The sequence below is a fragment of the Mustela putorius genome, unplaced genomic scaffold (assembly GCF_011764305.1).
Source record: "Mustela putorius furo isolate JIRA1106 unplaced genomic scaffold, ASM1176430v1.1 tig00003853_pilon_pilon_pilon, whole genome shotgun sequence".
NCBI lineage: Eukaryota > Metazoa > Chordata > Mammalia > Carnivora > Mustelidae > Mustela > Mustela putorius.
Genome location: NW_025422005.1, coordinates 42,681,715 through 42,936,993, shown reverse-complemented (window position 1 = coordinate 42,936,993; position 255,279 = coordinate 42,681,715). Strand labels below are relative to the sequence as shown.

The 255,279-nt window shown below is 50.4% G+C and overlaps 1 protein-coding gene across 2 annotated transcripts; it reads left to right on the top strand.

The window, feature by feature from the left end:
• The first annotated feature begins 22,790 nt into the window (after positions 1-22,790).
• Positions 22,791-239,565, top strand: GLIS1 (GLIS family zinc finger 1). 2 transcript variants are annotated; one of them, XM_045064557.1, is made up of 11 exons: positions 22,791-22,883; positions 23,934-24,237; positions 154,182-154,359; positions 160,236-161,115; positions 218,646-218,807; positions 223,337-223,435; positions 226,247-226,379; positions 230,801-230,957; positions 235,687-235,865; positions 236,468-236,635; positions 239,073-239,565. In XM_045064557.1, exons 2-11 carry the CDS (start codon positions 23,976-23,978, stop codon positions 239,201-239,203), a joined length of 2,349 nt encoding a protein of 782 aa, XP_044920492.1. In that variant the 5' UTR covers positions 22,791-22,883; positions 23,934-23,975; the 3' UTR covers positions 239,204-239,565. The 2 variants fall into 2 exon arrangements, with proteins under 2 accessions (XP_044920492.1, XP_044920491.1); XM_045064556.1 differs by having other exon boundaries at positions 223,337-223,447.
• Positions 239,566-255,279: the final 15,714 nt, after the last annotated feature.

Sequence of the window (255,279 nt, the reverse complement as noted above, 5' to 3'; positions counted from 1 at the left end):
AGAGAGTCTGATGTAGGGCTCAATCCCAGGACCCTGAGATCATGACCTGAGCCGAAGGCAGAGGCTTAACCCACTGAGCCACCCAGGCACCCCAGCAATCCAGCTATTCTTAACAAGCTGCTGACCACCATTTTAAAATCAGCTGAACTTTTTTGTGTGTTACGGGAAATAAGACAAGGTCAGATAAGCACATACCCCCGTAGTTCCCAGTCATGGTACCTTGACATTGCTGTAATAATGTGCCTGTTGATCCAGAGCTAGCTAATCATTTAAAAACAGTCACTGGGTGTCTGTTATCACCCCACTATTAGAAAGAAACTGAACTGTGAACAAGACAGTTCTTGCCCTTGAGAAGTTGATAATCTAATGCAGTAACATTGGAAACTTGGAATCAGACACACGAAATTCACAGGGAGTCCCTGTTGGAGCTGTGGAGGCTGGGCTCCCCTGCAGCACAGTGGCTTCAGAAGGTCTGGACTGCTTCCCAAGAGATGTTTGTAACAAATTCTAAGCAGTGGTCTGAATCGTACTGGGAGAAAGGTATACTTTAGATCAGGAGTTAATCAAAACTTAGCATGCTTCAGAACCTTGGGAAAGTTTATTAACATGGATTGCTGGGCCCCACCTCCAGAGTTTCGGATTCAGTAGGTTTGGGGTGGACCCAAGAGTTTGTATTTCCAGCAAGTGCCAAGTGGCTAATGCTGCAAGTTAGGAGACTGCACTGCAGCTCAGGTGGATTTTCTCTTTCACATGGGGCTCTCAGATGAGTGTCTGAAGCACATGAACTATCCTTTGCTCTAGGTTAGACTTCTGCCATCCGATGCACTTATTGGAAAGCTTGAATATGGTTAGACCTCATAGGTAAGGTTGGAATGCTGAGAAATAGTCAGGTTTCATAGACCTACCTTGAAATCGGAGCAGGTGATAGATCATGAGTCGCCCTGCCATGCCTTTATGTGCTTGTGCTCATGTTCCCTTGCCTGAATGTCTGTCTTGGCACGCTTCCCATCCTTCACAATGAGCTTAGCCTTTCCTGATCCTCTCACATAGATTTCCATGTGTTTTTTTCAGTGCTTTGTCATCCCTCTTTGGACCTTAACCGATTACAAATTCGTGTCCTCTTGTAGACTATGAACTCCCTCTCCTTCCAGTCTTGTCTGCGTCTTGTCTATTTTAATATTTTTGACTTTCTAAGCTTTATTCTGGATAGTTCCTTCTGACCCTTTTTTTTTTTTAAGATTTTATTTATTTATTTGACAGAGATCATAAGTAAACAGAGAGGCAGGCAGAGAGAGAGGAGGAAGCAGGCTCCCTGCTGAGCAGAGAGCCTGATGCGGGGCTCGATCCCAGGACCCTGGGATCATGACCTGAGCTGAAGGCAGAGGCTTAACCCACTGAGCCACCCAGGTGCCCTACCCCCACCTTTTTTTTTTTTTTTTTTAAGATTTATTTATTTTGAGAGAGAAAAACAAACAGGTGGAAAGGCAGAGAGAGAGAGGGAGAAACAGACTCCCCACGGATCCCAGGATCCTGAAATCATGACCTGAGCCAAAGGCAGCTGCTTAACTGACTGAACCACCCAGGCGCCCCTGACCTTTCATTTTCTTTAACCAGGTCTAATCAGCAGCTAAACTTACCTGTGAACTCATGTAGGCTATGAGTGCCGCTAACCATAGTTTCCCAATACAAAAGTGAAAATTAGCGGTCCTTTCTAGGTTTCCTTGAGTTTTCATTTTTAGCAGATCTTTATAATTCTGGAATCTAGAGCATTTTTTTTTATTGATTAAGTTTGGTGACAAAATGTATTTGGCAGCAAAACCTGACCTGAATGGATGTGGGGCTATTTGTATATTTAATTTATTCCATGTACTATGACTCTGCTTATAGTCGTAGCATATTTGACTATGAAGTGCTGCCCCAGACCCCATGAGGGTGTTATGTAATATGTATCATTGTTACCTTTCTAACATCTGAAAAGTTCTTTATTCTGAAACGTATGGCCTCAGGTGTTTAAGACAAGGTGTTGTAGACCGGTTCTTGTAAAATGCTGTTAATTCTTCCATTCACTCATTCAGCATTCACTCACTGCCTACTGTATATCAAACCCTGTGATGGGCATTGATTGTACAGTCATAAACTTGTCCTCAGAGGGTTCACCACCCTGTGTGGGAGAAGTAAATGGAGGCAACCCTTGTTTGCAAAAAACTGTGTTTACACAACTGATGTGTCTTGCTATTGCTGTGGTTGATTGAGCACCTGTTCTGCTCCTAGCCTATTCCAAGCAATAGTTATTGCTAGCATTCATGCCCACCTCCTTTATGGACCCTTTCGGCACTAAATGCAGCATCTTCTCAGTGTCCTGGTGTTAGCCCACTTCACTGCTTGCATTATTTTGCAGGAGCTGTGTGGCTGTGCCTTGCCTCCAACTGCTCATAGTCTACCTACACGCACATATCTTATCAGATACGGTTGACTGTGCCTTGCAAGTGATCCTGGTGGTAAAGCAGTTCTGGAAGACCTATGGGATGTCCCTGGCAGAAAAACATTAGAAAGTGGCCTTGAAATCACAGGCCTTTACCTTGAAAGTCTTTCAAAGATATGTCGACTCTTGATTTGTCTCTCAACTTATTAGTAACAGTAGCCTATAGTCTTTTTTTAAAAAAGATTTTATTTATTTATTTGACAGACAGACCACAAGTAGGCAGAGAGAGAGGGGTAGAAGCAGGCTCCCCGCCAAGCAGAGTCCAACGTGGGGCTCGATTCCAGAACCCTGGGACCATGACCCAAGCCGAAGGCAGAGGCCTCAACCCACTGAGCCACCCAGGCGCTCCTAGTATTCTATAGTCTTGACAAAATATAAAACACTAGGGTTGCTGGGTGGCCCACTTGGTTAAGCATCTGACTCTTAGTTTTGGCTTGCACTGTGATCTCAGGGTCGTGGGATTGCCTTGAGCCCGGGGCTTGAAATTCTTTCTCCTCCCTGCCCCTCCTCCTCACGTTCTCTCTCTCTCTCTCAAATACGTAAATCTTAAATATGTATGTATGAAACACCAGTCCTTCCCTAACATTGTGGCCCTTAGCTGCAAGGACACAACCCCCACTTCAGTTTAGCATAAGTGTAAAAAGGGGAGTTGATCCTAAGGGTGTGGGGAAAGTCTTGGTGAGCGCAAGTAGAGATATGCTTCTGTCCCATGAAGAACCGGGAGAGTTTTAAGGATCTCTAAATGGTTCTTCTATGCTTCTTTCTGCTTCAGTGCTTTATTCTGTCTGCCTGTCTACTGGCTGCCTACCACTCGCTCCAGCTGCCCTCTATCTCCTGAGTTCATATAATGGAGACTGGCCATTTCTGAAGGCCAACCACATTCCACATTGAAAGAAATTAACCCAAATGGGTCAAGTATTCAAGGGTCTAATTAAGCTTGAGGGAAAAGGTCACACAGTGCCAACACAGCTTCTGCAAGCTTACCTTTGTTTATTAGGAGAGAAAAGAGGGTAGGGGCAGTTACCAGAGCCTCCCAAGATCGGGGCACAATTTGGGCCTGCAAAGGCCTAAAAAGAGGGAGTTAAGTCCCCTTGCTTTGGGTTGGGACCCCAAAAGTCTACACTCTGGAGGGAAGGGTGAAGAGAAGATAGAGTGAATGAACTGTAGTTGAGTTAGAATTCTCATTAAATTGATTTGTGGTAATCCCTGTTTGCCAGTGTTTCTAGGTTCTGGGAGAAACTATCATAAATCCTCTGTGGAGAAAAACAACATCCTAGGCTTCAATTATTTTTACAAACAAGTTTTCAAATACAGTGTCTGCACACAATTAAAAATAACCAGGCACAGGAAGAGACAAGACAATATGAATGAGAACAACAAAAGCAAGAGACAATAGAATAGACCCACAGGGGCTTCAGATTAGAGTTAAGAGACTAATTAAATTGAATTATTTATGTATATTGTTTTTATTTTAATTCCAGTATAGTTTGCTTACAGTGTAATATTAGTTTCAGGTGTACAACTTTAGTGATTCAGCACTTCCATATGACACCTGGTGCCCATCAAAAGTGCCCCCCTTGATCCCTACCACCTATTTAACCCATCCTTCTACCCACCTCTCCTCTGATAACCAGTTTGTTCTCTGGAGTTAAGAGTGTGATTCTTGGTTTCGCTTGCTCTTCTCTCTTCTCCTTTGCTCGTTTGTTTTGTTTCTTGAATTCCACATGAGTGAAATCAGATGGTAAGTTAACTTTCTCTGACTGACTTATTTCACTTAGCATTATATTCTCTAGCTCTGTCGTAGTGAATGGCAAGATTTCATTCTTTTTTAGGGCTAAGTAGTATTCCATTGTGTATATATGCCCCATCTTCTTTATCTGTTCATCTATGGATGGACACATGGGCTGCTTCCATAATTTGGCTATTGTAAACAACGCTACACTAAAGGTAGGGGTGCATGTTTCCCTTTGAATTAGTGTTCTTGTATTCTTTGGGTAAATACCCAGTAGTGGGATTACAGGATTGTAGGGTAGTTCTGTTTTTAACTTTTTTTAGTAGATTTTGTTTATTTACTTAGTGCAGGAGCACTCTCTAAGCAGGGGGGTAAGGGCAGAGGGAGAGGGAGAAGCAGACTCCCCACTGAACAGGGGGCCTGATGAGGGACTTGATCCAGGACCCTGGGACCATGACCTGAGCCAAGGGCAGACACTTAACTGAGCCACCCAGGTGCCCACAGGCACCCCATTTTTAACTTTTTGAGGAACCTCCATACTGTTTTCCACAGTGGCCGCACCAGTTTGCATTCCCACCAATAGTGTACAAGGGTTCATTTTTCTCCACATCCTCACCAAGACTTGTTTTGGATTTCTCTTGTTTTGGACTTTAGCCTTTCTGACAGGTGTGAGGGGATGTCTCATTGTGATTTTGGCATGTATTTCCCTGATGAGTGATATTGAGCATCTTTTCATGGGTCTGTTGGCCATCCAGATATCTTCTTTGGAGAAATGTCTGTTCATACCAGAAATTTTTAAATAATTATGATTAGTATGTTCAGTAAGACCTAAAAATGAAATTTTAATTCATTGGAGAATTAGAAACTACTTACATATGTAGTAGAAAGCACACATGCATATAAAACTTTATCTATATGAAACTTAAAAAAGCACCACAGAAATTCTAGAGCAGAAAAATAGAATAACTAAGGTTAAAAAGTCAGTGGGTAGGTTTACCTGAGATTAAATATAGCTGGAAAAAATGCCTTGAAAGGCAGAAGAAATTATTCAGAATAAAGCAGAAAAGTAAAAAATATTAAAATACAGAAGACAGGTTAAGACAGATGATACAATGAGAAACTTTGCAGGTGTAATTGGAGTCCTAGAAGGAGAGACAGAGCAGTTTTGATCATTTAATGGCAGAGGAACTTTCTGAAATTTTCCAATATCAAGCCACAGATTTAAAAAGCTCTCTGAAGTGCTCGCTTCGGCAGCACATATACTAAAAAAAAAAAAAAAAAAAAAAAAAAAAAAAAAAAAAGCTCTCTGAACCCTAAGCATATAAAAAAAGAGAATACACATTGAGGTACATTGTAGTAAAAGTGCTAAAAACCAAAGACAAAGTCTTAAAAGTAGCATGGGGATGGCAGGGGGTGGGAATGGCTTTCAAATGAGCAACAGCAGCTAACTTCTCAACAAAAACAACTGAAGACGACGGAGTGCAAATTTTAAAGTGCTGAAAGAAATCCACTAACCTAGAATTCCATACCTGGCAGTAATCTATAAATATGATGCAATAAAAATGAAGGAACAAAAGCTGAGAGATTTCAACAGGTCATACTAAAATGAACTTAGTAGGGGCATCTGGGTGGCTCAGTTAAGTGTCTGACTCCATCTCAGCTCAGGTTTTGATCTTGGGGTAGTGGGTTCAAGCCCTGAGTTGGGCTCCATACTGGGCATGGAGCCACCTTAAAATGAATAATATAAATAAATAAAAGGAACTTAATTTATAAAGGTGTTTTTTTTTCAGGGAGAAGAAGGAAGACGAGGCAGAAGAAATTAAGCACACATAAAAAGGGTAAATAAAACATACAAATCAGAATATTTATTTGGGAGTTAGAATATCCTAGGGTGCCTGGGTGACTCAGTCAGTTAAGCATCCAGTTCTTGGCTTTGGCTCAGGTCATGATCTCAGGGTTGTGAGATCAAGTCCTGCGTCAGACTCCATAGTTATGCACAATCTGCTTGAGATTCTCTCTCTCCCTCTCCCTCTTTCTCTGCCCCTTCCCCAGCTCATGTGCTCTCACTCTTGCTCTATCTTAGATAGTTATACAGATAGATAGATAGATAGATAGATAGATAAATGAAATCTTTAAAAAATATATTCTAATGTCTTTACATTGGAAAGAGAGCAAAAGTGCCAGCAGTAAACTTTGGTATATTAAAGGATGTGAATTGTAATTTCAGGATAGCCACTGAAACAATAGTAAAAATTTCAAGTTCAGGCAAGAAAAGCATGGAATACCATTAATATATAAATACACATTTATATGTATATATACATATATAAAAATACATATAAATATGTACTTATTTTATATAAATATAAAAAATAAGTAGGAGGGGAAAAATCTAGAATAGTCAGGAAAAAGAGAATGTACATAGTAAGATGTAGATTTAAACCCAATATGTCATTAATTGAATTAAATAAAAAATGGACTAAATCAAAACACAAAGATTATCAAACTAAATAAACAAAATTCAACTGTTTGCTGCTAGCAAGAGCCACTTTAAAACATAAAGATAGATATGTTGAACAACAAAGGATAGGAAAAGATAAACATGCAAACACAAAAAAGGAGCTCACCTAGTTGTATCAATTAAGAAAAAAAAAGACTTCATTTATCTGACAGCGCATGGACAAGCAGGGGGAGCAGCAGGCAAAGGGAGAAGCAGACTCTCCACTAAGCAGGGAGCTCTATGCAGGACTCCATCCCAGAACCCTGGGATCATGACTTGAGCTGAAGGCAGACACTTAATGACTGAGCCACCCAGGCGCCCTAGTTGTATTAATTTTTGACAAAGTCCACTTTAAGGCTAAAAAACTTACCAGAGATAAAGAGGGGCACTTCAAAGTAAAGGATTCAGTTCATGAGAAAGATACAGGTCTAAATGTTAATATACCTCATAACAGCCTCAACGTAAATTCAATCAAAATTACGGGCAAAAGATGAAGAGGCACTTTTTTACCTATCCATGAAGTTGTTATTTATACTTCAGTTAGTTAACAGACAGTGTTAGTATTAGTTTCAGGTGCACAGTATAGTGATTTAATGCTTCTGTACAGCAGGTAATTATAAAAGAAGGTATTCAAATGGCTTATAAGAAAGAGGAGGTAGATACTCAGAGCCATTAGTTATGAGGGATATAAAAATTTACACAACACTGACATCCCGTTACACACCTATCAGAAGCAGTTCCAAAGTCTGACAATGACAGGTGTTGTGGATATGGAACGACTAATATTCCCAGAGAATTGCTGGAAAGTGAAGAAATGGGCAAGAACCACTAAAATGAAACCAAGGCCTACTCTAGAATCTATCCGTTCCACGAATTGGTATATGCCCGAGAGAAATGAGAGCAGGTCCCCACCAAAAGTCATTTACTAAGGATGCTTGTAGCAGGATTTTTCACAGTAGCCCAGACTGGAGACAACTCAAATGCCCATCACTGTAGTGGAATGGATAAACATGCCATAACTTTCACAATACGATTTCACACAGTAATCCAAAGAATGAACTATTGCCGTGTTACACAATGTGAATGTAGACATAGTTCTTAGACATAATATTTAGCAAAAGAAGCCAGGCACAAAGGGATATATACTGTGATTGCATTTGTATGTGTTTCAAGAACAGGGGAAAGGTTTTCACCCTAAGTCAGAATAGTGGTAACGGAGAGGGGTAGCATATTGACTTGGAAATCTGAGGTGCTGGAAATGTTCTGTAGCTTGATTTGGACTGTGGGTGTATACATATAAGCATTCATTGAACTGTATATGTAAGGTTTCTGTATTTTATACCTCCATTTTCAAAAATCCACAAAAAAGGACAGAGCCACTTACACGGAGGAATAAATGAGTCCACCATATCGTAAGTTCTTCTACGTACCTCTCTTAGCCACTGGTAGAATAAGTGGATTTTAGAAGTCAGGAAGGCTGTAGAATATTTGAGTGACACGATCAGCAAACTTGACCCAGTAGGCACCTATGGAACATCTGGCCAGATGTGGGTCCATAAAGCAAGTCTCAACAGATCTCAAAGGATTAAAATCGTTTAGAGTATGTCTGACCACAAGATAGTCAAGGTAGAGATCAGTTAAGAGTGTTAGAATATTCTGCATGTTGGGAAATTAAGAAATACACCTTTAAATAGCCCCCAGGTCAAAGAAGAAACCACATGGGTGGGAAAATGATTTTATTTATTTATTTATAAACAGGAGCAATTTTTATTTATTTATTTATTTGACAGACAGAGATCACAAGTAGGCAGAGAAGCAGGCAGAGACAGAGGGGGAAGCAGGCTCCCTGCTGAGCAGAGAGCCCGATGCGGGGCTTGATCCCAGGACCCTGAGATCATGACCTGAGCTGAAGGCAGAGGCTTAACCCATTGAGCCACCCAGGCACCCTGAGAAAAATGATTTTAATTGGGTGATCATGAAAATACATGTTGACACTTAGAAGATCTAGCTAATGCCGTGCTTAGAGGGAAATTTATACCCTTAAGTGCATAGAGAAGAGAAGAAAGACTGAAATAAGTGAGCAAAGTACCATCTCAGAAAGCTAGAAAGGGAATTTAATCATTAGTCTTTACCACTTCTATGCCTTTTCAGTGCATATGTGGTAATGTATTATAACTTCAAGTTTACTAGCTCTCCTTGGAAACTGTGACCTTGGAGTTCCTGGGGTTCGGGGATCATGTCTTACTCCTTATAACCCCTGTGCCTATATTAAGTGCCTTGAATGTGGTTGATACTTGCTTGAATGGAATTGAGTTCATCCCCAGTGCCTTGGGGCTTTTGAAACCCAGGGTCTCAGACCCAAGGGCTTGCAGACAGGTAACGTGACAAGCGAGGAGGACTGGATGGGGAAACAGCAAACCAGAGGGTGTGCTGGAGGAGGACCCGCCACTGCTTGCCTCTGGTTGTCGCTATGGGAGTGTGTTGGCCAGAGAGGACTAGATCTCCCCATCTGTTTATAAGGAGGCACAAATTCAGATTTTGATGTGAAATCTCCATTTCTTAAGTGTTGGAAACTAATTAATTAAAAAAAAAATAGAGCCCGTGCCAAAGCAAACTACACAGCCCTATGGCTGCCAGTTTGTAAGCTCTGTTTTATTTCACACCTGACATGGTGGGAATGTGTTTCATGTCTCAGTGGCCCCGCCAGCACACTCTTAAGTAGCCTCTTCCATCAAGTACACTTCTGCTTGAAGAGAAGGATCGTGACGGCTTCCTAGTTGGATTTCTGGGTCCTATGTATAAGAAGTCTGCAGGGCTCTTTAAAGCCTCCTTTGTAGTTGGCTGTTTACTCCCGCTGAATCAGACATGAATTCCCCAAGATTTTTTTCCCTCCTTTTGTTGTAATATTCTTAATGATGCATTCTGACTTTTTCACTCTGTTTTCTACACATTTGTCACCACTTCTGCTTTTGGATCTTCATGCTGGAAAATCTGAGGCTTACATGGAAGATTGATTTTTAATGCCCCTTGCGTTGTTTTTCAGCTGTAACATTTGCATGCAATTATGACATTTTAAAAATAGGAGACCACGGGGTTTGAAAAAAAAAAAAAAAAAAAAAAGAATCTTCTGGGCGGATGAGCAAATGGAAAGGCCGGCCTTTAATTTTGTTAACATCCCAATTACATCGTGGTAACCCTTGTGACGATTTCTGTCCTTGTAATGCAACACCTGGTTTTTGTTCCAGGGACAGGGACCAAGCCTGGCTGACTCAACCCTTGCTCAATTGTGAAAGAGTTGGCTGGAAAGCTCACGTTTCCCGCTGGCCAGCAGAGGTCACTATTTCGAAATTGTTAGAGGAGAAGTCTGTGGTCCACACCACTTCTCATTTGGGGGGGAGGTTTTCTTCATAGTATTGATGGAGGATTTATTTTTTCATATTTTTCTGTACTTTCTAAATGTTCTTAGAAATTGATTGCTTTTATATACATTGCGTTTAAAAGTGCTGATGGCTTGAGTGGGCTTCCATAGAGAGATGCTTATAGAGCGATCACTTCCACCATTTTTTTTTTTTTTTAAAGCACCTGCTAGGTGCTGGATTCTGGACTCTATGCGAAGTCTCTTTAATAGCCATTGATCTGCCAGGGTTATCATGACGTTTACCTCAGTTTTCCGGAAGAGGAGCCTGAGGTTAGAAGTGAGATGATTTGCTCGAGGACACTCAGCTAATAGAGAAGGGATTCAGATGCAGGGAGATCTGTCTTCAAAGTCAGGCTCTTAGTTTTCTTGGGAGTTTTCTTTTTCTCTTCCCCTCACCTCCCCCCCACCCCCCTCACCACCCGCCCCAAAGAAGGAATATTTTATCAGTTTGAAGCCAACAATCCCAGAATGTGTGAGAGGAGTGTGTATTTTTTAAGCAAAACCTTAGAAATAGCTTGCTGGTTTTCCTTGGCTAATTTCAGCCTGTGACTCTCCTGAAGAAGCTAGACTTCTTTGTCTTCTTTGAAACTGGGAACCCCTGATGATTCTGTCAGGCTTTGCTCCTTTGCCTCTGGGAAAACAGAACATTATAATACATTGTCTCCAAAAATGTTTCAAGCTTAAGACTTATTTAGTGAGTCAAGTTTACTAAAAAGATTTCGTATTTCAATTTATAAGTCCAATGGAAAACTTCCGAACTTTGGAAATACTGCTTGTGAATGAAAAGATAAATATGTTTCAGTGGACTTTTATTTATTCATGTTTTAAGACATGAATAAGTCACCAGGATTTTCCACAAAGCTAGAGTTAGGAGAGGACAGCTGTGTTCATCACCAGATAATGAGTGGTCAGTGTGACCCCCCTGTTCTCACTGAAGAGGTCATGTGAGAACAGCAAGAAAAGGCTTTGTATCTTTTGGGCTGCTATAAAAGGACATTGGATTTTGGAGTCAGTCTTCCAAATTGGCCTGGCATATTGCAGTCCATCATTCTTATTTCAAAAATGTTAATGTTTTTGTGGTTGCTATTAACTATAATAATAAATAATCACAATTACTATTCTTATTAGATCAGAAGACCATATTACCCTTTTAGATCTTCTTAATTAAATAATAAGATGGAGCTGGCTTATTTTCTTTGTCAGCAAATATTTAACCAGTTTTCACAGGGATAGCAAGTAGCTCAGAGTAGCCAAACTAAGGCTCTAGTTGGGGGAGAAAGGCGAGGAATACAAACAAATGCCATGTGGTGGTGAGTACTCTGAAAAACAAGTAGATAGTAGATAGCACAGTGGGATGCTGTGGTCAGGGAAGGCCTTCCTGGTAACACAGTGTTGGGCCAGAGACCTGAATGAGGTAAGAGACAGAATATGTGGATACCTGGGGGGAAAGTCCCAAACAGCAGGACCCCAGTACTAGAGCATGCTTGGTAAGTTCAAGAGATAGCAAAGTGGGGAGGGGAGGTCAGAGACACAAGAGGGGACCTCCATGTCAGGCCTGGTGGGCTACAATCAGGACTTTGCTCTTACTCTGAGTCAAAGGCAGTCATTGGAAAGTTCTGAGCAAAGGAGTAACATGAGGCCACTTAATTCTTAAAAAAATTCAATCTGGCTTTTCCGTGGAAAGTAGACTGGGGAGAGTGGGTACCCAGTAAGAGTGAAAGGAAAACTACTAGTTAGGAGGCTACTATATCGTCCTGTTCCATTTCCCTGCAAATACCATGATGTGCTGAAAATCAAAGCCCCCAAATTACTAGAACTCATACAGTAAATTCAGCAATGTGGTAGGATATAAAATCAATGCGCAGAAATCAGTTGCTTTTCTATACATTAACAATGTAACTGGAGAAAAAGAAATTAAGGGATCAATTCCATTTACAATAGCAACAAAACCCATAAGATGCCTAGGAATAACCCTAACTAAAAAAATGAAGGATCCATACTCAAGAAACTACAGAACATTCATGGAAGAAATGGGGGAAGACACAAAAAGATGGAAAAACATTCCATGCTCATGGATCGGAAGAATAAAAATTGTTAAAATGTCTATCCTCCCCAGAGATATTTACATTTTCAACGTCATCCCTATTAAAATACCATTGGCATTTTTCAAGGAGCTGGAAAAAATATTCCCCAAATTTGTATGGAACCAGAAAAGAACCTGAATTGCCCAGGGAAGGATGAAAAAGAAAAACAAAGCTGGGGGCATCGTGTTGCCTGACTTTAAGCTATATTACAAAGCTGTGATCACCAAGAAAGCATGGCACTGGCACAAAAACAGACACATAGACCAGTGGAACAGAGTAGAGAGCCCAGATATGGGTCCTCAACTCTGTGGTCAAATAATCTTTGACAAATCAGGAAAAAATATCCAAAGTGGGGGGAACAGTCTCTTTAATAAGTGGGGCTGGGAAAATTGGACAGCTACATATAGAAGAATGAAACTGGACCATTCCCTTACACCATACACAAAGATAAACTCAAACTGGATGAAAGACCTCAATGTGAGACAGGAATCCATCAAAATCCTAGAGGAGAACATAGGCAGTCACCTCTTTGACCTCAGCCACAATAACTTCTTTCAAAACAGGTCTCCAAAGGCAAGTGAAATAAAAGCAAAAACGAACTTTTGGGACTTCATCAAGATAAAAAGCTTCTGCACAGCAGAGGAAACAGTCAATGAAACTAAGAAGCAAGCCATGGAATGGAAGAAGATATTTGCAAAAGACATTACAGATAAAGAGCTGGTATCCAAGAACTATAAAGAACTTCTTAAACTCAACACTCAAAAAAACCAAATAACCCAGTTAAAAAATGGGCAGAAGACATGAACAAACACTTCTCTAAAAAAGATACACAAATAGCTAACAGACACATGAAAAAATGCTCAATATCATTAGCCATCAGGGAAATACAAATCAAAACCACAATGAGATACCACCTCACACCAGTTAGAATGGCAAAAATGAACAAAACAGGAAACAACAAATGTTGGTGAGAATGTGGAGAAAGGGGAACCCTCTTACATTGTTGGTGGAAATGCAAGCTGGTACAGCCATTCTGGAAAACAGTATGGGGGTTCCTCAAGATGTTAAGAACAGAGCTACTCTATGACCAGTAAATGCACTACTGGGTATTTACTCCAAAGATACAGATGTAGTGAAAAGAAGGGGCATATGCAGTCCAATGTTCATAGCAGCAATGTCCACACTAGCTAAATTATGGAAGGAGCCGAGATGCCCTTCAACAGATGAATGGATAAAGAAGATGTGATCCATATATACAGTGGAATATTACTCAACCATCAGAAAGGATGAATCCCCGCCATTTGCATCAACATGGATGGAACTGGAGGAGATTATTTTAAGTGAAGTAAGTCAAACAGAGAAAAACAATTATCATATGGTTTCACTCATGTGTGGAACATAAGCAATAGCACGGAGGGCCATAGGGGAAGGGAGGGGAATCCGAAGGGGGAGAAATCAGAGAGGGAGACGAACCATGAGAAACAATGAGCCACAAGAAACAATCTGGGGATTTCAGAGGGGAGGAGGGTGGGAGGAGGGTGGGAGGAGGGGGTAACAGGATGACGGCTATTGAGGAGGACACACTGTGATGAGCCCTGGTTGTTACACTTAACTAATGAATCACTGAGCACTGCATCGAGGACTAATTATATACTATACAGTGGCTGATTGAACATAATTTAAAAATTAAAAAAAAAGAAAAAAGTTTGTGTTTTTTTTTTTTAAAGATTTTATTTATTTGACAGATAGAGGGATCACAAGTAGGCAGACAGGCAGGCAGAGAGAGGGGAAAGCATGCTCCCCGTTGAGCAGGGAGCCCGAAGTGGGGCTCCATTCCAGGACCCTGAGACCACAACGCGAGTCGAAGGCAGAGGCTCAACCCACTGAGCCACCCAGGTGCCCCAGAAGTTTGATTTTTTTAAAAAATAAAATTATTTTCAAAAAACCCCAAGACAAAAAACCCAAAGCAAGTTGTTCTGCAAGAGCAGTTGCCTAGAAATGAGAGTGAAGCAGGGGTGTAACAGTGGACTGACCGTTGCTGTACCTTGCTTCCAGAAACCACCATTAAGGATGAGGAATGCCTTGGGCCACCCAGGGGAAGTTTGAAACTTGAAAACTGCTACTTCCAGACACTGGGCCTCTCCCTTCCCTTCCGTCCTTGTCACTCACATGTCCCAGGCTTATCAGGTTTCCTTCCTAAGTAAAGCTGCATTAGCCCCTTCTGTCCCTCCCCACCGACCTGGCCACCTGAGTCCAGCCTCCCCAGCCTTTCTCTCTGGGGCTCCTCGTGACAATTCTAACAGCATCCACACTCGCCTCTTTCTCCATCCACTTTCCACGCAACAGGTAGAATGGTATTTTCAGAACGGATCAAATCATGTTAGTCTTCAACCCAAAATTCCTCATTAATTTTGGACCCATCCTTTTCCCTTCCCCAGTCTCATCTGGCACCTTCCCCCTCACTCTGTGGCTTCCAATCCCACCCCCCTTCCTTCACTGCCTGGAAGGGATCTCTGTTCCTCTCATCTCAGGATTTCGGCGCACACTTGACCATCTGCTGGAAAGCTCTTCCTTGGCTCCTCAGCCAGGGACTTCGTGTCCTCCGAGATTCTAGTTGAATCATCACCTCTTCAGGGAAGCCTTCCGTGACTTCATCAAGCCTCCAATTCCTCCTCCCACTTCACAGCCTCTCATCATGAGGAGCATTTCTCCTTTGGGACCTTATCTTTGGTGGTTCCTGTGATTCCCAGATGTGCACTCCTTTGTAAGACTGGCTGAAGACTGTGAGTCCACTACAAGTCGGGGAGCTCCATGAATCTCTGGCTGCTCAGGATAGTTCCTGGGCATGGTAGGTTCTCAATCAATATTGTTGGACCAAGACGGTGGGTCCTCTGGATACACTACTTCAGACCTCTCTGAATGACTTCCCGGAAGGCCTGCACATCCTTTAGTAACTTGTTCTCTCACTCTATTAACTTATGCCTGGATTCAGCCTTAATTCACTGAGTGTGCACAGACAATAGGCACTGTCTGTGCTCAGTACTAGGGCTAGGCTGGCACCTAAAACAATTCTTGCCCCCAAAGAGCTACAGGCACTCAGAAGGCTTTCAGCGAGGAGAGCAACATGGTTGGATCAGTGATTTAGAAAGACCGCTGTGGCTGTAGGGAGGAGACCCAGGTGGGAGGCTGGCCCAGTGATTCTAAATAGATAGAGATGATGAGGCCTGATGAGGGCCGCAGTGTGGAGATGGAAAGAAGCACCTGGGAGGTAGGAACCACAGGCCTCGGAGCCTGGGTGTGGGTGGAGGAGACAGGGAGCCTAGGAGAACCCCTAGGATCTTAGCTCGGTAGTGTCATCATTCACAGTGAGAGAAAACACAGGATGAGGAGAGGGAGAGGGAGAGGAAATGAGTGTAGTAGAACTTGGCTTCCCCAACAATTTATCGGTTTCTATTTCTAGAGAGAGTCTGATTAACCTGAGGCTTCATTTAGAAGAGACTCTACTTTCAGGAATAACCAACTTGACTCTTTGTTTTTAATTTGCATACAGCAAAATTCACAGTGCACAGATCTATGAGTTTTGATAAATGCATAGAGTCATGCAAACACTTCCACAGTCAAGATACAGAACAGCTCTATCATGGCCCCTTCCTCCCCAAAATGGCCTCACTCCAGGCAAATCTTTTCCAATGCATAACTCCTGGAGATCACGGATCTGTTCTCTATAATTTTGTCTTTTCCAGAATGTTACATCCATGGGGTCATACAGTAGGTGGTCTTTTGAGTCTGGCTTCAATTACTTAGATGATACAATGTGACTTACCCATGTTGTTAAGTATATCAAGGATCAATTTTGTGTTATTGCCCAGTAGTATTCCGTTCCGTGGATTTACCACAGTTTATCGTTCTGCAGCTCAGAAATATTTGGTTTTATATTTTCTAGGATCACAAATAAGTTTCCTAAAAATTTTCATGTATAGGTTTTTGTGGGAACATAGATTTTCATCTCATGCTGGGAATGGATTACTGGCTTGTATGGGTTGTACTATAAGTGTTATCTTTAACTTTGTAAGAAAATAGCAAATTGTTTTCCAAAGTGGTTGTAACTTTCTGCATTTCTTTTTTATTATATTTTTTATTTTGGAATAGTTTTATTTTTTAATTAACATATAATGTATTATTAGTTTCAGAGGTACAGGTCTGTGGTTCATCAGTCATACATAATACCCAGTGCTCATTACGTCATTATATCACGTGCCCTCCTTAATGTCCATCTCCCAGTTACCTCAGCCCCCCAGCCCCCTCCCCTCCAACAACCCTCAGTTTGTTTCCTATGATTAAGAGTCTCTTATGGTTTGTCTCCCTCTCTGGTTTCATTTAGTTTTATTTATTTGAGAGAGAGAGCAAGAGCAAGCGAGAGTAGGGGAGGGGAGGAGCAGAGGAAGAGGGACAAGCAAACTCCATGGCACCCGGAGCCTAATGCAGGACTCCACAGGGGGCTTGGTCTCATGACCCTGAGATCGTGACCTGAGCCAAAATCAAGAGTCGGTCCCTTAATTGACTGAGCCACCCAGGTGCCCCCCTTTTTGCATTTCTACCAACTATTTATGGGAGTTCCAGTTGCTTCACATCATTGCCAACATTTGATATTTTGCTATTTTTAAATTTTAACCATTCTAATGGGTGGTACTGCTATCTCAGTGTGCTTATAATTTGCATCTTGATGACAAATGATAATGAACATCTTTTTACATGCTTGTTTTCCATCTGCATATTTTCTTTGGTGAAGTATCTCTTCACATCGCTTGTCCGTTTAAAATCTTTGGTTGTTTTCTATTTGTTAAGTTGTAAGGGTTCTTCATATATTCTGAATACAGTTCATTAATTGGATATATGATTTGCGAATATTTTCTCCCTGTTTGTGGTGTGTCTTTTCTTTCTTTTTTTAAAAAAGATTTTATTTATTTATTTGACAGAGATCACTAGTAGGCAGAGAGGCAGGCAGAGAAGAGGAAGCAGGCTCCCTGCTGAGCAGAGAGCCCGATGTGGGGCCCGATCCCAGGACCCTGGGATCATGACCTGAGCTGAAGGCCGAGGCTTTAACCCACTGAGCCACCCAGGCACCCCCAGTATATGAGATTTTTATCTAGAACAGCTTTATTGCCCCTTTATGACTGTATTCCATATTGGGATTCTTCAGGAGTTTTTCCTTATTTTCTTTTAAAAAGGGCACCTTCAACTTAATAAAATGAAGTCTGGAAGTGGTGGGAGAAGTATGTTGGGTGTTTCATTCATCATCATCATCACTTCTTCTTTTTTGGTTCATTCTATCTTCTTCCCTCTTCTCACTGAGTCTCCACAGAAGCCTCCACAGAAGCTGTCATCTTTATTTGGCAGGCACAGTATTGAGGATCCTGGGATGGTGACTTGCTGGTGTTCCTTAGCTTGATAACACCAGAGCTACAACCTTTAAAGGCTCCATAAATGACTAAAGCCATTTTGTGGATTGTTCTCAATGAAAGTTACAAAGTGCAGTGAAGTAAACCCAGGCTTTGGACTCAGAGGATAATCTTTAATTTTAATTAAATTAAAAAAATTTTATTGCAATAAAATTTGTGTAACATAAAATAAACCACTTAAAATGAGTAATTCAGTGGCATTTAGTACATCCATGATATTGTACAACCATCACTTTTATCTAATTCCAAAAACTTTTCACTAAAAGAAAACCTATAGCCATTAAGCAGATAATCCCCATTGGTCTCTCCCCTTAGGCCCTGGTTACCACTAATCTGCTTTCTGTCTCTATGGATTTACCTATCAAGGATAGATCATATAAGTGGAATCATACAATGCGTGACCTTTTATGTACTTCTGTCACTTATCGTAGTGTTCTTGAGTTCATCCAGCTTGTAATGTGTTTCAGAACTTCATTCCTTTTTATGGCTGAATGGGTATTCCATTGTGTGAATGCGGATGTGTTTACAAGCATAGTTTGCTTATCCATTCATCCACTGATGAACATTTGGATTGTTTCCACAACAATGTTCTTTTGGGTATATGCCTAGGAGTGGAATTGCTGGTCATATGGTAATCCTATGTTAAATGTAAAGAGGAATCCTCAAAATGTTTTCTACAGTGGCTGAACCATTTTATATTCTTACCAGCAATGTATGAGTGTTCCAATTTCTCTACATCTTCACCAACATTTATTCTTTTCTGTTTTGTTTTTCATTTTTTAAAAAAAAAATTATAGATACCCTAGTGGGTATGAAATGATACCTCATGGTAATTTTGATTTATGTTTCCTTAATGACTAATAAGTTTGAGCATCTTTTCAGATACTTGCTGGCCATTGTATATCTTCTTTGGAGAAGTGTCCTTTGCCCATTTTTTGACTCTGTTGTCATTTTGCTGTTGGGTTATGTGAGTTATTTATATATTCTGTATACTAAACTCTTATCAAATGTATGATTTGCAAATATCTTCTCCTATTCTGTAGGTTTTCTTTTCACTGCCTTCATAATGTCCTTTGGTGCAGAAAAGTCTTTAATTTTGAAGAAGTCCAATTTTTAAAATTTTGTTGCTTGTGTTTTTGGTTTCACATCTAAGAAGCCATTGCCAAATCCAAGGTCACAAAGATCACCCCTATGTTTTCTCCTAAGTATTCTATGTTTTTTGGCTCTTGCATTTAGAAAGTTGATCCATTTGGAGTTACTTTTTGTAGAGGGAATGAGATGGGGATTCAACTTCATTCTTTCACATGCGGATAGTCAGTTGTCCTAGCACTGTTTGTTGAAGAGACTATTCTTTCCTCAATGAGTGGTCTTGGCATTCTTATTTTTATTTGTTTATTTATTTTTAAAGATTTTTAAAAGTTTACTTAAGAGAGAGAAAGCACGAGCGGGGGGTGGGGTGGGGACAGAGAGAGAGGGAGAAGCAGACTCTCCGATGAGTAGGGAGCCCAATGCAGGGCTCCATCCTAGGACCCTGGGATCATGACTGAGCTGAAGGCAGACGCTTAACTGACTGAGCCACCCAGGTACCCGGGTCTTGGCCTTCTTACTGAAAATCAGTTGACCACGGATGTATGGGGGGAAGACACTCTTAACTGAGAACTTTGGCAAACCACTTAATTTGGAACTTTTTTTTCTCCCACCTAAAAGATGGAGAAGATAATCTCTTTCTCTCAGAGTTTTCAGGATAAAATGAGATCACATATGGAGAGTGTCAGCCATACTACCTGGGATATAGTAGGTTCCCCAGTGAATGTTAATTCTTCTCTTGCTGCAAGAAAGAGGTAGGGTAAGCAGTGTAACATCCATCACCTCTATTCATTCTCTTTTTCATATTTCCAGGACATGGGAGATGCTTGATACACTGACATGTCTATTTTTGCCTCAACCATTTGTTGAGTATATGTTTACGATTCTGGACAAAGATGGTAACTAGAGAGGTCTGGATAGGTTGAAGAAGTGCTTAGCTGGAAATGCAGTCAAGCAAATGAAGCAGTGGTTAGTATCAAGTAATTCAATCAGCATTCCATAAACATTTACCTAGTCCTGACTCTGTGCCAGAATCTGTTCTAGGTTCTGGAGTTACAAAGACAAAAGGCTGCCCCTGCTCCCAGAAAGCTCTCAGTCTAGAGGAAGAGACAGACTGTTGAACTGGTAGTTATAAAATGGTATAATATAAGTTCTGAGATAGAATGAAGTAGAGGTTGCTGTAAGAGTGTGCAAGAAGAAAATAACTGTAGCCAGAGGATTTCAGGAAGGCTTCTGGGGAAAAGTGACCCTTGAGCTGGGTATCAAACAATTCATGGGAAGGAATACGAAGAACAAGAGGAAAAAAGGTTAGTATAGGAAATATGATATACAAAACTATGAAGACATGAATATATCTTCTGGGCTCTAGGTAATGAAAATATTTTAGGGAACACAGGATAGGGTTCAGTAGTGGAGTGAGAAAATTGTTTGACTTCATTGAGATGACTGTTGAGATCTATTAATGATCATTGTCTTCATCAGGGAAGTGACATGGTCTAATCTATGTTTTAGAGACTGAGAGAGAGACCTGTATGGAAAATGGGTGGTAGAAGAGGATGAGGCTAGAGGCAAGTAGAAAAATTGCGAAGAAATGTGTGTGGGGGCATGTGTTAGGTGGATTGATGGTGAATCAAATATGGGAATGTGGGAGAGGGGGGGCCTTGGATGAATCAGACTTCTGACATGGGGGAACTTAGCCATGGGCCATTCACTAGGTAGACACAAGAAAGGAAACATCATGTTTGCTTTTGGAGATGATGCCAAATGGACATATCCAGTAGACAGGCTGTGTGGGACTAGAAGGGCAAAAACCAGTTTGAGTACGAACACTGGTTAGTATAAAAAATATACATTATTGTCTGGCCTGCTGAAGGGAGAAGTGGGTTTTATTTGTTTTGCTGTGTTTTTTTCATGATAATTAAAATATTAATGATTTTATTTTTATAACAAAACTATAAAGAAAAAATACAGCTCATAGCCCTACTACTCAAATAATCCCTATTTAAAGAGAGGGAGGACAATATATATTGATAGAAAAAGTAAAAAAAAAAAAATGAAAAAGTACCCCTCCAGCACTCCATTCCCTTAACCAATGTTAACAATTCCTTGTAATTCCTTCTAGGAAAAAAAAATGCATGCACCCATTAGGTTCTGTATATTCCCAAAGGGGTCCTGCAGTATACAAGTGTTTAAGAGGTCTATTTTACTGAGAATATTAACCTTCTCATTGCTTTTTTAGGCTTTACAAAGCCATCTGTCCTGGTGGAGTGGAGCTGTGAGCTCTCTGGGGGAAGGGCAGGATGTCCATTACCCTAGCTGAGGCTATAGGGGCTGGCTCAGGGTAGGTGCCCAGTAAAGACTAAGTGAATGAGCTGTTGCTACATCTTGGAAATTGGGATAGATTTGCCTGCAGTTATAGCTGATTAAATGACTTATTCGGCAAGTGTTTTCAGAGTCCTAAGTGTGCAGTGCTGTGTGTGTGTGTGTGTGTGTGTGTGTGTGGTGAGGGAGGGAGCGCAGAGGGCTCAGCTCCTGGACCCACTGAAAGGTAGAACCGGAAATGCCAGTCACCTTCTTCCAACTGTCTTGCTTTTTGAAATGGAAACTGAGGTCCAGAGTGAGATTATGATCTGCTAAAGCCACATGGCCTGTTGACCGCACAGCCAGCACAGAACTTCTGAGGGGGGTACCTAGTTGGAGGGGTTGGTGAGCTACCCTTCAACCTTTCTACCTCTTCTCCTTGCACCATAAAAGTAGCAACAATTCTCAACTCCTAGTCTCCAGACACACACAAGACTTTGAGGTGCTCTATGGAGCCCTTGGCCCTTGACCTGTTTGTAATGGCCAGGTTGGTTGACATCCTATACCTATTAGAGGAAAACTGGCTGGTATAGAAGGGAGAGCACTAGACTTGGAGTCAGGAAGCCTGGATGCTGCTGCCAGCTCTGCCACACCTGAACAGCCCTGTTTTGTACAGGAGGGAACTGAAGCTCAGAGAAGGGAACTGAGCCACTGCTTCCAACGTGAGAAGTCCTGTTCTTTAGGTGATGTTCTTCCCATACATTGGACAGGGCTCCCTGAGACACTGCTGTCTGTGAGGGAAGCCCCAAATCCAGGCCTGGAAGAAACTTAGAGGAGTGGGTCTCAATCCTCAGGACTCTAAGATCTGGGAGCTTGCTAACAATCTAGGCGCTGGGGCCCTGCCCCCAGACAGATGCACAGATACAATTAGAATATTTTCTACTTGGGACCGGGCATCTGGTTTTGTTTGTCTTTTTTTTTTTTTTAAATAAACTTTTTAATTTTTCTAAAAAGTAAGCTCTACGCCCAAGGTGGGACTCAGACTCATGACCCTGAGATCATTGGTGCATGGCCTTCTGACTGGGCCAGCTAGGTGCCCCAGTTTTTGTTTGTCTTTCAGCGCCAGAGTTTGAGACCCTCTAGGCTGGACTCTACAGTGAAAAACACCACAAAAACAAAAACGTAAGAAAAGTGGTCGGAGATCCCCGGTTCTCTTCCCAACGCTGCCGCGGACTGGCTGTGAAATGCGGTGCAAGTTCTTGAGTGAGTCGCCTGGATTCTGCAACCAAACTTTCAAAGCACTTTCACATCTGTTACCTCAGCGCGCAGGTTTCGCGGATCCCATCTGATGAGAAAATTACCTCGGAGAAGGGAAGGGTCCGGTCTCAGCCGCTGGGCCAGACGGGGACACAGCCTGGCTCTCCTGACGCCCAGTGCGCTCCGCCGCCCAGCCAGCCCAGCTCGGACGACAGGGCCCTGCCTCTCTCGCCGGCGGCGCCGCCCTGCCCGGCCAGGCGGCCGAAGGGCAGCGGGCAGCGCAGGGCTCCGGCAGCCGCCGCTTGTCAAACCCTCCGCCCAGCCCCGCGCCGGGCCCTGCCCAGGCCCCCAGGCAAGGAGGCCCCGCCCTCGCGCCGCGATTGGCCTCTACGCGGCAGCCTCATCAAGCCAGTGGCTGGAGGGGCTGTCCGGCAGGTCTGGGCCCCGCCCCCGCCCCGGGATGCCGCCCCGCAGGACGCGGCGGCAGCGGCGGCTGCGGGGGCTGCGGCGCCAGTGGAGGCGCGCCGAGCGGTGCGCCCCGCGAGCTGCAGCCGCGGCGGCTAGGTGAGAGGGGGCGCGGCTCATGACCCGGGGAGGGGGCGGGCGCCAGGGCCGAGGTCCGAGGGTAGGGTCCCAGCGACGCCGGAATCCCGGGACCTTTGGAATGGCGCGGGAGCGCAGCGGGGAGAGGAGAGTTTGGGGGCCCCGGGCCCTTGTTCCAGGAGGGATGTTGGAAGGGCCGAGACCCTGTGGAGAGGAACCGAGCGCGCGTGTTTGTGTTGTGTGAGCCGGTGAGGCTGCTGGTGTTGCTGAGTGTCTGAGCGGGTGAATGAGAGAGCAATTCGTGTGGCACGCCGTGTCTCCAGTGTGCATTTGCGGGGGTGTGTGGTATGCGTGGGAGCCAGCGTCCATGGGCGTTACCGACTTTGTGCGGGTTTGCCCGTGCGATGGGTTCATTTTCTCTGCTGCGCGTGGGAGTGTGCGTGTCTCCGTGTGCTCGTGATGGGTTCGTGCCGCAGGAGTGAGCGCCCATCATCGGACGCCCACTCTCGGGCTGAGGTGGTCGTGGGTAAGTCTCGGAGGGTCCGCGCCCCAGACCGGTGGGTGCGCAGTTCATCCCTGCGCGCAGCCCGGGTCCCCGAAGCGCCCAGGAGGCGCGCAGCCCCTGTCCCACCTGGAGTAGTCTCCGCAGCGTCGCCAGAGTCCTGCCTTGGAAATCCTAGTTGCCGCCCGCTCCTGTCTCACTGGGTGACACCGTACAGGCGCTCTCCCCGCTCCAGGCCTCAGTTTCCCCATTCTTCCTTTGAAGAAGGCCGGTGTTGGTGGAGGCAGATTTGAGCGGGAGGGTGCACGGGCTTCTCGGAATGCGCTGTGGCGGCGGGTGGCCAGGGCCCTCGACACACCAGAGAAGAAGTGCGAGCCACTCTGTGCCGGGAAGGGGCTTTTGCGGGATCAGGTGTGTTTGTCAGGTTAAGGTAAGTGTGGTGGGGCTAACCCATTTTAGAAACGGGGAATAAACCGAGGAGTGGTGGTGACCTGCCCAAACCTACCCTGGGACAAGAAAGGGGGCTGTTCCGTTCATTCTAACGCGCGGGTGCTGTCTCCCCTCTCCAGGAGCCCGGCGCGACCCCCGGTGGCCCACCCTGCCCTGGCGCCATGCACTGCGAGGTGGCGGAGGCGCGCTCAGACAAGAGGCCGAAGGAGGCCCTCGGCGCTCCGGGTCCAGGCCGCGGGCCCACTGGCCTTGGCGGTACGCACATGGCCTTCAGGGTCACCGTGAGCGGCGGTGGCTGCGTGGATGGGGGCCCGCGTGACCTGCTGCCCCGGCCGCCTGTGCCGCCGCCGTGCGCCCACGACCTCCTCCGGCCACGGAGCCCCAGAGAGTTTGGGCAGTCCAAAGCCGCTGCCGCCGGGAAGGGTAAGTCTCGCCCCACCAGCGTGCCTGGCAGAAGGTGTGGAGAAGTTCGGGCCGCCTGGCCCGGACACTGCACACCTTTGTGGGAACTTGGTGGTTCTTTCTCTAGTGTTCATGAGTTTCTTTTTAGTGGTTTGGGACTTGGTCGTCATTATAAAATGATGGCCGTTTAAGAGGCATCTAATTTAAACTCAATAAACCTATTCTGGAGAAGGGTGTGTATAGAAAGTCCAGATTACATGATTTTGCATCTCTGTATTTCTGATAAAAGTTGTGTGAAACTTACAAAAAATCTTATAAATTAGGGTGACTAGCAACTCGACTATCTCTGAACTGCCTACAGGCATATTTGGACATATTCTGATGCTAAATAACAAAAACCAGAGGCTTTCAGCAAGACCTCTCCCCTCTTGGAACCTCAGTTTCCCCTTCTGCCAATTAAGGAATTAATTATATCGGATGATTTCTGGATTCCTGATGGAAAATTTTATGAATCTGTGATTCAGCCTGAGTTAATTTCTGGCTTAAAAGAAGGCCTTTCTGAATTTGAAGCTTCAGAAGCATAATCTTTGGTCAGAAGTTCCTTTGCAATATCCTTCCTCTACCCAGTGAGGCTGGTGGGTGTAAGGTGCAGGCCCCAGTAGGGTTCATGGGCTCAAAGTCGGCGATGATGCAGGCATTCTCATGAACCCGTTCTCATCACAGTTAATTATTATTGAGTCATTATTTATAAGTTTCATGCTGACAGATAATTAACCAGAAATTGGGGAGATTGTTAAGGTACAGATTGGTACCCCCTCCTCCCAGCTTATTTTCTCCCTGAGAGAAACCAAGGCGTGGGATTTCATTATTTTAGCTTTTCAGGCTTCTTGGTTCTATTTTCAGGTGATTCTCAAGGAAGACAAAGATTTCTTTTGGCCCTGTAGACATAAATCCTTTAGCATCAGCCCCAGCAACTTAGAAAAGTTAGAGTGTCTTGGTTTTAGAGATGAGAGCTTCTTCTGGGGAGAAAATAACCAACCTCCAAATTCAGGCAGTGGTAAAATGAAATGAATGTAAACAGTGTTTTTCTTCTTGATGAAAACACCTGACTTTGTTGAAGAGTGCAATTTCTTGCCTCATTGTCAATGTTAGTCTCTTCTCCAACAGAGTGGGATCCTGTTTGAAAGGGTGGACACAGCAAACAATGGCTTCAGAGTATTATTACTGGGGTATGCATAGGAAGTGTTCTTTTACTGGGGAGAGCGGAGTGGTGGGTAGCAAGCAAGACACAAGTAATATTTGCTGTGCTGAGCTCTTTAGCTTGCACCGTTCCACACATAATCCTCCCTTAAACAGGTACCTCCTGCAGTGTTTTAGGTTTTAAAAAAATCGTAGCTGTCCCTGAAGACGGAGTTCTCTTAGGACCTGGCGAATGTCTCTCCTAAATGTGGTCTCTGCTCAGAGCCGTGGTTAGAGACCTCATCAGGCTTTGCACATGAACTTTCTACTTCGATTCTTCCAAACCCCAGTTATTTTTATTTACACTCCCCTTCCCCCACCAATGTCTAATATATGAGATATTTAAGTCAGGATTGTATTGGGAAGGGGCAGAGGAGAATAAAGGGATGGGAGGAACAGCCTCTTTCTTTGTATCCTTAGATGGTCGTTCTGGTTAAGCTTTTTAAGAGGCTTCTAAACTTTTTTCTTCCCTGTCTCCAGTGAGGCTGGTGGCGTAGAATTTATCATACCCATTTGAAAGATGAGGAAATTGAGGCCTGAGAGTGGGGAAAATGTCTCCTGTGTAAAAGGCCACCCCGGGGTCTGGGTGGGAGTTCTCTGACCAGCCTTTGCTCACTGACCTGGGCTTGAAGAAATTTCCACCGGGACCTCTGTCCTTCTAAGAGTTCTTTCTCACAGTCCAGTCCCTCAGTGATCAGAGACAAAATGAACTTCCCCGCAGGGCTTCAGCAGTTCTCTTAAAAATGTCACAAGGAACCTTACTGCCCCTGCTCCTGCTCAAATATTCCCCAGACCACGTAACCCTTTGAATGCTTGGTGTCTAGCTCCAAATCATAGGTTTATTTGAAACAGATGCAAATACCAAACAAAAAATATCCACGGACTATGCCCCGCCACCTATGATCTGTGGGAGCTTGGGGGGAAGCTGTTCTTTCTCTGAGCCTTAGTTTCCCCACTTATCAATTTAGTGCGAGACCGATTTGGAAAGACTGAGGAGAGCTTTAGTGAAAGGGTCTCTTCAGTGTCTGGTAATTGTGGGGATTCCTCTGGGGGTGTGTTTAATGTGCTCAGCCTCTGGTTTTCCATTTGCATGAGAGGTAATAATGTCTCCTCCCAGGGTAAATCTAACGATGGTTGTAAGAATGCTTTATAAACGAAGAAGCTAGAAGGGGTCACTTTTATTAATTCATGCCAGGCTACCATGCTAGGGTAAGTGATACTTGTGGTGAAGGAGGCAGGGAAAGGAGGGAGACCGGTTTGATTTTTAAAATATTGAATGTGAAGCTCACTCTCGGGTGCGCTGGCTGGGGGAAGCCGAGAGGAGCCAAGCTTCGGGTCTTTTGTGTCCACGTCTGCCCAGAGAGAAGACGGTACTGCTCCGCCTGGGGTCAGGTTTCAGATGAGCTGTCTTCTGCTTCAGATAGACCCTAAGCCGAGGAAGGGAGCGAGCCCTTGAATCCAGCAACTCATCCATATATGCTGGGCTTCTCGGTGTTTCCAGATCTGGAGTCAGGAGGTGCTGGGGATGGTGCGACGTCATGGACTAACATTGTCATCATTTACAATAAGAATCACGATCTGTTTATGGCAGAGTCCCGTTTATCCAGATTCCAGGCAGCTGCAAAGGCCAGATTACCAGATGCTGCATTTTTCTTTCTTATTATTAAACACCCAACACTGTGCCTTTGGAAGTCCTGACAAGGAAAGAAGGTAAACATCTGGGCTTTATGGAGGCAGACGGCTTTGTGGTGATGGCCCGATGACGCTTGTTCCCTGTGCACAGTGCTTTCCAGTTTCCACCGTGTGTTCCCACACATTCTCTCATCTGCCCTCACGCCAACTGTGCTCTGCCTACCTTGTGGGCTGCTCTAAGGGGACAGATGTAGAGTGCTTTGTGGTCTTTAGAGTGCTGGGCACATCATGACTCTGACTCCCATTTTATAGATGAAGACACTGAGGCTCAAGGATGTGCTCAAAGCTACCAACAGAGAGTGGCAGTTTCTTTTTTCTTTTCTTTCTTTCTTTCTTTTTTTTTTTTTTTAAGATTTTATTTATTTATTTGACAGAGAGAGATCACAAGTAGGCAGAGATGCAGACAGAGAGAGGGGCAAGCAGGCTCCCTGCTGAGCAGAGAGCCCGATATGGGGCTCAATCCCAGGACCCTGAGACCATGACCTGAGCCGAAGGCAGAGGCTTAACCCACTGAGCCACCCAGGCGCCCCTGAGAGAGTGGTGGTTTCTAAGCCTCTCTCTTCCAAATATTCGATTCTGGTTCCCCAGCTTGTACTTTCACTGAGAGCTAGCATAGTGGATGGCCTCCTGAATATTCCCAGAGAATTTAAAATATTTTTGCTTTTGGTGTTTTATCTGTCCTTTTTGGAAGTAATACCTATGCCATAGTTAGAAAACTTCTTAGTTTACCATTTGTCCAGAGTTGCTCTTCCCAGACTACGCCAGATAATGAGCTCGCTATTTAATTCACAGCGACTCTCTGGGATCCTTTTACAGTGTGCTGAGACGGGGCAAGTCCTAGCAAAAACAAAAAAAGAGACCGAGGATCGTGACACATGTGTGTCACTGCCATTAGTAAACAGCCATTGTAACATGGCCGTAAATGCCAAGAAGTAGTCAATCTTGTAACTTAAAAAAATAGCTAGTATATAGATTTTTTTTTTCTCAAAAAGGAAAACAAAAAATGCAGTTGTAGTTTGTTTGCCGGGCATTAGAGACCAGGAATGGTGGAGAGTAAACATGACAGTTTTGGTGGTGTTACCTGGTAGAATTTCTTCATCCAAATCAGAAGCCCTTGTATGTCCTGGGGAGTCTTTGGAGGGGCTAGTGCACCCCTAATAGAAAGGTATGAGTTATTTTGAAAGCATTTACCCCCTCTGGCTCTGGTGGGCAATTTGCTTGCATTTCATCCATTTTAAAGTGCTGGTCCTGCGATCCGGAAATAATCAGATCCAAATTTTTTCGGTGCTTGAGGTTTCAAAAAAGGGGGAGAAAAACCTGCTGGCCAAATGTCAGGCTCTGTGAGACAAAGAGAGACATGTATGTGTGTGGGTACACAAACGCGATAGGAACATGTTGCGTCTACAGTCTTGAGAGTTATGTATCCGACAAATCTTTTATAGACGTGTAGCGGAAATAGAATTCCCAAAGATTCTCTAAGAATCCTGGGCGGCTAGAATTTCTCTTCCCTTCCTACCTCCCAAGCTCTCCAGAAGCTGCTGGGACTTGGTATACAAATGAAAAGGAGACCATCACAGGAGATCTTGACTTAATTTCAGCCTGCTCGTTTTTCGTCATTTTACCTGTCGTGCTTTGCTGGGCTGAGGTCTGAGGACCCCTTTAGCCATGGCCTCATATAGATAGGCTGTGTTGTTCCATCTGTGATTTAAAAGCGTAAGTTTCTTTATATGCTATGGTTTTCCTTCACACTTCTGAGAAAAAAAAAAAAGCCCACCCCGTCTTTGACTTATTCATCTCTCTGCGTTATATTTGCGTGAGAAGCTAAATGAGCCAGCACACTTAGTTTTACAGTGCGTTAAAATCTCATTACAGGCATAAGTGCACAATGAATCATTTAAAAAAATATATTCTTATGTTCTTTGTTTTGAATGTTGCATAATTATCATCATTTTCTTCGGTTTTATTTTGTGGAGTTTGGCCAGCATCCTAGAAAAGGAGAGAAACTAAAGTTTTCAATCCTTTTTTGGATAGGATTAGGAAAAAAAGAAACAACAAACAAATAAATACCAACTTTATTTGTAAATTGACCAGTGACTATTGCTAATTATGGCTTTTGCATAGAGAGGGTAATGGCTCTTCCTTCCCTCAATTTTCTTGAACCAGAATCCCCTTTTTTGAAACTGATACGGTGGTATTTCAACAACCTCACCTTATAGAATATGATTATATGTGACGTTAGATTATGAGGTTTGTTCATTTATTTTGCTAATACAGATTTTAGTTGCAATGAGTTTGGACCTGGAGAGTTGTGTTGTTTCTTTTGGTAGGGGGTAGTTTATTTTTGTGCTTAAAGAAACAAAGACATTTCGATTCAAAGGGGGAGAAGAAATGAAACAAACTTCTGCAGTGGGCTTTGAAAACTTCAACTGCCTTATGCAGAAAGCACAGCTGTAATACCAGGGCCAGGAAAAAAAGAGCAAACTCCTGAAATATTCGTGCTGCTCGCCTTCACTGTGCTAATGATTCTAGCAGTTTAAAAACGGACTTCTTGTTTATCAACAGTGGCTGCGCGAATTAATAGTTTACAATGAATAAAAAAAAAAAAATTCTCTCAGCATTAGAAGCAAAGTCCGGGACTGATAGCTGAAAAGGGGGAGGGTGGTTGTAGCTGTTTTGGTCTCCCTAGGCCTTATTTATAAGAAACTGAAAGGAAACAGACCTGGGATGGGGTGGGGGTAGGGAGAATACAACCCTAACCCAGTGGTCTTACAGTTTAAAGTCCCCGAAAGCATCTGTTTTCTTCTTTCCCCCATCTTCCTCTAAACTCCAAAGGGTTATTCCTTCAGAGGGTTTCCGGTGGATCGAGGCAGATTGTGTTAGCATTACGAGCTGTGTTTTTAAAGTCAGCATTTGAGTCAGATGCACTGAGGAGACCTTCAGTCCGCTAACTGAATAATGCATTTCCTGTATGGCCTGAATTTATTTGGTGGTTATGGTTGGGCCTGTCTGGAGCGAACACATGCACCATTGTGCAGCCTCGATGCATGCGGGCCACGCTCTTGGCTTTGAGTCTCTGTTTCCCCATCTGTAAAATGGGAAACAGTTGGACGGGATGGTCCGTTGTCCCTTCCTGCTCTGAAGCTTGGGGATTCCACATGAACTGGACTGGGGAAGTCAGGGAGGATCGAGGCTGTGGGAAGAAGTCATCTTTGTCTCAGACTTGACTTCTCTTTTGAACTCTTGAGCCCTGAGGCTGACTGCCGGAGCAAACATAAGTGTGAGGGGGGCAGTTAGCTAATCTTTACTGAGCACCTACTGTGTGCCAGGCTGGGCACTGTAGCTTTGACTGCATTTAATGATGCCCAATTACCCTCTGAGAAAAGGAGGCATTATTCTAGTTTTCCAGATGGGGCAACTGAGGCTTGGAAAGTTTAAGTATTGACCCCAGTAATAAGCTCACTAGCTAGTAAGTCTTAAAGCCTGGAGTTTGAACTCAGCTCTATCTGACAGCAAAGCCTGTACTTTCCCGGCTAAAGCACAGCATTCTTAGGGATGGGCTTTAAACCCTAGGCAGTGGTGAGGAGTTGCCATGCCTAGAGAGTGGGCCCCCCATCCTGGGGGAAGATGGTAGAAGGCTGCAGGCTGGTCCAGACAGCTGTTCCTTGGAGGACCCCATTCTGAGTCTCTGCTGACAGGCCAAGGTGTGACTTTATGGGCAGACTGTGTGCATCTGTCCACCTCCCTGCTGTAGAAATGGAGGAAAGACAGCATTTCCCAGTCGTGACATGGGGTCCTCAGGCAAGGATTCTCTGAGGCTGTGGAGGGACCCTCTAGAAACAGCTCCTTCTCCGAAGCAGCAGAACACTTACATGTCCTAGTGGTTATTGCGAGTTCTAGTCCCTTTTTGAGACTTTCCCACAGTTCAGGGCGATTCCTTGCCCAGACGCTGGTTGCGATCTCCCTTTCACTGCTTCTGAAGACACCTTTTGATGTTTGAAGAGAATTTCTCTTAAGCCCCACCACACCTATGGTAGAATGCATGCTTCATTGGGCATGTGGCGTAAGATCTGCTGAACAGTCATTTCCTGTTCGATCACGGGACGAAGAAGGGCTTGGGAGGGAGAACATCCCAGGAATCAGAGTAAACGTGAGCATTTGTTTGTGGGAAATAGGTCTTTTATGTCAGATGAAGAATGAATCAAATGACCCCTAGGGGAAGGAAAAGTCCCGCTGCTGGTTTGTGTCTGTGGCCTTGCACGAGGGGGCACACGTCATGAGATGGTGGACATTCTCGGAGAATCACACTTAGTGCAGAAGTCTTTATGGCCCCAGCCTTCTTTGCCTTTGGATGATGACCCTGAGTCTGAAAGGAAAAATAGGAAGAAGAATCAGGAGGGCGCTGGTTGCCATGTGGCCCAGCCTCTTCCTACTTGTGTCTTTTTAACAACTAGATTACTCTTTTAGATGTTGTTGCCTCCTTTTTTTTTTTTTTTTTTTTTTTTAAATAACAGGTTTGATGGAAAATAAAGCTTTAGCAAGAAACCAGGGAGAATTATAAACCTTACTTTTAAAAATACAGATCCCATTTGCTGTTTTAAGCTCTCCGGAGGGCTGGAGAGTGGGTTTGTTTTGGAACGTTGCTGGACTATATGAATTACTTCTCTGAGGCTTGGGTATTTAATACCTAGTAGAAGTTTGTGTAAGAGCTGATGATGTATTTTGCCGACTTTCCAACCCTGTAAATAAATTACATGTGCTGGCCGAGGTTGCCAGGATCCACTGTGTCAATTGAAGCTTAATTTTTATCCCAAACCACTTAATACTTTTGTCCTAGCGAGTAGAGAAAGTTACCGGGTCTTGTCCAGCAGCGGGCCCATTCCAAGACAGAGACGGCTTCGTGAGACTGTGAGTAGGCCTCCGTGGGTCCACGGATCTTGACACGGTTTTTTGGTGATTAAGTAGCTTCAACGGTCTCAAGCCCAACCCTCCAGGCAGAGGATGATAGTATAATTTTAAGTGTATCGTAAAAATGAAACTCGATCGCTTCCACTCCCCAAACCTGCCTCACTCCCCTTCTCTCTGGAGAACACGGCCGTAATTATGTGTTTAATCTCAAGACCGCCTGTGCATTTTATCTTATTTGAGTGCAAAGCCCAGGTAATAACGTTGGCATTTCCAGTGCGAAACAAAATAGGGTTTCTAATTTGGAGACGCTATTAAATATTTCATGCTTCAACCAAACTCAATTCTTTTTTTCCTATAATAAGTTTAAATATTAATTCTCTGGAATGTCAGATGCCTAAAGCTAGGCATTTAGTGATCTGCAGTTTCAAGTATCTCGAAGAAGGTTTATGAAACAGGATATTTCACTGGGAGGGATGAGTTGTGTGTTTCAGAGATATCTGAATTCAAGGCAGCGTCTTCAGATTTACTTTTTAAAGGGAAAAGGTCGTAAAATAAGTTGCTTTATGTGCTGAAGGATTAAGTGGCTTAGGCTGAAATAACAGCAGGGACTTGACTGTTTTTCCCCCTTATATTTTAACAATGCTTTCTGGGGGAGGGGGTGGGTCATTTTCCCGCCCGCTTGTCTCCTCCCCCATCACCCTCCTCCCCCACCCCCAGCAGCCAGATGGCTTTAATTCTAACCAAATCCCACGCCGAGGCCAAATGATTGATCAAACAGTCATTTGTACTTACGTAGCACTTTTTGTGAGAATATCTCTGCATTGGAGCTTCTCGCCCGGGTTAGCTCTTCTTGGGGCCTTTAGATGGTTGACTTCCAGCAGGCTGAGGGGCTCGGAGAGGCGGGGGTCCAGGGGTGGGCAGAGAAGAGAAATCCCAGACCTTACTATCCTAAGAATTCCTTGCTTAGAAACTTTTTGTTACTTCCCATCCTTGACAGTAGGGGTATCCAAGTTTTCTGAATACAAGGACAAGAGTCTTTCCTCAGTCCACAGGACAGCAGTTATATTTTTAGCGTGTGTTTATGGACAAGATGCCTAATGAGATTATTAGTTTTAAGCCCTCTTTTAAATAGATTGGTATTTTATCATCCACTTACCCATCTGTAGAGACATCCATTTATTTTCTGGTCTTTGGTGCATGCTTTAAAGTTCACGTCTGATACTACAGCTTGGTTCATAGACTGGCAACCGGTTGGCCAGTGGGAAAATCTGAGCCCTTTGGTGTGATGTCCAAGGCTTTCCCAGTAGTCCAGCTCATCTCTTCCTGATGCCTGCTCTGCTCGTTCTCCAGCAGTGTTGGACTTTTCCTTAGGTGGCTCCAGACCTGGGGTTTTTCTCTTTCCTTGTCCTTCTGTCTTTATAAACCAGGAGCTGCTTCTGATTCATCTCTGTACCCCTGTGTCCACTACCAAGTCTGGCATGAAGTACGTATCCGAGGGTGCAGCTGAAGCTGTGGGCATAGAACTAGGCCACCAGGATTGAATCCTAGCTCTGGGGACTAACATGGGGAACTTGGGGCATGTCGTTGAGCTCTCTGCTCCTCGGTGTTCTCATCTTCAGAATGGGGATAATAATAGCAATGATCTCACAAGAGGATGAAATGAGTTAATACATGTACAAGTGCTTTGGTACAGGGACTAGCCCATGGTATAATGCTCAGTAAATTTTAGGATTATTATTATTGTTGTTACTGCTGTCATGTAAATGTTTGGTAAACAGAACCTCTTGGAAGGGCTTTCCTCCCTTCCCTTGCCACCAGACTGACTCCTAATTCTTCTTTAAGACCCAGCTCCAGCACCATCTCCTCCCAGAAGCCTTCCTTTTCTCCCTAGGCTGGGTTTTGGTGGAGCTCTAGCACACACACAGCCCTTATCCTTGCTTTTGCCATAGCACTGTTCACCCTGTGGTGATTTTCTGTTGACTTCTGTGGTCTTGAGGACAGGGGTAGAGTTTCCTGATCCCTGCATGTCACAGGGTCTGGCTCAGAGTGGATGTCTGGGAAGGCTGGGGATGGGATCCAACCCAGTGTCTGTCCAGTTTGTGTGCTCTTGTTTTTCCCACATGGTTGAACACACAGTAAGCTCTCGGTGTATGTGAGACTGACAAATATGCAAGGAGTTCCCACATGTGCACACACTCATATTCCCTTTCCAGCACCTGTGTGGGGCTCTGCATAATGACGGCTGCCCCTAGCTTGCTAGCGGACCTTGGACATGTTCTCTCACCTGTCTGGGCCTCCCTATCCTCTCGTTTCTGGGAAGAGTTGGCCTCAGTGATCACAGGTCTTTCTGGGATGCAAGGACAGGGCAGGGGCTTGTAGAGGAGCTAGGGGCATGATGGCTGTCCCAGAGGGACTGGCCCAGGATTGTAGGTACTCCCTGCCACATACCCTCCCTCCCTCCAAGGCAAAATTTCAGGCATTTAAAAATGTGTGTCATCTTGTGGTTTAAAGAGCAGATATTGGTGGTTATACTACATCTGACCCAAACTCCTCTAAGATGAAAAACCTCGGACCAGGTGTTGGAACTGAGGACTGGGAGCCACACCGTGGGTCTCCGAGGTCCTGCCGAGGGGTGGAAATTGGTGTACAGACCCTGGATCCCCACTCCAGGTCAGGTTTCGACAGAGCTCCCTGGGGGCATCATGTCGACCTGCTGGCTTCTCTACAAGCCTGTTACGGCTTCAGGACTGTAAACCATAAGCTCTGCCCAAATCATTAAAGTTCGTTCAATCCCCCCCTTGAATAGATGGGAAGACTAAGGTTCAGAGAGGCCATGTTGTTACTTGTGCAAATGTGGCCACTTGGCATTTGGAGTCAGAACTGGGTTCAGACCCTTACTACGGACTACTTACTATACCACTTGCTGAACCTTGGCCAAAGTCATTAATGGTGAGCCTCGGTCTTCCTCATTTGTAAAATGGAGGTAATTCCTGTCACTTAGGACTGATGTGGGGAGCAGCTAGCTCAGGGGCTAGCACCCAGTAGGCGTGTTAACAGAAATGAGCTGCTGTTGCTGCTGGTCTTACTGAGAGAGAGCCAGGACAGTTCCGCAGGCCTCACTTCCTCTGATGCTCTTCTATGGCACAGTACTCTATCCCCTCTCTCTGGTGCTTGTTTTTCTTTTCTTTCCTTTCCTTTTTTTTTTTTTTTTTTTTAAGATTTTATTTATTTATTTGAAAGAGAGAGAGTGAGAGAGATCATAAGTAGGCAGAGAGGCAGTAGGAGGGAGAGGAGGAAGCAGGCTCCCTGCTGAGCAGAGAGCCTGATGCAGGGCTCGATCCCAAGATCCTGAGATCATGACCTGAGCCAAAGGCAGAGGCTTAATCCACTGAGCCACCCAGGTGCCCCTTGTTTCTCTTTTTTTGGTGAAGTTGGAGGAGTAAGGACTCTGGAGTCTCAGAGAGACTGAGGTTCTGATCTAAGTGCTGGAGGACACAGATGTGATTGACTGGCATCTTGGCCTCACTTGGGGCTGTGGGAAGGTAAGGAAGGGGCTGTGGTCCCTGCTGACACGGGCATGGGCTGCCTCAGTGTAGCTGTCTGACCGGTCCCGGCTCTGGGTAGTCCAAGACCCTCACAGGGTCTGTGGTGGCTCTGGTGTTCAGCAGCAGGGGGAGGCGGGAGGGGGTATGGGAAGGGCCAGGAGGCGGAGTGCCCTGCCCCCTGTTTATTGGGTTGGGATTTGACTTCTAATACCCAGCTGGACTGCTTTCACTCCCCTTCTTTAACTTGTAATGCCATTCCTGTTCTGCCCCCACCCCTTCCCCACGCATGCAGGTGCTTCCATTTGTTGAACCCTATTGTGAGTAAAGAACCCACAAGGCCGTTTAATTCTTTCTACATTTACTCCTTGTGGGGAAGCATCGGCACCCTCGTTTTACACATGAGAAAAGCTGATGCCGGGAGAGGCTAAGTGGCTGCCCCAAATTCCAGAGCTGGTAGCTGCCAGTCTCCCTCCAGGATCCTGCCCTTCCTCGCACCCTGCTACATCTCTGGGTCCCCCTTCAGCTCCTTCAGACCTCTGCTGCCTTGGGCCCAGTCTTACCCGTGCATCACTGTTGAGAGACTGCCTCTTCCAGCCAGGATTTCCATTCCCTCTTCATCTGCTGACTGTCCTTTGTTACTTTTCTCTCACTGAACAGTCAGGTATTACAGATGCTTGGGTCGACGTTTTCCTCTGTTTTGAGACCATGGGCTCCTTGGAGCAGGGTCTGGAGTGAACACATCTCCGCCCTGTGGAGGGAGTGTGGACCAGAGATCCGAATGAACACAGGACCTTGGCAGAATTCATCTGTCCCTTTCCAGTCAAGGGACATTTTCCTGGGGCTGTTCCTCAAGCAGATTTTCGGGAAAACAACCTAGAGTGGGTTTCTATTTTGGAGACTCAGCTTCGTATTTGTAAAACAGGGGGACAGTGAGTCCCTGCCCAGCCAGTCATCAGAAGCCTATGGGGTACAGTGTGCGAAAGTGTCCTGAAAACAGGGAGGGCCGTTTGGGTTTGCTTGTTGGTTGGTTCGTTCATCAGTGTGTACTGAACGGCTTCCGTGGCCCAAGCATTGGGTTGCCGCTGGGGACTCCGTGGTGGTCTAACAGAGCCCTCGCTTGCATAGAGCTTGTAGTCTGGAGAGCAATGGACAGTTGGGTGAGTGTGTGCCCGGCCTCTCCCAGCCCGGCTGGGTCCCCATTCCTCCTCTGTGCAGCTTCACCGCCTTATTACCTGCTTTGCTGTCCTGAGCAGACTCCTGAGCTCAGCCAATCTAATGCCTCATGACCTGGGACCGTGTCTCTGAGCCTGGGTTTGCAGGCATAGGAAATGGAAGTATTTGCCAGCTTAGCTCCCCTTGCAAAGCTAGTGAGAGACTTGGTGAGGTCTGCAGGAAAGGGCAGGACGCTCTGGAGGAGGGTAGTCAGTCCCAAGGAGGGGGACCACCTTTGCCAGCCCCCTTTCTTGTACCTGTTACTTGCTTAAACTTTGCTCTTGGAGGGAATGCCCTTTTTCATCGTCTCTGGGAATATAGGCCAAGAACTTTCATTCTGTGAAATCTTTAGAGTCTCTCCTGTCCCAGCCTCACATGCTTCTCTTCCACTCCTCTCAGTCTGTTGGTGGAAGGTGGCTTCTCGCACAGGAGAGCTCTCAGCTAGAGAGACCCAGAGTGTGTTATTGGGCATGGGGAGGAGGCAGGGGGGTTGTTAGGGGCCCTCCTTCCCTCCACACCCCTCCATTTTCAGTATGCTGTCACAATCACTTACTGAATACTGCCAGACACTGGATTATCTTTTTTAATTGATGACTTTAAATAAAAATTCCCCCCCCATTTTTGCATTCCCACATCTTCATCAACACTTGGTATTGTTATTCTTTTTAAATGTAACCATTCTGGTTGGTGGATGAGTGGTGGAATCTGTTTTAATTTGTGAATGGGCAGTAATTTGAACATTTTCCACATGCTGATTGGCCACCAGTCTACCTGTTTTGTGATGTGCCCTTTCAAGGCATTTACCTATTTTTTTTATTGAGTAGTTTTTTTTTTTAAGATTTTATTTATTTTTTTGGCAGAGAGAGAGAGAGAGATCACAAGTAGGTAGAGAGGCAGTCAGAGAGAGAGGGGGAAGCAGGCTCCCTGCTGAGCAGAGAGCCTGATGTGGGGCTCCATCCCAGGACCCTGAGATCATGACCTGAACCGAAGGCAGAGACTTAACCCCACTGAGCCACCCTGGTGCCCCTTTATTGAGTAGTCTTGTCTTAAGTAACTAAAACTTACTTTTCAGTAAGTATTAAGTATTCTCTTATATGTTCTGGAGAGAAAACCTCTGTCAGTTACATGTTTTGTTAATATTTTCCCCAGCCTGGGATTTGCCTTTCCATTTTGGTCTTTGAAGTTTCCTTTCCCCTTCTTCCTTGCCTTCTTCTTTTTTAATTAAGGATTTTTTTTTCTAAGTAATCTCTTCACTCAATGTGGGGCTCAAACTCACAACCCCAAGATTAAGAGTCCCATGTTCTACCCACTGAACCAGCCAGGCACCCCTTCTTTTTCTTTTCTTTTCTTTTTTTTTTTAAAGGATTGTCTTGTGTAATCTTAAACTACCCTGTGATGTCAGTGTTTTTATGGAACACTTTTAAAATTAAAATAAATTACAATGAAATAAAATTGAAAATCCAGTCCCTTAGTCATACAAGCCGCATTTCAAGTGCTCAGTAGACACCTGGGGCTGGTGGCCACCCATAATGGATGGAACAGAGGTGGAACATTTCCATCACCACAGAAAGTTCAGTTGGACAGCACCAGTCTAGAATATCATTCTTTAATTTATTCATTTGTTCAGCAAATGCTTCCTGGAACCCTACCATATGCTAGGCTTTATATCCGGCCCTGGATAAGTGGGTATAGCCCAGGCTCAGCCTCTGCCTTGGGGCGGGCAGCAGGTGGACATAGTAACTTGGAGGTAGGGCCCGCATGCTGGTTACCAGGGCTGGCTCCTGTTGTGGATGGGACTTGAGTCCTAGGGTCTGTCCTGATCTCAGGAGAGCTCACAGGTCAGCACTGACAAAGTGTATCAGAGTAGATTTTCTCAAGAAGCAGCATTTGCATGACTGGTTTCTGCTGGTTCCCCCCAGAAGCAGCCCAGACAAGGCAGATGGTTCATGGAAGGACATCTCTGAAGCGGGAATCTTGGTCAAGGCTTCCTCCTGGCTCCCAGCTATAGCCTCTCAGATAAGAGTGCCTTCTTGACTTGTGACAAATTGTTTTCTGTTACTTATAATTCTGCTTTGGGAGGTGGATTACCTTTTGAAAAATAATTTGGCTTGTTTTTATTCTTTATTTTTAATTTCTTTTTTTTTAAACTTGTGTTGGTAGTATATACTTATCATAGAAGAATTGGAAACTATAGAATCATATGCAGATGGAAATAATATTTGCTTATAATTTTACTCCCCCCTTGGCCCCCACACAAAGGTTGCCATTTACATTTTGGTATATTTCATTTATCTTCTTTTTTTAAATACTTTATATTAATTATATTTTTTATATCCTTGAGATCATTCTGAATATAGTCTTACATACTTATTTTTAAACTCTACATTCTATTGTAATAAACCTCTTCCATGTTATTAAAATTCCTTGTAAACATACAAAAATACATGCATTTTATTAAATTTGTCAAATCTTTTTAAATAGGCAGCCCCTTAAAATAGTTTAAAATTCAGAAGACCCAAAACGGGTTCTTAGGAAAGCCTTCCTTTTGTCTTTTTTGCTCCTGCCCCATTCCCTTTGCTGGTGACAGCTGGTGATGCTTGGCCTCTCAGAGGGAGTTTATGCCCATACAAACAAATCTGTGTATATATTACTTGCACAGGGCATAGTGCTTAGAATTTTTTACCTCTTCCCTTCGTACAGATAATGCTGCAGTAAATTTCGTGCAGTAATCCCTGTTTGCATCTCTGATTATTTTCTTAGGCTGGATCCCCAGAGATGAAAATGACTGGGTGAGAGGGTAGTAACATTTGACACAAATTAACAAATAGGTCTTTAGAGGGTTACACCCATTTACACAACTGCATGCCACGTTTTAGAGAACTTACTTCCCTGCACCTTCACCAGAGTTTCCAAAATAATTTCCTAATTTGAAGGTGGAGGTGACATCCGGTTATTGTTTTTTTTTTTTTTTTTTTTTACATTTATTTGAACGTTCGTGTAGCCTCATGTCTGTTTTGTGTCAGTTCACATTCATAGCTCCTCTTTGGCAAGTTGGTATTTACATTGGAGTCTGAATATCTTACTTAAAAAATTTAAACATTTACTATTCCATATAGGTAGACTGTAAGCTGAGAATGTTAATGCTTTGTTCACTGTATCTGTTGCTAATATTTTTAGGAGTCTGCTGTTTAAAGTTTCTAATGATAATTTTAAAACAGAAATTTGAAATTTTATATATAGTCATATCTCCCAAGACTTTCCTTTGTCATTTCCTTCCTTGCTCTTCTTTTTGTCATTGGCCAAGTGCTGTTGTTTGCTCTTGTTACTATTTTTGGGAGCATGTTTTATTAACATTCTAAAAATAAATTCATATTTTTAGTGAAATAATGCTAACCAGTTTTTAAAAATCACCTAATAAAGAGAGCGGGTCCCCGTTCCTTCGTGGGCCCACTCCTGGGGGCAGCTGCCTTCAGCCCGGGCTCCTGGGGTGTGCACCTCCAGGGGGCGCCACTTAACCCCATCTATACGAACGAAGCTCCCTAGACTTGGGCAACATGGTGGCCCCACCTTCAACTTACTTAGTTGTCTTTTTCTAATATTTTCTTCCACGTGTCTAGGTTACAAAAACAAAAACAAGAGCTAAACATGGTACCGACTGTAGTCCAGTCATGCTCTAAGCATGTTACAAACATAATTCCCATAATTCTCCCAACAACGCTCTGAAGGCGTTTACTCTTATCTTCCCGGATTTGCAGACGAGGAGACATAGCTAGAGGAGGAGAGTAACTTGTCCCGGGCTACACAGCTGGTGAGTGGTGAAGCCCTAATCGCTGTGCTCCCTGGCCTCTAAGATTTGTGGGGCTATCTCTGGGTCCGGAATGCCCATTGTTGACTGGCACCTGTTATAGCCAATGAGGATTCCGATCTTGAAAGCCCCGCCTCCAGCCCGGTGCTTTCCCAGCCTGCACGCGGCACTCCGTGCAGCCCAGGCTGCCGCACTTTGTCTCCTTATGCCTGTGCATAGTGGGGACTGGGTATAATCCACTCTGGGGATTTTGCCCTCAGGGTTCTGGTTGAGCCCCGACACTAGGGATTGACCAGAAGCACTGGTGGCCATCTTCTAAAGCGGGACTTCACTGTGTTCTAAAGCCGGGCTGTAGGTGCCCAAACTAAACTGGGATTTGGGGATCCTTACCTGGCATGCCCTTGGGTTGGTTTGGATTTCTCCAAATTCTCCAAAGAGGTGATTTCTTTGGAGGCAGTTGTTGAAAAGTTGTGACGTTTCGTTCCCCCATGGCTGGTGGCGCTATACAGGGGGAAAGGATTGTTTTCTCCTCTCCACAACTCAAGTGAGGGGGTTCTGAGAGGTCCACCCAGAGAGCCCTGCACAGCCCCTGAAGCTGAGGAATGGTTGTGTCTCTCCTGGCCTGATGGTGTTGAAGAGGGTGGCTGCACCATTGCCACCTGTGATGGGGCAGGAGGTTGTGTTCCGGCGACATGCCTGGTGGTGGTTCTCAGACCTGCCTTCTTTGCCCAAGATGGCATCTTGCCAGGCAGGGGTGAGAGAGACTGGAGGTGTCCCACAGGATACAGTGGGGTGGGGGGGTGTCTACCAACCAGAGGAGCTCTCCCACTGAACAGCTGGGTCCACAGAGCTCCCACAAAGGTGGGCAAGGGAGTCCCTTTGTGCCACTGTAATGGAAAGAGTAAGGAGGCTGGAGACATTGCCCCTCGTCCTGCACAGAGTTCCCAGCCTGAGGCAGGTCCAAGGTGTGGGAAGGGAGGAGTTTCCCTATAAATGAAGCTCAGTGTTGAGATTATTAATCTGGATGGGACATCTTAATTACTAAACTGAGACTGTCAGGGGACTGAAGTGTCTGGAAGATGTTTTATGATCTACAAATGAGCCAACGAGTTATGGGACTTCCAGAGACTTCTCAGGGGTGGGGATGGGGAGCAAGTCAGCAGGTTGGGTTTTAAAAGGGACAAGTTTCGGAGAGGGGAGACTTGGGAAGGGACAGGTAATGATAAATTGTTTCTATAGCCCTCTCTGGATCCACTTTCTCAGCATAGTGTTAGGTTTGGTACAGGTGGTAGAATCAAGTCCTGTACTATGGGAACTTCTCCTTTGGGGTGCAATACATTGTTTTCCTGGATATCTATCCCTTCTTTCTTCGTTTGCTAGTCTCAAATTTGTGTATGTTATTATTTCTCCCTAAACATTCCGTCAGTTTTGTGGCACCTGTCAATCATACTTCCCTAAATGCACGAACACATCAGGTTAGCTTCGTTCCGTGTCTCCTACACCTCAATGAAGTAAGAGCTGGTCTACTGCACGGTTGACCTCCTGGGGCCCTTCTTTGAAGCTCTCCTTTGCAGGACTTCCCATTTCTTGGTTCATGCCTGTATCATGCACTGCAACTGGTTTAAGCAGAAAAGAGATTTTTTTATGAAAGGATGCTGGGTGGCTCTCATAATTGCCTACTAAGGCTAGAGAGCCAGGCTTGGAAGCTACATAGCCAAGAATATTACTCCAAATCCTGCAACAGGGCTGTGCGGTGAAAACAGTGGGTTACAGACATTGGCAGCAGAGCCACGGTCCTTGGTCATTGGTTATTGCCGACTGTACTTGTTTTTACACATGCCATTGGAGGCTGCAAAAGGAGGCTGGGAAACATGTCCTTCCTTCATTCAACAAATTTGTGTTGAGCACCTCCTATGAGCTAGGTACTCTTCTAGATGCTGAGAAAGTAAGCCAACAGTCAAAAAAATTTCTACACTCATGAAACTTACATTCTAGAGTGGGAGGCACAGTTATGAAGGGAACAAGTTAAATATAAAGTTGACCAAATGATGATAATACTTCGGAGAAAAAAACAGAGGATGTTGCGGGGGACTACTGCTTCACAGGGTGCTCATGGTAGGGAACATGGGTGGACAAGCCAAAGGATGCAAGGGATCAGATATTTTCAGCTTCTGTGTGTATTTTCATTGTGTGTGTGTTGGGGGGGGGGTTGAAGTGGAGTGGGGGGGATGCCTTATAAGGTGAGTAATTTTCCCAGTAGAAGAAAGGGATTCAGATGCTGGCACCCAGAAAGAAAGGCAAATGCCCTTTGCATTGTATTTTCTTGTTTTCTTGATGTAACCTTGTAATTTGCTGGAGGGCATCCTCCAATGAAGTTTTAAGAGGTCAGTAAAGATGATTGTCTGAAAAGCGTCTCATTCTTGACTGTTTGGCTGGAGAATTTTGATAATAAGAACTATAATTCCAGTGCTTATGACTATGTGTTAGGCATAGTTGACTTGAATTCATTCATCCTTATACCAAGCCATTAAAGTAGGTGGTAGAGATGATTACTGTGCTTGTTCTACAGACGAGGAAACCAAGATCCAGTGAAGTTAAGTAACTTGGCTATGGTCACACTGCCAGTGAGTGGCAGGGCCAGGATCAGAACTCAGATGTTCAGCTTCAGAGCTGATCCTGTTAAGAATTGTGACAACATTGTCCCATTGTCTTCTGGCTTCCCTCCTTGGCTGTGGACAGTTCTCATGCCATGATTCCAGAGGCTTTGCCTAGGTTTCTTCCCCACTCCTCATCATCTGTTTTCTAGAAGATTCTAGATACTCTCTCCACCCCTGGTGCTGTAAAACTTTGCAGTAATGTGCCTTGATGTGGATTTTTTCCCCATTAATTAGGCTGGGTGCTTGGTAGGACCTTTGCATCATGAATCTGGAGATTCAACTTTTTTTCTTTTTCCATACCACGTCTTTCTTGTCCTTTTCTGGAAATCCTCCTAGTTGTTCTGTATCGATCCTCTCATTTTCTTGCTTTTGTGTCTTTGATCTGTTTCCTGAGAATTTCTTTGACTTTATCTCCCATTTATTTTTTCAGTTTGTAAAAGCACCCAATCTCTAATGATTCCTTTTCATACATTCTGTCTCGGTTTATGAATGCAATATCTTAGCATATCTCTCTGAGGAAATTGTTAAGATTCTATATTTATTTATTTATTTTTAAAGATTTTATTTATTTATTTGACAGACAGAGATCACAAATAAACAGAGAGGCAGGCAGAGAGAGAGGAGGAAGCAGGCTCCCCGCCGAGCAGAGAGCTCAATGCAGGGCTCCATCCCAGGACACTGAGATCATGATCTGAGCTGAAGGCAGAGGCTTTAACCCACTGAACCACCCAGGCGCCCCAGATTCTATATTTATTTTTTTAAAACACTTATTTATTTTAGAGAGAGAGTGAGAGCGCACATGCATGCACAAGTGGGGACGGGGGTGGGAGAGCAGTAGAGGGAGAGGGAGAAGCAGACCCCCTGCTGAGTAGGCAGCCCAGGACCCTGAGATCCTGAACTGAGCCAAAGGCAGATGCTTAACTGACTGAGCCACCCGGGAGCCCCATGGATTTTATTTTTTTAAATTTTTAATTTATAGTTATTACTATTTTGATTATTGGGATTTTAAACCACTTCTCTCCTGTGCCCTGGGTTCCTGTTTTCCATTTGATTCACTGGGCTCATCCTTCCAGGTTACGTGCTGTGACAATTGTTTGACCTTAGAAAGACATCCCCTTATACTAACCCTCCTGCTCTTCACTGTGGCCCCTAGTGTCCTCCCTGCCCAGCTTGTGTGTTCAGAAGTGGTCAGCACAAGCACCGTTTCCAAAAAAATCATCCTTCTCACCCCCAGCCCCCAGCCTGGCTGAGGCTGCACCCCCACGCCTGCCTGTTGGATGGTGCTGGAGGAGCCCCTCACGTGCCTGAGGGTCTGCCTGCCTCGTCATCCCAGAGCTCTGGAGTGCCCCTCCAGAGCCCCCCTCCTCACTGGGTGCTCCTGGAGCCCTGCCCGGTTCCTCTCTGTGATGTTAACTCTGTTACATTTTCATCAGGGAGCTTGTCACTCTCCTGATCTTCTTGTTCCTGCTGCGTCACCCTGCACTTGCAAGAAGCAGGTACCTGCGAGAAGCAGGCCCTACAAGAAGCTAGGGCCGAGGATGGTGCTTGCAAAGAGTAGGCTCCTGACCCTGGGTGGGTGGAGTGCAGTCCCATTGCCACTGTGCATCTCTGGACATCGTCAGTGTCCCTGGGAATCAAGCCGCTCTTCATCCTTCTCCATGCCCATCTCTGCACAGGGCCTGGAGCAGCTTCCGTGGGGGAAAAATAGCATTTCTTGCTATTTTTGTGTAGGCCATAGTTTTGATGCAGACTGCAGCTAGTATAATAGAAAAGATGGGGGGTTGGGGCCCCTGGGTAGTTCATTTGGTTGAGTGTCTTACTCTTGGTTTCAGCTCAGGTCATGATCTCATGGGTTGTGAGATCAAGTCCCTTATCAGTGGGTTCTCTCCCTGGGCACTTCCACCCAACCTCTCTCAAAAATACATAAATACATATTTAAAAAAAAGTCAGGGGGCCATGGTGGACCTGAATTTCCACACAGCCTGGAGCTCTAGGGCTGCTGTGTAAAATGTTTCCGTTTTCTCCTTTGTAGAATGGGATGGTAGTCCATACCTGGGGCTCTGTGAAGCTCAGGGGAGATCCGGGGTTGGAAAGGACCTAAAACAACTAACAAAGAGGGGATTTGTATAACCCGTTCTGCAGTTCTAATGCAGGGACCATTTCTGAGGCACCCACTGGGGCTAGAATAAGCTGCCGTGCTCATGTTTCCATAACTCAGTGAATCTTTCCAACAGCCTTGTGAAGCTCCTGGCAGTTTTGCTCCTGAAGAAGCAGAGGCTCGGAGGAGATGCGTGACTTGCTGGCACCTCGTGGAGCTTGTCGTGACTGCCTCTGTTTTCTTAGGCTCACCTCTGTCTCCTACTACGTTTGGATCTTGTTTGTCTTCAAAAACCAAAAAACAAAAAACAAAACCAAACTCCAAATTGCTGGATTTTTTTCTTTGTTACTTATCCTTCTTTTGTAACTTTTTGGGGGAGGGAAGGATTGGGGAAGGTAGGGGAAGTGGGGACAAGGTCTTAGGACTTCCCCCTACAGCCCTGTGTGATCCCCGAAGCCAGGGGTGTGGGTGGCAGGCTCAGCAAGAAGAGGTTCTCCAGCACCCTGTGGATTTATGCCTTTGCAGATGAGCTAGCTGCAGGCTTAGGGGCTCTCCCCTCCCTGCTTTAAAAAAAATCTCTTCTCCTCCCTGTCTCTCCTCTCCTTCTCTCTTGCTCTCTGGCATGTCCTCTATCTGCCCGCCTCTATAGTTGGTCCCTTCTTTTCTCTTGCTGTTTCCTTTTCTTCCTTTTTGGTGTCTCTCTACCGTTTCTGCTTCTTTTTCTTTTTTCCTTCTGGAGCTTTCCATGTCTTTCTGTCTCAGCTTCTCTCTGCCTTATTGCCTGTGTTTTTTTCCTTCCTTCTCCCGGCTTCTGCCTTCCTGGGTCCTTATTTCGGTTTACACTCCCTCTACCTGCCGTTTCTGGCAAGTGCTCCTTTTGTGGTTGTGAGAACGAAGAATCTTTGTGGTAGCCCGTGGTGGCTCTTCCCGGCCCCTGAGCTATCCTGGGAGAAGCCTACAAAGACATAGGGCCCTGGGAGAACTGGGCACAGTCCTGGGGGCAGGCTGGGAGGAAGGCGGGCCTCTGCGGGTCACTCTGGCTGCCGGTCCCCGGAGGCAGGTCTGAAGATGACCCTATTGCCCGTGACTTTAATCAATTAGAGGGTGCTCACTGACCCTCCCTCTGTTCAGGTGCTGGGCTGGGCACTGAAACACTGCCGTGCCCTAAAGGGGCTTTTGTTAGGGATGCAGAGTCAGAAAACACCTGTTGTGGTGGGTGATTATCAGCTGTATACACAGGACACCGCAGGGGCTTTATGACTCCTGCTGCGGGTGCAGGCTTCTCGGCAGACCGTTTGCGTGGGCCAGGCTCTGAAGGAGGGGGAGGCCTTTCACTGCGGGCGAAAACACAAGGACAAGGCCTTCTAGGCCCTCTTATTCTCTTTCTCTTTTTTTATTTTTTAGAGAAAAAGAGTGGGGAGGGGCAGAGGAAGAGAGAGAATCTGAAGTAGGCTCCTCCCCCAGTGTGGAGCCTTACACAGGCTTTGATCTCATAATCCAGAGATAATGGCCTGTAGGCTGTCTTACTCAAAGTATGGTTTCCAGGGCAGCTGGGTGGTGCATTTGGTTGGGCGTCCAAGTCTTGGTTTCAGCTCAGGTCATGATGTCAGGGTCCTGAGATCAAACCCCACATCAGGCTCAGAGTCTACATGAGACTCTCTCCCCCTCTCCCTTTGCCCCCCCCCCCATGCTCTCTTTCTCTGTCCCTCCTCTCTCTCCCCCTAGCTCTCTTAAATAAACAAATCTTTAAAAAACAACAACAACAAAGTATGGTTTGCAGACCAACAGCATGGGCGCCACTTGGGAGCTTCTTAGAAATGCAGAATCCTCGCCCCACCCCAGACCTACTGTTTCAGTATCTGCCTTTGAACAAGATTTCCAGGTGATTCTTGGGCACACCGAAGCTGGAGAAGCACTGCTCTAGGCCAAGGCTGTGCAACGGGCAGGTTGTCGGGGAGAGCCCATGTGTTGAGTAGTGGGGAGGAATTTGGTGTTGCAGGGGCAGAGATGTGGCTGAAGGTGGCCTGAATGAGGCAAGAAAGGAAGGTAGGAGTCAAACTGCCCTGGCCCTTCAATGACCCACTAAGGATGAGAAGGGAGCTGAGGTTATGACTGCTGCTTCCCAGACCTGCCAGATCCATAGACCCACAGGCCACCGTGTCCACAAAGACCTTTCAGGATCATCAGATCCTCTTTGCAACAGGTGAATGGAGGAAACTGAAGCCCAGCGACTCCAGGTGACTCGCTTAAGGTCATACAGCAGATACAGGGTAGTGGGGATGGACAGCTGGTGCTATTTTGGGATGTATTTGTTTGTGATAAGAGTGATTGCTGCTTAGTAAGGTCGTGCCGTAGGCCAGGTGTGGAATCAGGTGCTTCCCGTTGGGCCAGTGAAATAGGTCTTTCCTCTTTTGTGATCCACATTTACCACACGAGACACTAAGGCTCTGAGAGGTACATTAACCTGCTTACGGACGAGTGACTGAAGAACAGAGCTGGGCTCTGAATTTGTTTGGCTGACTCCAGGGCCCATGTGACCTGCCCCCTGGAGGACAGGCTGAGAAGCTCAAGCATGATTCTGGAGGCCGTGGGAAGCTGCAGGTAGGACCTGGTCAGACCCCGGTTTTGGGGAAGATCGCACAGGGGCAGCGGCGAGCACTAAGCTCTCTGGGTGGCCTTGGGTGAGCAAGCTCCTGGGTCTTGGTTTCTCCCCTGCTGGGTTTCCACGGCAATTCTAGCAGAGTCCTGAAGGTCCGCTCTGAGTCTGACTTTGCGTATGTCATGCTGTGATGTGTCACATCAGAGCGGCTGGAGGTGGCTTAACCCTGCTGCCCACGGGTGTTTTCCTGCTGGCCTGTAATAGGGTGCAGGGAGTTTCAGTCCTGGGGTGGGAGGTGGAGAAACAAGGCTGCAGAACGGCCGAATGGGGGGCAGCTGTGTTGAGGGAGGAGCTGACCGGCCCCTCCAGCTCGGCCACCAGGGCTGACTCCGTCCCACATGTGATTCTGATTAGGCAGCCTGTGTAAAAGTTACCTAAACACCACTCTAATTACTCTGTTTAGGAACATTCACATGCGTGGGAGGGTGCCTGGCACTGGCTTCCCACATGTGCTGGGGGTCTGCGGGGAGGACCGCATTTGCACGAGCGTGACAGGCACCGCGTCGGAACGTCGCAGCCACCCGGGGACGGGGCTCCTGCTGGACGAGCTCAGGGGGTTCTTCCCAGGGGCCCGGCAGGCAGTTGGGGAGGAGTGACTCCCCTGACTCTTGCTTGTGGCAGAGAGCTCCTTTAGTCTCTCATCCTCCCCTGTGAAGTAGGTGGCACTGTCCCCACAGGGAATATGGTGGCATTTCAAAGGTGCATAGAGCGACAGAGCACAGATTCGGATCTGGAGTTGGCCAGACTGGTCCTTTCGCTGTGTAACCTCGGGCAGGTCCCATCGTCTCTTTGAGCCTCAGCTCTCGTCTAATAAGACCGGCTGTCTTGCAGGCTCATTGTGAAGATGAAATGAACTAAGTGCCCCGGGAGAGGACTTGACGTGTGACCAGGGCTACCATGGGGCACAGCTCCACTTGTGGGGAACCCCGGGCTCTGTGTTACACACATGACTCTGGGGGTGACGTGCACAAGGCCCCGGGGCTATTTATTTCATTGACACTTGTGTGGGGGAACACCTTGGTTGGGTGTGGTTTGGGGTGCCCCCTAGAGGTGGAGAGGGATGGCTGAACATGGGGCAGTCCCCAGGAGGACTCTTGGGGCATCAAGAAGGCCTTGCTTTCCTGGCTTCATGGGCAGTCCCGGCAGGGGTCTGTGGGGAATGGACTGTCAGTGTTTCCCCTCCAGGGATGAGGGGGTGTGGGCAGCATGCTATCCTCAGGAAACTGGCGACACCGGCAACGATCTCTTGTACCTTGAACTTTGCCCACCTAACTTCCACTCTTCTCTGTCTGTGGATAAGCCCATGTGTCTTGGCTCCTGCCCCCAATGATAAGGCATTCATCCATCCAGCCCTACAGTCATCTTCATGCCCATTTGTACGAACATCCATCAGCATTTTCATACCTCTACCCAGTTGCCCACCAGCCCACATTCACCAAGTTGGTCATGTCCCCTGCTTGTGATATGCAAAGATTACCCTCTGCTGAGTCGGAACTACCTCTGTTGGAGGGGGTGTGTGGCTGGCTTTGACATTAAGGAAGGCTGTTAACTTCGGGACTCTGCTTCATAGATGAAGCAGATCAGAGAGTGAGTCTGAAGGAGTCTTTGCTTGCCAGTTCTCCTTCCCCTTTTGTTTACTTATCTGTTTATCCATTCACCCACTTTTCATTCATGTGTCCATCCATCTAACCATCTCCACAGCCTCCCACCTACTTCCCCACCCATGTTTATAACCGACCATGAAATCATCTAACTGCCAGAACCACCCAGCTACCCTACTGCCTGTTCATCTGCCCAGCTGCCTCGTTGCTCATTTACCTTCACACCATCAGCAAATGTATTTTTAAGACTCCAAAATGGAAGAGGCGCTGGGATTCTGGACTACTAGCCTGATGTATGACCTGTATCAGCTGTGTTCCTGGGACCTGTTTTAAAGCTCTGATATTTTATATTATGTGGAAACCCAAGACAGAGGTCCTACTCTCATTTATCCAACAAATCCATATACACAACAGTTGCTGAGTACTTACTGTGTACCTGACACTTCTTTAGACACTTGGGATCCTGTGGGGAACAAGGCAGGCAATCCTTGACCTTGTGGAGTTTACCTTCTAGTAAGGGAGACAGACACTAAGTAAGCAAACAAAAAAATAAAGATTGCTGTATGTGCCTCTGTGTGCTGGGCATGGCCTAGGAAACTCCTTAGGGAGTTTCTAGTCTAGTTGGAGGTGAGATAGGTCTGGGGAAAGAGAACGCTCACACGGTCTGTGTGCTGTACTCCGAACTGGAGTGCATGTAAGTATTGAAGGACCACAGGAGGCCAGAGAAGCAACCAAGGAGGACTTCCCCGGGATGGGAGCCTACAATGCAGCCTAGGAGGTTACAGTACGGGGGAACCTGCTGATACACATAGACCAAATACCATCTGACCCTGAGTACCATCTCGATGCCCTGGATCTAGAGTTGGCCACCGTACCAACTTTCTGGGTGAAGCCAGGCCCTTGTCCATGCTGAGCCCCTGTCCTGGAATCACGAAATGATGGAGTTGGACTAGATATGCTCTAAAGTCTCCTGGACCATGACTCTGAGATATTTGAATTTAATTAAAAGGGTAGACCTATTTATGTCACGTTTTAGTATGCATTCTTGAATATACCATTTTGAGTAATAATCCTTGTTACGTTCTTGTGAGGAGAGGACATGCTACCCCCATTTTGCAGATGAGAAAACTGAGTCTTCCCACTCTGTCAAGCCACCTACCATTTTTGCTTTCCTTTCAGAGATTTAGGAAAAGCTTCAGTGAGGGTGGGTGGGTGGGTGTGTCTGAAAGGATAGGTATTTGGGGTACCGGATCTTTGTCTAGTACCTCATCTAAGATGGCAAATGCTTATTTTCATTTCTGTTTAAGGAAAAAAAAATTCAATGAATGGTTTTGGTGTCTTAAATAGCAGGAACCCTGGAATAGAAGGTATTATTATTAACTGCTTTCTTATCAGACAAACCTTGGCAACAGCCTTTGGTCTTAAATGGCAGAACTAGGACTTGAACCCAGGGCCATTGGATTCTCCAGACCTCTTCCTCTTTCCCCTGTCTCCATTTCAGGGCTCTTGAAACAGCCTGGAAGGGTGCCAGGGAAGTCAGAAGAGAAGAGGGAAGGCTTTTATCATACCACGTTCTCCTCCACCCTCCATATGAGAAAATTGGGGGATGTGCTTTTTTTTCCTTTTTTAAAAAAGAAGGTTCTTGGGCTCTAAGAGTCGTTTTGCCATGGAAATGGCAAGGTTTGGTCCAGCTAGCAAGGCTTTGTGATTTAGCAGGTGCTGTAGAGGCAGATTCTTTTGTTGAAGGGATCTGCGTGCACTCACACTATGCAAACGGGCCTAGCTCCAGCCTCCCTATTAATTAGGAACATTTAGAAACGTTCCTGACTATACCCAGAGTTCCCTCTTGTGAAACTCCACAGGTCAGAGGCCACACATGTTTTGGTTTTCTTATTTGAGGTATTATGTGTTCAAGGTAGATTTATGCTACAACCTTTGTTTATTGACTTGTACTTTTCCCTGTGAACCTAATGGAACATGACAGACGATATTTACAAGGCACGTGTTTCCGATTAAATCATGTGAGACATTAAAGCCCGATAAATGAAAGCCCCTTTGAAAGGCCAGGTTCAGAGAGAAGGAGGCAGTCCCTGGTGGAGCCTTGACAGTAGAATTGCCCCCTCAGCTGTGGCTGTAGGAAATGCGGAAGGTGGCAGCAGTCCCTTCATGTGGAGGGGACCTGTTGGTCGCTACTTCCCAGCTAGAGACCAGAGCTGCATAGAGGTCTGAAAAAAATGGGCATGAGGAGCCCTTCTTTCTCTCAACTGTCTGGGTAAGAGAGAAGGGAAAAGAACACTCCTTTTTAGGGCACCTACTGTGTGCCAGCCTCTATCACATAAGTGCTTTTCTGCAAAGTCTAGCTGAACCTTGTGACAACTATGAGGTTATTACCTTCTTGAAGGGGCATCAGAAAGGCATGGGTTAAGACTGTTGATTCAGCCCACAGGATGGCTTTTAGGTCCCGATGGCTCTGCTGTCCACTCTCCGTGACTCTGGGCAAATTATTTAATCTCACTGAGCCTTGGTCCCTTCACCTGTAAAATGGGGACAGTAATGGTGTCCATTATTGTCTGTGCTCCATAGTACATTAGCCAACATCACTATTAAGTGGAGGCACAGAGAGGCTGAGTAACTAGCTAAGGTCACTGCCAGTAGGGGCTTGTGGCTGGAGCCCAGGCCTCAGGTTCCAGAGCCTTTCCCTGTTGCTCAGGTGGCTCTGGTGGAGGAGCTGGGTGGGGCAGCCTGTGGCCGGGGAGGGCAGCTCCCCTGCCTGCCGACTCCTGCACTGGGATGTGGGGTATTCCCTCAGCCTTCCCCAGACTTTAATGGCTTCATAGGCAGGATTAGCCGAATTGGGAGTCTTTCCATGGAAGGCAGTTAAAGGATTTGGGTAAATGCAGAAAGTGGAAACAGCTTGGGAAGGCTTTCCCCACCCCTCCCTCCTGCCTTCTCTCTCCCTCCTTTACCCTCCTCGCCTCCTTCCCTTGTTCTGTCCCATGTTGTCTCAGAAGGGGTCTGGGTGGGAGGGGTGTGTGTGTGTGGTGCTGACCCGTGGGACTGAGCACAGCCTGAAGACTCACTTTTTTTCCTTAGCTGGTCACATGGCAGCAGGCGACCTGAGAACTAATGAGAACGGATTGAATCCTTTTTTATGTGTACCATTTCTTTTTAGGACCTCTGAATAGCCTAACTGCTTTACAGGAGCAGTGATTGACAAAGAAGAGGTGGGAAGATGCCAGCACCTCCTCCACCTGGCATAATGGAAAAACTTGCTTTTGGAAACACAGACTTCTCTTTGGAAGAGCCTTTATTGATCATCACCTGCCATTTCCCGGGGGAGTGGGACATCTGTCTTCCACCCACCTATAGGGGTTTGAGAATAATCTGAGGGGTTTGGGGGAATCTGGCTTTGGAGTTGGCTAGCTTGGATTTGCCCTCTGGTTTCCCGCTTGTCATCTGGGTGCCATGGGCCTGTTGCTTTCTCCCTCTGAGTGCAGTGTCCTCATGACAGAGAGTTGCCATAGTAGATGTGGAGGTCTGGGCAAGGGCTGACACCAAATTAGAATCTGCCAGATCTTCCTAGGATGTGCCACAGGGCCTAGGAGAAGCCCCAAGAAGCCAAAGGCCTCCTTGGCTCCTTGCCCAGTATCCTGTTCCATCTGTTTGGAACAGGTGTGAGTTCAAGCTCATTCTGTGCATTTCCCCTCCCCTGGTCTCTCTTTACTCATCTGCAGAATGGGGAGGTGAATCCCTTTCCTGTCTCAGAGCAGGGAGGGCCTAGGGAAGCCCTTGAGAAACTGCAGACCATCTTAGAGACAGTGATGACACCCCATGTGTCACATGGGAGGTTACGAAGAGCTTTGCCTCCCTGGAACTCTGCGTTCTCTGCAGCGGGTGTCCTCTTTCAGTGTGAGGCAGTGCTGGGAGTGGAGGTGACTTGCTCAAGATATGGGGGGTTAGCAGGCCCCACAGAGCTGGGAGCTAACCTGAAGTCCATCCCCCCGCAGATCAGGCCTGCTCTGCCCCCCACCCTGATGTCCGCTCTCAGAGAGACCCTGGACTCCAGGGGCTGGAATGGCTCATTAAGCAGGCAACAGCTCTAGCTCCCTCTGTCCTAAATGAACTCTTTTCTCTTCTCCCCTCCTTTTCCCCCGTCTTTACCACCATTCATCTGCTCACCTGGACTTCAGGTGATGTGGCTCAGGGGTGCAAGATGGGGAGCCCATTGAATTAAAAGCTCTGTGAACAAGGGAATAACCCCATTACTATGTGTGTCCATGGGCAAGGTTCGTCTCTGTGCCTTGATTTCTCCTATCAGTAAGACAGGATGGAGAGTGCCTACTTTATTCCTGCCACGAATTTGTTGCTGTGGGGCAAAAGCAGTCCTGACAATGAGCAGGTGGGACCTGGTTCAGAGTGCTGTTAGGCATGGTGCTGTGATGAGCACAAGGGGATCCTAGGAGAGGACCTCGTGTTCTGCAGCCTCTGCTGTGAAATGTTTCTTCCAACTGAGAAGGGTTTTTAAGGGCCACGTTTGGTCTTAAATGCACAAGTGGGACAAGGGAGAGAGTTTTGTTTCTTTAATGGGTAACACTGATTCTCAGAACAAGCTAAACAAATCCCCCCTTATTGAAGAATGTTGCTTGGGGCTAGGCTTGATTAAAATCGGAAAATCTAAGAGGCTTAAATGTGTGCGGTTTGGGCTGTGGAGGGATCTGGAGTGCTTTGCTCTGCCCTGTGTCTCCCTGGCCGTGGTTATAGAGTCATGAGGCCATAGAGGGCCTGTGGTGGTGATTGGCCCATGCAGCACCCCGTTTTATCAGCAGGGAGTTGGAAAGCCTCCCTGGATCCGAATGCCCTGGGCTGGGAGGTTTGTGCTGAGGGCTGTGTGGGGACCAGCTTGCTCTATGGATTCTTTGGGACAAAGGCTGTCTCATGTTCTCAGAAATCTCACGCCCTGCTCGCACCTACTCAAGGGAAGGACGACTCCTGCCTTTGAACATCTCTGGATCCCAGGGTCCATACCAGGAGTCCCCGTATATGTGGTCTTTTGTCAATTTCTGTCTTGTTTCCTTCTCTGTGAAATCTGGATAATAATGGTTTTTGTTTCCTAGGGGGACGGTGAAGGTAAAGTGAATTAATATATAGAAAGAGCTTAGGACATTGTCAGGCACAGGGTAAATGCACGGTAAATAGTAGCTTCCTGCCAGGAAGGGATGGAATTGCTTTTTACATTGACCATGGCTGAGGCTCACAGGGGTAAAGTCATTTGCCCATATTGGTGAGTGGCAGAACAGGATTTCAAGTTTGTATCCAGTTGGCTTTGAAGCCAGAGAAGTTCTCACAAGAGGAGAGCCTCGATGGCGCAATGCTCTCCAGGCGACAGGAGCATCCCTGCAAGGGATAGACCATGGTGGTCTCCAGTGCCACTTTCCCCTGTAAGCCCTGTGGGCAGGTTAGGCTTCTGAGGACAGGGTCCCAAGGCTTGTGGGAGGGTTTTAGTAGACCAGGTAGTGCCAAGTCTTTGCTTAGAGTTTTATGATCATGTGGAGAATGTGGCTGGAATCATCTGTGACTGAAGACAGACGGTCCCTTGCTGACTTAGTTGTTTCTCATTAACTAGGCAGGGTCAAGTTTCAGAGCAGACTGCAGAGCGGTGGTAACCCCGGCTCTGGAGAGCATCCCCAGCCTCACACCCCTGCTACTTGGGGGTGCCGTTAGGGGTGCCCTGGTCCTGGGTAGTGAGTGTGGCTGAAGGGTGAGAAGGAAGCTCTGGCCCACAGCCGGGGGCTTGGGGTTGGCCACCTCTTTCTCAGTCCTCCTTCAGTCAGGATGCCCTGTCCTCGCACCCCACAGGCCATAGATCTATGCTCCCTGCACTTTGGCAAGGGGGCAGAAGCAGGGGGAAGGCTCCCTGTGGGACCTGACCTTTATAGTATTATCCTGTGCCTGGGCTCTTCTAAGTGCTTTATTTATATTAACCCACTGAGTCTTCACCCTAACCCTATGAAGTGGGTACTAATAGGATCCCCATTTTATAGGTGAGGAGAAAACCTTGATATCCTCCTGGAGAGGCAGTCTGGGGAGGGGGAGGAGCACTGATATTAGAGCCAGGACTGGACTTCTAGCCCCAGCATCATCATCATCATCATCATCATCTCCATCTCCTTCTTCTCCTCCTCCTCTTCCTCCTGTTTCTTTTTTCTGTAGTCATGTCTGCTATCAAAGTTATTATGATATTATTAACTATATTCCATATGCTGTGCTTTTCATTCCCATGACTTACTTATTTTTTATAACTGGAAGTTTGTACCTTTTAATCCCCTTCGCCTCTTTCACCCATTTCCCCACTCGCCTCCCCTCTGGCAACCCCCAGTCTGTTCTCTGTGTTTATGAGTCTGTGTCTGTCTGCTTTGTTGTTTAGGTTCCACATAAGAGTGAAATCATGCTGTAATGGTCTTTCTCAGCATGACTTGGTCACTTAGAATAATATCCTGTGGCTCTGTCCATGTTGTTGGGAGTGGCAGGGTCCCATTCTTTTTTATGGCTGAGTAATATTCCAGTGTATGTATATACCACGTATTCTCTATCCATTCATCTATGGGTGGACACTTGGTTTGCTCCCATAGTTTGGCTGTGATCTGTCATGCTGCAAAGAACATAGACGTGCATATATGTTTTCAAGTTAGTTTCCATTTCTTCAGGTCCAAAAGTGGAATTGCTGGATCATATGGTGTTTCTGCTTTTAACTGTTTGAGGAACCTCCATACTGTTTTCCATAATGACGGTACAATTTACACTCCCACCAGCTGTGTGTGAGGGGTCCCTTTCTTCCACATCCTCATCTGTACTAGTTATTTCTTGTCTTTTTGATACTAGCCATTATGACACGTATAAGGTGATAGCTTGTGGTTTTGATCTGCGTTTCCCTGTTGATTAGTGATGTTGAGCTTTTTCTCACATGTCTGTGAACCATCTGTATGTCTTCTTTGGAAAAATGTCTTTTCAGGTCCTTTGCCCATTTTTAATCCAATTACTTGTTTTGTTTTGTTTTTTGGTGTTGACTTGTATGAATTCTTTTTATGCTTTGGATATTAATCCTTGGTTGTATATATCATGTGTGAGTATCGTCTCCCACTTAGTAGGTCACCTTTTTGTCTTGTTGATGGTTTCCTTCACTGTGCAAAAGCTTTTTATTTTGGTGTGGTTCCAATAGTTTATTTTTGTGTTTGTTTCTCTTGCCTGAGGAGACAGATCCAGAAAAGTATTGCTAAGGCTGATGTACAAGAGATTACTGCCTCTGTTCTCTTTTAGGAGTTTTATGGTTTCAGGTCTCACATTTAGGTCTCTTTAATCCATTTGGAGTTGATTCTTGTGTATGGTGTAAGAAAATGACCCAGTTTCATTCTTTTGGATGTAGCTGTTCAGTTTTCCCACACCATTTTTTTTTAGAGAGAGAGCAAGAATCTTAGAGTGCGCATATGCCTGGGGAGGGGCAGTGAGGGGGTACAGAGGGAGAGAGAGAATCTTAAACAGGCTCCATGCCCAGCATAGAGCCCCATGTGGGGCTTAGTCTTACAACCCTGCAATCATGACCTGAGCCAAAATCAAGAGTCGGAGGCTTAACCAACTGAGCCAACCAGCAGTACCCCCAACATCATTTATCGAAGAGACCATCTTTTTTGCATTGCATACTCTTGCCTCCTTGGTTGAAGATTAATTGATCATATAAGTGTGAGTTTATTTCTGGTCTCTGTATTCTGTTCCATTGATCTATGTGCTTAATACCATACTGTTTTGATTACTACAACTTTGTAGTATATCTTGAAATCTGGAACTGTGATACCTCCAGCTTTGCTCTTTCTCAAGACTGTTTTAGTTCTTTGGTGTCTTTTGTGACTCCATACAAATATTAGGGTTATTTGTTCTAGTTCTGTGAAAAATGCCATTGGTATTGATAAGGATTGCATTGAATCTATAGGTTGCTTTGGGTAGTGTGGGCATTTAAAAATATTAAGCTTTCTAATCCGTGAGCATGGAGTATCTTTCCATTTGTTTGGGTCATCTTCAATATTTTTCATCAGTGTCTTGTACTTTTCAGAATATGGGTCTTTTACCTCCTTGGTTAAATTCATTCCTGGGTATTTTATTCTTTTCTGTGCAATTGTAAGTGGGATTATTTTCTTAATTTCTCTTTCTGTCATTTTCATTGCCCTGCCCCCTTCTTGACCCTGTAGTGAACGTAAGGGTCCACTTGGTGACGAAGAGTGGAAAAGGGCTGGAAGTAGAAGTCGACTCTGTGAGCAAGTGCAGGCAGGGAGAAGTAACATGAAGGCCTTCTGCCTGCCTGTAAACATTTATTAAATGCCTACTGTTTGCTGGGCCTTGTTCCAGGGGTTGGGGCACTGGGCTGACTGTGGAGGAGCCTCAGCTTTCTGATAGCAATAATAGCTAACAGTGGTACAATCTCTTAATTTTCAAACAAAGTGTGTTCCCAGCATTGTCTTTTTTAAGTTGAGAAGCAGAAGATCATGGTCCTTAAGAGCCAGGCTCTTAGGTTTGAATCCCTATCCTGCTACTTACCAGCTTCGGAGATCAGTTCTTTCCATGCCTCAGTTTCTGATCCGTAAAATGGGGATAGCAATAGGTTTTAGAATAGTACCTGGCATGCCATGAGCCCTCTCAGTCCGTGTTCTTTGGGGCAGGAGAAGAGAGTGCGGGGCAGGAGGGAGATGAGACAGAGCACATTCTGGGAGCTCCGAATCCCGGAGTTCTTATTTAAGAGAGAAGATGACTATCCCTGAGTCAGGAGTTTAAAACCCGGCCCAAACCACAGTGAGATGCCGCGGCACACCCACTGGGATGGCTAGAACCAAAAAGACAGACAATAACAAGTGTTGGTGAGGCTGTGGAAAAACCAGAAGCCTCCTACGCTGTTGGTGAGCAGATGAGATGGTGCCGCTGCTATAGAAAACAGGGTCAGTTTCTCGGAAGGCTAAACATGGAGTTCCCATGTGAACCAGTGATGTGGCTCCTACATATGTAGCTAAGAGAACTGAAAACATACACCTCACAAAACTTGTACACACAATATTCGTTGTCATACCCAAAATGGATCAACCCAGATGTCCATCAGCCAATGAATGGATAAACAAAATGGAATTAATCCATGCAGTGGAATATCATTCAGCCATAATGGGGTGAACTATGGATAATGTGTTACCACATGTGATCCTGGAGAACTGTTGTGCTAAGGGAGAAGCTAGAAGCGAAAGGCCATATATCACATGATTCCATTTATATGGAACGCCCAGAGTAGGCAAACGTACGGGGTTGGATAGCAGGTTAGTGGTTGCTGGGGGCTGCAGGGGAGGGAGGGGAAATAAAGAGTGTCTGGGAACAGGTACACAGTTTGTTTTGAGGCTGATGAAAATGTCTGGAAATGTCGGGCACGGTGATGGGTGTACAACTCTGTGAATATACTAAAATCTGTTAAACAACACTTTAAAAGGGCAAGTCTTGTGGTATACCGTTTCTGCCTTGACTTAAGAAAAAGGAATCAGAAAACCGAAAGCCCTACTGCTCTGACCCCTTCCACTCCCCCTCCCCCGGGATCCCCGTCTCACTCTGCGCCCCAGCCAGTAATACCTGGTGCAGCCAAATCTGTGCTCACGTGCCTGTCTGTCCTGCTCCTCCTCGGCAGGCTGTCCGGGGCCAAGAAGTAAGTACTTTGTAGCTGATTGTCCGGGGCCAAGAAGTAAGTACTTTGTAGCTGATAGTGCGGGAGGAAACCTGGAGCTCTGCAGCCACTGAGCTTTGCATTCCTGCATTCTTGCACCTTCCTCTGGGTCTCCGTTTCCCTACCTGGAAACATGGCATAGGACCACTGGGAGGGGAAATCAGGGCAGGCAGCAGCCTGGGATGGGTATCAAGAGCAGGAGCATCTGAGTCCTCCATTGTTCATGACTTCTACAAGGCCAGGCACTTCGTGCACTCTGAGTATTCCAGAAGGCTTGGGGTCATGTAGGCCAAGGGTGGGGCCAAGGCCTCTGTGGAGCAGGGGTTGGGCTTGGCTATCCCCTGGTGGAGGCAGCCCAGCTCAAGAGTTCCTTCTCTGAGTCAGGGAGGCCTGGAATGGAGTCCCGGCTCTTCTTCTAGCTGGGTGACCTTTTGCAGATCACTGGAAGCCCAACTTCTCTGGGCTTCAATGCCCTCTTTAGTAGACACAGGTTGTGGTAGGCTCGCTATAGACCGTATTGTCCCCCCACCCACAGCCACTGTCTCCCAAGTCATCTGTCGATGCCTCATTCCCCAAGTGTGATCATATCTGGAGATGGAGCCTCCTCTATATTAGGTTTAGATGAGGTCATGAGGCGAGGGGTCCGTATGATGGGATTAGCACCCTTATAAGAAGAGATACCTCAGAGCTCTCTCCTTTTTCTGTCTCTCCACCATATGAGGACACATCAAGAAGGTGGCCATCTACCAGCCAGGAGGAGAGTTCTTACCAGAAGCCAACCGTGTGTCACCCTGATCTGGGACTTGCAGGCTCCATAACTGTGAGACATATATGTGTGCTGTCGGAGCCAGCCAGCCTGTGGTGTTTAGTTATGGCTGTCTGGGCAGACCGAGACAAGCCAATAACAAGAACAATGATCTAAAAATGCAGAGCACCGTGTCTGGCGTGTATAAGCACCCCTGCTGTTTTTAGTATGCAGCTCCACTTATGACCGGGATGGTCATTCGTAGCTGTGGGACCTTGGGCGAGTCCTTTGCTTCTCTGAGCTGTTTCCTCCTCCACAGAATGAGGTCAAGGTGCCGCCCACGCAGGGCTGTGGCAAGGTTCAGATCAGATAATCTAGGTCGAGGGGCTTGTAAATTGTGAAATGGCATGCCTGTGGAAGGGGCTCAGTGTTTATGGAGCAGAGACGGTGGGAAAGCCCGGCAGGGCAGTGTGGGAGGAAATGAGAGTAGCACCGTCGTGGCCGCAGGTCTGAGGGACACTCCTGGCTGGGAAGCTCTCCACACGGACCTTTGAGAAAGGGACTGTTCTGCTGCAGCAACTGTCCACTCATACCCATGTGACAGCACTGAATTGAGATCCCTGGGCCTAGCCCCACAGGTGGGTGAATGGGGAGCCAGGTGGAGGGGAAGTGGGGCCGGTTCCCAAAGGCAGCTGTGCCTGCTCAGGATGTGGGAGGGGGAGGACAGCCCCCACACAGCTCGTGACCGTGACCACGACCGTGCCTCCCTCAGTGAGGGAGAACCATGGGCTACAGAGAAACCTCACAAGCTGTAGCCAAAGGCTGCCTATAGGGAGATGAGTAGACCTAGAAGCACTAGCCGGCTTGGCTCCTGTTGGTGCTCTGTGACATCAGGGACGTGGAAGTCTTCAGATGGAAAAGCACTGTCTGGAGCTCTGTCCACCTCACCCTCTGGAGTGCATCCCAAGGGACTGTTGCTGTTCCCATTTAACTTCAGAGCCATGGGCTGAGTTGTCCCCCAGCTCAGACATCCCGAACTGGAGTGACGGGGAGGGGTGTGTTCCTGGGAGCGTTTATGGGATTTTCTGGTTGGTTCTTTAATGGAGGCCCTGTTTGTTTGCTGTCTGGTCTGGGCTGGTGAGGTGGGTGGGGTGGGGATCCTCGGAATGTCGGCCTGGGCACCACAGAAGGCCTCTCTGGGGCCGAGGAGGTCAGACGTCAGAAAACAGAGACGGGGAGGTTTTCAAACGTAAGGGGTAAGGTTGTTGGAGTAACTGGGCTGGCCCCACCCCGTAGATCCTTGGGTTTCAGAGAGTTGTTGGCTGTCTGCTTAGAACCACTGGCTCTGTGCCCAGTTCTACCTCTCACGGGCTCTGTGACCTCAGCAAGTTTCTAAACCTCTCTGTGCTCCCATTCTCTGGTCTGCAAAGTAATAATAGCACCTGCCTCATAGGTGGTTGTTAGGATGAAGAAAGGTGATATATGCAAAAGCTTTCAGAACAGTGTCTGGCACAGAATTAGTGCTAAGTAAGTGAGCCGGACTGTGCAAGAGGTCTGAGGACTGGTAGGTCCTCCCAGCAGAGCTCTCTCTCCTTCTGAGTTCCTGTTTAGTTCAGCTCCACGGATGCTCACCAAGCCTGCAGTGAGAGGGGAATCCCTTCTCTGAGCCTGGCGTCCCGGGAGTGCTCACAGCTGGGGCAGGGGGAGGCTCAGGGACAGACAGTGCCCTCTTCTGGCCCTCCACCCCAGAAGAGGCAGGGATCAGGAATGTACTAGTGGATTGTGTTTTGAAGGATGACTAGGGGTTCCTTGGCGGGGAGCTGATCAGTTCACAGGCTAAGGAAGCTCAGACTCTGCCCTGGTAGGCAGAGAAGCCACGGGAGGGTTTCAGATGTTGTCTTTCCACTCCCTTTCCTTAGAGAGGCAGTCATTGCATCATTCTTGGGGCCTGATGGCTTGTGACTGTCTCCGCTGCTGCACAGTTAGTGCCCAGAGGGTCCTTGCCCTGCCTTCTCCCAGCTCCCTTCCCCAGTGGACAGAGGTAGGCTCAGTAGTTACTAAGGTCATGGATGAGTTCACCCAGCGAATCTGGAGGCCCCGTCTGTAAAATCGTGGGTACCATGCTAGGCACAGTTTTGGGGGGGCAGACATGGTGTACAAAGATGCGTGTGTGGCGATAGCCATGTCGGAAGTGTTTTGTTCCTAGTCTAAGGTGGCTCTCCCATAAGGTTCATGCCCAAGGTCCAAAGGGGAAGCTCTTCACAAGATGGTGCCCCAGGAGTTCTACAAGCAGATGGCGTCTTCCGGCTGGGGGTGTTGGGCAGGGTTGGGGGTGTGGGCCTTGGAGCATTGGTGGACCCAGGATGCCAGGCAGCACCGTCCGCGTGGGCAGAAGCACCAGACTGGGAAGGCAGAGGCCATGTGTGGGAAGCGGCCATGAGCTCTACTTGGCTGGAGTGAAGGGTCTCTGGCAGGAACAGAGAGAAATACAGTATCTTTGAGGGTCTTGTGTGCCAGGCCAATTGAGGCAGGGGACAGAGGTAGAGGAGTTTTGTTTTCCTGTAGACACAGGTAGCCAGGGAGAGCATTTAGCTGTGCCGATTCCCTTGTCTTTTACACAGCATGGTTCTTCGGAGAAGACGCAAGAAGTGAATTGATAATTCTTTGAGATGGGGATAGATAATATGGATCCTGTGTTTTCAGAAAGCTAACTTGTTATCCATCCATTATAAAAATCCTCAGAAGTTTCTGCCTTCATGAAGGAGGCAGTTTTCCTCCCATAGATTCTTAAAACTTGGGTTTTAAGTGGGGAATAGCAACACATAATTTATTTCTCCTGGTCCTTGATCTGAGAATCCCATGGGAAAGAACAGGAAGGAATTAGTGAGCTCTATATTACAATTTAATTGCTTGAAGGAAAAATATTATTTTTTATTGTTAGCCATTAGCTGCTTCTAGTTTTATTAAACTCAACCCTCTGCCCAGCACGGCATTAGCCGCTCCAAGCCCTCTGGCGCCCGAGGGAAGGAAAACGCGCAGAATGGTCCCACCTTGTAAAGCAGGGGGTTACTGCTAGGATCTGAGCGGCCTGTGGTTCTTGGATTTCTGGCACCTTTGTACTCAGAGAGCAGCATTCTGATAGCAGATTCGGTCCTATTCTGTCCCCTACCACTGGGGAGAGAGGCCATGGAGGGCCACACAGAAGGCTTTTTCAACTGATGGAGGTAGGCCTACTGTGTGCTGTCACATTTTCACTGACTTTCCTTCTCTGACTTACTAGGAATCACTTGCCACCTGGCCCTGGTCCCTCATGTCCCTCAAGTCCCTCGAGTCCCTCTGGAGAGGCAGTGAACCCTCAGTGTTTTCAGAATGGCCCTGAGCGGTCTTGACCTGAGGCTGCCCACGCCCCCTCCCCGCCCCATGACTTTGGCTGCCTTCTGCGTCAGAGCTGATGCCTGCGCATTTCCTGCTTACCAAGGGGCCCTTTGGCCTAGGAGGTTTCCAAACTGCCTCAATTTATTATGGTAGAATTTACCTCTCATAAGGCAGATAAGGAAGGGAGAAAGGGCCCCTCCAGACCAGGGTCAGCTAGCTTGTAGAAAGGGAGTCCAGAGTTCTGAGCTTGGACGCGCATCCATGGGGGGGTGCATGGGGATGGAAGGACAATGCCCACACCTGCCGTGGGCCATGTGCTATGCTGTCTTTCCTAATTGTCCCTCTCCCCCAGCACCCAACTACATTTACCCCGAAAGCGCACACTCCCTCTGTCTATGCTTTTCCCTGTGTCCTTCTTTCTGCCCAGAGCCTTCACCTTCTTCTTTATTCAGCTGACTCTGACTGATCTTTGAAGACTCATTTCAGGACCACCCTAGAAGGCCTGCCCTGACCCCCAGGCTGGGTTAGAGCCCCTTTTCGGGACCCCATAGTTCCCTGAGCCTCCCTCCCCATAGCCCTGACCACCTGTGTGATGGCTGCCTCTTCACTGTCTATCTCCCCCACCAGGCAGCAGACCTTGAGGTCTGGGATTGTGTTTATTCTTCTCTGTCCCCAATGTCTCCCATCAGGCTTGGCTCAGGGAAATTTTGTCCAATCCGATTAGTAACGAGAGGGCTCCTATATTGTCCGTTTTCCGAAGCATGTTCACATCCGTTGTTACTTTGAGCCTCCTGACTGTCAGAGTTCGGTAAGGCCATGGTGGTGTAAGGTAAGGAGACAAACGCTCAGGAATTCACTTTGTGACTGAGCTCCAAGTCCAAGGCTTGCTGGTCTGCCTTCCGCTGCACGCGCCAATACCGTAGATGGCGCCTGCTTGTGATGCCCACACCCTTGGCGACCCCAAGGCCAGGACTGCTTGTAATCAGATTGCCTTCCTCCCCACTGAGCTCATGCTGCTGAGAGAATGGAAATTTGCATCAGTGGGTGGGGATGAGAGGCTGCAGTGGGGGGTGGCTCTGGCTGGGGTGCTGGGAGACCTGGCTGGGTTTGGGAGGGGGCTGGATGAACACACCAGGACCGGACTTAATGGTTGTGCCCTCAGACTGGGGGCTGCTGAAAACCATCCCATGTGGCTGGCCAGATGCCTGTCCCACACGTCTGAGCGTCCTGAAGATTTGGGATGGTCAGTAGCAGCAGGGAGATGGATCAGACTTCTCTGGCCTTTTTTTTTTTTAAAGATTTTATTTTTTTAAAGATTTTATTTCAAGACTGAGCACCTTTTTTTAAAAAAAAATTATTTATTTTGAAGAGAGCATGAGTGGAGAGGAGAAGGGGAAGCAGGCTCCCTGCTGAGCAAGGACCCCAATGCGGGGCTTGATCCCAGGACCCCAGGATATGACCTGAGCTGAAGGCAGCCACTTAACTGACTGAGCCACCCAGGAGACCCTACTCTGGCTTTTTGAAATTAAGCTGGCCAGTATGGTGGCTTCCGGAGACTGACTGGGTTCAAGCTCTGCTTGGTCAGTGATGCTGCTAAGTTGACACAGGAGGCCATGATAGTTACGTAACTTCTTTGTGCCTCAGTTTTCTCCCCTGTGAAAGGGGCAGCATAGCATTCTCAGAGGGGGCTGCAAGGGGGTTGCTTCCTTTTTTTTTTTTTTTTTTAAAGATTTTTATTTATTTATTTGACAGACAGAAATCACAAGTAGGCAGAAAGAGAGATTGGAGGAAGCAGGTTCCCTGCCGAGCAGAGAGCCCGATGCGGGGCTCGATCTCAGGGTCCTGGGATCATGACCTGAGCCGAAGGCAGAGGCTTTAACCCACTGAGCCACCCAGGTGCCCCCAGGGGGTTACTTCCTTAAGCAGGGTCTGAAACATACCGATCACTTCCTTCTCTGTGCAGTGCAGATGGGTGCTACCCCGCTTAGCTCCTTGGGCTGGTTGATGTGAGGGTTGGATGAAACTATAAGCATGTGGTAAAATGCTGTGCACTTGTGCTTTCTCAGAAGGGAGGCAGAGGTGGAGGAGAGAGCCGGGCTGGTTAGCTGTTTGCTTGGAAGGCTGGGCCACCTTTCTGGGGAGGCTAAGCCACCGGGAGCCACCCAAGGGCTAGGCTGACTAGTGGGCCAGTCTGGCAAAGACTGAGCACCTTCATCCAGAGAGCAGGCAGGCAGACAGTGGGCTCCAGAAACACTGCAGGGTCTGTGAGGGTGGCAGGGCCAGTTCAGAGAACCAGGCCTAAAGGGGGCCTCAGGCAACTGTGTGTTTCCAGCTCAGTGGGGAGAAGGACAGCAGAGCTGGGGTGGCCTGAATTTCCCCAGCTTCCCTTCCCAGCCCTTTCCTTACTACAAGCTCCGACTCTAAATCAGGGACAAGGGTAGCACCCGCCTTGAACGTCTTGTGAGGCTTCACTTAACTCTAGGATGATGTGAGAAGTATGTGTTAATGTGTATGAAGTACACAGTAAGTGCTCAATAATTGTTAGATATTGTTATTGTTACAGTCTTCATATCATTACACCATTCTTTCCACATAAATCCCAAGTACATTGGATATGTCTTGCTGTTTTCTGGTTGTGCAAAGTGCTTTTATCGTTTAGGTGATGGGGATCCACAGAAGGTTCTTAAGCAAGGGTATGGCATTGGAGCTCAGTTCTGAGATGACTAATCTGGCAGTGGGTTTAAGCCTCATTGTGAGGTTTGGTTAGTTCAAAAAGGGGCTTTCTTGTTTTATGGTATTTTGAATTTTTTTTTTAAAGATTTATTTATTTGACAGAGCGTGAGCAAGCACAAGCAGGCAGAGTGGCAGAGAGAGAAGCTCCCTGCTGAGCAAGGAGCCTGATGCGGGACTTGATCCCAGGACCCTGGGATCATGACCTGAGCTGGAGGCAGCGGCTTAACTGACTGAGCCACCCAGACATTGTTTTATGGTATTTTTTAAAAGGACTTCTCAAATCTTCTTTAGTTGGGGGGCAGGAGAGAGAGGCTGGGTGTGAAGGAAAAGAAAGATTGTGTTAAGAAAAAATGAGGCAGTTGCAAGGGGGTAAGGGACTTATCCGAGATAGGAGGAAGTGCAGAGTGGGTTGCAGATCAGGCCTGGGGGTGCCAGACAATGTCCCCAGGCCAGGCTGTGAGTTTGGAAAGAGATCCCCCTCAGCCCATCAGCCACATTTGTGTGGGACTGGAGAAAATAATCATAACTTAAATGATCTTTGTGCCTTCAGGGATGCAGACATCAGGCGGGTCTGGTTTGCTGTGGAGCTGGTAATGCTGGTGGGCGGGGAAGAAGGTTGGAATGGACTGTGAAAGGGATATAGAGGCTGCTTAGAGAAACTGGAGTTCGATAAGGTGAGCCGTCCAGAGATGAAGGACCCTTTCCTAGCAGATCCGGAGCTCAGCCTGTGTAGGAATCAGTGCTGGCAGAGTGGCTGCGGAGGGGGTGGGCGAGGGCAGCCTGAGGAATCCCTTGGGGGGAGACAGGGAGGAAGGGGGAACTGGAGAAGAAGGGAGTTCAGGGAGGAGACAGGCATGTGGGAGAGTGAGGCACCCACCTCCTCTGAATGTGTGTGCCTTTGGGACCCAGGGTCCGGGGCCTAGTGACTCTGGCTCATGGAATCCTGGGGGAACCCAGAAATCTGCATTTTAAACAGATTTAAAGGCAAAGGAACAGGCTCTGAGGAGGAGTGATTTTGGTCCACCTCCAGTTCCTGCAGTGGGTAGCGGGGAATGATGTGACAGCTGGAGGCGGCGATAAGGGCTGGACCTGGGCGTGAGGGACTCCCAGTGGAGGGACTGAGAGAGCGGTGGGCCTAGCCTGGGCGCGGTGGGAGTGAATTGTTGGAAGGCTTTTGTTAGAATCTGGTTGTAAGAGAGGGGAAAACCGAAGGTGTAGGGGCATCCATGAGCTGGGTGGGGACTCAGACTGGAGGTCAGCAGAGGGGGTCCACCGCTGGGGAGCCAGAGGAGGACCAGAGTAAACGTGATAATGGTGTGGGTGGTGAGGGCATGGTGGCCTTGCTCACAGAGATGAGGCCAAAATCAGGGCAGGACCAATGGCTGCCCTGATTGCCTCACTCTAGGTTCTTTAAAACCCTCCCAGACCTTCCAGCAGGCAGCTGGTTGGATTGGGTCCCCCAGCCTGGTTGGGCACGAGTGTGCTCTGCTGTGAGGTGCGTGGTCCCAGCCAGGGGCGAGGACTGCAGATCAGAGAGCTAATATTACAAGTGGGGAGAGATGCCGAGGCTCTCCATTCATTCATCCACTTGTTTGCTCATCAAATATGAATTAAGGGCCAGGCTCTGAATAGGGCCCTGTCTCATGCTCCCTTCCTCTTTGAGAGGCAGTGGTGTCTGGTGATTAGGAAGGAACATGGCTCTGGAGCCTCCCTGTTCCATCACCCGCCATCTGGGCAACTTGGGGAACGGTACTTAATCTTTGTGTCTCACATGCCTCATCTGTAAAAAGAGGGACGGAAGTCCCCCCCCACCTCCAGGATTACATGTTTAAATACATGCGGGGTGGCTAGAGAGGGCCCCTGGCTTTTCTTCTCGCTCTGGCCACACCCCTGGGCGGTCCATGCACTGTCGCTGGCAGATGTTCCTGCTGACGCCAGTCCCTCTGCCAAAATGCCCTTTCCTCCCATCTTTCCCTTCTGAGGCCCAATCACACGTGCCACATTCTGACACTTATTTTCTTAGCTGAGAAAAGGGGTTAGTCGTTCCTGGGCCGCCTGCCTCACTGGGCAACAGAGGGAGAAGGGACAGCTTCCTGCATTCAAGGCTCCTTCCTCCATCTGGGGGCTTGGCGGGTCAGTTCAGGCTGGAGGCACTTTGCTTGGTCCCGGGAGGAGATCCTGCTGTGTCCCTCGTGAGGCTGGCTGAAGTGGTCCCAGCTGTGTCCTGCAGCCCAGACCTTCTGAAGGCCTTGGAGATCACCCCTTTCCCCTCATGGTGCTCCTGGTGGGGGGACTGGAGCCTAGGGTGGGGTGGCACAAGGTAAACACAGCCGGTCTCTGCCTGTGGCCCTAGAATGTTCCACAACGGTGTTGAGGGGCACCTTCATTACAGCATGAGGTTCAGGCCTTGGCGGGACCTGTCGCTGTTTGGTTTCTGTGCTCTGCTCCTTCAGGTCCAAGCCTGTCTCAAGGGGCTTGTCAGGCAGCTGGGTAGGAGATAATGACCACACAGACTGACTTAGGGTCAGGAGCACAGAAGGAGCACAGGGTACAAAGGGGCTCCATACCTGAGTAGATGGGCTGCCTGACAATCCAGAACCTTCCTTCTTCCCTTCCTGCCTCGTGCTGATGTCTGTAGTGCCCTGGCAGGGCCTGCCTCTGCCCCCTCCCCTGGAAGTGAGGACCCAGCCTGGCACGCAGCGCCTGCCTGCGGCACTCTGCCACGTCTGTCTTGCTCCCTTTACTGGGGCCATGCTGAACCACGTGCTCCTTCCACGTGGCACTACGCCTTTCCTCTGCTTTTCCCTCTGCCTGGGCTGCCTGACTTGATGTTTTTGCCCACTTCTTACCAGCTTTGCCCAATTTGGCTCAGATGTGGCCTCTGTGAAGCCTTTCCTGAGCTTGCCTTCCCTCCCAGGGGCTGCGTCCCCATCCTCTTCTCTGTTTTGTTGTTCTCCTGTCTGTTGAATGCAGTCTGTGACTTTGACTGGTCTCAGCCTCCCCCCATCTCACAGGGGTGATGCCTGTGGAGACAACCAAATAACCCAAGAGGAAGTATTTCGGTTTTCACAAAGGACTATTAAGAGCAAAAGTGGTGTTACCATTTCTCAAATGACGATGGCTGTGTTTTGTGCCCCTATTGATGGCTGGTGTAGAGTGGGCCTCTGAGCTAGGGGCATCTGGCTAGTGCAGGGCCTTCCCAGCTCCTGGGCCTCAAGTGTCTGCCAACGGGTGCGTGTGCCCCTGGAGGTCTCAAGGTACTTGCCAAATGAATTCTCCACTGTTTAGTAAAAAACTGAAGACTTTCCAAGTGATCGCACTGACTTAGTCAAGGAACAGATTTTTCTTCAGCACAAACTGTGATTCATGACACTTGATGGGTACTGTGGGCCTGCCCTGGGGGAGCTGATGGTCTAGTGGGACAAGCACGTGTTATTCAAGGGAGGAAGAGTATGCTGTGGCAGCACAGGGAAGAATGGCGTCCTCCCCGGTAGGGATAAATCAGGAAAACTTCCTGGAAGAGGGCCCTTTGCTCTGGGCCTTAATGAATGAGAGGGTTTTAGTTGGGGTCGGGAGGGAGAGCAGAAAGGGCAGTGGGCAAGGCAGGCATGGGGGTGTCGGGGAGAGGCCTGGGAGGGCTGGCACAGCAGTCCCTAGTGCTCAGCTCACTGGCGGCAGCGGGAGATTGCCCGTGTGCGTGAAGATGCGAGGAGATCCTTCTCCCCTCCCACCTCTTCTTTTTCCCCACCTTTCCCTTGCTCAGTGCTCAGAGCACATGTTGTAGGGACTAGTCAAAATAGAGACTCAGACAGATTTATCCCCATGAGCCCACGGTCGCATTCCTGGGCACAGGAGGGGCCGCGGGCCCGTGGAGATGTTTGCAGAGAAAACAGAGCCTAATGAGAGTCTGACGAGGTGCTCGCCACCAACCAGGGACTGAGCAGGCCTCGCCTGCCACACACGGGGCTGAGCTGGCGGTGCAGGAAGCCCTGCTGATCTGGCCCCCAGTGGGGTGGCCCCCAGGGAGGGCGGTGAGGCTGGGGTCCCATAGGCTTGACATCACGGTGTGGCCCCAGGCAGTCTTATTTACCTTTGTGACTGCTTCCTCACCTGAGAAGGCTACCTGTCCTCCCCCAGGTCAGAGGGAGAGTTTGATTCAGGGGAAGAGAGCAGTTGTCCAGAGCCTGCATCTGGGGCTCTGGACATGGGCAGTTATCCCCATCAGCTGGTGACCTGGGGGCTGTGAAGCCCCCGTTCACTGGATCTCCCGTTGGCCAGAGTTCCTGCCTCACCATCCTCCCCATGGAGGGGAGGGTGGCCAGAAGGCATAGGAAAGACCCCTGGGCTGGGAGGCAGGAGACAGGGACATTGGCCCAGGACAGACATCTTTTGTCGAGCGAATTTGGTGGACTGAGGAAGAGAAAAACAAACCTACTCTCCTGCTGGGTGACCTTGAGGATGTTCCTTGGCCTTTCATCCAGGTAAGGGTAACAGGGATACAACAGTATCTACCATGAGGCCTTATCATGGGGATTAAGCTTAGTGCTTCAAAACTGTGTAAAAGCTGAGTTAGATGGTTGGTCGATGGGGCCTCGCAGTTTTCCTGGAATGGCTGGGAGGAAATAATTTGTAAAAGAGCCTGATGGGAAACCCTCAGGAGAGCATTACTTTTTTTTCCTCCTTCCTGTCACCCCTCACCCAAGACCATGTCTGAGACACCCAGGCAGGCAGCACCTTGAAGGGCATGAAAGATGATGTGAGCAGGGCCTGTTTTCCTCCCAGGGTCTGCACCAGAGGTGAGCTGCCCCCTTCCAAGTCTGGCTCTCCGGCCTGGTTCTGGGTCCAGCTCCCACCTCCCCCTGTTCATCAGCCCTCCAGCCCGTGAAAGTCTTCCCTTCCCTCTGGTAAAGCTGGCTTCCAGCTCAGGCTCTGCCGCCACTAGGCTGTATAATCTCCTCGAAGTCGCTTGGTCTCTCTCAGCCTGTGTTCTCCCAGCGCAAATCCTGGCTTTGGAATAGTTCTCCAGAGCTCCCTCCACACAGCTCTGGAGTCCTCTGCGTATATCAAGGCAAGGGAAGGTCCCAGCCCCGTCAGGAGGCTCAGTCAAGTAGCAGATGCAGTGATGGTATAGGACACGGACTGACCTCCCGGGCATGGCGGACCGGGCCCGTCCCTATCAGGCCCTAATAACCTTGCCGTTCCACCCTTGCTCCCTTTAGGACACGCTGAACTTTTTTCATCCTTTGGGCACACCCTGGGTTCTCATGCTTCTGTGCCTTTGCACGGTGGCTGTTTCCTCGACTGGAGAGCTCTCATCGATCTCTCAAAACTCAGCTCAGTCATTCCCGCTTCGAATTCTCCCATATTTTGCAAGCAGAGTCCGTTCTCCTGACTAAAGGCAAGCACCATTTACCCTACGTTCTTGTTTTTTTTTTGGCTTCGTTCTCTGGTTCCCTCGATAGGCTTTGAGCTTCGTAAAGAGGAGGAGGAGGCCTGGTTCGCCTGTGCCTTCAGTGCTCAGCTCAGCGCCTGGCACAGACCAAGCGAGGGCTGTTTTCCTCTGCTCGTGAGGGGTTTTGGCCCCATTTCTCAGCTCCTCTTCTTTTCCTGTTTGGAGGGAGAGACAGTGCTGCGGGTGAGAACAACACAGTGTCCTCTGTCGGAGAGTCATCGAAGCCAGTGGGAAGTGGAATGGGGCTGAGGCAGGGTGTGGACAATTGTGCCTTGTGGAACTGAAAGGTAAGAAGGGGCCGTTATGGGACCCGTCAGTGTGCTGTGTCCATATTGGGCTGCCGGGGAATCTCCAGCCAGCCAGTCAGCCAGCCAGCTGGCTGGCGTGTCCACTCAGCGGGAATTTAGTGAGCACCAGCTGCATGCCAAGCCCTGTGGGTCCCCCAGGGAAGCAGTGGGGAATCAAAGTGCCCCCTGTCTGAGGAGGCTCACAGTCTGGTGGGAGAGATGGAGAAAAGGGTGCCCATGGGTAGGACTGGGACACTGGAGGGGAGCCCTCAGGACTGTAGGAGCTGAGGGGCCAGTCCTGCAGCCTGGCGTGAGCTTGACAGAGATGGCGGCTGGTTAAAGAGTCCGGTGGAAGGGAGGGCATGTTTCTCCCAGAAGCTGTGGATGGGAGTTGGCGTGTCCACGGTGGCAATGGAAGTGGGGGGAGGGGTTGCAGGTCAGGCCAGACCGGTCAGGGAACAGTTCCTGAGGCCAGATGGTCGGGGACTGCCTTGACTCTGATCAGATGTGGACTGGAGCAGAGAGGAGGCCGATGGCCAGGGCCGAGGCTGGCGGGGAGGGGAGGTGATGGGTTGGGGCCACTGTTTGAGACTGGGCGACTGACTGCATGGGAGTGGGGGAGGCGGGAGTGGGCAAGTAGGGAAGTGACAGTTGTCTCAGGAAATACCTTGTTGGAAGAGAAGGGAAAAACACAAAGAACTCAGCAGGGATCTCTGCAACTCAGGGTAATTTTGGCTTCGGAGAGCTAGCCTGGCTAATCAGATTGTAAAAATCAGGTACTGGGGTTTTTGCAGAAAATGAAGCAGATCAAAGCCAGGGTCGATTAGGCTCTGATTAAACATTGCCGAGGAGGGTCAGACTCATTCCCGAGGAATGTACACAGGCCGGCCGCGCTGACGGGAGATAATAACAGATCGCACCCGGCCGCGCAGACACCACGGCGCTCTGGGGACACGCTGCTCCGCGGCGGGGTGGCCACAAGGAATGGCATGTCCGCGGGCTCCGGTGGGAATGAAGGTGGCAGGGGGTGCGTGTGCAAGTCTGGTCCCCCTGTCAGTGGCCTCTGTGGTTGGGGACCGCCCCTGCTAGCTGGGCCCTGGCAGAAGTTGGCCAGAGCATGCAAACTCCTGTTTCTACCTTGGCGTGCTTGCTCACGCCCTTCCTGCTGTGTCGAGAGCCTCCCCTCCAGGACTTCCTCCAGGAAGCCTTCCCTGACCGCTTGCCTGGGTCAGGGGTCTTCCCTTGGCCCCCATAGCTTCTGTCATTCCTGGTTGTCATCTGTTTCTGTATGGGTCTCCAAACCCCTGCTTACTGTGAGCCCCTTGATGGCAGCATGCTTCTCTGTGACCTGTGTGTCCAACTCAGATACTCTGTGCCAGACACAGAGCAGATGTGTGTTCACCGATCTGGGCAGAACCAAGTCCCTGAAACCTCAGGGAAAGAGTAAAGCAGGATCAAACGCTGCTTACCTGCCTTGGGAGTAGCTCCGGGATGTGTGCTGGGAGGTGCTGCTCATGGAGTGGGGTGGGGCGCTGGGGACCTGCCCACCAGGGTGACGAGTCCCCAGGTGTCTGATTTGCCAGCTGCCCAGCTGAGGAGAGGCTGGGGGCTCCACCAGGCTGGAGGGCAGGCAGGTTCTCTGGAAGGAAAGATGGAAATGAGAGCCAGGCTGAGGAGCTTGGATTAGACTCTTGGGGCTTGGGGGTGTTCTGAAGGTTTGACTGGGGGCAGTGATGGAAACAGCTGTGCTTCTGGAGAGACCTCAGTTTCTACTTCTGGGACAGTGGGATCCCTCTGAACTAGCTTCCTTGAAGGGTTGGACATCTGGTAGCTGTTTCACTTTGCAGGGGAAAGTGAGGCACACCTGCACTAGCCCCCACATAGGGCCCTGAGGTGCCCCGGGCTGGTCTTGACCATGGAGAGGCCACATCAGTCCAGGAGTGAGAGGGACCACAGTTAGCCTGAAGTCAGGCTGAATTTGGCTTACACACTCCACAAACACACACCTATTGTGTGTCAGCTCTGGGCTGAGCCCTGGGGATCCTCTGAGGTTCTAGCACCTTGACTGTCCCCAGAGACAGGAGGGAGGAACTGGAATACAGAGTTCCAGGAAGGAGCCCCCCACCCCCAAGCATCTGAGGAGATGTGGACGCTCCCAGGCCTGGCTGAGAATGTCTGGGGGTTTAGAAGGAAGGAACACAAAAGCCCGTAACCTCCCAGATGGAATGTGGACACTTCATCCATCCTGCTCTTCTGTACCTTCTCCAGCCCCATAAATGTCCAATTTGGGGAAAGGATTCAGCTCTAAGCCCCGGCAGAGTAAGGTTGATTAAGAGACTGAGCTCCACAACATTGCCTGTGCTCTGTGAGCAGGCTGGTGAGCTGAGGGAGTCCCTGAACTCCAGGCCTGGAAAGGACTGTACAAAGCCCTCGTCCTTCCAGTGCAGGGCCTCCCGGTGCCCCGATCCCTTACAGGATCCCCAGCAAGTGACCCCCCCATGTGTGCTTGAGCGTCTCCCCTGTCTACCCTCCCTCGCTGTGCAATCCCTTCAGGCTGTGACAGTCACTACCAGCTCAGCATTTACAGGGCACCCAGCTGGTTCCTTCATTCCACAGACCTGCCCCATGCTGGGCCTCCTGCCCGTGCTGGGAACACAGATCTGCTAAGGCTGCTTCTAGTTCTTATTCACCTGGATCCTGCAATATTGAGGGCTGGTCTGTGGGATGCTCTCATTGGGTCCGTGCAGGGACTGTCCACAGTAGGTGACACCACCCTATCCCCACTTCACAGATGGGGCCTACAGAGGTGGTATCCCTCACATAAGTTCACACAGGAAATGAGAAGCAGAGCTGGGGCTTTGAACCCAAGACTCAGCCCACAGTCTTGCCCCTTGGCTCGTTGAGAGGGGGCCTTTGTGTCTGTCTGTCTTTCTCTTTTTTTAGATTTTATTTACTTAAGAGAGCGCAAGAGAGAGCATGTGCAGAGGGAGAGGGAGAAGCAGACTCCCCACTGAGCAGGAAGCCCAGTGAGGGGCTGGATCCCAGGACCCCGAGATCATGACCTGAGCCGAAGGCAGACATTCATCTGACTGAGCCCCCCATGCACCTCAGAGTGGGCTTGTGTGAGGGCTCCAGGCTCTGGAGACGGCCTGCACGGGTTCCTAGTTGCAGCTACCACTTCTCTTATTATGATAAGAGAGTCATTGGGTTCGAGTGCTTAGAAGAAGAGGGCCTGGTTCTTGCTAAATTCTGAAGAGGTGTAAGTGGAATCTGCCAGCAGTGCAGCTGGGGAGCGAGGAAGTGAGCCCCCAGATTCCACAGGCCAGGACTGAGCTTGTCTGATCCTTGTCCGGGGTCGCTGGCTCACGGTTGTTCTTGGTAACAGCTCCCTGACCACTGGTTATGTCCAGTCCCTCCACGAGCCCTGTCATTTTGCCCTCCTGGTTGTCTCTTGAGTGTGTCTACTTTTGTCCTCCTCGCTTGTCACCAGCGTAGTCTGAGCCTGGCCAAGGGCAGTGGCTGCCCCTCCGGTCTCCGTGTCTCCGCCTAGGCTCTTTCCTACCCTCTACCCACACAGATCTGTTCCTGTCACATACCCTCACCTTGCTTGAGACTTTGCTAGATGGCTAGAACAGTGTTTTCAGAATAACGCACGCATTTTGTACCTTAGTCCACAGGGTCTGGGCAGTCCAGCATGTGTCTGCCTCTGCGGCATCATTCTTTAGTGACCGTGCGCTCATTGTACATATTCTCACCACACTAGCTTCCTTTCTTTCCCTTCCAGCGCGCTGTTACCTCTCCCTGCCTCGGGGCTGTGCACACGTGGTTCCCTGGACTCGGAACGCGTTCCCCTTCCTCTGCGGCAGCCTTTTTCATCTTCATGTCTCAGCTCAAACGCTGCTTCTGCAGTTCGGAAGCCTTTCCTGACTTCTCTCCTGGTCTCTCACAGCTCCTGGTGCGGCCGACCGCGCCACGTGCAGACTTTGTTTTGCATGCGTTTGTGTGATCCTTTGCTTCCTGACTGCCTCACGAGGTGCCACGCTCAAGTCAGGGACGTGGACTCAGCTCCTCATTCTGTCCAGTGCGTGGCCCAGAGTAGACCTGCAGCAAATGCTTGTTGCCTGTAAGTTCAAAGGAAGGAAAGGGAAGGTGCCTATGGGCCTTCAGGAGGACAGGAAGACTCTGTGGGATTTGGTTCAGGTCTCACAGGTGGTCAGCATCTCTGGGGACTTTCTCTTGCAACACTTCAGAACACTTGGCTGGGAAGCTCACTAATGATGGACTTAGTGGGGTTGGGCCAACATCCTCCTTCAGCCACCAAGACCTCCGTCTAAGAGGCAGGAGCAGTCTGGGCTAATGAAACCAGCATCCACCTGTACGCTGGGTCTCACGCCTTCCTGGGAAGGTCCTGTACCTACTTTTCTGGAGGCCTGGGGCAGCTCCTTCCCTTTTTTGAGCCTCAGTCTCCTCATCTGTAAAATGGCCAGTTGTCAGAGATGACCTTTAAGGTCCCTCTCTGCTGATTGTGTGACTTAAAAAAAAAAGCAACGGTAATTCATTAAGTAAAAGACAGATTCGCATAGATGAACTAGAGGTGAAAGGGCCTCTCCTCATCCTTTACCTCCTTGCTTGAGCTCCCTGGCTGTGTGGTGATGGCTCACAAAAAATCCGTCCCGACAGGAGTGTGGCAGTACTGCAGTGAGGGCTTCCAGACCCACTGGGGAGAAGGCTGCCACCCTGCAGCCCCAGCAGACAGGGTCACTGCCAGGGGCCTTGGCATCTGTGCACCCCCTGTGTTCCTTAGGGGTACACATGTTAAGAGGCAACCCCCAGAGGAAGGCTGCGTTCTGATTCCATTCAATGATTTCAGTCATGTGCACAGGGGGCGAAGCCAGAGGCCCTTGGCCTGCCTGGACAGCGAACTCCTCGAGCCGGGATGCTGGGATTCTGCCTGAGCCCCCTCACCCCGTGGCCTGGCCCGCCGCCCTCCGCCGCCAGGTGTCCGCTCCGTCAGTGACTGCCGGATGGCTGGAGGGGAGAGGGAACAGTTGCAGAGCGGGCTGGCCGTGGGGTTGGGTGTGTTAAAGGGGTGGCAAGGAGGGAGGGAGGCTCCTCACCTTTACGACAGGAAGCATCTGTGCAGGGCTGGTGCCGAATCTGCCCGGAATGGCCTCGGCGGGCCAGGTGCCAAGAGTTTATTGCATGCAACACAGCAATTTCGAATTTCCTTTATTCTCCAAGAGCCGATGAATTAGCTGAAAGATTAAGAACACTTGCAAAGTAGCCGACAAAGTGGTTTAAGTGAGTGTGGTGTAAACTCGGCACAGGAGTGTCTGCGTGTCCGGGACTGGGGGTGGGGAGAGACAGTTCGGGAAGGCCCGAGACAAGGAGCGAGGGGCTGAGTGTGTGGGGCTCTGTGGAAGGAGATGGTAGAAGGTCAGAAAACGGGGGTTTGAGTCCCTGCTGCACTGCCTGTCTGCTGTGTGAACGTGAGCACCTCGCTAAGCCTTGGAGATGTTTGGGGGAGAGCTCCCAAACAGGGCAGGGACCCGGTCTGGGGCTGCTCTGTCCCAGGCACCCACACTTGTCTGTGGGATGGAGATCACCGAGGGGCTCCTTCACCCACCCCTCCTTAGCAGTCCTTGAAAGCCAGTCCCCCTCCTGACTCTGTGGAAAGAAGTCCAGGCTCTCCCTTCGCCAGCCCTGAGAGAATGGGCACGTTCTCCTCCTTGGCTGCCTTCGATTAGAGACATTGGCCCTGACCAGCAGCATCCACTTCTTTCATTTTACTCAGTTTTACACGATTTCTCCTAAATCTCTTCTCGGATCTGGGCCCCTCTCCTGGCTCTGACCAGCATATTCCAACCCCACTTGGCGTCATCCCTCGAGCAGTGAGGCCTGTGAGGGGCTGTTGCAGCAGCCCAGACGAGAGGCGATGGGGCCCTGAAGCCCGGCCCCGATGATCTCTGCCCACCATGGGCCGCACTCCCCATTCTTGTGTGGAGCATGCCGTGTGTCCTTCACCCTGTCCCGTGACTCCAAGCAGAGCACACATCTTCACACATCCACGGACTCCGAAGAGAGCCCTGCTCCCGACACAGGGGTAGGTCTCCGGGCCGCTGTGCAAGTGCTGTAGTCTTCCTTCTGGACTTGGTTTAGGAGACAGAGGCTTGCATGCCTCAAGGCTGGGAAGAGGGGCCTGAGATGCCTCCCCCTGACACCAGCAGATGGTATCAGCCTGGTTGACCTCGAGGCCCAGGAAACCTTGCCCTAGCCGCATCCAGGGTTGAGGTCACCTGGCCAGTGTCTGCTGCAGGACGGGAGAATCCGACGGTGGCGGGTGTGTGGGCCATTTTGGGTGGGGTACCTCTCGGGTTTGGAAGGGGTATATAGGTCTTTCCCATAGTCGGTTCCAAGTCTTCAGACGTGGGACAGCAATGGGTCGGCTGTTTGATTCCTGCTGGTAGTTAGGAGGGTGGATTTGTCTTAGAATACATCAGGCGGCCTGGGCTGCTTTGCCCTTCATTCACTCATGCACTCACCCATTCGGCAGGTGTCAGGAGCTGTGCACCGCGCGCCACCCCCCCCGCCCCCAGCATACACACATACACTGGCCTAGACTGAAAAGCACCCAGAGGAGGGCGGTAGTCCCTGGCATTTCCATGTGGTTTGCAGTTCACAGACCACTTTCCCTTCCATTACTTCATTTGACGCTCATAGGGTGAGGGGGTTTTATTATCCCCATTTTGTAGGAGAAGGAAACTAAGGATAAGAGAGGGTGAGAATCTTCCCCAAGGTGATGCAGCTCTGTCAGTAGCCCAGGCCCATGGCCATCCGCTCTCCCAGCGGTATCCCAGTCTGGCGTGTGGCAGGCCCCATGCTCATGAAGGGGATAGAGCAGGGATGTGTGGACAGGAGAGTCAGTTTTCTGAATCACTTGGTGTCTTAGTGTTCCCATCTATGAAATGGGTAGGATGGAAAGCTCTCCCCTTGCCTTTCCTTATGAGGACGTCAAGGACAAACACCACATTTGACATGAAAAGGTTTTAAAGCCAAGAGTAGCTGCAGTGTGATGGATAGTCTGTGCCTGTCAGACCTTTCCCGGAGGCCTCCCCTGCTCCTTCCGTCATGCAACACATAGCTGGAAGCCGCTGTTTGGTGCCCAGCCCGGGAGGACCCAGAGAACCCGCCCCAGTACCTGACCTTGAGGAGTTCACAGAACTGAAGCGCTCTTCTAGCTGCCCAGGGAAGCCTGGGTGTCACTCGTGACTGGAGAGGACCCACGAGCTGGAGGGGGACGGGACACCATGGGGCTGGCATTGCTGTCACAGAGCCCCCTGTGGCCAGTGCCATGCCAGGGGCTTTCCGGGCACCTCCCGTCCTGTCCTTGCAGCAGTGCGGGAGGCCGGCATGCGTACCCCTGCTGCTATAGCAGAGGAAGAGGCTCAGATTGGTGCCCTCAGCCAGGCCTGCACAGCTGGCATTTGGATGTTCGTCTCTGTGTCTGCCGCCGAGAGTCCTTTCTGGGATACCTTGCCTCCAAGCAGCTCCCACGTGAAAGGGAGACGTCAACAGATGGCGGGGGAGTGCCGGCTTTCTGGGCCCCGGCTACCTTGAGCGCTGGTTTGGGACAGGGCTCCGGGTCTCCACTAGACACCCCCCTGCCCCCAGGCCGGGACTCCTGGAGCAGCAGATGCTGCAGGTCAGATGTTCAGCCTCACATCTGGTCTCCCTCTTCCTTTCATCTGAGACCCAACTCGGATTCTCAGTAAACAAACAGTAAATTCAACAATACAATCTTCTTAAAATGCCTTGTAGTTATTTTAAGGCTGTTTGGGGATTTATTTTAATTGTGGGCCTGGCTCCCACAGTCCTCCAACGGCTGCTAAGGGCGTTTGGGGCTGCTACCTCCCTGCCAGCCCCGGGGACCCGGTCCCTTTCCAGCAGAGGCCCAGTGGCGCCCAGACATGGTGGAGGGAGCTGCAGTGAGATCTGGGGCCCCCTCCCTTCTGTGGTCACCTGCGCGCTGTCTGAGGCCAGCTTCAGATCCAGGCCTGGTGGGAGGACGATGGGGAGGTGAGGGGATGACTTCCTAGGGAGGGAGCAGCCAGGCCTGGGTGTAGGTTCACACTCTGGTTACCAGGATGGCACACACCTCACTTTCTAGCTGAAATGGGCTGAAAGTTGGGTCCAAATAAGTCAGATTTTCTGGCTAGGGAGGGACCCTTTGTGCGGGGGAGGGGGGGCAGGGCGCGGTCGTGTCCAGAGCGTTCCTCTTACAGGGAAGGGGACTGAGGTCCAGTGAGGGATGGGCTTGCTTGCTTCCACTCCTCACCTCCCCGGGTTAGAGGTCTCACCCTGACTCTGCTCTCCACTCATCCTGTCTGTGTCCCCGCTGACAGTACCAAGTATGAAACTGCCCCTTTCCCCCCGGCCCGACCCCTTCAGTGATACTCCATTTTAATCACGGCTGTGGAAGTCAGAAGGCTTTAAGTCTAAAGGGAATCAGGCACTTGCAGTGAATGTTAGTACTTGGACAGGCCCAACAGTGGCCTGTCCAACAACAGAAGGCCCTGCAGTGGCCTTCCCGTTGTGGCTTAGGGTGGCTGGTACCGGCTTTTGGGAGTCTGAGGACCTGGCCTGGTTTTCTGCGTGGTGGTTTTCTGTCTGGGGACCTGGTTTTCTGAAATGGTCTCATCTCTCTGGGCCTTGTGTCTTCATCCACCGGGTGGAATGAGACAGCCACAGCCCCTTACGAGGCAGCATTTCCCGAGCTAAGGGCTGACGGTCGGTCTTTGTGTTTTGAAGAGAGCTCTGCGGCCAGGCTCTGATGACAGGCTCCCTCTGAGGGTATAATGTGCTGGTATGCGGTGTGGCTCTCCAGGAAGGGGGGTCCGCACATCTCCAGGGAGCAGAGTTGGGAATGCTGGGGGTGCTCACTGCCTCTGGAGTGTGGGAGGACCGGGCTTAGCCAGTGTGTCCCCAGGAGCCTGACGTTGCCAGGCAACCGTGAAGGAATCCCACATTTTGGGGCTGTTGCCTGGGTGTCAGGCACTATGGTGGGGGTTTTGGGTATTTTATTTTCAGAGCAGTTCTGACAAGAAGACACCCCTTATCTCCACTTCATATATGGGGAGACTGAAGCTTAGGAGGAGAGTAACAAGTGAGGCCCTCACAGCAGGGAGGCGGAAGGCAAATGCCAGAGACCTTGCTCCGCCCCTGGCCTAGGGGAGAAGGACTGGGGTGGGGGGGGTCCTCATCAAGATGGGCAGTTCATGAGGTGATGACAGAGAAGAGGGAGAGGACGTGAGGAGGCGCAGTGGACCCCAGAAATGGCGTGAGAGCAAGTGGGAAGCAAGGGTACTCTGCACAGCGCCCGGGGCCAGATCCAATCGGAACGGGGCCCAGGCCCTGGGAGACGTCTGGTCTGGGCCTGGCTGAGCCCCTTCTATTTATTTGTACATCACCAGATGTAAACTAATTTGTTTAGCAAGAAAAAACACATTTTTATTGCCTTCCAAACAGAGCTGTTTTTCCTCCGGCCAGCCCGCGTGCGTTGAACAGCCAGGCCGGGGAGCAGAACTTTCGGGAACAGGCTGAGGTGTTGGTGAGGCAAGGCTGTCACTTAGAGGGTGTTGGGCTCCAGAGCTTGCAGACCTGAATTCCAGCCCAGCTCAGTCACCGCTGGCTATGCGACTTTGGCAAGTCGCGTGGCTGCTTTGTGCCTTTGTTTTCTTACCTGGAAGAGGGGGTGGCTATACGTCCTGCGTGGAAGGAGACCGTCAGTGTCACCAAGCTTGCTCGCTGGTGAAAAGCGGTTTTAGCAACTGTTCACGGCCATGATCACAGACTGCAAATGGCCTCCTGTTGATGGAACTGTGAACCTCAGCATGAAATTTATAATGCCCCTACCGTGCATTTGTACTCACAAGCTGCGGCTAGTGGGGTGCACAGTCCTCACAGGGAGAAGACAAGGAACGGTGCCCTGAGAATGGGGAGGGGAGGGGAGGATACTGTGGGTTTTCCGGGGACCTGCTGTGTGCTTGTCATTCTGCTAGGTGCAATGTTAAGCGGTGGCATACGGCTTCGTCCTTGAGACCCTACACAGCAGGTTCTACTGATATCCCCCATTTTGTGGCTAAGTCTCAGGCCTTCTCAAGGTTGCATGGGAGGTAGGTGGGTTTTGAAGACCTGTTTTTCCAAATACCATGCTCCTTTGAGTATGAGGCAAGAATGAGGAAGGTTTTTTTTTTTTGAAGATTTTATTTATTTATTTCACAGAGAAAGAGCACAAGCAGGGGAAATGGCAGGCAGAGGGAGAACGAGGCTCCCTACTGAGCAGGAAGCCCTATGTAAGACTTGGTCCCAGGATCTGGGATCATGACCTGAGCCAAAGGCACATGCCCACCTGACTGAGCCACTCAGGTGCCCTGAGAGAGAAATTTTAATAATTTCAAGTTACTAAAGCTCCCGGCCCCCAGATGAGGCTGAGGAGGGGGCTGCAGCCATGGCTCGGCCCTAGGTTGCAGGGCACCCTGTGGGAGGTTGGGATGGATGGTGCTTCTGGCCCCAGGACACAAACGTCCAAAACTGGAAGGCTCATGCCGGGGGTTGGAGAAGGTACAGGCACCTTGTTTGTTTCAGCCTGATTTTCCTTAAGAACTATGTGACAGGTTCAGTGGGTGGGTGATTTCAGACTGAGGACTTACTGTGGACAGGCCTGTGTCTGGCATGACCTGCTGCTGGGTTCCAGTGTGGGGGAGGTGGAAAGATCGTCAGGAAGACCAGGGCGGGGCGAGTTGGAGGGGATTGGAACACTTGGGCTCAAAGGATCCAAATTGTGTAGTTGTGCCAGGGGGGTGACTCTGGGCTCCCTCTGAGCCGGCTGGGGGCTGGTCTAGCACTCAGCCAGGCTGGAAGAGGAGATGGCCCTGGGCAAGGAGGGATGCTTCGCAATCCAGTCCTGGACTGACTCCTGCCTGAACATCTTTTCTCATTCTCTGTTCTTCAAACAGAGCCATTGAGGCTGAAGCCTTTGGGGCCTATAGAATGACGTGTCCCCAACTTTTGTCTCCCATAGACTTGACCAGAACCTCAAACCCCAAACCAGAGCAAATGATGCTAATTTGCTTGAATCCCAAACCAAACCCAAGGATTAATTTTTTCTTTCCTGAACTGGGAACCGAGTCTATGATTTCTTCCTTCAAATAAAAAGAGGTTCTGTTCAAGAAGTTTCAAATCGTAGCAGTGCCTCTTTTTCCCCTTCTGCCTTCCCCTGGGGATTCTTGGACAGGGTCCTGGTGGCTGCTGGCTGTAGGTTGGACGCTCTGGGCCAGAGAGAGAGAGGATGTGAAAGAAGGGGGGGGTGTTGGAGGAGGAGGTTTGGTGAAGGAGGTGGTGGGACCATGAGGACCCTGATGGGAGGGGCCCTGGCCTAGGAGTCAGAAGACCTGGGTTCGACTTCAGGTTTTGCTGCTCTGTGCTCTGTGGCCCCATGACTCTGAACCTTTCAAGTGTCATATGCAGGGTCATGAGGAGATAAACCTTGTAAGTGTCTGTGCCTTGCAGCCAACAGTGAGAGGCAACAGATGAGGACACCCACGTGTTTGCATTTCTCCTCATTTCTTCTCTTTAGACTTCTCCAGACAGACCTGGTTCTTCTTCTTTAGACTTCTCCAGACAGACCTGGGAGATAGAGCAGATTTTCCCTGCTGGTTTTGGGGAATCTGGGTTCACTCAGAGTGGGGCTGTGACTTACTTAACCTGGGACCTAATTTGAGGGTAAGCTGGGCACAAAGCCGAGTTTCTGATTCAGGGAAGTGACCAGAACCCCCGAGGAGCACGAGTTGGCAATGAGATTTCGCTCGTATGACCCCAGCCGCACCATTGCGCATGTCATTACGCCCGCACAGATATAGTATTTGTCCCGAGCCTAAGCTGTGGGGAACAGGGCTCTGGAGAGTGGAAGGGGCTGTATCTGCTGTGTCCAGGTCCCCCCCAGTATCTCATGTCTGCTGGGCTCCTGCTATCATTAGGTAGTACCAACAGCTTGTGACCCTCCGGAGAACATTTATGTGTGTCCATTTTGCAGAGGTGGAAGCAGGGGCACAGAGAACATAGGTAACTCAGACCTGTGATCAGAATCAGTGTTTCTCAAAGATCCCTGTGCAGAAAGATCATCTGACGGGCTTGCGCAAATCCACATGCCTGGGCCCCAGTGCCCAGAGAATCTGTCTTAAATAGGTCAGGGGTAGGGGCCTGGGAATGTGCACATCTAGTATGTTCCCAGGAGATGCTGGTGCCGCTGCACCGGGACCCACGCTTTGGGTAGCCCTGAACTAAACCACCCTCACACAGAGATTTGGGTGGATACCCCCCCCTTCCATTTCCAGTGTGGCTCAGCGCAGCCCCCAAGAGCCCGGCAACAGCCGCTTCCGTCATTCCTGTCCTCATTTAAGCTGTTAGCATTGCCTCACACCAGGCGTCACACTTGGCACTACTGTTAAAGGGAAGGAGGCTTGATTCTTGTTCTAACTATGAAAAGTGGACCCTGAGAATGGAACTTTGTCCTTTTGCTTTCCTATCCATCTGTCCATCTAGGCAGCTACTGACTGTGCCTCTGTCCCAGGCTGAGCTGGGTGTCCTGGACTGGAAAGAATTCCCTGTGTAGCAGGAGATGCATGGGAAGCCCAGGAGTGGTGGGTGCCTGTGGATAGGAGCCAGTGCGGGAGGATCAGGGAGTGCTCCCTGGAGGAGGCGAGTTGCCCAAAACCACATGGCCGCTAAGCATGGAGGCAGGGCTTGAGGCCAGGTCTCCCTGCACTGTGCTCCCTCTCTCTAAAACCCTTTGGCTTATTTTTGCAGCATGGCCCAACTAGAGGTACGGATTTACTTTGTCTCTCTGTGTATCTGAGATTGGGTTTTCCCCGGGCAAAGGGCCCCAGTGCTGATCCAGGCCCTTTCAGAGGCGTTTTGTCAGTGTTATCGCTGTAAACCTCTCCAGCATTCCACTAATAAAAAAAAAAAAAAGTTGTGTGGGGATGGTGTGGACAGGAAGTTAAAGACATAACACTTGTGGTCCCAAACTGTGCGTGGCCTCGGGAGGTGGAGGGGGCCTCATAGGGATGCAGACCGGAAAGAGGCTTCCACGACCACTGGCGCCGCTTTGCCTTTACAGGCACGAGATTGCAGGGAACGTGGTGTGCTTGCCAGCTCAGGGAATAATGGACCCAACACTGGAGTGACCTGGCTGCGCAGAGAACTGGGGACAGTCTGGCCAGATGGGGCCTGGGGGCGGCCCCTGCACGGCCTCAGCCTGGTGGGCGGGGTGAGGAGTGGCTGAGGGCCAGGTGGTATGGCCAGTCCCCGCAGAGGGAAGGGGCAGTGGCAGCTGCTCCAGGCCACTCTCTGGGTCCTGCCCAGATTGATTTGGGAGGGCGTGGTCCTATTCTGTGTCTAGCCCTGAGTGGGGTACTGTGGTCATAGGAAGCAGAGAGAAACAGGCTTATAGGGAGAGATGTAGCGAGAGGAGCAGAAAGAAAAAATCACATTTCTCCTGCTCACTGATCCTTTCTGTCCACATGCATGATTTAAAAATACTTTGAATCGGGGCGACTGGATGACTCAGTGGGTTAAAGCCTCTCCCTTTGGCTCAGGTCATGATCCCAGGGTCCTGGGATCGAGCTCTCTGCTCAGTGGGGAGCCTGCTGCCTCCTCTCTCTCTGCCTGTTGTTGCTCTCAGAGGCTGCAGGCAGACTTCCCAGAGATGTGCAGATGTAAGTCCCTAAAGGCCACAGGGGTTTCTGATTGGCAGAGAAGCCTTGTTGTCAATCCAGGTCACCCATCTGGCCAGAGACAACATGGAACCTGCTTCAGGATCCACAGTCAAATAAATAGCCCACGGATAGGGGATATTCTGATTCCTGGGGAAGCAGAGTAACTTACTCTGGGCCCAGGGGGAGGAGGATCAAGGAAGGCTTCATAGAGTGGGTGACATTGAAGCTGGGCCTTGAAGGATGTGTAGGAGTTCACAGACAGGATGATGAGAAGACATTATACATGAAACTCCATGCAACTCTCCATTGGGCCGAGTGGGCGGAATGGTTCTGTTTTGCACAAAAGGAAGCAGAGCTCAGGAAGGGGGAGATGCTTGCCAAGACAGGGTACAGACCTCCTCCTGATTCCTCATCCGGTGTTTGGCCCACTGCCCCATACTGCTTCCTAGGCTTACTCTCAGGTACCTGCAAGAGGCTTATGAAGGCTTAGGACATGCCCTGGACTTCTGTTACATTTCGGCACCTGGATTAGTGGGAGTGGCTCAGCAGGGTAGCTTCAGGACTGACTGGAGGCAGGACTTGATGCCGTTGGTCCTGGCCCCTCAATCCTGCACGTGGTCCACTGCCAGGCCAGCTTGGCTGGGGCCTGCTGCATTCATTCCGCAGGCCACACGATATCTCATAAGTGGAGAAGTTGAGAATTTTCTCATGCTGCAGTATGAGGAAGTCTGAATTAGGATTCAGAGTCCCTTCTTGCTAGTGGATAAAATACTTGAGTGAAAAGTGGGGGTGAGGGAAAGGACCTTCACCGTTGGTCAGATCTCTGTTCGAATCCCTGTTCTGCCTTGGCTAGCTTTGAAAGCCTGAGTGTCCTGTTTCCCCTTCTTAAGCCTCAGCCTCCTCATCTGTAAAAAACCTAGGAAGATTTAATGAAATAACATATATTTAAAGTGCATTCCAATTTATATAGATGGTCAGTAATAGAAAATTCCATCTCCCACAGCATAAGTGAGCTCAGTCTGCCTATCTCCTGAAAGTGTTCCCGAAGGAAGGTTTCCAGTCTGCCTGAATTCTCCTAGTGATAAGGAGCTCTCTACTTCGAAGAGAGTTGTTACGTGAAATGAAATCTGGTCCCTTGTAGCTTCCTCCCTTGATCCTGGTTCTGTTCCAAGAGGCCTCACGCACCAGAGGCCCGTGAACCCTTTCCTACTGAGGAACCACCTTCCTGTGCCACGAGCCCTAGGAGCCCTTCTCAACAGTAGGCTACCCAAGCTCCTTTCAGAATTGTGACAAGAGCTGAGTATCCTACCTGGGTCCAGGAGGACAGTTTCACACCTGACCTTTTCTAGCAAATGCCGCCGAGGAGTCAAACAGCTTGTTAAGTCTGGGTAGACAGACACCTCCATGCTTCAAAGCCCCCTCTATCCTTTAAAACCATCCTCTGCCAGTAAGACAGTCCCCCACATCCTGTTCTTCTGTAAATTATTTTAGAAAGAATTCTTCACTGCTACCATGATAGCAATAACTAATTCAAAGTGAGATGCACTTTCACAAATCTGGCCCCACCAAAAAAAAAAAAAAAAAGAAAAAGAAAAAAACACATTTCTCCTGCTCACTGATCCTTTCTGTCCACATGCATGATTTAAAAATACTTTGAATTGGGGCGACTGGGTGGCTCAGTGGGTTAAAGCCTCTCCCTTTGGCCCAGGTCATGATCCCAGGGTCTTGGGATCGAGCTCTGCATCGGACTCTCTGCTCAGTGGGGAGCCTGCTTCCTCCTCTCTCTCTGCCTGTCTCTCTACCTACTTGTGATCTCTGTCTGTCAAAAAAAAAAAAAAAAAAAGATACTTTGAATCATTTATCAGCTGAGCCTCCACAATTTAAAAAAAAATACAAAACAGAGTTTGAATCATGGCAAGGATGTTGCTTGTATATTCTACTTTGAACTTTTCCTTCATAAGCCATATCTGCTCAAAATAATGCCCATGTAGTGCTTGATTACCTGGACACTTGGAATCGTTCCTCCGTTGCTGGATGTTTAGGTTGTTTTCTGCTTCCTGCTTACTCTCATAAATAATAATGGGAGGGGACATCTTCACTGATCAAAGAGCCAGTCAGCTCCTCCTGTGTGCCCGGGAATGTGCAGGGCGCTGGAGGGCAGAAATGGACGAGGCCCCTTGGAGGAGGATGGTCGGCTGGGGAGACGGAAGTGTGAACAGGTGGCTGGGCCAGAGTCTGATTAGCTCTCTGCTGGGAGTTGACACAGGGGCTGGAGCTCTGCTCGGAGGACCCAGAAGGTATGTGAACCTCATTATGGGATGACATGTGCTTTAGGATTTCAGGGGCCTGTGTCCGATGGTTTGAATGGAAAGCATCTTCCTTTTAGAGGATTGCTAAGATGTGGAAACCGTACATTTTTATTAAGCACCTCTGTGTACTAGGGTCTGGGGCAGAGAAGAAAAGAGTAGGGCTTGTTCTTGTCCTTGAACCAGTAACAGTTTTGTTGGTAAAGCCGTGTGGACATCCCAGAGGATGTGTGCAGAGGTTAGAGGGCCTAGAAGGGGGAGGCATCCGGCTGGGGTTTGAGGATCGAGTCTCACTTTTGGGGCATTTATAGTCTAAAGTGTTGTTGCCTCACTTGTAAAACTTGATGCTTCCTGAGGCACCCAGTCTCTGCTGGGCAGGGCTGTGTGACCCGGGAAGGCATCTCTGCTCGTGGAGATGCAGGTCTGGGCTGGGGGAATGCTCCGTTCCTGTCAGCTGAGCTTTCATGGCCAGAGAGAGAGAGCTTGGGACTCCTGTCCAGGCTGGGACTGCTGGGCCACTTGTGTTTTATGCATTGGGTCACTTAGATAAAAGCAGATAAAAAGCCAGCCCAGTAATCTCCATTTGTTGTCACGGAGGCTGCTGGATTTCAAGTGTCTGTTGCCAGCCTGGCCAAGCAGTGCTGAGCGGCAGGCCGCCTGCTCAGGAAGTCCTCCCCAGAAGCCCCTCACCTGGAGTTCTCGATGCACCATTTGTTTGGTTCAGCCAGTAAGCAGTCTCTTTGGGGCCAGGCTCATGCTGAGTGCTGGGTGTGGGGACCCAGGGGTGGAGTTAGACCCAGTCTCTGCCTTCAGGGTGCTCTCAGGCTTCGCAGGCCTGATACAGAGCAGGCAGTGCCCATGTGGTGGGAGGGGCTGGGACCAAGGAAGGTGTGGGGGCTCCAGAGCCTGGACAGCCCACCAGCCTGTAGGGTACCTGTGGGCTGGGTCATGTCCGGCTTGTTCTCTATACTACCTCCAGCACCTAGCATGCTGTCTCGGACAGAACAGGTGCTTGGTAAATATTTGTGGAATGAATGACTAGGCAGTGCCTAACCCAGCCTGGATATGTGGGGGCAGGAGGATCAGTCAGCCCCCAGTCTTACCTGGTAGAAAAAATCCCCCCCTTCACCTTTCCTTTCTCCCATCTGCCCCCCACTGAGCACCTGCTGGGATCTAGGCCCTGGGCTGGTAACTGGGGGTTCAGAGGGGGCTCTCTTCACACCCACCCCAGGCTGGTGGGTCATCCCTCATAGCCCAAGTGAATCTGCAGTGCGCATCTCTGTGTCTGTGCCTCTCACCTAGAGCTCCATCAGGATGGGGAGGGACTCGAGCACAGGGCCAGGCCAGAGGACATTCTCGAAGGGCCTTTGTGGAGAGGTGAGATGCTCAGAGAAGCAGCTCCTGAATCTGGGGGCAAGGGAGGGCTAGTTTTAGCTGAACACTCTCTGGGAGTGTATCTAGGCCGAGTCCTGCTTTTCCAAACCTTGAGTTGCCATGTGACCCCGCACAGTTCATTTCCCTGATCTGTGCCTCCATTTCCTCATCTAGAATGTGGGGTGCCTCCAGGGGGTGTGAGGAGGGTCCAAGGAGACTGCAGGTCAGAAGCACCTTGTAGGATGTTGTATGTCTTTCAGAAGAAAGGGATGCCAAGGGGACCCAGACCCAGTCCTGGCTTCTGTCTACCTGCTCGTGTGTCTGTCTGTCTGTGGTGATGTTTGGTGTCTGTTATCATCCTTGTGCTGCTAACATCCTACAACACACAGGACAGACCTCGGGACAAAAGTCTCTGGCCCCAGATATGCGCAGTTCTGAGCATACAGAGCCCAGCTGTGACTGCGGAGAGTTCAGACTGGATTTCCCTGTACAACACCATGGAGAGAGCACTGGTGAGAAGCAGGTGTGGGTAGGGGAGACGTGGGAGTGGAGCTCGGCAGGGCCACAGGGCCATGGTGGTGAGTGGGGTTTTTACCCAAGGACAGCAGAGAACTCCTAAAGGCATGTCTCCGGAAGAGAGCAGTGAGAAGGTGTTTTGAAGCCTCGCTTGGATATCAGGGCTGAGAATGGACCGCGGGGCTGGCCCAGGGCTTGAACACAGCAGAGCTCCGCCCCACAGGGGCTGGGGACCACTGGGAAAGCACCACCTTGGTCTAGGCCTCTTTTCTTCATCTATATATCATGGGAGTAATGAGGCTGACCTCAGGGGCTGAGGAAGCAGCATGGAAACTGTCGTGGCTGCACCCAAGTCAGGGATGGAGAGGTGGATGGGATGGAGCTGGTGTCAGAGAAGGAGGGTGTGGGCTGGGGGAAGCATTAGGTGGGGACTGGATCAAGTACTGCTGGGCGGTGCGTCTGGGCCTGGGCTCACGGGGTAGGCTCAGCGTGGCACGTGTACCTAGTATTTCATAGTTCCCACAGTGCTTTAGCCCTCTGACTCGCCCTTACCCTTATTCTAACACTAGGAAGCTTACATTATCGTTATCTTTCTTCACTATCTGTGAGAGATGGAGCCGTGGGGGTTCCCCAGTAGAGAACAGATGGACAAAGCAGTGCAGAGATGGGCAGCGCAGGAAGGATCATGAAAGGCGGCGACATGCTTTGAGGACGAAGGCCAGGCTGAGCCCCATCTTGGGAGAGGGCTAGTCTCTGGCTTTGGGGCAGGATGAGCCTGCAGGGAGAGGTGGCATTGCTAGAATGGAGGCATGGGGAGAGAGGCCGGGTCTGACTCCATCACTCCTGCCCTGTGGCTCCCCAGCCTGGCTCGAAGTCAGCAGAGGGAAAGGGGTTTTTGGCCAAGTGTTGTAGATGTTGTCAGGGGATATGTGTGTTACAGGATTATTTTGTCCAGAGAGGCATGCCTCTCTGTGCTGGGCTTCACATCTGCTGGGCTGGGGTTTGGATCCCTGGAGTGACTGACTGCAGTGGGGTGGGAGGTGGACAGAAGATGAGGCTGGAGGGGAGCCGGGCCAGACCCCCCAAGGACCCAAGAGCTGTCCACGGTGCTTGTGCTCTTTGTCAGTGGGTGGGTTTGGGGAGTCCCATGTCAAGGTGGTTGGCCTGGTCCCTGCCTGAACAGAGGGCGTGAGCCAACAGGACCTGGGGTACCATCCCGAGAGCTGCCAGTGAAGGGCACAGGCATCGGAGTCATCCTGACCTGGGCCTAAACGCTGGTCTCACCTCTTGCTGACTCCGAGCCCAGGTTTCCACATGCACAGGGTAGAGAAATGACAGAGCTGTGGCAGGTAGAAGGGAGATGGGATGCCGTCAGGTAGAGTTTGTGAAGTGCTGGCCTGGGCTCAGGGCAGGTACTCCCTAAACAGGTGGCCTTGTGTCCATCAGCAGTAGCGACAGCAGCGCCAAGTGCTTCAGACCAGGGGCCCCAGAGCCAGCCTACCAGGGTCAAAGCTTAGCTTCATGCTGGCTGGCTCTGCCACCTCGGGCACTCTGATTAGCCCTCTCTGTGTCTCTTTAGTTTTATTGTTTTAAATTTGAAGCTATGAGAAGAGTCCTACTGACCCCATAGGATCGTTGTATTACTTGAGCAAATACTCAGTTTTGGTCTTCCGTTCTGTTATGGATCTCCTCTCATGCTGACTCTCACTCCATCGTGGGGTTCCCAGGGCCTCTGTGTTACTGGTACCAGGACGGGCTTCTTAGGCTTCATCCTCCCTGGCCTTTTGGGATGTCTGACCCAAGGGGTTCACTCCCTCCTCGACACACGTTTTTTATTTGCTTTGAGGACATGTCTTGGTTCTCCTCCGGGACTTCTCCCTTGTTCTTCCTTCCTCTCCCTTCCTCTGTTGGTTCGTCCTCCTCTCAATCTTGAAATGTCCGTGAGCCTAGGTGGGGGTCTCATCTCTGCCTGCATTCACTCTCCAAGTGATCTCCTCCGCTTTGCAGCTTTGAATAACCATGGCGAGTCCCCACTCCTGCTTTCAGCGTGGCCGTGGTCTCTGAACTCCAGACGGCCCCGCTTGGCTGTGGGATGTCTGAGGGAGGCCTCCAGCTTGGGCGCAGCCTCAGCTCAACTCCTGGAAACACCCCTGCCATGTAACCGCAGGTCTCCCATTCTCCTTCTAGGTGCTCAGGTCCAAAGCCTTGGAGTCCTCTTCTCACTTTTCTCTCCCCGACATCCTTCAGCAAACCCATTTCCAAATCTTGTTGGTTGCGCATTGGCCCCAGAGGCCAAATCTGACGGCTTTCTATCTTTTCCCAGCTGGCAGTCCCGCCCACTCCACTCCTCCCCGGTTCCTCCCTGGGTTGTTGCCTCTCCCTGCTCCCAGCCTGGCCTCTCTGCAGCCAGCGTCCCATTCTGACATCAGCCCTGTGAGGTAACCCCACGGCTCAGAAACCTCTAGGGGCTGCGTCCCAGAATCCCTGTCTGCAGGACTGGGGGCTGGGCAAGCCCCAGCAGGGTGGGTTCAGCTTGATGAAGAGCATATTCTGGGTTGCCCTTCCTTTGTTGAACTGGGTTCCCTGCCGCCTTCCCCGACATTGACAGTCAGGCAGGAGAAAGCAAAAGGGAGTGGAGGGAGCAGGGAGGGCTGACTTGGGATGGGGCTGCCTGGGGCCAGTCCTGCGCTGCACTCCCGGCTCCTTTAAGAGGTGTCTGGAGCCACATCAGAGGAGGCTTTTCCGAGGACACAAGCCCATAAATTGTGGCTCCTTGTGAAGGCCAAGGCCCAGGGCCACCCAGCCATTGGCCCAGAGGGAGCCACAGCTTAGCCTCGGAACGTTTTGTCTTCCTGACCCCTGGCTCCGGGCACCGTCCCCTGAGAGAGACCTCCATGGAGCACGGGCAGCCAGCATTTCTCGAACTCCAGTGACACATCAGAGCTAGGCTAGCAATCCTGTGATATTCACTTCTCCGGCTGCCCCAACCACCCTGCCAGGATGCGATGGCTCACCCCCACAGAACAGATGAGGAAACTGAGGCATGGAGCCATAAAGAGGCTCCTTGTGGAGCCCAGAGGTCAGCCTCACCTCGCATCTTAAATCATACCCATTGCTCCCCTCTATGGTCTAGAAGTAGAGTCTCCAGCTGGAAAAACAGAAGGGACCTTGATCCATGGAGTGGCACAATTGTACCTAGAGGTGTCCTGGTATGGATGAAAGGGGATCATGCATGAGACGTGCTCAGCCTGTGCCTGGCACCCAGGGCCTCCCATCTGCTGCCTGTTCCCCCAGCATCCCCTGCACCAGCCCCCAGGCCTCCTGTGTGGGTTTGGCTTGGGTCAGTGTATTCAGTGCTCAATGATGCCTGCCTGCTTTGGGCCCAACCTTGTGCCGGAATTTAGAAGCCTAGAAAAAAAGACCGGTCCAAGCCCTTGAGTGAGGCTTGGTGTGTCAGACAGGCAGTAATGCAAGTTGAGGGAGATGCTTGTGGCCTGACTAGGGTGATGGCAGATGTCACAGAGCAGAGTGGAGAGCTGTGAAACCTCTAGCAGATGGGAGAGGTAGTTCATTGGCTGTAGGCTGTCCAAGTTCAAACTCTGGCCCCAGAATTTACCAGCTGTGTGACTTCAGGCAGATTATTTACCTTTTCTGTGCCTCAGCTTCCTCATCTATGAAATGGGGGTGTTTAACAGTGTTTTCTTTTTTTAGAGAAAGGGAGCATACACGCGGGTTCCAAGTAGGGGGAGGAGCACAGGGAGAAGGAGAGATGGATTCTCAAGGAGTTTCCACGCCCAGTGCAGAGCCCAGTGCATGGCTCCGAGTCATGACCATGAGAACATGACCTGAGCTGAAATCAGCAGTTGGATGCTCAACCGACTGAGCCGTCCAGGTGCCCCAACAGTGTTTTCTTCACAGGCTAGGGGAGATAACCTTAAAAGGGCTTAGAACAATCTCAGTGTGTATGGGGGTCTCAGATGTCATTGTTACTATTGGTGACTGGTCCGATGGAAGACTGGGACAGAGAGAAGCCTGGAAGCTGATGCTCCGGGGACTCTGGAGGTGGAAAGGGAGGAGCAGGTATAGGGGTAATGGGGTGGGTTGAATCTGGGTACCTGTGAGCCATCCCTTGGAGATGGGGAGGCCTTTCTGGAGTTGGCCAGGCCTGTCAGAAACCACTTCCCAGCCGCCTCCACACCAGGAGACTGATGGCCCCGCAGGTGACAGGTCTGCCTTCAGGATCTATAGCTTGATTATTTTGGGCCGCTTGGGATGCCCGCGGCAGGAGATGGGAGAACAGCGATGGTCATCATCACCATCATCCTCATCATGATAATGACAATGATAACTACCATTTGTGTGGGGATTTACATTTTACAAAGTGTTTTCTCATCCATTACCTCATTGGGAACACATGGTTCCAATAGAAGGCAAAGGATGCATTTCTCTCGGGTCCTATGGGGCCCACTCCTCCAAAAGTCTGTTTCAAATGATAATAAGGCCGTGCATTTTTGTAGTGCTTTGTACTTTGCGAAGTGCCCTCACGTGCGTGCTCAGGTTTGGCCCTCACTGTGGCTTCTCACAAGGCACATCAGCCAGGAAGGAGCATTCTGTTGGACAAGAAAATCTGAGGCCCTGAGAAAGCTGGTGAATTGCTGGAGGTGTCCTGGCTTATGAGCCTGGTACTTGAGTGCTAGAATGGGGGTGCTAATGGGGTCTTCCTTTTTTAGTTTAGCCTTCCTCACAGGGCAGGCTTCCCCTCTGTCATAGCAGTTCAGCCACTTGATTACATACCCCCAGGGACAGGAATCTCACTACCTAAGTTGAACAGAGGTCTGTCCCCCAATCCATGGCTCTCTATTCCTTTTGCTGCTCCTAGCTGTGTGATCTGATGATACACAATTTGACTGAGACATCTGGACGAGCCCTTCAAAAGGCCTTTCCAGTGACCTTTCAAACAACCAGGTAGTATCCAGCTCCCGTACCAACTTAGTCCTTGGCTCTGTGTTGTATTTATGCCACAGTCTCTGCTACCTTGCCCCCCGTTGGGGCACACCCTGAAGCTACCCAGAGAGGGGGCAGAGTAGAGACCACGTGGGGAGTGGTGGTGAGAAGGAGCCCAGGGCTGGGTATCTGGAGGTCTGGGTTCTACTTAACCCTGACAAGTCAGCACCTTCTAGGCCTCCTTGAGCCAGAAAGTCTTTAGGTCCCTTGGTAACCCAGAAACTCAGTCATGCCTTTACCAGCTCCTTCTCTTCTTCTTCTAACTGTGTAGGCTTGTGTGCAGTAGTCTGGGGGGAGGATGAGAAGATTAGGCCTTTTGGGGGTTGTTGATGTTGGGGGATTGTTTTTGATGAAAGCAAATTAAGCTTTTTTGGGGGGAATTTTTTTTCCAGGACAAGGCTCAGCTGTGTAGTCAAGCGCACAGGCCATCCACGATGGGCCTCCTTTTCCATTGGCCCTCTGCCCCAGATGTGCTGCCTTCAGCCTCTACCGCCCCTGCTCCCATCCTGCTGTCCAGCTCAAATACCCTCTCCTCCAGGAAGCCTTCTCAGAACTTACTGACTGGGTAAGAGGCCTTAGTTGGCTTCTAGTATCTCTCTTTGAGTAAGGATTTGCTTTCCTGTCTTCCTAAAAGGCAGGGACCTCAGCCTTATCCCTGGTTCCAGGGAAGTGTTTGTGCTTCCCACTTTGCTCATCTCCTGACCATGTCCCAGGAGCCAGGCAGCACTGAAATGGGTGCACATGTATATTGCCATGCTCAGTCCTACAGCCCTGTGAGGTGGGAACTGCCCAAGGCCACTCAATCATAGGGCCACCCTTCACATGTGGATCTGCCAGCACATACTCTACCCCACCCAACCACCCCCCCCAGTGAAAGTGCCATGCCTGTCGGCCCTGGTCCACACTGGTTCGCCAGGAGAGCCACTCACTGGTGGACATGCTTTGATTTGCTGTGACCCACTGTTCTCTTTGTAGTCATCCTCCCTATGGAACCCTGGGGGGCCACATTCCTATAAATCCAAGCAGGCAGGGAGAGCCGCCTCCTCTGTCCAGCCAGATGAGAAGATGAGTGCGATGACTATCTGGGCTGGCCTGGGCGTAGGGGTTCCCTAAGGCTGCTTTCCCCACCTCCCCCTACTCTACTCCAGGCCAGCCCAGGCTCTCCCTTTTCCCCACCCTCGGCTGGCAGTCAAGTTCCGAGACTCTGGTCCAGGCTCTCTCCCTCTTCCCCACCTTCCTCTGCCTCGGGTCCCGGGAAGGCACCCGAGGGTAGAGTGTGTGCCTGACACCACCACTGGTGTCTCTTCCGTCATACCCATGTGTGACCAGGGGCCACTCACTTCCCTTCTCTGAGTCAGCTTCCTAGGCACAAATGGCATTTGCTGTTCTTGTCCTCGAGTTGTTGCGACAATTAGGTGAAATTACATAGGTGGAGGACCTGTTGCCCTACCTGGTGGGCTAGTAGGGACTGAATAGATGTCAGTTTTCCTCACTTTCTCTGTGAGAAACGGGCCCCTTCCTTGCCGGGAAGGGAGGATGATTGGGGGAGACAGCTGTGGGGTGAGGTGAAGTGAGCCAAGAAAGACCTTGCCAGAGATCAGGAAGATGGGAGGGGCAGGGGATCCCTGGCCTCTTGAGGAAGGCCCTGGTGCCTCTCGGGTGCTCAACAACGAGAGGTGTCTGGAGAAGGCAGGGGCAGGTCTTCCTGTATGCTCAGGAGGTGGCCCCCAACACCAGGGGTGCCCGGGAAAACCTGAAGTAGATGGAAAGGACTTTTGAGCTGCCCAGGACCTTTGCAGTTATTTAGCTAAATAGCTCATGTTAGAGGCAGAGGGACTCAGGGAGTGGAAGAGGCCTTCCCAAGGCCACCCCGCCAGAAGGCAGCAGAGCAGGGTCTCTTTCTGTTTCAGTGCCTCAAATAAATGGTAAAAAAAAAAAAAAAAAAAAAAAAAAAAAAAAAGTCAACAGGGGCACCTGGGTGGCTCAGTGGTTAAAGCCTCTGCCTTCGGCTCAGGTCATGATCTCAGGGTCCTGGGATCGAGTCCCGCATCAGGCTTTCTGCTCAGCAGGAAGCCTGCCTCCTCCTCCCCTCTCTCTCTCTGCCTGCCTCTCTGCCTACTTGTGATCTGTCTGTCCAAAAAAAAAAAAAAAAAAAAGTCAACAACCGACATTTACCAAGCCCTTACAACATACTGGGCCTGTTGTGAGGGCTTTTCGTCTTTAATCTTGTTAATCCTCACCTAAACCCTCTGACATAGGACCTATTATTTTATTTTTATTTTTTAAAGATTTTATTTATTTATTTGTCAGAGAAAGAGCGAGCAAGCACAAGCAGGGAGAGCAGCAGGAAGAGGGAGAAATAGACTCTCCGCTGAGCGGGGAGCCTGATGCGGGACTTGATCCCAGGACGCTGGGATCATTACTAGAGCTGAAGGGAGACACTTAACTGAGCCACCCAGGCATCCCGAGGTGGGACCTGTTATTTACATTTTACAGATGAGCAAACTGAGGCTCCAAAGTAGCTGAACAACTTTCACAGGGTGACACAACCTTCTGGGGGCTGCAGGGCCTCAGGGTTAGGATTCAGCATCAGTGGGAGGGGTTGGGAGATGTCTGTGGTGGGGTTTGCCTGTAGGATCCCCCATAGATGGCACTGGCTCTGGGTCAGCCGAGGAGGGTCTGTGGAGTGTGGTGTCTTGACTGGGTAGGTCAGGATGCAAATCTGGCTCTCTCATCAACTCACCAGGTGACCTTGAGGAAGTTCTCTTGCTCCTCTAGGCCTCAGTTTCCCTATGTGTGCAATGAAGAAGCTTGACAAGACCATCCAGCCCTGATATTCTCTGTTCTAAGAGGTTACCCTGTTACTGATCACCTCGTGATGGGCAGCTCACTACCTGTCTACTCAGCCCATCTGTGTGCTGGACAGCTCTCCTCTGCAAAGAGCCAAACTCTCTGACTGCCCAAGAGTTTCTCCTCTGCCTGTGCTCCTGGTTCCCCTGGTCCGGTTCTCCCTCCCTCGGTGAGTGCGGCCGCCACACCCGGAGGCTGGCCCTTCACTGCTGCTTTGGAAATGCTTCCTTTCCTTTCCTGGGCCCTTCCAGAGGCCTTCCCCGGTGTCAGAGCTCCAAAAGTCCTTCAGGCCCTGGGGTTACCTCCCAAGAACTCCCTGGCACCCAGATTCCTGCTTACTGAGCGTCGTCAGGACACACGCTTCATGCCAGAAACACATGGTGCTCACCCTGCCATGATCCCCATTCACCGAGGGGAGGCCCTGGGGTCCCACAGCCAGGACAGTGGTCCGTGTGTGTGCTCCGCAGCTCCTAGTGACTCTTCGGGCCTTTCTGAGCTTCATCCTGACCACAGTGCTGCCCTCCCCTCCCCCTCACTCATTTCTCTGTGTGTGCTCAGGGTGGGGCTTCTGCTGGTCCTTGTCTCTCAGAGGAAGGAGAGTACAAGCATGGGAGAGGTCCGCTTGTCTTGGAGCCCCCTGCCTGGGCACCATGGATGCACCAGGGAATGGGGACCCGTGAGCAGTCAGGTGAGAGCAGCTAGTGGGAGTAGGAGTGGCAGCCTGGAGGCCATCTCGGGGAGGAAACTCTAACACCAGTATGGCCTTCCGCCTCCTCCTCCAGGGAGTCCTTCCTGATGACCCAGGTCCCAGCGACTTCCCCTTTTTCTGACCATGAGCCAGTAGTCACTGCTATGTTGCTTGTTCGAACTCTTTGTTGGAATTCAACTTTTCATGTTTTCCTTCCCTATTGACAGCCTGGAGCCAGGCCGTGTGCTGGCCTTTGTGCATCATGGAATTGTTATTTTCTTAATTTACTCAATGAAACGCTGCTGGACTCTATGCCAGTTACCAGGTTAGCGCTGATGAAAACCCAGAGCTTTTATGTTCTCCTCCTGCTGCTTCCCTGCATCGTATATAATGACCGTGTGGGGTGGTGGAGACTAAAACTGCCCAGAGGAAGAAGCCAACAAATGCCCTGGATTTGAGCTGGGCACTGAAGGATGAGTAGGAGTTTGCCAAAGGCACTGGGCAGAGGGAACAGCATGTACAACAGTGTGTGGCCTCTCAAGATTACTCCATCTGGGGAGTGCTGAGCAAGGGGCAAGGGAAGGGACTAGTGGGCAACATGGCTGGAGAGGGGGTCAGGACCGCACGGGGCTTTGAGATTGGGTGTGGTTAGAGCCTCCGTTTAACAAGGTCACCGGCGGCCAGGTCTGGTCGGGGACCTGCTGGGATGCCGGGAACACAGGCCAGGGCAGTCCTCCAGGCTGAGGTGATGAGGCTAAAAAAGGAGGCTAAAAAAATGAAGATGGAGAGAAAGAGGGCAAGGACGAAGAACCTACATAGCAGTTACCCCAAAACTGAGTGACTCAAATTGCCAAGTATTTCACTGTATCTTGGAATTTTGTGGGTCAGGAATTTGAGCCAAGGCTCTTCTGGATGATCTTTCCGCTCCGCGTGACATCAGCTGGGGTCACTTTGGTGGTATTCAGTTGGCCGAGGGTCTGATTGGTCATATGCCGGCAGGGCGATGAGGATGGCTGTGAGACTGGGCTTAGCTGGACCCCACTCCATCTCCCTCCTATCTCCTGTCGCAGAGTCCAGCTTCCTGCGTGGTGTCTCAGGGCTCCAGGAGACTAAGAGGGAAGGGGCCAGTCCTTAGAGAGGCAGGCTCGTGATCACGCACGGCATCCCTTCACCCAAGCTTCACTTGGCAAGGTGGTCACAGGCCAGCTCAGATTCAGAGAGGGGACACAGAGCCACCTCCTAATGGTGGGACCATCAGCCCACATGCAACCCCCTCCATCTCCCTTGGAGAGATCTGAGCCCTTCTGAGGACGGGGAGGTGGAATCTTACTGATGTGGGGTCTTGGCCACTTTGTAAGAACCTTGATGTTAGCACAGATTTGAGTCTCTCACCCATTAGCATGCACCTCAGCTGTGGGCCTGTCACACACACACAGCCTCTAGCTTACTAGCATGCATCGAGGTCAGGAGGACTTTAACATACACCTGCTTCCTCCAATGCCAGAGTGCACCATTGGCGCTCCAGTTTCCAACACACACCACAGGGCCACCAGGGGCATGAACCCAGGGTTAGCAGACGGGTTTCTGCTTTTAGTTCAGGTTTGGCCACTTGCTTGTACTGTGTGGAGAGTAGTATGGTGAAGGATTCTAAGCTTAGCAGAAAAAAGATGTTATGATCTGTTTGTGATATCTGCTTTGTCCAAGGCGTGGGAAGGGGCAGGGCAATGTCACTGTCCCTTGGCTCACTGATTAGGTTGTTCTCTTTCCCCCTTAGCACCCCTGGGGCTGCCGCCATGAGGGTCCCTTCACTGCTCTAGTCTGGCCGTGTATACCCAGGGGGTCACCAGATTTGCATGTTCTTGTCCCTTCAGAACTCTGTCAGCTTGTCTCTGCTCCCAACCCTTTGCCACACGCTGGCCCTCCAGCCCACTGGCCGGGGTTCCAGAAGCCCCAGCACAGCCGGACCATCCCCTGCCAGCCAGTACCTGAGCCAGGCAGACGCCCAGCTCTCTGGGTGCTAACACCAGCCTCTGTCAGCCTCACATCACATTCCTTCACTTCACCATCTCCCTCTAGCCCCTCCAAGCCCTTTCTCAACCACGGAAGGTTTAATTGTTGCAAATGGAATCCGTGTTCTACAGAAGTCCAATAAATCTGCAGTCTGTCTTCCTGGTAATCAATCACAGATTGCAAATCGCACGAGGAGAAGTCTATAAGATGTGTTCTTCATGTCTAGTATGTTGGGTTATTTTCATGTCTTGTGGTTTGAATTTGGCCACTGTCATTTTAGAGGAATTTCCTGCCATCTGCGTTCAATTGAATTTTCTCACAGATTTGTGCTTGCTTGTAAATACTAGGGGCTGGCAGAAAGGGGAGCTTTGTTCTTGGTGACATTTCAGAAATCCGTTCATGCGGCCTCGCCTGCTGATCCGCAGCTTGGCCTGCAGGGAGGCGCGAGGTGAAGGGAAGGTGCGGATTCCCGAGTGGAAGCAATGCCTCTCTGGCTCAGGCCAGCCTTGGCTGTGGGGGCTGGGGGAGGGGTGTGGGGGGGCCGCCGGGTGGCTGGGGGAGGGGTGTGGGGGGGGCCGCCGGGTTAGGGCCTCTGCCCCTCCGGCCTGTCCTGCCTACTCCCAGCCCTGTTTTCCTCTGTGCTTCTGCTCATTGTGAGAAGTGTGAGTGAGTGAGTGAGTGAGTGTGTGTGTGTGTGTGTGTGTGTGCGCGCGCGCGCGCGCGCGCGCGCGCGCGTGCGCGCCTGCGCCCGGCTAATCCTTCCTCTTCTGCTGGGGGCAGGGTGAACAGTCCATCTAAGGGCCAGTCCCTGTCCCACAAGCAGCTAGACCCTGGCAATATATTCTGATGGCACTCTGGTGAAGGGGAGAGGTCACTAGCCATGGGACTGGGGAGGCAAACGCCCTGGCGTAGACCCCAGTCTGTTGTAACTTGCTCTATGACCTGGAGCAAATCACAAAACCCCTCAGAGCCTCCGTTTCTCTCATTGAAAAATTAAATACCGATCCCCATCTCATTGGTGGTTGTGAGGATCAGGCAGCATGGGGCTTTACAGATGGGCCTCAAGAGATGCTGGTTCTTCACTCCAGCAACAGCTTGGGTGACTTCTGGAGATACAGGTTAGTGGTTTGCAGCCTTGGGGCCCTCATCCAGAAAATGCTTTGTGCCAGGACCCTGCCCCACTGGCGGCTGGGCATCTCCCCCGCCACCCGACTGCCACCACTAAGCATCAGAAATGAACCCCCCCCCCCCCCCCCCCACTAGGCATCAAAAATGGATGAATAAGAAACACGTGGTCCCTGTCCTTGAGGACCTCATTGTGTGGACCAAGACCGTCTTTGAGGGGGGAAGAGATACTGGAATGTAGTTGACATTTCTGACACATCGCATATTTAATGAGGTAATAATGAAGATGATGGCGGTCCCGTGTGGCAGGCACTGATCTGAACACTGCATGTGTTTTTAACTTGTGCTTTACAATGTGGTGGGCTTCACAGCAACCATATGAGATAGGTTGTCTCTTATTAGCGCCCATTTTATGGATGGGGAAAGTGAGGCACAGAGAGGATATTAGTTGGGCAGTTCAGCCAAGACCACACATACCTAGTAGGTGGTAGAATAATCATTCACATCTATGATCTATAAATGAATACATTTTCTCCTGATAGGGATATGAGATCAAAAATGTTTGGAGATTCCTAGTCTAGAGCAGGAAGTTTCAGACTTTAGTGTGCCTGAGAAATATTTAAGGAGCAGGCTGAATGCAGACTCCTTAAATGAATGAATGAATGAAGACAGAGAGGGAGAGGAAGCAGGCACCTGGGTGGCTCAGTTGATTAAGCATCTGACTCTTGATTTGGGCTCCAGTCATGATGTCAGGTGGTGGGATCGAGCCCCCTGTTGGGCTGCATGCTGGACCTGGAGACTGCTTAAGATTCTGTCTCTCCTTCTTCCTCTGTTTCCTCCGCCACCTCTAAAAAATGAATGGAAATGAATGAAGACTGCTGCCCCACCTTGGGGGCCTAGGAGGTTTGTAAGGAAGAGGCAGGGGAGGAAGGAAACCACTGGGTGACTTCTGGAGATACAGGTTAGTGGTTTGCAGCCTTGGGGCCCTCATCCAGAAAATGGGGACAGGTGCCCCTGCGCCCAGAGGGACGAGCACTCTCAATGCCTCTCACCTGCTCTAGGACGAGGCCCCGCAGGCTGGCTTCTGTCTGGGTAACAGTTCTTTCTGCTGAGTCATTCCCAAGTCCCCGTAAGCAAGCTGTTCTTTCTCCCATAGTACAAAACAAAACAAACCTCCCGACACACTTCCCCCCTCAGATCCTCCCTGGAATCTTTCCTTCCCCTTAGAACAGAGCTCCTTGAAAAAGGAAGCTGTATTTTTTGTCCCGTTTATCTTATGTTTTCTTCTGAGTGCAAGCTCGGCTCTTCCATCCACAGCTGCACTGACCCGACTCCCAGAGGGGTCTCCATGGCCTCTGTGTGACCCAGGCCACCGTCATCTCTTGGTGTGTCCCTGTGCCCAGCAGCCGCGTTAGCCCCGGGCTCGCTGGCCTCCTCGCCAACTCTGCGGTCCCCAGATCTCGTGGTCCTCTGCTCCTTCCAGCCCTCTTCCCTGTCCCCACCTCTCCCAGAGCTTTCCCCCCTCTCTGTGATCATGTGACGGCTGTGGCTTTGAGGAACGGGCATTTGTTGACCCTCAGGTGTACGGGCCCAGCCCAGACCTTCCGCCGGAGTTCACACTTGTACATAAAGCTGCCTTCCCTGCATGTGCACATGGATGTCTGTGCAGCCCGCCAGATTTCATGTGGCCAGCCCCAGGCTGGGGCTCCTCTGGTCTCCATACTCTGTCCCAGGGATGGGAGTGATGTGAGCACTATCCTCCACGTCAGGCTGATACACACCAGAAGGTCAACGCCATTACCCCCCTTGCTCCCACTCCATCTAGGTTCAGAAGCTAGACCCGCGCCTGACCCTGAGCTGTGCTTGCTTAGTATCTGTTGAATGGGTGGATGGGGTGTCAGGACCTTGGAAGCCGTGAAGTGCTGGGCCTGCGTGTGCGGGTGACCCACACTGCTGTTGTGCTTGTCTTGGTCTCACCAAGTCAGTTGGAATTTGGTGCTGCCCTTCCAGAGAAATCCTGCTTTCATCCTGTGGCAGAGGGTGGGGTGGGGGCGTAGTACTTCGGCCAAGAGACCCTTAGTGAAAAGTAAGCCCAGAGGTCTCTTGGCACCTGTTCATTGGGGTCTGATCTGGGTGGAGACTTCCCTTGTGTGCCCTCCTTCCTCCTTGCCACTGCTGGCAGCCGGGAGGGGTGACGTACCAGCTGGATGGGCCATGGCACAGCTCACAGCGGGACGTTGGCCTCACCCTGATCCTCTCTCGTGGCTTGCAAGCGGTGTCTCCCTGCTTTAAACACCTGTAGGCACCCCTGTGCTGGAGGAACTACGGTCCTCACAGGAGTATTGGGAAGACAGCCTGGTGGTGCGGCGAGGACAAGGAGAGGGAAGGAGGAAGGGTGGCCAGAAAGAGAGGCAAAGCCACCAAGAGAGGCCAAGAAGGAGACCCATCTACTGAGGAAATCAGAACGGGAGAATGGGGCAGAGAAAGTCAGAGACCTGGAGAAAGAGCCCGAAAAATGGAACACCGGGGAAGACACAACAGACACAGAGTAGGAGGGCAGAGCTGTTCACGGACCTCTCTGTTGGCTCATGGCAAGAGTGTGGTTCTGGGTTAGGTGTTTATGGGCAGGGCGCTGCAAACCGCCTCTGTGGGAGAAGGAAGAACCAGGAGCTGGAGGTTTGAATCCTGTCTGCTCTGTTGATCATTCCTTTGTCCCCATCCATATGTCCATCTGTCCATCCATCTATCTGTCAATCCAACATTTACTAAGCTTCCAACCAATGGTGCTTTTCCTTTCTCTTCTGCTTCTTCCAGCCTTGCTGACAGGCCATGCACACTAACCTCTAGGCTGACCTCTAGCTCCGTCTCGTCCCTGTAGGGTGCAGAGCCTGACCCATGGCACGGTTGCAGTCCAAATCTGGCGACAGAGACAGCAGAGAGAGAGAGAAATGGTGAACCTCTCGTGTGTCCAGCACTTCTTGTTCCTTTGTTTGATCCTCTGGGCAGCAGAGGGGACACCTCTTCCTCCTTTTTGGTGGCCTTAGGCTGTCCTTGCATTACTCTCTGTGACACTGTGGACCTCATTTTTAAGAGACGTGACCCAGGAGGCTGTGTTACACAGGGATCCAGGCTTCCAGCCAGGATGACCTTCCTCCTAAACCATAGAAAACATCTGGAAGATGTGGTTGAGGACTCATGTTCTTGTCAGTAACCTTCACTGAGTTTGGGTCTGCTCCCACCCAGACTGGATGTTGGGGACTCAGAAATGAGTCAGATACCACCCCTGCCCTCAGAGGACTGATGGCCACAGGACTGGGGGACAGAGTCTGGGCTTCTAGAGAGTCCTTGGCCATGTCATGCTGGTCTGGATTCCTTACCTACCCCTGCCATGCCCTTTTCTGCTCAGCACTGGCCTCAGTGGCCAGCAGCTGAACACATCCCTTCAGGAACGGCCCAGATGAGACACCCCCTGTCCCCTGGCCCCAGATCACACAGCCTCCTCTGCCCTTGAGCTCACAGCCCCCCATGCCTTCTGTTCTGATGAGTTGGTTGTCCACTGGAAACAGCGGCTAACTCGTGTCTGCACCCTGCACACAAAGCTAGCACAGCCCAGGGGAAAGGGGCCTGACCTCAGATGACCACTTGCTTTTTGCCAGCATAGTCTGGATTCTCTGTGTCCATGGACACTTGGAATTCGGAGAACAGCCCCACATTCTAGATGAGGACACTGAGACCATCCCGCTAGGAAGCAGCGTGTCTGAAATTTGACCCTATGTCTGTCTGTCTCCCAGTCCTGCGGTCTTTGCCCTTTACCAGCTGCCCCACAATGGCAGTCCCCATCGACAATTGCTGACCATGTTTGTCCTTAGAGGTTTAGGGACTTGAATTGGTCTCCTGCACCCCAAGTCCCTTCCACCCTTCAAAACTGGAGTGGAGCATCCCCCCACCCCCCAGTCAGCCGATGGCAGAACAAAGGGAGGCCAGGACTCCAGGCACCAGCCCTGTGGTACCAGAAGGCAGCCGCCTCACCTGAAACCACCCAAAGACAGCATCGCAGGGACTGGGGTCTTGGTTTCGGTCAGATCTGCATGTTCCTTCTGGTTCCGTGTCTCAAAACAACAACACTGGGAAAACTTTCTTGGGAATTCTGTGGTTGATTCTGTGTTTTTTGTTTAGGCAGAACTGGGAATGGGAACCCTTATTAGTATCAGTTTGGAAGAAATACTGAGGCATTCACGGCCAACTGCTTAATAGTTTTCATTGAATTAATTTTAAAATGAGAACCTTGTTTCCCTTATTTAATAGTAGAAAACGACTTCCACATTCTGCCTGGTAACAGCCTCGGTTACGGGCTCTCCACAAACAATGTGCACATTAAAGGCATCGCTCTGCCCATATGTGGAATGAATAATTTTGTGCAAACTATTTATTATAAGCACACGATGCACTTAAACCTTTTTTTTTTTTTTTTAATTTTTATTTTTTACTGTCGTGGTGACAGATCCAGCCCAGGACCGGACTGTTAAAAAGAATCTGGCTCTTTCAGGCTGTGAAAAAATGGACTAACATTTGAGAAACGCCATAGGGCTGAAAGGAAATTGTTAACTTATTTGGCCCAGTGACCAGGGCTCCCGGGGCCAGGGTGCGTTGCCGGAGAGAGGGTGGTGAGGGGTTTTAATCAGGGCTGTGTTAATTAGGCCAGCCAGAATGTGAAGCCGTGGGAGAGGATGCTGGTGGATGGGCAGGGTGAGAAGAACCTTGGGCACGTCCTGCTTACTATTCATGTGTGCCTCTGTCTCTTCTTCCCCATTTTATTGAGATATGATTGACGTGACAGTGTCTTAATCTAAAGTGTACCAGATTTTGGTTTGATACGTGTATATGGTAAATTATATCAATGTAGTTAACATCATTTCTTAAGATTATTTTTTTTTTCCTTGTGGTGAGATTTTCAAATCTATTCTCTTAGCAACTGGTGTATCCGCAACACAGTGCTGTTAACTCTACTCACTGTGCTGTACCTTTTACCCCCAGAATGATTTTTCAGAGATCTGCCTTGTTCTAGATGCTGAATACAAATCAAGAAAGTCTACTGTTGACAGGGCACTATATCCCATAACTTATCTCACGACCCCATGAGGTAGGTAGGTGGTGGTGGTCTCGTTCTGGTGATTTCTTCCTGGAGTGTGGGTCTTTTTTATGTTTTTAGTTATTTATGTTTTTAATGCAAAATGCTTAGAGTTGGATCAAGCCCTGTTCTCAGTGTCCCTGTCTTCTCTGGGACCCCATTTTTGGGCTCACTTCTCTCTGTCTCCCTTTTTTCTACCTCCCTTCTCCATTTGAACACTAAGAAGAAAATACACTTACCTGAGAGTTCTCCCTACTCTGGTCTCTCTGCTTCCAGTCTGGACTTACCATCTCACTGAATTTCATTCCTGTCGTTCTATTTTAATGACACTTTTTACCAAAGTAAATTTTGTATCTAGAAAAGTTTGTAAATTCTCAATGTGCAGTTCGGTGCGTATCAGAATGGGACCATAACTGTGAAATTAGTACTCAGGTCAAGAAATAGATTACGGGGGTGCCTGGGTGGCTCAGTGGTTTAAGCCTCTGCTTTCGGCTCAGGTCATGATCTCAGGGTTCTGGGATGGAGCCCCGCATTGGACTCTCTGCTCAGCAAGGAGCCTGCTTTCCCCCCCCCCTCTCTGCCTGCCTCCCTGCCTACTTGTGATCTCTCTCTCTGTCAAATAAATTTTTAAAAATCTTTAAAAAAAAAGAAACAGAATATGACCTTCACCCCAGCAAGCCCTGCTCACACTTCCTCCCAGGCTCTATTCCTGGCCTCCTTCTCCAGGGGGACCTGCAGGCCTGCCTTCCAGCACAGGTTGGTTTTGCTGGATTTGGGCTTTATACAGCCAGGATTGCACAGTATGCACTACCCCCGGATCTAGCTTCTTTCACTCACCATCATGTTTCTGAAAGCTGGTTATATTGTTCTGTAGCTGTAATCTTTTGTTTTGTTTTTTCATTTCAGTTGATATGTAGAATTACAGGTTCCTTGATCTTTTCCACTGCTGGTGACCATTTGGGTTGTTTCTAGCTTTTGACCACGAGAAGTAATGTTGCTATGAATTCAAATGTGTGTGTCTTACAATGCACATATATTTGCACATAGGCTGGGTTCTCTGAAGGAATAGGTGTGTTCATTCTTCATGTGTAATGCCATGCAATTTTCCCAAGTGGACTGCCCTGTCTTAAGATGCAGGATAGCAGAATTCCCACTGCTCAGTACCCTCCCAAGACTGGTGCCACTTGTTTAGAAGATTCTGGCCTTTCTGATGAGTGGCTGTGGTGGTATTTACTGTGGTTTCTGTTTGCATTTTCCTGTGGACCAGTTATACTGAGCCCTGTTTCATAGGTTTTCTTGACCATTTGAATACTCTCTTTTGTAAGGTGCCCATTCAAATCCTTCAACAAAATTTTTTTGGGGGGGAATTATTGGCCTTTTGTTGCATAGGTCTTTATTCTGGATCTAAGCTCCCTGTTAATCAGGAGTGCCAAAGGTATCTTCTCCCTCCCTGGCTTGTTGCTTTCCTCTCTTCGCGGTGCCTTTTGATGAGTAGAAGCTCTTAATTTTTAAAAACCATCTACTTTATTAGTCTTTATTTTTTAGGATTAGTGTGACTTATGTCCTAGTCAAGAAACCATTGCCTACCTCCAACGGTGAACATAGTCTCTTGTATTTTCTTCTTGGAGCTTTTAGCTCTCGAATCCATCTGGGTTTGATTTTTGTGTATGGCGTGTGGTAGGGGTCAGGTTTCGTTTTTGTCATATAGAAATCTGACTGAGCCACCGGCTTCCACTGAACACACTGTCCTTTCTCCATGCTCCCTTGCCATAAATCAGTGAGGCAAGAGGGTTCATGTCTGAATTATCTATTCTGTTCCATTGGTTTGTTTATCTTTGTGCCGATTTCACAACCTGTGGTCATACAGCCGGGCTTGCTGTCCAGTTGTGGAGGGTCTGCTATTTTGTTCTTCAGGATTACCCTGGCCCATGTCGGCTGTTCTCATTTTAACATAAATTTTGGAATTAGCTCGGTCAGTTCCTCACACGAAAGAACCTGCTGGGATTTTGAGTTGGATTGCTTTCAAATCTCTGGGTAAATTTGGGAAGATGAATTTGGAATTTCCAAATTCACATCTGGAATTTTTCAACCCATGACTACGTATACTTCTCAATTCATTTAAATCTCCTTTAATTTCTCCCATAATGTTCTGTGACTTTCTATGTGGAAGTCTTGCATGCCTTCTATTAGACTTATCCCTATGTATTTGATGTTTTTTTGATATTATCATAAGTACCTGAAAAACTTCCTGTTCTGTTATTACAGATGAACATGCAATTGATTTTTGAGTATTCACCCCGTGTGCCTATCTTTGTCAAATTCGGTTATTAATGGTAGTCACTTGTTTCTAGATTCTTTTTGATTTCTGATTGTCATCAGTGAATAATAACCATTTTTTTCTTTAAACCCTTATTTATTTTATTTCTTTCATCTCTGCCTATGCACAAAAGATAATTTTATTTCTTTTTTAAAAGAACTATCTTTTTTTAAAGTTTTTAATCCATTTTATATACAGTGTAATATCAGTTTCAGGTGTACAATATAGTGATTCAGCACTTCCATACATCACCCAATGCTCATCAGAACAAGTGCCCTCCTTGATCCCCACCACCTGTTTAACCCATCCCCTCCCCACCACCTCCTCTCTAGTAACCAGTTCTCTATAGTTAAGAGTCTGTTTCTTGGTTTGCCTTTCTCTTTCTCTTTTTTTCCCCCTTTACTTGTTTGTTTTGTTTTTTAAATTCCACATCTGAGTGAAATCATATGGTACTTGTCTTTCTCTGACTGACTTGTTTCGCTAATAAGCATTATACTCTGTGGCTCTATCCATGTTGTTGCAAATGGCAAGATTTCATTCTTTTTTATGGCTGAATATTCCTGTGTGTGTTGGTGTGTGTGTGTGTATTTCACACGTTCTTTACCCATTCATCAACTGGTGGCCATTTGGGCTGCTTCCACATCTTGGCTGTTCTCAGGGTTCCTGCATCCCTTTGAATTAGTGTTCTTGTATCCTTTGGGTAAAAACCCAGTAGGGCAAGTGTTGGATTGTAGGGTAGTTCTATTTTCAACTTTGTGAGGGACCTCCCTGCTGTTTTCCACGGTGCTGCACACCAGTTTGCATTCCCACCAGCGGTGCAAGAGGCTTCTCTTTTCTCCACATCCCTACCAACACCCGTTGTCTCTTGTGTTGTTGATCTCAGCCACTCTGACAGGTGTGAGATGGTAGCTCATTGTAGTTCTGATTTGCATTTCCCTGATGATGAGTGATGATGAATCTCTTTTCATGTGTCTGTTGGCCATCTGGATGTCTTCTTTGCCATTCCATTTCTGTAAAATACTTTTTATCCAAAAAAAGTCTTTATCGTGTGTGTGTGTACCTAAACAATTATTATTTAGTTGTAGTTAATTTAGTGAACTCGGGGACTCCCTTTTTAACTTCATCGTGATGTTACTGGTCATCGCAGGTGCCTCGGGTTCGTTTATTCCCACTGCTGTGCAACACTGCAGCCTAGGAAGAGAGAACAGTTTTGTGATCCACTCCAGTTGGTGGATAATTGGATTGTTTCCAGGTTTCTTTGTTCTTTTCGCTGTTACGAAAGGGGCTGCTACACGGACTCTCTGTACGTATTTTCTGGTGCACATATGCAAGGGTTTTTCTAGGGTGGTAGTTCTTAAGCTTTTTGGTCTGAGGATCCCTTTATACTTGTAAGAATTATTGAGGACGCCCCAGGGCCTTTTGCATGCATGGGTTCTAGCCAATAACGTGCTGGTAGATTTGTAACAACCGGTTCTCCGAGGAAAGCAGATGCTGATTGCCATGTTTGCTGGTCTGCAGACTCCACCTTGATAACCACCGTTGTTAAGTATCACCGAGATGTAGAATCCCTGGGCTGAAGGGCATGTGAAGTCAACTTCTGGAGATGATGCTCAGCTAGTTTCCAGAATAATGGACCAGCACGCACACCATGAGCAGACCGTGCTGTACCCATAGCTTCTCCTACACCTGCTGCTGTCAGAGTCACTAATTTTTGCCTCTCAAAGGTGTAAAATGGCACCTAACTGTGGTCTTGGCTCACATTTCTTGACTTACTTGGTGGTGCGAACTTCTTAAGGCATCTCATGAAGAAGGCCTCCACGACGTGACTCCTGCCTCCTTAGAGCTCTCATTTCAGCCTCCTTACAGCTCTCTGTCCAGACCACAGCACTCATCTCTGGGTCTTTGCATGTGCTGTTCCTTCCATGAAATGTTTCTCCTCACCTCAGCCTCCAGCCCTTTGTTCACTGCTGCATTCCCCAGGAGCAAGCACAGGGTCGGGCCTGGTCTGGCAGGTTAGTAGCCTTTGATTGGAAAAAAACAAAAAACAAAAACAAAAAACTTAGAAGGAGCCAAATAGACTTGGGTTCCAATCCCAGTGCTACAGCCTCCTCAATTCTATGATCTTGGGAAAGTTACTTAGCTTCTCTCAGCTTCAAATTTTCCTCTTGAGCAAAATGGAAATGATAATGGTTTGTATGGTTAGTATGAGATAACTTGCCATGAAATAGCCTTGCAACGGGTGATGGAGCCCTTCCTTCTGTTCTCACCTCTGGATCCGAGGCTGTGGTTTGCAAGGGGTCTTGCTGTTTGGCATGGAGTCGACAGCAACCTCCTATTACCATACTGCTCAGTGGGGTTGGACAAATCAACAGGCAGAAAGAGTGACTCGGTCATTTAAGCGTTTACTGGGATCCTGGTATGTGTCAGTAACTGTCTTAGACACTGGGATTTCATCGTGAAAAATAGAGGGGATGGACACAGATAGTAAGAAAGGAAACCATAGAGTATGTCGTTTGGTAACAGTGCAACAGAGGAAAAAAAGAGCAGGAAGAGAAGGTAGCACATGTTGGAGAGGGATATTTGACATACCCTTCTTCAATAGGGTGTCTAGGAAAGGCCTTGGGGTTCATGTGATGTTTGACTAAAGATCTGAAGTGTGGGAATAAACAATAACGGTATTAGCGGGAAGAGCATTCTAGGCAGGACACATAGTAAGTGCAAAGGCCTTGGGGCCAGAGTGTGTTTGGCAGGTGTGAGAAATAACCAAGAGGCCAGTGTAGTGTTTGTTTGTTTACTCAGTCATTTCACAGACATTTACCGAGCAGTTATGTGCCAAGCCTTGCTCTAGGCACGGAGGAGATAATGTGGATCAACTCAGATCGAGTGCTGCCCTCATGGACCTCACAGTTTTGTGGAGAAAACAGACAATAAACCAACTAACAGTTGAGACAGTCTGCTCTTAATATAGGAGCCCAAGTGATTTCTTTTGTGCTGTGATTCTAACCTGCCACTCCTTTGCCATTAATATTGGCTGTTGTGAAGTGACACCCATTTCACCCAGAGTGAAGACCTGGGTCTTCATAGTGGCCTACAGCGGCCTGCAGTCCCTCTGACCACAGCAGCATTAATTTTCCTCCTTCCTACTTTCTCCCTCCTCAGGGCCCTTGAGCTGTCCATTCCATCTGTCTGAATGCCCTTCCCTCTGATGTCTGCTGGGCTAACTCCCCTTTTCTTTCTTGTGCCTACCTCAACACCGTAATTAAAAATGCAGCCCCTTGCCCGACCCTCGCATACCTGATCCCATCACCCTGCTGCATCTTTTTCAACTAACTTTTCACATTCTAACATATATTCTCTGTGTGTGTGTGTGTGTGTGTGTGTGTATATATATATATATGTATATGTATATATATATAATATACAATGTTTATTACTTGTAATTTGTCTTCCTTCTGGTATATATAAGTTCCAGGAAATCACGGGCTTTCATCTGTTTTGTTCATGACCATTTCTCAAATGTCTGCAATAGCTTCTGGTACATAATAGGTGCTCAATTAATATTTAATGAAAAAAGCTGATATTGTATCTGGCATATGGTGATTTTAAGAAAGAAAGGAAAAGAGACTAGAGGCTGGTGGTGTGGGGCTGCTATTTTAGGTGGGTGAGGAGGGACTGTCTGAAGCAATGGCATCCAGACAAAGGCCTGGTGGAGTGAGGGAGGGGCCCCAGTGCTCTGCGGGGAAGGACATCCAGGTTCCTGACCACAGTGGGAGCTAGTGAGTGGGAACGAGGTGAACAGATAGAGACAGAGGCAAAACGGCTTACCCTAAGTGGTGTCTTTTAGACACATCTTCACATGAGTTGACCCTAAGATGGATCCCCCTGCCCCCCTCTATTTTGCCCCTTCTTTTCAAAACAAGTTGGCCTAGAACATCCTTTGTTAGGGAAAGAGCACTGGCCTTGGCATTGGGAGTCCTGGGCTAGGCTCCCAGCTGACTGAATTACAGGCAAGTTAAAGCCCTTCTCCAAGCCTCATTTCTCTTATCTTTAGTGGGGAGGTGACATGTACCCCTCAGCTTGTCTGAGGGATGAGTTTGGACAATGGGTTTTTCTTCCTTGTAAGCATCTGATGGCTAAGGGTGGCTGCAGGAGCAGCGTGGACAGGGCCTGCTGTGTGCCAAGCGATCATCGACACCCATCTACAGTATTAACCCCCTCAGTGCTCACACTGGCCCCCTGGGGAGACAGGTGCTGTCCTGATGTATTTCCCCCATGCTAGTTGTGTCCAGAGTGGGGCAGAGCTTCCGTAAGTTCCCCAAGTCACAGCAACTGAGATTCAGACCCATAGCGGCTGTGCTGTGCTGTGTCCTTGAACCTCAGCACTAGATCTGGCCTCACCTGCTTCCCCACAGCACCATCTAGAAGGAGAGACTGAGGCCAGACAGGGGAGTCGCTTGTAAAGCTGCACCATGGGCACAGTAGTGCCTGTACTGAACCCAGGTGTCTAGGCCTCTGGCCTGTGGCTCTTTCCAGACCCCATCCCTTGTGCCTTATTTAGGTGACTTTGACCCATAGGGTTGTCCTGAGGGCAGGGGCATCTGGGAACCCCTTCCCGTCCCCCAGTTGAAACGGGCAGTTTCCTATTACTCCGAAGGTTTGTTCCCAAGGCTTGCTGGGGCAAAGGTAAAGCTTTATAGAGCTTCTGGAAAGAGGAAACCTGAGTATAAATCAGGTTTATGACCTGGATAATAAAGTGTCTATTCCAATGGATACTTTATTCCTCAGTCCCTTCGATTCCTTCCATATGAAGCTTTTTGCGTTTGGGTCATGGCTGCCCTTGGTGGTTTCATGTGTTCGGTTAGTAGAAGCTGGGTCTTCTGGTCAGTCTTAGAGGGGATAGAAGGGACTCAGACACAGTCTGGGGGCCTCAGATCGTTTGCCCCTTGGCTGTTTGATAGTGATTGAATCTCCATCAGCGCAGAGAATTAGCTATATGCCAGGCCTGTGCTTGCATCAGAGACAGAGAATTTCTAAATTAGGATAGGACACAAACATGAAAACTGACAGTTATAGTACAGGGACCAAGTGCAAGGCGCTGGGAGGGATGAGGCAGCAATCCAAGGCAGCCTAGTGGGCAATCAAGCAGTTCTCCCAGAGGAGAAGACATCTAATCTGAGAAAAGAAAAGTGAGTTGGACTTAGAGCTACAGGGGGAAGGCAGAGGGAATGACCTATGCTAAAACATGAGCAAAGATGGAGCTTAGCTCTGTGAGACCGTAGGAGGAAGGAGTGCTTTACTGTGTGGGATGCTCAGAAGGCTTCCTGAAGGAGGTGGCGTTGGAGCTGGTTGTGGCAGGATGGCTAGAATGACCTTTGCAAAGGCCTGGAAGTGGGAAAGGGCATCACAGTGAGCAGTGCCAGCAGGCTGTTACCAAGATGCAGGCTGGAGAGTTTGATGGGACCCTATGCTGGAAGACCTTGTGTGTCGTGCAGCAACTGGAAAGTCCCTAGCAGTGTGCTGGGGGGGTCTGGGCAGAGGACCCTGGCTCCTCCTGCTTCCAGTGTCCTGAAAGTCTAAATCCAGTTGCTCTGCCCCTTGTCCCCCCATCACAGCAAGGCGGCTCCCGTGATCCCGGGTTGCCAAACAGCTGCTTTTTATCCTACAGCCTCCCACCGTCACAGTCCTCGTTCATCAGACTTCATGAGCTTGACTTCTCTGATGGGCGCTGGTCCTTGAGCATAATGGGGAACAGAAACAGGGCAGCATGCTGCGTTGGGATTCATCAGGGTGGGCGTGACCTGGCCCGAGGAGCACTGGGCCTGCTGGGCCACTGAGGGGCCCTGGCCCTGGCCAGCTGGCCCCCAGAGCAGCCCGTGAGGCCCAAAGCCTGGCAGCGCCTGAGGGTGGGGTGGACACTCTGTGAAGTAGAGCTCTGGGCTCACCCCGGGGGGGGAAGCTGTGGAAAGGAAAGGCTCTGGGGCAGGGCTGCCCTGAACATGAGGTCTGGGCCAAGTCCCTCGCCCTTGGCATTCACGACTACCTTGTGAAAGAGTGGTACTACGCAGTCCTCAGGGCAGGGGCCTCCGCAGAGGGGCTGGTTGTGACAGTTCTCAGCCCGCAATGAGTGCTCAGTGATCATGGAGTCCTCCGCTTTTCCCAGCACAGATGGGTAGACCAGCCCTTCCTTCCCGAGACACCCTTGGAGAGGTGGCCATGCATTAGGAAGATGTGTTAGGGAGATGCCCCTCTGTCTGCAGCACCCCATTACCGACACCACCCCTCCACTGTCCTTACCATCTTAAAGCTCCATCTTTCACGAAGTGCCTCTGTACCCCAGTGTGGCTTGAGCTGTGTAACAGCTACATCGGGCAGAGTCAGTCACCCACAGTTTTTTGGGTGAGGAGCCCAAGGCTCAGAGAGGGGAAGTGAGTTCCCCTAAGGTCACATGGTTGACAAGTGATGGAGTCAGGACCTGCTTTTCCCAGAGCTTTTCCCAGGCTCCCCTCTGGCTCCCCTCTACTCCTCCCTCCCCAGACACTACTGGAGTTCCTCCTGCGGGGCCCTGGGGTGTCGCACCAGGCAAGCTGTTCGTGCTCTAGAATAGCTCATCTGTGGGAGTCCGCGGATGGGCAGAGCAGCTCTACACTGGGCCAAGCAGGGCACAGGAGAGGACAGCACAGGAGCCCTGAGGGGGTCAAGGAGCATGCCCTGGAGGAGGGGAACACTGGGCCAAACCTTGTTAGAGTAAGAGTTCTCCAGGGGGAGGGCTTTCCAGGATGAGGGACCTGCCTGGGTGCAAAAGCCAGGAGGCCAGCTTTTGTTGAAGAATGCTGGTCATTTTCATCCATGGAAGGAGAGCTGACATTTCCAGGACTTTCTGGTTTTCCTGCTCATGGATCCCCTTTGGGTAGTGCTCAGGAAGGCGAGTAAGGCTTTTGTCCAGATGGATGGGCTGGTCTAGGGAAAAGGAGGTGGGGCTCACAGTCGGGTTTGGGTTTAGATCCTGCTAACTCTAGGGCTGACCGTATGTCTTTGGGCAAGTGTGTCTGCTCCTTTGGACCTCTGTGTGAAACACGAGATATAAGAGCCTCGCACGGAAGGAGGGGGTTCATGATCTGAGCTGTCCTCAGATAGAGCTGGGTTGCTGGGATTCTTGGGCCTTTGGGGTTAGATGTCTCTAAGTGAAAAGTGGGAGAAGGGGTATGTGTTTCTGAGTTGCCCCAGAGAGAAGCTATGGGCCAGAGGCTCTGAAGTCAGGCAAGGGAAGAGGCAGGATTAACGAGGCTTGATGGGGAGGCATTTCTGACTTTCTTGGGAGGAAAACAGGGAATGTGAACACTTTAACTGGCTGAGGGGGGAGGGGTTCCTGGGGAGTATGTGTGAAAGACTGGGCACTTAACCCCATAAGGATCCAGAGCCCCAGGGAGTGTCGACCACACAGTGGTGGGATGCATACCCGGAGTTCTGTGCTTGAACCTGCTGTGGTTCCCTCCTGCCTCCAAAAGCCTTAAGCACCTTGAGAGACAGGCAGGAAAATGGCACAATGACAGGCACTGGGATCAGACACACCTGGGACTGAGCTCTGGCCTCACCCCTTTCCATGGAAAGCATTTCGTACAGACTCTGGTTCTGAGTATGCATTTTGAGTGTCCCAGGGCCCCATCGTCTGTCCATCTGTTTGTCCGTCCAGAGCTCACACAGCCGGAGAGACCCTCTGGAGCCGGGAGGCCTGGAAGCCGCTGGTTGTCGAGTCCCAGCTGGGCTGCTGATTGTTCAGAAGAGCTGGGGGCTCTTTCAAAGGAAACTGCAGTCAATTAGTGGAGAGTGGAATCTGAAAGGCCCAAATCCCTTTTTTCCCCTAAACTTCAAATCTGGTTTTCGTCAGTGGCTTTGAAAACAAATACCAAAAGAACTCTTTTTTATTATTTTTTTCCTTCTCCCCTTTTCCCTTCCCTCCCTTGCGCACTCTTCTTTCCCAGGCTTTTATCTCTGCAGAGTCTGCTTTGGCAGCCTGGCCTGCCTGGCCTGGCCATGCCATAGTGCTGAGCAGGTGACCATTGGGAAGTCGTAGCCCTTCCCTTTCCAGCACCGGTGCTTGGTGGGGGAATCCGAGGGGAATCCGAGGGGACCTGTGTTTCCAGTCCCTCCTGAGCCCCTCTGGTTCATCTCACTGTTTTCTGGGCCCAGCGCAGAGAGGGTGTCTATTCGGGTGCCCTGAAGGAGAGGGTGTAAGGGGAGTGGATGGACAAGATGTTTTTGGGGCACAGAGAAGATTTTGAATGTGAGAGGCACAGAGCTTGGTTTTGGGGGGGGGGTGCTGTGCTGGCTTCCCATCCCTGCCTCACCCACCTGCCGAATTCTTGGTTCATCTATGCCACAGAGGTCCACTGAACACCCACTCTGGGCTGGGTCCTTTGCTGGGGACCCCAGATGAATAGACATGGCATTAGCTCTGGAAGTGCCCAGGGTCTAGTGGAAGAGAGTGTGTACTAGCTTGTCGACCCAGAGTGAGCAGGAGGCAGAGAAGTGGGGAGCAGCCGAACCAGAAAGGGCATTATCCTGGCTTGTAGTAGTCGGAAAAGGCTTTCTGGAGGAGGCAGCTGCTGAACCGAGTCCTGAAAGATGAGTAGGAGTTTGCCAAGGAAAGGGGGGAGAGTCTCAGTGCCCAGTGTGGGGCTGCCCATAGTCCTTGTGTGGTACATGGCTGTGCTGGGTAGAGCCCACACACCCGCCTCAGAGAGCAGAGGCCCAGAGGCAGCAAAGAGCCAGGTTGCTCTGGAGGATGCTGTGGAGAGCTGGGCCCTAGGAGCGGGTCATCGTGAGAGCTGGCAGAGGCCAGGCTTTGGGGGCCTCAGGGGCCTGGCTGAGACCCGTGCTGTCTACATCTTGTCATAATTCTCTGTTCTTGGCTGTCTCATTAACTCCTAAGGGCAGGGACGTGGTATCAGGTTGACTTCTGAAACTGTGTGTCCTCTGGTGTAGTTTAGTCTCTAGAAGGACCCTCTGAAGTAGGTGCTTTTGTTCCCTTTCTACGGATGAGAATACTGAGGTCCAGAGATGATGAGGTCATAGTCTTGCTACGCGTGTCGGCTGAGCCTAGACTCTGAGAGCTGCCACAGCGTAGACCTGACTGTGTGTGTGTGTGTGTGTGTGTGTTGTGTGTGTGTTTAGGGGAACCGAGGAAGGGGAAGGGGCTCAGGCTGCCTGGGTTTCAAATCCTGCCTTCACATCTTTGTTGACTTTGGGCCAGCTGTTTAACTTTTCTGTATGATAATTTCCTTCCTCTGTAAAGTGAGCACCGGGCTGGGGGTCGCGACCTCACAGGGCTGGGGGGTAGGAGGGGGAGAGTCTCAGTGCCCAGTGTGGGGCTGCCCATAGTTCTTGCGTGGTACATGGCTGTGCTGGGTAGAGCCCACACACCCGCCAACAGGCAGCTTCAGGTCCAGGCCCTACTGAGGGCAGGGTGCTGGAGACCTCGGAAACCCTGCCGTCTGATGAAAAACTGACACCCAGGGAGGGGCAGGTCAGGATTTCTGCCAAAAAAGGTGTGGAGTGACTGGCCAGTTTTTAAACCAGACTCATGGCCTAAATTGTGTACTCCTTCTGTTTTGTTACAACAAAAAGTAGTTGAGTCATTAACCATTGCTGGATGCAGACTCAGGTATTTTTCCCTCTTTCTGGGCATTCTCCATAAAGGGAGTCTGTGGGACCTTGGGAGGGTGAGTTGGTGTTGCCCGGGAGCCGGCCAAGCGGCGCTGGGCACGCCTCTGACTTCCGGTGTCCCATCCCTGCTGCTCGGGGCGGCGGCCCGGCACACAGGCGCACTCATTGTGGCCGACTTGCCTTCCTTTGCTGCTCCTTGACTGGCAGCCTTGGTGCCCCCCTGTGTTGAGGGAGGGAGGGCCCTGTCAGTCCAGTTGGCTGTGGAGGAAGTGGAGACCGGCCTGGATTCTGGAGCTAGTGCGCTGAACTCTGACTGTGCTATGACCTTGTCACAGGGCTAGCTGTGTCCCTTGTCTGTGCACTCATCACACCGTTCATACCACTGGTGACAATTTATCAAATACCTAAAATGTTCTGGGCCCTGGGGAGGCCATTCCTGTGTGTTACTTTACTTCAGATCTCGCCTCATTACCATTCATATGTGTTCTTATTCCTGTTTCCAAAACAAAACGGAAGTATAAACTGAGGCTTGGCCAAGTGTCAGAGCTGGGGTTAGGACCCAGGACCGTGGGCAGGAAAGCCACAGCTTTCTTTCAGCCCTGTCCACGCGCGATTGGCTTCTTCAGGCAGAGCCTCATGGGTGGCTGTGAGGAAAATGGAGTCCAGCGGGAGAAGGAGCTCGCTCGCTGGGAAGCCCCGCAGGGAGTTGGCTGTCCTCCTTCCTGGCTTCCCCCAGCCCGGGGGTCTATAAATATGCACTGAGTAAATGCGGATTGTGGGTTTGCCCAGGAGAGAGGCCTGGAAAAAAAAAAAAAAACCTCCACCCTGTCTCTGAGGTAAGACAGGAAAGAAAATATTATCGTCACCCTCTGGTGGATCCAGGCCCGGCCCTGTCAAATTCTGAATCACCTGAGAGAGTCTGGTTTCGCGGCAGCCGCGGAGAAGGGCCAGGGTTCCAACCCAAACAACTTGTGCGCATCTGCTTGGAATTTATTGATTGATTTATAAGGCGCCTCCTGCCAGCCCTGAGGAGATGGACAGGCCCTCTCAGAGCTGCCACCCTGTGGGACAAAAGGAGAGGGGAAGGCTAGGGAAAACTCCTCTGACTGAAGCGAGGAGGCCGGCTATGGGCCTGAGAGGTTTCCCCGGCAGCCTGGCACCAGGGTGGCCGACTTGGTGCAGCTGGGAGGAGAGGCAGCAGGGGCCTGGTGGAGCCCGCTGGCCCGCCCCAGCCTCCCCAGGCTCGCTTGATGTAGTTCTGGAGAGTGTGGTCATGGTCACACGGCCGTTCGGTGTCTACTGCTGTGGTTCCATCTGCAGAACAACACTGTGTGGTGGTGATGTTATACCCAGTTTTCAGATGAGGCAACTGAGGCCCTGAGAGCAGAAGGATTTGTTGCAAGCCACATAGTTCCAGAGGCAGATCCTGATACTGAAGCTTGTGCTGTAGGTAGGAAGCCGAAGGGCCTTGGAAATGTCTGGCCCAGGTGCTCCCTCTGCCCTCCACTCCCTGCCCCTCAGTGCATGGATGAGGAAGTCCAGGCCTGGGACCCCAGTGGCCCTCTTCCCGCTGGTTCTGCTGCCTTTGTTTTCCAGTGACCTGGTCAGGTCCTGCTTTCTTCTCCCAGTGACCTCCCTAACCACTCCCCTCTATGGTCACTGCTGATTTTATGTCCATTGGCTCTTTCTGCACATCACTGCTTTGGCCTCTGGGCAAGTGAACTTTTTGGGTTGGAAAGGGGCTTATGGACAGCAACCTGACCCAAGGTGGCAGTGAGAGGAGCTGGCCAGGAACACGCAGGGATGTGCAGCTAAGACATGGATAAAGGACTTCCTGCTCCCAGACCCCTGGGGCCTTGCTATCACTCCATGCTGCCTCAGTGGCTCTGCTCGGGCTGGAAGGCAGCTAGGCTGGAGAGAGGGGAACTCGGACCAGGTTTAGAACTGGCTTGGCCACTTCCATACTCTACAGCACTGCAGTGGCCTCCGGTTGACCTCTGAGAGTCCTGGCCTCATCTGTCAACTGAGGGAGGGACTAGGACTCCTGACCAGCGGGGCCTGAGCGACCCAGAGGAAGCCTATCCTTTTGGGCCAGTATCTGTTTTGCTCAGTCTTTCCTTCCTATAGCCGACACCCATCATAGTTGCTGTGATGGTAATGAGCTAGCAGGCACCCTTGCCTTTGGATTTTTGGTGTCCAGCACCAGGCAGGCCTGTAGTTATTATCCGTCAGAATGCAAAAAAACAGGGAAACCTCCCTTTTCCTAGAGATACATTTCCTGGTCTCCCCCTGCCCCCTCCATGAGCACCGCCTCCCTGAGTTACCGCCATCGTGTGGGACCCCTCTTCACACCCAACCAGAGTGATCGCTCTAAGCCCAGAATGGATTCTGGCTGTCTCCTGCCCTCAGGATAGCATCCAAGCTGGGATCTGGTCCATGGGGGCCAGCTTCTCCCATGCATGTCCAGGCAGCATCCTGGCCTTGGATCCTCTGGCCAGTCCCCCCGAGATATCAAGCTCTTACGTGCCTACATCCTCTGCTCACACATGTCCTGTTTCTGGAACATTCTTCTCTTCCCTACCTGTTAGCATATGCCTGTCCATCACTGCTTGGCATATGGTAAGTGCTCAGCAGTTTTGGTAGTTGTGGTGGTGCTCACGAGGCAGATAGCTTCCCTCCCTATAGTCACTGCAAGGCCTCTGCTGGACATGCTCTGCCCTGTGCTCTGGGCCAAGGCTTGTAGGACCCTTGCAGACTGGAAATAGAGTGTCTATTCTAGCTGGGAGGTCAGCCTTAGTCTTGGGGGGATTATTTTGGATCCTGGCCAACATCATGGGCAAAAGTGGACAGCAAATGAAGCTCAGTTGTACTTCTCTTCCCTGAGTCTGGAAAAGTTTGATTTTGCCACCCTTGGGATATAGTCTAGATTCTTAGAACCCTAGGGTACAGGGTGGGCTTCCCTGTCTGTTCTCAGGGTCCCCTTTATTCCTCATTGACACTCACAGCATTTTACCCTCAGGGACCCACTTGGAGCCCCCCGGTCCCAGACATCCTTCCACCTGAGCCCTCCTTCAAACACTAACACTGACTCATCATCTGTAGCTCAGTTTAAAAGCCCCCTCCTCCTGGAAGCCTCTCCTGACCTTGCAGGCTGGGTCAGGCCCCTTCTTGTTCCCACCATCCCACATGGGCACTGTCAGTCCACTGACAGGGAGAGATTACATCTCAGTGTGACCCTGTGAATCCCTAGCAGCCCTCCGGCGTGGGCCACGGACCCAGCCTAGGACCAGCAGTACAAAGCTGCTGCTCAGTGCACAGCAAAAGGAATGGTCTCTTAAGCAAGAAAGGCAGAAGCTGATGGATGTGGGTGAAGCAGGAGGGCCCCTCCTGGGAAACAGAATTCTGCAGCTGCTGTCACGGTCCACTTAGCCATTCATCTAGCAACAAGAATGGGCTGGGTCCTACAGGACTTAGAGGCACCAGGGAAGCAGATCTATTTTGCCCACAAGAAACTAAAGAAGCCAAGGTCAGGACAGTGAAGCCCCAGTAGAGCAATAGGAGAGTGGCCCCGGCCCCCATAATGTAGACTGTGAGAAAGGGGAGTCTGGAACCCACTGCAGGTACAGAGCAGTGGTAGGCAGGAAGTATCGGTGATGAGTGGACAGCCCAGCGAACCCTTACTGAATGACCCAGCGAGGGAGTAAGGGAAGGATTAAAGGCTGGGAAAGCAAAGCAAAACAAAACAAACAAAAACAAAGAAAAAATAGGTAAAACTTGAGTTGGAATCGGAGGTGGAGGCATTCTGTGTGGGCTTGAATCAGAGAAGCCTGGGTGTGCATGTCCACTGTATTCCTACATTCTGCCTCTTTTCATTTCTTCTTCTTGCCCTCCCATTCTGGAAGGGGCCTCCTTAATATATAACATTTAACATTACTATGTAGAATATAATATAGAATACGATAGGAGTGGAAGATGGAAGACAAGGATGACGGATATCCTTGTCTGCTTCCAGCATCAAAGGGAAAACTTTGAACTGTTTACCACTAACTGAAATTTCCTGTTGGCTTTTTGTAAATCCTCCTTATCATATAAAGAAAGTTCCTTTCTTTTCCAGATTGGCTGGCAGTCTTCTTTTTAAATCATGAATGGATATTGAATTTATCAAATGCTTTTTCTGCAATTATTGAGATGCGTATATTATTTTTGTTTTTAAATCTACTGATGTGGTGAATAAATGACTTTTTCATGTTAAACCAATTTTGATTTCCTTGAGTATACCGAATCTGGTAATTAATTTATTTTTTCCATTTACATGCTTCTGGATTAAATTTGTTAATATTTTATTTCAAGTTTTCCCATTTATGTTTATGAATGAAATTGACTTGAAATTTTCCTTCCTCATACTGTCTTTTTTGAGGTTCAACAGCAGGGTTTTTTCAGCCCATGAATTTTGGATTATCCTCTCTTCTCGTTTCTGGAAGGGTGAGAGTTAGATTAGAATTATTTCTTCCTTAAGTGTTGGGTAGAAATCACTGGAAAATCCATCTGGATCTGAAATTTTCTTTGTGGGAAAATTTTACCCAATCGAGCCACCCAGGTGCCTCATCTTTGTGGGAAGATTTTAGAGCATTTATTCAATTACTTAAATGCCTGTAGGACAATTCAGATTTTCTACTTCTTCGCTGATCAGTTTTGGTAAGTTATATTTTCCGGGGAATGTGTTCATTTTGACTACAGTTCAAAATTATTGGCATAAAGATATTTATAATAATCTCTAAACTTTTTAGAAGGCCTGTAACATCAAGGGTTGACTATTTTTTTTATCCTTGATATTAGTTATTCATTCCTGCTCCTTCTGTCTTGTGATATATCGTTGTCAATCTTACTCATCTTTTCAAACAGCCAACTTTAAGACTAATTTATTGATTTCTATTTTATGTGTGGGCTCATGTGTGTATATTTTCCACATTACGATTTCTGCCCATGTCTTTATAATTTCTCTCTTTCTGCTTTATTTTGTTCTTGAAATGGATATTTAACTCATTAAAATCTCAACACTTCTAACAAACTCACTGGGGGCTTTGAAAACCATGATCTCTTCTTAAGTACTGCTTCAGCAACATTGCATGAGTTTTGATATTTAGAAGTTTCATAATCAGTCAGTTCAAAATATTTTGTCATTCCCATTGTGTCTTTGAGTCGTTTCTTCATTTCTAATCATATGAGATTTCTAGTTCTCTCTTACAGTGTGGTCCGAGAACATGTTCTGTTCATTTCAGTCCTTTGAAACTTATTGAGAGTTGGTTTTGTGGCCCAGTTTTGACTGTGGACCCTCTTCTCACTTTCTCAAGGATACCACCACTTTGGCAATTCTCCCTTCTTCCCTGTATCCATTTTTGCCTCCCTCCCAGCTCCTTGCCATCCGCCTACAAGCCTGCTGTTATTTCTGACATCTTTCAAAAGAACAAAGACCAAAGCAAAATCTTCTCCTGACAGTATATCCACCTTCAGTCTCCTTTTCCTTTCCTTCCCATCTTCCTTAGCTTGGCTTCCTCTCTGAAGGTGAAGATTTGCGCGTTCTGGTACAGGTAGTTTCCTTGGGAGGTGATTCCAGGGAGCCTGAGAGATGGAGGAGTGAAACAGGGCTGCGGGGAGTGGGGTGGGGGTGTCAAGAGCGCCTTCCACATGCATCCTGGCGGGCTGTCGAGGAGGAAGTGTTTATTCATGGGCGCCTGTGCCCACTGCCCAAGGGTGCTTCAGAACCTCCCCCATTTCCCGCGGGAGGGTTGGGTGTGTGAGGTTGCATGGCACATGCTTGTGTTGTAGGTGGTGCTGGCAGCCCGCCCCTGCCTGAGGCCTGCATCGGGCCAGCGCCTGGCCAGCATCTGGCCCCCACAGCAGTGACCGTAGTCAGAGGCAGCCGGGGCGGGGAGGAGTGTGGAAGGAGCATGAGACAAGCCCAAGGATGCATTGTCACAAACTGGAAGAGCTGCCTGTGCTCAGCCTCTCAGTTTCTCTCTTTCCGTTCCTTCACGAATGATCTCCAGCCAGCCCCTCCCGCCCCCCAAGCAGCCCTGGTCCAGGTTTCTAAAGGCTTCCATGTGGCCAGATCAAGGGGACAGCTCTTGGTCATCACTTCAGTTGTCCTCTCCGCAGCCTTGGATGTGGTGGGTCACTTTCTGCTCCCTGAAACAGTTCTTTCTCCCAGCATCCTGACACCACGCAGACTGGTTTTCCTTCTGCATCTCAGCCACCACTGCCTGCTCTCTCTGACCTCTGAACACCAGTGTGCCCACTCCAAGTCCTTGGATGGCTTGCTTGGCTGGTTATGCTTACTCCCTTGGTGGTCTCATCTGTAGCATTGTCTCTGGCCCCCCACACTCCAGACCTGGCAATCCTGCGGCTCTTCAGCATCTCCATTGCTGGTCAAAAAAGACCAAGACTGACCTCCTGAGAGTCTCCCCGACACCAGGTCCTTCTCTTGGGTTTCCCATCCCCGTAAGTGGCAACTCCATCCTCCTAGGTCTTGAGGCTGCAAAATGGACTCTTTTTCTTGCCTTCCATATAGGTGCTCTGTTGATAGACCCTGATGCCTCCACGCTCACCACCGAGCCCCAGTTCAGCCCCTTCATCAGCTCACTGTCACTGGTTTCTCTGTCTCTGCCTTTGCCCCCTCAGCCCAGAGGCCACAGCAATCCATTAAAGCAGTGCTTTGCAACCAGAGCCATTTTGTCCTGTAGAGAACACTTGGCAGTGTCCGAAGACGTACTTAGTTTTCACAGCCGGGTGCATGTGTGTGTGTGCACACTTGCTACCAAGGATTCTGTCCTGTAGAGACAGCCCCTCAGGACAATGAGTTTTTCAGCCCCAAGTATCAGTAGGGCTGGGATTGAAAAACCCTGTGTTGAAACATCCATAATGTCATTCTTCTGTTGGAAACCCACCCAAACAAATCATCTCATCCAGATGTGGAGGTAAAACAAGATCTGTATAAAGCCCTGTGAGACTCTACATGATACCCGCGCACATACACACATACAACCACCTCCACACACCTCCCTTATTACCCTGATCCCGGGTCCTCCTTCATGACCTTAGGCTTACTCATGTCTAGCCACACTGGTTTGCAGCTGATTCTGGAACATGTTCGGTCACTTGCTGCCTCAGGGCCTTGGCACTGTCTGTTTACTCTGCCTGGAATGTCCTCTTCTCTAGGGCCCGACATCCCGCTGCTCCGTCTCTTACTTGCTTCAGGTCTTTAGGCAAAGGGCAATTCTCCGTGAGGCCTTCCCTGAAAATCCTATGTAAAAGTGCCTTTTCCCCTCAAATACCCCCTCCTGTTTTATTTTTCTCCTTTACCACTAACATTCTATGTTGTTTATTTTATTTATTTCACACCCCCCTTTGGAAGGTGTATTGCATAAGAGCAGAGGTTGTTGTCCGTATTACTCCCTGCTGTATTCCTAGCACTTAGAATAATCCCCAGTGCACAACAGGCGCTCAGCAGCAACGTGATGAATGAATGATGAATGAATAATGTTTGGTAAAGCGTTAAGTACATACATGTGATATTTGTGATTATTATTACGCTATGGCGCTACTAAGGGAGATGGTAGAAATTCTGCCATGAGGTCTTGAAAAAAATAACACAGATGGGGACAATTGGTTAACTATTTGGGGAAAAAAATAAAGTTCAATCCTCACCTACATTATCCTGCAAAATACATTCCAGATGGATTAAGGAGTTAAGTGTGAAAAATGAAGCCACACAAAAAATTAGAAGGTATTATAGGGAGATATTTATCTTATGTCTGGTTAGAAAACGACTAGCTTTACATAAAGCCCACGAAAGTGATCTCAACCAAGGACTGTTACATTGGACCGTGTGAAAATGTAGAACACTTTAATGTGTAAAAATGTATAAACAATAATAAAAGGCAGTCAACAAAGTGAGAAGAGCATTTGCCACAGAGAGCAAGACTGATGTCTTTAATACATAATAAAGCCACCCCAAAATATAAGAAAAATGGAGAAAGGGCAGAAATAGGCCGTTGACAGACGAAGAAATACAGTTAGCCAAAAAATATTTTCAGTTATTTGTTCCCATTGGCGTTAAACTCCAAATAAAAACGAAATATCATTTCGGTCTCGCAAATTAGCAAACACAAAGGAAATCTGTTCCTCCTTGTTGCAGTGTCGCCCCCTCCACCCCGGCACTGGTGTGAGTGTAAATGGGACGGTCTTCCTGGAGGGCAGTCTGACAATATGTTCCACGATCCCGGAAAATATTCCGTCTCTCTGACTCAGGAATTCCTCCTTTTGGAAGTCATCCTGAGGAAGCATTCAGAGGTCCAGACAGTGATTTATGTTTAGAAGTGCTCATTATAGCATCGTTTGTAACAGTAAAAAATTGGAAACAACCTAAATGTCTAACACAGGGGAGAAACGAAGCAAATTAAAGCGCAATCGTGTGACAGAGTACTATGCAGCCATTCAGAAGGGGGTTTTCAAAGAAGCCTTCGTGACAAGGGGAAAGTGCTTGTGATTCGTGTAAGAAATACGAAACAAATGTCAGTTTGTAATAAGATGGTAAACATTTGTATATGCATTTGTGTGTGTGTACACATGTCCATAAACAGACACGGTCACACACATAGGTGTAATGAAAAAAAATGAGCCTATCAAAATCTAAGCTGTCTGACAGATGAGATTATGGAATTATTTTCAATTTTTGAAGATTTTCCTCCAAAAATGCACCATAGAGGAGCATGTGCAGCTAGCCACAAATACATCTCAAGGGAAAACCCAAGGCTTGCGTATTGAACGGTCTGTGATAGCTTTCTCAAGGCTGTGTGTGTGCACGCAGGAAAGGACAAGAAGGCTCTCCAGGCTTTCCAGAGCTCCCTCCCCTCATGGAGATTGTATTTGGGTGGGGCAGAGAGCCAGGGAGCAGAGACATGATATGGAGGTAGTGGCATGTGCTGGGAAGAAAAATGGAAGCAGGTGAGGTGATAATGAGGGATGGGGTCTGAGGGAGGGCGGGGAAGGCCTCTCACGGGAAGTGAGAGCTGCGTGACAAGGAGCAGTCATCCCTGACCTACCTGTCTGGGGCCACACACATATCAGGTGGAAGAAAGAGCTAGTGCAAAGGCCCAGGAGGAGGAGGAATGAGCTGCCACTGTGGGATGGGGCCAGCGTGTCCGCACCGCCGTGGGGAGAGTGCGATCGGGAGCCCGGAGATTCTTCTCCTTCTCCTCCTATCTTCGGGGGAAGACCTGCTCTCCAAGACCATCTCATGACTCCTTTGTTTCCAGAGCACCATTCTGAGCCAGGCACTGGGCCAGGAAGGGAGGCTAGAGGGAGAACTAGAAAGAGGACTTCAGGTGCCAAACTCAGGGGGCAGCTGGGGTCTGGAGTGACTTATTCATGGGGCTCACAGAGGGATCTCATTCATGGGATCTTATTCATGGGAGAGGAGATCTGGGAGGGCTTCAGGGAGGAAACATTTGGGCCGTGAAAGATAAGCAGGAATGAATCGGCCATGTTGAAGTAGGTAGAAAGACATTCAGGAGAGGGAAGAGCATAAAGCAGGGGGTTGGGTAGGGGTCCCATTCAGGGCATAACAGGGGAATGTGGCAAATCACTGTTAGGCTGGGACTGGATGAGTATTGGGGGTTGTGAGTGTATACGCGTGTGGTTCTGGCAGACCAGAGCAGAGAAGTGGTTTGGAGCCAAGTAGTTTGCAGGGCCAGGCCAAAGAGGGGAGACTCTCTGCCCTTGAGGATTGGTGGGCAGATGCTAGGTAGGGCTGGCACCAGGCTGGCTGCAGCAGGATTCTCAGGAACCTTCATAGAAATACATCTTCCCAGCCCATATTCCCGGAGATTCTGATCTCATTTATCCAGGGCAGGACCCAGAGGGATTTATCAAATCCCTGGGGTGATTCTGCTATGCCAGAGTTTGGAGCCCGCTGCCATGGATAAGGAGTTCCTGAGGAGAGTAAATAGGGAGAGTTGAGCCCTCCCCAGTGCTGGCCCCCTCTGGCCTCTTGAGGTGTTATTTCTTGTTCCTGTATTCGAGCCCTTGGTCATGAAGTCCAGCCTGTCCCTGCATTCCGTACAGCTGGCCATCTGAAGCTCAGCACATAGTAGACTGCACCTAGCCCGGCCCTGTTGGCAACTGGGGTGGGGCTCTGATGGTGTGAAGTAGGGTGGATGGTTGCACACTCCACTTGATCAGGGCTGGGTGGCTTTACCTTCTGAGCTTCAGGTTCCTTGTCTGGTAGGTGGGGTAACTCTTCCTCCCCCCTAGGTCGATAAGGTTAAATGAGTATACAAAGAGGCTGGTCCTTAAGCTCTGAGTAAGCTCTCTGTGGGCGCTGTGTCTGGTTCATGGTTCCATCCCTGGTGCTGGCACAGAGTGGGCAGCATCAGAACTGTGTGTTGAATGAATCAGTGAGGCGCTCTAAAATACTAGCTTCCTTCCCTTGTCATTCCCCTGCCCTTGGTGGATGTAATCCTAGTGTTCAGGTGCCAGGGCATCAGGGAATTCAGTGAAAACAGCATTGATCTTCTCCTTTATGGCCATGGCAGGTGTAGTGGGATGAATAGGGTCATATTTGTTTGAGGCAAGCCCTCTGGGGATCAGTAAGGCAAACACAAATGCATGGTATGCTCTAGAAGGCAGGGACCTGTGTTGTATGAAAGGAGAGAAGGTTAGAAGGCAGGGACCCTGGGGCGCCTGGGTGGCTCAGTGGGTTAAGCCTCTGCCTTCGGCTCAGGTCATGATCCCAGGGTTCTGGGATTAAGCCTGCGTCGGACTCTCTGCTCGGCGGGGGGTCTGCTTCCCCCTTTCTCTCTGTCTGCCTCTCTGACTACTTGTGATCTCTCTCTGTCAAAAAAAAAAAAAAAAAAAAAAAAAAAAAAGGGCAGGGACCCAGGCCAAGTCTCAGCATGATCGTGAGCTCAGGAAAGGACCACTGAAGGCACCCCAGGTAGAGAGTATGGGAAGGCTGAAATGACCAGCGGTGGGCAAGTACACAGGTCACTTGGGGAGTAGGCCCCTTGGTGTGTTGGAGCTTATGTCCTTGTGGTCTGTCTTTCTCTCTGAGATCTTCTGCTCTTACCTTGGGTCATCTCTTTTCCTATATCCTGTTGGGTGGGAAGAACAGAGCTTTAGACTTGGGGAGGAGAAGCTGTAAGGCTTGGAACAAGATCTCTTGGAGCATCTTAAGATCCCTCCTCTTCCATAACGAGGGAACAATATGGTGTCCTTCACATGGTGCATTGTGGTTGACATAAGAGAGGTCATGCCAAGCCCAGTGCCTGGCATACAGCAAGTACATAATTAATACCAGTTTTTGCGTCCCTCTGCCCTTCCTATCCCACCTCTTTTCTGGTTGACAGTCAGCCTTGGGAAGTCCCCAGTGGGTTTCCCAGCCAGGCGCATTGGCCCTACATTCTGCTATCTCTTCAAGATAATAAATACGAACAAAACCGAAATCCATTATTAGCTTCTTCTAGACTGTCTGCATGATTTATGGCTTCAAAGTGTCTCTAGTTAATCTGTCGAAAGGGATTTTAAATTTCATCCGTCTTCCCTGCTGGCAGCCTCCTCTACCTTGAATTCAGCTTTTGACATGTCTAGTACCGGGGTCCCATTTTAAAAACATTTACAGTGGGCCGGCAAGGGAAAAAAAAATCAGAGATGGAGCGGCAAGCAGGAGGCTCAATTTGACACATCTGCTTTTAATTCTACGCATCTCCAAAAGTGCAAATAACTTGAAAGTTCGCCCAGGGAAGAGATCCGCTGTGCCCACGAGGGCTGCCTTAGGTGACTTTAAAGGAGAGAGGGATAATTACTGAAAATGAATTGTCACTGAAATAGAACCCTCCCGATCGGCCAGGCTGACCATCTGTTGCTCACATGTGCCGGCAGCTCTCTGCGCCTCCCCCCTCCCAGGCCTGCAGAGCACTCAGCGCTGGGGTTTTCTTAACCTCTGCCTCCCAAGCCGCTCAGGTAATTGTTCAAGACTCATGCCAACTGGGGGAGTGGCTGCACAGTTCCAACGTGTGGCTGTGGTCGCAGGACCTGGTGTTTGGGCACAGGCAGGAACTGCCCAGAATTCAGTTCAGCAGATGTAGGGAAGGGCCCTGTGATCAGCAGGCCCTGGAAGGAGGGTATGTGTGTGTCCATGTGTGTGTCTGTGCCTGTGTGTGTGTGCACACGCATGCCCATATGCATTTGTACAGAGCACTCTGCAGTTTACAGTTGCCCTTCTGTGCATATCCTAGGTGGTGGTTGAATTGCATTCATCTGTTTATTCAGTGGCGATGTATTCAGCCCCTGGATATGCAGGCCAGGCCCCGTGCATGGTGCTGGTTTTGGAGATGAATCAGCTACAGCCCTGGCCTCAGGCTCTGGCGGGGAGAGGTCTACAGTTTCGAGGGAGCCGAGCAAGGGTGTCCAGATGGGTTTTACTGGGGAGGCGTCATTTAAGCTGGGCCCTTTGGAGTTGGTGCATGAGACAGGTATTTGCCAATTCCTATTGCGAGCCAGGCTGTGTTCTCTGATGTGGGAGGTGATCAAAAGAGACCCAAGTCCATGCCCTCAGAGCGTAGAAAATCAAAGATGTGAGCAAAAATACAAGACGCTGTTAACACTGCGTGCCATAAAGATGGTTAAACAGGACGGGGTTGTGAGGTTCCCAGGGCATCAGGGAAGGCTTCCTGGAGGAGGCAACATTTCATTCATGTTGAAACTTGAATGGTGACAAGAAACTGCTCTATGGACCTGGGAGAAGAGAGGCCAGAAAATGCAAAGCTTCTGAGGTGTGTTTGAGGGCAAGGCAGGTGTTTTGGTTGGTTCAAGCTGCTGGAATGAAGGAAGGTATGGTGGACATTTACATACAGTCCTGGAGGTTGGAAGTCCCACATGCAGTGTGTGGTGAGGGCCCGCTTCTTGGTTCACAGATGGCTGTCTTTGCACCATGTCCTCTCATAGAGGAGAGCAAGAGAAGCAAGCTGCCTGCTGTTGCTTCATGTAAGGGCACTGATCTCATTCATGCGGCCCCAGACTCTTGGCCTCATGTAATCCTCAATACCTCCCAGAGGCTCCTTCTCCAAATATACCATCACATTGGGGGTAGGGTTTCAACATGTGAATTTGGGGGGGGGCACAAGCATTCTGCCCATAATGGCGGGTGTACCAGGAGCAGAGCAATGAGGGACTAATAAGAAGGCAAGGAACTTCGCCTGACCAGTTCAGGAGTCCTCTGGACTCAGGTGGAAGACCATCAGACCTAGGGAATGGGGGCCACTGAAGAAGGTTTGGAGCAGAGGTAGGGTGAGGCGGCAGTGTGCAAAACCTGTAACTACTGGGCTGTCAAGGTCAGACTTGGTTGGAGCTCCAGAGAAGGATGTGGGGAGGCTGCCTCCTATGGGACATTACCGGTTGTGTCTGTTGTTTGTTTATTTGACCCACCTCTGATTGGATCAATGACCCGGCTAGCTACAGTAATGGGAACTTCAGTATTTGGCCAGGATCCGGTCATACCAGAGGTATGGGCTTGGAGTGGAGGGGGCTAGACCTTGGCACCATGCCCTGCCCCCTTTGCCATTCCCAAGAGCAGTCCCTACTCCCGACCTAGTGGTTCCACCAGGAGGCGAAGGGTTAGTGCATCCATTGTTGTGAGCAGCTGGAGAAGGGATTGCCAGTGGGACTGGGTCAGTTCTCGCTCCAGCTCTAAGGTCACTCAGCCCGGCGTCTGGGAGCCCACCCAGATCTCTGTGAGGGAAGGTGGCTCCACTTCTGATGGGAGAAGCGGTCACAGGCAGGCAGGTGTGAGCCTTTCAAAGGCAGACTTTTGTCCCCTGTGCCCCCACCTGTCCCACTGTGTGGGTCTCTGGGCCTGGTCTACAGCCTGCACATGTCTACACAAATAGATAGATTGATGGGAATAGTGGTTTGTGAATAAATAGGCCTAGGTTTAAATCAGTTTCTTCTTTGGGCTTCTCATTTCCTCATCTACAAAATGAAGAAAACCTGATGATTAAGTAAGATTTTGCTTATATAGCATCATATAGCCCAGCTCCTGGCACACAATAGAGCTTACTCTGTAGTGGTTGCATATCCCAGACAAAGAGCAAGGACTGGGACTGGGGGAATCCTCTCTAGGCTAGGGAGAAAGGAATGGTAATAGTAGATGCACAGTTAATATTTGAATAAATATCCAAGTGAATGAAGAATGAAGGGATAGTATGGCTTGCATGTTGGGATTTGGTCCAGACCTGGGCTGAGTGATAAATCCGTGGCTCTATCCTGATAGAGGAGAGAGTTCAAGGTTACTGAAGGACCCACAGGCACTACTTGCTCCAGCCCTGCTCATCTTACTTCCTGGGCCTCTTGGTCCTTGGTCTGAAAACTCAAAGCCTTCCGACAGCCTGTTGCTGTTGCGTGTCTCTGGCTGGGATGGTGGTCTGCGCAATTTTGATGCTCTCCTTGCCCAGTGTTTTTGGAAAGTGATCTTTCAGGATCAGTTTTTCTGACTCCTTCCTGCTTGCAAGCTAGAAAAGAACTTAATACAGGGTGGGTATCTAGACCTGATGCTGCTGGAAGATGGGCTTTCATTTTGGTTTCTCTTTAGAGCTGGCCAGCCGGAAGACAGTCCTTCAGTTGGTGTCCAGGTACCAACATACCAACACGCCAGTGTTGTTAGAACCACAGCTCTCCCCTTTTTATCTTAATCTCCCTGACGACTACAGGTGTCAAGCCTCTTCTCCTCTTCTTATGTACATGTTGGCCTATGCCAGTCTTTTTTTGAGCACGGTCTTTTTAAGCCCTTTGTCCATTTTTCATTTGCACTGTCTTTCCTTCTATTACCAAATTGTAAGAGTTCTTTAGATATTCCAGATACAAGTCTCATCAGAGATAAGGATTGGGAATATTTTCTCCCATTTCCTGTCTTGCCTTTTCAGTGTCTCAATGATGTTTTTCAAGAATGAAGATTCTTTAACTTTGAAGCAGTCCGGTTTATCAACTTTTTCTTTTCTGTGTCTTGCTTTTTGTGTTCTAGGAAACCTTTGTCCCAAGTGGGGTACTCTTCTAGAAGTTTTATGGCTTTAGCCCTAAGTTTAGGTTGATAATGCTCTGTGAGTTGATTCTTGTCTTTGAGGTAAGATAAGAGTCAAGGTTGCCTTTCCTATACAGTTACTTGGTTTTTCCAGAAACATTTGCTGAAAAGACTTCTTTCTCATTAGTTTGTCTTGGCACTTTGGTAAAAAAAATAAATTGTTCATAGTAGTGTGGGTTTATCCATAGGCTCTCTATTTTTTTAAAAAAAATTATTTATTTATTTGGCAGAGAGAGAGAGAGGGCAAGGGGGGTGGGACACAAACAGGGAGGGTGGGAGAGGGAGTAGTGGGCTTCCCGCCGAGCAGGAAGCTGGATGCAGGGCTCGACAGTGAATGAGGACCCTGGTCTCATGACGTGAGCCAAAGACAGATGCTTAATGATTGAGCCACCCAGGTACCCCTGTAGATTTTCTGCTTGTTCCAATGATCTATATGTCTCTTCTTACACCACCATCACATTGTCTTAATGATGACTTTCGATTTAGAAAAAACCTTGAAATCAGATAGTCTAAATCCTCTGACTTGTTCTTCATTTTTAATGATTTTGGACTATTCTAGGTTCTCAATATTTTCATCTGTATTTTAGAGTCAACTTGTCAAATTTTGCCCAAAAAACCTGCTGAAATTTTTATTGAGGTGGCATTAAATTTGTAGTTGATTTAGATAGAATTGACATCTTAAAAATGTTGACTCTTCCATCTCTGAACATGGTATCTCTCCCCATTTTTTTCAGGTCTTTTTAACTTTCTGTCAGTGGAATTTAATAATTTTCAGGGTAAAGGGTCTTACACAACTTTTGCTAACTTTGTTCCTAAGCATTTTATGTTTGTTTTTTTTTTATGTGATTATGTTACTGTGTTCCAAGAAACCTTTGCCTGTCCCAAATCATGCTCTCTTCTAGAAGTTTTATGACTTTAGTTGTAATTGGATTATTCCTTAAATTCCATTTTTGCAGTATTTCCTCAGTATATAGGATTATAATTTATTTTTATATGTTGACCTTGTATCCTGTGACATAGCTGACTTAATTTATTCTTTCTAAGTTTTTGATTTTGGAGATTGCTTAGGATTTTCCGTGTAAACAGTCATGTCCTCTGGGAATAAAGAGTTATGCTTTTCCTCTTCTTATTTTCATGCCTTGTCTAATTGCACCAGCTAAGGCCTCTAATAAAATGTTGGATAGAAGTGATGAATATGGACATCCTTACTTTGTTCCCAATCTTAAGGAAAAGTATTCAGTTCTTTGCCATAAAGCATGATATTATAGTTTATCATTGATTTTGTGTCATTGAGGAAATTCTTTTCTATTGGTGGTGTGCTGAGAGTTTTTATCATGAATAAGTATTGCTTTTTTTTCTTTTCTTTCTTTCTTTTTTTTTTGCACCTGTTAAGCTCATTATGTGGCTCTTCTTTATCCTTTCAATTTGGTGAATTAGGTTGATTGATCTGGAACATTGCATTCTGAGGACCTCACTTGGTCATGATGAATTATCCTTTTTATATATTACTGAGTCTGATTCATTAATTTGCTAAGAGAATAGATAATCAATTTGATACACTTTAACCATAAATAGGAAATTTTAAAGAAAAGACTGAGGTGTGATTTAGAAACCATAAAAAGCGCTAAAAGATGGTTAAAGTAAAGAACACCCTAAGAAGTTGTGTCCATAGCTCTGTCACAGTTGTGTGTTTAGCTAGAGAGAACTCAAAGTTCTCTCAAACTCAAGTCAATAGGTTTCTTGAGAAATTAGCAAAAGAATCCCTTACAAAAAAATTAAAAAGTAAGAGTTGGCAAAACAGAAAATGATATAAAATAATGATATTTTTAAAAATGTGTGTTGGTTTCCTGAGGCTGCTGTAGCAAATTACCACAAACTTGGTAGCAAAAACAAGGGACATTTGTTTTTTAGAGTCCTGGAAGGGTCTGGCACCAAAGGGCTGGCTTTGGAAGCTCAAGGGAAGAATCTGTTCTTCGCCTCCTCCAGCTTCTTGGGGCTGTTGGCATTCCGTGGCTTGTGGCTCCACTGCTCCAGTCTCTGCCTTTTTGGGTGTCTTGTCTCCTTTCCGTCTGTTGTCTCTCATAAGGATGCTTCTCATCGGCTTTAGGGCCATGGGCCTAAGCCAGGAAGATCTCACCATCTTAGCTTCATTTCAACTGCAAAGACCCCTGTTCCCAATAAGGTCACATTCACACGTTCCAGGGATTTGATGTGGACTTAACGTTTCAGGGCTCCTCTTTAACCTACTGTACAGTGAAACTTGAAGGCTGCCTGTATGAAACAGTGATATTTGATTCCTGATAATGAAATGAACTGAATACTCACTAAGGAGACGAATTCAACTATGATCCTTGATTTTGATCAATGTAATACTTTTTAAAAATCCTACTCTGAACACAAAATGAGAACTTACTAACTCAACCTAAAACCGTCTCCTCCAACCCAAATTGTCATCTTTATATTATACATGGTTAAAACAAACAAGTTTGGTGTAGCTGTTTGGGTAATTTGGGAATACGGCCATTTGGCGGAGTAATTTGTGGCTATTTGGCTTATGATGAATTGGTCATTTGACACGTTGATTTTTGGCCAGTTGGCTCTTGGAGAATTGGTGTTCGTCAAGTTGGACCGTCTCCCACGTGAGCCCGGGGCTTGATATGTGGGGCCAGGCTGTGAGGCCCCCGTGGGCGCCTGGCAGGCTGAGTGCCTGGTCCAGGATTCAAAGATCATCTTAGATCGGGAGGGGAGAATCCCAGAAGACCTGGCTGTCCCCCAGCCTTGGCCACTGCTTCATTCTGAGACCCTGCTCCAAGTGATTTGGGAGCTATGGATAATAATGGAATGAGAGTGACCTTTTATTGACTGTGTGCTGGACTCTGAGCTAAGCTTAGCCTGTGGGGCATTTGACCCTCCTAGCCAGCATGTGCAGCAAGCATGATTGTTCGCGTTTTTATAGATAAGCGAAGGGAGGCTCAGAGAGCTTGGTTTATCTGACCATGAGCACGCTGGCAGATGAATGGTAAAGTGAGGATTCCAGACCAGGTAGCTCTTTCTCTAGAGCCCATGCTATTAACCATTTGGTCTGGATGGATCAGGTGTAGTCCTTGTCTTCAAGCTGTTGCCGGTGCAGTCAGTCAGCTCATTCAAAAAGAATTTCTGTGGGCCTCACTGTGGTCTGCCAGGGAAGCCTTTTCCTGTTTCTTCAGATGAGGAAACTGAGGCCTGGACACGTTGTGGGATTTACAGAAGGTCACCCCGCTGAGCAGCATCAGAGCTGGGACTGGAGCCTGGTGGGACCTCATTCCCCCTCTCTGGGCAACCTCTGCCTCCAGTCTGGCTCCTGGATTTCTCGGCTCCTTTGTGTCCTTTGTGGTGTCTCTGAAAGTGGGACAGACCCCAGAGGCCTCTCCGTCTTCCAGCTCTCCTTGTTTATGTCCACGTTAATGGGCCTTTGCAGGCTGGTCCAGCTGTCGGGGGTGAGCCAGCGAGCCACCTGGAGCTGCGTCTGCTCCAGAATGTTTACGGTGCGCGGAGCCGAAACGAAACAACATCCATCTTGTTGACTGCTCCCAAACACTGCACTCATTCACGGCAGGCCTGCTGACAGGGTCCCCGTGCTTGGCAGCAAGCTGCCACAACTCACCCGGCAAAACCTGGCAGCAAGCAGTCTGAGGAGGAAGCAGGCGGGCTTTGGGGAACTCGTGTCCTAAGCCCAGTCCCTCTGCCCGTTTTCTGTCCACCCTGTTCTCCAGCCAGATGCGTGCATTAGGATGGGACCTGATGACGTCAGGGCTGGCCCAAAGAAACGATGCCAGGGCACTGAGCTGGCATCAGAAGCACAGGTCTGTGCTAGCTAGGCTTCAGGGAGGCCCAGGGAGACCATCTCTGTAACCGTGAGGTGTCCAATGGTCGAGGCAGGCAGTTACTGGCAGCCCGGCATCCTGGAGGGAGCCGGGGCTCGACCCCAGGCAGAATCTTTGAGATACACTCAGTTGTTCCTATAAACATCTCCTCTCTCCCAGGCTGCTAAGGAGAGTGTTACCCCTCCGGCTGCCTTTAAGAGGTAGAAGGCAGGCGCCTGGAGTGAGGGCCTCATGGGGACTCCAGAGAACTGCGTCTGATCCTGATGTGGCCATTGCTGTGTGAACTTGGACAAAGCCCTTGCTCTCTGTGGGCCCCAGTCTCCCTTTTCTGTAAAACGGAAGGTTGAGATTATATTATCTTTGCAATAGAAGTTTTAGCGTGTTTTAGCCCTGACACTTTACCTCAGAATGACTGAGGTATATGCCTCTTAGGATGTGTATGTGTTCTCCATGGGAATGGCCTCCCTGGGCCTGGGGGAGTCCTGTGAGTGGGCCATGAGATGGCCACTGTAAGCCCAGGCAGGGGATTCTTCCATGCCTGGAATCGTCAGCCCTGGGCCCAAATCCCAGGCCAGCTTGTTTCTAAGTGTGTTATTCAGGAGAAGTCATTTCACCTTCCTGAGCCTTGGTTTCCTTACCTGTAAAATGGGCTAATTGATCTATCTAGCAGGAACGTTGAGAGGCTTCAGGGAGGCTCAGGGAGACCATCTCTGTAACCGTGAGGTGCCGAAACAGTTAGCCTTGTGATCTGCCCTACCAGGTATGGACATGGCTTACGTCACACAGTAAAGGATGCAGGAGGGGGACTGCCGGTCTTCCTGGGAGCAGCCGATCACATAGGAGAGGGTGGCAGAGTCAGGGAAGGCTTCATGGAGGCAGTGGCCCTGCTGGAGAGAGGATAAGGGAAGGAAGGTATGCTCCTTCATTCTTGAGGGTGGGGGAGCACTTCGGTCCCAGCACTGATCCATCTGATGTCTTTTTCTATTTAAAGGTCCATGTTGGTCACCAGACTATGGGTTCCTGAGGGAGTACCAGTGTCTGTCTCATCTCCGTGTCCAGTGCCCAGGCCTGGTACATAGTAGGAATGTGGGGAGAGGGTGTGGGAAGGAAGAGACGGATAGGTGTTGTTTTCATTGCATTCCAGAGAAAGATTTGGGTTCCTTTGGAAAGTGGCAGGCCTGTCAGGTAGTGAGGAGCCCCAAGTATTAGGACTTGGGAGAGCGGGGGAGGCTTGGGTCCTGTCCAACACCAGCTCCTCCTCTGGGTCATGAGGCCTTTTGATTGCAGATTCTGTATGGCTCTCTGGGCCTAGAACACGAACATTTAAAGGCACCCCAGTGTACTTCCCTTATCTTTTAGGAAAGGAAACTGAGGCCCAGGGGCTGGAAGCTGCCCCAAGACATGCAGGGAATCTTCAGGAAAGCCTAAAACGCCGGGTTCTGCTTCCCTGCCCAGAGGGCCTTTCCTCGGACTCTTGACCTCAAGTGTGAGAAAGGGGGTCAGCACTGAATGCAGGGGTCGCTGGACCAAGATACACAGCATCGATCGTTTACTTTGAATGTGAACCTGTCTGTCCCTCCCCATGGAGTTCGTGAAATGTAGCCTCATGGGCAGACTTTCTCTTCTGCAGGCCCAGCACCCAAGGGCATCCTTGAGTGGGCTGTCCTCATCAGCTGCACTCCCTAGAGAACCTTCCGCACAGCCTAGAGCAGAGCCCCTGCTAGGCCAGCCCTCCGTCCACACATACCTCTACCCCCTCGCACAGGCTGGCTCGTATTTGGAATGAAAACACTACGAGGTGCTGCTTCCCAGTCCCCCAGACACGCTTATGGAAATGTCCGTGATGTCTCCAACCCCCACGTCTCGGGGGAATCCATGGGGTTCAGCCAGTAAAGCTGGAATGGCTGGAGTGAGGTCTGCCCCAAGGGTTACATCTTAGAAAAAAGGCTTCTTGTCTCCCTTGGCTTTCTAGATCTATCTTGGCCTCATTCATGGATGTATTCTTGTCTAGGTTTGTTCTTCAAACTTCCACCTGAGCCACACGACAGAGTGCACAGGGGAACTCTGCCAGGAGAACAGGCTGTTGGGGGTTGGGGATGCAGAGGGGAAGTAGTGAGGGCCTGTGTGGGGGGTGGACAGCAAGAGGCAAGGGCATAAAGAATTGGGCAGGTCCTTGAACAGCTGGGCACCACCGCAGCAGGGAGTGAGTTGGGAGCCGGCAGGAGAGGGGCTGGAGCAAACAGAAGGTGCACAGTCTCGTTTTCCTGGCTTGGAGAGTCAGAGGCTATCTTGTGGGTAGTGGGGGCTGAGCAGGGTTAGGAACACGGGGAGGCTGGTTGGACTTCTGTGCTTTGGAAAGAGTACCCGGAGTGGAGGGATCGCATTCAGGAAGGAGGGGAAGCTGTCCTTCAGGAGAGAGGTGGTGGTAGTTTGAAATGAGGCAAAGGTGGGGAGGCATGGGAGACCAAGAGTGGTTAAGTAGAGGACTAGGGGCTGAGGGAGAGGAAAGAGCTGAGTTGGGGAACATTGCAGGTGAAGAGGAAGGTTTGGGATGGGGAAGGATGTGGAGATGTGAGCGTGGTCGCAAGGTCTCAACCCCCCCAACCTCTGCTGATCACCAGGGCCTGTACCTGCTCTCTCTGGCCTGTCTCTCCTGGGGCTTCCCAGAGTCAACCTGGCACACTCCACCTTGTGCCCCCAGCCCCCTTCCCTGGGGATCCGCCTGGAACCATGTGCCTGCCTTCTCGTGGACCCTTCTGGGCTCAGGGCTATGTGTCTCTGAATCCAGAAACAGACCCTGGGTCTCAAAGACATCAAGACAGGGGCCGGCCCTAGGTGTGTCTCAGCACCATAGAGTCAGACACACTTGGCTGCATGGCTCTTCTGGACTCGCCTCACTGTGTGACTGTCAAGGAGACCTTGCTTTCCCCGTCCGAAATCTGAGTTGTCCGGGGTCTGGGGTTCACATCAGTGCTTCCTTTTTCTAACAAGGTCCATTTTGTCCTGCCTCCTTTATTCTTCTCAAATGAAATTCATAGATAATGTAACCTGCCTGCACCCAATTTTTAAAAAATTCCATATAATGTTTTAGTTGTGTTATAAAAAAGAAATAAGGGACGTCTGGGTGGCTCAGTCGGTTGAGTGTCTGCCTTCAGCTCAGGTCATGATCCCAGAGTCCTGGGATCAAGCCCCACTCAGGGCTCCCTGCTCGGCAGGGAGTCTGCCTCTTCCTCTGCCCCTCCCCCTGCTCATTCTCTCTTTCCGTCTAATACATAACAAAATCTTAAAAAAAAAAAAAAAGAAACAAAAGGGAAGTAACTCCTGAGTGACATGTAATTCCCTGTATGAGCCGAGGCACGACTCTCCAGAGGCGGGATGAGGTCGTCAGTCACCCGCACCTGTGTGCGGCCTCCCCGAACCTGCCAGCCACAGACGTACAAACACCACAGGCGGAGTGACCGAGGTGACGTGATTTTCTGAAATGGTGAACAAGTCTTGGTCAAGTTCCAAACATAACACAGTACAATCTTCCCTCAATTTACATGGTCGTTCCATTCCTGGAAAATTCAGTGGATGTTAAAACCATGAAAGAAGTTGTGTATATATAAAATGGGGGTAGTTTCTAGGCATAGACGACCAGAATGCTCATGTACAGTTATTTTGGATATCTGGAAAGATACCCAAAAGTTACTGGAGGGCTGGCCCTCCCTGTGGGCCATCCCTGACTCCTCCCCACTAAATGGCAGTGGCTCCCAGTCCCTGTGACCAGTAGAAAGTCCCCCACTGACATTCACTGTGCCCTCTGGGGTAGAACCCCCCACCCTAGGGATTGCCCTAGAGAATCTCTAGGGCAGTGATGCCCCTTGTGCCTGGTGGGTGAGGGGGCAGACTGGAATGCTGGCTGTAGTTCCTTGGGGAGGGCAGAGGAGGACAGCTGAAACCCTGTGGGATAAGGCTAGTCAGGGAGGGCTTCCTGGAGGAGAGGCCCTGGGAGCCATGTGGTTTTAGATCTGGAGTCCCAGAGCAGGGGATTATTCAGAAGCCAGAGCACTTCTGTGACTTCCTCAGTAGGCTTTGCCAGCTTTTCTGGCCTTACTGTGGAGCAAATTATCTTTTCCATGGACTCTAAAACTGAGCTTCTCTGAGGGATGAGGAAAGGTCCCCTCTACCACTCCATTCTGTATCCCAGGATGTACCCTCTCCAGGAGGTGGAAGTGTCTTCCTACAGATTTTCTCAGTCAGAACAACTGATTCCTCCCAGAGAGACCCGAGATGTCCTGTGTTGGAGGAAGGGGATTTTAAGACGAGGCCTCTCTCATCCCACCCCAACCCCCCACCCAGCTGCCTGGAGCTGAGCATTTCTCCCCATTGTTATGTCTTCCTTCTTGTTTCATATACTTCTGAGGAGTGAGGGAAGAAAAACCCACATGAGCATAGTAGTTAATTAGCTTGATATAAAGGGAAGGAGTTTAAAAAAAAAAAAAGCTGAACATGAAATAATAAATACATGCCTCACATAAACATTTATGGTCCTCTATTTACTGAAAAAAAAAAAAGACAGATGGAATATGTTTGTCTTTGAGAAGTTTTTATAGATTCAACAGTCATTTCCTCTGGATTGTCATCCCATCACTCTCGGACTGTTTGGGGCTTGGATAAAAACAAATGGGTTTCAGTGATCATCACTGTGGCTCCCTTCCTAACGATTTGGGGGCAGCCAGGGGCCTGTGTGGGCTCAGGGCACTCCAGGTAGTGGCAAGACTTCTGATGGGAGATGTGGGAAACCTTACAGTCTTAGAACCACCGACTCTCCTTGTGGCTCATTGGTGATGTCACAAAATCTTGGAACTGTAGTCATTGAAATCCCTAGCTGTGGAAAAATGCATCATCACGGAAGGAGAGAATTGGGGAATTTTAGAATCCCAGATGCATGGAAATTTATCATTTTGGAATCTTCGTGGCTCAGCATGAGGAAATGTAGAAACTGAGAATTTTAAGAGATATCAGAGTTTATTAGACCTCCTCATACTTACATATGCTAAATAACCACAGTGCTTTCTTCTGCCACCCTTGGATCCCTGCTTTGTGCCGCTCCCTCCTCATTCAACCTGGAATCTTCTCTCACTCCCAGAGGGGCATTAGTAGTCATTTACACTGGGTGTGGGTACAGCCTTTCAGCCTTGCCCAGGGAAGGAGCTGGGAGGAGGAGGAACAGCAGGGCAGGCAGAAGGCTGCATGAAACAACAGGGGGAGGGCAGGGGTTCCTACAGACTCACCATGACCAGAGGAAGCCCCAGAGGATGTGCTGGGCATCACAGCTCTTCTGTCAGCTGCCTTATCTCATGTGGATGTGCCTGTACCCTGTAGGTCTATCCCTTCTGGAAGCCATTAACAGGAAGGGTACCCAGAGGTTCCGTGGGTATGCTCACACACCCCTTGTCCTGCAAGTACTGGTGATGTGCTGGGAGGGAAGGGGTCCTATTTACGGACCAGGGCACTAGATGAGGATCCTGGCCACGGTAGGGATGGAAGAATAGCCTACTCTGTCTTTGGTCTATGCTCAAGGATGGATTTTAAGCACAGTTTTAAAATTATTAAAATAGTAGGGAATATTTCAAAATGTGTAATACAGAGTGTTTTTTCATTATTTAAAAAAATATTTTATTTATTTGCTAGAGAAAGAGAATGAGAGAAAGTATAAGCAGGAGGAGCAGCAGACAGAGGGAGAAGAAGGCTCCCTGCTGAGCAGGGAGTCAGGTGTGGGACTTAATCCCAGGACCTTGGGACCATTACTTGAGCAAAGACAGCCACCTAAACTGACTGAGCCACCCAGGCGTCCCAACACAGAGATTTTTTTTTTAAGCTATTGGAAAATTTACATAAGGTGAAATTCACATTACGTGTGAGCGTGAACAATTCGGTAAATTTCGACAAATGCACAGCCATTAAGTCAGAAGTGCAGACACCATTATAATCAGCAATTAGGACTGTTCCCTCACTCCTCCAAAAGAATGATGAGTTTGGAAAACATTCTTTTAATGAAGCCACTGCTCTCCTTGCATCTACTCTGTTCCTTCTGAAGTCTTTTTTTTTTTTTTAAAACACAATGCTCAGACATGGTCCTGCACCGTAAGTCAGGTCTGGTTGCTCCTACTCTCCCCCTCTGATGGCTTCCTGCTCTAAACCCAGATCTTCATTGGGACCTCATAACCCTGCCTCTCAGGTCCAACTTCTTCATGACCTGACTCTTTCACCTCTGCTCAGTGGACAACAGAGACACCTGGACTTTCTGTGATCCTACCCTGGAGAACGCTCCTACCTCAGGGCTTTTGTTCTTGCTGCTCTGTGTGAGTGCTCTTTCCCCTGCTTTCACCTGGCTCCTCCTTCCCTTCCCTCAAGTCACTATATAGACCCCCTGACTGTCCTGACCGTCCCCATCTCTCTGCATTTTCTAGCTTCTTACCCTTATTGTAAATTCACAACACGCATCTCTAGTGATAGTACAGTATATATTTATCTGTTTACTTTTGAGATTGTTTTCTCCCTTACCTGCCTTCCTAACCGGACTGGTACCGAGACCACAGCATTTCTGATGATGAGTGTCTGGTCCTGACACATAGTAGGCATTCAGTATACATATGCTAAGGAGACAAATGAATAAATAACATTTGATGTACATTTTACATTTGACATTTTAAAATTTTTCAATTTTTTGTGACTCAGGTTATTTTAATGTTTATGAAGTTTGAATCTTGCTCTTTTTGTTCTATATCTCTTACAGATATTTTCTCTTCTAATTAGAACCTTTAATAAATGCAGCAAAACCCCTCATAAGATGCCTTCTGATGAGGCAAGTTCATATAAAACATCATTGGCCCTGGCCTCTGCTCTCTGTCCAGTCCCTTCACAAATGGGGCATTTAGAGCCCATGTTTCTCTGTGGCTTACAGGGCATGCTGGCCTTAGGAACTGATTGCCCCATAACCATATGAGAGGTTCTCAGTTCCTGTGTGCTATGTGTTTTGCGATAATGGGCTAGTTCCAACAGAGAGAGACAGCGAGAAAGGGAACACAAGCAGGGGGAGTGGGAGAGGGAGAATCAGGCTTCCCACCAAGGAAGGAACCTGATGCAGCATTTGATCCTAGGACCCTGGGATCACAACCGGAGCCAAAGGTAGATGCTTAACTGCTGAGCTACCAGGTGCCCCCTAATCATTCTTTTATTACTGGATATATATAGGTTGTCTTCACTTCTTTTCTATTATAAATGACCCTGAAGTGGTAAATTAAGAGATGTTTGTTCATTTTAACAAGAATGTTCAGAGTGGTGAGAGTGCAGGGAAGAGTTGCTTTCCTATACTGCTGATGGTATAAATTGATATATTCGTTTTGGAGAGCAGCTTGAACTGCAGGTAATAAAATTCTTAAAATTTTGCATGTCCTTTGACTCAGCAGCCCCACGTCTAGGAATTTATCTTAAGGCCATAAATATGGATGGACATAAAGACAGGTCTGTAAGGACATTCATTACATGATGGTTTCTACTTTTAAAACTTTCTGAGCAATCTTAATCCCAACTCTTGAGGAAAGGTTAAATAAAGCATGTATAAACATATAATGGAATACTGTACAGTCATTAAAATTATTTGCTGGAAGGGGCTTTTTACAGTTGGCTATACCAGATAAGCTTGTATCAGTCCTTTCTTCTAGATAAATATAGAAACCAACTCTTTGAAGACATTAAAGGGCCATGAAGACATCCAGGGCTTGAAAAACCAACATTGTAAGGAGAAAAGAAGTACACTGATGTGAATCTGACACTCTGTGGCACTTCTTCCTTCCAAGTATTAGCTAGTTTTCAAATGGTATAGGACCCAGAGTCAGAGAGCTGTGTCTCCACAGCCTTACTTTATTAGAGAGACAAAATCTGGAGTTTAAGATTACCAAGATAGGCAGTTCTGGAAGAGCCAAAATCCCATGGAGACAGGCAGTGGCAAAATGCAAGCCTAACATTTAGTATGTTGCTTTGCCTTTCAAAACATTTGTTGCTTCTTAAGTGGCACAGGCTAAGTGGCTGAGAGAGTGACCGAGGATGGCAGTTAAGAGGTTGAGAAGCTAGGCAGAGCTTTATTTCAACAGCCTCAAGTTCTAGGAAGATAAAACTGAAGCTTATTGTTAACCAAGGAGGAAGAGCCCTGGCATCCCAGGCTTCTAGCTGGGGTCCATGAAGGGCAGCATCCTTGGAGAAAGGATGAACAAGAAATAGAGCAACTTTTACAAAGCCTTAAACCCAACTTTGAAACAGCTAAAGACTAAACTTCCCCTCCTTTAACTTCCTTTAAGAAGCAAAAGAAAATCCCTCTTTTCATACACAACATTGGGAATTCAGTAAAAAATTATGAGGGATAAAGGAGGCAGGATCATGGTAAAAACAGACTCATAGGTGATCCACATTTTGGAGTTATCAGACACAAGATTTAAAATACCTATGATGAATATATTCAAGAAAATAGATTACCAAATGGAAAATTTCAACAGATATCTGAAAACTATAAGAAATCAAAGAAATGGAAAATTTAAAACTGAAAGACTAAATTTAAGAACTCAAAATATGGATTTAATAGATTAGATATAGTTAAAGAGAAGATTAATGAATTGGAAATAAGTTAGGGGACAATAGACTGAAGCATGAATTCAAAAAGGATGGATATTACAGAAAAGAGCATAAAAGATTCATAAAACATGGTGAAAAGGCCTAAAGTACATTGTTTCCCCAGAAATATACAGGGAAGATAATGGGTAGAAGTCATGTCTGAAGTGATAATGGCCAGCAATTTTCCAAAACTGACAGAAAAATGTTAAGTCACATATTTAAATAGCCCTACGAACCTCAAGCACAATAAATACAAAGAAATTCCCAGCTAGACACATCTTAGTCACAGACTGCTGAGAACTAAACATAAAGAGAAAACCTTAAAAATAGGACTTACGGGGGTAAGGTAGTATCTTGAAAGACATAGAGATGACTTTCTAATAGAAATGCTGTAATTCAGAAGACCATGGAATGATTCTGTAATGTACTAAAATAAGGTGACTGCCAGCCTAGAATTCTATACCCTCAGAAGTCAAAGTGAAAGCACAAAATTTCAGACAAACAAAAGTTGAGAGCATTCCTTGCCAGCAGACTTACAATTTTTTAAATATCTTCATGCAGAAGGAAAGTAACTCCCATATGGAAGCAGGGGGAAGAGAAAACATTTGAATAGATAGAGACTATATAAAACAACAATGATATCTGGTGAGGTTTAAAAATATATGTATAATTAAAATACACAATAAAAATAACCCAGAGAGAGACAGAAAATGCATGTGTGTAAAGAATCCCGAGGTTCTTGTACTTTTCAGGAGGTGGTAAATATACTAATCTGTATTAGATTGTAGTAAGTCAATGAAGGGCGCTATAATTGCTGAATAACCACTAATAATAAAAGAATGTGCGTTTAACAAGCTAATAGAGATAGAAAATAGTATGATTAAAAAAGACTTGATTAATCAGAAAGAATGCAAGGAAGAAGAGGAAAAGAATATAGAGTAGGTGGGACAAATAAAACACAGATAGTAAGATTATAGATTTAAAGCCAAATGTAAGTTAGTTATATTAAATGAAAATGGTATAAATGGACTAAATACTCAAAAACAAAGATTGTCAGAGTAGATAGAAATTATTTTCTAGAAGAATATTGCATTAATAAGGATGCTTTGGGTTGTATGTAACAGAAGGCCCATCCAAGATAGGCTTGAAACACTAGGGGAACTCTGCTCTTCACATAAAAGGTTCTTGGTGCCACCAGTGCTCCAGTGTCTGTTGTTTTCTTACCATTGTCTTCCAACTAGCTTCCCTTGGGATGACGAGATGTTCTCTACTAGCTGGGGAGGCCTCATGCCTCTTCAGTTGCCTGTAGAGGAGAGGTTGGTCTTTCCCCAGGCTTCAAACTGAAGTCCCAGGACTCCTATTAAACCAGCTTGTGTTGTGTGCCCAGCTCTGAGCCGGTCACTGTGGCACCATGGCTGGTAACAAGAGATCATACTAGTGGGTTCAGGCTTCCACAGCCCCCTGTGGAATGGGGTTAATCAGAACAACAGTGAGAGCACACACTCACATGGTCTCTCCTGGGTTCCAGGTGTTCTGTTGTAAGCACTTTACATGTGGTATATGAACCCATTTCACTTTCATGAACTGGCACAGAGATGTTAAACCATTTAACTTAGACAGGTCACAGCTAGTCAATGGCAAAACCAGGATTCCAATCTAGTCAGTCAGGCCCCAGAATCCTGCTTTCTGTCTATGCTGTGTCTCCTCAAGCCCCGTAGAAAGATATAGGAAATATGGACCTTCTTAGGGACCAAATACTAGGTGTTATGGACAGGATGTTTGTGCTTCCTCAATCCATATGTTGAAGTCCTAACCTGCACATGACTGTAATTGGAGATGGGGCCTCTAAGGAAGTAATTAAGGTTAAATGAGGTCATAAGGGTAGTGCCTTGGTCCAATACAATTAGAGTCCTTATAAGAAGAGGTTGTATGCATTCCCTCTCTCCCTTCCTCTCTTCTTCTCTCAATCTCTCTCTCTCTGTCTCTGCATGCACTGAGGGAAAGCCATATGGGAGATATAGTGAGAAGACCACCATCTACAAGCCAGGGAGAGAGCTCTCACCAGAAACCAAATCAGCAGGAATCTTGATCTTGGACTTCCTGTCTCCAGAACTGTGAGGAAAGGACATGTCTGTTGTTTAAGCCCGCCAGCCTGTGGTATTTTGTTATGGCAGCCCAAGCAGACTAATACACTGGGGAAAGCAATCACTGTATCCAGTCTAAATCCCTTCATGATGTGGAACAGCATCAGGCCAACACTGCCCTCCAAGTCCAAGAGAGCTGGGCTTGCATCTTGATTCCACCCTTTCCCAGCTGCATGACCTTGGACAAGTCAGTTACTCTTGCTCTAGAAAATGGCATTCATAATTCTGGCATGGAAAGAGCCTAGTATTGCTCAGGTTTCACTAGCCTGAGTCCCCGTAAATGCAGCTCAGCTTTAAAGGGGGAGTTTATAGAGTTTTTGTGATGTGGGCTAAGAGACTAGGGGCTGTCAGAAGCCTGGTGTGAGGCTTTGAGGGCTGGGCTCTGGAGCTCCAGAAGCCTGCCTGGGTTACAGGCCCCCTGATGGCTGTGAGTGCCCCAGGGCGGCTCTAAGATGGGGGATTGGACCCTGGCCCGCCCATCCCAGCCAGGCTATGGAGATGAGAAAGAACCTGGCTATCTGCCTTCCTGCTTCTCTTCATAGGCCCCCACCTCCTGTTGTTCGCCAGGCCTTTGGGCCTGGTGAGGAAGGGAGAGGGGACAGTGCAGCTTCGGGAGGCAAAAGGGGTCTTGTAGGGGGGTGGCCACACTGTCTGTGCCTCTGCTGTGTGTCCTGAGGGAGCCATTCACTCTTCCTGGGCCTGAGAAGGGGAGCCCCTTGTCTCCTGTCCTGTGGGACCTATGGCGTTCCTTCTCCTGGCCCGACTCTACCACGACTCAGAGGGAGAAGCTGAGGCCCAGAGAGGGGGCCAAGGCCCTGCTCTGCACTGGAGGAGCCTGCAGCGCCCAGGCTCAGACTCGAGACCCTGGGAGTCTGAAGTTGCCTTTCTTTGGCCATTAGTACTCCCTATCTGGGAGCACATGCTTCTGTTTCTGGAGGCACAGACCAACCAGAGAGCCTATGCCTGTGTCTCCTCTGCCTGTTAAGAGAGCAAAACGGAGGGGCCTTTATGGAGATGCTGACTCTGCACCAGACCCTGTGCATCTAATCTAAACTCATTTAATCCTCACAGCCATGTTTGGGAGCTGGGAGTCTTAGTCCTATTTTATATATGAAGAAACCGAGGATCAGAAGGGTGAGGTAGCCCATCTAGGGTCAGATGGCCAGAAAGTTAATGGTAGAATCAGGCCTTCAACCTAGCTGTGTGGGTCACAAAAGCAAGTCACAGTGTCTGGCATGCGGAGATGTGGTGGTTAACTTGGGACAGTCCTTCCAGCCACCCTCTTCCCCAGGGTTTCCAGGCACCTACTATAGGCCTAGCCGTGTGCCAGGATAGGGAAATCCCCGAGTGGGCCCAGGTATCTACAGAGCCTGCTTCCTAGGCAACCAGGACAGGCGTGGCCCTCATCTGGGTCCCTGTTTCCTGTGTGTGAAGTAGGTTGAACAAAATTATGTCTCAGGATACACTGACATTTAGCAGCTCTGGGCTCTACAACCCCTGTCCTTAAGGAGTTTATAGACTTGTGGGGGAGGCAGGGTTTTAAATGCCCTTAACAGCATTGGTGTGGTAGTACAGAGTATGACAGTCTTGATTTTGTGGGGATGTTGTGGAAATTTAGAAATAAAATATGTCAGTATTTGGCTGTGCCCAGTGAGCATAAAGTGTACCCGAAAGGGCAGCTGGTCATAGGGACTTCTGGGAGCTGAGGTGGGGGAACTCAGGAAGGGCAGAAAGGTTCTGGAAGGAGATGCATTTCTACCATGCTCTGGGGGCCCAGAGGAGTTTGGGAGGTGTCAGGCTACCCTCATTGGACAGGCAAGGATGTGTGGAGCATAGCAGCAAAGCATTGTGAGAGTGCAAGGTAACACCCAGGGGACTCTGTGGCTGCAAAACCTACAGTATTTACTGTAGGTTGCCCTTTACAGAAAGAAGTTGGCTAGATTAAAAATGTCTGCTAGACTAGAGAGCGGAGTCAGAGGATTCAGTGTGAGTCTGAGCCCTACACTTGCTGCGTGAGCTTAGGAGAATGGCTTGCCCCCTCTGAGTCTGCCCAGCCAACTCTTGGGGGTTGTAATGAAGCTCATAGATGATGGCTGCAAGACGTTTTGTGGACTGCAAAGTGTCACCAGCCTGGCACCGGGAGGGCACTAAATGTCTGCTTGTGGGCAAATGAGGAATAGTCACCATGCAGGCCTTCCTAGACCTGGCTGCTGGCCGCTCCAGGGACGGCAAGGGGATGGCATCTGGACCCGAGATGCTGAATGCATCATTGTTCTTCTTGTGCAGACTTGGCAGGTTTGAGCATAAATTAAAATTCTTGTGGGGAGTCACCTTATATATGGTACCACTTTATAGCCAAGTCATTACGGTAATTTGCAAAACTCTCTGGTGTGTAACTGGAGTCATTTGCTTCACATTTGCTGGCTGTGACCTCATTGAAGCCGCCTGGTCTTGGATTTGGTGACCCCTGAGCCTTGGGGACTTGGTCTTCTGAGTCTGGACTCAGGGTTATCCAGACCTGACCTTCCAGCAATAGAAGGCAGGGTCTTGCTTTGCACAAGAATAAATAGAAGAAATCATTCTGGTTACCATCCTCCTGCCTTTTCAAGTGCTTACTGTGAGCTGGGCACCATGCCAAAGGTGTTGTGTCCATAATCTCATGGGATTGTCCTCACAGCCTGTGAGTAGTTATTAGCACCATTTGATAGATGAGAAAACAGAGACTTCAAGAGGAAAGTAAACCAAACTCTTACCTAGTCCCGGGGAGGCCAGTCACGTTCCACCAGGGGTTTGCTGTGCGACCAAGGCAGGTCCTTTCCTTCTTTGAGCCTCAGTTTCTTCATCTAGTAACTAAATGGATGGGCAGTCAGTCCCAGCCCTGAATTGCTCACTAACTCATAAAAATGAACACAGGCCTCCCGCACCCTCCAGTTCTGCAAAGAAGCATCACTTACATGAAAGCCAGGTTCAGGATCTGCTCTTGGATCCAGTGGTACAGTGGGGGAGATAGAGACAGAGAGTGAGCAGGGGTGAGTCCTGTGATGCTTTTGGGGTCACAGAAGCAAGATTCCAATAGGCACGAGGGCAGTGGCAGGTCTTCTGGCTGACTTGGGCCTGTGGTGGGGAGTGGTGGCAGCATCTCTGGGGCACACGTTATAGCCTCTGGTTTTATATCCAGCCTTTGAGAAAGCAGATAGCCTAGGGAAGCCTCTGGCATGGGCTTTGGGAGCAATTGCCGGGCAACCTGGTATGGTCACTTGCCAACTCTCATGTGCACATCCCTCTGCAAGTTAGGGAAGCTCATGGATTTATCCAGGGCACTGTGAAGGTCACACAAGACAAGGGCCTGAATGGGCTGGGAGCCCCAAAGCAGCATCAAACTGTGACCTGCTCCATCTTTCCTCCCTCCAAGAGCTGGCTTGTTTATTTGCTGTAGGAAGACTTTTTACTATATCTAGTGGAGAAGAAGCTAGCAGGCCTCAGTTATTTGCTGGGTAATAACTGTTTTGTGTTTTGTTTTGTTTTGTTCTCCCCATGGAGGTGATGGGTTTGCCTTTCAGGTGTGTTCCTTACTACTTTGTGACCTTAGGTAAACCACTAGACCTCTCTGAGTCTTCATGTGCTTGTCTGTAGGCAGAGTAGTCTTACCCATCTGGCAGAGCTGTCATGGAGACTGAGGTTTAGGAGTCACTGGAATGGTTTTTGACCTCCCCAAAGCCTCCCCAGCATGATCTTCATTGGAGTCATAGGTGGGGATGTTTGCTAGGGGATCCCTAGTTGTTCCTCAGTTGCCTGAGAGGCAGCAGGACAGGACCTAGGCTTTGAAGCCTCAGAGATCTGGGTTTGGACTGTGGCCCATCTCTTACAGAGCTCTGAGTCTGATCAGAGACACCTAATCTCTCCAAAACTCAATTTTTCTCATCTGAAAAATGGCTAGAATGAGCCCACCACACAGGGATGGACACTTAAATGGATCGATGTGCCTGCTGTCCAGGAAGGGTTGATAAATGCTGGGCTCCCCCATGCCTCTCCACACATCCTCCTTGCATAACCCAGAGGCCCCCAGTTCATCTGGTGGGTTTTTGAAGGATGCTCAGAACCCGCTTCCCGACCCAAAGATTCTGGGAGAAAGACCCTGGCGGAACAACCCCACGTGATGATTAAGCTTTCTTTGCTCCAAATGCTATTAATGCTCATAAAATTATCCACAGTTTTCTGAGGCCCAGGCCCAGGGTTTGCCTCAATGGGACAATAAAAGCGCATGCAGAAACGATTTGGAACAGGGAAAGACCGCCAAGCAGGGACGGAGCTAAACGAGCGGCAGCCTGCTCTCATTAACTCAGGCTGTTCACATTTGTTACCAGGGATTTCTTTTTAATTAAAAAACAACCAAGTTATTAAAAATAAGCTTGTGAGGGGCTGGCCCAGCAGCAGCCTGAGCCAGCAGGAGTGAGCATTCCTTGCAACGGGAATGAGCCCAGGACTCAGCCTGGGAAGGTGAGGGGGCTTCTGAGCGAATCTTCCTCCGTGCCCTCTGGAGGAGGCTGGCCTGTGCCTGGGAACACAGAGGCTCCTCTGAGCCTCTTCCCTGCCCCAGACCTTGGGAGGGTTGCATTCTGCTCTGCAAACTGGACTGTGCTTGGCAGGTGGATGCCTGGTGACTGGCAGAGCTGTGGGCACACAGCGAGTTAGCACTGAGTGTCCAGCTTCCTGGGCAGAAGGGCCTGCCTTTGGGCTGGGCTGGAATTAAGGTTGGGGAGCAGTGGATTCCTTGAGGATGGGGCCAGGTTTTTGTCTTAAGAGGCCACTTCTTGTTACATAGCCATTCAGAATTGGGGTTTGGGTTTGGACAGACCTGAGCCCAAGTTCCTGCCTAGATTCTTAGCGGTGTGATCTCAGACCCCAAGGTCCCTGAACCTCTGCCTGCTCTCTATGGTGAGGATGACCTCTAGTCTTCCTAAAAACCCTGTCACTGGGCAAGGCAGGGCAACTGATAGGCTGTCAAAGAACCATGGAGAATATGGAGGCGTGAATAGCTGTGTACCACATTTCCATGGTGTAACGCAATTTGGGGAAAAAAAGCAGATTGAGTTTTGGTAATAACAAGAGCAGATGGGGTTTGGTGAGCACCTGCTCCATGACCTACGACGTCTGTGCCGCTCACCCGGCTTGCTGAGCAGCACGGCCCCAGCACACGTTTGCGACCCTTGTCCAGTGAGTGTTCGGTGACCAGTGTGATGGTCATAGACCATCTGTGCCCCCAGCTTGGCCCAGGCCCGCACCCCAGGGCCCGGACATGCTGGCTGAGGCCTGCTTCACACATCAGAGACTCTAAAAACTGGCCTAGTGGCAGGAGCTTGTCCGCCTGGCTCGCCAGGGTTTCCTGCCCCTAGCGGTGTGATGGTACATCGTAAAGACTCGGTATTTGTGTAACGGTCATTCAGCCACAGGAGCTCAGCATCCACATCTGAGTATTGGGGATTTTGCTCCCAATCCTGCTGGTGATTGTGGAAATTAAATAAGGGATCTTGGTGCCTTGAATGCAGCAGGGGTTCAGTGAACATGGGTTCAAGGCTGCTGTGTCCCACACTGTGCCCTAGGACTGCCCTCTCCCTGTACCCCTCTTCAGGCTGTCCCCACTCACCTTCTTTCCTCTTCCTGTCTTTCTTTGCATAGTGAACGGGAGCTACGGCCACTGCACCCCAGCCTCGGAGAAGAGCCTGCTGGACCTGGACCTTGTGGAAGGCCCCGGCCCCACCTGCCGCCAGGGCCTTTTTCTCCCTGCAGGCACCCCACCACCTCGGGGCCAGCCCCCAGCCTGCGAGAGGCTCCTGCATTTCCCCCACCCCAGCAGGTAAGGGCTCCATCCTTACCCATCAGCTGCCTTCTGTGGACACTTCCTGAAGGCCAAGGACCAAGGGCCTTGTCTGCCCTTGTGGGATCTAGTCTGCCTGGTTATGGGACACATGGGGAAACTGAAGCACACGAGGGCCAGGGACCAGCCAGAGGCCAGTAGCACAATGAAGGAGGCCTGGTCTAAGCCTTGAACCCCCCACGTTGCAGTGCCTCATGAGAGACAGAGATGGTTTCACTGAGGTGTGTTTCCCCCTTGCAGAAGCTGAGGTGGCATTTCACAGAGAATCAGAAATTGCAGAAGAGGAAGACTCAGGGGTGAGATGGGGAAGGAGCACCCAGCTCAGGGTTCATGCACATTGTAGTGTCAAGCCCTGGACAACTTGGAGCATGGCGAGGGAGGGGTTCCTCCGCCTGGGGCCATCTCCTGCCCTAGGAAGCTGTGCCTCTCAGAGCCCTGCCAGGGGACTGCCATCCAGTGCCTGTGCATTTCCGGTCATGTCCATTTGTGGGCGGATGTTTGATCACATCGTGTATCGGGCTAGCATCTGCCTCCTGTGGCTCTCCCGGGGTCCTCGCTGTGCCTCTGTGTCCTCTGGTCTGCTGACAGGCAGAGGTCAGCCACGGGCAGGCCTCTGTGCCCCCAGCTTGGCCCAGGCCCACACCCCAGGGCCCGGACATGCTGGCTGAGGCCTGCTTCACACATCAGAGACTCTAAAAACTGGCCTAGTGGCCTGTTCGCAGCTCATTCCTTTATCGATCATTTATTAAGTGTCTGCTATGTGCCAGGCACTGCGGAGTGCTGGAGATGTCTTGGCAAAGCAAGCAGAGAGCTCCCAGTGGCGCTCACTTTGCACTGAGAGCCTCAGGGGAGACAACTCCAGAGCAGCGATGCTGATTCTTCCCACACAGAGCCATTTTCCTTTGAGAATGTGGACGCCCTGTGGCCTTCAGGAATATCAGGGAGACTTCTGACATACGGGAGTGTGTTAGTCTGCACACACTGGCTTGACAAAATACCACAGCCCAGGGGGCTCAGACAGCAGAAATGTCTTTTCTCTCAGTTCTAGAGGCTGGGAGTCCGAGAGCATGGTGTCCCCAGGTTTGGTCTCTCCTTAGGCCTCCCTCCTTGGCCTACACGAGGCTGCCTTCCTGTGGTGTGCGTGGCCTTTCTGCTATTTGCGCGCTCTTCACCTTAGAAAGACACCCATCGTACTGGATGAGGACCTCCCCCTCACAGCCTCAATTAATCTTCCTTACTTCCCACAAGTCCCTGTCTCCAAAAGACCATCACACTACAGGTTAGGACTTCAACATACAAATTTTGGAGGGAGACAATTCAGTATATAACAAAGAGCAAACGTCTTTTAGACTTTGAGCTGTCCGTTGTTCAGTGAGAGTCCAATGCATTTGTCTGCTTGATTATTCCCGGAGGCTCCCCGAGCAGCCTCTGGTTCCCCAAGGGACATTCTTTCTATCTCAGGGCAAAAGCTATGCTAGCCTAGGGAAAGCTAAAGCAAGTGGGTTGCTTGCTTTTATTTTTTTATTTTTTATTTTATTTTTTCTTAATTTTAATTTTTTAATATAAATTCAGTTTAGTTAATATATTCTGTATTGTTAGTTTCAGAGGTAGAATTTAATGATTCATCAGTTGCAAGCAACATGCAGTGCTCATATTTTAAGTGCCCTCCTTAATCCCCATCACCCAGGTACTCTATCCCCTCAGGTTTTTTTTCCTAGAGTTAAGAGTCTCTTATGGTTTGCTTCCCTCTCTGTTTTTATCTTATTTTATTTTCCCTTCTCTTCCCCTACATCCATTTCTTTTGTTTCTTAAGTGCCACATATGAGTTAAATCATATGATATTTATCTTTCTCTGGTTAACTTATTTCACTTAGCATAATACCCTCTAGTTCTATCCACATCATTGCTAATGGCAAGATTTCATTTTTTGGATGGCTGAGTAATATTCCATTGTATATATAGACCACATCTTCTTTATGCATTTGTCTATTGATGGATATCTGGGCGCTTTCCGCACTTGGGCTATTGTGGACATTGCTGCTGTAAACATTGGGGTGCACGTGCCCTTCAGATCATTATATTTGTATCCTTCGGATAAATACCTAAATCGTGCAGTCACTGGGTCATAGGGTAGCTCTGTTTTTCTTTTTTTGTACAGATGATCAGAAATGTTTGTCATTTTGAGTGTCATTTTGACAATTTAGAGCCTAAGAGAGCCTGTACCTAGAACCCATATCTAGAACCCCACACCAGGATCATTCTGATCTGTGGCCATTTCTCCTGCTGATCAGGCACTGTCACACACTGTCATTCTCCTGAAGCAAAACAAGGCTCCACACCTGTCCCATACCCGTCAGACCCTGTCCCTTCTCATCTCCTTGCTGCCTCCTCCCTCCTGATGTCTAGACCCCTGACCCACAGCCTGGGTTCCTAAAGGCCTCTGTGCTTCCTTCCCAGCTTTGTAATACAAATAAAAATTGCTCCCACTTTGCAAGGACTTGCTGCTTGTGCCCATCTCTCATTCAATCATCACCCCTAATAAGTGACAATCCTGGAGTGCTTGCTCTGTGCCACACAGGAGGCCAAGCACTCTTCATGTAATTACCTTACTCAACTCCCATCTGCCAGAGGGTGGGGAGACTGAGGCAGAGAGGCCACAAAACTAGCCCGACATCACCCAGCAAATGGCAAGCGTTTCAAGGAACTTCAGCAATACCCTGATTTTGTCATTTCTCTGCTAAAAATGACTACCCACCACCACTGTGGTCAGTAGAATGTATTATTACATGCGGTGTGAGGCCTACTTCTATTACTGACTTTCTGAGTGACCTTGGACAAAATGCTGACCCTTTCTAGGCCTTATCTCCTTACCTGTAAGATGAGGATAGAAACACAGAGTGCACAGGCCCCCAGTAGTATGGGAAGGCAGTCTGTGATCTGGCTGGCCTCCTTGACTTTGTGTCCAGTGGGCTTCACACATTCACATCTTCGGGCCTTAGCCTACAGAACGCCCCCACCAATTTGGTCTCTTACGTTTGTCAGAACTCTGTCCACCCCTCAGCAGAGTTGAAGTGTTCCCATGAGAGCTTGTTCTCCATCTTCCCCATGAGAAGGGAAGTTTCTCAAGGGCAGGGACCTGGTTTGTGAACCGTCTCGTGTCCCCAGCATCACCCAGCACAGAGGGCAAAGCCTGCAGAGGGACCTCTCTGGCCCTCCGCCCAGGCCACAGTGGGTGCACAGACCCCGTGAGATCTGAAATCACCCTCCCATCCCCTTGAGCCTCTGTTGGAGGAACACTAGTTTTCCCAAGCTCAGCAGCTCCCTTCAGGGTCTGGGTGACAGAAGAACATCGGAGTCCTTGATACTCAGAACGTTGAGGCTGCCAGGAAACCCAATGGTCATCAAGTTCCATCATTTTGCAGGGGAGGAAGCTGGGGACCCTGGCAGGACAGTGCTGTGGGAAAATCGCACACTGCTGATTCAGACCCATCGAGGTTCACATTCCTGCTCTAACGCTCCCTGCCTCTGAGGAGTTGGCCAAGTGGCTTCAGTTTTCCTAAGTATAAACCAGATGGTGGGCTCTCCCCTGAAGAATTTGGTTATGCATTCAGCAGATAGCATGCATCGCTGAGCTGCGGTGGTGCTGCATGGGATGGCCCTCGGGAAAGCGCCCAGTGTGCGGGGCTGCTCAGTGCCAGACTGCTCTGTCCAGGGACCCTCGCCCACAGTGTTCAGACATGTGACAGGAGTCACCTGGGGAGCCCTGGGCTCAGCCGCAAGGCAGGGCAGAAACCGCTGCTGGCCTGCCAGGGACAGAGGAATGGAGAGGACAGGCAGGGGACCCCCTCAGCAGACCAAAGCCTGAGTTGCCTTCGCCCCCCAACCCCTGCTGCCATAGGAGGTTTCATTGTTGTATTCGGGTAATTCAGTCACAAGTGCAATGGCTGTTCTCTGCTGCTGTGGTTCAGCCTAATGCTAACTCTGCCAGGCCCAGGATGATGACCACACCAGGAACAGCTGTGCTTTTATTTATTTATCTTTTAAGCTTCACGAAGTCAAGTTTCCTATCAGATCCTTCCTATCAGATCTTCCTATCAGGTACTTAAGCTTCTCAGAGCTTTCTGGTGGCAGCGATGGCCCAGCATTCCCAGGCCCAGGGAAGGGGGCTGTGCTTTAGCTGTCCACCCTGGAGTCCATGCTCCTTCTGCTTCCTCCCAGGGGCCACACTCTGGGAAGGGAAGAGAGGCCTTTGCTGGCTGAGACAGAGAACTGGTCAAGTGCAGCTGAGAAACAGGAGGACCCTTTTCACAAGCCTTTATCTGGGGAGCACTTCCTGTCTCCCCTGGAGAAATACACAGCCCCAGGAGAAGGGGAGCCTGGCTTCCGGCCTAAGCCCCATCACCAGCTTGCTGCTTGGAACTGTGGGCAAACCTTGTGCCCTCTTGGCTCCTTTCCTGTCTCTGCAGTCATGGGGTTGGAGCCCATGCTCTCTGAGGGCCACTGGGTTCTGCCTAACCCTTCCTTCCTCTCTCCATCCCTCCTGCCCGCTCCAGCTCCAGGGGGCCAGAGAGGGAGGCTGGGCTGCAGGGCCGCATGGAAAGCAGGGACAGGTGATGATCCCACAGCCCCTCTGCAGAGAGTTCCAAAACACTGGCAGTGATCTGGCAGTAATGAAAGCAGCACCCACCATGCTATCATCTCTCCAGAGGGTTGTCACAGCATCTGCCATCCCTCTTGATCCTGGCAGCCACCCTCTGAGGCAGTGAAGGCTAGTCCTCGTTTCACAGGGGAGGACACTGAGGTGCAGACAGGCCCAAGGACACAAGGGGTGTCCTCTTCAGACTTTGAACACGTAAGCAGTCTTCCTGTTCTTCCCAGCCAGCCAAGGGACTACTTTGTCCTTCTGTTGGCGTCACCTGCCTTGTGGCCGGAGGCCCTGATGTGTCTTCCCGCATTTATGTGTCCTTATGTGGGGAGGGCCTTCTCTCGGAACACGTGTAGCACATGGGTGATGAAGACAGCATCACACCATCGTCACTGTCCAGTGATGATGAATCATTCAGTGTCGGGATGAGAAGTGAGACCCAGAGTGCCTTGCCCAGCTTGGTGCAGTAGGGAGTGGCTGAACCTGGCCTCAGACCCCAGTCCCTGGCCTCACTGGTGTGGCCCTCCCAGCTCCAGGCCTCCCTCAGAGTTGTGTTTCGTGCAGTCAGTGTCTGGGCTTGAAATCACCCCCATCAGGCTTTTCCTCAGTCATTCTTGGGATGCCCCTCGTCACCATGACTTGGGTTTCAGACCCCAGTCCGCTGACGTTCACTGTGGAAAAGACACATTGCTTGGGGCAAAATGTCATAGAATTCACATTTCTAGAAATTAAGAAAGACTATAAAAGTTAAGATCAAAGGGACAAGTAGGTAGAATTTAAAACAAACTGGCCCTGGATGTCCCTCCAAATGCCAGAACTCACTAGAAGGTCATGGAGAAGTCAGGGCAGACCCTAAGGAGGCCTCAGCAACAGGACAGGATGGCATCCGGGACTGGAGAGGGAAAAAGGATGACACGGGCCTCTTTCCTGGCATCCTCTTCAGACCCCCTGCCTTTCTTGAATCTCTCCCCAGCCCTATCCTACCTCTCTCTCTCTCTCTCTCTCTCTCCCCCCTCCCCGTTGTCCCCCATATTCTTCCCTGCTCACCAGATCTCCAGCCCCTGGCTTCTCCCTCCCTCTGTTTCTAGCCCTCTGTCTCCACCCCTGCTCTGGGCTTCCCATCCCTTGGTCCCCTGTCATTCCCCCTACCCTAGGGCCTCCCCACTGTGGAGTGGCTCCCCCCATGGCCTCTCTGCTCCCTGTTTTCCAGGTCACCCAGACCTCAGGCCACGTATGTGAATGGTGGGCTTCCACAGCACATCAAGCAGGAGTCCTTGCCCGACTACCAGGCCATGACAGAAGCTCGCGCACCGCTGTCCGCTCACTGCCGGGCCCCGCCAGCCACTGGCCTGCACACAGACCTGGACCTGCCGGGCCGGGGCCTCACTAACCCCGTGCCTTCCTGCTACCTTCTGGGCAGTGAACCCAGCTCCGGCCTGGGCCCTCCACCTGAGGCTCATCTCCCTGAGGGCAGCGTAAAGCGGTGCTGCCTCCTGGGCCTGCCCCCCGCCTCCCCTGCCTCTTCCTCACCCTGTGCCTCATCCGAGGTCACCTCCATCATCCGCTCTTCCCAGACATCTCTGGTCACCTGCGTCAACGGACTCAGGAGCCCCCCGCTGCCGGGAGACCTGGGGGGGCCTCCCAAACGGGCCCGACCTGGCCCGGTGACAGTGGAGAGCCAGGAGGGCAGTGTGCAGCTTGAAGCCTGCCGGAAGGCGGCCTTCCTGAAGCAGGAGCCTGCGGACGAGTTCTCAGATCTCTTTGGGCTGCCTCCCCAGCAGGGCCTGCCTCCCCCGTACCCTGCATCTCAGTTGCCGCCAGGTTCGGGCCTCGGAGGTCTGGGGCTGGGGCTGGTGGGTAGGGGGGTGGCCGGCCGGCAGGCATGCCGGTGGGTGGACTGCTGTGCAGCCTACGAGCAGCAGGAGGAGCTGGTGCGGCACATCGAGAAGAGCCACATTGACCAGCGCAAGGGCGAGGACTTCACCTGCTTCTGGGCGGGCTGTGTGCGCCGCTACAAGCCCTTCAACGCCCGCTACAAACTGCTTATCCACATGAGGGTGCACTCGGGGGAGAAGCCCAACAAGTGCATGGTGAGTTCCCATGGCTGCCGGCCAGCCCCGACCCCACTGTGCAGATTAGCCTCCACTTGGCCTTAGGGATGGCCTATGGGGGGAGGGGTCAGGCTTCAGGCCAGGGGTGGGGTCTGGCTGCAATGCCCTGTGGTGGTCAAGGGGAAGACTGATGCTGGTGATGGGACCACTGGTCAAGATAGCCCTCCTGGCTGTTTCGGTTCCTCTGCTCACCATGTGTCCTACCCCCTCCCCCGCCCCTGTGGCATACCACGTGATCAAACACACTTGTTCATGGGACGACAACATGCGCTCTGAGGTCAGAGCAGGCCCGAGCACCCTTGCCTATTGCATGCAGATGCTCACTGTCTCACCCACCAGTGGTCAGGTGAGTCATGGGACACGTGCTTTCCTTTAGCACTGGGGCCTTGTTAGGCAGCATTCCCTGGGGTGCTCTCTGGATCTTGGAGCAATCCCCAGGCATGGCTTACTCCAAGGAGTGCCCCATCCTCACAGGTACCCAGCTTGGGAGCCGTGGGTCCCTTGGACAGGTTTGGGGTAAGGCCAGGTTAACCTGTAAGGATCCAGCAGTGCCCAGGCTGGGTTTGAGCCTGAGGTTTCCAGGAACACACACACAGACACACACACACAGGCACACACACACTGTGGACACCTAGGCTCCAGCCCCTCTGACACACACACAGACATACACACACACAGGCACACACACACTGTGGACACCTAGGCTCCAGCCCCTCTGACACACACACAGACATACACACACACATGCTGTGGACACCTAGGCTCCAGCTCCTCTGACTGGTCATTTCTGTATTGTGCTTTTGGGGTGGTGGAAATCCATATCGGAGTCTTTGTCCCTGATATCCTCAGGCGAGCTGCTGCGCCCATCCCCAAGGCCCAGCTCTCCCCATCGGAGAGGCACCTGCCCATGAATGGAAGGGCCGGAGGAGCTGCCCAGGCTCCCACGGCCCAGCTCCAGCTTCTCAGCCACTGGGGCACTGGGGAGGCAAAGGAGGAATTGGTGTGTCTGGTCTAGTCTACAAGGCTGGGGTCCAGCCAACGCTGAGTTCTCACACACTCACACCTTGTCCCTGATGCTGGACCCTGCTTCCTGAAGTGTTCCTTCTGGGAACTGGTGCACTTCTGTCCCTCCTCCAGGCCCAGGGCAGTATCTGTAGCAGCGAGGGGGGAGACAGGAAGCTTCGGCGGCTGGCAGCATAAACTCCGCCCTCCCAGAACGAGGTGGTCACCCTTGTGGTCCCATCTGCTTGTGGAGCTGTGGTCTGGGCAGGCAACTGGGCTGGATCTTGAGGAGGAGAAGGTCACCTTCTAGACAAGTGGGGGGTTGTCAACAGCCTCTGCCAAAGGACAGGAATAGGAGGGAGCCTGTGGTTTGTGTGTTGATTTTGTGGGAGAGGCTGAACTGGGAAGGCTGAGAATTTGACTTTATCATGTGTCTTGGGGTTGGGGGGGTGCTGGAAAGAGGTGGTGACCGGGCCGGTCCTGGGGATGCCCCATTTGTCTGGGGTATTGTGACATGTGGCTTGCTGAAAGACATGCCCTTGCCTGGAAGATGCCCAACAGACTTCCAGAAGACAGAGGGCCCCCTCTCCCCCTGAGACTCCAGAGCAGAGAGCCACCAAGCCACAGTACTTCATGTCTCCTTTCCCATGGGGGATCCTACTGGTGTCTGCAGGGGACTGGTGTGGAGGTCCAAGCTCTGGTACCGTGTGGTCAGTGGTCTTCGATCTCCAGGGCCTCCTTTGTGTGGAATTACAGCTTGCAGTAGTGCCCATGTGGACCGCAGGGACTTTGGTGATAAGCTAGCCTTCTCTGCCTGTTTTCTGGGAAACAGAGGCCTGGTGAGCAGGACAGAGAGGCCCAGTCTAACCAGTGCAGTCTGGGGGATCTCTCTCTATGGTTCCTTCTTCTGGGTCCGCCAGGATCTCACCTGATTCAGCGGACTCCACAGAACATTGGCTTACACCTGGTTTGTGCCTGGCTCTGGGGACACAGACCTAGACTTTCCAAGGTCTTCGCTGGCAGGCACCCATGGTCAGCAAGGGGTGAGAGGTGGTTGTGGGCAGGTTCTGCCTGGAGTATGTATAGGCCCAGGGACAGGAGACCCAGAAGGGCTTCACAGAGGAGGTGATGTTCAAGCCATGTCTGTATTTACCCACAGTTGCATTTAAACTTTATAGAAGTCTGTAAAACCAAGGTTTTACAGATGAAGAAACAAGGGTTCAGTGGAGTCCAGCCAACCTTCTATGTGCTACTATGAGAACACTTTATCTTGCCTCCCAAGGGGTTCAGGCTTATGGTGATAATAGTAGCAAGCAGCTTCTCAGTGTTGACTATGTGTAGGAGCCATTCTTTCATGGGGATGTGGGGGAGAGAGAATATTAAGCAGGTTCTGTGCCCAGCCTGGAGTCCGATGAGGGGCTTACTCTCACCATCCGGAGATCATGACCTGAACCAAAAGCAAGAGTTGGATGCTTAACCGGCTGAGCCCCCCCAGGTGCCCCGGGAACCATTCATTCTAAGCGGTAACTCCGTGTTGTCCTTGTAACAACTCTATGGGGTCGATACTATCAACCCCATTTTACAGATGAGGAAACTGAGGCTCAGATTGCATAATTTGCCCCAGGTCACATAGCTAGTGAGGGGCAAATAATAACAACAACAGTAATAGAGGCTAATTATCGTCATAGTAATAATAGGAACAGCAATGGAAGTAACTTGCCCAAGGTCGCCTAGCTAGGAACCATTAGAGTGAAATATGAGCCCACATCTTCCTAAACTGTGATGCTTTTGTTTGCATAGATGGTCCCGTTAACACGGTTCTCTGGGTCCTCGGCCCAGCCCTGAGGGTGCCGTCATCTGGAGTAGGGGCAGAGACCTCCTCTGAGCTCCTCCCCGTCCCCCATGGGGGCGCACTCCCTTCCTGCCCTGCTGGCTCAGTGGGTGACCCCGGGGAAGGGGCAGGCCCCAGCCCGCACCCAAATAAATAGAATCTCCTTTCCCTGTAAAATTATTAATTTCTCATGACAGGCCTCTGCTACCATGTGCTGTAATAGACAAAGGAATTTTGGACCCGGATCCTCTGGAGAACAGGAAATAGATGAGACACTTTGATTGAAGAGTAAATGGCCCACTAAAATAGCAGTTAATCCTTTTATTATCTTTCCAGCAGCCGTGTGCACGGTTCTTTCATGAGGTAAGCCTTCCCCGCCCCGTCCAACTGTAACACTCCAGCCCGGCAGCTGGTTTCCATTTAGCCCACCGAGCCTCCACTCACGCACCAGGCGGCCTGGGGAGGCATGGCGAGGAGCCGGCCGCCCCCTGCCCAGGTTCTCCATGCTTGGGGCGGCCCAGGATCGGCCTCGGCTCACAGGGGCCCCCGGGCTAGACCGCGCGTCCGTCCCCCCGCTCTGCCCTCGCCGCGGCCCGTCCACGCCATCCAGAGGAAGCTCCCTAATCTCTTTGCAATATCCTGTTATGTTTCTTATGTTGTCCGAGTTGTCTTAGCCTTATTAAATGTGGGGTTTCATCTGCATTAGGGTAGCGAGGATACGTCCAAGCCAAATACCGCCGCGACGCCTCCAAGACGTTAACTTTGAAAAGATTAATTTCTTGCTTTCTTAGGTTGGCTCTCCCAGACGGTTGGAATTCTGATTGTCTGAGACGGCAGAAATTAGCAGGCTCGGTAGTTTGCTTTTCTGTACATCAAGAAAAAGAGACGCAGGGTGAAAAAGGAAAACATTTCATAACCTTGGGTTTTGGAAAACAACAGTAATAACAGCAACGGTCCCTGCCTTTGTGAAGAGCTTTCCTGAAACTGGGAGCGCAGGGTGGGAAGTGTGTGTGTGTGGACAGGTGATGAAAAGCCCAGGCCTGGAGTCACACCAACCCTGGTCTCCACCTGGGCCTGCTATCTAGCAGCTGCATGACCTCAGACAGGTGACTTAGCCTTTCTGAACCATAGCACACTCGGTTGTAAAGTGGGACAATGATAGTACCCACCTTCTAAGGGTTGCAGTCATGAGGGCTTATGTATTTTATTTTATTTTTTAAGATTTTATCTATTGGACAGAGAGAGAGATGGCGAGAGAGAGAACACAAGCAGGGGCAGAGGGAGAGGGAGAAGCAGGCTTCCCGCTGAGCAGGGAGCCTGATGTGGGGCTGCGTCCCAGGACCCTGGGATCATGACCTGAGCCAAAGGCAAACACTTAATGACTGAGCCACCCAGGCGTCCCAACATTAGGGTTTAAAGAGAGAACTTAGGGTGGTGCATCCCCCATCAGCACTGTCACATCAGCTGGTGGTTGAGGGGAGCACAGTTGTCACTCACCTTGCCAGTGACCTTGTCAGTTGTCTGTCAGCAATGCAGACCACCTGCTCTGTGCCAAACCGTGTCTGCTCAGGGTGACTGGTGCTAGAAGGGGGAACTAGGGCAGAGGCCTAGGGGGGAGGCTCTGGTCCTTGCCCTCACAGGCCTGGGAACCTCAAGGCAGGGCTTACATCGTGCCTGCCTTCCTCTGGTAGCTTCACTTGCAATGACCACCCCATCCTTTATGCTCCTCTCCCCTGTTTGCCAGTCTGTCCCCAGTGCCATGGGCCAGGGAAATATATCCCACCGAAAGCTGAGCAGAACTGATTGGCCATAATCAGCCAAGGAACTCAGAACACCAGCCACCTGGCTGGGCCTCCCCAGCTCCCAGAGGGCCAGCCCAGGCCAAATCTACTCTCATCTCCTATAATCCTGGGGCTTCTGGCTCTCTCTTTATGCTTTATCTTGGTCCCCCAACTCTTGAGAAATAAATAGCCTGGGTGCTGGGAAGGGTGGGGGAGGCAGAAGGTGCTCCTCTTTGTTGAGACTCAGGAGTCTGATACCTGGCCCAGTGCCAGCCATGTCCCAGTCCATCTTCAAAAACACTCTGGTCAAAACTCTGAGGCCCAGAGAGGCCAGATCAGATCCCAAGGTCATGCAGTCTGCCAAGTAGCAGGGCACAACTACCCATCAGATTTGCATACCTGTTCTGCCAGGCTGTCAGAGAGAAACTTGACTGGGGGTCTGAGATCCTATCTTACGGAAAGTCCTCAGGGAGAAGAGCCCAGATCTAGTCTGAGGCATGTGAAATACACCATGAATCACCATTCCCATTTTTTAGCAGAGACTGATGTTGACAGATGAAATGTTTTACTCTGGGTCTCCTGGCTCAGCTGCCTGGACCATTCCTCAGCCACACGGCCTTCTTCCACCTGCCTTTGCTCAGCATCTTCCTTAGTAGAGTCGAGTCCTTGGTGCTTCTCAAACCACGTTGGTGGGGGGGGGGGCATCCCTGGGCATCTTCTCCTTCCCCACTCTGTGTCCTGAGGCTAGCCTTGCAGGTTGGTCATGTTTCTGGGGCAGCAGACACCCCTGACTCATGTCAGCATCTCCAACTCATTCTTGTGAATTTTTCTAGTCCAAAATGTGTGTGCAGGTGGGGCTCCCTGTCCGTCTTCATCATGTACAGAGCAGAGACAGGGAAGACAGACCCTGAGAGGACAGGGAAGGGTGCAGGATCCCACAGCAAACGGGGCAGCTTCAGTGGACAGGGAGACACCAGAAGGGGCTGATAACCCAAGGCTGGGAAAGGTTAGACTGTGGGGAATTTACCTCAGACGAGGGAGAGTCCTCCCCAGAAACACTTGCTTCATGTGAAGGACTGGTGCCCCTGTGTATTGGGCCTCACACTGTGCTGGGGGTCCTGAGACAAAGATGAGGTGATGTGAGACTTCGAGCTCCGTAGGTAGGACACTAGCTACCCTTGAGTCTTACGTTGTTATTGCTGGTTGAGGGAGGGAGGGGAGCCAAGAGCTGAGGATTTGAGGTCTGGCTGCAGTACCTTGTCCAAGTCAGGCAAGGAGATTAGAACATTTTTGGGTCTTTTTCAGCTTGCACAGAGCTCTGCACATGCGCTCCTCAGAGTGGAAGAATAATTCCTGGAGACCATAATCGTTATCCTCACTTTACAAAGGGGGAAGGGTGCTCCAGTTCAGGCCCAAGTTCAGTCCTTAAGTGCATCATAGGGTCAAATTTGAAACCAGGTCTCAGCCCAACTCCAGAGATGATATGTTAATCATGACCCTAAGCCGCCTCCCAGGCAGAAAACCATCAGTCTGCTTATAATATCAAGAAAGTATCCCGATTTGAAACTCATTTCAGTAAGCTGTTACTGAGCACCTCCGAGGTGCCAGGCCTGCCCTGGTGGACCATGGGGTCACAGAAGGGAATTAAAGCCAGCTTTTGGCCTGGAGGAGCCCTCATTAAGCAGAGAAACTGATAGGTGTTTGCATTTAACGGTTTTCCCATACTAGCCGCCCATGACCTTGAGAGCCTGTGGCAAGTCCCCTGCCCTGCAGATAGGATGTCTTGTGCTGTCTTGGAGGAGGAGGAGGAGGAGAGGGCACTTGTGGGATGAGGGGCAAGATATTTCACCTTCTTTACAATAAATGAGTCACCTGAAAATGAGATTCCTTTCTGGAGGATGGGTTTCCAGGGGGATAAAACGTTACAAAATGGAGCGTGTTTTCAAACCACTGCCCTTGAAGCTCCTGCTATGAAGGAGCCCAGAGAGGTCAAACCGGTCCACCCAGCTTGGGTGCCCACCGAGTTTACCCACTTTGGAAATGGGGCTCAGCTGAGCCTCACCTCCTGGTTCTAAGATGGGAAGGGTCTGTGTAGGAGAAGTCTCCTGGGCAAAGGCAGCTTTTAAGTTGGCATGCAGATATGTCCTTTCTAACAATCCCAACTGGGGTCCCTCCTAGGATCAGTCAGTTCTTGTGTCTGCTTGCTATCAGATGAGGAAACCGAAGCCCAGAGAGGGTGCATCCGTGGCCCAGTGTCACCCAGCAAGTTAAAGGAAGCCGTGGGGTGCCTGCTTTATTTCTCCCGCTGCTGAGGCTTCCTCTGCTCCCAAACTCCTACAGAGTCTGCATATTTCGGTTCCTTTCGCTCATTTAGGCTTTGGCTTTTGCTGGTCCCTCTGTCTGGAACGCCTTTCCCCGCCCATCATTCACAACCCAACCCAATGTCCTCTCCCTCACTCTCCCTGTTTCCATGCCTCCTGCTCTCCCCACACATGTTGCCCCATATGTAATAGTGTTTCCTGGTGTGGCCAAGTGTCTTGGGGACCGCATGCCCTTTGATGTCTGGCCCAGTCTTGGAGGCTGAGGAGCTAAGCCCGCTCTCTGGTGCAGAAGCTCTGGCCTAGTGGTGATCTGACCTTCCCACTCCAAGGCTGCATAAGTTCCCTGTGAAGTCACAAGATTGGCAGGGCCTTAAAGATGGGCGTGTCCACCCTCTCATCTGGTGCTTCAAGTTTTTCTGCAGGAAAGCCTGAACTTGAAACCTCCCTGTCAGCCTGTGATCGTGTGTGAGTAACTTGACTTCTGTAAGACCCGGGTTCTTACCTTGCGTAGTGGAGGCAACAGGACAGTCGAGAAGCTTCCGTGACATGCCGTGTAAGAGGAGATTACACAGTGGCTGACTTACAGTAAATGCACAGCAAATGGTTCTGTTTGGGGCAGTTTGCATTAGGGAAAAAGAAAAAGGAGAATCTGAAATAGATAGTTGTGCAGTCATGAACATCCCCAAAGGAACAGAGAAGGCTGATGTAAGTCCCAGCTTGGTTATGGACTGGCTCTGTGACCTTGGACAGGTCACCTCACAGTTCTGAGCGTGTTTCCTGAGTTGGGAAATGGGAGAATGTCTAGCACTCTGTGTTCAGTGGGGGCCCAAGAGATACAACTGTCTTTTCCCCTCTTGAACTCCAGGTTCCAGTTCCATGGAGCTTGGCTTCACAGAGCTTGGCTTAAACTGGGATGCCTTTCTCTTTCCTCTGGTTTTTAAAATATCAGACTCAGGGACTTCATAAGGAGAGACTTCCTGGAAGCTCTGGCCTCACAATGAGATCGGAGCCCTGTACAGAGGGAGGAAGTGAGGCCCCAGATGGAAATAACCTGCCTAGAGGAAAAGGAGAGGACCTGGGTGCAGTAGGAGGGGAGGCTCACTAGCTCGGCAACCTCAGGCCGTCACTTCCCTTCCCAGGCTCCATGGTTCAGTCTGTAAAATGACGGCTGTGATGTTCACCCCAAAAGAGTCTCTGTGCTGGGTGGAGGGACCATGCTCTGCAAACCTCACGGTGACTGCGGGGGGAAGCCAGCTCTGTTCCTGGCTCTCAGTCCAGTGCTCCTGCTCGCAACTGGGTCTTGGAGGACACGGACACCCTCGCAGCCATTCTCCTGCCATCAGGCATGTAGTGGAGAAGCCGCATGCTCCCCAAACATAATCCCTAGCCTGCAGCGCTCCCGGGCCCCCTTGCCCCTCCATAGCCCACCCTCCCCATTGGCACCTACCCGCCATCCCCACCATCCCATCCCTTTCCCCACCCCCACCCCTATTTCATCTTCATCACTGCGTACCCCCTTCTGTCTTATTTAAATTCTGAGTCAGGAATCCAGGAGCCAAGAGGGACACCTGACCAGCCCTCAGACCTCAAACAAGTCACATGGCCTCTGGAAGCCTCAGTTTTCTACGTGTATAAAGGGGAGACAGTTGTGAGATTAAATGAGATCACGAATGTGGAGCGCTTACCTCATGCCTGGCAAATACTTGGCACTTGAAAACAGGAGTCCTTGTTCTTCTTCTTCTTCTTCTTTTCTTTTCTTTTTTTTTTTTGGTGAGTCATCAAATCCAAGGTCTAGCATCCTAGCAGCACCAAACCTGAGGGTATGGGGAGGCACCACTGGCCGAATTCTGTGAACTCAGCCCTGCTTTATGGAATATGAAAAAAATTAAGGATTAAAAAAAAGCACAGCCGTCTGAATTGAATTTAAAATAATAAAAGGGGGGGAAAGCTTTTTAATTTAATGTAAATGGAATTGAAATGATTCTCTCCTTAGAATGAGAACGTCAGATAAAATCAAAAGTGACTCTAAGAAAGTGTCCAGACCATATTTTCTGAAAGGAGCATCCTGGAAGAGGTAACCTTCATGACTGAGCATTAATAGGGTCCTGTCTCCACTGGATGGCAGCAGGGTTAGCTGAGCGGACTTTGCGTACCTCCCTGGGATGGCTGCAGCAACAGAGCTCAGCATCCTGTCCCCCTCTGTTCAGTGGGTGATGGTCACATGACTCCTGTGGTCTCAGTCACCTTGGATACTCGAAGACCCAGGATGCCCTGAGTCCACTCCCTTGGGAGAGAGCCTGGTGCTCATCCAAATTGCCTCTCCCCTCACCTCTGCCAACTTTTCAACAGCTTTATTGGCACCTACGCTGTGCCAGGTTTGATGCTAGAAGCACATGATGCCGTGCCAAGTGAGGAATGGTCTGGCAGCAAGGGAATTAACAGAGAAGAGGGAGAAGGCTTCCCCCAGGGTGTCAGGAGAGCTGAGCTTTGAAGGGTGAGGAAGAGCTTTCCAGGTGGAGATCGTGAGGAAAGGCTCTTTGCGGAAGAAGAATAAATCTTGGGAAAGTTTCGAGATGTGACAGTTTTGACCTTTGTGGGAAGCAGAGCTGTTTTCTATATTTGGAATGAGTGTGTTACCTCCATGTGGCTGGGAGCAGAAATGGTGCTTGGAATTAGACCATAAAGGGCCTCCAAGTTCAGTATAAGGAGCTTGGACTCTACCCTGAGTGGTGGAAGGGTTCTGAGCAGGAGAGGGACGCAGTGACTGTTAACGTGGAGAACACTGGGTATGTGGCTTATGTAGTCGTCAGGGGTGGGTGGGGGGTGGGGGGAGTGACAGCGGGCAGATGAGGACACAGAGGCCCAGGAAGGAGCCTTCATCCCCAGGTCCACCAGAGCCACCCCCCAGCCAGGGCCTGGGTACCACAGGCTGGGCCGGGCCAGCCCAGCCCAGCCCAGGGAGCCGTACTGGGTTACCGTGTCTGCAAGGTTGGGTAACCAAGCTCAACCCCCTTTGGAAACGGCGTCCAGCACATTTACCAGTGGGAAACGGGAAAGGCATTTCCCATAATCTGGCTCTGTAAAGTTTGCACAACTGTTCTTTGTTTTCTGTCCGTCCCTACAATAAATCTTCTCCACTGCCAGGACAGGGCCTCCGTGGTCTGCAAGTGATTAGGGCACGGACTGGTGCCTGGCTGCCTCCTCCCGATGCATTCTTCTGACGTGGGGAGTGATAAAATGGGAGCCCATCATGGGGACTCTGTGGCTTTGCAGGTGGCCATTTCCAAATAGCCAGGAGGTGGGCATCCAGAAGAGGGAGGCCTGCACCTGCCCTCCACACGCCCCCCGGCCCCCCGGATGAGTCTGCCACACCAGGGGCACAAGCCCGAGAGGGCAGGTGAGCATGGTAGTACTGGGCGGTGTGTGTCTTGCAGATGGGACAGTGGGACTGGGGTCTCCACAGGACTGCATTTCAGGGGACAATACCCGGAAGTCTTTGCTGGGCCTGGAGCAAGGTCAGCACCCAGGGAGTGTCCATTCAACTGATGAACCATCCATGGCCTCTCTGTTTTACTGGAGAAGAAACGTGTAGGGTTTTGGAGCTGAAAGTAACATTTGTACCTCCCTGAAGCCTGGGCAGGGCCCTGGGAGGCAGAGTTTTGATGGGTGGTCCCTGTGCTGGGGGAGGGCACAGGGCAGTGGCAGGACCCCTGTTTTACAGTGAGGTCCCTGAAATCCAGAGCTTGTGCTGGCTGGGCAGGTGTCCCTTCTGGGACTCCACCTCATGTCCTTGGCTCCCTGCTCCGTGATCTTCCCACTGCACACGGTCGCCTTTGTACCCCCGTTTAACCGTGAGTCTCTGCTTCCCAGAATCTACTGAACCCAAGTTTTAGGAATCATTTTGACCTACGGGGTCATTTCTGACCAGGTTTAGCCGCCAGTGTCTACGGTAGCAATTAGGAGACAAGAGAGTTGGCTCCGGGAAGAAAACGGAGTCTGCCGGGCCTCGGATAGTTCCTCCAGATCCTCCTCCCCTCCCACCCCCTACTTCCTGCCCCCATTCCTTCTCCCCAGACATGCAGGACAAGAAGAGGGGTTCCTTGAGGCTATAAATCTGAATGCTTATTTGTGCTTTTGCTGTTTTCCTACGGGGAAGCAGGCCCCTAGAGAGGACTTGGCTCCCTGAAGATCACAGAGCAAAGGAAGGGAAGTCCAGCCTCCTGGCCTCCCAGCCCAGGCCCTTCCCACTATACAGAGGCACCACCTGTTGAGGACCTACTAGGTGCTAGGCCCCATGCTGAGGGCTTGGACACAGGCCTGTGTGGTGTTTGCGCCGAGGAAGAATTCTTCCAGAAAATATCCTCTGCTGCAGCTCCCAAGCCTTGCAACATCCTTCGATAGATGGGGACCTGAGGACCCACTAGAGGTCACCTGGCAGGGGATGGCTTGCGGCTTGTGCAGCCCACGTGTTTCCGCATGGCTGTCCCTCCTGACAGGGTCTGGTTCAGGAAGCGCTGCACAGCTAGCTCCAGAGAGACTCTAACCAGCAGTGGGTTTCAAGCCTCACACCTCTGCATGCATTGGAAAAGCACAATGATTGATCACTGTAGGCTTGAGGCCCTGTGTGCAGAAGCCCACAGGCATTCACTTCCCCTGCCTGCCTCTGCCCTCATTTTCTTCATGTACACAGAGCCACCTGGCCTCAGGATCTCAATTTTTTCATCTGTATGATGAGGATTTGACTCAGTTCAAAGCTCTCAGGACTCAGGACCCTGACTGAGGCAGTAAATGGAGAGACAGAGTGGCCCAGGGGTTCAGAGCTCGGGTCCCTCCCCAGCTCTGCATTCAAACTGCCTTTGTGGTTCTGGGGAAATCGCCAGACCCTGTTGGGCCCTCAGTTTCCTGAGCGGAAAAATGGAAGGTCTGGACTCCAGGAATCCTACAATCTTTGAACGCAAGACTTTGAGACTGCCATCTTTATCTTTCTGCATTCCTGGCAGGGCCCCAGGGAGGAGGAAGGAGATGGAGGACAAGGAGGGGGCAGGTGTGGGGCCTCTGATGAGCCCTTTGGTCTCAGCTTCTTCCACTTCCTTCTCTGTTGCTCCACTCCAGCCCCCTGGCTCTTGGCTGGTCCCACCAACATGCTAAGTTCATTCCCACCTCGGGCTCGTTGCTTGACTCTTCCCCTCTGCCCCACATGCTCTTGTCCCAGGCCAACTTCCGTCCACGTGGGCCTCTGTTCCCGTGTGCTGCTGAGGCTGGTCATGGATTCAGTCTCCATGGGTTCTGTTTTTATGACCATGGGCCCGGAACTGGAGCAAGAGAACAATTCTGAATTAATTGGTGACCAAGATTCATGACAGCCATGAAGGCAACAAGGGTAAACATTAAATTACCCAAAAACAGCTACCTTAAAGTGTGAGGAAGGAAGCAAAGTAGTATTTGTTAGGAGTGTGCTCTCCTCCACATACTGGATTAAGCCCTTTGTTCATGTTTTCTCGGTGAATTTTTGATGTTGGCATTATTGCCCCTTTTAGGGATGAGCAGACCGAGGCTCAGACAAGTGTTGGGATACCAAACCCTGGCCTCCTTCCACTGTTCCAGGATACTCCCTGTGTCCACGTGATTTTCTGAAATTGAGGGTGAGCTGATTACTCCTTGTTTTCATTGAGCTAGCCCCAGAAGACCCCTGAAGAGGAAACTTAATTGGTTACTGTGTCTCCTTGAAAGTAATCACATGGAATCCGGGCTTTTCATGGATTTGGAGCTGATCCTTCCAGGTCTCTGTACTGGGTGGTGGGAAAGGGTTGGTGTATCAGGAATTAGCACCATAAGCCTGGTCCTCATGTCCCACTTTTCTGTCTTCTGTGTGCAGGAAGATAGCTGACCTCACAGTTTAGGGGGGACATGCAGGTGTCAGAGGAAGGGAGAGGTTTGGGAGCAGCTGTCCGAATGGAGCTCCAGCCCTGAGAAAGGGTCAGGATGGAAGGGCTCTGTGGCTCATGAGGCATACTCTGAGGCAGAAGAGAAAATGTGGGGAAGTCCTGTAACCAGTAAGAGTTGGAGTTGAGACTTGAATCCAAGTAAGCCTGCAAACCGCTCCTTAGGAAGATCTAGACCCTGCCCTCAAGGCTCCTGGAATCTAGGTTTCATATCCAAGATCTTGCCTAATCCCTTATTTGCCATGACCTAGGCTGGGCAAGTTATTTCCTTGTTCTTGTCTCAGTTTCCTTATCCGTTTGGTGGGAATGATAATCCTGCCTTGTCTGGGTGGAATTGCTTATGGCTCTTCACCCCACATCATCCTCACAACTTGATGTCTTGGGAGCATTGTCCCATCTTCACAGTGAGGACCCTCAGGCCTTGACAGACAGGGGGGCCAGCAGAGTGTCCCACAGCAGGCCCACCGTCATACCCAGGGTCACACAGAGAGTCACACAGTGGGCCAGCAGGCCTGCCTAGGGTCACATAGTGGGTCAACAGCCATACCCAGAGTCACACAGTGGGTTAGCAGCCATGGCCAGGGTCATATAGCAGGTCAGCAGTCCTACCCAGAGTCATACAGTGGGTCAGCAGCCCTGCCCAGCATCACACAGTAGGTCAGCAGTCCTGCCAGAGTCACACAGTAGGTCAGTAGTATGACCCTACCCAGAGTCATACATTGGGTTGGCAGTCATACCCAGAGTCACACAGTGGGTCAGCAGCTCTACTCAGAGTCATGCAACAGGTCAGCAGCCATGCCCAGGGTCACACAGTGGGTCAGCAGCTATACTCAGGGTTGCACAATGGGTCAGCAGCTGTGCCCAGGGTTGCACAGTGAGTCAGCAGCCGTGCCCAGGGCATGATGTTTCCCCGCCACCCCTCTTCTTTGAATCTGTCAGCTGTTGTGCAGGGTGATGTTGGTGTTTCTCAGGCCAGCACTGCCGCGGCTGCCCCCGCAGTGAGCACAGCCCAGGGGCTGGGGGAAGACGAGGTGTGGTCCTGAGGACTGAGGAACAGAGGGTCTGCCGCCTGCAGTCAACACCTCTGTCAGGAAGTTCTTGGCTCGTGCCTTCAAAGCGTCAGTCTTTAATTGTCTCCACATTGTGAACCCAGGAAGGTTGGTCCTGACAACTGGTTGGTGAAATCAGCCAGGAGATCCCCTTCCCACAGCCTTTCAAGAGCTGTCTGAGGTGGTTCTGAAGGGTATAAATTAGATTCACCTGGCAAGGCCCCACTTCCCCATGGAATATTCCTGAAAACACTCCCACTGGATTCTGTCAGAGAAGCATGGATGAGGCCTGGGCCCCCAGGAAGCTGGGCAAGTGAGAAGTAGGAGCTTCCTGTACTCACTGGTGAGGTGGTGAAGTGAACGGGGGCCTTGTCATGGCGTTTGCTGACCAGAAGTGCTAGCACTTCTGGCTTCAGCTTCTTCCTCCATAAAAATACTAAAAATTACATTTTATGACAGCACTGGCATGAGGACACATTCATATTATGTATTAAAATATTTTCTTTGACCTAGAAGCCCCTTTTTTTTCTTCCGATTTTAAATTAAAGCATTTTCATGAGTCCCTGAAAATACTGTGGACTCCAGCCACTGTGCCTGCATGGCTGGTGGGTAAGTCAGCCCAGAAGCCGAACCTGCAGAGGCTGCAAGGGCTTGAAATACAGTCCATGCCTTACCTCATCCCTTCCTTTCTCTGAGCTTCCGTTTCATCCTCTGTGAAGAGGATTGGGCACAGGAAACACCAGAAAATCCTGTTGTGATGTTCTGTTCCTTCCTATACTGGTCCACTCTGTCCCCCCTTATCACTGAATTCTTGGCTTCCATTAAGGATTCATGGACATGCAAAAAAAAAAAAAAAAAAAGAGAGACCTGTGTGTAGTTGAACTGATGGAGGTGAGAGAAAATGACATAAATACACAAAAACCCTAAGCTCATTTAGTTATTATGACTGAAGTCTGTATTTTCTTGGAGCTTCCTGGAAGCCAAGGCAAAGAAGGCAACTTGTTGAACTGCAGACTTTGGCTGTCTGGAAAAGGAAGCAGAGCAGCCCTCTTGTGCATTGGGGCCAGTTTTGTCTGGATCTCAAACCCTTATGAGGCTGTGGTGAGGGTCCCCCGTGGTGATGGCTGGAGGAGGGCAGTTGAATGGATGGATCGATGGTAATACTGAATCACTGAACGAAACAGTAGACCTTATTTTCAGTGATAATTTTGCAAATGTTCTTTGAGAAGAGCCAGAGGGCAAGTAAATACTAGCCAGTGAATGTACCTTACCTGTGTCCTCCAGGCTATGTCGTGCTCTTAGTTTGTCCATCCCCCTTTCACAGATGAAGACACCAAGGCTAAGAGAAGCTGAGCAACTTGACCCTGATCATCCAGTCGGCCTGACCTCTACGGCAAGTGGCCTTTCTCTGCCGACTTAACACTTCAGCTTACTACTTGGGGCAGATTCGGTCCCATCTTCCAGGAGCTCATAGTCTAGGGGACTCTGTGGATCTTAAAAAGAAGAGGGAAAGGCTCTTAAAAAGCAGAGGGAGCTCCAGGGGCTTTGGGGGGTCTAAGAGAAGGAGCAGCTCTCATCCTGGGCCTCAGGGAAGGGGAGTCCAGATAGCATCATGGAAGAGGTGAGAGAGGGCATCCCAGGAGGCAGCACTAGCGTGAGCCTGAACATGAAAGGCTGACACCTTGGTCAGAGCCATGGCAGAAGGGAGAGAGGAGCTCCCTGCCGGGTTTCTGACCTACAAGAAGAAGAAACCAGCTCTGGCCATAATAGGCCCCGTGTCTGCCTCTCTCTCCTACTCCTAGGATTTATTGGCCAGCCCTTGTGCCCACAGACACATCTGTCTAAGAACAGAGGAGCAGATTTTGAGGGTGGGTGGGATCTCCATTTTCCCAGAGGCCTGGAAGCAGGGAGCTCACAACTGCTAAGAGATGACACAAAGTCCAGACACCTCCATGCTTTCGCTCCAGGGCCAAAGCTGTGGCAGGGCGCCCACGGGCCAGGCCCATCTCTGGTCTCCCTCAGGCTGACAGGGTGTGGTTCCCTCCTTTGTGGAGGGCATAAAGGTCCTCCCTGTTCACACGGTCACTTCCCACACCAAGGGATTCTTCAGTCTGGAGGGAAGCTGGGCCGCCAGTCGAACCTGGTAGACAGAAGGGGATGGGGAGGCCGCTAAATGAGGGATTGGTGCTCTACTGTGGCCTGGGTGCATTGAGGGGACCCCGGTACAGCCTTGGCAGCACAGGGGAAGAAAGTGTGAGCTGGTTTGGGGCTTGCTGAGTAGGGAGGTGGCAGCCGGAGGACCCCTGGGTTGGGGATTTAGGGATATGCAAGAAGAGAGGGGGCGTCATCAGCCTGGAGGTGGTCAATGATAGGGAAGAGAGACTATGGGGTAGGGGAGGCAAAGGCCAGGGGGAGAGACGTAAGGGGTCTGGGCAGCCGGCTAGAGCAGAGGGACGGATGGAGTGGGCTGAAGAGTTGAGTGAGGAGTTTGGTTTCGAGGGAGAGAACCTTGGACTTGTTGAAATTTGGAGGGCCATGCACATGTGTGAACATACCCGTGCTTATGTTTCCTGTGCCTCGCAAGAGCCAGCAAACAAGCAGTCATGCCAGGCCCCGACTGAAATCTCTGCCCCACTCTTGGTAATTAACAGGTAATGACTTGATTCTAGAGGCTTTTCTAAGAACGTAGTGTCTTTGGTTTGCAGTTTCTCAGGGTTTAATAACCCCTTTCTCCAGATTTATAGAGGCTGCTGGAGAACACTACGCTTGCCGGAGGTTTTCCAACTTGGCTCGAGAACCCTCAGTGCTGGGCCAGGGTGTCCACTGAGGACCCCTTGTGAGACGTCAGGGCCAGACGGGGCTGCCTGCTCTGGACCTGGAGGGATTGTATTGTTGGTTGACAGGGACCCTCTGAGGGAGACCAAGCTTTGGGTCAGGTAGGCATGCCCCCTCCTCTGGGTCTGTGGTCAAATCCTGGCTGAGCTCAGTCCCCCTCCTTTAAATCACATTCATGTCTAGCCCCCATGGCCAGGCGAGGATAGCCGTGGCCCTCATTAATGGTATGACTGGACCCGTGAATACGGCTTGGACATGAGGGCAGCATGGAGCGTTTTCTTTATTAGAGACCCCGGACATCAGGACCTCCTCAGCCTCCCCAGCCAGATAAGGAGTGGGGAGGTGCCTCCCCAAAACTAATCTCCAGGGGTTGGCTGTGCTGTGTGACGTTGGGAAGATTCCTTTGCCTTTCTGAAGCTTCTGTTTCCTCTTCTGTGAAGTGGGGCTTAAGGGAGTTTCCTGGAAGCAGACCCCAACAGATGCTGTGCATGGAAGTGGTAGTGGTGATACCGGCCTTTCAGGCTAGAGAGGGCCTTGTTCTTAAGCAGACGTTTGCTGAGCCCTTGAAATGCACCCAGCAATGTGGGAGGTGCTGGGGACAAATCACAGAATGGGACCTGGGAGAAAGACAGGCGAGGCGCAGAACTTGCTGGGGAAGCTGACCAATGGCCCTGAGACATCTGGGGAAAGTGAGGCTCAGAGCTGTGCTTGACCAGGGCCTCATAGAGCGCGACCTTGAAGGAACTTGGAGCAGGACCACAGAAGTGGAGGTCAGAAGTGCAGGTGGCCCCATCCCAGGCCGCAGTGCTGTTGGAGTGCCGGGTGCAGGGGGGTGGGGGCCGTGAGGTCTGTTTGCACAGGCCGACTGTAACAGTAACTGCTCTCATTGTCATTGTCTTGTAATTTGTTCAGCGGCTTGCATAGCGTGGAGGGCCCATTTCTGCCATTTCTAAAAAAGCCCTTCCCATGCCAGGCTTGCCGAGTGGCCAGAGGGAAACCTGTGGTCTCTGGCATCAGCCTGAGCTGCCCCCAGGGAATGTGTTCAGGGTCAGTCAAGTCCGTCTCTAGGAAAGCATGGAGCCGTCCTCCCCTAAGGAGCTCTACCCCTGGTTGTCTGGTTTCTGGAGTTTTCACGTGCCTCTGAGGGCCCGCATCTATATGTGTTCGTCTGTCTCTGGGTGCTTATCCCCATGTCTCTAATGTATGTGCTTGTTGTGTGTGTGCACGGCTTAGTGTGTCTCCAGGGGCCGGGGCATCGTGGATGTTCCTGTGAGTTTGTCTGTGACTCTGTGGCTCTAAGGGGTGTGTGTCTATATTTTCCCCAGCCAGAGTGGCCATGGGCGTACCACTGAGAAGGACCAGTTGGAGTCAGGTCCTGGGAAGTGGGTACGAATGGGGAATGAGGAAGCGTCTCCTCCCCATTGTCCTTCCTCCATTCTCAAAACTCACAAGAGGAACTGTCAGGGAGCAAGTGCAGCTCGGTACCAGGAATGACTTTCTAATGGGCAGGACCTTGCCCAGTGGAGGGCAAAGGTGGGGTTCTCATCCCGAAGTGTGGGAGCAGAGGCTGGCCATTTGGTAGTTTCATTCAGCACACATCCCCTGCAACTTCTTATTCTATACCAGCCCTGCTTTTGGGCCCTGAGAATAGTAATAGTAACATAAATGATAACAATAATACTATGAGATCGAGCCCTTAGTGTGCTAGGCATTGCTCTAAGCTCGCTAATGCACTGAACCAGGTGCTAATTTACAATGGGAGACAGAAGCCCAGCTCATGAAGTGGGTTGCCTGGGGTCCACACAGCAAGCAGAGGCACAGCTAGGAGTGGAACCCACATCCCTGAGTGGAGAGACTTGAACTGCCAGCCCGTCTCCCTTGCCCCAGTGCCAGGTGATGGTGCCCCCCAGGGCTTGGAAGAGGCTCGTTTCTGTCCCCAGAGCTCATGTGCATCCAAGAGGTGCCCCGACCGCACCGCCCCCGCCCCCCACCAGCCATCCTCTGAGAGCTCTTAGTGCGAGGGCCAGCTTATTAATCACCAAGGCCCAGGGAGGCCTCTGCAGTGCAGGCTGGGGATTTTAATCCACCAGGAATGTAAAGGGCCACTGACCGCACGGGGGCTGTTGGCCAGGGTGCTGCCTGATGCAGTTACTGCTCTGACAAGGCCTGAAAACAGCACCCTGCCGCAGCCTCCAGGAGCCCAGGAGCATGGGACAGAAAGCGCAGCATAGAAGGAGCATTGGATTGGGAGGTGCAGAGGGCCTGGGTCTCTGACCTGACACAATGTTTATCATTTAGCGATACCAATACAGGTTTCCCCTGTTCTTGGAAAATAAACTGTTCCTATGAAAAGTTTCATAAACCAAAATGTAGATCTTTCAGAAATGCCAAGTGGCATAATGCGAACTTTCGGAAAGCAGGGGTTACCTAGTAATAAAAACAGCAAATGTTTCCTTACTGCTTAGTACAGGTCAGGGATGATGCTAAGTTGGGACTGGCTCCCAGCACCCCAGGAGGGAGGTGTCCCTATCCCTGTTTCACAGATGAAGAAACGGAAGCTTGGGAAAGAGAAGAGAATTGCCAAGGGCACACGCTAGGAGGTAGAAGCCCCAGGCTTTAAACCCACACTGATTAGCCCCAGAGTCCTTACTCATGTTTACATTTTTTAAAAATTACATCATATTCGATACAGTCAAAAGTATACATGCAAATATATGCACATAATAAGGCATAGCAAAATGAACATCCATGAATTTCTGGAACCACTGTTCTTTTTCTGCTTAGCATTCTCTGCTTTTCTTGACATCATTTCATCATACGCATCTATGCATAAACAAGGCATTGTTTAGTTTCGCTTGGTTTAAAACTTTATAAAAATAGTATCGGGCTGTATGTGGTCTTTGCAATTGTTTCACATAATATTATGTTTTTAAGATTTTATCCTTTTTATTGTATGTAGCTGCCATTCGTTCGTTTTCACTACTGTGTAATCCTACATCGTGTGAGTAATCCAAACTTGGGTCGTTTTCTTGTTGATGGACGTTTGGGTTGTTCCAGTTTTCTGCTAGTTCACCGTGCTGCGGCGAACAGTCATCCATTCTCCCGTGTCTGCCTAGGCCGGTAGAAGGGCTCCACGAGAACGTGAGCCTGGAAATGCAGCGGCTGGTCAGGGGACGGAAAGTGGTGCCACGCTTTCCAAAAGCACTAACCAAAAAAAAAAAAAAAAAGAAAGAAAAGCTGAGGGACCCCTGAGTGGCTCAGTCAGTTGAGCATCTGCGTTCGGCTCAGGTCATGATCTCAAGGTCCTGGGATCAAGCCCCGTATCAGGCTGTCTGCTCTATGGGGATACTGCTTCTCCCTCTGCCCCAACCCCTGCTTGTGTTCCCTCTATCTCAAATTAATTAATTAATTAATTAATAAAATCTTAAAAGAAAAAAAGCTGCAACAGCAGTTTGTTTTGTAGCAAGCTAGTACAGAGGCAGCATGCACCCGGAGCACCAAGAGGGACGCCGCTGGGCTCCACCCTTGGAACCATCTCAGATCAGCAACAAGCTGTGGGGTCTTGAACTTGATGCCCGTGTGCATCTGTGCTTTCTGTCCATGCATTCTGTGCATCGTAGCATATGGTGTCCTAAGGTGTCAGAAAAACCTAAGAGAGGTTATTTTCTGAGTCTGGAAACCCTCAAAAGTTTATCTATGTAAATTCACGGCAATGGCTTCTTCGCTTTAAGTTGTTTCAGTTTACAAAAGTTTTCTTAGAAATGCTCTGGTTTCGAATAGTGGAGGAAAGCTGTGCATAGAAGCTCTGTTGTTCCACACCCTCAAAAACATTATGGAACTTTGTCAGTCTGGTGGCTGTGAAATGGTACCTGGGGCTGTTCTCAATTTTTATTTAGCGGATTACTAATGATTATCAGAACCTTTTCATATTTCCGGGACCATTCATGTTTCTTCCTCTGTGAAATGGCTTCCTTGTCCTTTGCCCATTTTTCTACTGGCTGTTTGCTCTTTTCTTATTGGTTTGCAGAAATTCTTGGTATTTTCTGCCAGTTTGTGACTTAAAATTTCTTTGTGTTTTTCTTGAGCAGGTCTTAATTTTAATGATTTGAATTTATTAATCTTTCTTTGAATTATTTTTATCTTTTGTGTTTTTATAAGAAATCCTTCTCTACCTTGATGTTACAGATAAATGATCTTGTCTCATAATGGGAGGATTTATTTTAAAGTTTTTAAAGTGTTAATGTTTTACTCTCATTTAAGGTTTTAATCTAGTGGAATTAGGGGGTATGGTGTGAGGTAGGGACCCAGTTTAGTTTTTCTTCCATGTGGATAACTGTTTATTAAATTGCCCATCTATTCTCCATTGATACATAGTGCCATCTGTCATACATCAGTTTCTGTACATTTGAGTCTGTTTCTAGGTGCTTTTGTTATGTTAGTCAATTTTTCTGTCTTATATCAGTAACATACTATCTGTTCGTTTTAAAGATTTGTGAGAGGGCGCCTGGGTGGCTCAGTGGGTTAAGCCTCTGCCTTCGGCTCAGGTCATGATCTCAGGGTCCTGGGATCGAGTCCCGCATGGGGCTCTCTGCTCAGTGGGGAGCCTGCTTCCTCCTCTCTCTCTCTGCCTGCCTCTCTGCCTACTTTTGATCTCGCACTGTCAAATAAATAAATAAAATCTTAAAAAGAAAAAAAAGATAAAGATTTGTGAGAGAAAGAGAGTGTGGGGAGGAGGGGCAGGGAGAGAGGGAGAAAGAGAACCTCAAGCAGTCTCCCCACTGATCGGGGAGTCTGATGCACTATTTAATCTCAGTGACCCTGAGATCGTGACCAGAGCCGAAACCAAGAGTTGGACGCCTAACCGACTGAGTCTCCCAGGTGCCCCAGTATCAAACTATCTTAATTACCTAAAAATAGTTTTATAAGAAGTCCTGGCTAATCTAATGGGAAAGTCCATCCCCCACTCCCCCTCCAGTCTCCTTCAATGTTCCCCTACTCTTCTTGGGACTTTACACTTCCATATCTATTTTAGAATCAATTAAAAAAATTTTTTTTAAGATTTTATTTATTTGACCGAAAGAGAGACAGTGAGAGAGGAAACACAACCAGGAGGAGTAGGAGAGGGAGAAGCAGGCTTCTGGCTGAGCAGGGAGCCCAATGCAGGGCTTGATCCCAGGACCCTAAGATCATGACCTGAGCTGAAGGCAGATACTCAACTGACTGAGCACCCAGGTGCCCCAATTTTAAAATTTCCATGAAGGAAACTTTCATGATTTTGATTGGAATTCCATTTATTCTAGATCGCTTTGGGGAAATGAACCTCCTTATAGTATTAATTCTTTGTTTATAAACATGGTCTTTGTTAATGATTTTCTGCAAGGTTTTATATGTTTCTCCATACATGTTTTGCATATGTTTCTTTTAAATATATATTCATAGGTTTCTTTTGTTTTTTGTTGTTAATGTTAGTTAGATCTCTTTTTATTTTATTTTTAAAAATTTTTTTATTTTTATTTTTTTAAAGATTTTATTTATTTATGTGTCAGAGAGAGAGAGGAGCAAGAGTGAGCACAAGCAGACAGAGTGGCAGGCAGAGGCAGAGGGAGAAGCAGGCTCCCTGCCGAGCAAGGAGCCCGATGTGGGACTCGATCCCAGGACGCTGGGATCATGACCTGAGCCGAAGACAGCCACTTAACCAACTGAACCACCCAGGTGTCCCTAGATCTCTTTTTAAATTACCTCTTTTGTTTCTGGTGAATAGAAATACAATTGCTTTTTGTATATTTACCTTATAGCCAGTCATCTTAACAAATTCTTTTATTATTTCTATTAATTTTAAATGTAGATTCTTTTGGTATTTCTATATAGGCTTTCATATATGTAGGTACTGATGATTTTATTTCTTCCTTCTCAGTATTTATATTTCTTTCTACTTCTTTAAAAAGAAACAAAGATAATGGTAGACATCCTTGTTTTACTGCTGATTTTAAATGCTTCTAACATTTTATAATTAATTAGGATTTTTGTAGATACTTTCTAACAGATGAAAGGCATTTCTTTTTTTAAAGTAGATTTTATTTTTGGGGGGTGCCTGGGTGGCTCAGTGGGTTAAGCCTCTGCCTTCGGCTCAGGTCATGATCCCAGGGTCCTGGGATTAAGCCCTGCATCATCATGCTTTCTGCTCAGTAGGGGGCCTGCTTCCCCATCTCTTTGCTGCTTCTCTGCCTACTTGTGATTTCTCTCTCTGTCAAATAAATAAATAAATAAATAGTTTTTGGGGGGGGGGCGGGGAGTTTTAGGTTCGCAGAAAAATTGAATGGATGGTGTCGAGAGTTCTCATACATTCTTTGCCCTCCCCAGCCTCCCCAACTATCAACATCCTGGATTCCAATGTACGTTTGTTACAATCATTGAACCTACATTGACACATTAGATATAGTTCAAAGTTCAGAGTTTATATTAGGGGTTTACTTGTGATGTTGTACTTCCATGAGTTTGACAAATGGAAAAGGACATGTATCCACCATTGTACTATCATACAGAATAGTTTCACTGCCCTAAAAATTTTCTGTGTTTTGCATGTTTATTTCTCCCTATCCCTTAACCCCAGGAGACCACTATCTCCATAGCTTTCCCTTTGACAGAATGTCATATAGTTGAAATCACAACTAGAGCTAAAGATTGGCTTCTTTCACATAATAATATGCATTTAAGATTCCTTTCTGTCTTTTCACGGCTTGATAGCTCGTTTGTTTTTAGAATGCAATAATATTCCACTGTCTGGTTATACCAGTTTATTTACCTACCAAAGGACATCTTGGTTACTTCCAAATTTTGTCAGTTACAAATAAAGTTTCTATAAACATTTTGTGTGGACATAAGTTTTCAACTCCTTTGGGTAAGTACTAAAGAGTATAATTTCTGGATCATATGGCGAAAGTATGTTTAATTTTGTAAGAAACTGCCAAGAAGGCTTCTGGAGTGACTGTACCATTTTGCATTCCTATCAGAAAGGAATGAGTGTCCCTGTTGCTCCACATTCTCTCTAACATTTGGTGGTGTCAGTGTATGGGATTTTGGCCATTCTAATAGAATGGTAGTGGTGCAATAGTAGGAGGAGGAGGAAGAGGAATAGTGTAGGGGTATTCCATTGTCTTAGTTTGCAATTCCCTGAAGACATATAATGTGGAACACCTTTTCATATGCTTATTTGCCACCTGTATATCTTCCTCGGTGAGGTGTCTGTTCAGATTTCCCCCCATTTTTTTATTCAGGTTGTTTGTTTTCTTCTTGTTTAGTTTTAAGAGTTCTTTGTATATTTTGGGTAATTGTCCTTTATCAGATCTGTCTTTTGCAAATTCTCTCAGTCTTGGCTTGTCTTCTTGCTTCCTTGACAATGTCTTGCAGAACAGGAGTTTTTAATTTTAATGAAGTCCATTTTATCCATCAGTTCTTTCATGGATCATGTCTTTGGTCCAGATTTTCTTTTATGATATATTCTAGGAATTGTATAGTTCTGCATTTTATACTTATGTCTGTTATCCATTTATAGTTAATTTGTGTGAAGGACATAAAGTGTGTGTCTAGATTCTTTATTTTTGTAGATGTCTAGTTGCTGCAACACTATTTTTTAGAAGACTACCTTTCTACCACTGCATTTCCCTTTTTCCTTTGTCAAAGTTCAGTTCATTATATTTATGGGAGTCTATTTCTGGGCTCTGTGATCTGTTTCATTAATCAGCTTGTCTGTTCTTTCACCAATATTACACAGTCTTGGTTACTATAGTTTATAGTACTCTTGAAGTCGGGTGGTGTCAGTCTTCCATCTTTGTACTTCTATTGCATTGCGTTCGCTGTTCTGGGTGTTTTGCCTCTGTATAAGCTTTCAGATCAGCTTGTCAATATCCAAGAAATAGCTTGCTGGAATTTGGATTGGGATTTTGTTGAATCTGTAGGTTATTGGAAAGAATTGGCTTCCTGACAATGTTGAACGAACTTCCCGTACATGAACATGGACTATCTCTCCATTTATTTTGTCCTTTGATTTCTTTCATTACACACACACACACACACACACACACACACGCAAAACAAAAACTGTGTCGTCTTCTTCCTATAGATCTTGTACAGATTTTGTCAGATTTATATGTAAGTATTTCATTCTCAGGGCATGTGTGTGTGCTAATATAAATACTGTTGTGCTTTTAACATTAAGTTCCCTGTGTTCATTCATTGCCAGCGCATAAGAAAGTGATTGACGTTTGTATATTAACCTTGTATCCTGCAACCTTGTTATAACTAACTGCTCATTAGTTCCGATAGTTTTTTGGTTGATTATTTTGGATTTTCTACATGGATATTCATGTCACCTGCAAAAAAAAGACAAGTTTTATTTCTTCCTTCCTAATCTCTGTTCATTTTCTTTTCTTTTCTTGCCTTACCTCATTAGCTAGGACTTTCAGTGTGAAATTGAAAAGGAGTGGTCAAAGAGGACATCCTTGTCTTGTTCAAGGCTTTTCTTTGTATTTCTAATTTGCAAAGAATTTTAGAAAATAGGAGCATTGAATTGTATCAGATGGTCTTTCTGAACCCATTAAGGTTGTCGTACGTATGTATATATATATATATATATATATATATATATATATAGTTGAACTACATTAATTTATAAATATGGTGAATAAAATTTATACATTTTTTAATGTCAAATCATTCTTATATTCTCCAACCAATGTGATTATGGTGTAGTTTTTTTTAATATATTACTAAATCAGGATCTTTATTCATGAGTGACACTTGCCTATAGTTCTCTTTCCACGTGCTTTCCTCATTTGATTTTGGAATAGGGATAGGGTTGGTTTTCTGTTTTATGGTGGAGAGGGGGGCTTCAAAGAATGACTTAGGGAGTATTCCTCTTTTTTTCTATTCCTTGAAAAGTTTGTATAAGATTGTAATGATACGTTCTCTGAATATTTGACAAAACTTGCGTATAAAACTCTCTCAGTCTAGAGTTATGTTCGTGGGAAGGTTTTGAACTACTCCTCTCACCTCAGTGGGCATAGAACAATTAAAGCTTTCTATTTCTTTTGAACTCAGCCCCCCTCCCCCAGAATTTGCCCATTTTGTGTATGTTTTCAAATTTATTGGCACCAAATTGGTCATAGAGTTCTCTCTTATTTTTCACATCTTTCCTGGATCAGTGCTTATGTCTCCCTTTTTATCCCTAACATTATTCTTTTTTGGTGCCTTCTCTCTTTTTTTCTTAATTCATTTCACCAGAGGTTTGTCTCTGTTATTAGTCTTTCCAAGAACTAATTCTTGGCTTTGTTGATTCCTTCTATTGTATCTTTGTTTTCTACTTTATTAATTACTGCTTTTGTATTTATCTTCTTCCTTTTATATTCTTTAGTTTGTTCTGCTGTCCCTGCTCTAATTTTTGAAATGGATCGCCTAGCACATTAATTTTTCAGACTTTCTCTTTTTCTAGTATAATGATTTGCAAAATAAATTTCTTTTTAATGCTACTTTTACTGCAACTTTGAACTTTTTCTATGTAGCATTGGCATTATTCTTTAGCTCTGAGTGAGTATTTTTAATATCCATTATGATGCTTTGATTTACTCAATGAGTCTTTAATTTTCCAAACATAGGGAAATATTTGTCCCTTTTTGTTATTGACTTACAGTTTAATTTCAGTGTAGCTGAAGGACATTTCTTTATATGCTGTCAACCATTGTGACTTATAAGGCAGTTTTTTGTAATGTTTTATAGGGGCTTCAGAAGAATGTGTACATTTTTTTTCACTCAGTAGATCGACAGTCTTGTATTAATCAAAATTTCTATAGTCTTACTTATTTTTTCTTTGTTGGACTTATTAATAATTGAGAGAAAGAAGTTGAACTCTCCCACCAAGACGGTAAGCTCTGCATGTCTATCAATATTTGCAAGATCATTAAGTTCCTAGAAGTTAAAAGCTTTTATCATTTAGATAATTCTATTCCTAGTCATTTTTTGTTTAAATTCTACTTCATCTAATATTATATGGATATACCAGCTTTGTTCGATAACATTTGCATGATCTATCTTTCTCTGTCCTTTAACTTTTTCATGTGTTTATGCTTTAGGTACGTTTATTGTAATTAGCAAATAGTAGAAGCTATGGTCTATTTCTTCAGTTCATTCTGACATGCTCTTTTAAAAAAATTTTTTTTAAGATTTTATTTATTTATTTGGCAGACAGAGATCATAAGTAGTCAAAGAGGCAGGCAGAGAGAGAGGAAGGGAAGCAGGCTCCCCGCTGAGCAGAGAGCCTGATGCCAGGCTCCATCCCAGGAGCCTGGGATCATGACCTGAGCTAAAGGCAGAGGCTTTAACCCACTGAGCCACCCAGGCACCCCAACATGCTCTCTTTTAATTAGAGTTTAGTCCACTCTCAATTATTGTGATTATTAATGTATTTAGATTATTACGTATTTAATGTTGCTGGTATCTTACATTTTGCTTCTACCTCTGCTTTTTCTATGCTAACTTTTTTGTTTACTTTAGCTTAATTTTTTGGTTTGTTTTGTTTTGCTTTTTTGATCGATTAAGAGAGGGTTTGTTGGCTTTTTTTCTTAATGCATTCTTCATCTAAGGGAGCCTAAAGTTAATACCTTAATTCCTTCCTCAGCAACACAAGGACCTTAGAACGTTCCCTCGAATTACTCCAACCAAATTTATATCCTGCTGTCATCCAGGATTCTATTTCTGTTCTTGTTTCCATGCCACAAATTAGAGAGCATTATTATTGTGTAAATTGATGTCTGTTTAGCTCTACCTACATCTTTACACATTTATTTGCCTATGATCCATTCTTGCACATTTTAGACCCTCCTTCTGTGATCATTTTCCTTCTTCCAAAAGTTCATCCTTTAGAAGTTCCTTGACTAAGTCTCCCTTTCCCTCTCATTTGTTTATCTGAAAATGTCTTTTCTTTCACCTTCATTTTGAAAGATAGTTTTTGCAGTACCCAATTCTGGGTTGACAGTTATTTTCTGAAGTATATGATTCCATTGCCTCCGTCTCCCATTCTGTCATAGAAATGCCTGTTGATACAATCGCCCTTCTTTTATGGGTTTATCTGTATTTTTTTACTTTAATAAAATACTTTTTATTTTTAATAAATATTTTTATATTTTATAAATAAATTTTATAAATATATTTTATAAATAAATATTTTTAATAAAATACTTTTAATAAAAGTAAAAATATATAAAATAAAATACTTCTGTATTTTTCTTGCTTTTAAGATCTTCTGCTTCAGTGTTCTAGATTTTCACTACCCTGTGAGTAGGTATGAACTTGTTTTTTTTTTTCCTTAGCTCTGGAAAATCCTCAGCCATTATCTCTTCAAATATTGCTTCTTTTATGTTCTTTCTCCTTTGCTTTTGAGGTTTTGATTAAAGGTGTCTTATGCCTTCTTATTCTGGCCCCCCCACCTCTTATTTCCCAAGCTGCGCATCTCTCTGGCCTGAATTCCTAAAATTTCTTCAGCTCTTCCAGGTCAGCCTTGTCTGATCTGCTGTTTTACCCATTTCAGTTTTTAAACATTAATTTCAACAATTATATTTTTAATTTCTCAAAGTTCTATTTGAGCCTTTTCAAATCTCGCTGGTTGTTTTTGACTGTCTCTTATTACTTGTGCATATTTTGTGGTTCCATCCTTTATTTCTTTAAAACATTTCACCCATAACAGTTTGTTTTCAAAGTCTGATAGTTTTAAACTGTGAAACCCTTGGAGCAAGCATAAGATTTTGTGCTTCTTTAGGTCTTTAGGTTCTCCTGCTTGTCCCCCCTGCTACTGTGTGAGTTGGAGCTTGAGCTCATGTGTTGGTCTTTGTCTCTGGGCACAATGGATGCCTGAGTTGATGTGATTTCCTCCATAGAGGATTAGCATTTGCTTTTGTCAGAAACCAGGGAGCACTCAGAATCAGGTCACCCCAAACCAAGCTCAGTCTAGGAGTCAAAGGTCCAGTCCCCCAACCTTGCTTCAACCCTGGTGTTAATGGGGCAACTCCACCCCCTCACTTGTCTGGTCTGAGCTCATAGCATGTTCCTTTTCTTTCTCCCCAAGCTTCTGAGAGTTTCCTCACCTTCTAGGATACAAGCAACTCAACAAAAACTGTTTTATGCGTAATCTGGTTCTTTTGCAGCAGAAGGACCTAGAAGCAAAACCTCAGTTTCCTCATCTGTAGGACATTGACCAATAGTAAGAGTAACAGCTACCCCACAGTTGTTGTTGGAATCATAGAAAATCATACACGGCAAAGCACCATAAAAATGTTATTTGAAGTATAACTACCATATGTTGTTGATCTTTTACGGTGCTGAGTGCTTTACATGCACTATTTCATTTAGTCCTCCAGCAGATCAGGTTCTGTCACCACCTCCATTTTACAAAGGAGGAAATTGATGTTTTAAGTGGTTAAGGTTCATTTGCATCGCCGTTATTACTATCATTGTGTTGTTGTTGGAGAAGAAAATGAGACTAGCTGTGGCTGTCCTAGGGAGACAGGGGGTGGGGTGAGCTGCCTGCCTGCTGTTGAGGGGCAGTGGGGTGCAGTGGGGAGGACGGGGCAGGACTCCAGAGAAAGGGTAGGGTTGTGGCTCTAACAGGTTTCTGCTGCCTGATCTTGAGCCAGCTCAGCTCGTGGCCTGGGGTGCCGGCTCCTCCCTTAGGAGGAACAGAGGCGTAAGCTGTGGGTGCAGGAGTGAGTCTCTGGATGTGGTGAGACCCCTGAGAGGTGCAGCTCCAATGGCCTCCCTGGTGGAGGCGCGCTTCTCAGATGTCCCCACGTTCCTTCTGGGTCTCATCTCTGTGGGCAGTGGAAGTCTTGGTGCCCTGTTTTCTGTGAACTCCTTAGCTCCGTGAATGGTGGAGTTCCTCGGAGTCCCTGATTGCTCTTGGTTCCTTGTCACCCGGCAAGGGCCTGGTGCCCTGCTGGTGTTTGGCAGATGCTGACTCCAGGGGAAACAATGGGTCTTCTCTACTGTATTGCACAGGAGCTGCGTCTACATGGACGGCATCTTCATGAGCCCCTGCTCGTCTGTCTCTGGGAAGCTCTCTTCTTTCCCCAGCATTGTGTTCTAACTTCATCATACGTTCAAACACTCTGTCGTGTCACTCTCGTCATCATCCTCACAGTTGTCATTCTTCACGGGTAGGTTTTCAGTTTAGCAGGTATCCGTAACCCATTTGCCCCCAGGCCCTCTCTTCATGGGGGACATGGAAAAAGGCTCTGGAACTAGGCAGCCTTACATCCAAACTGTGGCTTCTCCAGTTGCTGGCTCTGTGGACAGCTAGCATAACCTCTCTCTCCACCTTTAAAATGGGGACAGTGAAGCATCTCCTAGGACTGTGAAGAGATTTGCATGCTGTAGGTTCATAATGAGGGTGGGTTCCCTCCAACTTCCCTGCCTCTGGACATGCTATTTGCCTGCAGGTACCACCTAACTAGAACACTCTGCTGGCTCCCAAGGGGCCCAAGTTCCTTTGGTTCCATTCCTTAGGATGACTGGTCCATCGGCCCCCACCAAGCCCCTCGTGTTCTGAGGCTTCCCAGGTCTGAGCCCAGCCCCCACTCCAGGCCCATCGCTCTAGTTCTTACTGGCTGGGAGACAGCTGCCAGCCAACTGTTTACCTTGGGAGCGCGATTGCTTCTCCGGCAGCATTGGCCAGCTGTGGAGCGAGGGCAGATTTATGAACTCGGTCACACAGAAACTATTTAAGGTCCTGGTTGGCCAACAATAATGTAAAGACATACAGTCCTTGTTTGAGAAAAGATTGCATGTAGGTGCCCACACTTTGGTCTGATTTACAGCATAGGCCGGGGATCCAATTAGCAGTCACAGTCGTCTTTCAGCTGAAATCCAGCGCCTTCCAGGATTATGCAGACTTTCCAGGGTCTGTGCTATGATGAAATTATAGCTGGAGGCTTGTAAAGCTGCACACCATCTATAAATGCAGTATATTCTTAACTGTTCTTGCTGCTCTGCTTACCTGGAAGGCCCCTATGGCCTAGATGCTTGTTAAAGTGACCCGAGGAGATTATTAGAAAGAGGGACCTGCTTTCAATTCTGGCTCTCTGCTGCTTGCTGTGTGACTGTGGGCAAGTGGTTTAGCCTCTCTGAGCCTTTCTTCATCTATAACTTGAGTAGTGGGGCAGACTGGGACTTGGGAGAAGTTGAGCAGGTCCCTCTGCCTTGTGGGGATCAAACAAATGAAGTAGGACAGTAGAGCACCCATTATTGTCCCAGTGCAGAGTAGGGACTCAGTGATGGGGTGCTCATTGGGGTTCTGGTGTTCTGTCTAGCCACCTGATGCCTGGTGGGGCAGGAGCAGGGGCAAGAGTGGAGGGGACACAGAATACCGTGTACTTCCTGTGGTCCTTCAGGCAGCAGGACCTCACGAGCCTGAAGCCATGAGCCTGTCAGGGTGGCCATTGCAGGGGCTGAGACGGGCTAGAGCTGGTTGTGCCAGTGGAGAGAGTCACTGGGGCCTCAGGACTAGGGCCTCGTGCCTCATTAAGGCAGTCGGGCTTGATCCTGAAGACAAAGGAAGCCACCCCATGAGAGAATGGACAGGAGGGGCAGGCCCGGCTGCTGGATATACAACTTAGAGCCTGCCAGTCATCATCCCAACCAGAAGTGGCTTGGCAGGATTAGGGCAAGGGCCAAGTGGATGGTAGGAAGTAAAGAAAATCACCAGGACTGAGGGATGAGACAAGCAGTCAAAGGAGAAGATGCTGGGGAGGGCAGGGACCCAGAGCCTTTCTATCACAGAGAGTCCCAAGTTCTGGGCCAATTCTGGGACTGAATGCATGACAAGGCAGGATTGTGTCTTTGAGGCCCAGAGGTCATCTCTCCAGTGAGCAGCCCCAGTCCTGTCTAGTCTGTACTATGTTGGGCTCTAAGGGGGTTGGCACAGCCAAAAAGGCCTCTGCTCCTAGAGAAACCAGAGTCTGAAAAGATGGGGCTTACACAAAATGGCAGTGGCCAGTGAAGCCCACTGTGTTATATGAGTTCCTATTTCTAAGTGGGTCCAAAATTCTAGGCTCTAGAACATATTTTCTGGGCTCTTCTAGCTGTGCGTTTGACTATTTTGTCAGCTACGGCACGCACTCACCAATTTGGGCTTTGGGTCTCTCCTACCTTTTGGTTTCTGGGACTGTACAGAGAAGTGCAGGTTTGTGCTCTGTTTACCTACAAGCCTTATGGCACTGTGTGAGGTTCTGGGTGACTTGGCACAGAAGCGCAAAGAAGTACACACTGATGATGCCCCAGATGTACGGGGTCCTGAATGGAGCAAGGTACTTGGCTCACCGCAGGGGAGGGTGGGTGTTCGTTCACAAACTCCCTCAGCCTTTGCTGAGAGCTGTGCTGGGCCACGCTCTGGGCTGGTGCTGGGGACTATGACACGAAGGGGACACCCTTCTCAACCTTGCCTGGAGTCTGGTGGGAAGGTCAGACCCTGGAGCCAGGGGATAGGACATTTGGAGTGGCCCAAGGGTTGGGAGTTGAGAAGGGGTTTCAGTGTAAGCCATGGACTGTCCTGTTCTGAGACTGACTAGGAGTCTGCAGGGGCCAAAGCAGAGGGTCCAGGATGGAGATGAGAAAGGTCCCCTAGGACTGGGTCACATGGTGCCTCAGACACACAGAGCAGGTGTGACATCACCTTAGAGCTCCACAGAGGGGTGATACCATCAGCTTCCAAAAGATCATTTTGATAGTGACAGCAGTGACAACCGCGGGCGATGGCGCTCAGCATGGGTCATTAGGCTGCCCCCGCTACACTGGACCCTTTGCATGTGGCCCCGTGCCCCACTGCCCCATCCACGTGCTGTGGCACTTCCTGAGCCTGGGCTCCCTGCGTGTTGCCTACACATTACGTGCTTCCAACAGCTCACCCTCGTGTCTGACAAGCACTGCCCACCGTCCCTCAGCGTCCGGAACCTGGCTCCCCATCTGATTAGTGGTTCCATCCCGCTCTGATCGGCGCTCCCTGAAAGACATCTGATTGGCAGTGGCTGCAGTCAGGCGTAAGCCCGTGCAGAAGGCCAGATCGTTTACGTGTTCTCTGCCGTTCTGTTTAACAGTGACTCCAGAGGGGCATATGGAACGGATAAGAGATTATTTAGAAATCAGAAATTTGCAAGAGACTGGAAAGAACTGGATAAAGACCATTTAGGGACTATAATGTGCTTCCTTTGAAAAAGATACATATTTGCTTAGTCGGTCTGATTTTACAGAAAGCGAATTAGGAGAGGCACTCAGAAGCACAGTTGGAGTGATGAGGTATTTCATGGTAGCTGCCTGTCCTACGAGGCACCAGTGCCATCTGTGCTGGCTCCATTTCAAGGCACACCTGATGAGCTCGGAGGCTCCATTCTTCCCCAGGCACGGCCTCAGCCGCAGGGTATGTGGCTCCTCTGAATCAGGGCACCTGCTGCCGCCCTCACCTCTTTCCTTCACAACTCCCCAAGAGGCTTTCTGAACGCTTCCTTGCTTCCTAACAGTGAGGTCTTGTCCCAACACACTGCTCTGTAGGAAGAGACAGACTTAGCTACATGAAGGGAGAGGAGGGGCGGCCAGGCTTTGGAGCTGAGAGTCCCCATGGAACTTTCTGGGACATGCCAGTTCTGAGGGTTGCTGAGCCTAGAGAACCCACCCAGTGGGCAGCACTTCCGTCTGCCCAGAGAGACAGCTTCAGGGGCCTGGGAGCTGCCCATCCAGGTCCTCTGCCCTTCTTGGGAGGTCTTATCCATTCTGCACTCCAGAAGATCTCTTTCAAGCCTCACAGGCCCTGATGGAGTCTGAGCAGACGACAGTGTTCTTCATTGGAGGCTTCAGAAGGACCAGAAGGGATGTTAAGGGTGGGGAGCCCTCCTGAGCCCCTGAGGCAATGGCTCTTGGGGGAGTGTCCCTCAGCTTCTCAGAGGTAGCTGTTGGGGCCTGGTGACAGGCAGAATTGGTGGGGCCTGTCTTATTGCCTCCCTGGTGTGACCCCTCCCCATCTATACCCAAACTCTTCCCCCAGCGGCCCTGTTGCCTATGGGCTCAAACCTGAGTGCAAATCAGCACCAGAAGTGGATATCTGCCTGAACTAACAAGCTGCTTGATGAGTCCTTTGGTGCCAGCCTTGAGGCATGTCCTCAAGATTTGCCCTGTGACCTTGGGCACACCTCTCACCTCTCGGAGCTTTGGTTCTCTGATTTTACAAGCTAACATATGTAAATGACCTGGCATTGCCCGCCACTACCTCAGTTGTCCAAACGTTACTTCACAGGGCTGTGGTGGGACTGATGGGTTCCTCTGGACACCCCCAAAGAAAGGACTTGGGTGCAAGTCCCAGTCCCTGGGTGATTGTTCAAGTGCTTACTGCCTCAGTTTACCCATTTGTCAAAAGGACATTGTATGACTGCCTCCTTTCCTTGTTTTGGGGATGCTCAGACGGGATTCCAGTTGTAAAAGTCCCACAGGGCTGTGATAAGGTGAGGTGTGGGTTTGGGAACGCATGGTGGAGTCTTGTGGTCTTGTGGAGAAAGGGGAGGGCATTTCCTGCACTGAGAGGTAGCCCTGGCAGGGGATCCTGGAGGCGGACTTTGGAGAGGTCCAGTGTCCTCTCTTCTGGTTAGGGACACCCAGGGAAGCTGTCGAGATGGACACTCTCTATCTTGTGGGTCCTATCTCCCAGAACATTGGCCAGACCCTTGCTCTGGCCAGCGAAACAGGTCCCTCACCTCTCTGGACTCCTCTGGCCGTCTTCTTGCTTGCCTACTCTGCTTTAACCATATTGGCCTCCTTGCTCTACCTCCTTTCCTGCCTCAGGGCCTTTGCATTGGCTATCCCCACCCCCTGCTAGGATTCTTCATTCCTAGAGCTGCATGTGTGCCTGGCATCTTCTCATCCTTGAGGTTCTAGCTCAGATGCCACCTCTACAGAGAGGGTTTCCCTGATCATCTCTTCCATATCACAATACTCCCATCATACCACAAGGCCAAGTGCTTTTGCCAATAGCACTTACAGGGTTTGACATTGTGTTACGTATTTGCTTATTTGGCTGGTCTCTGTACCACCCACTAGCATGTGAGCTGACAAGCACTGCCCACATCCCTCAACATCCAGAGCCCAGCTCCCCATCTAATTAGTGGCTCCATCCTGCTTTGATTGGCGCTAAGGCAGACGCCATATAGTGTCTTGTTCACCACTGTGTCACCAGCAGCTGAAAGGGTACCCAGCATCTTGTAGGCATTAAACATTGGATGGATGATGGATGGGTGAGCGTGTAGATGGAGGAGTCACGGTTGGATGAAGAGGTAGCTAGATAGAAAAAGTCTGCCTTGGGTGGCAGGGGGAACGTCTCAACAGGTGTGTAAGCCAAGGGAATGGTCCCAGGCAAGGAGGCCGTGGAGTGGATTCCTATCCTGGGGGAGGGCGGGGTGTGGTAACCCTACAGATTCTTCCAGCCCTGGCTGTGCATTCCTGGTGCCCTCTAGCTCTGAAGCATGACCTGTGTGCTGCGAGGCTTCCAGGGCTGGGGTCTACCACATGTGCCTGACCAGCCACCGTGGACCAGCTCGGCAGGGCAGAGTGTCGCAAAGGCCAAGAAGTGTGGCGGTCCCCTTTGCTCATGGCTGTGGGATCAGCTCATATACCAGCTCTGCATTGCATTGGCAAAGTCCGCCTCCAGGATCCCCTGCCAGGGGCAACTTCAACTCACTAGTTGAGTCCCTGAACGAGTGACTTATTACCTCTGAGTCAGTTTTGTCATATGTGAAATGGGAATCACACTCGTAACCCACCCTCTAGGGGGTACTGCTTTGTTGGTTCAAAAGGCCTGATTAAATAAATGGGAGCTTCCTTCTTTTCTGTCACTGAGGTAGTTCGTCTCTGCCTGCCCAACTCCCTCCTCCAGGGTGGATGATAAAACTAAAAACAGAAAAAGTCTTGTAGACTTGGTCTCACATCTGGGCCCTCAGCCTCCAAGTGGGAAGCCATCCCTGGGAAGGAGCCGAGCCTGAAGAGGAGAGGAGGGATGGGGGTGGGGGGGATGTTTCTATTAGGCCACGGGAATGTTTGCTTTTCTTCTCCAAGAACTGGTTGTGGTCATGTGAATCACCCTGGAGGAAAATCAGAGGGTCCCCAAACGCTTCTGTTGGTTTTTATATTAAAAAAAGAAAAAAAGAACGAAAGACAAAGACAACAATCTTTGTGGTTGGGTTAAAAGTATTTTAATCAATGAACAAGGGCAGAATAAGGGCCTGCCCCCGGAGCCGGCAGGAATGTGGCCAGGGGATCCGAGGATGGAGGCCCGGTGGGGGCTGCCCATCCCCTGCCATCTGGGCTCTGCCACACAGATCTGGCCCATGCATGCAGGGACCTGCCCGTCCCATTCCCATGTGGGCACAGTCTCTACCCATGGGAGTTTAAGATTGGGGTGTGCGGTAAGGCCTGGGGAACCAGAAGGGGAGAGTCCTGGGGTCCTTTTTTGGAGGGACAGGTGGAGGGGGCAGGTGGTCTGGGAAAGTGTATATGTGTGTGATTAACTATACCTGGATGCGTGTTGAGTGTTGTAGGAATTAGGAGAGAGTGGGGCTGCGTGTTTGTGTGATTAGATCTGAGGGGGCTGTGTGTGTGGACGGGGGCTGTTTGCAGTAGGATTGGAATGTGGATGGTTTCAGAGTATATGTTTGGGATGGTAATGGGGGCCGTGGAGTTCGGTGTGGGCTACGGGTGTTTATGCAATTAAGGATGTATATATTGGGGATGTGGCTGGAGGAGGATATGGTGGAAATAGACATAGGTGCATTGCATACCCCCAGACCCCTACGTGTCAACACCAGAGCATACCCAGACACCCCCAGTAGCACGGCCAAACAAACATCCAGCACCTGGGGTCACCCGCACGCCAGCACATGCTCCCAGGACATGCTCTCAAGCACATTCCTACAGTAACTGTGCCTCTATGTGCCTGTGGTTGGGTTGGATGAGTACGAGTTTGAACTTGAGTTTGGGAAGTAGAGTGCGGCCATGGCCTGTGCTTATATTGGGGGAGAGGAGTTTGAGGGTGTGGTTGAGGGTTCAAATGTGTGTTGTGTGTGTTGATTGGGTGTCGATTCTATGCTGGGTGTGCCTGTGTGGTTAAGGTGCATGTGTATTTGGAGGAGCATGTTTGAGAATCTGTTTCGGGCACGGACATGTGTATGGGGTGTGGGAGTGTATTTGACGTGGGGTTGGTGTGTGCACGTGCGTTCAGTGTAGGGGTGCTGGAGGAGAGCTGGGAGACGTGAGTCTGCTGGCCCAGCCTTGTTGGCATTTGAACCCAGGAGCTTGGATCCCTCACTCCTTCCTCCTCAATCGAGGACTGTGTGAGGTATTGGAGGGGGCGTCTGGGGAAGTTTCGTGGAGACGGGCAGAGGCTAGAGTGGTGAAGAGCGCACTGGTGCCCACGGACATTCTGGGCCGAGGGGCCAGGAGGAAGGAGCTCATGCCACACACCCAGGAAGGCCGTGGGCGTGGATAGCCGAGTGTCAGTGAGGGAGAGCTGAAGGAGGTGGCGCTTGGGCCACAACATGGGGACTCTGAATGGCAGGCCCGTAGCGAGACAGGATTCTGTGGGCAGAGGGCCAGGACTGCCCACGTGACAGTGCTTTCTTCATGAAGGGCTCAGAGGGCCCCTGAGAGAGGCAGCCCCTTCACGAGGCTTCCGTCGGTCTCCCAGGCTCTGCCCTGCCTGCCTTGGAGTGACTGACCTGATGCGCTCCTGGCACCCGGGGAGGCAGGAGGGTGGAAATAGTCACCCCTCTGGACAGATGAGGACCCAGGATAGGAGGGAGGATGTGGCCTGAGGCTGGTATGTGTCCCATCACCTGTAAGAGGCCTGCGTCCTGAGCCTGGGGTGCTGAGGGCAGAGGGGCCACCCCAGTGTCCAGAGCGCCATCTCATGACATCCTTGGGCTTCACCGTGACCCCAAGAGGTGGGTGTGTAGGGTTTCTTTGTACAAATGTACCATCATCTGATGCTAGAGATTTTACAACACCAAAAAGAGAGCGCAGGTGACTCTAGACCACCTCAGTGCTGTGTTTCCCCTGGGCTGGGTCCCATCTGTACCTGACAGAGCCCTTAGCACAGCATCAGGTGCAAACACTCACCGAGGGGCAACTTCAGCGTCATTGCTGGGATCTTAGAGAAGGGTCTGACTCCTGGTGCAGCCCTCATGTCAGGTGAGGTAGTCACCTCTCTGTGCCTATGTGAGGATGATTTGAGAATCAGCCTGGAAATAGCATTACGGCTCAGGAGCTTCCTGGTCACGTGGCCTGGTTACCTGTGGGTTTCACAGCACTAGGACAGTCCATCGTGTGGATGGTGGTGCGGTCTACCTCAGTCTGCTGGCCCTGTGGGATCTACATTGTCCCTGACCTTCCACTGCTCTGATTTCATAACAAGAGTATACTGTTAACTGTCTTCTTGCAGAAAGCCTGTCTGGTCTCCAGCTTGGGTGGGCGCCCAGAACCCCGATGTCGGGGGGCAGCTGGAACCTGGCAAAGTGTCAGTCTGGGTTCACCCTACACAGGGCCCCTGAAGTCTCCAACCCTGGGGGCAAGGCCTTGTCCCATCTGGGCTCACTGCTTTCCATGCACCACCACCCGCCTCCTTCGGGCCCAGGCCACGGATGCTCACTTGCTAATGTGCAAATGGGCTAGCTTCCCTCTGGCATCGACGGCCCAAAACTTCATCATCCCTCATTTGCAGGGAGTTGGTTCCCGAGCAGTAGTCTGAAGTCTCCAGGGAGAAAACCCCTTTCCACCTAATTTGAGCCTGCACGGCTATCAGGAAACAGAATCCTTCCTCAATAAAATGGAACCCAAGTCTCCTGAGGTTGGCCAAGGAGATGGAAAATCTCATGAGTGGGACTCCACCTGGTGGCCTGGGCTCCTGTCAGGAGTTGGCTCTGATGGGTCCCTTGTCATCTCTGCCCCATGGCAGCCCCAGGAAGCACCACGACCCTCATGCCCCAGAGCTTCCACTGTGCACTGTGCACTGCATGTGACCTGAGGAGGGTATGGCTCTGTGACTCTGTTGACCCATCTGTAATATGGGGATGATGACAGAGCGAACAACAATAATCATACCTGCTTCATGGGGTTGTTGCAGGGTTGAAAACACTGCTGACATGGAGAGTGCCTGCACCAAGGCCAGCACAGAGTAAGTGCTCGGTACCTGTTAGCTGGCATCCTTTTAGCTTGAAAATGACTTGACTTTTGCAATCACAGCTCTGATAAGGGACTTGTCCCCAGAATATAATAAGAACTCTGACATTTCAATAATAAAAAAAGATAAATAACCCAATATAAAGTGGGCAAAGGGGGCACCTGTGTGGCTCAGTTGGCTAAGCCTCTGCCTTCGGCTCAGGTCATGATCCCAGGGTCCTGGGATCGAGCCAAGCATCAGGCTCTACTCTCAGGAGGGAGCCTGGTTCTCCCTCTGCTTCTGCCACTCCCTTCTTTCCCCCTTCTTTTGGCTCATGCACTCTCTCAAATACATAAAATCTTTTTTAAAAATTTAAAAAATAAAATCAATAAGCAATATATGTGGGCAAAGTATTTGAGTAGACATTTCTCCAAAGAAAACATACACATAGCCAAAAGCACAGGAAAGATTGCTCAACATCATTAGCCATCAGGGAAATGCAAATCAGAACCACAGTGAGCTACTACTTCACACCTGCTAAGAGGGCTACAATAAAAAAGATGGGGAACAATAAGTGTTAGCAAGGATGTGGAGAAATAGGAACTTTCACACTGATGATAGGAACGTAAAATGGTATAACTGCTTTGGAGCGTCATTTGGCAGTTCCCCAAACAATTCAGTATAGAGCTACCATGTGATCTGGCAATGCCGCTCCTAGGCATACACCCCAAGCAGAAGAAAACGTGTGTCTATAGAAAATGCACAGGAATGTTCATAGCAGCAGGATTCATAAGAGTCAAAAGGTGGAAACAAAGGAAATGTTCACCGGCTGATGAAGGGACAAACAAAACGTGATCTCTCCATGCGATGAAACATTAATTTGGCCATAAAAAGGAATGAAGTGTTGATCCATGCCACAGCACAGACGAAATTCGGAATCATTACGCTAAGAGAAAGAAGCCAGTCACACTAGATGGGGCATGCCAGCATCAGAGGGGACCTGTGGGACCATCTTCAGCCCTCTCCTCTTTATTTTTACAACTGGGGAAACTGAGGCCCAGAGAGGGGAGGTGTTACCATAGGAAAGAGGAAGTACTTTGGAGTCAGACAGACTTACATTCAGGTCTTAGTCAGCCTGGACTCCTGGGGTGGCTTTAGCCAAGAGTCCTCTTTAAAACACGAAGTCATTGGGACACCTGGTTGGCTCAGTCAGTAGGACTCTGGATCTCAGGGTTGTGAGTTCAAGTCCCATCCTAGGCATGGAGCCTACTTAAAATAAAATGCAGAGTTGTTGAGAATGTAAAGCGAGCAGACTCAGGGTCTAGGTAGAGCTTGGCGACTGGCGGTGGGGGAGAGGTTCATCCCAAGTTTAGCAGAAACTTCTCCTGTGCAAAGAAGCAACAAGGGAGGCAGGCCAGGGGAGTGGGGTGGGACGGGGGGAGTTGGAGAAGCAAGAGGATTCTGTCCTTGAGTTTTAAAAAAATAAATGTATATGTTTTATATGCTTATTGCAGAAAACGTGGAAAACAATAGCATAGATTTGTAAGAAAATAAAAGTCCTCACTGCTGCCCCCTCACACAGAAAGACTCTCAAGTTGGACCTCTTTGGGCTGCTCCTGGCTCCTTGAGTAAAATAGAAATGGACTTTATGAACCATATTTCTAATGAGAAATTACCCCCATTCTGCTCTGGTAATCCCTGGCAGCCCAGGCTTGGCTCAGCGCAAAGGGAGAGGCAGGGAAATAGACTTTGTCAGACCTGGTCTGAGCCAAGTTCACCAAGTCTGTGTTCCAGAACGTACAGTCATTCCAGAGATGATGAAAACCCACTGTGGTGCAAGCACTTAGCAAATACATTTTAAAGCAGGGCCCTTGATGGGTCCAGACTTGAGTGGGCTCTTGGTGACATACTGGGGAGCTAGGTATGTCAGGGGGATTTGGCCTGGGTCAGGGCCTGAGACATGAAACGTTACAGAGATAAATAACACTGTCCATCCATCAGAGGCAGGAGCAGGTGGTGAAAAGTGGAATAGAATTTGGGACCCCAGCCATCAAGAGCTAGCTCTGTGAGGGTGCAGGAGGAGATGGCTCTGCTGGCCTTTCTGTGGGTGGGAGGAGAGTCCCCTTGAGGCCAAAGGTCAGGGAGCACTGGGCTGGGAGTCTGAGGACCTGGCGCCCTCTCTTGGTATCACCACTGACTGAACGGGGAGCCTTGAACCAGTCTCTCCTTCCCCAGCCACAGACTTCCCCTAACACCCTTTCTAACTCAAACTTTCTGTGATCTTAAAAGAACCTTCCTGGGGCGCTTGGCTAGCTCAGTCACTAAGTGTATGCCTTTGGTGCAGGTTGTGATCCCAGAGTTCTGGGATCGAGCCCTTCATCGGGCTCCCTACTCTGCGGGAAGCCTGCTTCCCCTTCTCCCACTCCCCCTGCTTGTGTTCCCTCTCTCACTGTGTCTCTCGTTGTCAAATAAATAAATAAAATCTTAAAAAAATAAAAAACCCAAAATCTTCCTTCTTACCCAAGGATGGGAAGAGACAAGGGTGACTAGCCCCAACCAAGCACATTATTCCACTCAGCAAACGTGCCCTGAGTCCATGCTGTGTGTCCAGGTCATTGATGGGCTGTGTAGTGAGAGGCCCATCAGTGGGACCAGCCTCATCCCCTCTCTGACTCACACCCCCAGCTGGCAGGAAGAAAGGACATGGAAGCCAAGAGTTAAAATACCGAGTCCTAGGGGCTATGATGAGGGAAGGACAGGGCTTGGTGGGACCCCAGAGGAGCCTGGCCTTAATAGTGGGGGAATCAAGGAAGGCTCCCTGGAAGAGGCGGCTTATGAGCTGAAGCTTGGAGGATGAGCAGTCTTTTGCCAGGTAAAGGGGCGGGCGGAGGGCACTCTGGGTAGAGAGTGAAGGGAGCAGAGGCACAGGCTTCCTGGAGCGTGACACCCATCATTGACATGTTGTATTGCTGGGTGGAGCCCTGTCCTGACCTCAGAGATGGTGGGCCCTGCCATCTCTTACCTCATTTGGCCCTTACAATAAACCCACCAGGAAGGCGTGTTAACTCTTTTTAGAAACCAATTCTGGGCCATTGAGGCTAAGTAACATGCCTAAGGACCCAAGGCAGTACACAGCAGAGCTGGGACTTGAACCTTGGTCGGGCTGACCCAAAACTTCTACACCCCATCCAGCTGGCCCAGAAGTGTGTCCTCAGATGTTCAGCCGAGACTGCAGAGATGGGTGTGGCAAAGGTCACTCTTCCTGGTGCTCTTGGCGGCTGCCGGGAGGTGAGCAGCAGCCTTGCCCTCCCCCATCCAGGCTGTGGCTCGGATTTGCCTGTGTGTCCTCTGACCTAGGAGTGAGGTCGTCTGTCACCACTATTTGACTAAACTGGCCACTGCATCTCCAGAGACTCTTCGGTCATCACTGACTACCACGTGTGTGACAGCTCAGTGATATCACCCCGTGAGGAGGCGTCTGTACCTGTCCAGGGCGGGTCATCCGACAGGGTGAGCCTTGGCTTTCCTGATGTAGGCACACAGCTGTCATTGTCATGGGCTTCATCGCCACATCCATGCCTTCCCTGATCCTCAGATCCCCTCTAGAGGTCATCATGTGGAAGGAAACTGAGTTCACAGAGGACAAGAACAAATGTCACATCCAGACCTGACTCAGATCTTTGGCTCCACATCGAGGATGGGAGCGTCCTCCAGTCCTGTTCCCCAGGACAGCTCACCTGAAGCCACATGTAGAACTCAGCAGAATCTAGTTCCGCAATCTCAGTCTGTCCAGAAAGGATCACTGCCCACTGTGATTTCTTCTTAAACTTCAACAAAACACAGGGGTATAAAATATATAGTAAAAAGTGTGACATATCAAGAAGTAGAAAACAGTACAGAGAAAAAAGAAAAGTTATTTCTAACGAGACTACTCAGTAATACCCACTGTTTAACATTTTAGAGTATTTTTCCAGACTTTTCTCAGTACATACGATAATTGTCCTCTGTGCTAGAATAGAATCCCCCTGTATTTACTATCTGGTGACTCGCTCGTGTCACTACATTGTGTCTGGAACATCTGGCTATGGGCTCTTAGCTGAGCGAGTGAGTGAATGAGGACGAGCGGATGGCCAGTGACTGAATGGGCATCTGTCTTGTGTCACCAGACAGGTCAGGCTTTGTGAACTGTGCTCAGACTGTCTTCCGGAGTGGGAAGCCTCGGACTCCGTTCTGCCACTGTCTCCCTATCCTCCGTCACCTCGGACCTCAGTTTCTCCATCTGCACGGGGGGTTGCAGGTGGCGATGGTCGGTGTTCTGCAGCCTCTGACGCTGATTCTGCACAGCCCTGGGAGCGGGGGTGGGGGAGCCCTGTACTCTAGTTCCATACTTGGAATGCCAACACACACTGAATCCCGGAGAGCTTGGGTGGTTTGGGCCGATCATGGAGCTGGAGGAGAGTTACAACTTGAACTCAGGCCTGGGGGACCAATGAGCATGTAGGAGCAGAAAGAGCCTGCCCTAAGAATCCAAGGGGACCAGAGCTGGGGCAGGGGCCCAGGGAAGCCTTGTCAGCCCTGCACTTTCTGGTCTGCCTCGAGGTCTCGATCTGTAACACAAGGACCTCCAAAGGCCAGCCGGTCCTAACATTGAGTCCTGAGTTCCTACACAGCCTGGCCCAGCCCCCCTCCCTTTCCCCAAGGGCCAGAGTGGACCCAGAGAGGAAAGCCCAGAGCTTCTGCCGAGGAGCCACTATTGGAGCTTAGTTAGCCCTGATGCCCGAGAGAGTTCCAGGCTAAGGGAACAGCATATGCAAAAGCTCCGGAAGTACAGGAAGTTCTGAAAACCCAAGCAGTCAGTATAACTGGAGCCTGGGGAGGAAACGGGAGCCTGGGAGGCAGTCACAGCTGGAAGGCCTGCAGATTCAGATGCTGGGAGTCAGAAACACCAGGCCTGAAGGCTGTGGGTAGTACGTTGAAGGCAGCAGGGAGCCACCACTGGATTTTGTGCAGCGACAAGGACAGGCTTGCCATCTTGCAATCTGTCTGACTACAGGATGGTTGATGGATTTGGAGGCAGTGGCCATGGTGGAGGCAGGGAGGGGCTGGTGAGGAGAGAGGCTGCATACCTGGCTCTTCTGTGGGGAGCGAGCAGTTGGAAGACCTCACCTGAGCCCTGGGCCCCCTGCCCCTCCCAGGCTCCCAGCTCGCTTGCCCCAAGACAGAGCTGCAGACTCATCAGCCCTCAGTGGTTGGGCTGCGTCCAAGCGCAAGGCCGAGATTTATGTTCAGTAAATTATTGGTGCCCCAGTCAGAGCGACGCAACTCAGCACAATGGCATCCTTCTCTTTTTGTCCTCCATCATTTTAGAAGCCAAAGCTAAATGTTTTAATTTTACATTATTCCTGACATAATGCTAATGAGTTCCAGGCATCCCTCCCCCCTCCCTGCCCCCATCAGGCTCAACTCTACAAAGCCAGGCTTCCGGGAGGGGCCCTGCTCCCCGGAACGCCCCTCCTGCCACCCCCTTGGTTCTCAGCCAAGTGCCCTGTGGCGAGTTTCTCCTTCAGGATCCCTTCCTGTTTTATCATACAGTTTTTTTGTTTGTTTGTTTGTTTGTTGTTTTTTGTTTTTTTCTGTTTTTGTTTTTGTTTTTTTTTTTCAGCTTCCTTGGTCTTCTTTCATGTGGTGGCCACAGAGGGCTTCCCCTTGTCCGAGGGACAGAAGGCACCTGGGTGGCTCAGTCATTAGTCATCTGTCTTCTGCTCAGATCTTGATCTTGGGGTCCTGGGATTGAGCCCCAGATCAGGCTCCCTGCTCGGCAGGAAGCCTGCTTCTCCCTCTCCCACTCCCCCTGCTTGTGTTGTTTCTCTTGCGCTCTCTCTCCCCCTGTTAAATAAATAAATAAATAAATCTTAAAAAAAAAAAAAGAAGAAGAAGGCTCTCCAGATTGCTGGACAGCTTGCCTGGTCTGGCAGAAGCTGCCCATCCCCTTCAGACCCCTGGGGCATCCCAGCCACAGGTGAGGGGTGGGACACCTCTCCCAGACTCTTCCAGAGCTTTCCAGCCTGTGCGGGGCTAACGAGTGGGGGAACTGGGGCCTTAGGGGAAACAAACACTCTCGGGGAAGCTGAGAGACAGTGTGGCAGCTGTTACTGCTAGAATTGTTATGTCCTAGTGATGTGAAACTTTGAATTCTTTGCTTTTTGTCCTTTCTTTCCCACGGCCTAGTGTTTCCTAACCAATCTGCTTTTGGTTGAATGCAGTGTCAGAACAGGGCCAAGCTCTTTGGCATCAGCCATCCCTGGGTTCAGTCCCGATGCCACCCCTTTACTCTGTGAGCACTATGAGCTCAGGCTCTCTGGGACCGTCTGTCTCCTTCTCTATGAGAGATAGTCATGAGGCACCTTGTGTCCAGGGTGGCCTGCAGGTCAAAAAACGCAGAGCACAGAAAGAGTGCACCGGCTGACTTCTTTATGTCCGGTTCCAACATGCAGTCTTCAGACTCAAGTGAGGGAGAAAGAAATGCAACGTGGACGTTTTCCATGAACTCCCTTCCCAGGCCGAGCGTTTGCATGCTGGCAGTTCAAGAGTACTGGCGTCCTTTCTCTTTGGCCAGAGTCTGCGTGTGTCCCATCCCTCCGAAAGATTGCCTCAGGCCCAGCTCGGACTCAGTCTCCGCCATGGTGTTACAATTGGTACCTCCGGAGACATCCGGAGCCCTGCCTGTAGGGGACAGGGCCCCACCTACAAAGAGCCCTGCTTCAGGTCCCACAAGCTGAGCTGGGGACGCTGTGGCACACCCAGGGCATGGCCCCCAAGCTCAGAGCCTCCCCACTTTTAGGGATCGCAGCCGTCTATGCATATCTTGCTTCCCCTCCAGTGACCCTATCCCAGTAGGAGCACTGTCTCAGGAGTGGGGACATGGGAAGCTTGGCTCTTTCTCCTGACAGAACCTGTCCTGCCCCCTACTAATTTGGGGTCTCCCCACCCTACCCCGCACTTCCCTCAAGGCTCAGTTGTTTGTTATTTGGGGTTTTTTTTCATTCATTAACAGATATTTCCAAAAGCCCACTCCGTGTCAGGCCCTGTGTTGGGCATTTTTAGATGGGTTTGTGGCAGAAAGATCGTTTGAAATCTTAACTGTGCATGACTCATCTCTGCCTCCAGAGATCTTTCCATTTGGCCCTGGGGCCTGGGATGTCGAAACCCAAAAGCCAGAAGTTCATTCCTGTCTGCTCTGCTTTCTGTTAAGTCATCTCCTCCCCGAGACACCTGAGTAGGGCCGTAACGCTATTCCACACATACCCATTTGACAGATGAGAACAGAGGCCCAGCAGGGAAAAGGACTTTCCCTGGATACCTGGCCCAGGGGGCTGCCCCGTGGCTGATCAGCGGGGTGCCCGGCTTATTGCTGGATGTCACCATGCATGGTAGGGTAGTTGGGGCCAGGAAGGAGGGTCACTGGCAGCAATCCCCCCTTCAGAGAGACCCCAGTGTAGGCCTCGGGGTCCCAGGCCTGCCTCTCACGGGGTTGCTGTGATGCTGGTGGGACCTGGGCAAAGAGTGTTCTAAACACTGGGGCACTTGGCCATCAGAAAGGTTTGCTGTGTCTCTTCTTAACTTCTTATCCCCTCCAGGGATTGAATTTCATTTGGGTTTTTGTTTGTGTCGTATGTTCTTAATGGTAACTGACTTTCCTTCACCAGCTCCTATGTGAGTGCAAGACTGTCCCCTTTCCTTCCATCTGCCGTGAATCCGGGTGCTGGGTTGGAACAGCTGTAGGAGGGTGTGACAGGGGACCCCGGGCCCCATTCAGGGTGTGGTCCTAAGTTGCCTGCACAGGATCAGCCCACCTTGGCACCCCTCTGTTGGTCAGTAACGGGTGGCTAGTTGGGGCAGATGGGAGGGGTGATGGTGCTGAGGCTGGTCATCCTGTTGATAGCACTGGGAGTTGGGTGGCAAGTGCACCCCAGTTTAGAGCTGGTAGCTTTGGGAGACATCTTGCAGCCCCCAAACACAAAATTGCCTGGCTTGGTTCCTGAACATCGGGGACAGGTCACTCCCCTCCTCCCTGGTGGGTCTCCTCCGAACTCCAAGCTCAGCCTTTGTGACTCTCCCACCAACATCCCTGGGTCTTACTGCCCATACCAGTGGTCTCACAAGCCTGTTTCTGAACACCGCCCCCTTAAGGTGGGAGCCCAGGGCCTCACAGGACATCCTATGAGATCCAAAACCCAGAGCACACTGGGCAGGCAGGGGGCTCACAGCCACCCACGATCTTAGACGGGATCTTCACACATTGTACATTTGTAAAGATTCCGAGTGACCCGATGTGAGGTTTTCTTTCAAGAGATGGGGGTGATGTGTGGGGGCTTTTTCTTCCCCAGGCAGTCCTAGGACACTAAGCATCACACAGCTGCCACCTGGATGAACTGCACCTGGTGCGCGTTCACCCCCATTGTCCCACTGTCCTGGGCAGACAACCCTTGGGTGACTAAGCGCAGGGGAAGCAAGTGACTGGTCTAAGGTTGCATAGCAGCCAGTGATAGAGTCAGATCTGGCCTCAGATCTTTAACCTCGATGTTTTCACATATGGACGCAACCCCACTGTTTCTGTTTGGAATTTGGGAGAGGTGCCAAAAGGGGGACTGCCATTCACTGAGCGCTGTCCTGTACCCAGTAGCAGGGGCATGCTGCCCTGATGGCCCTAGCGGGCATCTGAGGCCAGGAGTGTCACCACATTTTACAGTGGGAACACAGAGCTCCATTGGGGCCAGGACCAAGAGGAACCAGACCTAAGCCCCAACTCTGCTGGTGGTGGGGAGACATTGTGTCCAGGCTAGGGGGCAAGCCTGAGGGGAGGGGATGTTGAAGTCGGGGGCTTGATAGGGCCCTTTTGTTCATGGTGGTCCCTATCTTTCCTCCTCCCAAAATAGCACTGGCCAACCTCACTGCAACTTGTAGTCAGACACAGCCCCCAACAAAGGGGACCAGGTGCTTCTGCTTGGCGGTTGGTTGTGGAGGTGGGGTGGGCTGCCATGTGGCTCTCCAGCCTCTGCCTACTGGCCTCCCCCTCCCAGGCCCAAGTTCCTAGAGGCCAAGCCGGGCAGCTGGCACGGTACCAGGATGAGTGCGGTGTCCATGCCATGTGTGAGCAGTGAGAGATGGGCAGTCCTGGAGTCAGCCCCACGATGGCAGCCAGGCCGAACTCGGTCCCTGGCCCTCAGAAGGGGGCAGAATCAGGAAGGATGGTGGGAGGACTGTGGAGAGGAGCGGATGTGAGGCTTGAGCTGGGGCTTAGAAGACAGGGAGGACTAGACAGGCAAATCGAGGGCCCTCGTGTGCAGAGGACACAGATACAGGCCTGAAGGCTGGCAGTTGTGGCTTATGGCTGAGCAGGGGAGGAGGAGAGAGCACTGAGCTAGAAGTCAGCGTGGCCAGAGGCTGTTTTTGGCCTTGCCTTGGGGTTCTCTAAGGCCACATGTCCCCTCGCCAAAGCCAAGCCCGTCCAGCAGCCATGGGAAAGTTGGGAGGTACTGTGGGCCCCTGAGGGCTGCCTAGAGCCGTGGAAAGAGGTGTGTGGGAGTGTGACTGTCTCCAAGTCTGGCTGGGTCAGGTGTTGTGACAGTGTGAGGATGTGTCTTTTATCCACTCACCTCCTAGAAGCTGTTTCACTCTGGGTGAGTGTCTTCTCCCCACCACACACAGACTGTTCCAAGGCCACACGTGGGGCAGTCTGCCCCTGCGGTGCTGTGGTGCTGGAGTGCTGTCAGTCAGTGCATCTGGGGCCCGGAGCCCGTGCTGGGGTCTAGGGCTTGAGGGTCCTTGTGTAGAGGTGTGAGCGTGTACGGGCTGGCCTCTGTGTCTGTGACTTGAGCCCTGTTGGTGTAAGCATGTGCTGGAATTGGTGCTGTGCGGTGGTGTCCTGGGCTTCTCGGTCTTTGACGCCGGGCCTGGTTGGGATGGGAGGTGTCGGTGCATGTATGTGTCTGAGTCTCCGCATTTGCACCTGGGGCTCGGTGCACGTGTGCGACAGCCATCCCATGCCATCCACCTGCTGCCAGGCCCTGGCCCCTGGCAGAGCCGCTCTTTGCCTCCCCATGATGTTCAGCCTCTGCTCAGCACAGGAGCTCCCCCGGGGCCCACCTGTGTGCTTGAGGAGCAGACTCTGTGCCCCTCTGCTCCTCCTCATTTGGGGGCTCCACAAACCTCTGGAGGGGTGGCCTAGCCCTCTTGGCCCTTGCTCACTGGGAATAAGAACGTACTTCTTGCCCAGAGACTTTGTGCTGGAGAGATCCCAGCCAAGAGCCTTCTGTGCAGTCCTGGTGAGAAGGGACAGGGGGTCTGCAGCCCTCATCCAGCCTTGGAAATCCACCCAAGGGCAGGTACAACCTGACTGTCTCTGGGAGATGGGGGGGAGGGGGGCTGTGGTCCCTCTGGCCCATTCTCCCTTTGCCTTCTGTGCTTCACAGCACCTCCCCAACCCCCTCCAGCCCGCCATCCTCTCTGGATGGTTAGGAAGGCACAAAGAGCTGAGCAGGTGTGAAGGGACCCCCACACTGGCCGGGGATCTTGGTCCTGGCTGCCCAAGACACTAGGGTGGCCCAAAGCACGGGAGTCCGGGCACTGGAGGCAAACCTAGGGTCTATCCCGCGGGAGCTCTGGAAATCTGGCACCTAGACTCCCTGGGCCTTGCTTTCTGCCTGTGTCGTGAGGGAGGGGTTGTTATCCTGTCCTAATGGAACAAAGGAGGTCATGTGTAGGAAGAGTCTGGCCCAGTCCTGGGTACAGGGTAAATGTAAGAGCTGCTGTTCTCGACACAGTCTCCCTCCTGCATACGTCTGCCGGCTCCTTCGTTGACTCAGGTAGTACCGTGGGCCTGAAGTAAGACCAGCCCCTCATGGGCTCCCAGAGCAGAGTCCATGCTGCTGCCGTCCGGCCTCGCCTCCCAGGACTCTCTCCATATCTGTCCCTCCCCTTCTTGCTTGGACCCCCTGAGGACTGGCAAAGCATAGGCTCTGCGGAGACTCCGGTGGAAACCCCATGGGGCTCTGAGGACAGTGATCTCCAGGCCAGAGTCCCCCTGCTGGGGTAAGGGGGTGGGGAGGGGACCTCAGCTCCCGGCTGGCTGGCCTTTCGAGCTGGCCAAACACTGAATTATCTGACATCTTGGAGAAGGCTCTGGCACTGCACATCCCAATCATTGTTATAAAGTAAGTTAAAAGTTTGCACAAAAATGAGAAGTTGATCCCCGAATGGCTTGCCAGACTGTTGTAACCCAATATATTTTACCCTTAAACCAGAAATGTGTTTGTTTAGAAGCAAGTCACTGGCAAATGCCAAAACTGGAGGCATTTCCTCCCCTGCCCCCACCCATGCCCTGTTTCCCCAACACGCCCCCCCGCCTTGCCCTTTTTGTCCAGATTCTTAGCCAGAGCGTGAGAAACCGGGCCCTCTCTGCTCTGTGGGCCATGACCACCATGGGGAGGAGACTTAACATTCACCTGGAACCCGCTGTGTGCCGGTTCCTCCACTGGGCACATCCTTGCATTTACTTCTCACTGTCAATAGCAGTGGCCCCATTTCAGAGAGGAAGAAAAGTGAGGGCAGAAAGGGCACATGATTTGCCCAAGTTTGTGACTGTCCCTTGGCGGAGGCCGGTGCAGAACTCTCTCTGCACGGTCTCATGCTCTGTGGCTCATATCACACTGCCCCCCACGCCTCACCTGTGAAGCAGCAATCTTGCTCTTTCCCAGGGGCCCGGGGAGAGAACAGTCTTGCTCAGCACACGGTGTGTCTGACAGCATGCTTCCCTCGGCAGTCTCGCTTAGCCACTCTGCAGACGAGAGCGGGGCTCAGAGTGGGCAGGATGCTGAGCGGGGTGAGCCCAGCCCCAGCTGGATTCCGACAGCTGACCCTGGACCCTCCCTCTCCCCCAGCCAGAACTTGAAGGGTCCTTGGGCTCGGCCTGCAGAGGGAAATGCTGGGTCCTTCCCAGCTCCTGGGATGGCTCCCCTCGGTCTTTCATCTCCTGCCCTTGGTTCTATGAGCGGCACGCAGCCGTAATGGATTGCAGTGGACTTTTTTCAATTAGGTTCTGATTTTCCCCTGCCTGTTACTATAAAACTCCAGATGGTCTGGGGCTTCACGGTTCCCGGGGTATTTTCCCCCATTATTTTAATCTTCCTTTGTAACACGCCCCACATGTGGAAACTGGGCCTTTCAGGACCCTGCGCTCTGAGCGTCGGCCACGGCTCACTCCTTTCTGCGGCAACGCCGTGCTTTTCCTCTTTGTGCAGTGACATCTCCTGTCTTGGGGGGCCAGGAGGAAGGGCACCCTCCTCTCTCAGCCTCAGCTCTGCATCTTGGGCCAGGCCTGGCCTTTGGCTGGAAATGGAACCCAGGCTGTGGGCCTGGTTGGAAGTCATTGTAACAGCTGCTGAGTGCGACCCTGTTTCTGGTGCTTTCCATCGGGGTCCTGCAGCAGTGACCAGAGTGGTTAGGGGTACAGAGAGACAGACAGACCTATCAGCCAGACTTGAGACCAGATCCCAGCTCTGCCAGTCACTAGCCGTGTGGCCTGGAGCCAGGCGTGTCCCCTTGATGAGCCTCACACTCCTCGTCTGCAGAGTGGAGCGAAAAGGGAGCCTTAGCGGCAGAACACGTTGTCATGATTGGTGACATACCACGTGAGACACACACAGCAGCCACCAGCCCTTGGTCGGTATCCAAGAGGGTGTCACCTGGCCACCTATATCCTGAATCACCCCAAGGTTGTCTTAGGATATATTTTAATGTTCATGCATTTTAAAGTAAAAAGTATCTGACATCCCTTCTTACATTTTTTTCTAGACAGGTGTCCCTTCTGTCTCTTCTCCTCTCTCTCTGTGTCCCCACCCACCCACTCACAGTAGCTACCCCCTGTTGCCCATGGCATGTGAGCATTTGTTCCTGGCCACATAAATGTGCTGTGTGGTTGGTTATTAGAGTGTGTTTCACATTCACCCCAAATAATACCGAATGCTGCATGTACCCTGGGCTTACAGACAGCACCCCCCTGCTGTGTGCCCAGGTGTGCCCAAGTGATGCCCCCATTTTTGGTGGAACTCCAACCAATGCACTTGCCCGAGGTCTGACTCCAGCTGGGAAGTATGGATTTGCACCCAGGATTCTCTGATGCTGAAACATAAAAGTGTGGAGGTGGGAGCTGGAGGGAGCAGGCACCACCAAGCCATCACCAGGGACGAGGGCACAGGCTCCAGGATGCCGTGATGAAGACTGATACTTGCCAGGCACTAGAATACTCTGTGGGATTTAGGCAGGGAAGGACTCAGACCTGTAGGCTTAAGTCTTCCTTCTAGATCCCAGATTTCGTGGGAGAGGAGAGGCAGGAGTCAGGACGGCAGCTAGTGCGGTCACTGGGGCGAGCGGAGCTGGGGGTGTGGGCCAGGAATCAGGGCGGCAAAGAAGAGAAGAGGGTGCACCAGGGAAGTTGTTTAAGAGGTGGCATTTCCGTGGCTTGGTGGCTGATTGGAAACAGGGCCCAGGGAGGAAGGAATGGGTTTTTGGCACAAGCATCTGGGTGGAAGTGGAAGATCAGGGGCTGGGGAGTCCAGCCAGAAGAAGCAGCACCAAGGTCCTCCAGGTGAAGAGCCAACTCATTGGCTGGGCCCCATCAATGAGTGCGTGGGGCGGTTTCTGTGGTGTTTTCTGGGAAAAAATACCCCCAAACTCACCTGTTCCAGGATGAATCAGCACTCCATGGATTAGAAAGAAGAGAACCCCCCACATTCCCATTTCTACTTCCACCTCTCCTCTGCGTCCCTTCATTCTGGCTTAGCAAATCCTTGGCTGTCTCCAGAACGTTCTCTACCCCTCCCAGTCTCTTTGTGCTTCCCACGCTGTTTGTCCAAACGCTGCTGAGGCATCAAGTCCTGGCTCCTCCGAGAAGGCTTTGGTGAGCCCCCTGCCTTCCCCAGCTGGAAGCCCCCTGACATCAGCCCCTTCATGGGGCTGAATGCATTCTTTTTTGTTTGGACTTACGGGTGTTTTGTGGCCTTTTTTGCCCCAAAGTTCCAGCTCCCAGCACGCTGCCAGGCACACAGGGGTACCCGAGTGAGTCAAGATGTGAATCCATGTGCACAGAGATGAGAGGATGAGCCTGAATCCCAACAGCGAGGAGGTAGAAGGGTGGCAGATGAAGGTCAGGTGACAGCACCTGCGAGCAGGGTGTGTGGTAAGGCTGGGGGCATGCGACTGTTGCATGGGGTGCGTGGATGACTTTCAGAGTCATGGGCTTTACCTGGCACTGCTGGCTTGTGTTGAAGATTGAAGGGGTCCCTTCTTCTCACTAGAGGTGGCAGTTCTTTTTTTTTTTTTTTTTTTAAAGATTTTATTTATCCATTTGACAGAAATCACAAGTAGATGGAGAGGCAGGCAGAGAGAGAGAGGGAAGCAGGCTCCCTGCTGAGCAGAGAGCCCGATGCGGGACTCGATCCCAGGACCCTGAGATCATGACCTGAGCCGAAGGCAGCGGCTTAACCCACTGAGTCACCCAGGCGCCCGAGGTGGCAGTTCTGACTGTGGCTTAGCCCTTCTGGGCCAGTAGCAGCCACTCCTCCTTTGCCCCCCTTGTACCAGGGTCGGGGACATCCTAGGAGATCTGCCCAGCGGGGTTATATACCTGAACATTCACAGCAGGAAAGAAGGGGTCTGTCCAGGGCAAAATCTGCCCGAGAGCCTCAAGGAACTACTGTGTCGGGGGAGGAGTATAGGAAGGCCTGTGTGTCGCACCCTGGGCTGCAGACCCCATCGAAGGATCATTACATCTTTGGGTCACAGTGGCATTGCCATAGGGCCCATTCTCCAGCCCCCCTCAGGGAAACCAAGGCCCCCTGTTGGCTCTTTTTCTGCCACGAGACCTATGTCTCCATTCTGGAAGCATCTCTACCCCCCCAACACAATAGTGGGGGGTACCTCTCCGTGCTGCCCTCCCAGCCCCCACATAGCCAATGGATTGGGCCCCATCAGGCCATTCCCACCCCAAAAGGTTGCCTCACCCTCATCAGGGGCTGTTTGGGGCACCCAAGCAGTGCCCCCATGGGACTGACCTTGAAAGGGTTTTAGGGCCAGACCAATGGCAAGCCTGTCAGCCAGGGCCCCTGTTCTTTACTTCTGGCATCGGTAAAACCTGACCTACACAGGTATCTTTCCTGAGGGCAGGATAGGAACCATCACTACCGTGATAACAGAACATTCACAGAATATGTGCTGTGTCGTATGTGGATATGCACCTTGCCTTGCCCTTACACCAACTGCCTGAGCTGGTTTGTCTTCATTTTATGGAGAAAGAAAGAGAGGCACAGAGAGGGGCACTGACTTGCCAAGATCACAGGGCAGTCTGCTTCCTAAGTCTGGACCCCCGGCCTCAGGTCGTGCCACACCAGACCCTGGAAAGGCCTTGAATGCTAAGGGGGTTGGCTGGATGTCGGAAGGCATGAGGAACTCTGGAGAGTCCTGAGTGGGGTAACCCCAGGCATAGCACAGGCCCAGCAGAGCGAGCGCACATGGCTGTGAACCAGGGAGCATGCCATCCTCCTCACTCTGCCACTGTTGGCCATCTGCGCGGTGGTTGGATAGAGAGAGCCGGGTGAGCCATGGCAGCAGCTGTGAGCAGAGCCCATACCCTCAAGGTGCCCCGGCGTGTCCGGGGGCTGGCCTGCTGGGGGTGTGGCTCGGCAGTGGGCCCCACAGCGTCTTCACCCCAGAGCAGTCTTGGATCAGGCGGCACCCCTTCTCCACCTGCTGCTACCTCCAGTTCCACCTCGGGGGATGGGCATCCCATCAGGGCACCCTTGACCGCTGTTTGTTGTACCCTAGCCTGTGACTCTGCTCCACGGCGGGGTAGGACATGGGTGTGGCACAGACCTCGGGTACAGATATCGGGTGTTTGGATGAACCCTGCAGGGAAGAGGATGCACTCCCAAGGGCACAGGCACTCCAGGCCTGGGGATTTCTGTTCTCACCCACCCTCCCCATCAGGTTTTTAATCCAGCCTTTGTCCTATGAAGGAGATGCTAGCCCTCCCCTCAAGGCACCCTCAGCTTGGAGGTCTGGCGAGAAGGCAATGGGTGTGCAGTAAAAATCTTCTGATCTGCAGGCTCAGAGTGTGTCCAGAGAGGGGCTGCGGAGGCTGGGAAGGCTTCTCGGAGGAGGCCGTGCTTGAACACTACTGAGTAGACCTAGTCCAGTAAGACATCTGCAAAATAAGTGAAGGAGGGAAAGGCATTCCAGGCCCAGGGAGCAGCTCAAGCAAAGGCCTGGGGGCACGAGAGTCCCGAGGATACTCTGAGTCGTCACTCCCAAGCAGCTCCAGCAGGACGACGTGGTGGGTGTGTGCAGATGGGAGAGGCGACATGGTTGCTGCAGAAGAGCGAGAACACCAAGCCACAGGTCCTGGGCTTTTGAAAAATGTATGAATTAAATTGTCATTGAGATGGAAGGGAAGGTGTCCCATGGGGGGGTAGGGCGTGCAGCCTGAACAAAGCCACACTGCGGAGACGGAGGCTGGCCAGACAGGCACACGGGCCCCTCTGAGAAGAAGATGATGCCTGGGCCTCCAGAGTCTGCTGGGCTCTCGCACAGTCCAGAAAAGCAGGCGGGGCCTAAGAACTTATTGCTTCTCGGCCTTAGATATCTACCCTTCAGGCAGCGGCCAACGGAGGAACAAAGGGACCAGCTGGGTGCCAAGAGGCAGCCCGCTTTCCAGCCGTGGCTCCTCCACCTCATTTTGGGGTGAATTTGGCACGGAGCCATTGTAGGAGAGCAGAGGAGTAGCTTGTGGCCAACTTACTCCCCAAACAGGATTTCCTCCCGGTTTTCATGAGTGGAAAAGGCCCATCGACTGGGAGCAGGAGGCAGGACAGTCTCTAAAACCCAGCGGCAGGCTGCCTGCCTTGGCTCAGCCTCAGCGCAGCATAGCCTGCGGTTGTGGCCGGGCCTTCAAGGAAGAGACAGAGGGTGGAGACAGCTCACCCCAGACCAGTCATTGTCCCAGAGTCCCCGTCCTTATGTCTGTCCTAAGCTGGGGGATGAAACTAATGATGGGCCCGGGAGCTGGTTCCTCTGTCTTTTCCTCCTCAAGGGTTGCCCCGCCCTGCCCACCTGCCCTGGGAAGGCAGCGGCCAGAGCACAACCATCGGCGCTTCGGCGTCAGAAGGGGCCTGCGTCCTGTCTTTGCCGTGACACAGCCCTGCGGTCACCACACAAAGCCTCTGTCTCTGAGGCAGGAATGTGGAGGCCACACACCTCAGAGTTATGGTGTGGTACAACAGCGTGCTCCGTGTCTGCATGGATAGAGCGGGGCCGGGTCTGAGTGGGGTCGTCTTCCCAGCCCCCGGTGTGCCCCACAGGAGTGCTGGCCTGGCCGGACACCCTGGACAGTGAGGACAAGCAGGGAGGAGTGGCTAGCCACACAGGGGGTCCAGGAATGTGCCAGGGGGCAGCATTAGAGCTGGACTTTGAAGGCTGACGGGGGATTGGATGGATGATTATAAGAGAGACAGTGTCCCTGGCTGAGTGACTGGCGAACTGGGGCTTGCAGTGGCCTGGTGGGCTCCTGCTGTTGCTGGGGGCGTGCAGGAGTTGGGGGCAGGAAGGCATACAGGGCGTCCGGCCTCAGGCAGAGTCATGGCATCCTGTTTTACGTCAGAGACCTCCTCAGGGGGTCGTATAGGGGAGAGCGTGGGAGGAGTGAGAAGTTCAAGGGTTCTGGGGCGGGGGGAGCTCAGCAGAGTCTGGGGGGATGGGGCACCCTGGACTGCAGAAGGAGGCCCCACGTCTTCTGCTCCGTCCAACCCACCCCGACCAGAGGCGTCGCCATGTTTGGGCCACACCTGCTGCTTGCCCACTGCCCAGCATGCGACCTGGCCCATGGTGGGCACTGGATGGATGCCCAAACAACGCGTTGAAGACCCTGAGTTTACAAATGGGCTGTTATTCTGACAGTGATCGGCACTGATGCACGCTCCAGATGGACAGAGCCCTTTGACAGTCAGCGTCCCCCTCCACATGGAGCCCCCTGTCAGCCCTGAGTGGTAGTCACATAGTCTTAAGTCTGTAGACAAAGAAATAAGGGCAGTCAAGGGCACTGCCCTAAGTCTCGCTCACATGCAGGCCTCAGATCCCAAATCCAGGGCCGTCTTTCCCTGCTCTCCTGTCCCTTCAAGGCTGTGCTGCCAACAACAGCATGTCATTTCCACCTACCACTGGGGATCCTTCCAGATCCAGAGAGCGAAAGACCCCTTTCTTCTCTAACCTTCACGGCCATTTCTAAGGCACAGAAACCCACCAGGGTTTTCCGGATAGAGCCTGGGTCCCGATCACTACATGGGGAGCTGAAGTGGGGCACCTGGAGGCCTTGGGCAGGACTGGGGGACAGGGGATGCTGGGGCCGCTCCCAGGCTGAGTAGCGGCCCTCCCCCCGGTGCTGCAGAGCACCCCTCACCAGCCTTTCCTGCAGTTTGAAGGCTGCAGCAAGGCCTTCTCGCGGCTGGAGAACCTCAAGATCCACCTGCGGAGCCACACGGGTGAGAAGCCGTACCTGTGCCAGCACCCAGGCTGCCAGAAGGCCTTCAGCAACTCTAGCGACCGCGCCAAGCACCAGCGCACCCATCTGGACACGGTAGGCCAAGGGCAGAGGCCGAGGGGAAGGGGTGGGCGGAATGCACGCTCCCTCCCTTGTGCGGTGCAGGCCAGCAGCCAGGGCCCGCGAGGAAACTTGCCTTTGTCCTGAGTCCTGGACATTCTGGGCAGCATAACTATGCCAGGAAAGGGGAGGCCTGTTATTATGGGACGTTTGTCCGATAGGTAGGGGCAATTTTCCATCTCCCGGTTGTGGCCAGTGTCCCTCAACATTGCCAAATAGCCCGGGGAAGAGGAAGTAAAGTCTTCCAAGTTGAGAACCAGTGCTTCAGCCTGCGGCTCCTGGCCTGGGCACCAGTGTCCAGACATGCCCCATGGAGAGAGCTGGCTCACCACCGTGCAGCCCCTCCCCCAACCCATCAGCCAGCCGCAGAGCAGGCCTTCCCTGCTCTTCCCATCCCACACCCTCCATGGAGACAGGTCAGAGCCTCTCCAGGGCTGTCCATTAGCTCCTAAGCATGGTGGGTGTGGGGTTGAGATGAACAGGGCCTCGGACTCTAGATCTGGGCCCCAGATCCCTGTAAGTCCATCCCCTTTCCCTCGTTTGGGTCAAACGGCCTTAACCCTCAGCTTTGTCACAGCTCCTCTGTTGGTCATCCAGACCTCAGCGGTTAGCAGCACACTTTCAAAAACGTCGTCTCCCATGATCTCATACTGACCCTGCCTGTCAGGGGGCCGCTGACCCTTTTGACAGCTGAGGGAAGCGGGGCTTCAGGAGGCTCAGTGTCTGCCCAGCTGGGAGGTGGCGGAGCTGACTCGGAGCTGGGCCTTGCACCCGTGTCCCAGGGGTGCATATGGCCTGGGGGGACCCCGTCCCCAAGTACAGCAGGAGACAGGTCTGCATCCAGAGTGTATGTCTGTATCTCTCTGCTCTCTGGGCAAACGTTGGGTGGCGGACGTCTGCTGGTGGGGGACCCGAGTGGCCAATGGGCCCAGGCTGTCTAACAGGCAGATACACAGATGAGGAAACAGAGGCCCACAAGAGTGAGTAACAACAGCAGTCAGAGCTGGGAGTGAGCTGGGAAAGCCGAGAGCCAAAATGTTAGAAACACAGAGAAATCACGGGGTGGGTGCAGGTTAGGTCCTGGCCAGGATGTTCTATACGTTTCCTTCACAGCCAGTGTCCCATACACTCTTCCCAGTTTAATGTTGGTAATAGTCTACAAGGTAAAGGCCACGATTCTCATTTTGCAAAGAAACTGAGACTCTGGTGAAGTCACTGACTGTCACACAGCTGGTACATCGCAGAGTCCAGTGACCCTTGGCTGGAAAAGCCAGGGTAGCAGTCCCCCTGGAAAGTAGGGATCGGAGTACAGGGGACAGGGTAGGAAGAAGGAGCCCTGTCCCCAACTGAACCCAACCCTTCTCTCCACCTCAGGCTTTGCTGTCACAGGCTGTGCTGGGGACATGAAGTGAGGCCTTCTCACCAACCCCTGCTTTTATTACATTCTCACTAGCCCAGCCTTGGGGTGCTTGGTCCCCACCCAGGCCCTGAGGGGTATAACCCGTGCCCAAGCCCCCTGGTTATGTCTCCCAGAGACCGCAGGACAGCACCAACAGCACCAGGCCCTCTGCACACGCAACCCCCAGCCTGAACAGTGTCCCTCTGGGCCTCTCAGGGTCACCTACTCTGACTTGCCCCCTTCCTCCCTCCCTTCCTGCTGCATTTTCTGGACCCAGCCCCAAAGCAACAGGCCTCTGGCCCCCACTTGGTATGTGAACAGAGCTGTGAGGACTAGGTCAGGTCAGGCCCACAGTGAGCCCAGAGGGTTATGGCAGGCCTTCATCTCCCCACAGGTCCTGGTGAAGCCCTAGAGGTACAGCCGCCAAGCCCAGCCCCCACTTGTGCCCTTCCCCACAGAAACAGCTCTGGCTATCCTGCCCAGAGAGGTTGCCTTCCCAGCACACAGAGGCCAGTGGGTCAGCCCATGTGGGCTGGGCCTTGTTTTCCAGAAGGGAGACCCAGTCATGTTCCCAGCTCCCCTCTGGCGCCAGAGAACATGGGATTCTCGCCATAGGCAGGAAAGTGGCAGAACAGACTAGAGAGAGCCAGCCAGGTTTGAAGTCTGGCCCTCCACCTGGGCCCAGAGCTCTAAGGAATGCCACCGAGCCTCTCTGGGCCTCATTTTCCTCAAACACCTACATCACCGGGGAGACATGGGGAAATGAACAGCAACAATGCAGGTGTAGGCCTGACACACGGTCCACACGGCAAACAGGAGTACCTCCTTTCCCTGCTCCGACTTGCTGACTGGAAGCTGACCAAACCCGGCCATGTCCCCTGACGCTCAGAGTCCTGACTGCCACTGTGCAGGGGGTGATCAGGTCTCCTGTACCCAGGCAAGGAGAGCCCCCCCCACCCCAGAATGTCACTGACACACTCTTGCTTTGAGATCTTGGGCAATGCGTCAGCTTCTGTTTCCTCCTCTGTGCTTCTCCCACAGTGGGTATGAGGCTGAACAGGTGCCCAATGGAGAGTAGCCGCACACAGACGTGGAGGGCCATATGGGCCATGGCCCTCCATCCTTCCTGCACCAGCACCAGTGTCCTTGTTACTAATGAGGCTCTGGGTCCGGGATGGTGACTCCCCAGTCCTGGGCTTGGCTGCCGCCTGGGATAGCCACAGGGTTTCCTGAGGGCTCACGGGGGAGCAGAACCGGAGGAATGTTCTGCACACGTCAGGCCCTGGAAAAACAAACACGGAGATGGGCCTTGTGCCCTTTCCAGGCGAGTGCGCCTGCACCCTCGGAGCTCTGTTTGTTTGCTTTCTGGCAAGAGCGTGTGGATTTGTATCAGTGTCCCTGAGGGACAGGGCCGGGGGCCTGACAAGCTGGAGCCCACGAGGGAGAACATGTATGTGTACATATGTCCGTGTGTTGGGGTGGGAGCAGGGCCCTAGGAGAGAGAGAGAGAGAGAGTGTGTGTGTGTGTGTGTGTACTCGTCTGTGTCTCACGTAGCTAGAGAGGGGCAGGTCTGAGGCGTGCCCTCCGCCCTCCTGCCCAGCACCTTCCTTTCCGGGAGGCAAGCCTCTCACTTCTCTGTCTCTTTCTTTTTGCTCTCCTCCATTTCTTTAACCTGGCAACTGTCCGTGGCAGCACCAAGGTATGGTCATCTCTTTTTGCTTCCCCCTCCCCATGAGGTCCCTGGGTCTGTGGTTGTACTGGTCTCTCCTCACACCAGTGGGAACAGAGTTGCCAGGAGGTTAGGGAGGGGTTGGGCGGGGGCAGTTCGGCTGGGTGTGTCTCACAGGGACCTGGCTGTCCCGGTACTTAATCTGAGACATACCCCCTCCTCCACACATCCTCCAGTTCCCTGCAGTTGCTGGAGGCCGGAGGGCCTGGAGAAATCAGAACCACGAAGTATATTGGGATGGAAGATTTCAAGCCCCCGTAGCAGCTGGAACCCCAAGCAGGGTCCTGTGGAACTCCCTACGGGAAAGCTCAGAATTCAGTTTAGAGCTGCTCCTTGAGTCAGTCCCTGGGACCTAAGATGAATCAGAAGGGACCATCCCCCGAGGAAATGCACTATCTAGTAGGAGAAGGACATTGAACGAAGCCAGCAGTGCTGGGTGCTCAGTGCTGCCTGGGGGAGGGTCAGGGAGCAGAAGTGGAAAGAAGATTCCAGAAGGGCTGGGCAGAAGGGTGTACAAGGATGGGGGCAGGAGGAGGGGTGAGAACTTCAGCAGGCCACGTCCCAAAGGGCCTTCAGTGCTGGGAGATGGGCTGTGTCAGAACACAAGGGCGCCATGGAGGGGTTTTCAAAGGTGAGAGCATGGCCAAGGGTCCTCTGGCAGTGGTGGGAGGTGAGACTGGGGCACAGAGAACAGTATGAGCCCCAGGCAGGAACAGGGGAGGCAGTAAAAAGTATGGATTGGCTCTAGATGAGCAATGAGATAGGGACTCAGGGGAAAGTGCACAAAGGGCCCAGACCCCCAGCTTCCCCAGGCCTTCGTCTGAGATCCAGCTCCCTCCCCGGCTCCCATGATCCCTGGACTGAGGATTTGGGTTTCTCACCGACCAGAGCAATCTGGGGTGTCTGGAGCCACTGCAAGGTGTGGTTAGTCACTCCCAGCCCTGAGGCCCTGCCGTACTCCAGCTTGGCCCTGTGCTGTCCCTTTTCTTCCCCCTCCTCCTCCTCTAAGACAGCCACCTCACTGTACTCCTTGCCCACCTGTGCGTTCTCTGCAGCCGTGGGCTCACAGGGTGTCCTTTCCTCAGAGCCAGTGTCCGAGCTGGGAGAATGCTTAGAATTCAGGTGGCTCCATTTTGCCAGAGAGACTCAGCGATGGGAGTTGACTTCTCTGAGGTCCCAGCATGAGGGTAGCAGGGAGATCCAACCCCTCCTGCACTCTGAGGCGTGTGGGCGGGGCTGGCTGAGTGAGACCCCTCCTGGCTGGGGACAGGTGTGAGCCTGCAGCTGGCCCCCCTCCTGCTGCGGGTCACAGAGTACAACGCTGGGCTGCCAGACAGCTGCTCCCTCACCCCACCTCTGCCCCTCTGATGTTACAGAAGCCCTATGCCTGCCAGATCCCCGGCTGCTCCAAGCGCTACACGGACCCCAGCTCCCTCCGCAAGCACGTGAAGGCCCATTCCGCCAAAGAGCAGCAGGTGCGTAAGAAGGTAAGAGTCTCCATTCCAGGCCCACCTCTGCCAGTGTCTGCCCCCGACTCCCAGCCTCGCAGACACCTATCGGGCAACAAGCCAGGTACCCGCACTCCTTGCCTGCATTCACCCTTCCACACACCTGGGGATGCTGCTCTCCATCGTCCGAGACCGGCCTCCCAGCCCCTGAGTTCACTTGCTCACCTCCAGCCGGCCAGACATCTGTCCACCCACAGACCGTCCACATACAGCTTCTCTATCATCCATCTGCCCCCTCGCCCTGGCTCGCTTAGTTAACATTTGATGGCAGGCCCTGTATAGGCATCAAAGATATAAAAATGGGAAACCATGGTGCCCTCCTCTGATGGGGACCTGGCAGGGAGACATAAAGAGCTCATTTGGTAGAATATAATAAAGATGACAGTAGAAGTCCACAGAGAATTGTCAGGTGTGCATAAGAGGAGGCCTTAGCCTGTTGGGGTGGGAGCAGGAGGGACCCAGGGCAGTGGGGGGATGGAGCTGCCACTTGGGGCTCAGCCCACCTCTGGGCTCAACCCACGTCTCCAGAAGAGCACCAGGGCCATGGGAGGCAGGTACTTGAGTGCAAGGGAAGGGGGTGGTGAAGAGAAACACCAGGGCCAGTCCAGGGGTATCCACGTGACAGCGGAGGACAGAGCAGGGAGAGCCTGTTAATTCACCCTGCAACATTTATGCAGTACCTACCGTTTTCCAAGCACTGTTTTAAGAACTGTGGACAGGGCTGTGAGTCCAGCAGAGAGAGGCTGGAGAAAGAGGCCTGCTTCAGTCCTGTGGGGTGGGGGTGTACAGAGATGGGTCTGGGACACACAGGGCTCTGCTGGAAAGACATGGCAGGGTGGAGGCAACAGCCAAGCTTGAGGCTTCAGTCTTTATCCTACACCTGAGCCGTCTGGTGAGAACACCCCATCTGTCCTCACTGCGACGAGGCAGGGCCAAACTGAACCCAGCATGGAGTCGTGAACCGCAGGAGAGACCACCAGGGTCTCACCCCAGACATGCCCGTCTCCAGGGCCTGAGCTCTGTCCACTGCTCTCAGGCTGAAGGGCCCAAGCAGGGATGCGGAATGGCCTGGGCTCTATGCCAAGGAGGCTTCTAGCCTGAGCCCACTGGTGCCCGAGGACCAGAATCCTGCCCTGGTTTTCCCAGGCCCTGTGCTTGGCTCGCACTGAGCCCCAGGGACCTGAGGCCGCAGATCTGCAAGCTTCTCAACCATAGGCATCCATTAGGAGCCATCAGGGATGATGTATCTTATTGGGTAAAGCGACCCTTGTGTTATGACAGCTCCTTGGCAGCACTGCTGCGTTTCAGGGAGAATTAGAAATGCTTTTCTTCCTTAATGCTCCTCTCCTGCTGCTCCTAATCCGATCGACATTGCGGTCTGCAGGAACACGCCTTGGCCCTCTTTTGCCAGAAACTGAATTTACATGGAAAGCAGCTGCTGGGGCAAGGAGCTGAGAGCCTGTCGGGAGGCTGGGCGTGCCATCCCCCAGCCTGGGTGCCAGCTCTCTGGCCTGGGAGGGTGGGAAAAGCCTGCGGGCTGACTCTCAGCTGCTGTGCAAAGTGGGACCAGGCTCTTGCCCTCTCTGGGCCAGTTTTGTCCCAGGTGAAATGAAGAGTCTGGACAAGTTAATTTTCAGGGCTCTGATAGTCAGGCTTTGGGATTTCCCTGGGAGGGTGCAGACCTGCCTCACTGCCCCGGGTCCCAAGGGCCTCAACCAGCCACACCCTGTCCCCATCTGGCCTCTCTGGGGAGGTGAAGAATTTTGGGGTACAGAGCTCAAGCCTGCCTTTAAGACAATTGAGAGCTGGCCAAAATATTTGCCGGCCCAGGCTGCTCTCAGCCAGCGACTTCAGTCCGTATGTGGATCCAGTGTGCCGACTGTCACGTGACCATGTGGGGCTCAGCCAGCCCTTCACAACAGTACCTTCAACAAGCTCGTTCATAGATGTCATCTCCTTACTCCACACAGCAGCCGGGGGCAGGTGGGGGGGGGGAGTTGTCATTGCTTGTTACAGGCAGGGGACAGCCAAAGAGTTTAAGTTACTTGTCCAGTGTCACACAGGGAGTCAGAATAGATGGGTTAGGATTTGAACCCGGGTCTTCTGTCTCTAGCCCTAGACTGTTTCCACTGTGCCTCGTGTTAGGAAGAAAGAAAGATGCGGGGATGGGGGGAAGGAAGGAAAGGCACCTCCGCTGTGCCCGCTGAATGCCACACACGAGCTCACTGTGGCAGCCACGAGAATGGGCCACACAGTGGCTGCTTGGGGGAGGGCCCAGTTGCATCCTTGGACACCCGTCTGGGCCCATGAGTGAGGCTGTGCCTCTGGCAGGCTGCTCCCAGCTAGGAACTGAGTGTGGCAGGCCCTGCAGGGATACTGAGGCAAAACCTCTGCCTGGGAGACACAGGACCCCTGACTTCCAACACACGGCTGCTCCCTGAGGACTCAGTCTAGGATGCTTCCACCAACCTCCTTCCCTCCCTCCTTTACTCTGGGTCAGACTTGTAGCTCAGCCCACAGCTCTCCCAGCCTGCCCAGCTCTCTGGTTTTCTCTCAGGCAAAAATCTTGGCCTGTTCACTCTTGTCTTAGCATCTGCTTCTCAGCCCTGAACTAACCCAACATGTATAATTAGCTCCATTTCACAGACGGAGAAGCCGAGGAGCAGTGAGGTGAAGGGTCTTCCTCTGGAGCCCTTCCTGTCCGGTCCCCTAAGCCCAGTGTTGCTGGTGGTGGGTTGTCTCACACTGACACCCTCTCTCCCTTTGCTTGCTCCCCAGCTGCACACGGGCCCTGACATCGAGGCCGACGTCCTGACTGAGTGTTTGGCCCTGCAGCAGCTCCATGGGTCCACACAGCTGGCTGCCAACGACAGGAAGGGGGGCCGCCCCCTGGGCCAGGAGCTGCTCCCAGGTAGGTGTGCAGGGAGGCAGGGCCGGCAGCACAGCCCTGCAGGAAGATGGTGAGGCTCTGTGGGCTCCCAGGGGCCACGCAGGCACCCACTCCCCTGACATACGTTCCTTCACCCTCTCCTGTGGCTCTCTTGCCCACAGGAGGAAGTCCAGGCTCCTTTCAGCCTGGCCTTCGAGACCTCACAAGGCCAGGCCCACCCCAACCTTGGCATGTCAAACATGGTTCCTGAGCACCTCGTGCTCCCTCTTGTCTCCAAGCCGCTGTGTTCACGCGGCCGGCCTCCTCCCCCAGCCCTTCACTGAGGCCGCTCCTGCACTTCCTTCAGGCCCCACATCAGGGTTCAGGCCCAGGCCTCAAGCCAAAGTCCCATGTGTCCCACCAGGGCTCCACATCACCACAGCAGGCTTCGGAAGAGAAAACTGAGCCTCAGAGAAGATGGACCACGTGGCCATCATCCCTTCCAGCTTCTTAAACGCTGCAGCCCAGACATGGAGCCCCTCGACCCCTGGGACCCTGCAGGTCCATCCAGCCGGACACTCAGAGCCTCTGGTCCAGCTGAGGTGGCCCCAGCAGGAAATCCCTGCTGCATGGCTGGTGGCATGGCTGGCGGCATGGCCTGATGGGAGATTCCCACTGACAAGATTGGTGCTGTGCCCCCTGCGCCCCCCACAGAAACCGCAGGATCAGAGAGGAAAGCTCTTCCCACCCTCTGGGATTTCTTGAATTACTCTAACCATCTTAAACATTCTTTATTTTCTCATTTTTAATGCTTTCCCCTCAGTGTGGAAGTAGCAGCAGATTTAAAACTCTGTCAGAGCCCTTACCAGACAGCCTCAGGAAGAGAAGGTCTTTACGCTTCCTCTGGGCTGCCCTTCACAGGGATCTGTGTTCACAAAGGTCTCTAAGGACACCCCAGGAGAATGGAGCAGGGATCGTACCCTCTTCCACGGGCTTCTTCTCACAAGGTCAGAATTGGTAAAATAGCAGACGAGAAGAGACACAGGGATAAGGGATGTGTTGATTCTGAGGCCCCAGCAGGAAGGAGGGCCGTGACTGATCAGCAGTGGCTGGCCTGGGGCAGAGGCCCCTGCAGCCCCTTCATTTTTACTCTGGGGGGACTCAGGATTGGGCAGGAGGGGGACTGACCCAAGGTCACGTGGAAAAGTCAGCAGCTGGTCCAGGCTGGACGTCTTTTCTCAAGGATACCGGGCCAGGGCCTCTCCCAGGGAAAAGGGCCAGACTTGGAATAGCCATGTCTTGAGGACCTGCTCGGGCTGGTCACTAAACGGACACCCTCTCCTTCGGTCCCCATGAGCCCATGCTGCAGAGAAGCAGAGTCACTGAGGCAGCAGCATGGGAGGACCGTCCGGGTAACCCCACGCCTGCTCTGACAGCGAGCAAGTGGCATCTTCCCTGCCTCGAGCCTCACTTTCTCCCCCAGACCTGCTGTGACAACAAATGTGATTGCAACATGATCACGTCTATAAACGCAGAGTGGCAGATAATTTTATCACAAGTATTGCTGTTGTCGCCCATGGTGAGTGAGAAGAGGAACTGTGTTCTCCCCCATCTCATGATAACGCACGGCCCCACCGTTTACCGAATCCATGCCAGGAGCCGCTCTGGGGACTGTATGTGCCCATATTAGCAAAACCCTCACGTGCGCCTCAAAAAGTCCATGCTACTCTGCTCTTTTTTCCAGATGAGGGAACAGGGTCCTGCAGAGGTTAGGGTTTAGTCCTCCAGAAGTTAAGGTTAAGTCCTCCAGAGGTTATGCTGAGGATCCTTAGCCAGTCAATGGCAGAGACCAGACTTGAACCTGGGCTGTCTGTCCAGCCACAGGCCTTGTCCATTATCAGATAGTCTGAGGCCTCCTGGCCGCCGATGCTCTCCTCACCATACTGGCACCTGCTGGGTACCAGGCCCTGAGCTGGTCCCTGTCTGAAGGCTGCTTCCAGCCCCGTGGGGAGACAAGGACCAGCCAGGCAGGCGCAGAACTTCTGGATCTCTCTGCACGTCAGCCACTAGCTTCTGCAGGCCATACAGCAAAGGCTTGGGGTGCAGTTGGGAAGATGGTAGGGCCAGAGGTCAAGCACTCAAAGCTGATGATGGAGGATGGTGATTCATAGGCTCAAATGGTGCATTTTGGGGAGAGGCCAGCAGGCTCCATGGCATCCCCTTTCCGCCAGCCCTTGTGATGCTGTGCCACCATCATTGCCATTGCTGTCTGCCTACATGCTCAGCATGCCTACCCCACTGTCTGCACAGGGCTGGACAGGGGAAGGTAGGCAAAGGCAAGGGGAAACGGGGCAGATTCAAGGAGTGTTAGGACAGAGAGGAGTCCAGAACAGAGTGGGGAGGGAAGGGGAGGAGCTTGCAAGGGGGACATTAAATGTTCGTTGTCTGATGATAGTAAACTCCCAAGAGCTTGTCTCTCATCTGGAAGGCCCAGCTCTCTTCAGAGAAAACCCTCCGGAGCTTATCTGGCAGGCTCCTTTAGCAGACCCAGCATAATGTGATGGGCAGCGAGGATATGAAAAGCACGAATTCAGCACGGCTGAGGGAGAGAGAGCAGGATTTATCGGGATTCTAGACCTTCCTAGCTGTCAGGCTTCCAAATTGGTTCAAGATGGCAGGTGAGATGCTCAGGGGAGTGGTGAGCGGAGCAAGCCAGGAGCAGTGCCGAGCCAGGCTCTATCCCCAGAAATCCCCTCCAGTGCCTTCCTGACAGCTGGGGAGGGACGTGTGGTGGATGGATGGTGGGGCTGCCCTTGGGACCAGAGGTCCCCACGATGGGAAGGGATAAGGCCTGGAGCTGAGAGGCAGAGGGCCCCCCAAGAGCCCATTCAGAGCCCTGGGGTCTCACAGCCAGCCCACAGTGAAGCCTGGCCCACAGGCCCTTACGTGGACATCTTGGACATAGCCTGAGCTAGAACCCCAGGACAGTTCTTTGGCCTGGCTTTAAGCGGGCTTTCTTTGGTATCAGTTGGAGGCCTGATTCGCTGCTGTTCAGGGAGGGAGCCTCCCCTGGTCTGTTCAGTTCCTGGTGGTAGCTTCCTGAGCTGCAGGTCTGGGAGAAAGGGGCCAACCTGGGATGGGCTAGCCTTGGAACCCCCCAGCCACTGGAGAATGTAAAAGTTCCTTCTTGACTCCATGCACGAAAAGAGTGTGCTGTGTGCTCGGATGGTCTTCATGGTAAAGAGCATTGGGTCTGGACCCACAATGACCGGGGTGCTGTTCAAACTGCAGCAGCTGACCCAGGCGAGCTCAGACTAATCAGTGTGAACCCTGCATCAGAGCTCTGGGTGTGGCCACGAGCCTGTGGAGTTATCCTGGGCCATCAATATAATGACTTAATTTCTAGGAAAATGATGTCAGTGTCATAAAAGTCAAATAAATGTGGCCAGATGTTAAAAGGGGAACAAAATTGGTCCTATTTTCTTCAGATAAAATAGAGGGAAAATTTGCCACCTCTGCTGGGTCCCTCTCAGGCTCAAGTCCCAGAGTTGGGGTCCTTCTCCCTTCTAATTGGGGTTCCTTGGTGAAGGCATTTGGGAAGCACTAGCCTCAGTAACTACTCCCAGACCCTCCATTAGACCCCTGTAGCAACAACTATGACCTAATGTCCTCCATTGATTCATTCCCTACCTGTCTTAACAAGAGTAAGACCCTTGGGAGTAACAGGTGATAGAAGGTGGTACCACCTTGCAGGCATCTTTTAGAGGTTTAGAATCGTAGATGAGAGCATGGCTGCCACCTCTCCTCTGTCAGAACCCTTGTGTTGTATATAGCCTGTACAACCGTCTGTGGCGTCCCTTCTCATAGGTCTCCTAGGTCAGCCTGACATCCAGCGAGCACAATCTTACCCTGTCTTTAGGACCCCTCATGGTGGACATCCAGTCTGTCCTTGCATGTCTCTGGAGACAGGGAATTCATTTCCTCCAAAGGCAGACCTCTACATCAGGTCTGCCTATGAGAAGTATGGCCAAGCCCTGAGTCTCTCTCAGGCTTCTCTCCATTCCAGGATCCCTGTCTGCTTCCAGGGCTACACAGAACAGCTCCGGAGACTTGAGGCAGCACATTCCATACAACCCACCACCCTAAAAAAATGCAAGCATGTGTGTGACACACACACACACACACACACAGCCTGGCCTGCTGATGCCTCTGACAGCCCCTTCTCAGTCCTCCGCTGCTTTCAGGACAGCCTCAGCCCCATATACAGCCCTGTAGCCGGGGCACGAACAGTGGAGCAGGGCCATCCCCTCCTTGTTTGGGCCCCCGACCTCCTGGTAATACGACCGTGCTGGTTTCGCTTCGTGTCTGTCTCTTTCTGACAGCAGACACACAGCTCCTGGGTGGTTCACAGCCATCTCTAGGGAGCGGCCGAAGCCCAGTGGTAATTGTTTGCTTCCCTGCAGGCATGTATCCTGGCTCTGTCACCCCTCATAATGGGCTCTCATCGGGCATCCTGCCCCCCATGCACGAGGTCCCTTCCAGGCACCACCCACTGGATGCCAGCACCAGTTCCCACCACCATCTGTCCCCTCTCCCCACGGCTGAGAGCACCAGGGACGGGTACGTACAGCAAGCCGGTCCTCCGGGACCACAAGCAGACACCTGCACAGGGGCAGGTGAGGGGAGGCGTCCTGCGCACTCTGTGCTTATCACTGATAATGCAAACTGTCAGCATTTATGCGGCGCTTACTGTGTACCATATCCTGGACGGACACCTGTGCACAGTCTCATTGGCGCCTCGAGGCCACACACCAGGCAGAGGGTGTTGGCACATGGACTTCCTGACACCTCACTGTGTGTGCTCCTCCTCTCCCCCCACCCCTGTAAGGGCGACTGCTGAAGACACTGTGCCCTGCCCTGCACCCTGGACTGCCTGACTGGGCCGCCTCGGGAGCCTGACTCCGGCTTCTCTTTGGCTCATGCCACGTTTGGCGAGCAGGCTGCCTGCTGCCCGCTCTAGAGGTGCTCGTCTGGCTCTCACCACCATTCTGGCCACAGCAGCTGTGGTCACTGCCCCGCCCCGCCCGCAGAGTTTGTCCAGGGGCCCGTCATGCAGGATCACTGCAAGGAAGAGCGAGCGGTCTCTTTCTGTATTCAATGTGGTTCCCATTGTGGCCACTTAATTGGCTGGAAATGGTAAATGTGCTAATTGCTGGCCCCTGGTGCTGCCAAATCTGTTTTCATTGCAAATGTGCGGAGGGAGTTCACACAGCCCTACAGCCTGCCCTCCCTGCCACTTTCACTTATCACTAGCAGGACTTGATCAAACTTGACCCCCAAGGCCTGGCCTCGGTACCTTCCTTCTCTGCCCTTGCTCCCCAAGGCCACAGCCTTGGCCGTGGCATTGGCCTGCCTGTGCCTGGGGCCAGCCTGGCTTCATCAACAAATTTGCTGTCCAGAGCTCCGAACTAGGCTCCTCGCCACTCACTTATCCAGTCAGTCAGCGTCCAGTTACTGAGCCCCTGAGGGGGGCCGGCCCTGGACCCCATGTTCGAGCGACTGATGACCCCAGCCCTGGAGAATCTCACCATCAGGAAGGGACATAGACCCGCAGGGATTGACCACATAGGACAAGGGCTCTGAGGGAAGAAGCAGAAGGGGCTGTGGAAGCCTGGAGGAGAGCCCAGTGCGGTGGAGGACAATGCAGGGAAGGCTTCCTGGAGGTGGTGCTAGACCAGGCCTCCACAGTTAAGCAGCAGTTGACAGAGAGGAGAGATTGGGAGGAAGGGGCAGTGGGAGTGCAGACACGGTGAAGCCTTGAAGCCTTGCCGTGTTCTGGGAAACATGCACCTTTGTGTAGGGTGACAAGCTCAGGAGGGAGGTCGCCAGGGCCAGATCACATGGCCTGTGGTGGGGCTATATCCAAAGGGAGCTGGGCAGGGATGTGGTCAGTTTGGGGAGGACAGCGTGGCCTGCAGTGTAGGGCTGGTTTCCAGAGGCAGCACTGAATGTGGGAGGGTGGAGGCCTGAGCCAGGGCTGCTGGGTGGAGAGGAGGAACACCAGGAGGCATCAGAGAATCAGCGGGCCTCGAGGAAACGCAGCTGGGCGGGGAGAGGAGGAGGCACCCGGGATGGGCCCTTGGGGAGGCAGAAGTGCCATTCATGGACCAGGGAAGACTTGGGGGAGGGAGGCAGCCTGAGGGGAAGCCAAAGGGGACCCAGAGAACCAGGCCTCCCTGAGCCTCAGTTTCCTCCTCTATAAAATGGGTATTAAAATCTTCTTTAGGAAGATGGTGAGGAGCAGCCACAGCAGACACAACACCTGCTGGTTTTGTACGTGGCATCACGGACACGGACACCTTTCCCCCCCACCCACCCACCCACCAGCTCAGGCCACCTGCTCATCCACACGCCAGCCCCCAAAATGTCTCCAACCAAACTAAAATAAACCACACAGGCCTCTCCCTGCTCAGGCCCTCTGCTCTGCCTCATTCATCACCTGCCTGCCGCCTGCGTGTAAGTGCCCGTCAGGGATTCCTGCGGCGAGTGGCAGAGTGATGACAAGACCAGGACAGCCCAGCCCACCATCCAAGTGCCAGTTCCTGCTCGAGTCATCCCAAAGGGCCAGGCACCCAGGCTCCCTCGCTGGGCTGTGGGAGAAGAGGGCCCTCGAGCCTGACAGCAGGCCCAGGCCCAGCTTGAATGGGTTTCTTTTTTCAGCCCCTGAGAAGAGCAGCAAGGCAGAGGGAAAAGGCCTTCAGCCTCCCCTTCCTGCCAAAGTCAACAGGGAAGGCCACTCGCGGCTCCCTGGTGGTTTGCTGGGACGTTTAAAGAGTTTGACAGAATTATCTGATTCACTCAAAAATATGCTAAGAGGGCCTGACTTCATGACCAAATTTATTTACCCTGGCTCAGGGAAGACGCCGAAAGGGCGGTTTTTCCCCCTCAGCCCCATACGAGGTATGAAGCCCTCAGTCTGCCAAGCCAGTGAGGTTTTATATTAATTTTTATAGGTTCCAATTGAAGCAAAAATATTTGATTTAGGAATCATTTGCATGACTCAGAAGAGGAGCTCCAGATGATCTTTTTTCCTTTTAAAGAGTTCAGGTAGAGCAGCGTAACCTCAGCCTTCATGTCGGCTGCAGAGAGAGTCGTGTTCTGTTTAATTTCACTGGCTGTGAAGGTGGCAAATGTGAATTTATGGCAGGTTTGAGACAGGGAAAACAAACTTTGAGAATGCATTTTTTTTTCCTCCTTCAGATCTGGTTCTCCTTAATTCTGCAGCGCTGTTAATCTCTGGGTTTTGTAGCTGAGCGGTTAAAAAACCCGTTGGTTAGTGTTTATCAGCTGTTTGTGGTGTTCCCGGCCCAGGGCTGAGCACAGTGCCCCTGAGAGGCAAGGCCCAGCCTTCCCACAGGAGCTCCCAGGGCAGGGGACCGTCGGGAAGTCAGGGAAGGGCTGCCGTAGGTGTAAGCTTGGGCCGGGCTTGAGGCAGGTGGTCACCACGCAGCGGGCCTGAAGCGGGGTAGGTCCCCTACAGGCCACCCCGCAGCCTCCCCGCGGGCCACACCTCAGCCCAGTCTCAGCCTGAGAACCTGCTGTGAGGACACACGGCTTATGCACAGCCCGCCACGGCATATAGACCGCAGGGTAAACCCTCTCCCACTTGACAGCTCTGTGAGAAGAGCCTAAAAACAGTCATGAGGATGATAAGAAGGTCATGGGGCCTTGATGAGGATTCAGTTCGTCAACTTGATGCTGAGGAGGTACCTGCAGTGTGTGAGATGGGGGACCGGGAACCAGGAGCCAGCACAGAGGCCCCCCGTGTCACCTTCAGCACACTCACAGTGGTGGGGTTCCAAACATCGAATGACAGCAGTGAGCAGAGGGTACCCAGGCTGAAGGGAGCAGGTGGGGGGACCCAGCAGGGCTACATACCTGGGGCCCACTGGCCTCTCCCTAAATCTTTCTCCATTTCAGGATAGCCTTGCTTCCCTCACAGAAAGGTGCTGATCTGTCCCCCTAACACGTCATGTTTAGAGGGTAAGCAGAGGTAGTGTTTCTGGCCTATAACGGTCACCTTAGCTGAGACATTGGATTTGTAGTATATTTTAAGGTGGATGGTCCAACAGATCCACAAGGCAAATCAGAGAGTGGACACTCTGAGCTCCCCTTGCCTCTTCCGCAATGCACATAAGGGCTTTACAGGCTGGTCCCCAGAGCCCCCAAGTCCATCTGGCCCCAGGGCCAGGTCGGTTCCTGTGAGCAGAGGCAGTGGGAGCAGCATGAGGATGGACATGCCATCTAGTTAGATAACCTGCCTGGGCTCTGCTGCGGTCAGGGTGACAGAACAACTCTCAGCTACCATGACCTTATTCCAGAGAGTGAACTTCCAGAGAACACAGGCTCAGGCCTGCCTTACCTCAGGCTCTGTATGAATAGAGGTGGTGAGCCCCCCATCACAGGAGGTATGGGAGTGCAAGGATGGAGACAGAAGGTCCCTGAAAGCTCACTGTGTGGGGGAAGAAAGCCCAACTTAGACATCAGAACTATCTGCTTGTTTTCTTTCCCTATGTCTTTATAATAATGATGCTGGTTCATGGAGTGGCTCAGAATACATGTAACATCATATTGGGTGCTATGTCCACTTTAACTTACTTAATTTTACCCTCATCCTAACCCGTGAGGTCAGTGTGGCCAGGACTAACCTGGTGAGCTATGTCTCTGAACCTTGCTGTTTTGATGAGCGAGGCAGACACAAGAACTTCTCTCCCAGGGCCTGAGGTGAGGCGGGGACTCAGTGGGTGGTGACTCAGTGCCATGGGGCTGTCAGGGCAGCTTTTCTGGGGCTTGTCCTCCCGGTAGCCAGAGCGCAAGTGCAGAGTGAGAGCAGCATGGTCCCGCGGGGGTGGCTGGTACTTCCCGTAGCTCATGAGAATCCCAGTGTCCCAGCTGGACACACAGCAACCCTGGGAGCGGCTCAGAGACATTAAGCATCTTGCTGAAGTCACAGCCAGTGAGAGCAGATGGGGTTTTAAAACAGTTCTGTCAACTCCAAAGGTCCTTCTGATAACCAGTGTTCCTTGCTGATTGCCAGTCCTAAATACCAGATAGAAGTTCTTCTTTACTGATCCCTTTGGACTTTCAAGCTTAGATGACTTTCAAATTTAATTCCAGTTTGAACATAATCTAGAGTAAAAGCTTCCTCTTCAAACTGCGGTGTCTTAAGTAAGAGCAGATCAGGTAGCGAGCTCCTCATGGCTGGAGGGAAGCAAGCAGCAGCAGCCATGCCTTTGGCCCCCTGGCCCCCAGAGCCTGTCCTACTGATGACTGCCTCTGTTCTCTCCAGGTTGGGACCTGGCCTCCTCTCCCCTATGGTCAGCCCACTGAAGGGACTCGGGCCACCACCGCTGCCACCATCCTCTCAGAGCCATTCTCCAGGAGTCCAGCCCTTCTCCACACTCTCCAGCAAGCCATCCTACCCACCTTTCCAGAGCCCTCCACCCCCACCTCTGCCCAGTCCACAAGGTAAGCTCTGGCTGGGGGCCCCTCTCCATAGATACCCACTGACTTCTGCTCAGGGTGCCTGAGGGGAATGGGGCACTGATGGGGGAGACAGCGGGCATCAGAATGAGGGAGGGCGCTGAGAGTCACTGTGGGAGAAGCCAAGAGTCAAGTGACCCAATACACCTAGTCAGGGGCACTTCTTGAGGAAATTCCATTGGAGGGGTGGGGAAGAGTTATTCCATTGACAAGGCATTGAAGGGAACAGCATTGACCAGGTGGGAACAGCCTGCTGCTTGGAGGAAGGGCAGGGAGCAGGCATCTCAGGAAGTGGGGGTGGGGGGCCGACAGTCCCTTCCCTCAGAGCGCTGCGTCAGCCTACAAATGACTCCAGTCAGGGGCCGCTACATGAGGCCACCTTACCCTCCCCTTCCAGCGGCCGGCAGAGCTGGGAAAGGGGCCCAGGACCGCTGGCACCTTCTCCCGCTGGAGCTCTGTTCTCTCCTTCACACCCAATGTGGAGGGACAGGACTATATGGGAGATGGCACAGCGCAGCAGGGTTGGCCCCTCTCGCCCCCGGGCACTCATCCTTCGCTGACGCAGCCCCTGCTGCCTCTCTTTGCAGGGTACCAGGGCACCTTCCACTCCATCCAGAATTGCTTCCCCTACGGCGACTGCTACCGGACAGCTGAGCCAGCAGCCAGCGGGGACGGTCTGGCCGGGGAAGCCCACGGTTTCAACCCCCTGCGGCCCAATAGCTACCACGGCCTCAACGCACCTTTATCTGCCACCGGTAAGCCCCAGCTGCCTGCCTCCCTTCCCTGACTGCCTACCATGGCCCAACCCTGGGCTAGGTGCTTATGTACATTGTCCTGAAGCCCTGGGACGGCCTGAAGAGGCAGAGTCATCCCCACTTGGTGGAAGGAGACATCGAGGCTCCCAGAGGTCCCAGAACCCCACAGAATTGGGATTGGCATCCTGCCTGTCTCCAGATCAGTGTCCCTCCCACGTTGTCACAGCTGCTACGTGTCTGCGCACTGGCAGGTTTCTGAAGACAGAGAAGAATCAGGGAGCTTACAGTCCAGCTGATGTTGCCCTTTAACTATTTACTGAGCACCTACTACATGCCAGGCACGGTTGTAGACCCTGGGGGTACAACAGGAAAGAGACAAAGACGGATCTCTGTCGAACAGATGAAACGAGACTGGAGTGGCCACACTACTAGGAAAGGACAGAGCCTAGAGGTTGTGCTTGTACCTTGTGTGGCATCTATGTCCCCCACTATGGAGCCCTGGGCCTTCTGCAAGGAAGGGTCCCACTGCAGTGGAGAAAGCCAGTGACGGGCCAGGGTGGATGGGCTCAGACCAGCAAGGCCGAGCCGATCAGAGCAGGGGCATCTGAGGGCTGGGGCCGACCTTCCCAGAGTTCCTCAAGTCAGCCTCCCCAAGTCAGCCTCCAGGCCCGCAGCCAGCTGGAAGCTACAAGGCGTGGGCAGGATGGGGGTCTCAGACAGATGGGGATCTCAGCCTGAGGCCCCATGCCAGAGACCCCTTGGACAGCTCTGGGTGTGTGCAGCTGGGGGTAGAGGATTAAGGACAGAGGGACAAGAAGGCCGTAAACAAGCGCCCAGAAGCCTGTGCGTCCACCTGCACGTGGGGCCCTATGTTCCCATTCACACACGTGCTCTCCCGTCTGTGTGTGTCTTCTTTCTTCACACATTTGTGGTGAGTATCCGTGGTGCCTGTGGATATCATAGGGCCCATACAAGCAGGTTCCAAGCATTACAAGCCCCCCTGCATGTTTAAGGAGCTCACAGGGTACAGGTGCTCAGGTCTACATGCATGTGCAGATGTCACACTCATGCTGATGTTCACGCACTGTGTACACGCGCTCTCTCTACCCTTTATTCCCATCTGTACACACACTGCGTTGCCTGGTTCCCATCCCAGGACTCCAATCTGTGCACACAGACTGTGTTCAAGCATGCTGTAAGTGTGTCTGAGGATGGGGGTGTGTTACCTCTGTGCGTCATAGGCAGATGTGTACCCTCTCCAAGGGTGTGCACGGGGCGTGGGGGATGTATGTCTCTTCTTTGCACTCGCGTGGGTTGGTGTGATAAGGCACTGGCCCCAATCCCAGCACTGCCGGCTCTCACCCTTCATCCTTCCCCTGCTCCATGCAGCCCGCGGCGGGGTTTCTGGGCTTAGCAACAGGAACAAAGAATGAGCACAGGCAAGAGGCAGCTTCCATGCCCCACACCAACGTAGTGGATTCTTGTGGCCTCCTTTCTCCTCTGCTATCTGGGTGGCAGCCCAGCATTCGGGGCCCATCCCAGGACCCACAAAGCTGCCTACACCTCCCACCAAGCTGAGAATAGACATGGATTGATCCAGACTCACAGGGTGGCACTTTGGGGCCCCAGGAGTAGCTCAGATTAATCCCACTGCACAGATGGAAAGACTGAGGCCTGCCTATGTTAGGCTATAGAAATCTGTGACAGCAGCTCAGGGACCTGGCTCTTTGGGCAGGGACTGGGTAAGACCCTCCAGGTTGAGGGCCTTTGAACAGTGACCCCACTCGGACAGCACGTCCAATGGAAGAACCAGGTGTCTTGGGGCCAGATGGCTCTGGGTTCAAATCCCAGTTCCCCGACTGACCAGCAGTTGGCCTTAGGCAAGTGTCTTGGCCTCTCTGAGCCTGTCTTCTCAGCTGTAAAATGGGATAGTGACTCCTTACCTCACAGGATTGTTGAGAGACTTGAGTTAAGATTTCAAGAGCCCTCAGTAAGAACCCAGTAAGTGCTCATCTCCTTCTTTGGGTTTCTCGTGTCTGGTTAGGTGAAGGAACCTGAAAGAGTGGGGATGGGATGGGCTGGGTTCCCTCTACCAGGAGGGGACAAGCCCCCAAGGGCAAGAACTGTGATAGCCCTCCTTCTCTTCCCTGCCTATAGTCCTGTCCTATAGTCCAGCACTGGGTGACAGTCTGCCCCCGAGTCAGCCTTCTGTCTGTCCGGCTGCCCCAGCCCCTCGGGGGAGTGCTAGGCCTAGAGCGTCTCCTCCCACCCACCAGCTCCCTTTTCTGGAAGAGTAAAGCCTCAGAGCAGGCCCTGCGGAAGACACTATGAGAGGGACCCTGGGCAATAAGATGGGGTGAGGGGAGGCTGGGAAAAGACAATGAGGCAGAGCCCCTGCATTCTCCAGCCCGGACCCTGTTCCCCACTGTACCCACAGGCTACGAGGCCCTGCCACCACAGCCATCCGAAGACATGGCATCCAGCGGCCCCGAGGACTGCAGCTTCTTCCCCAACGGGGCCTTTGACCACTGCCTGAGTCACATCCCGTCCATCTACACGGACACCTGAAGGAAGGCCCTGCCTGCGCTTGCCCCCCTCTATGGCAGACACTGCTTTGCCCACTGGCCGTCTGTCCCCACCCTCTGGGCACCCAGCCTGAGCCAGCAGGCCGCAGCTCCCCACAGACTCAGGGTGCCAGGCTGCGGCGGCTGCCAGCACTGGCCAGGAGCGCCGGCCTGAGCCCGAGCAGGCGGCGCGGGGGTGCCCTTCAGGATCCGTGAGCTGCAACATTCCCTTGCCTGTGTCTTCCTTTTCTTTCCCCCACAGTTTTGAAATCACAGACCTCGTGTATATAAAATGTACAGAACTTGTTTTCCATTCCCCTTCCAGTTTTATATTTTGGGTTTTTACAAGAAAAACATTAAAAACTGGAAACAAGACGTGGGGGCCTGGTTGTGCCCGCAAGGGGGCGTCGAGGCTGAGGCGGGCAGCAGGGTGGAGGGGTGTGTAAGGGAGCCCGGGTGAGGGGCTCGGAGGCCCGGGGAAGGGGGGCCGCCTCACACGGCCCGCACGGCCTGCTGGTCCCAGGACCATGCTGCAAGGCAGGTGAGAAGACCAAGGCTAAGGCTCAAACTGGGACCCAGATCAGCTTGCCTAGACCTTTGCTCTCTGAGCTGACTTCTCAGTCACTGGAACGTGCTTTCATGCTGGCTCTGGGTTCGGGTCAGCAGGGAGGGCCTGGGGCGGCAGGACAGAGTCCAAACAGCCTCCCGAAGATGGGGGTCAGGCTACAGACAGCATCCCCGCCTGGACACAGATCCCCACCCTACTCCACGCTGTCTGGGATGGGGGAAGGAAACCAGTTCTGAGGGTACCGAGGCTCACTCGGGGTTGTTGTCCTCCCCTGCCTGGCTCCCTCCCCTTCATCCAGACCTGGACAGATGGCCTGGACAGCGTCCTGCATCTCACCACGTCACCCTAAAGGTCACCTGGTTAAAAAAAAAAAAAAAAAGAAGAAGAAGTCCTTCAGGAAAATTCCTACCTTGGCATTGCTGAAGTGAAATGAGATAAGGGGAGGTGCGGGTGTTGCGGACCTACTGTGTGCTGGGCTCTCCTCGGACAGCTCTGCGGAGGAGCGGCCTGTCCTGAGGCAGGGCAGTCAGGAGTCAAACCCAGTTCCAAGACTGAGGCAGGGAGGCAAAGCAAGGTGGAAAGATCTAGTCAATCTCTTCTTCTTCTTCTTCTTTTTTTTTTTTTCAATGGTTTATGTATTTTAGAGAGTGCTGGGTAGGGGAGGGGCAAAGAGCATCTTAAGCAGACTCCACACAGAGGACGGAGCCTGACGCAGGACTCGATTCCACAACCCCAAGATCACAACCTGAGCTGAAACCAATAGTCAGATGCTTAATGAACGACACCACCCAAGCACCCCAATCCCTTCTTTATAGAGAAGGAAGCAGAGGTTCAGAGAAGCCACCCAGCCAAGTGGGGACAGGACTAAGGCTGCCACCTGTATACGTGCCCGGTCTCCCCCTGAAACCTACAGAGGCCATGCGTCCTGCTCTGTGTCCAGGCCAATGTGTGGGGACTGTGTCTGGGGCTCCCTTCCCTCTGCCTCCCAGCTGTTTCTAGCAAGTGAGGAGCCCAGCTTGGGAAGGAGGAGGGAGAGCAAGGGTCCCTGGGCAGGCTCCGTCCTCATTCAAGACCCCAATGTGCCCCCCCCAATGTGCTGGTCACAGCAGTGACCCCCTGTCCTCCCTCGTCAGGCCTGGGCTGGAGGCTTGAAACTGCTCCCACTCTTAGGAAAGTCAGGGCACCGCACTGTCCCTCGTCAGTCTGCCATCCACACTGTTGTACATGGACCTTTCCTTAAACCCTCGTCACCTGCCCCAGTCAGAGGCCCATCTGTTTCCTTCCAGAGCCCGACAATGACCCCATTTTAAAGATGCAGACACTGAGGGACCTGAAACAGCCAGAGGGCGGTAGAGCAAGGGATTCAATACCCACGGCACTTCCAGCCCTAAGGACTCCGGGCAACCTGGCTCCCACCTCCTGCTCCCAGAACAGGCCCCAGTCCTGGCCTCCAGTGGGGAGATTCTGACCTAATGCCACATAGCACGTGGGCATCTGGGATGAGGACTCAGGGCTCCTGACTCCCAGGCACCCTCGGTCCCATGGTCCCATCCTCCACTGGTTTTATGGAACTAATTAGGTCGTGGCAAAATTCCTTTAACAGAGATGCTCCAGAATCAATACTGCATGTCATTGTAAGCACTTAATCCACTCCAGATAAGCAGAATTAAGCTGTACAATGAGGACATATTTCTATTAATAATGAAAGGGCTGCGCCGTGAGCAGGAGAACACACAAGGAGCTGGCAGTTGGATCCCATTTAGTTTCTGAGAGAGAGAGAGGGAGAGATGGGGACAAAGGCAAAAAGAAACAAAAGAGAAAAGAGAAAAGACAGATGAGCGAGCTGGAGACAAAGGCCCGGCACACAGTAGGGACTCAGTCATAGCAGCTTTCATCCTGACCCTGAATTTAGATGTGACTGCCCCCTTCCCCTGCGGGGTCTCCGCTGAGCCTCCGCTCCTCCTCTTGGCACCCGGAGGCCTCCCGCCTCCCAGACGCCGCCAGGTCTCCATCCTAGTCTAGGGAGCACAGCAGCGGCTGGGCCCCTGGGGCAGGATCCGCCAAGAGACTGGACCTGATCTCCCTTCCCGGCCATGCTTTCTTCGCCCCTTATTTAGGAAACACTGAGAACCGCGGCCCCTCCTGAGCTCTGACCAAGTGCCAGGGCCTGCGGCCGGGACTGTGCTGCCGTCACAGGGCAGGGTGCCTAGTGCCCACGCCCCCAACACAGGGGTTTCGGGTCAGGTGGAAGTGGTGAGTATCTCGTACGTGGAGCGGCCCTGGGGATGGACCACCCCCTGGGGCCCTCTGCGGTCTGTAGGGCAATGGAGCTGAGTCTGCCCAAGGGCCCCCAAAGCGGGACCCAGGGTACAAGCTGCCCTAGTCAGCCAGGTGATGACCGCACTGCCCTTCAGCCCAGCCACTCGGGGCAGCCCCTGCTGCCCTGCCCTTTGTCCAGTCCAGGCTGAGACTGACCTGTCCCCCACTCTGCCTCATCACTGTCTGCATCAGGGGCCCTCTGTCTTCCATCTCTTCCTGTCCCTCTGCTTTCTGTCCTCCTCTCCCTGTGCTCTGTCCCCCTGTCCCTGTCTTCTGTCTCTTCCTGTCCCTCTGGCTTTCCCTCACTGCTCCCCCTCGCCCCCGGCAGCTCCTTGCCCCTGTACCGTCCATCTCCCCATCTCTGCTGAGCCCTTTTGTCCCCATTTCTCTCCTTTCCGCTTCCTCTGCCCCTCCAGTCCCCCTCCCCGTCTCTTTTTCTTCTTTCTCCTCCTTCTTTCTCCTGCAGGTCTTTCTTCTGTGCCCCATTCTCCCTGCCTTGCCCCCCCCTCGATGACTCTTGCCTCGCTGCCTGTGGCTTACAGCAACATAGAGCCCTAGTGCCCGGGGGAGAGGACCCAAAAAAGGCATCCCAGGAGAGTGCTGGTGGGAAAGGCCCTTGGTGCAAGGGCCTCCGGTCACTTGACCCCTTCCTCAACCACCTGCCGGAGGTCTCTGGGGACAGTGGGTATCAGGAACTGCCCTTCTACCCTTTATGGTCAGGCCCAGGGTCCCTTGGTGGTGGGCACAGGGATTCCCCATCCCAGGATCTGCCTCGACTCCCTCTGACTCCAGAGTCTCTGTTGCTGCTGGCTTTTGGGGTCCCCATGATCCAGATCGTTAGAACTAAGAGGTCCCCTGAGGCCACCGGCTCCACCCCTTCCCCCCGGATGGAGAAACCCAGGACACATGCAGAACAGGGCACCAGGCAAGGGGAGGAGTGGGGTGTGCCATTGGGATGCGCCTCTGCCCCCTGCTGTGAAGGGAGGGGCAAGGCTCCCCCTGGAAGCTCAGGAGGTGGGTCCTGCTCTGCCCTCCTCACGGTGGGCTGCTCGGCTGCTGCAGTACACAGCAGGTGCTCAGTACTTGTTTGTCGAATACATCCGTGGGGCGTGAGAGCCAGGAGCGAGGGACCTGGGCCCCGTCTGTGCAGAACCTCATGCAGATCAGGGCCACAACACGTATTTGTGAGCTCACCGCCCTGTCCAGCCCCTCATTTTCCGAATGAAAAGACTGGTCCCAAGAGTATGACATGTCCACAGTTTACAGAGCAGGAGAGTGGCCAGCGGTGGAGAACCCAGGCCTCCGGGTCCCCAGACGGCCTCTGCCCAGCCCATCCTGCCAGCCCACCTGGATGCCCACCACATCTCTTTGCCTTACTGCTCAGCCAGAACCGATGTTGTCTCCACATGGTGAGGGTCATTAGCCCATTTTGCAGAGTTAAGAACGGAGTCCCAGAGAGTGAGGGCAGAGCTGGCATTCCAGAGCTGGTCTGTGGCCCCAGCACTGGGCCCCAGGGCCCTACCGACTTGGGTCGTGGGGAGCGGCCCGTGGAGATTTGGCGCACTCCCTTCTCCGCCAGCCCGCGGGAACCATTCGGCTTTTCCAAGTCCTGATTTATATACTCGCCTGGGCCGTCAGCCCTGCCAGGGATTTATAGGTTTCTAAGTGATCGTGTCTCTCGAGGGAAATGCAAACGGGGCATGAACCAGGAAGGCAAGACTGCAGCCTCGGAGCCAAAACTCTTCAGTTTACTCCCAGGGGCCCCAGGCCCATGGCGCAGCGGGCTCTGCAGAAGGTTCCTCAAGGGGCCGGGGAGGCAGCGGGCCTCCAGTAAGCCACGTGCCAGGCCTTTCCACCAGAAGACGTGCCGGATGTCTGCAGGAGGGTGGGGACTGCCTGAGCTCCCACAGGACTGGGGGAGCATGGGATGTGGGGCTGGGTTTGGTCAGAGCAAGGAACAGAGCCAGCCCGGTTTCAGGATCATTTGGAGGAGGTGGGGGCATGAAGGGGATGGAAACGGGCTTTGCCTCAAGTGGAAAAAGTTGAAGCTGGAGAATGGGCCCATTATACTCTTCTCCAGGGCTGGTTATAATAATCTTTACACTTTTGTGGATGTTTGACATTTTCCAGAAGAAAAAAAATGGACCCAATCCCAGTGTGGCCAAGTTGGGATTTCCTTGCTTGTCTGGCAGCCTAGATGGGTACAGAAGGCAAATTCAGACTAGGGCCCTAGAGGAGGGTCTGGAGCCCAAATTCGCCTCTACTGTAGGCCTGTCTTGTCACAGCAGCGGCCATTTGGGAGGCTTTGTGTCCCCAGAGCCCAGTACAGTGCCTGGCACACAGTTGGTTCTCTAGATTAACTTGCCACTGACCAATTAGAGTGTCTGCAGAACATGGGCTAGGACAGGGAGAAGTCCCCTCACCTCACACCTGAAGCTGGCCACGGGTGCTGGAAGTGTGGCTCAGAATACAAGAGATGCGGGGGACTCTGAAGACACCCACACAGCTCTGCAGAGTGCCCGGAAAGACGGAGCTGACTATCCTGGGAGACCCCCGAGCAGGCTGGGACCCCAGAGGGTGGGATGGGAGCAAATCTCAGATTCCTAAAAGGCAAAGCCCTTTAAAGCAGAATGGACTATTTTAGGATGAACTGAGCTCCCCATCCTTGGGGGTGTGCAAGCAAGAGCAGACAGGAAGCTATGAAGCAGTCCTGTTCCTGGGTCAAGAGCTGGACCGCACACCCTCCACACACTTCTCAGGCCCAACCCGAGACACAGCTGTCTCCTGCCTACCCAGGCAATGAGGGGCCTGCCACCCCAGCATCATTCCTGAGACTGGACTCAGGGCAGTGTGTGTCCAGGTGATTAATTGCACATTCGCAGGGAAAGCAGGTGGCCAAGGCTTGGGTTACTGCCTAAATATTTTCTCAGAGGTTCGGGACTGGCAGACCTCACACCCGGGCAGCCCAGGACAGCGGGAAGGGGCAGCCATGATGGGGGCCTCTGTTCTCATGTTTCCCTGACTAGGAGCCTCTGTGTTGAGAAACCAAACCTTGTCTGGAGGCTGCAGGGAAAGAGTCATGCGCCCCAGAGCTGCAGGCTGGAGCACATGAGCTTCTGTGGGCCTTTGGAGTCTGGAAGGCGGCCAGGCCACAGGTGGGACAGCATCTCGCCAACATTTCGCCTCACAGATGGGGAAACCAAGGCTCAAGAGTTCAGACTGGCCCTGAGGGTGAGGGCAGTGAGGGAAGGTTGGGATGTATGAGAGATTAAGTGCCAGGGAAGGAAAGTTTACCCACGTGCAGGATGCGTGGCTTGAAGCAGAACCATTTGCTCCCCCATTGACAACATATTGGAATCATCCAGGAATTTCCACACCTCCCCACCTGGACCCCACCTCTGAGCAGTGGAATCAGCTCTCTGAGGGAGGGCAGGGCTTCTGTGTGGGAAAGGCTCCCTAGAGGCTCTGGTGCACACAGGGAGGGCTGGGAACTCTTGGTCCAGGGGTTCTACTAATGTCTCCCACTCCCCCTGGGCCAGGAATTGTGAGTGCTCTACACAGGGGGTCACTAAACCTTCACTCAACCCTGCAGGGCAGGGCCTATTATCATCCCCATTTTACAGATGAGAAGACTGACAACCTGAAAGGTGAAATGACTCACACACAGGCTCACACACGGGCCAGCCAGGCTTCGGGCTCCCGTCTTCCTGAGCAAAGCCCTTGCCCCCTGATAGCCTCTGCACCCCAGCACTTTGGTGTCCCCCAACTCCCACAAGGTGTTGGGATGTCAGGTTGCGATGCGTTCCTGGGATTGGGAGTCAACCCCAGTTACCATGTGGGGGATCGGGAGCTCTATTGGAACAGGAGATCTGCATTGGGGGTTGTGCCTGGGTGAGCTGGTTTTGGGGTATTTTGTAAAGATTTTATATATTTATTTGACAGAGATCACAAGTAGGCAGAGAGGCAGGCAGAGAGAGAGAAGCAGGCTCCCCGCTGAGCAGAGAGCCTGATATGGGGCTTGATCCCAGGATCCTGAGACCATGACCTGAGCCGAAGGCAGAGGCTTAACCCACTGAGCCATCCAGGCGCCCCATTAAGCTGGTATTTTCACCCATGTTTGGCACTTGGCCCTCACCCAAGATTTCCTCCACATCGGTCTCCCCTCCACCGTCAGACACGGAGCAACCCGAGGGGCTCCTGGCAGGGGACTAGAGCCTGATCTCTCAGAAAGGAAGCTCAGGGACTTCTCCTGCCAGGAAGCAAAGGGGGAGGTGGAGAATGGCCCCAGGGTGAGGTCACTGAGCCCTGCATGAGGCTGTCTGCCAGGACAAGCAAGGCACTGCACGTTGGGCTGCATCTCCAGGGAGGCTGGCTTTGTTTATTTATTTATTTATTTATTTTTAAGATTTTATTTTTGGATTTGAGAGAGAGAGAGAACACAAGCAGGCAGAGAGGCAGGCAGAGAGAGAGGGGGAAGCAGCCTCCCTGCTGAGCAGAGAGCCTGATGTGGGGTTCGATCCCAGGACCCTGGGATCACGACCTGAGCAGAAGTCAGAGGCTTTAACCCTCTGAGCCACCCAGGCACCCTGGGAGCCTGGCTTTATTAGGTGGCGCCATGCCCGAGAGACCCAGAATGTGATGGGCACACGCTATTCTCTTCTTCTTGACGGAGAAACTGAGGCTCGGAGCTTGCGGCTCTCGAAAAGATGGGGAGGCCCAGAGTGTTGACAGAAGTGGTTCCTGTGTCTCCAGAATTGCTCTGACTGGGGCTGTAGGCAGGTCACCTCACAGAGTCCAGGGTTCTACTGTGTCAGATGGGACAATGACCCTCTCTCGGCCTTCAGATTAAATGGGACAATACTGTCATATAGTAGGTGCTCAAGAAATACAACCATATTGTTCCAACCATATTGCCCCCAAGTAGTCTCCCCATAACTCTAAACCAAACTTCACATTGCAAGTAGGGAAACTGAGGCCCAGGAAGATGGTCTGATTGGGGACATGTTGCAATTTGGCAGTGGATCTGATCTCAGGATTCCCAGGGCAGTGCTCACATCACCCCAGGCTGTCTTGGGCAGAGACTCACTGGTCAGAAAACCGCAGCCTGTCTACTCAGGGCCTGTAACCTTGATTCAAATCCCGGCTATGTGTCCTTAGATAAGCTTTCTCTGGGCCTCCATGCCCTCACCTGAGAAATGGAAAACCACGGTCACATGTAAGGTGTACTGAGGAGTCGCTCCAGGTCAAGTTACACAAGACTTGTTCCCATACAACAAAGCACTCAGTATGTCACCCAGCGTGGATGCCAACAGGTTGGCTGGCGACTCCCACACAGCTGTTGCCCCTGGACACCCCGCCCTAGGAGATGGCCTCAACGCCCGAGTCTCATGGCTCCAAGGTCCATCTGTCAACAAGACTTGGAGTTTTACCCAAGCCATCCCAGAAAGGCCAATCCCCATTTTACAGATAGGGAAGGGTAGGAAGTTCCCCCTGAGTGCAGAACCCAGGCCAGGACACTTCTGTCACAAATCCGTTTCCTGAAGAGATCCAGCCCAGAAAGTCTTTAGACTCAGCTGTTTCTCATTTTTCTCTTGAGTCCCTTGGCTCATGCTGATCAATTCATCAAACTGTCTCCACGTCTTCTCTGAGCTGGGCACAGGAAAGTGAGATTGCTCAGTCTTGTCCTAGCCCTGGGCAGCCTTGCAGTCCGGAGGAGAAGACAGGCTCGTAAACAGCCCTTGTCGCACTGTGCGAACCAAGGGCTTTGCTCATGCACTCTCGCTGATGAGGTGCTTACCGCCGACAAGGCAGCCTCTTTTATCTTTTTTTTTTAGCTCTGACTGTGAGGAAATCCTTCCCTCAATATTTTTGGTACATAATATAGTGAAAGAAGGTAGTATATGTGGTGTGAAAACAATTTTCTAAAAATACATACATGTCTAGAAGAAAGTTTAGACAAAGGTACTTCCAAAGGTTGAGAGTGGTTTGTCTTGGGAAGATGGGGTTGATGCTGACACTTGTTACTTCTTCATGCCTATTACTACTTTCCAAATATACTTCAGCTTTTTTCAGCCTTGGTTTTCTAAGCTATAAAATAAGGACAAAAATGATTTCTACTTTACTGGATGGTATGTAAATAGGATGAGCCATCTGAAAGTGCTAGATACGCAGTAAGCATTTAATAAATAACATGGTATTAGTATTAGTTGCAGAATGTCTGAACCCAAAGAGGGCTAAAGAAAAGCTTAGCAGCTATAAGTCGCAATCCTCTCATTGGGTAGGGACACTGAGGCATGGAACTGTTGCCTAGGGGAGAAGGAAAAGGGGGCAGTGACCATTTGACAGAGCCTGAAACAGGCCTCTGGTTTTCCTTGCCTAGAACCCAGCAGGAGCCTGTGGGAGGTTGCAATTCTAATATTTTTTTTAAAGTCTGTCCAAAACCAATTTTAAAATAACCCCCCCAAAAAGTTACTAGAGATAAAGGGGTATATGTGTCAAAAGAGTCAGTTCCTCAAGAAAATATAACAATTATGAACATAAATGCACTGAAGAGCAGAGCCCAAAATACATGAAGCAAAAACTGACAGAATTGAAAAGAAACACAGACAATTAGTAATAGTTGGAGGCTTTAATACCTCGCTTTCAATTATAGATAGAACCAGGCAGAAGAGGGACACCTGGGTGGCTCGGTAGGTTACGTGTCTGACTTCAGCTTGGGTCATGATCCTGGAGTCCTGGGATCAAGTTCTGTGTCAGGCCCCTTGCTCAACAGGGAGTCTGCTTCTTCCTCTGCCCCTCCCCCCTGCTTGTGATCTCACCCTCACGCTCTCTCTCTCAAATAAATAAATAAAATATTAAAAAAAAAAAAAGAACTAGGCAGAAGATCAGCAAGGAAATAGAAGAGCTGAACAATACTATAAACCAGTAAATCTAACTGATGTCTATAGGATTCTAGAAGTTCTAACGAGGGTTATTAGGTGAAGAAATAAAAGGCATCAAGTTTTGAAAAGAAGTAAAACCATCTTTGTTTGTAGGTGATGTGATTCTGTATGTAGAAAATCCTAAGGAATCCACAATAAAACTGTTAGACCTAATAAATGATTACAACAAGCATGCAGGATATGAGATCAATACACAAAAATTGAATTTCTATGCATTTGCAATAAGTGACCCAAAAAGGAAATTAAGAAAAAGTCCATTAACGATAGCATTGAAAAGAGTAAACTACTTAGTAACAGATTTAACGGAAGTCCAAAACACATATTCTGAAAACTACAAAACATTTTAGAAAGAAATGAAAAAAGACCTAAATAAATGAAAAGATATCCCATCTTCATGGATCAGAAGACTTAATATTAAGATAGCAATACTCTGCAAGTTGATCTACAGATTCAACACAGTCCTTATCAAAATCCCACCTGGATTCTTTGCAGAAATTGATAACATATTTATAACACTCGTATTATATTCAAGGAACCCAGAACAGTCAAAATACTCTTGAAAAATAAGAACAAGTTAGAGGACTCACACTTCCCAGTTTCACAATCCACTGTAAAACTGTACGGTAATTGAAGCAGTGTGATACCAGCATAATGACGTATAGATCAATAGAATGAAACTGAGGTTTCAGAGATAGAACTTCACATTTTGGTTGAGTTTTGGCAAGGATGCCAAGACAGTTAAATGATGGAAGGAACAGTCTTTTCCACCAATGGTGCTGGGACAACTGGCTATCCACATGCAAAAGAATGAAGTTGGACCCCTATCTCATGTCACATACAAAAATTAACTTAAAATGAACCAAAGACCTCCATGGTAGAGCTCAAACTATAGAAGTGTAAGAAAAAAATATAGAAGTAAATTTTCATGACCTTGGATTAGGCAATATTTTCTTAAATACAATAGTAAAAGCACAGCAGCACTAACACAACAAAGATAAATTAGACACTAAAGTTAAAAAAAAATGTGCTTCAGAGGACACAAGAAAGTAAAAAGTCAACCTGTGGGTTGGGAGAAAGTACTTACACATCGCATATCTGGTAAGGGACTTGTATCTAGAATAGAGAGAGAAATTTTACAACTCAATAATAAAGAAACAAGCTGATTAAAAAAATGGGCAAAAGATCTGAATTAACATTGCTCCAAAGAAGATTTACAAATGGTCAACAATCACGTGAAAAGATACTCAACATGCCCAGGGAAATGGAAATCCAAACCACAACGGGAGACCATCTCCCATCCACTAGGATGGCTGTCATAAAATAGTCCGGCAAAGACCAGGTTTAGAGCAGTGTGATGCATGATAGCCAAAAAGGGGAAACAACTCAAAAGTACATCATAAACAAAATGTGGTGTGTCCATACAATGAAATGTTATTGAGCAATGAAAAAATGATGTATTAATTCTGTGGCAAGATGGGCAAACCTTGAAGACATTAAGCTAAGGGACATAAAGCCAGTAACAAAAGATCACATATTATATGATTCCATTTATACACAATGTCCTGAGTAGGCAAACGTAGAGCTATAGAAAATAGACTCCTGTTTGTCCAGGTTGGGGGCTTGAGAGGGAATGGGAAATAACTGCTAATAAGTATGGGGTTTCTTCTAGGGGTGAGGAAAAGGCAAAATTGATTGTAATGATGGTTGCCCAACTTCGTAAATATGCTAAAACTCACTGAATTGTACACTTTAAATGCACGAATTTTATGGTATATAAATTGTATCTCAATAAAGCATTTATTTTTTTAAAAGATTTTATTTATTTATTTGACAGAGAGACACAGTGAGAGAGGGAACACAAGCAGGGGGAGAGGGAGAAGCAGGCTGCCGGCCAAGCAGGGAGCCCAATGTAGGGCTCGATCCCAGGACCCTGGGATCAGGACCTGAGGCAGATGCTAAATGATTGAGCCACCCAGGCACCCCAAGCAATTTTTTTTTTTTTTAAAGAGAGTCTGTGTGCTGAATTTCTTATAAATCTCTTAATGATGACAAAACCCATGCATTCTATTAAGTGACCGTCTTGGCAACAGCAACAAATGACTAATTATTATTTTTCCCACTGGCACTGTGTTTCTCATCAGTATGAAACCCTGTCCCTTGCTTGGTCAGCTGTCTTACCTCAGAGACAGGAAACTAACGGGTTAGGCACCAAATATTTAAAAAAAAAAAAAAAAATACCTCTCCCCAAGTTAAAAAAGAATCGCTGGGAAGGGCATATATCCCAGGCACAGCCGGCAGCAAACATTTTATACAAACCAAAGGTGATAAAGGAAAGAGTTTTATTTCTGGAGAGACCATAAGGAAAGACTGGGGGTGGGATGGGGCTCTTGCAGACACAAAAGCTCATGGGAGGTGAGTTGAGGGCTTTCACCTCCACCTTGGGAGTCTGGGTAATCTTTATTCTTACAAGCAAGCTTTCGCCTGATGTCTTTGATTCCTTCTTCAGGGGAACAACCTGTGCCAAGGTGTGGCAGTGAGAGAGAACGTGGGGTGAGCAGAGCACTGAGCACAGTTCAGTCCAATGCAGTAGTGGGGAGAGGGAGGGGGGAGGCGGGAGGGGTCAGTCAACCAGGACCACCCAGGGCCCTTACTCTGGCTGAGGAATTGGCCTCACTGGGTGACCTTGGGCGAGACCCACCTGCCTGGGCCCAGTTCCGTATCTATGATTTCCTCGCTACAAGGCTGTACGAGGAATCCCACCAGACGGTCTGTTGCAACGCACTTCGCAGTGCTCTGGGAATGGAGCAAGCACGGGACAGATATTGGCGGTTATAATGACAGTGAGGCTTCCCCTCTGATGGCCTGACATGAGCAAAGTCTAACTGAAATAGAGGAGAGAAATGAGACATAAGTGTAGATCTCATCTGCTTCTACAAGTCCGTGAAGGCGACAGTATAGAAATAAAAAGACCGTGAGAGCAGGAGAGCCGCAGGTGGGAGATGGGGCTGATGGGGAGGGGAGCCTGAACCAGGGGCGGAAGCTGCTCCATGGCTGCACAGGGAGCACTGCCGGACACCAGCAGCATTGCCCACACAGAGCCTCAGAAAGACTCGGGACTTGGAGGTACCAGAGAAGGCACCTTAAGGAAGAGGGAAGGAAGCGGGTTAAAAAGAAGGGGGCTGGTGGCAAGCCAATGTAGGAGCAGTTTGACTCCCTGGCACCCCCTTTCCCAGCTTGCACAGTCACTCCCAGGAGACCGGGAGATGGGGGTCATGCTCCAGAGACAGAAGGAGAGGGGATCCTGGTCCTGAAATACCCGAGAAGCTGCCCCCGGCCCCACCCCCACCATGCACACCCAGGATGGGAGAAGGGGGAGTCTTCTCTATAATAGTCAGCCTCTGGAAATGGGCACTTGGAGCCCTCCCGAAAAAGCTGACTTGCCACCAATGACCCCAGTGAAGCTCACAGTCAACAATTCCTGTTCCTCCCCAACTGAAATCAGGTGCCCAATTTCCTGTGGGTTTTTAATGCCAGCAAGGGCCACCAGGAACATGCTGGGGATAAATCCTGGAGGAAACAGAGACAACACAGGCAGCAGAGCAAAACCAAAACAAACAAGATAATGGAAATGAAATCTTTGGTAGAAATTGTGAAGGGTAACATGAAGGAAATTGCTCAGACAGTAGGCAAAAAGGTGTAGAAATCGGGAATAGGAAAAAAAAAATAAGTAAGGAGGATTAAGGATCCACCAAAAGAGTCAGTATCTGACTAATAAATGTTCTAGAAAGAAAAGACAAAGTGAAGGAAGGAAAGTTATCAAAGGAGCATGATAAGAAAAATTTCCAGAATGGAAGGATGTGAGCCTCCAGCTCCAAGGGGCTCTCTGGGTGCCCAGTACAATGGATGAAAACAAGCCCCTCACCGAGGCACATCATTTGAAAATTTCAGAAAACCAGGGATAAAGGAGGGCATCCTTAAAAGAGGAGATGGAGAGAAGAAACAGAAAGCCCATACAAAGAGAGGGAACCAGAATGCCATCAAATTTCTCAGAGCGATACCCAGAGCACACAGAGAGAAACGTGTGGAGCGAAGATCGGAAACATTCTGAATAAAGACAGTTTTCAACCTAGAACTCTATGCCCAACTAAATGACTGACTGAGGGTGAGTGTAGAAAAAAGGTATTTTCAGACATGCCAGTTTTTTTCAGAAAGTTACTGGGGAATAAACTCCGCAGAAAGAATAAAGCAAGGACAAGAAGACGTGGGGCCTTACAAAGAGGAGATCAGAGCAGGACACCGTCAAGGTCAAGGTCTAGCAGAGGCAGTGCAGCAGGGGTTGAGGCAGCCGCAGGCTCTGACACGTTTGGCAGCATGGACGGTGATGCGGAGAGGAGGTGTGCGTGGTTATCAGCAGATGCAGGAAAAGGGGTGCCTGCCTGGCGTGGTCACTGCATGCGACCCTTGATCTCAGGGTTGTGAGTTCAAGCCGCACGTTGGGTACAGAGATTCCTTAAATAAATAAATAAATAAATAAATAAATAAAAAATTTTTAAAAGGTGTTTGGGAAGAATTAGTATGAGGAACATAGAAAACCAGACACATGAGAAAACGAGGCCGTTCTTAATTCTGGAAAACCGTAAAAATACAAGAAGAAAGTAATCAGATTCCAGTGCTTGGAGGAACTGAGAGCAGTTACACAGTCATGATAGCAGAAATGCAGGGCCTCTGCTCATTGAAATTGTGTGCCACCACTCCTGGGAGCCTGGGGAAGAGACAAGAGGTGGGAGCACTGGAGGAAAGATCGTCACTGCCCTCCCCAGGAAGCCAATAGCAGTGTCTTCAAGGGAGGAGTCAGGGACAGCAGTTAACATGTCGTACTAGTTGGGAAAGTGGACAAGAAGAAACGGCTTCAGGGTTTGAATGGAGCCGCTCTGGAAAGTGTAGCTGGGAGGGAGCTGGGTGAGAAGGATAATGTGGCGACTGGAGATTGTTGTTCAAAGCCCATGGTACACTATTTGGTTCTTTGAAACAATGTGTTTGCATGACTCTCAGAAAAATAAAAACGAATGAGCAATTGGTGCAATTAATCCCTCTTGGTAAGAGAAGACAAGCTGAGAAGACACTGAGGTTTGGGTAAGTATTCGCATGGCCGAGTGAGGGCAGGGCCCGGGTCCCCCGCTGCCAGGCAGCGCTCGGGGGTCCATGACTGCAAGTGATGGTCACGGGAAAGATGAGAACGGGAACGTCACCACGTTGAATACATGGAAAAGAGTCTGGTGACCCTCCAGTGGTGGAAGGAGGGCTGGAACAAAGTTCAGTCCATTTATGTCATGGCTGGTGAAGCCAGTTGAGTTCAGAAGAAACGTATTTGCATTTATTTGATCCACAAGCTTTACTTTCAAAGACGGGAAAATATGGGACCAGGGGAAATTCTTCTCAATGACCGTGAATTCCCAGGCCACAAAGCAGAGGAGACAATTTCCATAATATTCCACCTTATTCTGTACACGTTTCCAAGCAGCCTTTGATGCTGCAGTTTAGAAAAGCAGCCCAGAGCCTCTTGCTCTAAAACAAATCAGCTGCTTCCCACCCAACCTCCTCACTTCCCCCTCCACCCCATCTCCTGGCCCACTTCTGCATCCCATTCCACTGCCCCCTCCCAGCCTGCATTCCAATGGGGGCAGTTCAACGCTAGGGAGCAGTATTCAGGGGCGTACCAGGGGTAGGTGCACACAGTTAGCAATGGGAGCTCCCAGGTGGGAGACTTTCAAGTGAAAGGACACTTGCAGACCAGTGTGAGAGACATCCGAGCTCCCCTACCCCCAACTGAAAGCTCAAAGGCCTCAGTGAGGCCTCAGGTCCCCCATATCAGAGCCTAGGCCCTCTTCCCATCATACCTTCCCCTCCAAATCTTTCAGTTCTGCCTCTGGCTTCCAGGCATTTGTTCATGCTGTTCCCTCTGTCTGGAACACTCTTCCCTGAACTTCCCAGGTTACATTGGCTGCATGGTCTGCAGTAGGCAGGCAGCTCCCTGCTAGGCTGGATGGGCAGCGGTTACTCTCTGTGCTGGTACGGGGAGAGGGACGAGAAGGGGGAAGGGTCTCACCAGCAGGAAGTGGGGGTGTCAGTTACTACTCTGGAATGAAAGAAGAAAGTAGCCAAAATGTGACTGCCGAGCTTGGAGGCACACCCAGCCTGGGGTGGCCTCCACAGAGGGACAAGCGCCTTCTTGGCTGATGGTCCTTGGTCCCC

Coding starts and splice junctions, on each gene's coding strand:
- GLIS1 (XM_045064556.1), top strand. CDS start 23,976: ATGCACTGCGAGGTGGCGGAGGCGCGCTCAGACAAGAGGCCGAAGGAG. Junction 218,808..223,336: donor AGCGCACCCATCTGGACACG/GTAGGCCAAGGG, acceptor CTGATGTTACAG/AAGCCCTATGCCTGCCAGAT. Junction 230,958..235,686: donor GCTGAGAGCACCAGGGACGG/GTACGTACAGCA, acceptor TGTTCTCTCCAG/GTTGGGACCTGGCCTCCTCT.